At 42.5% G+C, this 288358-nt stretch overlaps 1 protein-coding gene across 1 annotated transcript; it reads right to left on the bottom strand.

The window, feature by feature from the left end:
• Window positions 1-50829: 50829 nt before the first annotated feature.
• Window positions 50830-282826, bottom strand: LOC121548927 (exostosin-1). Its single transcript, XM_041860600.2, has 12 exons — window positions 281506-282826; window positions 279358-280448; window positions 87795-87888; window positions 85533-85640; window positions 81195-81314; window positions 78362-78494; window positions 75120-75238; window positions 74648-74743; window positions 65776-65865; window positions 61558-61718; window positions 56335-56506; window positions 50830-51504 (listed from the first exon to the last, which is right to left on the bottom strand). Exons 2-12 carry the CDS (start codon window positions 280320-280322, stop codon window positions 51319-51321), a joined length of 2244 nt encoding a protein of 747 aa, XP_041716534.1. The 5' UTR covers window positions 280323-280448; window positions 281506-282826; the 3' UTR covers window positions 50830-51318.
• Window positions 282827-288358: the final 5532 nt, after the last annotated feature.

Here is a 288358-nt window from a genome sequence, read left to right as displayed (position 1 = left end):
ACTCCACCACCGCATCCACATCAGCATTCGTGACAGTATAAAACTGACGAAATGTTATCATCATTTGTATGGGGTATGGTAGCTATTGGCTCAACTTACCCCATTGCCATTGGCAAACATTTGGACTATATTAGCCCACACAGCTACAGTGGGGAGAACAAGTATTTGATACACTGCCGATTTTGCAGGTTTTCCTACTTACAAAGCATGTAGAGGTCTGTAATTTGTATCATAGGTACACTTCAACTGTGAGAGACGGAATCTAAAACAAAAATCCAGAAAATCAAATTGTATGATTTTTAAGTAATTAATTTGCATTTTATTGCATGACATAAGTATTTGATACATCAGAAAAGCATAAATTAATATTTGGTACAGAAACCTTTGTTTGCAATTACAGAGATCATACGTTTCCTGAAGGTCTTGACCAGGTTTGCACACACTGCAGCAGGGATTTTGGCCCACTCCTCCATACAGACCTTCAGGTTTCGGGGCTGTCGCTGGGCAATACGGACTTTCAGCTCCCTCCAAAGATTTTCTATTGGGTTCAGGTCTGGAGACTGGCTAGGCCACTCCAGGACCTTGAGATGCTGATCTGATGGTTCACAGTATCAAAGGCAGCAGATAGGTCTAGAAGGACGAGAGCAGAGGAGAGAGAGTTAGCTTTAGCAGTGCAGAGAGCCTCCGTGACACAGAGAAGAGCAGTCTCAGTTGAATGACCAGTCTTGAAACCTGACTGGTTTGGATCAAGAAGGTCATCCTGAGAGAGATAGCAAGAGAGTTGGCTAAAGACGGCACTCTCAAGAGTTTTGGAGAGAAAAGAAAGAAGGGATACTGGTCTGTAGTTGTTGACATCGGAGGGATCGAGTGTAGGTTTTTTGAGAAGGGGTGCAACTCTCGCTCTCTTGAAGACGGCAGGGACATAGCCAGCGGTCAAGGATGAGTTGATGAGCGAGGTGAGGTAAGGGAGAAGGTCTCCGGAAATGGTCTGGAGGAGAGAGGGCAGGTTGTTGGGCGGCCGGAGAGAGAGGGGAGAAAGAAGTCAAAGCATAGGGTAGGGCAGTGTGAGCAGGACCAGCAGTATCATTTGACTTAACAAACGAGGATCGGATGTCGTCAACCTTCTTTTCAAAATGGTTGATGAAGTCATCCACAGAGAGGGAGGATGGGGGAGGGGGAGGAGGATTCAGCAGGGAGGAGAAGGTGGCAAAGAGCTTCCTAGGGTTAGAGGCAGATGCTTGGAATTTAGAGTGGTAGAAAGTGGCTTTAGCAGCAGAAACAGAGGAAGAAAATGTAGAGAGGAGGGAGTGAAAAGATGCCAGGTCCGCAGGGAGTCTAGTTTTCCTCCATTTCCGCTCGGCTGCCCGGAGCCCTGTTCTGTGAGCTCGCAATGAGTTGTCAAGCCACGGAGCAGGAGGGGAGGACCGAGCCGGCCGGGAGGATAGGGGACATAGAGAGTCAAAGGATGCAGAAAGGGAGGAGAGGAGGGTTGAGGAGGCAGAATCAGGAGATTGGAGGGAGAAGGATTGACCAGAGGGAAGAGATGATAGGATGGAAAAGGAGAGAGTAGCGGGAGAGAGAGAGCGAAGATTGCGACGGCGCATTACCATCTGAGTAGAGGCAGAGTGAGTAATGTTGGAGGAGAGCGAGAGAGAAAAGGATACAAAGTAGTGGTCTGAGACATGGAGGGGAGTTGCAGTGAGATTAGTAGAAGAACAGCATCTAGTAAAGATGAGGTCAAGCGTATTGCCTGCCTTGTGAGTAGGGGGGGGACGGTGAGAGGGTGAGGTCAAAAGAGGAGAGGAGTGGAAAGAAGGAGGCAGAGAGAAATTAGTCAAAGGTAGACGTAGGGAGGTTAAAGTCACCCAGAACTGTGAGGGGTGAGCCATCCTCAGGAAAGGAACTTATCAAGGCGTCAAGCTCATTGATGAACTCTCCAAGGGAACCTGGAGGGCGATAAATGATAAGGATGTTAAGCTTGAATGGGCTAGTGACTGTGACAGCATGGAATTCAAATGAGGAGATAGACAGATGCATAGTTGACAGGCTACAGAAAATGGCTACAATAATGCAAAGAAGATCGGAATGAAATTAACTAAACACCTCCCTCACTTATGTTTCACTGAAACACCCAAATATAACTCTCCCAACTTCCACCTCAGAAACTATAATTGTTGTAAACTACAGCGGTTCAATGTTTTCTAGGAATAGACTAACTTAGATTATTCAGCTAGCTAACTTGGTACAGTATTCTTCCGTGAAAACCGTCCAGGGCACCTAGTCCTATGACGCCATAGCCAACTAGCATGCCAGGCTCCAATAGCACGGTTTAGCACCAATACTCGGCCACAACAAACCACCAGTGTGTCAACATGCCAAGCAGATCATTCGTGTCCGTGTCTGACGTTATGGGTTAGTACCGACAACTTGAGCGAGTCCGTCGTCAACTTATTCAGCCAGTTAGTTAGCTAGAATAGTTAGCATACTAGCTAGCCATTGCTTTCTGCCAACGAAAAAAAACCTCCTCCCACGACACGAACACACAGAGATAGCCAAGCTAACGTTAACTAGTCACCCATGTCCCGAATTCCCTTGAACGACTCTGGTTACCAGTATGTAAAAACAAAACACAAATGTAGGTTATAACTTACCCCTAGCAGCTACTGTTAGCTAGCCAAGTGCAAAGCTAGCCACTGAATCGACTCAGCCAGTTCGCGTCTGTTCGCTAGGTCGTTCCAGCTATTGTTTAGTAGTTATCCAGGTAGCAACAAGCTAGCTACATTTCGAGCACAGTAGCTACTTACTACCTAACGTTAACGCTTCAGACAATAAGGTTAGAAAAACAACTGAATGGTAGGCAGCTAGCTGGCGTAATTACAGGTACTCTTAAGCGTAAAACAACTATCCACAGTTGCTAATAGTTACCAGTAGCTACCCGCTAGCTAGTCCAGGTAGCCTCGTGCTTCACCGGGCTCAGCCGAATACAATACCTACAATAATTACATACAATAACCTACGATAACTACAATAACCTACGATGACTACCTACAATACCTAACTACAATCTAAATACATAGTTTAAGCTTTACTCGACACCATATAAGCCATATAAGCCATGCTTACCTCCCACCAGAGAGAGACACAACCTCACCCGACGACTACACCTGGATTTCCCAGGAACAAGGGGTGGCTCAACTAACCCTTTGGCTCAACTTACCCCACTCTCCCCTACTGACTGAATAAGTTGTTCTTTAATTTCAGAGCTGATCAAGTCACTCTCAAAGTGAACAAGATGGCTGTGAACTCTTTAGAAGATACACTGGGTAAGAGTGGAATTATCAGCCATATCAATCTGAGTCAGATCAGCCCACGGCTCCTGCTTATTACTGTAGTCGAAGAGATGTATAGAGATGGGTTGACAGGAAGTTAGATAAGATGATGATATACTGTATTTCATTCTATTTGAGTCACACAGGCTTGTTTAGTGCTGTTTCATTTAAAATGGCTGCATCAGTTTCTCCTCAGAAGACATTATGATAATACTGAGGCTGGCCTACTTACACTTTTTGTTACATCAAATTTTATGACCCACTTTGGATGATGTGGCACTGGCACATGCATGACAGCTAACCTATAGTGGGTTTTCCTGATGGTTGATTTATTTTCTCTCTGTTCAGGAGGCAAACGTCCCACTCAGAAAGCTGTCCTCGCTCGACTGTAATTCATTCACTTCGTGGGCCAATGAAAACTCTGGAGAGTAAACTCTGCCTTCATTACCATAATGCCACATTTTCCAGGAGAGCATAGCTTTGCCATCTACAAAGGCTGTTTGTCATCGTTTTTTAAAAGGGACTTCACAGGGCTGCGATCTGGGACACTTTTCATACACACAAGCTCTTTGAATGTTGTATATGACAAATAACACAGAAGTACATCTTTACATCTTCGCTCACGCCAACTACATTTCTATCTAGAAACGTTTGAATAATTTCTGAGGTTGCCAACCAAATTCTTTGCCTGCACTACAGACAGCTATATAGGTCCCCTAATACAGGACTAGTAAAGGCCCAGTGCACTACTTTTGGGAGAAGAAAAAAAAAAATATATATATATATATATACAGTACCAGTCAAAAGTTTGGACACACCTACTCATTACAGGATTTTTCTTTATTTTCACTATTTTCTACATTGTAGAATAACAGTGAAGACATCAAAACTATGAAATAACACATATGGAATCATGTAGTAACCAAAAAAGTGTTAAACAAATCAAAATATATTTTTGGTTTGAGATTCTTCAAATAGCCAACCTTCGCCTTGATGACAGCTTTGCACACTCTTGGCATTCTCTCTTGGATGCTTTTCCAACAGTCTTGAAGGAGTTCCCACATATGCTGAGCACTTGTTGGCTGCTTTTCCTTCACTCTGTGGTCCGACTCATCCCAAACCATCTCAATTGTGGAGGCCAGGTCATCTGATGCAGCACTCCATCACTCTCCTTCTTGGTAAAATAGCCCTTACATAGCCTGGAGGTGTGTTGGGTCATTGTCCTGTTGAAAAATAATAATAATAATAATAATAATATGCCATTTAGCAGACGCTTTTATCCAAAGCGACTTACAGTCATGCGTGCATACATTTTTATTTTTGTGTATGGGTGGTCCCGGGGATCGAACCCACTACCTTGGCGTTACAAGCGCCGTGCTCTACCAGCTGAGCTACAGAGTCCCAATAAGCCCAAACCAGATGGGATGGCGTATCGCTGCAGAATACTGTGGTGCCATGCTGGTTAAATGTGCCTTGATTTCTAAATAAATCACAGACAGTGTCACCAGCAAAGCACCACCACACCATAACACCTCCTCCTCCATGCTTTACGGTGGGAAATACACATGCGGAGATCATCCACTCACCCACACTGCAAAGACACGGCGGCTGGAACAAAAATCTCAGATTTGGACTCCAGACCAAAGGTCAGATTTCCACCAGTCTAATGTCCATTGCTCGTGTTTCTTGGCCCAAGCAAGTCTCTTCTTATTATTGGTGTCCTTTAGTAGTGGTTTCTTTGCAGCAATTCGACCATGAAGGCCTGATTCACACAGTCTCCTCTGAACAGTTGATGTTGAGATGTGTCTGTTACTTGAACTCTGTGAATAATTTATTTGGAATGCAATTTCTGAGGCTGGTAACTCTAATGAACTTATCCTCTGCAGCAGAGGTAACTCAGGGTCTTCCATTTATGTGGTGGTCCTCATGAGAGCCAGTTTAATCTTAGTGCTTGATGGTTTTTGCGACTGCACTTGAAGAAACTTTCAAAGTTATTGAAATGTCCATATTGACTGACCTTCATGTCTTAAAGTAATGATGGACTGTCGTTTCTCTTTGCTTATTTGAGCTGTTCTTGCCATAATATGGACTTGGTCTTTTACTAAATAGGGCTATCTTCATATATTTGCTGCAGCACCCTCAGCACCCCTACTTCCCGTGGCTATGGGTGGTGTGGACCTCTCCCTTTCTCCTCCACTGGGATAGTTGCCTTTGTATGTGTTTTTCAGAGAAACCATTGTTCCAAAAGTGGGTCGGATCATGTTGTTTATGGACCCAATTGAGGATACCAGCCTATTTATATAAAGTAAACACTGGGTAGATAAGAAATTGTATTTACTATTTTATTATATGATAAAAACAGATTTGGAATAGTGACACCCCCTCTTGTGATCAAAGCCAACGGGTTTGTGATGGTTTCATCACAAACCCTCATGTTCCATGAGAGCCATATGTTGTTTACATCTGTTTTATACACATAGGCAGTGTTACATATACAACGGCTATTTTCTGTAGCATCATTGTTACATCATTGTTACTCTGATATATGACGACTATTGTGTAATACTCAGTTACAACATAGGACCTAAGATCACACAGGTAACCCGACCACTGAGGATTTGCCATATTCTATACTGCCTGTGTTTTTAGTGTGACTGAAGTATGTTTCTGAACTGTTTTGATATGACTGTGTTTAAACTGCAGATTTTACAAAAACATGAAGAATATTACCATGGTCTCTGTTACAAAGATCTCTGTTAGTCCAGCAGATGCATTGATGCCTGGTCTCCTGCCAAAGTATATATGTACATGTTACCCTATAATTCTGTCATGTGCAGTATGGTGCAATGTGTATGTGTGTTTTTGAAGTGGAATTAATGTTGTTCTAACATTAGTGACTGCTGTTGCTGTACAGTAACATTTAACTATATGATGCTGTTAAAAAAACTTGATCAATGATGCCAATTGAAGTAAATCTACAGGCCGAAAATATCACATTTAAAAAATAAGATTTTAAATCTAATATTAGATTGTCTGACAGTTCTGTGTAATAGGGGAATGTTGTGGTTATCTATAGGCAGAAATGTATTTATGACCTGCCCATAGATGGCAGGCTTGCTCCTCTTTCTATGAAATACTGTTGTCGATTTCCAGGGAAGTAATGTGGATGGACGTGTCATATCAGGGAAGTATTTTTCATCATATTGTTTTGTGGTCATGCTGCTGAGTAAGAAAATACGGCCAGCGAATCCCCCAGCTTCCATCCATTTCTCTCTGACAAACTGTTGGGTTCTCTAAAGTCACCACAGTCTCCTCACACACACTATTTTACCTTTTCAATCCAGCCTTTTAACAGCTATATCAGCACTTTATTTATTTCTCATGACATACTTTATTTAAGGGCCATGAACCAGATTAATTCTGTTCAACTGGGGTGCTGCTGATCTGTGGAGAACAGATTAGGCCAGGTGGGTTTTCCATCTACATCTATGGTTTTTATTGTTTTAAACACCAATCTTTGCTTTTCTTATTAGGCTACTCTTCTGACCCACCTCTTAATTGGTCTGTTTTGGGTTTGTGGTAGTGTGCTCCTGGGAGTTGTGGCCTCATCATTAATGTGAGATATTCACTGAAAGACTCCCCAGGGGTCATTACCTTGTAGTTAACCTTGGAAAGTCTCTGACTGATTTCATTCATTTCCTTGAATACTTCCTGCATAAATATGAACACTGTAAGCCTTGGCAATTTGCATAGGTAACCAGTGATGTAATGCTTTGCAGTTGAGAAAAATAATAGATTCAATCTTTCTATGCTATGTCTCACACCATGGTTGGAGCAGCAGGGGTTAGTTGTTTGAAGACTCAAAATACTGAAATGTTGTTGCATGACACAGTCAGTGACAGCATTATGTTAGGAGAGAGTTCTTGATATGGCAGAGAGCAGGGGAAAACTGGGACCAGATATAGGTTCTGGAATTGAAAGTGTACCAGCCCCGGCGACGTGGCAGGATGATGGCATGGCGCTGTTTGCTCCCTTAGTTTAGCCTGTAGTTCTGTCAATAGCAGGCTTAATAACAAGACAGTACATTTAATTATCATCACAGGTAGACTAATTTCTGTCATATTTGTCGATTTTAGAAACCATTCACTCAATTGAGTCCACATTAAGTCTAAAACGGAGTCTGGTGCTCTAATGCGTGGATAGGCCACTGGGAGTAAACCGATACCGGACTGCACTCTTGTCAAAGAGTGATGACAGACACAGAAGCCCAGTCTAGGAGTTTAATTACCAAACAAGGTATACATGTGGTCTGTATACAAAGGGAAACAGGATAAAATAAATAAACAATAAACAATATTACATTAAACAGTAATGTCAGCGATCTCTATACACAATTTACAATAAGAGAAAAATAACACACCATAATTCCTCTCAAGATAATTAACATTACAGTTACACCAACTGGTAGGCTAATCACATAATTGTATAAAATGGTAAAAGAGCTGGTGAAGAAAGTTACCCCTCTACATTCAAATTTCGTGTATTTACATATAACAATAGCAACAGGAATATTATAAAAGTGAAATAAGTATTTGCTCTGATTTACATTTGGTCAAAACCGCACAAATATCCCTGCAAATGAAAACGGTCTGATCTCCACGAAAGCAAACCGAACTGTGATATACATTTCGTTTTTATACTAACAAGTGGTTGCCATGGTGAATAATCCAATAATAATAATTGGTATAACACATGAAAGGAAACATCAAAGAGTTTACCAGAATCTCTAAACGAAAATACTGGCAGATCAATAAAATGTCCTTGTAGATCTAATTAAATTTAAAGGATTCTAAATTACAATCTAAGAGGCTTTTATACAGAGTAATATCTCAAAATACAGTCAGCATTTCCATCAAAATTCTAACCATAGAAGACTGTCCTAGCTTACAAGGTCAGCAGGCGGCGCAGCAGTGCAGTTCTCTGCAACCCTGTCAATAACCCCATCACTGTCATGGGCCAGGAGTATCTCTTTCTCTGTAGCCATCAACATGAACTCCTCCAAGTGGTCTTGGGACATGGTGCTTCTCAGTCTGTTCTTTACAAACTTCAGAGTAGACAAACTCCTTTCACATGCCACTTGAGTGACAGACAGAGTGAGGAGGAATATTTAAGTGTGATATTTATTGTCTCATGTATGCTGCTGCACCTGTTCTCCTTGGCCCTGTTGTACTCCACCCTTCCACAGGCACACCATCTTTGGGCTGACTGATTTGGGAACAAGAAGCATCTCCCTAGCAATCCCTATTGGCAGCAGCCAGCCTAGGCCTACCGAACATGTCTGGTTGGTCCGTTATCTTGTTGCACTTTGCAGCATCTGCCTCGCGAGACCGTTGCCTTTCTCTCTTAATTTCTCTGCACCACCTTTTTATTTATTACAATGTGACATCTATTCATTGTAAAGGCACCTGAGTTTTGCTCTTAAACTCATACCTCCCATTGTAATAAATACATTATATTAATTCTACCCTATGGAGTAATAAGCTCCCAGTATAGGAAAAAAAACGTTATTATACTATTTCCTGCTTTGGTTATTCAACTCAAGGGAAAAATGCAGATTGCTGGGCACAATGGGGAGTTGTATATGTTAAGTGCATAAGCCACAGAGAGGAAATCTAATGATATTTTGTATTCACTATGGCTCAGAAGGAGAGGAAGCCACTTCTTATACTGAAATCATCTCATAGATTAATGTCATTTGGTGGGTAATGCTCAGATTGTTTAGTTTTATAACAAGTCTTATCTCCTATGCCTGCCCAATGATTGCAGCACATTCATGGAGTTAACTTTTGCTGGATTTCCTGCTCCCACCTCCTGTATTCCTAGTGCTATATTTAATCAGAGTCTGTTCATGATGCATTGCCTAGCCGTACCCTCAGGCAACAGAACTGCATTTCTGGAAATTTAATTATGAAATTACAAAGCAGCAGGTTGATCAGCACAATTCAAATTAGTGGGTACACAGCATTAGGCTCGCTGGCTGTGGCCTTTCAATTAGCATGACAAAATGAGTTCCTTTGGGTCTCAATGAGCCTTTTCATTAAGTGAAAAGCAAACCTTAGTTAATTAAAATTAGTGGATAGGTAAACTTCCCCTCTCGTTTTATGGGTGCACTCAGCTGCCAAAATAGTTTTCATAATTACATTGATCCTCTTTTTTTCGGTCTCCAGAGGCACGTGTGAGTGTATGTGGAGGAGAATATCAGTCTGAAGTTGTGGTAAATGAGAGTGATTATACATATAAAAATCAGCCTCCCCAGCTGCACTGTCATAGGGGTCATTTAGCTATTTGATTTAGATTTTTAAGAAGAGTTTTGAAGTATTAATTAAAAACTAAAAAAATATGATGAAAAATTGAATTTGGCCTTACTGCTATTAGCCCATACAAACACATTGAATAACAGATTCACTACATGGAACAACAGATAGTCCCAAAATAAAATCTAAAAGAAGTTTGTTCTGAAGTGTCTGTCCAATATCTGAGACATATAAGGAAGATCAGGAAACTTTTTTGTTGTTGTTGTTTTTTTTAACATGTATTTAACCCCTTATTTTTGGCACTAAACTGTCTCCATATACAGTGCCTGGCGTCTTTCCTATTTTGTTGCATTACAACCTGTAATTTAAATTGATTTTTATTTGGATTTCATGTAATGGACATACACAAAATAGTCCAAATTGGTGAAGTGAAATGAAAAAAATTACTTGTTTCAAAAAAATCTAAAAAATAAATAACGGAAAAGTGGTGCGTGCATATGTATTCACCCCCTTTGCTATGAAGCCCCTAAATAAGATCTGGTGCAACCAATTACCTTCAGAAGTCACATAATTAGTTAAATAAATTCCACCTGTGTGCAATCTAAGTGTCACATGATCTGTTACATGATCTCAGTATATATACACCTGTTCTGATAAGCCCCAGTGTCATGTTCGTTCAAGGACGGGTCAGACCAAGGCGCAGCGTGATATGCGTACATGTTTATTTAACTGTTAAACACACGACAAAACAACAAACGAAACGAAACGTGAAGTCCAAAGGTAGAACACACAACATACCTTACACGGAACAAGATCCCACCACTAAACAGTGCCAATCTGCTGCCTAAGTATGATCCCCAATCAGAGACAACGAGCGACAGCTGCCTCTGATTGGGAACCACACCGGCCAACATAGATCTACACATACTAGAAACACCACATAGAATATACACAACCAAGAATATACACACCCTGACTCAACATATACGAGTCCCCTGAGTCAGGGCGTGACACCCAGAGTCTGCATCACCACTAAGCAAGGGGCACCACCAAGCAAGCAGCACCATGAAGACCAAGGAGCTCTCCAAACAGGTCAGGGACAAAGTTGTGGAGAAGTACAGATCAGGGTTGGGTTATAAAATAATATCTGAAACTTTGAACATCCCACTGAGCACCATTAAATCCATTATAAAACAATTGAAAGAATATGGCACCACAACAAACCTGCCAAGAGAGGGCCGCCCACCAAAACTCACGGACCAGGCAAGGAGGGCATTAATCAGAGAGGCAACAAAGACACCAAAGATAACCCTGAAGGAGCTGCAAAGCTCCACAGCGGAGATTGGAGTATCTGTCCATAGGACCACTTTAAGCCGTACACTCCACAGAGCTGGGCTTTACAGAAGAGTGGCCAGAAAAAAGTCATTGCTTAAAGAAAAAAATAAGCAAACACATTTGGTGTTCACCAAAAGCCATGTGGGAGACTCCCCAAACATATGGAAGAAGGTACTCTGGTCAGATTAGACTAAAATTGAGCTTTTTGGCCATCAAGGAAAACGCTATGTCTGGCACAAACCCAACACTTCTCATCACCCCGAGAACATCATCCCCACAGTGAAGCATGGTGGTGGCAGCATCATGCTGTGGGATGTTTTTCACCGGCAGGGACTGGGAAACTGGTCAGAATTGAAGGAATGATGGATGGCGCTAAATACAGGGAAATTCTTGAGGGAAACCTGTTTCAGTCTTCCAGAGATTTGAGACTTGGACGGAGGTTCACCTTCCAGCAGGACAATGACCATAAGCATACTGCTAAAGCAACACTTGAGTGGTTTAGCACGGGGGCGGCAGGTAGCTTAGGGGTTAAGAGCATTGTGCCAGTAACTGAAAGGTCGCTGGTTCTAATCCCTGAGCCAACTAGGTGAAAAATCTGTCGATGTGCCCTTGAGCAAGGCACTTAACCCTAATTGCTCCTGTAAGTCGCTCTGGATAAGAGCGTCTGCTAAATGACAAAAAAAAAAAAAAAAAATGTTTAAGGGGACATTTTAAATGTCTTGGTATGGCCTAGTCAAAGCCCAGACCTCAATCCAATTGAGAATCTGTGGTATGACTTAAAGATTGCTGTACACCAGCAGAACCCATACAACTTGAAGGAGCTGGAGCAGTTTTGCCTTGAAGAATGGGCAAAAATCCCAGTGGCTAGATGTGCCAAGCTTATAGAGTCATACCCCAAGAGACTTGCAGCTGTAATTGCTGTAAAAGGTGGCGCTACAAAGTATTGACTTTGGGGGGGGGTGAATAGTTATGCATGCTCAAGTAAAAAAAAAAAAAAGTATTTTGCATCTTCAAAGTGGTAGGCATGTTGTGTAAATCAAATGATACAAACCCCCAAAAAATCCATTTTAATTCCAGGTTGTAAGGCGACAAAATAGGAAAAATGCCAAGGGGGGTGAACAGTTTCGCAAGCCACTGTATATACTGAACAAAAATATAAACGCAACATGCAACAATTTCAAAGATTTTACTGAGTTACAGTTCATATAAGGAAATAAATTAATTAGGCCCTAATCGATGTATTTCACATGACTGGGAATACAGATATACATCTGATGGTTACAGATACCTACAAAAAATGGGCCTTACAATCGGCCTCAGGAACTCGTCACGGTATCTCTGTGCATTCAAATTGCCATCGATAAAATGCAATTGTGTTCATTGTCCAAAGCTTATGCCTGGCCATACCATAACACCACCGCCACCATGGGGCACTCTGTTCACAGCGTTGACATCAACAAACCGCTCGACCACACGACACCATTCACGTGGTCTGCGGTTAAGAGCGTTGGGCCAGTAACCGAAAGGTGGCTGGTTGGAATCCCTGAGCTGACTAGGTGCGGAAGCTGGTTGGACGTACTGTCAAAATCTCTAAAGCAACGTTGGAGGTGGCTTATGGTAGAGAAATTAACATTCAATTTTCTGGCAACAGCTCTGGTGGACATTCCTACAGTCAGCATGTCAATTGCACATTCCCTCAAAACTTGAGACATCTGTGGCATTGTGTTGTGTGAAAAAACGGCACATTTTAGAGTGGCCTTTTATTGTCGCCAGCACAAGGTGAACCTGTGTAAGGATCATGCTGTTAAATCAGCTTCTTGATATGCCACACCTGTCAGGTGGATTATCTTGGCAAATAAGTAATGATCACTAACAGGGATGTAAACAAATTTGTGCACAAAATTTGAGACAAAGAAGCTTTTTGTGCGTGTGGAACATTTCGGGGATCTTTTATTTCAGCTCATGAAACATGGGACCAACACTTTACATTTACATTGCGTTTATATTTTTGTTCAGTGTACTTCCATACATTTTTTCAACTGGTACCAGGGGACGTTCAGACGAGTCTTGTGAGGCCTGTGGGCGTCCTAGAGCAAAACAACTGACATTAGTGTGTTGCCCAAACTGTTCAGGCAATGTAGACAGAAATTGGCTGTACCGACTTCAGACGAGTCCCAAGACGCTTGTGGGGGTCGTAGAGCACAATAGTTTCCGAGAGAGTCTCTTTCCATAGAGGGGTCATAATAGTTTGTAGGCCAAACCGTTCGGGGCACACCGGTGTAAGTGCTAAACTGCTTATGCAGCTAGCTAGTTTAGCCTACTGAAACACCCGGCTCAAACAGAGAGGGATGCTACGTTAGCTAGCTGGCTATGGCTATCCAACACTGGAACTCTTCCAAGTCAAGGTAAGCTTTTGGTTTTATTAATTTATTGTCACCGGGGTAACTGCTCAGCTACTTTCTGGCTGTACACTGTACTGCATGATTGTAGCGGGTTTACTAACGTGTTAGTTCTAGTAGTTCTAGTTGACTATGACATGACAACGTTGTATGCTGTGTGAAGCGGTTAGTGGTCATGATATGAAGGTTTGGCTTGGAAAGGTTTTTTCGCCTGGTCACAGACAGCTGATGTGTTGTGCACTGAAGTCCACAAGTGAAGGGAAAAGGTGAGAGGAGAGCGCGTAGATAGTTACGAGAAGGAATTATATATACAACGAGCAAAGTGATCACGCTGTTTTTATGCGGCTGCTATGAAAGTGAACTGTTTGCGTGTGACCAGGGGTGTATTCATTCTGCCAATTCTGTTGAAAAACGTTTCTTAAATGGAAGGAAACGGAACGGGGATAAACATACCTGAATTTGTCCAAAATAAACTGTTGGACTAATGATTACACCCTAGATCAGCTAGATGCAGGCAAGAGTATGCAAGGCGGTATTGAATGTGTCACTGTCTGTCACCTGTGCACCTATGTTGTCAACTTTCATTCATAGGCTAGGTTGTAGCAACCTCATGATGGGTACAGGGAAAGTTTGAGTATCATGTAGTAGCCTAAACCTATCGATGTTACATTGGGCTGGGTGAATGGAATATGAATGATAGTCATCCAATATGCTGTAATAGAAATAAAGCCATGCTCATAAAAAAAAGCCATCCTCCCTCATCTTAAACGGCACCGACAGCCACTGATTGAGACGCATCCAATGCAAAAAAACTGATGGATTTTTTATTATGCTAATTAGATATCTGCAGGGCCGTGGAAATCGACTCTAGGGGGTTCGATTGGATCAGTTGAAGAAATTCGAATCAGTTTTAAATATGGTTCTGACAAGAGAGATGATAGGGTGGGTGATGTTTGAATTGTTTGATTGAATAGGGTCTGCAGCATAGCATGTTTCTCCTTGTTTGTACAGTTTGTACATCCATCCACTAACAACCTCTGGCTGTTTTAATTGACTTTGTACTCCCCTTGCCAGAAGAAACACAGGTCCTATAGCCCCTCTATGTCAGCTCCAGTGACTACAGACTGAACAGATGCCACAGTGATGCATTCTGGCAGTAGACTAGGGTAGATAGCGAAGTCTTCTCACTGCAGACAATTCACCTTCTCCCATTCTCCCATTCCAACTTGACGTTGCATCCTGTATGCTGAGGAATACATATGTTTGTCATCATCAATGTTCAGATGTGCTGAGGGGTTCAGTGTTGCCTGATGGGGAGTGACTCACATGGACTGGCTGGGAATGTGTGTGGGAGAGAGAGGAAGCTAGCTAAAAGTAGGTCCCTGATTGATATCGCTTTGTGCTTCCACTGGATATCTCCATCTGTAAATATGACTTATTTGCAATGCAAAGTGACAACATTTACACATTTGGATGTGAATCTATATAACTAATCCACAAAAAGTATGCATGTACAGTAGAAATTGTTTGTTAAATTCAATGCTTGTTTTAGTGTAATGTCATTTACGATGCACTAATTATTTCACAAGTAAATATTTGAGTGTTTTTGCACAAGGGTATTTGTATAGTAGTTTGATGAGGAAGGAGACAGTTCATTTCGGTTCTTCTCTCTCCATAGCTCCATTCTTTATCAGCTTCATCTGAGGGAAACGTGGATTAAAATGACAGAAATAATCATAAAACCAACAACCCAGAAATGATGAGTAAGGCAATTTTCATTCGCCGCCCTTACAAGTAGTTTATTTGAAGACCCCAGGCAAGCAACCCGATACATCACTCTTTCCTCCACGACTGATTTGCTGTTCTCATGGAAGGATGGGGTGCCCAGAAGATGAAGTGCTGCTCTGCAATGTGACAACAAACACACACTTAGCAGACACTCTTATCCAGAGCGACTTACAGGCGCAACATCAACATATTTTCACCTAGTCAGCTCAGGGATTCGAAGCAGCAACCTTTCGGTTACTGGCCCAACGTTCTTAACCGCTACGCTACCTGCCACCCACCCACACACACACACACACACACACACACACACACACACACACACACACACACACACACACACACACACACACACACACACACACACACACACACACACACACACACACACACACACACACACACACACACACACACACACACACACACACACACACACACACACACACACACACACACACACACACACACACACACACACACACACACACACACACACACACACACACACACACACACACACACACACACACACACATATGTTTTACTATCCTTGTGGGGACCTTACATTTATTTCCATTCAAAATCCTATTCACACACATACACACCCACACGAGCACACACACTCTCCCTCTACCTTTGAGAGTGTTCCCCTGTCACACAGAGTGACAGGGTCTCTGCAGTCGCTAATGTGTGCCTGTGATCTGTGGGCTGGAAACAAACGTGCGCGCCGGCGCATCAGCAGACGTTGTCAAATGGGTTAATACTGGCACGGTTCAGGTCCCTCTTAAAGATGTCAGATCAAACCCCCAGATTGTCTGTGGTGGATTTGAAGCGGGCACCCAGGAGAGCTTAGGAAATTGCATTTGCTGCTGCTACAAGATTCCGATAAGAGGAGATTTGTTCTAAGAATGCAAAGACAGGGCAAGGTTATCTGAATGCTGCAGTGAAGCAGTGCGCTGTGTGCCTCACCTCCCCGAGAGGTCAGCTTCTGTCATCAGTGAAGTGAGGGGCAGCAGTAGAAAGACCGGCTGCTGAGGAGGTGTGGGGAGTACAGGGACACTGTACTGGAGGGGGTCGAGTCCCTGAGCTCAGTCTCATGTAGTAAAACCATGAGCAGATGGCTAGAGGGTCACAGCTGCACTCTCGTTCCCCGTCCTCAAACTTCACTTAATGCTATTAATGCTATTACTGTATGACTCCAAGGCCAAGAGGTTAACTTCATGGTTAATAGTACAGCATGAGCCTGTATGTATACTCAGTGTTCCAGGAAGTGATATCTGCTGGCTTCTCTGTGTTGTCATATTTTTTGCCTTGAAAGTTCAATCAACTTGGTTCCATGAAGATGGGCATCTGTTACGGTTGTACTAGTTTATGTCACAAGAACACATATGAATCAATCCATGAATACAAAGATGGTTGTAGGTGTTCATAAATGTTCAAGTTTGGAAGTTTGTCAGTAGAAGAAGTTCTCCACTAGCAAATCTTTCCTAATCTGTAACCCTGACCCAGAATGAAACTCTGAGTCTCACTCGACAGGGAGTTCCTCAAAAGCGGCATGCAAACAAGATCATTGTCTCACTCCACTAAAGTTTTTGGCCTTGTTGAATGCTGTCGTCTGGCGGTGTGATGGTTCCCAGGTAATGGTGCTCTCGGGGGAGGGCAAAGCGACAGCTGTCAGAGCCCTCAGCTCAGAAGTGACAGTTTAAAAGTGCTGTGTCTGACAGTGTGTCCCTCCAACAGGGTGTGTCTCCTCACTGTTCATTCAGGTCAGAGGAACCATTAAATATTCAAGAAAGGAGGGTTGAGAGGTAGACCGCAGTTGGTTGTCACACTTTTTACTTTCATTTTCAGCACCAGTATATCTTACAAGACTATTTTCAATATTAGGAGAAAGACCAAGATCTTGGGTGAAATGGGGACCCTTTTTATCCTCATATAAACTCAGCAAAAAAAGAAACATCCCCTTTTCAGGACCCTGTCTTTCAAAGATAATTCGTAAAAATCCAAATAACTTCACAGATCTTCATTGTAAAGGGTTTAAACACTGTTTCCCATGCTTGTTCAATTAACCATTAACAATTAATGAACATGCACCTGTGGAACGGTCGTTAAGACACTAACAGCTTACAGATGGTAGGCAATTAAGGTCACAGTTATGAAAACTTAGGACACTAAAGAGGCCTTTCTACTGACTCTGAAAAACACCAAAAGAAAGATGCCCAGTGTCCCTGCTCATCTGCGTGAACGTGCCTTAGGCATGCTGCAAGGAGGCATGAGGACTGCAGATGTGGCCAGGGCAATAAATTGCTTTGTCCGTACTGTGAGATGCCTAAGACAGCGCTACAGGGAGACAGGATGGACAGCTGATCGTCCTCGCAGTGGCAGACCACGTGTAACAACAACTGCACAGGATCGGTACATCCGAACATCACACCTGCGGGACAGGTACAGGATGGCAACAACAACTGCCCGAGTTACACCAGGATTGCACAATCCCGCCATCATTGCTCAGACTGTCCGCAATAGGCTGAGAGAGGCTGGACTGAGGGCTTGTAGGCTTGTTGTAAGGCAGGTCCTCACCAGACATCACCGGCAACAACGTCGCCTATGGGCACAAACCCATCGTCGCTGGACCAGACAGGACTGGCAAAAAGTGCTCTTCACTGATGAGTCTCGGTTTTGTCTCACCAGGGGTGATGGTCGGATTTGCAGTTATCGTTGAAGGAATGAGCGTTACACCGAGGCCTGTACTCTGGAGGGGGATCGATTTGGAGGTGGAGGGTCCGTCATGGTCTGGGGCGGTTTGTCATCATCATTGCAGGCAATCTCAACGCTGTGCATTACAAGGAAGACATCCTCATCCCTCATGTGGTACCCTTCCTGCAGGCTCATCCTGACATGACCCTCCAGCATGACAATGCCACCAGCCATACTGCTCGTTCTGTGCATGATTTCCTGCAAGACAGGAATGTCAGTGTTCTGCCAAGGCCAGCGAAGAGCCCGGATCTCAATCCCATTGAGCACGTCTGGGACCTGTTGGATCGAGGGTGAGGGCTAGGGCCATTCCCCCCAGAAATGTCCGGGAACTTGCAGGTGCCTTGGTGGAAGAGTGGGGTAACATCTCACAGCAAGAACTGGCAAATCTGGTGCAGTCCATGAGGAGGAGATGCACTGCAGTACTTAATGCAGCTGGTGGCCACACCAGATACTGACTGTTACTTTTAATTTTGACCCCCCCTTTGTTCAGGGACACATTATTCAATTTCTGTTGGTCACATGTCTGTGGAACTTGTTCAGTTTATGTCTCAGTTGTTGAATCTTATGTTCATACAAATATTTACACATTTTAAGTTTGCTGAAAATAAACGCAGTTGACAGTGAGAAGGCCGTTTCTTTTTTTGCTGAGTTTATCATTTCAACATGGAGTTATAAGCCATCAAACACACTCTGTCCACTTGTGACAACCAGCCCCATCGCGGAGTTGGATGTCACACAGTATGGGGTTGGTTGTTTGCTAGTAGCTTATTCCTTTTGTAACAGGAAATGAAGTAATATAGCATACAGTCTTAGAAATAGCCTTTCTTTGATCAAACAATATTTTTAGAAAATTCAGCATTTTGTGCCGTGAGAATAACATATTACATTTTGAGTAAATGTGTTTGCAGACGCATGTGTGGGTGTGTGACAGAAAAAGGCAATGAAGGGAGCTATGTATAGCACAAGCACAAAATGATTTATTATAATGTACATACAATACCCAATAATGACAAAGTGAAAACATGTTTTTAGAACATTTTGCAAATTTATTGAAAATGAAATACAGAAATATCTAATTTACATAAGTATTCACACCCCTGAGTCAATACTTTGTAGAAACACCTTTGGCAGCAATCGGATTACAGCTGTGTCTTTCTGGGTATGTCTCTAAGACCTTTCCACACCTGGATTGTGCAACATTTGCCCATTATTCTTTAAAAAATTCTTCAAATTGGTTGTTAATCACTGCTAGACAACCATTTTCAGGTCTTGCCATAGATTTTCCAATAGATTTAAGTCAAAACTTTAACTCGGCCACTCATTCACTGTCTTCTTCGTAAGCAACTCCAGTGTAGATTTGTCCTTGTGTTTTAGGTTATTGTCCTGCTGAAAGGTGAACTTGGCTCCCAGTGTCTGGTGGAAAGCAGACTGAGCTAGGTTTTATTCTAGGATTTTGCCTGTGCTTAGCTTCTTTTTTATCATGAAAAACGACCCAGTCCTTAACGATTACAAGCATACCATAACATGATGCAGCCACCACTATGCTTGAAAATATGGAGGGTGGTACTCAGTAATGTGTTGTATTGGATTTGCCCCAAACATAACACTTTGTATTCAGGACAAAAATGTAATTGCTTTGCCACATTTTTTGCAGTATTACTTTAGTGTCTTATTGCAAACAGGATGCATGTTTTGGAATATTTGTATTCTGTACAAGCTTCCTTCTTTTCACTCTGTTAATTAGGTTAGTATTGTGGAGTAACTACAATGTTGTTGATCAATCCTCAGTTTTTTCCTATCCCAGCCATTTAACTCTCTAACTGTTTTGAAGTCACCATTGGCCTCATGGTGAAATCCCTGAGCGGTTTTCTTCCTCTCCGGCAACTGAGTTAGAAAGGACGACTGTATCGTTGTAGTGTCTGATACACCATCCAAAGTGTAATTAATAACTTAATAATAACACCATGCTCAAAGGGATATTCACTGTCTGCCTTTTTTTAAAAAAATCAATCTAGCAATAGATGCCCTTTGCGAGGCACTGGAAAAACCTCCCTGGTATTTGTGGTTGAATCTGTGTTTGAAATTCACTGCTCGACTGAGGGAACTTACAGATGATTGTATTAATGGGGTACAGAGATGAGGTAGTCATTCAAAAATCATGTTAAACAGTATTATTGCATACAGATTGAGTCCATGCAACTTATTATCTGACTTGTTAAGCACATTTTTACTTCTGAACTGATATAAGATTGCTATAACAAAGGGGTTGAATACTTATTGACTCAAGACATTATTCCACTTTGACGTGATGGGGTATTGTGTGTAGGGCTGTGACAAAACATCTCAATTTAATCCATTTTAAATTCAGGCTGTAACACAACAAAATTTGGAAAAAGGGGATTGAATACTTTCTGAAGGCACTGTATGAAAAATACATAAATTCCCCTCACCTCAATGTTTTGTCATGCTGACATGAATTGACCAGGTGGATGAGTTCTTTCAAAGAATTCACACATTTTAACCTTAAAAAATGCACCATTTAGATTGGGAGTAATTAGCACTATGACAACCAACTCCGGTCTCCCCTACAGGGGTAGAAATACCTGTGTTTTAGGGGGTGAGGGGGAAGGTAAGAGTGATGAGCTCTTGGTGTGTGAATCACCGGTTGTCTGTATTTACAATGTTAACAGGTGGCAGTAGTTCAGGCTCATTTCAAAGGAGGTGTATATCTTACTGCAGGTGATGGTACTATGTTTATTCTGCATGACTTCACTGACATTGAAGTGGGCCAGGTGAGAGGCGAGGATAAACAACAGCTAATCATTGGGGAAGCATGACTCACATTGAGAGTCGTCCCTCTGGCTGCAGTGACTTAGCAAATAAATCCATACTCTTTAATATATCAATATCTATTGTTCTACACATGAGGAGCGGAATGAACACATTTGGTGCACACATGGTTCAGACATCTGCAGCCATGCAGTGAGCAGGTTGACTCGTATCGTTAATGTCAGGGTGTGTTTATTAGGATTAATCACTTCATGTGTCATTGCCATCAGGCTCCGCTCTATCCTGGCATGGCCCAGAGCCTCCCTATTAAACACAAGGATTAAAGGCCTCAGAAGTTCAATACCTGCTGCTTAAATCCTCATATAAATGTCTTGTTTGCATTGCAGGAGAAAGTAGCATGGCGCTAAATGTTTCACATCACTGATCCAGCTGCATAGGCAATGCAGGTACTTTGATTTACTGCCTGGTGGAGTAAATTAAATCATTTCTCAAGGCCCCCCAGTCTGGCTTGTCCAATAAAAATACGCATTGTCCAAGCAAGTCCTCCAAAAAAATTATCCTGCTTGGGAAGCAGCTGAGCAACTTGTCGGGAAGAATATATACTATGCTACACAGGAGCCAAGGTGGCGGCCAATCCTGGTATAAGAATATGTTCTGACTGAGGCATGAAATGAGGCATGTAAGTCCCTGGACTTTGTATTCGGAAGGAAAATACTACCCTTTTCCTTGTGATGGGTTTTCCTTATACTCCAGGATAACCAAGCAGAAATCCAATGATAGATGGAATCTTGCCATCCAATAAATCATCCACTTAATACACCTTGGGATCTATGTGAATACCAACAATTCCCTCAAGAGATCATAAGACAATGCTTTTTTCATTTAAAGGTTTAATACTTTCCCTTCCACCTGTATTGAATCAAAAAAATACCTACACTCAAGTAGTATTCAAATTGAAAGAATCAGGTTGTCATCACAGAGAAATTTGTGTTAAGATTCTATCTGATACTATTCATCCCAAAGGTATATGTGGCTCAGCCAACCACTGGAGAGGGTTCATTGTTATGCCTCAACATTCAATTTAAGAGTCATTTGTTTGGATTATCCCTTTTCGACAGCCAGATTGGTGTTGTATCTAATTCTGATTATTTATCTATGTCGCGTAGCCTCTCCTCTCCTCCCTGTCCTGATAGGGGCCCTGTCAGTACGGTGCTGTGACTGTCTCTGTTTCTGTAGCAAGAGCCTTACTAAATTAACTAGCCAGGGCCGACATGGGACCAAGCCTCTCCATACTGAAAGGTCAAAGTTCAGCTCTACCATTTTTTCAAACCGTAATTGTTCACCACTCAGAAAGACAAAAACAAAATTGACCATCTTGATGTATCCCATTTCTGTCTCCTTTTGAAATTAATCAAGGGCTTGTAAATTTTTATATGGGAAATGAGTTGGCATTTCTCAATAATGAGAAAAACGATTTCCTGGCCCCAAAGACCAAGATTGGCATTTCCCATTACAAACTTAAAATGTACATATGTTCGTCCATCAGTGTGTTGGGTGCGGTTGATTTTGGCACACGGTGCTGGTCAGGTCATCAATCTTCAGTATCCAGACGTAGCCTTGCAGGGGAATGGGGAGGTGTTGCGATGATTTATTAAAAGAGTGGCGGTGGAAACCTGTGGGAAGGGAGCCCTGTAAATCCTGATAAAACTTGGATAAATGCAATTTAATGCCATCAATCATCCAATAGTGGGGCTGTAACATAACGGAGGGAGGTTCACACAAACACCTGAACTACAGCCCCCTGTGTAGAGACACACACTGGTCCCCTTGTAATAATTTAGCAGATTCATTCACTTTGCTTGCAACAGGTTCCAGTTATTTTATAGATGTAGGTAAATCGATTAATTTCCTGTTGCCTTCTCTCCTCAGTGGACGGCCATAGACAAACAGTGTGGTAGATATTCTATGTTATGTTGCTTAATGTATGATAAACCTCAAGGCCTGGTGTTGAATGTAAATAATCTAAAAGGAGTTGCTAATGCAAGAGCTATTATAGCTGGAGGGTTGATGGGGATATATATCTCATCACCTGAGAGACGGTGAATGGGTTCAAATAAATTATTTAACAGTCTGAGACATCAGTGTTCCATTGTTAAAACCAATGGTAATGTCATGTCGTTTCTACCCTAAAAGCAACACCTGTTAGCCAAGGATTAATGGATTTTATTTATCTTACCTCTTGGTTATTGGCAGAGGTGTTCTTTTATTTTCTGTATTAGTTTTGACACCATAATCGCATTTACTGAAGCTACAGTAGAGGTCGGATGTTTACATACACCTTAGCCAAATACATTTAAACTCAGTTTTTCACAATTCCTGACATTTAATCCTAGTAAAAATTCCCTGGCTTAGGTCAGTTAGGATCACCTCTTTATTTTAAGAATGTGAAATGTCAGAATGATAGTAGAGAGAATGATTTATTTAAGCTTTTATTTATTTCATCACATTCCCAGTGGGTCAGAAGTTTACATACACTCAATTAGTATTTGGTAGCATTGCCTTTACATTGTTTAACTTGGGTCAAACGTTTCGGGTAGCCTTCCACAAGCTTCCCACAATAAGTTGGGTACATTTTGGCCCATTCCTTCTAACAGAGCTGGTGTAACTGAGTCAGGTTTGTAGACCTCCTTGCTCGCACACGCTTTTTCAGTTCTGCCCACACATTTTCTATAGGATTGAGGTCAGAGCTTTGTGATGGCCACTCCCAACACCTTGACTTTGTTGTCCTTAAGCCATTTTGCCACAACTTTGGAAGTATGCTTGGGTTCATTGTCCATTTGGAAGACCCATTTGCGACCAAGCTTTAACTTCCTGACTGATGTCTTGAGATGTTGCTTCAATATATCCACATAATTTTCCTTCCTTATGATGCCATCTATTTTGTGAAATGCATCAGTCCCTCCTGCAGCAAAGCACCCCCACAGCATGATGCTGCCACCCCCGTGCTTCACGGTTGGGATGATGTTCTTCGGCTTGCAAGCCTTCCCCTTTTTCCTCCAAACATAACGATGGTCATTATGGCCAAACAGTTCTATTTTTGTTTCATCAGACCAGAGGACATTTCTCCAAAAAGTACGATCTTTGTCCCCATGTGACAAAGATCGTACTTTCCAAGCCAAACCTTCATACCATAACCGCTACACACAGCCTACATCATTGTCAATGTCACCATATTAGCTAACGTCATAGTCAGCATAGCTATTAGAACTAACGTGTTAGTAAATCCACTACAGTCACGCAGTACAGTGACTTGGAAGAGTTCTGGTGTTGGATAGCCTTAGCCAGCTAGCTAACATAAATAGCATTCCTCTCTGTTTGAGCCGGGTGTTTGAGTAGGCTAAATTAGCTAGCTGCATTAGCAAGTACAACATCTCTCTCTCTGCTGCTTCTCAATTTTTTTATAAATGAATTTGTTCAAAACTGTTAAACTATTGTCTTTCAATCTTTGAGTCAACTACTCACCTCATTTGATGCACTGCTGTGCTAGCTAATTGTAGCTTATGCTTTCAATACTAGATTCATACTCTGATCCTTTGGTTGGGTGGACAACATGTCAGTTCATATTGCAAGAGCTCTGATAGGTTGGAGGACGTCCTCCGGAAGTCGTCATAATTACTGTGTAAGTCTATGGACGGAGGTGAGAACCATGAGCCTCCTAGGTTTTGAAATCAATGTACCCAGAGGAGGACGGAAATAGCTGTCCTCCGGCTACACCATGGTACTACCCCAGAGAGTTCTGTTGAGGCTACTGTAGACCTTTATTGCCTTTATTAATCAGTTATTTAGTGATGAGGATATATTTAGTATAGTTTTATCTAAAAAGGATAACTTTTTTAATGTATCACAAAACATTTGTCTCTGAAATCCACTGAGTTCGATGGTCCTCCCCTTCCTCCTCTGAGGAGCCCACTATACCCCTGGTAGACAGAACTGATGCTGTTGGTGACAACTCTCTATGCGTAGGAAAACCAGTGACTAGCTGCCACCAGTAGCGGTGCATGGGTAAAATCACTGGGGAAGCCACGCCCCCTCCATATTACGACCTATGTGTTGTGATAATTTCGTTGTTTGCTCTATAACCTGTTAGTTCATATGCCTTGCGACTGTGATATATAGGCCTAAAGGCAGAGACAATAAGAAGACACAGTGGCAGAATAAATTCAACCACACCTTTATTTTATCACAAAACGGATAGCAACCTTACATGACCTACGGTATGGTCAAGAAAGTTAATGTTTCTGACATATTTGGACCACTAAACAGCTATTGATTTAGAACCACAGAGTCGCAAAGAAAACAGGAGCTGCCTCCACTATTCCAGCACCATTTCAACTTCAACATCATCAAATCTCCTCTGCTTAGTTTAATACAGTGACAACTAAAAGATACCAACAACTATTTAGTCCAATCAACGTAAGCTAAATATGATGTGGCAGTCCACATCATACGCCGAAATCCAAGCTGGCTTCTCTTGACACTTTTTTTTGGTGCGCCAGGACAATTCACAGTTGTGCTAGCTCAGTTTAGCTCAACGCTGATTGCCATTTATTTAATTTTTTTATCAAGGGAGGCCAAATGCTCGATGTCATACTCGTTTGGATCAGATAGCATTAGATAGATGGCCTACACGTAGAGAGACAGAGGGGCGCTGTTTCGCTTGCTCGGATGCTTTCTCCGGTGAGATACATTCAGCATCTTTTAAATTGAAGGAAAATGATGAAACACAGAGAGATGAAAGATCAATTATTTAATTATTTTTATTTTTTTGTCAATTCTTTGGGAAAGCCTGGCTTCCCTTGGCGCATGAATACACGCCACTGGCTGCCACTTGTGGGAAAAAGTTATCATACATTAACATCAGAGGTCTCCCCATTCATCATCCAAGCATGACTCCAACATGGCAGGACATCAGACAGAGCCTATGATGGAACTAATACTTCTGGGCTTGTGTGGAGACCTGTGCTTGTATTTCAGTCCTGGTTTAATAAGACCTCTGCTAATCTACTGTGCCCAACTGGAGAGCCAATGTCCTTTCTCTGGGGGTATTACAGCCCAGATTAACTGTAGCCTACCTCGCCAACTACCCTGCCATCTCGCTCTCTGTTCTCCTTCTGGAGAAAATGAGGTGAGGTGAGAAAGCAAAATTGAAACGCATAAAAAAAAACTAGATTTCAAATGAATTTCCTACAGTGGAGGCTGCTGAGGGTTGGACGACTCATAATAATGGCTGGAACGGAGTTAAATGGAATGGCATCGATGTATCTGGTACCATTCCATTAATTCCGCTCCAGCCATTACCACTAGCCCGTCCTCCCCAATGAAGGTGCCACCAACCTCCTGTGATTTCCTGCTATGGGTCTGCACACAGTTTATTCATCCTGTCGTTGACAGATGGCAGAAGGAGCTATTATTACCAGCTAGATACTGCCATTTTCTCAGGTTTATGAGAAAATATTGTAAGATATAGTCTTTATGTCAGTGGAGAGTGTCTGTTCCATTACTGAGTTGTGTGTGTAATAGGAAGGTACCCTTACTGACTGAGACCCTTCATAATGTCCTGTGAGAGAGCAACGTGGAACAATGACTCTGCGAAATAGGTCAATGAATGTGATTCAGTGGGAACAGCTCAGGCTATACATCATTTGTGGAGGCTGAATCAACCTAACCAGATACACGGAAAAGGGAAGTCAGTGGTTTGGGATTTTCAGTCCCTAAAGCATTATCCCACTGGGCAAAAACTGGTTGAATCACATTGTCATTTCAACCCAAACAATCTATGTGATGATGTTGAATCAACGTGGAAAACTGATTGATCATTTCACGTTGAATTCACGTTAGTAATCATGTAAATCAAAACTAGACATTGAACTTACATCTGTGCCCAGTGGGATACTACTCCTAGGATATCAATAGGATCATTGGATATCAATAGGAGTTTGGTATAAAACAGAGTTATACATCATCGATCGGGTTCCTGCCAATAAAAAACATACTGATGAGCTAGTTAAAAAGCTAAGATTTAAAGTGGGCTTCTTTTTATAAAATAGATCTTGCTCTCCCTAAACAGCAGGAAGCAGATTGTACAGTCACCTTTCCTGCCAGTTCTTGACTGTGGTGACACAATTGACCATAATGCAGCAGACACTACTCTTAAACATTTGGGTGCCATCTACCATAGCGCCCTTTGCTTTATCACAGGTGACAGTTTTAATACTCCTCACTGCATCCTGTATCAAAAGGTTGGTTGGTCCTCATTAAAGTCCATAGATCACTTCACTATTCCCTTTTTGTTGACAAAGCTCTACTACACAAGCTTCCGACTTACCTAACTTTGTTGTTGAAGTATAAAAACGTAAGTTACCAAACCCATTCACAGGGTTGGTTAACTCTTGAGGTTCCTCGGGTCTCCACCGAATTAGGTAAATCCGCCTCACTGCTGGAAACATTTGCAGAATTAGATGTTCTGGTGCCGCTCGGGCAGTTTAGGGTGTTAATTGAGGACCTAGTAGCTAAGGACTGTAACCGTTTTTTATACATTTTGTGTTTTGTTTTGTTTGTTGTTTTGTTTTACATTGTATTGGTTGTTGTACGACCGCTATTCCATTCATAATGTAACTTAACATATCATACTAAATGGCGTGTCACAGATTTAAGTACAGAATAATACAAATTGCCCTGAGACCACGCTGCAAATGCAACAGTCCTGCTATAGTCAATAACTGAATGAACACTGTATGCAGTTTTAATTCCCCTTCTTCGTTCATAATGTAAATGGTGCTTGTCTCCTGACCAATTATCACCCCTATTTTCATCTCACTTTACTTTGAGTCCAGTCACATGGAGGGAGGGCCATGCCCTCTCTGATGTTATTGGACTGGATGATGTTTGCTAAGAGATGTACAACTGAGGAACATGATGCCAGAGCTGTACAGCATATAGAACATGCTGAAACAGAATGGTAGGAACATAAGAACATCTAACAGCCTGATATGAACCTAGTTGGAATCTTCAAGATGTGATGAAGTTCTAATTCAACAGCCTCCCTCCCTCATCACTCATTCAGATCACAGGACGGCCCTCCTGTTTAAATTGTGGTCCAGAGAGCTCCTCTGTTGACCTTTTGCCTGGTACATTTTTTAATATGGCCCTGCACTCGCTCTCTCCCTCAGCAGAAAGTGGGGATAAACACAGGAGAGCTAATTACAGGACCACTCGGAGGACGTCGGACGCTGCCGAGCAGAAAATGTCCGAGGGCATCTCACGCACGCGTCTCCGACACAAGGTACAGGACCGGCGGCAGCCAGCTAGGGGCCCTGCAGGGAGGCAGCAAATGCATGAAACGTCAGATCTACAGATGCAGAAAATTGCCAAGATAGTATGGGGTGAGAGATGGGAGCAGAGTTTTTGCTGGAATTTAGCGGGGGGAAAAACAGCAGTTGTCCCTGGAGTGAGTGTGCTGGAATATTCTCCAGCACTTCGATTTCTTCAGAGCGATAAAAGTATGCACTCTGTGTCTGTGACTCAATTCCATTTCATAGGTTCAGGTAGAGCAACAGAGGTTTCTCATCCCACAGCATGGAAGGCAGACATAGGGCATACATGCTAATGCTGGAATGGCTGTCTTTCCCCATTACATTTGGAGTAAATCACTGGCATTTCTTTTTCATGATGTGAAGCCATTACTTGTCTATTTTACATGTAATTAATAATTTTGACCTTGGAATGCTTTTGATGTCTTTGACAGTTGAGAGCTGTCTACATTGCATGTAAAAAAGGCTGTGCTGCTCCTCCTCTCTCTACCAAACTTCCCCTCACAGTCCCTTCAGTTTCCCTTAAGTCCCGTTAGTTGGGCTGCTCAGCCTACCTTAGTTATCCCTCACCCATCATAGCCCTGCCATTCCCAACCAATCAGAGTGCTTGGAAATGCGCATCTGGACACTGCACCACCCACTCAGGTCAGTGTTATTGTCGTCTGAGTGGAGAACACGCATGTTTCTGAGGACTTTTTATTGTTGACAGTAACACGAATGTCTGAATGTTGGGCGTGCATCGAAATAACCACAACAATAAGACTGCATGTCATTCGGATTACCACAATCATATAAACATCTTCAAATGGAAACAGCTGTGTCACTGTGTGCGTGTGTGTGTGTGTGGTGGTGACTATCAAGAGTACAGTGATGGGCCTCAACATCATATTCTAACTGGACAGCACTATAGTGGGCAGAACCAAACCAATCAGTTACAAGTATATAGCGGGTGAGGGCATTCACAGCCGACCACTCAGACGGGTGATGACATACCAGCCAACCATTTTTACATGGTCCTTCTAGACGGATTTAGTGACCAATAGTTTTTACATTGCATTTTTAGCCATGAGATATTTCAAACAAAAACATTCAGCTATAGTTTCCTTTTTAAACACATGCTAAAATGACAAAGATGCCCTGAACATTTCAAAGGTGATAATGGAATTTTCAAAACAGATTGAGAATGTTCTTTTTCATGCTCTTAATGGAAATGTCACAAAGTCGTAATTGTACTTCTGAATACGTCCCTCAATGGTATCTGTGTGCTCTAACAAAAGAAATGTCACATTACCATTGAAAGTACTGATTGGAAACACCAGTCTCACATGCGGTGTGCTTAGGACCATTAGTGTCAGAGTGGAGAGGTAAATATGTGATATTTTTTTCATTTACCACAATCACACCTCACTGAGAGGCAAAGTAAATACAATGTGTAGATAATTTCACTACTCCCTCCTCCTCCCTCTTGGTCCTGCGTGCGTGCGTGCGTGCGTGCACACACACACACAAAACATTTGTTTCAGGTTGTTTGTTTATTTTTTGTATATGAGATTTCTATTTCCTTTCCAGATCAAATTTTCTCCAACTTAGCTCTGGGGGGAATAGAAGGAAGGCTGCCACAAAGCCCATGGTCAGTTGCTCTGTAATGAATACTTGTTTTCATTTCAGTGAGACGAAGCAAGGAGGAGGTAGGATACTGGCAGTCCTGACCTTAGCAGAATAGCTTAGCTCACCCAGTGAGCAAGGACTGCTACTGAGTAGTCTGTGGCAGTAGCAGGCCGGAGGGGACAAGGGAAATGTATTAATCTGTGTGCTTTGTTTGTTGTACCCATCTTGAGACTGAATCCTACATACTATACTTTAATCACAGAAAATCATGATAGAGAATTGTTGTTTGTTTACAGGAGGATACATAATTGAAACATAATTCTAGTATTATAGCTTCATGGTATTGTATTGATGCCCGTGTTAATGAAATACATGAGATCAGAATCACCTTTTTTTCAAGTTTCCAGGATTTTCCCTTTTTGACAATTATGTATAATGAACAAAAATATAAACGTAACATGTAAATGCCAATTGCATGCTCCCTCAAAACTTGAGACATCTGTGGCATTGTGTTGTGTGACAAAACTGCACATTTTAGAGTGGCCTTTTATTGTCCCCAGCACAAGGTGCACCTGTTTAATGATCATGCTGCTTAATCAGCTTCTTGATATGCCACACCTGTCAGGTGGATGGATTATCTTTGCAAAGGAGAAATGCTCACTAACAGGGATGTAAACAAATTTGTGCACAAAAGTTGAGAGAAATACGCTTTTTGTGTGTATGGAAACATTTCTGGGATCTTTTATTTCAGCTCATGAAACATGGGACCAACACTTTACGTTGCATTTATATTCTTGTTAAGTGTATATTAAAATTGTGTATACATTCAGAGAGTGAAACAGAGGCTGATTTTCACTGAAAGTTGTGAGCCCCAGCAGGCAGGTTTGATTCAGTGTCCCAGGGAACAGCCAGCCAGAGGAGGGCTTTATTAAGCAATTGAGGGACCTGGAGATGGCAAATGGCAACTTCTCTCTGGAGAAGTAATTCTGTCCTATGAATCACCATTTTGGCATGTCAGACCTTGGCTACACCCAGTTTACTCATATCAAGCTTCGACAGAGTATAAGGTGCATCGGAGGAGGGCATCCACATATCACCAGGAAGAATAGCTGACAAAACACTGTACCCTAGACTGAAATATCAGAGGAATAGACTTCAGACACAGCATCTCCTGTCAGAGCCTGACCTATCACCACTCTCTCTCTCCTGGTAAAGTGATTGTCTCTCAGAGACATAGTGCTATCAAATCCACAAAGTGATGATGCTGACCACCCACCCACCAATGAGGAAAAAGTGCTTTGAGGTTAAAAATTATTTTCAGTCTCAATGTGAGGAGTGTCCGTCTTGGCTTCGGTGGATGATAGCGTTTCTGTGAGCTACGGACGGAGCCGGTCTGATGTAGCCTATAGCCTCCCACAGGGCTATACCAGAGAGTAGAACTAGGCTGGTGGCCTCTCCATCCCTGATGTCCATTACAGAACAGCCATCCCTGCAGTCCCAATCTGACAAATGTAAAGAGACAGACCATGATGAGCAATATTGTGGGACTCCAATAAGAATAAATAGAGGTATAATGGCTTTTTATAACACAATTACAGCAGAGGAGCCATATCCCATCTCCCGCCGCTACAGAATCAGCTCCAAACTTACCATAACTAATATCTGGGGAGGAGGAAGAAGTATTTGTGCCCTACTTGCAATCATAACTCAATTTGGGCTGTGTGGATTTCCATGGTCCTTCCCCCTGTCACCACAGCAATTTGGTGAGCCTCTCTCATCGTCTCCAGTGAGGGACAGAAAATGATCAATTTGACTCCATGGCCATGGAAACTGTTTACCTTTCAGAAAACAAACAGTTTTATCAAAATGGAATTATAATTCAAGTTCCATGAATCTCAGCAGTTTTTCTAAATATTATTTATGCAGTTATTTGCAGTGTTGGTTCACAACCAGAGCACCATTTCAATAAGGATGAATATTTACAGTCTTAGAAATTATAAATCAACATGCAGTGGTGGAAAAAGTACCCAATTGTCATACTTGAGTAAAAATAAAGATACCTTAATAGAAAATTACTCAAGTAAGAGTGAGTCACCCAGTAAAATCCTACTTGAGTAAAAGTCTAAAAGTATTTGGTTTTAAATATACTTAAGTATCAAAAGTAAATGTTATTGCTAAAATATACTTAAGTATAAATCATTTCAAATTCCTTATATTAAGTAAACCAGACTGCACCATTTTCTTGTTTTTTAAATTTACAGATAGGCAGGGGCACGCTCCAACACTCTTCATAATTTACAAACGAAGCATGTGTTTAGTGAGTCCGCCAGATCAGAGGCAGTAGGGATGACCAGGGATGTTCTCTTGATAAGTGTGTGAATTAGACAATTTTCCTGTCCTGCTAAGCATTCAAAATGTAATGAGTACTTTTGGGTGTCAGGGAAAATGTATGGAGTAAAAAGTACATCATTTTCTTTAGGAATATAGTGAAGTAAAAGTAAGTTGTTAAAAATATAAATCGTCAAGTAAAGTACAGATACCCCAAAAAACTACTTAAGTAGTACTTTGAAGTATTTTTACTTAAGTACTTTACAGCACTGCATGCAAGTAATGATGGACAGTTTGGTGCAGCTAGACAAACAGCCCGCTAGCTAACCATATTGACATAAAGATACAGTGAGCTCCAAAAGTATTGTAACAGTGACCAATTTTTGGTTGTTTTGGCTCTGTACTCCAGCACTTTGGATTTGAAATGATACAATGACTATGAGGTTAAAGTGCGGACTGTCAGCTTTAATGGGGGTATTTTCATCCATATCAGGTGAACCATTTAGAAATTACAGCACTTTTTGTACATATTTTGAGGGGACCAAAAGTATTGGGACAAATTCACATACAGTGGGGAGAACAAGTATTTGATACACTGCCGATTTTGCAGGTTTTCCTACTTACAAAGCTTGTAGAGGTCTGTAATTTTTATCATAGGTACACTTCAACTGTGAGAGACGGAATCTAAAACAAAAATCCAGAAAATCACATTGTATGATTTTTAAGTAATTAATTTGCATTTTATTGCATGACATAAGTATTTGATACATCAGAAAAGCAGAACTTAATATTTGGTACAGAAACCTTTGTTTGCAATTACAGAGATCATACGTTTCCTGTAGGTCTTGACCAGGTTTGCACACACTGCAGCAGGGATTTTGGCCCACTCCTCCATACAGACCTTCTCCAGATCCTTCCGTTTTCGGGGCTGTCGCTGGGCAATACAGACTTTCAGCTCCCTCCAAAGATTTTCTATTGGGTTCAGGTCTGGAGACTGGCTAGGCCACTCCAGGACCTTGAGATGCCTCTTACAGAGCCACTCCTTAGTTGCCCTGGCTGTGTGTTTCGGGTCGTTGTCATGCAGGAAGACCCAGCCACGACCCATCTTCAATGCTCTTACTGAGGGAAGGAGGTTGTTGGCCAAGATCTCGCGACACATGGCCCCATCCATCCTCCCCTCAATACGGTGCAGTCATCCTGTCCCCTTTGCAGAAAAGCATCCCCAAAGAATGATGTTTCCACCTCCATGCTTCACGGTTGGGATGGTGTTCTTGGGGTTGTACTCATCCTTCTTCTTCCTCCAAACAAGATGAGTGGAGTTTAGACCAAAAAGCTCTATTTTTGTCTCATCAGACCACATGACCTTCTCCCATTCCTCCTCTGGATCATCCAGATGGTCATTGGCAAACTTCAGACGGGCCTGGACATGCGCTGGCTTGAGCAGAGGGACCTTGCGTGCGCTGCAGGATTTTAATCCATGACGGCGTAGTGTGTTACTAATGGTTTTCTTTGAGACTGTGGTCCCAGCTCTCTTCAGGTCATTGACCAGGTCCTGCTGTGTAGTTCTGGGCTGATCCCTCACCTTCCTCATGATCATTGATGCCCCACGAGGTGAGATCTTGCATGGAGCCCCAGTCCGAGGGTGATTGACCGTCATCTTGAACTTCTTCCATTTTCTAATAATTGCGCCAACAGTTGTTGCCTTCTTACCAAGCTGCTTGCCTATTGTCCTGTAGCCCATCCCAGCCTTGTGTAGGTCTACAATTGTATCCCTGATGTCCTTACACAGCTCTCTGGTCTTGGCCATTGTGGAGAGGTTGGAGTCTGTTTGATTGAGTGTGTGGACAGGTGTCTTTTATACAGGTAACGAGTTCAAACAGGTGCAGTTAATACAGGTAATGAGTGGAGAACAGGAGGGCTTCTTAAAGAAAAACGAACAGGTCTGTGAGAGCCGGAATTCTTAATGGTTGGTAGGTGATCAAATACTTATGTCATGCAATAAAATTCAAATTAATTACTTAAAAATCATACAATGTGATTTTATGGATTTTTGTTTTAGATTCCATCTCTCACAGTTGAAGTGTACCTATGATATAAATTACAGACCTCTACATGCTTTGTAAGTAGGAAAACCTGCAAAATCGGCAGTGTATCAAATACTTGTTCTCCCCACTGTACGTTAATTTGTCCCAATACAGTGAGGGGAAAAAGTATTTGATCCTCTGCTGATTTTGTACGTTTGCCCACTGACAAAGAAATGATCAGTCTATAATTTGAATGGTAGGTTTATTTGAACAGTGGGAGACAGAATAACAACAAAAAAATCCAGAAAAACGCATGTCAAAAATATTATAAATTGATTTGCATTTTAATTAGGGAAATATGCATTCATACATACACACATACATATATATATATATATATATATATACACTGCTCAAAAAAATTAAGGGAACAATTAAACAACACAATGTAACTCCTGAGTGGCGCAGTGGTCTAAGGCACTGCATCGCAGTGCTAACTGTGCCACTAGAGATCCTGGTTCGAATCTAGGCTCTGTCGCAGCCGGCCGCGACCGGGAGACTCATGGGCGGCGCACAATTGGCCCAGCGTCGTCCAGGGTAGGGGAGGGAATGGCCGGCAGGGATGTAGCTCAGTTGATAGAGCATGGCGTTTGCAACGCCAGGGTTGTGGGTTCGATTCCCACGGGGGGCCAGTATAAAAAAAAAACATGTATTCACTAACTGTAAGTCGCTCTGGATAAGAGCGTCTGCTAAATGACTAAAATGTAAATGTAAATGTAACTCCAAGTCAATCACACTTCTGTGAAATCAAACTGTCCACTTAGGAAGCAACACTGATTGACAATACATTTCACATGCTGTTGTTCAAATGGAATAGACAACAGGTGGAAATTATAGGCAATTAGCAAGACACCCCCAATAAAGGACTGGTTTTGCAGGTGGTGACCACAGACCACTTCTCAGTTCCTATGCTTCCTGGCTGATGTTTAGGTCACTTTTGAATGCTGGCGGTGCTTTCACTCTAGTGGTAGCATGAGACGGAGTCTACAACCCACACAAGTGGCTCAGGTAGTGCAGCTCATCCAGGATGGCACATCAATGCGAGCTGTGGCAAGAAGGTTTGCTGTGTCTGTCAGCGTAGTGTCCAGAGCATGGAGGCGCTACCAGGAGACAGGCCAGTACATCAGGAGACGTGGAGGAGGCCGTAGAAGGGCAACAACCCAGCAGCAGGACTGCTACCTCCGCCTTTGTGCAAGGAGGAGCAGGAGGAGCACTGCCAGAGCCCTGCAAAATGACCTCCAGCAGGCCACAAATGTGCATGTGTCTGCTCAAACGGTCAGAAACAGACTCCATGAGGGTGGTATGAGGGCCCGACGTCCACAGGTCGGGGTTGGGCTTACAGCCCAACACCGTGCAGGACGTTTGGCATTTGCCAGAGAACACCAAGATTGGCAAATTCGCCACTGGCGCCCTGTGCTCTTCACAGATGAAAGCAGGTTCACACTGAGCACGTGACAGAGGTGACAGAGTCTGGAGACGCCGTGGAGAAGGTTCTGCTGCCTGCAACATCCTCCAGCATGACCGGTTTGGCGGTGGGTCAGTCATGGTGTGGGGTGGCATTTCTTTGGGGGGCCGCACAGCCCTCCATGTGGTCGCCAGAGGTAGCCTGACTGCCATTAGGTACCGAGATGAGATCCTCAGACCCCTTGTGAGACCATATGCTGGTGCGGTTGGCCCTGGGTTCCTCCTAATGCAAGACAATGCTAGACCTCTTGTGGCTGGTGTGTGTCAGCAGTTCCTGCAAGAGGAAGGCATTGATGCTATGGACCGCCCGTTCCCCAGACCTGAATCCAATTGAGCACATCTGGGACATCATGTCTCGCTCCATCCACCAACGCCACGTTGCACCACAGACTGTCCAGGAGTTGGCGGATGCTTTAGTCCAGGTCTGGGAGGAGATCCCTCAGGAGACCATCCGCCACCTCATCAGGAGCATGCCCAGGCATTGTAGGGAGGTCATACAGGCACGTGGAGGCCACACACACTACTGAGCCTCATTTTGCCTTGTTTTAAGGACATTACATCAAAGTTGGATCAGCCTGTAGTGTGGTTTTCCACTTTAATTTTGAGGGTGACTCCAAATACAGACCTCCATGGGTTGATAAATTTTATTACCATTGATAATTTTTGTGTGATTTTGTTGTCAGCACATTCAACTATGTAAAGAAAAAAGTACTTAATAAGATTATTTCATTCATTCAGATCTAGGATGTTATTTTAGTGTTCCCTTTATTTTTTTGAGCAGTGTATACAGTGGGGAAAAAAAGTATTTAGTCAGCCACCAATTGTGCAAGTTCTCCCACTTAAAAAGATGAGAGGCCTGTAATTTTCATCATAGGTACACGTCAACTATGACAGACAAAATGAGAATTTTTTTTCCAGAAAATCACATTGTAGGATTTTTAATGAATTTATTTGCAAATTATGGTGGAAAATAAGTATTTGGTCAATAACAAAAGTTTCTCAATACTTTGTTATATACCCTTTGTTGGCAATGACACAGGTCAAACGTTTTCTGTAAGTCTTCACAAGGTTTTCACACACTGTTGCTGGTATTTTGGCCCATTCCTCCATGCAGATCTCCTCTAGAGCAGTGATGTTTTGGGGCTGTCGCTGGGCAACACAGACTTTCAACTCCCTCCAAAGATTTTCTATGGGGTTGAGATCTGGAGACTGGCTAGGCCACTCCAGGACCTTGAAATGCTTCTTATGAAGCCACTCCTTTGTTGCCCGGGCGGTGTGTTTGGGATCATTGTCATGCTGAAAGACCCAGCCACGTTTCATCTTCAATGCCCTTGCTGACGGAAGGAGGTTTTCACTCAAAATCTCACGATACATGGCCCCATTTATTATTTCCTTTACACGGATCAGTCGTCCTGGTCCCTTTGCAGAAAAACAGCCCCAAAGCATGATGTTTCCACCCCCATGCTTCACAGTAGGTATGGTGTTATTTGGATGCAACTCAGCATTCTTTGTCCTCCAAACACGACGAGTTGAGTTTTTACCAAAAAGTTCTATTTTGGTTTCATCTGACCATATGACATTCTCCCAATCGTCTTCTGGATCATCCAATTTCACTCTAGCAAACTTCAGACGGGCCTGGACATGTACTGGCTTAAGCAGGGGGACACATCTGGCACTGCAGAATTTGAGTCCCTGGCAGCATAGTGTGTTACTGATGGTAGGCTTTGTTACTTTGGTCCCAGCTCTCTGCAGGTCATTCACTAGGTCCCCCCGTGTGGTTCTGGGATTTTTGCTCACCGTTCTTGTGATCATTTTGACCCCACGGGGTGAGATCTTGCGTGGAGCCCCAGATTGAGGGAGATTATCAGTAGTCTTGTATGTCTTCCATTTCCTAATAATTGCTCCCACAGTTGATTTCTTCAAACCAAGCTGCTTACCTATTGCAGATTCAGTCTTCCCAGCCTGGTGCAGGTTTACAATTGTTGACAGCTCTTTGGTCTTGGCCATAGTGGAGTTTGGAGTGTGACTGTTTGAGGTTGTGGACAGGTGTCTTTTATACTGATAACAAGTTCAAACAGGTGCCATTAATACAGGTAACGAGCGGAGGACAGAGGAGCCTCTTAAAGAAGAAGTTACAGGTCTGTGAGAGCCAGAAATCTTGCTTGTTTGTAGGTGACCAAATACTTATTTTCCACCATAATTTGCAAATAAATTCATAAAAAATCCTACAATGTGATTTTCTGGATTTTTTTTCTCTCAATTTGTCTGTCATAGTTGACGTGTACCTATGATGAAAATTACAGGCCTCTCTCATCTTTTTAAGTGGGAGAACTTGCACAATTGGTGGCTGAATAAATACTTTTTTCCCCCACTGTACATGAATCTGAATAGCGTACTGGCAATTTGGATAGAGTTATGGCCATAATTTGAATTGTTTAGGTAGACTGGAATGAAAGTAATGTATTTTAATAATATGAATATAAATATATTATTAGTTATTGTTGGGATGTGAATAGACTTTACTAATGCCATGAACTGGTTTCCGGGTAAAATAGAGTCGTACTTGCTTGACTGTATCGAGATGAAATAGTTATTTAAAGCAAGTTTGAATAGCTGGATGGAAAGCATTTTTTTGACAAAATTCTAATTGTTATTACTTTATTCTATGGTTTGCGTCACCAGAAATGTATGCGAATAGTTGGTGAATTGTAGAATGATCATGTATTTTCGTTACGTAAACCAGGGGATGCAAGGAGCTTTGGCTATTATGCTGAGTGAATAGCACCAATTTATAGTGGGTTCTAGATTTGTTGAATAAACAAACTTATATTTTAAACTAAAGTAATGCAATAGGCTACAATTACAACATTATCAGAAAAAGGCACTATACGCTCATCTGTGGTCCTCTGTAGCTCAGTTGGTAGAGCACGGTGCTTGAAACGCCAGGGTTGGGTGTTCGATTCCCAAGGGGGGCTAGTATAATAATGTATGAGCTCACTAATTGTGCGTCGCTTGGAATAAGAGCATCTGCTAAATGACTAAAATGTTAACGGGTATGGAGAGGAGAGTACGTGGTAGTAATTTTTTAGTCATTGAATAAGGTTTTGCTAGATTAAATGAGTGACAATGGTGGAATATGTCTATAAATAAATTGGATTGTGATAAATGATTGATTTCAATATATGATGGTAAACTACAGCAAGTGTTTGGTGTTACTTGTAGCTTACTTAGAAAGGATAGATTAATAGATCTCATTCATTCTGTAATGGCGGGGTGATGGTTTAATTGCGTGGCTATGATTTTAGTTGATTACAAGAGAAATAGGATATAGTTTATGACGCATGGAGAAGTGAATGTCTTATATGGTAATAGATCAACTGAACCAAACATGACGTTACTACGGCAATTTAGGATGGTTAATGTTGTTAATTTCGGTTTTAAACCCTATGATAGAGGTAAATGCAGAACGCTGTTTGAAAGTGTGTTTTATTAGGTCTGCTAGTAAAAATGGAAGAATTTCCATTTTTGTCTGTGGGTGTTAACCATTGGGGCTTGCTGAAACGTGAGAGCGCTATAAGGGACATTATGGGTTAAGTTAGGTGTACAAGGATCGCGTATTTGGTAGGAAGTCATAGGAGGTTGAATATTATGACTGTAAGTCGCTTTGGATAAAAGCGTCTGCTAAATGGCATATTATTATTATTATTATTATTATTATTATCGGCAGGAAATTGCTAGCTAGTTAGCGGTGAGAGCTAGTGCGGTTTTCGTTGGGTGACGTCACTTGCTCTATGAACTGGAAGTAGATGCTTTGTGTGGCGTTTGTGGAGCGACGGGTAACGGTGCTTCGATGGTGAATGTTGTGGATATGTGCAGAGGGTCCCTGGCTCGAATCCAGTAAGCGACAGAAAGTAAATATTTTACATTGATGCCATTGATGTGAATTACTGGTTTCATTGATAACATTATAGGAAAGATGTTATCCTACCAATCCATGTCGGATAGGATAACATAGTAATTAAAATTGCATATAATAATAATAATAATAATATGCCATTTAGCAGACGCTTTTATCCAAAGCGACTTACAGTCGTGCGTGCATACATTTTTGTGTATGGGTGGTCCCGGGGATCGAACCCACTACCTTGGCGTTACAAGCGCCGTGCTCTACCAGCTGAGCTACAGAGGACCATATCGGTGAATTGGATGTTTTATTGGTTTTTACTATAAATATAAAATTATTTGTCATCAGTTGAGGTACCGTTATGAGGGAAATTAGCGGTAGAGTATGATAGATATTGTAGAGGGTTTAAAAAATAAGTTAATTGGGTGATGAGACAGGTTGACTTGATGTTGAATGGGATTGTTTAATAAAAGTAATTATTTTTATTTAGGAGAATGAGAATATGTTTTTAGGTAGTATTGCTTTGTGGAGACGATTTACTAATGAAGACCATGTCTCGATAGTTGAATAAGGAACGATATTTGACAATTGATCATTTTTATTATGACATTATATAGTTTGGTTAAACAGCGGTGAGTTATGAAATGGTTTATTACTTCAGATAATGATAATTTGTTTATAGTATGTTGAACGATGAGAGTAGTTCTGAGGAGTGAGAGTGATACGAATGATTGTCGATTAGATAGGACTGGGGATATATGTATGTTGTTTTGTGTGTAATTACTATCTTTGGATTGTTGATTATATGTTAACGACATGTATACTTTCTGTTCCAGGAACATGGGGATTTCTTTATATCTCATTGGGATGTTAAAAAAGTCTGTAGGCTAGGGTGGAACTAGTTAGTAAAATTAAGTAGTTATATTTTTATATTGTCATAGGGAGCTACCAAAATAAATAAGGCCTGGATATTTTTTGTTTGTTTATTGTTTTACTATATGGTGTTTGAATAACCATAAACAAATTACTTAGTATGAAATGTTATTCTGTATAGGATTTTATTTCAATTTTGGGTTTTGTGACGGGATGGAAGTGAAATATCTTAAAGGGGCATACACATGTAATTTGGGTTTTATTTACTGAGGGATAAGTAAATATGTGTGATTTATTTTGAAAAGAGCTGTACTAAGGACTTACTGTACACTCGGGATACAACATTTATGAAATGTCTTGATGGTTGTTAGGAGTAGTATACTATTGGATGAAACAATTCATTGAATGATTTCAATGACCTCTGAAATCTGTCCTGGCTTTATAGTGTGACCTGATCACCCGCACTATAAATTCTAGAGGCATCCTGAATTAGGGGGTTAGATATAATAAGGATAATTGTGAAGAAGTTTATAATTTGAAAAAAATCCTATATATAAATTAGTCCAAACAGGACAAGGATGAAGTGAGAGGGTTAGTCCTGAAGGAGAGGTATTCCTTGAATAGTGTTACGGAATACAGTTAAGTAAAGATATGCTCAAGGGTTGTCATTTTAAGGTTAGTTATTATTTTAGGTTTGATAAGCAATATTGTTGTTGTTTTGTTTTTTGTACACATGAATCACGATGTGATGCATGTGTCCAAGGGGGGAAGTTGGGATTACAGAGGTTTTAATGTTTTGTTATGGTTTTGTGGGGAAATATGCAAGGTGTATTAAGGATATGAGCAGTAGTAATAATGTGTTATGGGTTAGGTTAAATCATTTTTGTTTTTGTGATAGGAGGCATGGTGTAGAGGTGGTCTGTCTATGAGATAAGTGGACTACAACAAGCTGGAAGCAGGTGTGCTTCATAATCTCAAGGCTTCTCTTGACGGACGAGAGGACATGAGTAGCATACGGTGTCTCATTTAACCTAACAATGCTCTTAAGATTTTATTTTCATGGGTGAAGATAACTCTGCCCAACTAAGTAGGAGTCTGAGCATTCTCTGCGCCCTGGAGACTATGTGATGGCAAAAGACTACAGAAGAAAGAGCTGGAAAGACCTTATGTGAAGGGGCCTGTACCAGGTGTTGTTGGCTACCTTAGTGATGGTAAAAGTGGTGGAGACAGATACTTAGATCCATGTTTCCCACTATAGGAGTGTTCCAACCTCAGCCATTGGGTAGCATTGTTGTCTTTTGTGTTTGTCTGTGCTTGTGTCTTTGCAGCAGTAACTCTGAGCTTCCCTATGGGTAGGCTGATTGAAGGACACTTTTCGCAGACCGATGTCGATAGATTGAGAGGGACCCTAGTGACGGAGGAAGGTTAACAGCTAAAGTGACCATACATCGTCGTCCAGGTTACACCAACGGCGGTACGGATAGAGGGGAGCGCGATCGGGTATCATCTAAACCATTGTACCAGAGTGAGGAAACTGATGACTAAGAGACCACCGAGACTTTCAAGACCTCCAAGACGCACCAGGAATCCTCATCATTGATTTCTCTGTACTTGACTAGTTCCCTGAGAATAAGGGGAATGGGGTACTGATAATAGTAGAGAGCTGAAGAACAAGACATAGAAGGGATATAGACAGGATTAGAAAGTATATTCTTGCACAGGCAGGAACCATAACTAAAATGCAGGAAGGGATCACTATTAAAATACAAGGGTTCAAATATTATTGGTGTGTGAGGAACCAGCACAAAGAGTATGGGGAAGTCACATGGGGTAGTGTGACTTTAAGATAATGAAAGAAAGAAACAGGTGAATCATAGATATAAGGAGAACAGTCCAAGACTTAGATAAACAATTTGATGTAGTATTTAGTGTTAGATTTCCAGGGGGAAGTGTTATTGGAGTAGTTATTCCTTGGGAAAGTGCACTGAACCCTGTACATGTTAGAGCCATACCAAATACAGAAGAAAGGGAATTGAAGGAGCCGTTAAACAATGATTGGTATAGATGAGTACAATATATTGCATTAAAATTAAATAAAAGAATAGTCTAATATGCACCACATCTCCGTTTTAAATAGTTAACAGTAGTTCAACATCTTCACAGTTAATAGGACTGTGTGCTAGGATTCAATCATAACTGTTGTAATGTTTAGGAAATTCTAATTATAAACAATTTTATGATAAACCAGGATGAAGAGAGAAGTGTAAGCAATTGTTGGAATAGGAACAAGGAAAAGGGAAACACCAGAGTAATGTCAAATAGATTATGAGCAAAAATATAGGAATGTTAAAGTAAAACAATTGGGTTATATAGTTTGGGAGAATTCAAGGGAGAATGTGAAAATAGGGGGTGTTTAAACAGATAGCCTTTGGAATACAGGGACCCCTCAAAGAAAAATCTATCAGGCATTAGATAGAAATGGGTATTAAGAATGAGTGATGAAACATAAGACACGTAGTCAATGTTAATAGGAATGTTTTGGATTGGAAATGAACTCAACTAAACTGTTATGATCTGTCCTTTCCTGAGGTTACTACGGATGGTGTCGTAATGCATAGCAGAAATAATTTGGTCCAGAACGGTGTAAACCTCAATAAAAACCAAAAACCCTCTACCCGGCTGAAGGGAAACAACAAAGGCGTTGAAGACGTTCCTGTCCGACACCACCTCTGCCAGGAGACCTGAATCCAGCATCAAATCAAAGCAATCAATTGCCTTCTCTTTTGTGCCTTTTTCTCTCAAGAATGTGACAGGAGTCCATGTGGAGTGAGCAGGAGGAGAGAGGTCTATACAAATGCAACGTTCTTCCTAGTATGGGTATACTGGTTTGCAAATGGACAAAACAGAATGATGGTGGAGGTGTGGCGGTTCAGGTGTGACATTGGAATTGGGACATTGCCATGGGTAATCCAAGATGAACTATGAAGCTATCTGAAGAACATAATGAAGACGCCAGAAGATTGAGTGCCGGTAGAGGAAGGGACTGTTAGTTGAGGTAGTATGTTGATTAAGGAGGTATTATACACTACTAAATGTATAGTAATTTGGACAATGCATTAAGGTACTGATCTGTTGTAATTCTCGTTATGAGGAAGTTAATGCTAGAATTATTATAATATAAATATACATTCTGCCAGTGTCAATATGTGCCAAGGTGAGAGTTTTAACTTTGAATAATGGAACAAAGGTGACTAACTAAGAATTGTCATTCCAAAGTTGTTTTGGGTAATTAATTTGATGATGATTATAAATTATAGGTGGACTGATTGATCTGAATAACTTATTAATATTAATGCTTAGTGATGTTGACATTGCAATGAATTGATTAGATATTGATTATTTTGATTGTTATAATACTTGTGATATGGGTGAAAAGGGTTATGTAAGCTAAGGATATTGACACCATTCTTAAACATGTCCTAGATATTATTGTTAAGACAAAGTTGCATATGTTGATGTGATAGGATACTAACACATATATGGGAAATGCTATAACTAAACAAAAGTGGGGAGCATTGTTTATAAAGAAATACACCCAGTTCAGGGAGCGCCATGACAGTACGTAAATGAATATGGGACATTTTGGGAATTTGGGAATCCTGAATGTTTGTATGAAGTTGTTCCTGGGGGTGGATGGGCCTGCCATGGTTACAAAGCCTAATAGAAAAACTTGGAGGTTAATTTAGAGGAAAACCTTCCAAACTTGTATCCAATACCTGACTGGGCTCTGGGTCCTCATCAGGATGGGTCAAACAATGAGGAATATATATTGGTTTAAATATATGCATATGAAAAGTAACCACATATGGCAAGGATAAGAATAAGTAAATGCGCATGCTTACATTCATTTAAAAATTAATCTTTGTATTATTTGGGACATTGTTGGAATGTCCCAAAGGGGGGAATTATATGGTAATATTTTATGTATCATTAAGGAAAATGTTGGGAAATGTTTAAGATAAAATATAGTAACATGATTGTCCAGATGCATGTTTAAATAAGGAATATAGTCAATACAATGTGTAAACATGCTTTAATGAATGTATGCATTTTATGTTTAAAAGTGTCTGAGCCACGTCACCAATATAATGAGATAAGGGGAAGAGGCCATATGGAAAAGCGCCCATGGTCTTTTGGAGTAAACAACATGTGTTGTTGGACTTTGAAAAATAATAGTGGCGTGGCAGTTAAAGAAGTTAATCAGTGATCTTAAGGGGAGTAGCTTTGTAAGCTATGTATACATGACTGTGCATTTGTGTGTTATATAAGAGATCTCTAAGCAAAAGAGAGACAGTTGTTCCATGGAGCAAGCTCGGCTTTATTATGCAATAAAGTCTAATTCTTGGATTCACAAGCTCCGGTCTCTTGAGAAATATCTTTAAGTTGTCTACTTTTCAGTCAAATATTTCTACGACATTATCAGAGCACCTTACCGATCACTGCACCTGTACACAGCCCTTCTGAAATTAGCCCACTCAACTACCTCATCCCCATATTGTTATTTATTTTGCTCATTTGCACCCCAGTATCATTTACATTTTAGTCATTTAGCAGACGCTCTTATCCAGAGCGACTTACAGTTAGTGAGTGCCTTTTTTTCTTCTTTTTTTTTTTATACTGGCCCCCCGTGGGAAATGAACCCACAACCCTGGCGTTGCAAACGCCATGCTCTACCAACTGAGCTACATCCCTGCCGGCCATTCCCTCCCCTACCCTGGACGACGCTGGGCCAATTGTGCGCCGCCCCATGGGTCTCCCGGTCGCGGCCGGCTACGACAGAGCCTGGATTCGAACCAGGAGACAGTATCTCAGTATCTCTATTAGCACATCATCTCTTGCACATCTATCATTCCAGTGTTAATACTAATTGTAATTATTTTGCACTATGGCCTATGTATTGCCTTACCTCCATAACTTGCTACATTTGCACACACTGTATATATATTTTCTGTGGTATTTTTGACTTTATGTTTTGTTTCACCCCATATGTAACTCTGTGTTGTTGTTTTTATCGCACTGCTTTGCTTTATCTTGGCCAGGTTGCGGTTGTAAATGAGAACTTGTTCTCAACTGGCTTACCTGGTTAAATAAAGGTGAAATAAATAAAATAACAGAGAGAGAAACAGAGAGAAAAAGAGAAATGAGAGATAGAGAGAGAAAGACAGACAAGACAGAGACAGAGAAAGACAACACTTCCAGTTATTTTCCATTTACACCAATTCCATTAGTTTACTTGACTCTGTGGCTGAGCCCCAGGGAAACACGCACAGACTTATAACAACAGCCATGATGATGCAATACTCTCTGGGAAATAGTCCACGGCTCAGCCATCCTGAGCTTGGACCATCACAGAGAGAAAAGCTTTTGTTTCACACAATAAGTCTCCAGGCACCCACCTTGATAAAACGCCATATGCGACGGTAATGGGGCTCTGGAGAGGGTTTCTCAAGGCCCATAAAGCAGACATCACTGCATGCACACCTGTGCCGACACACATCTAGGGTTTAGACTGCCCTTTATGAGGCGGGGGAATGTCAGCTGCTGTCTGCTTGTCCTCTCATTTGATGTGCAGAGATTGGGTCTTTATTTTTTATGTCTGGGTGCTCCGGTGTGGCATGCACTGAGCAGATATGTCACAGAGGGCTTTGCTGCCATGCCGCCCTGAGATGGGCTGGCTTGATGTCTACAGTCATTGGCTTTTTTTCTCCCCTCCTGACAACTCCTCGGCTCCAAGACTGGTGGTATTTGAAGCTCCCTGACCTCACACCCAGCCAGGCTGGAGATAACAGCTGTACATCAACTTTGGGGAGACCAGTGAAGGGTAGCTAGGCCTCTGAAGATAGCAGACACCTGACAGGAAATGTCACGCTACTTTTCCTCAACAAAGTAATACAAACAAATTGTAAACATGGGTCGTTCCACGAGATGAGGGCATTTTGCTTATATTTTAAGTAATTTTGCACCAATATTGCATTTTTAAAGCCAGTTATATTCAATTAATCTGCCAAAGGTACATGTCAAAGTTCAGCATTTTGACATGTACCTCTGTCAACCCTGTGTCACTTCTAGGAAAATGTACTCACTTTTAATCCCAACATTTCTTCAAGTTTCACCATCATTGTAAAGCCCTAGTAATTTTGTTGCTTAGACAAAATCATTTATGTAGATTATTTATTTAATGTGATTAGTGATTCATTTACATCTGTCCCTCATTTTAAGGTCAACCCTGTTACGTGAGCTGAGCTCTCGTATTAATACGGTGAAACTATTCCTTTTTAAACATTTTACCCAGGCTAGACATTTTTTACCAATTAAATTTTTTGGTGCATCTTGCATTCAATTGCCACTCCCTGTTGTACACAACAAGCTTCCATTCCCCTGTCACAAGTGGATTTATGGCTGATTTAAAAAGAAATCGTCAACCCTGTTACAGTCAAAACTTAGTTTATTTGGCACTTAACTTTTTTTGTTTTGTTTCACCTCTTGAGATGGGAAAACTAGTTTTTTTATTAAGTTGAATGTGTGTTCTGTGTGACAGAATGTAAATTACAGTGGGGGAAAAAAGTATTTAGTCAGCCACCAATTGTGCAAGTTCTCCCACTTAAAAAGATGAGAGAGGCCCTTTGCAGAAAAACAGCCCCAAAGCATGATGTTTCCACCCCCATGCTTCACAGTAGGTATGGTGTTCTTTGGATGCAACTCAGCATTCTTTGTCCTCCAAACACGACGAGTTGAGTTTTTACCAAAAAGTTCTATTTTGGTTTCATCTGACCATATGACATTCTCCCAATCCTCTTCTGGATCATCCAATTGCACTCTAGCAAACTTCAGACGGGCCTGGACATGTACTGGCTTAAGCAGGGGGACACGTCTGGTACTGCAGGATTTGAGTCCCTGGCGGCGTAGTGTGTTACTGATGGTAGGCTTTGTTACTTTGGTCCCAGCTCTCTGCAGGTCATTCACTAGGTCCCCCCCGTGTGGTTCTGGGATTTTTGCTCACCGTTCTTGTGATCATTTTGACCCCCACGGGGTGAGATCTTGCGTGGAGCCCCAGATCGATGGAGATTATCAGTGGTCTTGTATGTCTTCCATTTCCTAATAATTGCTCCCACAGTTGATTTCTTCAAACCAAGCTGCTTACCTATTGCAGATTCAGTCTTCCCAGCCTGGTGCAGGTCTACAATTTTGTTTCTGGTGTCCTTTGACAGCTCTTTGGTCTTGGTCATAGTGGAGTTTGGAGTGTGACTGTTTGAGGTTGTGGACAGGTGTCTTTTATACTGATAACAAGTTCAAACAGGTGCCATTAATACAGGTAACGAGTGGAGGACAGAGGAGCCTCTTAAAGAAGTTACAGGTCTGTGAGAGCCAGAAATCTTGCTTGTTTGTAGGTGACCAAATACTTATTTTCCACCATAATTTGCAAATAAATTCATTAAAAATCCTACAATGTGATTTTCTGGATTTTTTCTCCTCAATTTGTCTGTCATAGTTGACGTGTACCTATGATGAAAATTACAGGCCTCTCATCTTTTTAAGTGGGAGAACTTTCACAATTGGTGGCTGACTAAATACTTTTTTTCCCCACTGTAGGTGAAATCTAAAAATAATTGACCAAGTTACACTTCTCAAAAGGCACCGAATTGGTGGAATGACCCACATGGTGTTTGACTGGCAAAAAGTGCTAAAACAAGAATATATGCAAACCTTATACTATTTCAATATAAAGGCAGTAGAATATGAATGTATAGCACTTGAGTGTGTATGACACCAAGCCTGCACTAACACCTAAATTAGAACTATGCAGTCACATTTGTATTCATTGTGTATCAACTGCTTTGCAGGGCAGACAAGTTAATTTCAGAGATATTGAATAAGAGTGTGGAGTTGTAAATGCTCCTCTAATGCTGTTGTCGTATATGAAGATTATGACGTTGTTAATGTTTTTAAGTGGAACCGGAGAGGACGTTTATTTTAGTGTCAGAGGGAATGGTTTTAATGTGACACCCCGGATAGGACAGAGAAGTCTGTGTGTTGTAGACAGGGGATTGGACAGTAGAGGGAGCCACCCCTATCTTGGGAAGATTATATATACTGGGTAAAAAGCGAAGAAGAGGTCTGGGAAGTCGCTCTCCGGGTGGTCATGACATCCGTCACTTATGCTGGAATCTTGTGATATGAATAAACTTATGATCAAAGGTTCAGTATGAGCAGACTCCTTTGTTTATCAGCAATAATTGCCAGCATTTACTCGATACTACACTGTTCTTGTATGTCGTGACATATACTAAACCACCTCGACTGGCACAGTAATAAATGGGAAAAGGAAATCTAATAAAAACTGTGGGAAAGCATGCTGCATGATAGTTGAACCTGCTAAATGTGTCTCCTGAGAGCTAATTCAGGCCATTATAACCAATACCCTCAGAATGCCCCCTCGATGATAGAACATTGACATATTCATATACACAGAAATGGATTCATGAACACAGACATTAACCCTGCTCTTCCTCTAAAAACAAATAAAAGGCTGACTCTCCGTTTGGATCAATGGCAGTCTCATTCTGTGTGCTCATTCCTATTCCCCCAGGCACTACGGGCAGAATTACTAGTAGTATGCATCAGCATCCTTCCTACACCTCCTCCTCTTCTCTCCTCTCGTTCTTCATCTCTCCTGTGTTACCTCTGAACAGAGCAGGCAAAGAGAGAAGACCCTTTAAAAAATACTATAAACTGTTTACATTTACATTTACATTTTAGTCATTTAGCAGACGCTCTTATCCAGAGCGACTTACAGTTAGTGAATACATTATTATTATTTTTATTTATTTTTATACTGGCCCCCCGTGGGAATCAAACCCACAACCCTGGCGTTGCAAACGCCATGCTCTATCAACTGAGCTACATCCCTGCCGGCCATTCCCTCCCCTACCCTGGACGACGCTGGGCCAATTGTGCGCCGCCCATGAGTCTCCCGGTCGCGGCCGGCTGCGACAGAGCCTGGATTCGAACCAGGATCTCTAGTGGCACAGTTAGCACTGCGATGCAGTGCCTTAGACCACTGCGCCACTCAGGAGGCTCACTGTTCTTTCCCTCCCTTATGGATAAGAGATCAATAAATCTATTCTAAATCTATTCATTCATATTCAGAATGGCCTCTACTCGGTGTAAAATAGCCTTGTCTGGGTCCCACTTGAGGGAGAGGCACTCCTAAGAGGCAGGTCCTTCAGAAGCTGTATTGAATGAGTTCTGGGGGAGCATTGACATTATCATGCATCATCGTGGGAGGGCAAGCGAGACATATCCCCTTGGCCAAACTGAAACAAAAACACTCTTGCTTGTCTGCCATTAGGCCCATCATTAAATCATTGGTTGTTTATGTACTGAGCAGAGCATGGTGTCTAGAACAAAGTATGACATTTCATTAATAACATACACAGTCAGAGATATTAGCTCCTTAGCATACCTGATACCCATTCACCCTAAGAAAGAAAGCCGTGGTTGCAAAGTTAAGCTGATGTCAATGTTATTCATAACCATGTTTACTTCATTACCATTTTACTATAATACTTCTGAGCCACAGACACAACAGTATGGTCAAAGTCTCAATGCCTATTATTACATTTAAATTATGTTGGTAATGTATACTTCGCTGTACATAGGCAAGAATGAATAACATCGACGAAGCATTCATTAACGACATTATTTTAAACTTACAGTATAATAATAGGCATTGAGACTTTGACCATACCTGTGGTGTGTGATACTCAGAGGTAATATAGTACAATGATAATGAAGTAAACATGATTATTGGTTGTGAGAAGGAGAGGGAGACGAGGGGCGTACAGGGAGTACCATGCAGAGGCTGGTCTCCTCCTCTCAGACCCAGCTGAGCTGTGGAGGGGGTAGGCTGGGTTGGTTCTCTGGAGGGACATGAAAGACGCTTCAGACCTCGAACAGAAATCAAAGATGCCCATCAGTAGCATCACCACGCCCACCCCTGTGGCTAAGCACTATGCAATGTCTACCTAGTAAATCCACCGGCGGATGCAGAAACCCACACCCTGTTTATAGCTAGGCAGGGTGACAGTGAGTGGCATGTCTCCAGCATTTAAACAGACGTAGAGAATCAGGATGGTGTCCTGAGGTGGTCTTTGATGGGAAGAGTTGTTTGTTCAACTTTTGCATATTTAACATTTCACCAAGACAGAAGAACATGGTAGTTATTCCTTCTAAACAGGTTGTATACTGCCATCATCGCTGAAACAGAGAGAATAAATACAATAGGCTGTATACATTTCAGCATCTTTTATCAGATTAGATTTTTTGGCAATTTAAAGCTTATAGGAGAACGAAGCAACCAAAAAATAAAACAATTCCAAATTGAAAACCCAATAAGCCCTGGAAATGAATAATGGAAAGCAACATATACAATGTTAAAGAAAAACTTTATAGATCTCATGGAGGACAAACACAATGCACTGTGTTCATTTTTGTTTAAGACCACACTGCCCCAGAAAATATCAGAAAGCAAACTTGAGTGCACATTGCAGGCTTTTGTGACCTCACTTCCTGGTTCCTCTGTCAGAGAAAGAAGTGACAACGACAATCTGTCTGGTGTTGAAGCGTGTGAAAAGTCACAATATTCATTTTTTGACAACAATGACGACAACATCGACACAGTCCAACTCACTGACATTGAAGATGAATCATCTTCAATAGCCAAGATCATTACCTATGGATAACGGTCCTGGTGTTGCATATTTCATAATAAATTACTCTGTAGAGATTTCACGTATCGTTCGCACAGTCTGACTGACTGAACAGGCTGGTTTTCACTTGCAGCTGGGAGGGAGATTTGGCCCAAACCCACACCAATCTAGTTTCTTCTGTGTGTATGTGTTTGTGTGTGTTGGGTTCACAGCCTCTCGATGTCCCTGTACTTCTTCCTCAGAATGGAGACCTGGTCCTTGAACAGCACAGGGTCCAGTCTCATCTGGGAGTGCAGCAGGGGCATGAACCCAAACCAGCCGCTGAACGAGTTCATACACGTCTGTCTCTGGGCAAAGTGGTCCGGGTCGGCCCACCGGGACGTCTTAGAACCCTGTGGACAGACACACAGACAGAGGAGATACGTCAGTTCAGCATGCCAACCCCACACAGGTCATGGGACTAACTGACACTGCATCAGTGTAAAAGCAGAAACATGTACTGTGTGGAGGATGGTACATTAGAGCTGTGTTGACTGATGTAAACTGTTTTCCTTCCAAGGCCGGCCAAAATCTCCAACAAATGTCCCCATGTTTCCAATTAACTTTCCTGTGTGATCTTGAAGCATGGCAACCGATGACTGCAGTGGAAAAATATGCCTGGAAAGGGCCTGAAGATACTAGGTGTTGAGAGAGGGGAGAAAATCTACCACTGGTACGCTGCTGCCTACACAATTAAGACATTAATCACAGTGCCGATAGTGGCGAGTCATCGGGCTGCCCCGAGCTGGGCCATCAGTCAGGCCTGACGTGGGCCGGCCCCGGCCCAGCCCGTGCACACCGACTGACCGGACGGGGAATCACACAGGGAGACTGTTGGCACTCTGCAGCCTCCTCCCTCTGCCTCCACCTCTCTCTGGAGGCTCCTGAGTGAACCGGTCTGTAATACTGCAGTCCTTCTCCTCTCATATCCCACCTCACAGCACACCTCACAGGCTCTGGCTGTAACTTCAGGCTAATTTCAGACTAGCAGGCACCTTGAGATCAGTGGAGGCTCCTCAGAGGAGGAATGGGAGAACATTTACATTTTAGTCATTTAGCAGACGCTCTTATCCAGAGCGACTTACAGTTAGTGCATACATAATTTTTTATACTGGCCCCCCTTGGGAAACGAACCCACAACCCTGGCGTTGCAAACCCCATGCTCTACCAACTGAGCTACATCCCTGCCGGCCATTCCCTCCCCTACCCTGGACAACGCTGGGCCAATTGTGCGCCGCCCCATGGGTCTCCCGGTCGCGGCCAGCTACGACAGAGCCTGGATACGAACCAGGATCTCTAGTGGCACAGCTAGCACTGCGATGCAGTGCCTTAGACCACTGCGCCACTCGGGAGACTATTTCTACTCAGTGAATTTCATAAAAATAAAAGTAGTGAAACGTTAAAGAAGTTATCCTTTTTAGATAAAACTATACTCAAAATAGTAATGTCACCAAATAACTGATTAAAACACACGGTTTTACAATGCAGGTCTCCAGTAGCCTCAACAGCACCCTCTAGGGTAGGACCATGGTGTAGCCGCAGGACAGCTATTTTCCGTCCTCCTCTGGGTACATTGACAATACAAAACCTAGGAGGCTCATGGTTCTCATCTCCTTCCATAAACTTACACAGTAATTATGACGACTTCCAGAGGACATTCTGCAACCTATCAGAGCTCTTGCAGTATGAACTGACATGTTGTCCATCCAATCAAAGGATCAGAGAATGAATCTATTACTGAAAGCACAAGCTACAGCTACAGTGAGGGAAAAAAGTATTTGATCCCCTGCTGATTTTGTAAGTTTGCCCACTGACAAAGACATGATCAGTCTATAATTTTAATGGTAGGTTTATTTGAACAGTGAGAGACAGAATAACAACAAAAAAATCCAGAAAAACGCATGTCAAAAATGTTATAAATTGATTTGCATTTTAATGAGGGAAATAAGTATTTGACCCCTCTGCAAAACATGACTTAGTACTTGGTGGCAAAACCCTTGTTGGCAATCCCAGACGTCAGACGTTTCTTGTAGTTGGCCACCAGGTTTGCACACATCTCAGGAGGGATTTTGTCCCACTCCTCTTTGCAGATCTTCTCCAAGTCATTAAGGTTTCGAGGCTGACGTTTGGCAACTCGAACCTTCAGCTCCCTCCACATATTTTCTATGGGATTAAGGTCTGGAGACTGGCTAGGCCACTCCAGGACCTTAATGTGCTTCTTCTTGAGCCACTCCTTTGTTGCCTTGGCTGTGTGTTTTGGGTCATTGTCATGCTGGAATACCCATCCACGACCCATTTTCAATGCCCTGGCTGAGGGAAGGAGGTTCTCACCCAAGATTTGACAGTACATGGCCCCGTCCATCTTTCCTTTGATGCGGTGAAGTTGTCCTGTCCCTTTAGCAGAAAAACACCACCAAAGCATAATGTTTCCACCTCCATGTTTGACGGTGGGGATGGTGTTCTTGGGGTCATAGGCAGCCTTCCTCCTCCTCCAAACACGGTGACTATGGTCCCAGCTGCCTTGAGATCATTGACAAGATCCTCCCGTGTAGTTTTGGGCTGATTCCTCACCGTTCTCATGATCATTGCAACTCCACGAGGTGAGATCTTGCATGGAGCCCCAGGCCGAGTAGCGCAGTGGTCTAAGGCACTGCATCGCTGTGCTAGCTGTGCCACTAGAGATCCTGGTTCGAATCCAGGCTCTGTCGTAGCCGGCCGCGACAGGGAGACCCATGGGGCGGCGCACAATTGGCCCAGCGTCGTCCAGGGTAGGGGAGGGAATGGCCGGCAGGGATGTAGCTCAGTTGGTAGAGCATGGCGTTTGCAACGCCAGGGTTGTGGGTTCGATTCCCATGGGGGGCCAGTATGAAAAAACAAAACAAAAAAAGACCAAGAAAAGGGTAGAAAATATATAGAAATTAATACAAAAATAAAAAACATATATAAAAAATAATGTTTGCACTCACTAACTGTAAGTCGCTCTGGATAAGAGCGTCTGCTAAATGACTAAAATGTAAATGTAAATGTGTTTCTTCCATTTGCGAATAATCGCACCAACTGTTGTCACCTTCTCACCAAGCTGCTTGGCGATGGTCTTGTAGCCCATTCCAGCCTTGTGTAGGTCTACAATCTTGTCCCTGACATCTTTGGAGAGCTCTTTGGTCTTGGCCTATTGATTGATTGATTGCTTCTGTGGACAGGTGTCTTTTATACAGGTAACAAGCTGAGATTAGGAGCACTCCCTTTAAGAGTGTGCTCCTAATCTCAGCTCGTTACCTGTATAAAAGACACCTGGGAGACAGAAATCTTTCTGATTGAGAGGTGGTCAAATACTTATTTCCTTCATTAAAATGTAAATCAATGCATAACATTTTTGACATGCGTTTTTCTGGATTTTTTTGTTGTTATTCTGTCTCGCACTGTTGAAATAAACCTACTATTAAAATTATAGACTGATCGTTTCTTTGTCAGTGGGCAAATGTACAAAATCAGCAGGGGATCAAATAAATGTTTCCCTCACTGTAGCTAGCACTGCAGTGTATAAAGTGCAGTGAGTAGTTGACTCAGAGAAAGACAATAGTTGAACAGTTTTGAACAAATTAATTTCTTAAAAAATTAAGAAGAGGCAGCAGAGAGAGAGCTAGCTATATTTCGTTCATTGTATTTTTTAAATTCTTCTTAGTTCACCTTTCACTTACTTAGCTAATGTAGCTAATTTGTCCTACTCAACAACCTGACTCAAACAGAGAGGAATGCCATTTATGTTAGCTAACCGGCTAAGGATATCCAACACTGCAACTCTTTTAAGTCAACGTAAACTTTCAGATGTATTACATTTTTTCGGTGTAACTACTAAACTGCTTGCTGTACACTGTACTGCGTGAATGTACACATGGATTGGATTGTGGGTTTTCAAACACGTTAGTTCTAGTTTGTTGAATATAACATTAATATGGTGACAACGCTGTAGGATGTGTAGCATTTACATTTTAGTCATTTAGCAGACGCTCTTATCCAGAGCGACTTACAGGAGCAATTAGGGTTAAGTGCCTTGCTTAAGGGCACATCGACAGATTTTTCACCTAGTCGGCTCGGGGATTAGAACCAGCGACCTTTCGGTTACTGGCACAACGCTCTTACCCACTAAGCTACCCGCCGCCCGTTATGGTATGAAGGTTTGAATGGAGAGTTTTTTTTTGCCTGGTCACAGACAGCTGTTGAGTTGTGCACTGAAGTCCAAGCGAATGGGGCGGCAGGTAGCTTAGTGGTTAAGAGCGTAGTGCCAGTAACCGAAAGGTCGCTGGTTCTAATCCCCGAGCCGACTAGGTGAAAAATCTGTTGATGTGCCCTTGAGCAAGGCACTTAACCCTAATTGCTCCTGTAAGTCGCTCTGGATAAGAGCGTCTGCTAAATGACTAAAATGTAATGTAAAATGAATGGAAAAGGTGAAAGGAGGAGAGTGTGTAGATGGGAGAAGGAATTATACAACTAGCAAAGTGATGATGCTGTAGGTGGCTGCTTTGAAAGTGAACTATGTGTGCGGGTGATCATTGTTGTATTCATTCCGCTGATTCTGCTGCAAAACATTTCTTAAACGGAAGCAAACTAAATGGGGAGGGACCTACCTGAATTTGTCCAATAGAAACTATTGTTTTAGTTGCAAAACAACATTTTTCAACTGTTTGGACTAATGATTACACCCCAGATCAGTAAATGCAGGCAAGAGTGTGCAAGGCGGTATTGAATGTGTCAGTGTCTGTCACCTTGATTACTCAAATTTGTCTCGGGACCTGTGTGTACCTACGCTATAAACTTTCAATTGTAGGCTAGGTTGTAGCAACCTCATGATAGCCTAAACCTATCGATGTTACATTGAGCTGGATAAATGGAATATGAATGACAGTCTTCCAATATGCTGTAACAGAAATACGCCGTGCTCATAAAAAATAAAAATCTTACTCCCTAATCTTAAACGGCACCAACCGCCAATGCTTGAGATTGGGCCCTGACCCAAGCGCTGGAAATTGGCCGTTGGTTAGTGATGTATGCTGTGTAAACACATGGTTTCACGGATGGCATCTTCAATGAGCTAGGATTGTCAGGTCAAACGCGCATGCTCAGGCACGCACACATACGCACAAACGCCTGCAAGCACACACTGATACCACGGAGACCTACTGTACCTGCTGCATCATTGTCTCCGTGTACTGCTTCTTCTGGGTGACTTTGATTGGTGGGAGCTTAGTGACAGCGGCCACCAGAAAGTTCATCAGGATGTCCTCACAGTTGGCCATCTGGTCCACCATTGTTAGAAGGCTGGCTGGCAAGTAGTGAGTGTACAGGTAGTGATAATACCTAGAGAAACAGAGAGAAAGAGGGATGGATACATTCATAAAAGGACACCACATTGATATACTGCATAGCACAATATTGCAAATGGAAACAGCAGTGACTACACAGCCAGCCCAGAGAAGAGCCACCCTCCCCTACGGCCTCATCCACCCGCCTGACGACACCCAGAGACAGATGTTTTAATTTCTCAGAGTGAGACACTTCTCCCCTCTCTTTCTGGCAGCCCTGATTGTACCATGTCTCATTTCCCATCTGTTTATTATGTTGGGGGCCCTGGCTGTATGGCTGACAAAGGCAGGCACATAATTTCCTGTATGTCTGTGCTGAGGGATGGGCATCAGTCAGTCAGTCAGTTGGGGTGGGGCACTCTTTTTAGATCCAGAGGCAGTCTGACTGGTGCCTTCACTCTCCTCTCCTCCTCCCCTCTGGTAGCTCCGCTGGGCTCTTGGCCTCTGCAGCATCAGCCCAGCTATCACTGTCAGCCTAGTAAAGGTGAGGTGTCACAGCCAAGGTCTGCCGTCAGCACCGTTTGTCTGTCTCATCCGCACAGGAAAGACGAGCACAAGGACTTTCCTTTGAGACAAACTCTGTGCCTCTCTCTCTGCGAAGCTATTGATCTATGTGATATTGTTGTTGTCAGTTATCTTGTCAACATTGTCATTTTCCAGATCTGAATATCACACTCTGCCTGATATCTTTGTTCATGTTGATATCTTTGGATGGGAAATGTATGCTGAACAAAAATATAAAACACAACATATGAAGTGTAGTTCGCATGTTTCATGAGCTGAAATAAAAGATCCCAGATATTTTTCATAAGCAAAAATGTGTTTACATTCCTGTTAGTAAACATTTATCCCTTGCCAAGATAATCCATCCACTTGACAGATGTGGCATTTCAAGAAGCTGATTAAACAGCAGGATCATTACACAGGTGCACCTTGTGCGGGGGACAATAAAAGGCCAGTCTAAAATGTGCAGTTTTGTCACACAACACAAAGCCAAAAGATGTCTCACGTTTTGAGGGAGTGTGCAATTGGCCTGCTGACTGCAGCAATGTCCACCAGAGCTATGGCCAGAGAATTGAATGTACATTTTTCGACCATAAGTCGCCTCCAACGTCGTTTTAGAAAATGTTGCAGTACGTCCAACTGGTCTCACAACCGCAGACCACGTGGGCCTATGCCCTCCCAGGCTCACCCATGGCTGCGCCCCTGCCCAGCCATGTGAAATCCTTAGATTAGGGCTTAATTGATTGATTTAAATTGACTGATTTCCTTTTATGAACTGTAACTCAGTAGAATCTTTGAAATTGTTACATGTTGCGTTTATATTTTTGATCAGTATAGCTATCTAATTAATGACACTGATTTGTTAATTGCGCTGATCTGATAGGATTGTTTCTACACTTGCTACTTGTGACAATACAGTGAGGGAAAAAAGTTTTTGATCCCCTGCTGATTGTATACGTTTGCCCACTGACAAAGACATGATCAGTCTATAATTTTATTGGTAGGTTTATTTGAACAGTGAGAGACAGAATAACAACAACAAAATCCAGAAAAACGCATGTCAAAAATGTTATAAATTGATTTGCATTTGAATGAGGGAAATAAGTATTTGACCCCTCTGCAAAACATGACTTAGTACTTGGTGGCAATCACAGAGGTCAGACGTTTCTTGTAGTTGGCCACCAGGTTTGCACACATCTCAGGAGGGATTTTGTTCCACTCCTCTTTGCAGATCTTCTCCAAGTCATTAAGGTTTCAAGGCTGACGTTTAGCAACTCGAACCTTCAGCTCCCTCCACAGATATTCTATGGGATTAAGGTCTGGAGACTGGCTAGGCCACTCCAGGACCTTAATGTGCTTCTTCTTGAGCCACTCCTTTGTTGCCTTGGCCGTGTGTTTTGGGTCATTGTCATGCTGGAATACCCATCCACGACCCATTTTCAATGCCCTGGCTGAGGGAAGGAGGTTCTCACCCAAGATTTGACGGTACATGGCCCTGTCCATCATCCCTTTGATGCGGTGAAGTTGTCCTGTCCCCTTAGCAGAAAAACACCCCCAAAGCATAATGTTTCCACCTCCATGTTTGACGGTGGGGATGGTGTTCTTGGGGTCATAGGCAGCATTCCTCCTCCTCCAAACACGGCGACTTGAGTTGATGCCAAAGAGCTCAATTTTGGTCTTATCTGACCACAACACTTTCACCCAGTTCTCCTCTGAATCATTCAGATGTTCATTGGCAAACTTCAGACGGCCCTGTATATGTGCTTTCTTGAGCAGGGGGACCTTGCGGGCGCTGCAGGATTTCAGTCCTTCACGGCGTAGTGTGTTACCAATTGTTTTATTGGTGACTATGGTCCCAGCTGCCTTGAGATCATTGACAAGATCCTCCCGTGTAGTTCTGGGCTGATTCCTCACCGTTCTCATGATCATTGCAACTCCACAAGGTGAGATCTTGCATGGAGCCCCAGGCTGAGGGAGATTGACAGTTATTTTGTGTTTCTTCCATTTGCGAATAATCGCACCAACTGTTGTCACCTTCCCACCAAGCTGCTTGGCGATGGTCTTGTAGCCCATTCCAGCCTTGTGTAGGTCTACAATCTTTGCCCTGACATCCTTGGAGAGCTCTTTGGTCTTGGCCATGGTGGAGAGTTTGGAATCTGATTGATTGATTGCTTCTGTGGACAGGTGTCTTTTATACAGGTAACAAGCTGAGATTAGGAGCACTCCCTTTAAGAGTGTGCTCCTAATCTCAGCTTGTTACCTGTCTAAAAGACACCTGGGAGCCAGAAATCTTTCTGATTGAGAGGGGGTCAAATACTTATTTCCCTCATTAAAATGCAAATCAATTTATAAAATTTCTGACATGCGTTTTTCTGGAATTTTTTGTAGTTATTCTGTCTCTCACTGTTCAAATAAACCTACCATTAAAATTATAGACAGATCATTTCTTTGTCAGTGGGCAAACGTACAAAATCAGCACGGGATCAAATACTTTTTTCCCCTCACTGTATGTTAGAAACACTTTCACTTGCCTCAGTAGACAGACCCTTGAGAGCCTTGAGTCCTGAATAATAGAGGTATTTTGAAACCACACAATAGATTACAACAATGAAATGTTCTATGAGAGCAGTTTATCTGCAACTGCCCGAAAATACATGACTTCAAATCTCTCATGAGAGGAAAGTACTTCTCAATTCAATTTGCTGCATGGCTTAATACTTTGTATTCATTTTGTTGAGGCATTGCATTTACAATCAAATATTTGATGACAAAAGGAAAGAAAAAATCGAATACGTTATTTCCTTTTCTATTATGCTGCTTAGATACAAAAACTGTCAGTGGTGTGAGAGGAATTTTCTAAATGGCACTTACTGTACTGAAAGAAGTAGACTACTCCTGAATAAAACATATATGAACCAGTGTCTGTCTGTCGCAACATGTGATGCTGGTACAGAACAATACAAACCTGATCACACCCATCCGTGATAAGAGTAAGTGACAAGTGCAGGAGAACGAGCTCACAGAGTTTCTGCTATATAGTGGGAGGATGTTAACAGGTCCCGATATGTCTTAGGGCTTTTTATAGCCACCTTGCCTGCCTGCCTGCCTATATGTGCTCAAAGTAATTGGCATGTGTTACCGCTTGGACAGTTTTTCTCCCTACCATCCGCATCCCCTCCCTGAACTATTATCATGGCCCCTACACCCCCCACAGAGAGCAGGCAGGGGTTCTGACTATACCTGTGATAGAACGCAGCCCCTGTGAGCACCATGTTAGTTTACCTGTGATAGAACGCAGCCCCTGTGAGCACCATGTTAGTTTACCTGTGATAGAACGCAGCCCCTGTGAGCACCATGTTAGTTTACCTGTGATAGAACGCAGCCCCTGTGAGCACCATGTTAGTTTACCTGTGATAGAACGCAGCCCCTGTGAGCACCATGTTAGTTTACCTGTGATAGAACGCAGCCCCTGTGAGCACCATGTTAGTTTACCTGTGATAGAACTGCAGCCCCTGTGAGCACCATGTTAGTTTACCTGTGATAGAACGCAGCCCCTGTGAGCACCATGTTAGTTTACCTGTGATAGAACGCAGCCCCTGTGAGCACCATGTTAGTTTACCTGTGATAGAACGCAGCCCCTGTGAGCACCATGTTAGTTTACCTGTGATAGAACGCAGCCCCTGTGAGCACCATGTTAGTTTACCTGTGATAGAACGCAGCCCCTGTGAGCACCATGTTACTGTACCTGTGATAGAACGCAGCCCCTGTGAGCACCATGTTAGTTTACCTGTGATAGAACGCAGCCCCTGTGAGCACCATGTTAGTTTACCTGTGATAGAACGCAGCCCCTGCGAGCACCATGTTACTGTACCTGTGATAGAACGCAGCCCCTGTGAGCACCATCTTAGTTTACCTGTGATAGAACGCAGCCCCTGTGAGCACCATGTTAGTTTACCTGTGATAGAACGCAGCCCCTGTGAGCACCATGTTAGTTTACCTGTGATAGAACGCAGCCCCTGCGAGCACCATGTTACTGTACCTGTGATAGAACGCAGCCCCTGTGAGCACCATCTTAGTTTACCTGTGATAGAACGCAGCCCCTGTGAGCACCATGTTAGTTTACCTGTGATAGAATGCAGCCCCTGTGAGCACCATGTTAGTTTACCTGTGATAGAACGCAGCCTCTGTGAGCACCATGTTAGTTTACCCTGTGATAGAACGCAGCCCCCTGTGAGCACCATGTTAGTTTACCTGTGATAGAACGCAGCCCCTGTGAGCACCATGTTAGTTTACCTGTGATAGAACGCAGCCCCTGTGAGCACCATGTTAGTTTACCTGTGATAGAATGCAGCCCCTGTGAGCACCATGTTAGTTTACCTGTGATAGAACGCAGCCCCTGTGAGCACCATGTTAGTTTACCTGTGATAGAACGCAGCCCCTGTGAGCACCATTTTAGTTTACCTGTGATAGAACGCAGCCCCTGCGAGCACCATGTTAGTTTACCTGTAGAACACAGTCCCTGTGAGCACCATGTTACTTTACCTGTGATAGAACGCAGCCCCTGTGAGCACCATGGAGTACTCGTTAGTCCACTTGGAGGTGTAGCCCCATCTTGATTTGCTGCCATCCCAGTAATGGCTGCGTGCTGGGTAGCCCACGATCCTGTCTGGGAAACTGTGCCAGACGATGAAGGCAAAGTCAACCTGGGGTTCAGAGGAAAAGACAACATCTTTCAAAATCCCTTATAGACAGATTTACTTATGCATTAGATGAGCAATGTCAACAGTACAATGTAGCAAAAGAGTAGATTTGGAACACCAAATGTCAAAAGACAGTCGCTCAAGTCGAGAGAATATGAAGAACACTACATAGTAGAATACTTTATAATACACACACTGACTTCTGTTGGCAGAGTGGCACAAAATTAATTTCCAAAATGCAAGAGAGAACAGAGCCCAAAAAACAGAAGGTCCCTTAAAATAATCAAACACCTCTTAGCTGTGTCATGATGTGTGTGCGCAATTATGAAGAAATTAGACCACAAACCTGAGGAAAACGTGATTAATCGTCGCATTAGCCATTACCTCAGTGCAGGATTTATGATACCATGCAAATAATTTTGCCTTTTGGAATTACACTCTTATAATGCCCTGATTGTGCCTCGCATCCTTTGTGACAGGCCCATTCACAATGTGTCTTAGTTAATTATGGATTGGTAATAGGGACAGAGATTAATGACATGTGCAGAGGGGGAATGATATCCAAGCAGAAAGGCTTTCCAAGGGCAACATACATTAATCCCATGTAATAAATAAATGGTTTCTGAATATGGGTTCCTAAGAGTCTACAAACAGATCCATCACAAATCTCTACCGGCATATCGATTACATGTGGCATTTGATGTGATATGTTATTAAATAATAGAAAAGTACACTCTTTGAAAAAAGGGTTCCAAAAGGGTTCTTCGGCTGTCCCCTTTGGAGAACCCTTTTTGGTTCCACATAGAACCCCTTTGGCTTCCATGTAGAACCCTCTGTAGAAAGAGTCCTACATGGAACCCAAAAGGGTTCTACCTGGAACAAAAAAGGGTTCTTCAAAGGGTTCCCCTATGGAGATAGCTGAATAACCCTTTTAGGTTCATGACAGCACCTTTTTTTCTAAGAGCATATAGTCATATAGGAAAGACAGACATGCAGCATTTGTTGATATATACCACTGGAGAACATTTGACAGGCTGACTGTTTTACTGTTATCTGTGCCCTGCTCTCCCATGGGCAGCCAGACAGTGTCATAATAGGAACATTCATATTCCACACCGTACTCTCAAAAGCATAATCATGTGATTAATGAGTTGAAGCAATGCAATTATAAATTCTGTCCAGTCACTGTTCTATGTATTATTATTACTCACTAACTGTAAGTCGCTCTGGATAAGAGCGTCTGCTAAATGACTAAAATGTAAATGTAAAAGTCCCATTAAAAGTGCTCTACTCCCTCACATTTCAGTTATTTTAAATTAAGATGCTTTCAATGTTTAAAGGGCAATTACTGAGACAGATTATTAAGCAGATGAGGGATTTGCATCTGACTGGTTCTTGGCTTTTCGACAGACATATGTAGGCTCTGTCTTTTTTCTGAAATTACCTCATAAAACTTTTGTAACATCCGTTCTGTAATCTTGTACCACTATACAATTTAAGTGGATCCTCTTGGAAGGTGAAGATAGACTTGCTGCAATTAATAAAATCTGAAATAGATAAATCATATTTTGCAGGTCTCTTACACACTGATAGACTAAGAATTCACTAAGGATTGGGTCTTTACTCACTGAAATCTTATGGGAGCTTCAAATTTGGATAGCTGTGGTCTGAAAGGTGTATGTTGGCAAAACCCTTCCCTTTCACCTGCATGAAACTTCTTCATTAAAGCCTTGTTGGGGCTCTAACTTAATGGTTGCAGATGGTCTCATTCTTAATGCAGGTATTGGATGGGGTGAAATAGACCAGAAAGAGAAACATAGCCTACTGTGTCTGTCTGTCCATCATGTGTCAAAAAGGTATGACGGAAATACATGTGGAACGTAATCATTACACCGACATCTTGGTCAGTTTTGAAGTTTTACATTTCCCAAAGCAGAACCTTTTCTTACTTGTATTGATACACACTGAAGCAATACAACATGTGCTTAGAATGGAAAGCAGCAGGTGCTGGAAACTATTATCACTCAACCACCAAGACTCCAATTTGATGCAGAAAACAATGGATTTCGTAATGAGCTTGATTTTTGGAACACAATAAACCACTGCAAATCCAACTTGTACATTGTGTCACACACAAACAACGTCAACATTTCCAAGGGCTCAGCCAAAAGAACTCTGCAAATGTTTGAAACTTTTTATTTAAAAAAAGAGAGAACATAATCTTCACAGAGGCAACTGCTGCTTTGGTTAATTTAGTGATTTTTACAACTGCCAGCAAAATGAGCCACTCTAGCGCTTTTCCCTTTCAAAGACGTGAAACTTAATCAAACTGTGACTTCATGGTTTGACAGTCTAATGATCATCGCAGAGACTAGCATGCCGGAGAGGTAATAGGTTTCACAAACCTCTTGATTGCTTGAAACAACTTGGGCTTTCATTAGTTTCTCATTCCAGGCCAGATGGTGAATACATGTTTTTTGAATTGGCACCATGGTCACCGAATTTGCATTTCACAGCATGGGAAGCTCCTTTAGCAAACTACATCCAGATAATGAAAGTATCAGGAGGAAATGACCCTCGTTCAAGATGTTGCCAGTCAGTGACTCAATAACAGGACTTAAAAGGAATCTTAAATACAGCAAATTATTTCCTTTAAGGGGGTAATCAATCCATCCTGACCACGAGAGGTGAATTAATTATTACGCTATGCTTGAGAAATTAACTCCATTGTGTTTTCCAATGCAGGGATTTCTCTTATGGACAAGGGGTGTTGAAATTACCTCATCAATATTAACATGCAACGTAAAATCAATAGGGCGAGAGAAACTTGGAGACAAGATACCAGACCATTTCACTGATACTGTTTAATGGAGAAACACAAGGGTGGAATTGATCAGATGAGGCAAGACACAGGTTGTTGGCACCTTAATTGGGGAGGACGGGCTGGAATGGTATCAAATACATCAAACACATGGTTTCCATGTGTTTGATGCCATTCCATTTGCTCAGTTCCGGACATTATTATGAGCCGTCCTCCCCTCAACAGCCTCCTATAAGGCAAGAAGTCCCTGTGGTTCAACAGGCTGAGATGTATTAGTTGGAGGATGGAATACTCTCTACTGTGAATGGTTAGTGTCCACCTGGACCACAGACTTGATCTACTAATATAACCTGTCACCATGCTTCACCTCCATTTGTCTTGACTGGTTTCCTCTACAATAGGTCATGATACCAGCGTTGACTTACTCTGTAGAGTGCAGCCCGGGCCCCAGTGCCAGTTTGAACTAGGCCAGAGCAGTTACTCTGAAAGACCCAAATCTGAGTTTGATTCACTCCATTAGGCCATGTTCTAATGGAGTAACATTAATGCCTGATCGAATTATATGGGAACAAGCAATTAAAAAGAGCTTAAGCGCTTTGCTGATTCTGCAATGTGCAAATATTATACAGGGACTAATTGAATAGCAGAAACAAGAATTAACACGAACAAAATGCAGGCACAGAGACGGAGCATAGCGTAGCAACAAGCGCAGCGACACGGCGCTCTGCATAACAACAGACTATAAACAAAACAAGGAGTTGCTTTGAAGATGAAGGAAGTCAGTTGGTGTACATCTCCACACCCCTGGGAGAGGGACTACTTTCAAGAAACTGTCTGTAAGCTCTGTTGATTCTTCAGATGCTGCTAAATCTCACCAGTTGGTGTTGTTGTGAATGTCAATGTCAGATAAGAGACAGGAAATGCTGTAGCTGATCATACAATGTTAATTGTTGGCTAATTTTCACACACAGGCTTGGGACTCCGTTCAATCGAGCCCGCCTAGCTCTTTTTCCCAATAGAAAATGAAATCAGAGAATGGTTTTGGGTACTATAAAATTCTACTTGTACTACCAGGTAGACTCCCCTCAAAGGTACCTTCCAGTTTTCACAATAAGAAGAGTGCATGGGCAAGATGCTGCATAACATTAATAGATGAGGATTAATTGAATCTGGTCTTTGAACTTTAAAGCCCCAGGTAGAATAGGGAGACAGAGAGGGAATAATAAGTAATCCTCCTACCTCATTGGTCGACAAGACGGAGTCCTCGTCCAGACTGAGGACAGCATCTGTGAGGATGACGTCATGGGGGGAAAAGCGACTGCTCATTGTCTGGGGGGAGAGGGGGAGGGGGAGAGAGAGAGAGGGAGAGATGTGGTCAATTGCTGCAGTCGCAAACTCCAACAATCCATCCACTGGCTCTGATGTTAGCACCTCTGACTGTGTGTGGGGACCTATTCAATCACAAGTTTAAGTATTTCAGGTACAGTATGTTTGAATGGGCTCTGTTAGAAATAGCAGGAGAGGAGTCACTTTTTCATGCTGGCTGAAAAGAAGAGCAAAATATTTAATCACTTCATCCTGACGCACCGAGAGAGTAACGTTAACCTTCTTCTCGGTTTGAAACATAATTGCATTTCTTTAGCCCTCCGTAACAGCTCATCCATAGAAGGCCAATCTTTGTTATTTTGGGCCTCAAATTCCACTCCTCTGTAGGCTACTTCTGGAAATCTCCTATTATTGAAGGACTTTTCATTTTAAGGAGGAAATATTGCTCTGATTATTGGATGAAAAACCTTGTTCTGTGGAGTATGTGGGTGAAGGCCAATGAGACATTAAAAACACCATAATGGCCCGGCAGTATCTTCTGTCCAAAGCCCCACTTCACAATAACACTTGTCCTACTAATACAGCGCAATTACAGTGTAGGTACACAATGGAAAAATGTCTATGCAATAATATGACATATTATTAATAAAATGCCTCAACTCTTTATCTCCATGTTATTGACTGTGCGTATTTAATTTCTACGAAATTCTCTGGGTATTTCTATTTGAAATGACTGATGGCTGTTTCTCTCTCTGCGGCCAGCGTTATTGGTAGATTGCCTGCTGCAAAGTTATGTCCTATAATATTAGGAAACAAACACATCGCAGAAGTGAACTGTCAGCAGTGGCCTCCTGAGAAGGATGTCAGGGTAATTCCCCCACACTGTCTCTCTCTCTGGGAGGCTGCCAGCCAGAGTGTGTGGTGTGATGCATCTTCACTAAAACTCCCCCTGCCTGCCGCCCTGTAATGCTCTTGACACCAAGCTTAAGGGGTTAATACCTCCCTCTCTCTCCCTCCTGATCTTCACTGGCTGCTCCCTCATTCATCAAATCAGGAAGTTATCGACAGGAACCTGTTGACTTGAAGATTAGCCTCGCCTCGGGTTGGCTGCTCAAGAGCAAGTGGGCCTGGCCGCGCTATCGACAGGGCCTCATGTCATTATTTTGCAGTGGCAGCAGTGGCGGATGACTCCAGGTGCTGTGGACTCACATCAGCGCGGCTTAATGGGCCCTTTTCAATGCAACATTATTTCCTATTTGCTTTAACTATCCCTGCCTGGTGTGTCATAGCAGGATAATAGTGACAGTGTATCGCTGGCAGGGCCGCACTGCACGGAGCCAAGCCTCTTGGCTCAGGAGAGCCCTTCATGGGGCCTTTTGAAAATTAATTTACCAGCTGAGGGATTGATTAAACGAGGAGCATTGGGTTACTTTAAGAGTCGTTTAGGAGTCGTGTGGCAAAAAGCTCTCCTAGGAACATATTGAGAGAGATAGAGTGTCAAAGTACAGGCTTTCAGTCCAACTATTATACACTCAGTAATCAGTCATTTATCAGCTGTGGAGGGCCCTTGGGATGAATGACAGCAATCAGACCTGACTCTCTATGACAATGATAAACACTCAGGTAGAAGACGACGTTCCTGAGAAAGAAGGGTGTGGGGGGTTGCTTCTTCTGATAGGTAGCTACAGTATATAGGTTAGCTCATAAAAGGCTATATCTGTGCATAGAATCTGTTGCTATTCATAAGAGTGCTCAAATGAATCGTGAGTGTGAGGATTGTTTTTTCTGAAGAGGTAGTGGAAGCCGTTGATCTTATTCTCCGGGATTTGCCAATATTATTGTTTTATTTTATGTTTTTAGTCTGTCATGTTAAATATGAATGATGTGTATTTATCCTCTCTGTCTTCGGTGCTTGGGGGCTTGATTGAATAAAACCAGTTTATTAAAATACTTGGGCTGCAGCATTAACCCTCATGGGACTGCAAATCCATTTTACATGAGGAATGCATATTTCTATGATAATTCTCCTACCACAGCTTACGGGATCACCGTATTCTGTATGTATCTACATTTTAGTAATTTAGCAGACGCTCTTATCCAGAGCGACTTACAGTTAGTGAGTGCATAAATTTTTCATACTGGCCCCCCGTGGGAATCGAACCCACAACCCTGTATGTATGAACTATCGATCTGCCGGCCGGGCTAATACGATGTGGATGCCCTAATCCATTACACTAAATGAAGGCTTTACAGAGATGGCTGTAATACTGCTATTGACTCATAATTAGAGGATTTGTATTATTTAAGTGTATTTATATAAACGAGGAAAAAGGGGGCTTTAGTAGCTCCAAGTTCATAGACTGAAATCCTAATGAATCCGTCGCTATTACATGCTAATTATATTCCCTCTGTGGAAACAGGAACTTGGATATCCAAGGGCGAATATATTTGGTCAAAATAGAAATGAATAGCAAATATCACAATGTGAAATGAGTATGCCTCTTTAGTTGAGAATAATTTCATCAATTGAACAGTGCCAAATTTGAAAAGATTCTACATGACATGGATTCCTTTGATCTCAATAAGCTCTTACAGTATGTCTATCAGCATGCCAGTAATACTGTCTTAATTTCACTGTGTTTTTCAGAGTAAAGCCATGAGGATACTCACTGACGCACTCTCAAACAAAACTCCCTCAGTAATTAGAGGTAAAAATTATCAACACACTCTTCACAACAGTGGCATTCATTTAGCTCTGCATTGACAACGACCATACTCTGTATAATGTACTTATTGCTCTAATTTCCCCATCCCCATGTTCTGATGGTTACACACTGCTCTGGATATCAGGCCAGCCAGCTGTTGTTGTTGTTGATGTTGTATCGCTCACCCCTCTGATTCAACCATAGCTCTGCCTTCAGGTCTCTATATACTCTGGAACTCAGAGTCCAATACACATCTTCAGGGACTGTTTGTCCTTCACTCTGCCCATCTCTCCCTCTCATCCCCCCTGGGTCTGTCCCTCTCCGCCTCCTCTGTCCCAGGGCCCACCGTCCTTCGTCCTCACCCCCAGGGCTGCTTTAACTGGTCCCACTGAGACAGAGGCACAGGGTTCTCAGATTGCTCTCTCTCCTTTCCTCTCTACTCCTTTCCTCTCCCTCCTTTACTTTCCTCTCCCTCCTTTACTTTCCTCTCTCTCCTTTACTTTCCTCTCCCTCCTTTACTTCCCTCTCCCTCCTTTACTTTCCTTTCCTCTCACTCCTTTTACTTTCCTCTCTCTCCTTTCCTTTCCTCTCACTCCTTTACTCCCCCCCTCTCCTTTACTATCCTCTCTCTCCTCTCCCTCCTTTACTTTCCTCTCTCCTTTCCTCTCTCTCCTTTACTTTCATCTCTCTCCCTCTCTCCCTCCTTTCCCTCCTTTACTCTCCTCTCTCTCCTTTACTTTCCTCTCTCTCCTTTACTTTCCTCTCTCTCCTCTCCTCTCCCTCATTTACTTTCCTCTCCCTCCTTTACTTTCCTCTCCTCTCCCTCCTTTACTTTCCTCTCTCTCCTTTCCTCTCTCTCTCTCCTTTCCTTTCTCTCCTTTCCTCTCTCTCTCCTTTCCTCCCCTCCTTTCCTTTCCCTCCTTTACTTTCCTCTCCCTCCTTTACTTTCCTCTCCCTCCTTTACTTTACTTTCTCTCCTTTCCTCTCCTCTCTCTCCTTTCCTCTCCTCTCCCTCCTTTACTTTCCTCTCTCTCCTTTCCTCTCCTCTCTCTCCTTTCCTCTCCTCTCCCTCCTTTACTTTCCTCTCTCTCCTTTCCTCTCCTCTCCCTCCTTTACTTTCCTCTCTCTCCTCTCCTCTCACTCCTTTACTTTCCTCTCTCCTTTCCTCTCTCTCCCTCCTTTCCTCTCCTCATTTCCTCTCACTCCTTTACTTTCCTCTCTCCTTTCCTCTCCTCTCACTCCTTTACTTTCCTCTCTCTCCTTTACTTTCCTCTCTCTCCTTTACTTTCCTCTCTCTCCTTTACTTTCCTCTCTCGCCTTTCCTCTCCTCTCACTCCTTTACTTTCCTCTCACTCCTTTACTTTCCTCTCTCTCCTTTATTTTCCTCTCCCTCCTTTACTTTCCTCTCTCTCTTCATCTCCTCTCTTTCCATCTCCTCTCTCTCTGGTCCGTGTCAATGGATTTTCCCCCTAGGCAGATATACAGTGATGTATCACTGAGTCACCTGGTGAAGATTTGGCATCATTCTCATCTCCATTAACTCCTGCTACTTCAAGGCCAATCTTTAGAGGCTTTTCAATAATTTTCTTTAAGGGTTAATCAGATTTGATGCCTGACACACTCATAGTCAAAGCTCAGCAGAGAAAAGTATTTAAATGGCTCAAGTAAGTCATTTTTGTCATAAAATGTACTTCAAGTGCTGTCATAGTGGGGTAAAGATACACTAGAAAATGTTCAGAGATTAAATATACATCGCATTATTGTAAACTAAAATTGCATTATGTTTGATAAAAATGCCAAATAAGCAGAAGACAATTTTGAAGTTATGACTAAACATAAAGCCACAAATCAAGTGTCTTTGTCATCTGCTGTTTGCTAGTGGCCCTTGGTCCTTAGTCTGACCAGTCTCTCTCTCTCACCTGGTGTCTTGCCTGCCTGGGAGACAGGACAAGTCCTGTGGGACTGTGTGTTCTGGCCTCCTCTGACCTCAATGCATTATGGATCATTAGACACCCACCTCATGAGTCCAGGGAGCCCGAGACACCACCATAGAGTACAGGCCAGGGATAACCTCAACATGCCCCATGACCCAGGAACCCTAACAGACCCACAGAAACCCATCTGCTTCACCACTGCTGTTTACACAGACTCTGATTGGAGTTTAAGGGAAAGTGTAGTGAGATAGTTCAGCCTCTTTAACTTGGATAATTTGTACCAGGTTGGCATGCCTTTCTGCAATAGTAATAGATTTCCTCCACTTTCAGGATATTTAAAAAAAAACAAATTTGCTTCAAAGTGCAATCATGTGTCATTATTCCTCAACTGTAACCTACAGCTTGATTTGATTGCATGTTAGGTGATAAGGATATTGTGAATTTAAGTTGTGAATCAAAATTTGTAAAATGTGAACAATATAAGAAATACTGATGAGTAATGATGCCATTCAGTAAATTCGGAACTCTGCCCTCTGACATTTAACACAAATATGAATGAATGGACTGAATTGATTCTGAGGATCAACTCATGAATTGAGTTGAGGAGAAACTGGTAGTGTTCAAAAGCATTGGACTCGAACGCAACGACTCAACGCTTTGCATTACATCTAACATTTGGAAGTTTCACCACATTTCATTATCTGTTCTTATTGGCCATGTTCCCTTCTGATGAGACATCTTGTGATCCAGGCTGTATATGAATTTAGCAGGTGATGAAAATAGCTATCTGACGAGGATGGGGAGAGGGAGAGGTGCTAATGAGACAGTGAGCCCTTCTTGAGGCATCGCATCGCAGGAGAGGAGCACACTCAGCCAGCCACCCACACACAGCTGTGGAGATGCTACTGTGGAGATCTGACACAAACACACACACGTGCACAATCACGCACACACATAGTCAGACATACACCCCCTCCCACAAGTCAGTGAAGGGCTTAGCTCCAAGCCGTCAGGCCCTGGGAGTGAGTGGCAGGTCTGCCGAGAGCAAGGATTGTGATTTAATGTTAGCTGGATATAATGTGATCCATGGCACGGATGTGGGTCAACTTAAATAGCCTTCAAATTGAAACCCACTTGAAGGAAAAATATGAGGGGACCTATTGTTAGATGTGTTACTTTCCTGAGGATAGAAACATGGAGGAAAAATCGATAATATAATTGGCTGGATTTTAATTGAATGCTGCCAGTGACCTCTACTCATGGCTGATTAGCGTGTACTATGGAGCCACATAGAAATAAAAGAATGATGGAGGGGAGAAAAAAATATAAATGTGAATGATAGATTACGACGGAGAGGGCCTGTGGTTCATCAAGGCCCTTTCACAGCAGCCTGTGTTTTCCCTTGTCTTTCACACAGTGTATTCATGCAGTAGCATGAAAATTATGCCTCTGCTTTTCACACTACAGATGTATGGTCTTAATTTGAGCCAGTTTGCTACAGCAGGAAAAATAATCCTGCAGCAACAGAAAATGTGAATTATTATGTGGATTATAATTAATATAAAAATTTTTTTGTAAGGGAAAATCAAGCTTGAAATTTCTAAGTGGAAATTACAAACTTCAGAAGCCGTTATAAACCTCAAATACACTACAAGTTTAAATTGTCCTGCATTGCAGGAAAGCTCTCTTACAACAGGTGGATCAAATTAAGATCCTACATCTGTAGCTTGCTAAAAATGAAAACAGTGCAAAAACAATGGCGAGTATAGGACCGAAAAACACAATAAATGGGGTCTAGGTTACTGCGTAATAACACACGAGCCTGTAGTCTTCATGCTAAATAAATAGGTGACATGTATTTAGGAAAACACAGCCTATTTGTTTAACCTCTTAAGGATCGGACCCTTTTTTTCAATTTAAATGACATACTCATCTAACTGTCTGCAGCTCAGGACCTGAAGCAAGGATATGCATATTCTTGATACCATTTGAAAGGAAACACTTTGAAGTTTGTGGAAATGTAAAATTAATGTAGCAGAATATAACACATTAGATCTGGTAAAAGATAATACCAAAAAAAAGCTTATACACTAACTTTCACACATCTAGATGGCCGGGCGGGGTGGGTGTGGAGCCAGAGACAGCAGGGGTTCAAACTTTAGAACCCAGTTCCTACATTTTAATATAAAAATTGATTTTATCAAACAAAACTATGCTACATTTTATCTCTGGGACCCTCAGGGTGACATATCAGAGCAAGATTACTGAATGTAAGTACATTATTTACCTTCAGAGGTGAATGTATCAAACCAGTTACCGTGATAAGTTTTTTGTTGTTGTGCACTCTCCTCAAACAATAGCCTGGTATTCTTCCACTGTAATAGCTACTGTAAATTGGACAGTGCAGTTAGATTAACAAGAATTTAAGCATTCTGCCCATATAAGTCATGCCTATGTCCTGGAAAGTTTGCTGTTACTTACAACAGTCATGTTAATCACATTAGCGCACGTTAGCTCAACTGTCTCGTATACGGGACACCGATCCCGTAGAGGTTAAAGAGTATGCCGGCCTTGATGGGATGAAACCATTTAGGACACACCAGATAATAAAAGCCTCTAGATACACAGCCGCCCTGGCTAACATACAATTACTTTGTTCCATTGAACATGCCATACAAATAAAAGCATTTTAATTATATGAAGAGTGCCTTGGTCCTCCTTTCTTTTTGATTCAATGACTTTCCTTTATTTGGCAGATTACATGAGGGACAACAAAAGATGCACAATAGAAGAAAATGGAACACATCTGCCGTTAGCTATTACTCTGTCTCCAGGCAGCACTCTGATTCAGTGTGATGTGAACGTTTCAACACAGCAAAGCTCTTATTGTTTGGGGAGAGAGCTGCAGAGAATTACTACTCTGGAGCAGCTGTCTTGTTAGACTAGAATACTCTGAGTGAGTAATTAGGGGCCCATAGATGCCTTTTTGAAAAGCTGTTTATTGTTATAGTGGAAACACATTTTTCTCCACTGCTGTGTTTATTACATGGGAACAAACAGAATCAATTAAGGGAGCTGCCATTGGGTTTTAGGGTCCTGCTCCTGCCTCAATGGGGCAGAATGGAGAGGGCTGCAGTCAGCACTACCCTTGTGTTAGGACAAGAGCTGGGCTGCTACTTCTGTATGAAACAACTGAGGGGTGTGTGAATGTGTGTATTTGTGTGTGAGACAGAGACTCACACAGAGAGAGAGAGAGAGAGAGAGAGAGAGAGAGAGATTTGACTGAAGAGAGAGAGATTTAACTGAAAAGAGAGATACATTTGACTAAAGAGGGAGAGATTTGACTAAAGAGAGAGAGAGAGATTTGACTAGAGAGAGAGAGATACATTTGACTAAAGAGAGATACATTTGACTAAAGAGAGAGAGAGATTTGACTAGAGAGAGAGAGAGATTTGACTAGAGAGAGAGAGAGCGCGCGCGAGAGAGAGATTTGACTGAATTCTGTGGTAGGCAGCATGCATGACACTGCTGATTGGAATTCCACTTTTGCTTTGTGTAATATATATTTTGTAAATGGAATGCTCCAAATAACACAATCTGAGTGATTATTTGGACTCAATGAACGGTTGGAAGAATCGTACTGTATCAAATCCGTGCAATAGAGTTTAATCAGAGTAGTTAGATTGAAACCACATTAGTGTGTTATAAGATTCAGTAAGTGCATTTGTCCTCTTTGGAAGTATGAAGTCTCGTGTACTAGCGCCTATTGTTTTCAAAGCTCATAAGAACACTGCAAAGTGGTGCCTTACTGTAGCATTACTAAAATGATTCAGCTGAGGCTTGGCACAGTAATGGCCCTGTGTGTATTTCAACTAGAGACCGCCTGGAACGCTCCTGGAAGCAGCCTCATGCGGTGTGATGGCTCAACAGTCAAGGTAAGCTAAGCTCAGTCACGGCCAATTCCAAAAAGTACAAATTAAAGAAAAGCTTGAATGGATTTTATGAGGAATTTACGACTGCATTTTATCTCCCCTGACTTTAACAACCATGCTCATTCCCTCTGAATGATCAAGACTCAATAAAACACATTAAAATCGATAGCGAAACATGTAATCTTAACGCCCGCATAACTAGGAAAACTCTTACCTTTCTCTCTCCCTCAATGACAGTGATAGGCACGGTGGTGGAGGGCCACTTGCTCTTCGGAGGTAAAGGCTTGTCACAATTCCACAGCACAATGATCTTCAAATAAAACAAGTCAACAAAATATCAATTCAAAGTGCATAGACCCCACTGTACATATAGCCATTGGTTTGTAGCAGCGGATACACAGCGGAGTTGAGTCTGTCTTTCCTTGCAAACTTTGATCATATCTAGTTCAATATAACATGCGGCGGCATGCCATGACTACAGTATAGCTGTAAAGCTTTATCCTACATCATATAACTAGATTAATTCTCGCTGACTTCTATCCTTTCACATATGAATTACAGTATAGAAATCAATGGTCTGCATCCCTGCAGTTTCGCCTCAGCTCACGGTTCATGGGTTTGCGTTTCATAGAATTAGCAATTAGATACTAATTTAATTTAATAGGATTTCTATGCTGAGCTCTCACCTGTGCACAGAACTTGGATTTGGCAACAGCGATGATGAGCTTGACTACGGGCTGCAGCTGAGACTGGAGAGGAGTCACAGCCTGGATAACAGCAGTGAACTCCTGGGACGGGCTCTTACCTGCAATCACACAGAAAAACACACACGTTCAGACACACACCTTCAGACACATACATCAAGACATTCATCTTTTGACCCACATCTTCAGAGTAGACTGAGACTGGACTCTCCAGTCCATCCACCTCCTCACGCCTAAATGGGAACCTAGTGCACTTACAGCATCCCAATCAATCTCTCTGACATGGGGCTGTGGTCTCTCTGGCCTCTGATGTACTGGGCTCCATTTATGGATCTACCGTCTTAATGGGGGTGGAGGCTGTGCGGTCACACAAGGATGCCTCCTTGACGTGGGACGTGATAGCTGACTGTTAGTATGTCTATTTGTTGAGCAGAACATTTGCCTGAATAGGAGGATTGCTCTTTGCAGACGTTGCATGAGCAAAGAAAGCTGTAGAACATTTCTGCCGATCATCTTCAGAGGGATTCAGTACTGCATTAGGACCTTGTTCTCATCCTGTCATCGAAAGCCTTGATAAAGTATTTTACTCTGGCAACACTTGTGTAGAAGAAATGTTTCCTCCGGGAAACCCCACAGTCATTTCTGGTAGCCATTTTAAGTTCAGTTCAAACAAACGTTCGAATCAAACATTAAACTGCAAATATACCAAGCAGAACTGGCCCAAAAATATTTCAAATGACTTTCATTGAAAGAACTGTGATCAAAGTTGTTTGAAAAGTTTCTCCAACTGTTGTTAAGATGAGGGAAACATATTTTACATTCCAACAAGGTATGCTGTTGCATTGATCCAATATTTATTGCCACTCCACTGGCTTAAAGGCTTGATAATTATATAACACACCTTAAACAACTGTAGCAGAGTATGCTCTTACACCCACATTTGTGAAAAAGGAGCCTCATTTCGTGGCCCCATCTAATCTTGAGAGACTGCCCTTTGCAGCTTATCCTACTACTGTACGCCTAGTGGAGGTGCGTGTCACTGTGTCACTGGATTGGTTATGCTGGTTATTAGCCTTTATGCTGGTTACTGGCCTTAGCGAAGGAGCTCTAGAAATGGTCATTAGAAAGGTTCAATGTGGTATGGAACGCGCTCAGAAAGTAGACCCTAATGTTGACAGAACATAGTCAAACTGTACTATGGTACAGGGGGGTATCACACCCATTGCAATGGACCGGAACAATCATGATCCGCAAACGAGGCAATTTGGAGGGTTTTCCGGACCATAACAGAAAGCCAGGTTGGATCAAATCAGACACAGACCTCGCAGACGCTGTGGCATAATTATCACTACTTCACAAAGAGCAGCGGTGTGACTGCCGAGGAGAAAGCTGATAGGGGTTCCTGAACCTCGCTGAGATCTAGCTGCTGTAGTTGTAGCTGTAACCTTGAAAATAAAAGAGGTGCCGGGGAAGTGAGGAGGTGTGGTGACGAGGGCAAGTGTTACCGCCTTTTCACACGAGGTGTTGGTAAACAAATCACTCCTCTTCTAGCAGCCTCCTGGAAATAGTCCTTCTCCTCGATGTCGACTTGGCACAACGCAATGAGAGAAGACTTTGTGGAACTGCATATGCAGCGTTCAGATTAATTCACATTGTTTTTGATGCCCTGTCGATCTAATCCAAAGATTTAGACAAGATATACTTTCCCCCTCATGTAAAAGGCTATAATGAAGCTTCAGATTGAGATTGATTGACAGCTCATTAGTGTCACTGTTTGCTGAATAGCTTGCAGAGAAAAGAAAGGATAACTTGAGAACAATTCCTGCTAATAATAAAGAGTACTGCAAAAAAAGCTTCAAGGTGGTCCTCCTGATCATTTTCACTCAAAATATTTTAGTTCAAACCAAATTCAGTTGAGACATTACATCTCATGAGTAAAAATTTGAACTCAAATGGCGATGAGAATTGGTTTTGATGACTGCGGATAACAAGCAGAGTTTCTACAGCGAACATTCAAACAGTTTTTTGCTGTGAATGGGCCTACCCTTTCTCATCCACTGATTTGGCATGTCTTCATACATTCCCAGTAGCTTTAAACATGGTTAAAAGAGAATTGTGAAGCAAACAGCCTGTGAAGCACATGATAGGAGGTGCCAAAGCAGCTGGACTCTACTTAACAAGTTGGAAATCCAATTTGTGATTTTGAGGCGGTATACCCAGTCATCAAGACCCCAGAGATGGAGCCCAACATCACCTTGTTTTCTACTTCTCACAGAAAATATGATGCGGCACAGATGCTGTCCTAATAGCAAAATATTGTAACATCAACTAAAAACATTTTACAGAGACTTCAAAAACAGCAAAATAGTCAGTAGAATTTACACAGGCCTAAACTGCAGATGTGTGAGAAAAACCGGCAGAAACTTTTTAACTACCTAGAAAAGTTTTTAACCGCTTCGCCATCAGAATGATGGAAAGTGAGACTGATAATGCCTGTGTATTACCGGCATTGATGACAAGTTATTCCCCCAGAACTGGCAAAAACTTGATTTACTGCGGTAGCATAAAGCAAACTGCCCATTCTTCCTGTCCTCAACTCCTTAGAGAAAGACAAGCATCTATCTGAGTTACGGCTTCATCCCAGTGCTCCTCACAGGACTGCGGTAGCAGCACAGTTCATAATGCACAGCTCCAAGGTGCTCCATGCAGGAGAGAATGCACAAGACACCGACTGCTCTGCTGCAGCATTGTTCCATTTCAGTTACGACTACTGACTGACTCTAGGGAGGACTTGACCCTCTGCAATTAATGGCACTGGAGATAGGAGGGATAGAATATGGGATAACTTACACCAGTTCCCAAATGTTAAATCCATTACAATTTCAGCTGTAAAGTGCATTGGTTGGTCCCCAAACATGAACTTTAGTTAACGTAAAATGTGTCTGCAGTTGGTTAGCATGAGCAACAATTTCTTAGAATGCAGCATTGGAGGATATAGAACAGCATGGAGGAAGAGGTGAAGAGCGCACATTGACATTATACCCTCCACAATGTACTGGTTGTGAATGAAGAATTTCGTTTTGACTTGGTCACTGAGTTCAAAGACCTAAAGGACCAAGCAGTGGTCTGATCCTTTGGTTGTGTGTCAACAGTTCCCATGCATATAGAAGAGGAGTCTGTTATACAGACACATAATACCAGGTCATAAACAGGCTCCAACTCACCCAGTGAGGAGTAATAAAAGGGGAACACTGCAGCGTCGGTGGAGAACTGCGGCAGAACGTATAGTCCACCAGGCAACGAATTCCACATCAACTTGTTCCTGGATATGTGTGAATTTATTCTGTCTTGGATTATCTACAGAAAAAGAAATAATACAGAGAGAAGGAGAGAGGAGAAGAGAGAGAGAGGATTAGTGTTAAGAAGCTGCTCGCTCTGCAGGAGGCTGGGTCTGATGGACGTGGCCATGTTGTCGAGCAGCATCTCTGACGCAGAATAAACCTCATACCCTCAGCTGGGACTGACTCCCATTCACCCAGGTACAACCGTTACCCTGCATGTTGACTGTGGAGATTGGACCTGTATCTCCTCGCATGTTGCTATATATGATATGTATGATGACTGTGCTGCTGACTGTTTATCTAACAGCAATAACTTGCACAGTTTCTTAGTCTGTAAGGAGTTATTTGCATGCAGTGGTCATGCTTTACATGAAGATCAGCCATGGGTCCCGATATTAGTTGTGTCAATGGAGACAAAATATAAAATAAAACGTTAATCAAAGTCATTAACAGTCATTTCATATCAGCCACATACTTTTGATTGCTCTTTACAATGGACCCCTGACTCACTGCCTGTCCTGAATAGAAAGGCTACAGCTCCACTGCCAGAGACAGACCCTATTGGTATGTCTCCTCTCCTGCCTCGCTCTCAGAGCCTGGTGGTTTCCAGGCTGCTTCCACCATTTGTACTGTGGGTCCTAATGAGGTTGTGAGATAGGCCTTAATAAGTACCCCCTGAGTTAAAGGAGGCGAGGGGTCGACACCTTACCACTGTTTACTCTAGGTGATGAGCTTAATTTCTGTTGCTAAAGATACCTTCTCTTCCAGTTGCTACAGTTTCTTCTGTCTGGTTTACACTTGTGCTGAATTGTATGCTTTCTGAAAATGTATCTGAAAACTCCATTGACAGATTCAGGTCTGATAAACCTGGCTATGAGGGAAGAGTAACGTCTGGCTGTTTGTCATGCGCCACAAACAACCACCCTCGGGGTGTTTTGCATAACAGTTTACAGTCCATGTGCCTGTCCAGTACCAGGAACACTGTTATGACAGATGCCTTTTGATCTATATAGAGAATTAGCTGGCACTTACTGCAAGCCTCACAACAGCACTGTGTGTGCCACTTGCGGGGCTATTTAGGATGCTTCATTTCCCCCATTTTGTCAGTCGGCATGTAGCCCGAGCATTTAGCACTTCTGCACTATGGTAAATATCCATGGAGACGGGCCTAATTTTGTCCCTGTTGGATTCAGACTAGGCACCTGCTGGTGACGTTCGCCCGGCAACACATAAAACCAACACTCGGCCCTAATCCCAAACCCAATTCATCACAAAGTGCTGCTGTGGCTCCCTTTGAAGAACCATGACGGAATGCCTATAATATACCCTCCTCACTTTCTCTTTTCTCCTCCTACTCACCCCTCCTTCTGTCATTGTTTCCTTTGATATGAAGTGGTGAATTGTAGGCATAGTACAAGGAATGGAGTAAAGACAGAGACTGGGGAAATTAAACACTGACACCCTCCAGAAGTAAAGAGAAAACAACAGGACAAAGACATATAGGTGACAGGTTGGAGTGTCTGTTGAGTGAGTTCAAAATTAGGGCTTCCAACACTATTATAACTAATAAGAGTGGTTTCTGAATGTGTCAGTGATACAGTGAACTGTTGAGCGTGAAAAACCCAACAGCGGTGCAGTTCTTGACACACTCAAACCGGTGAGCCTGGCACCTACTACCATACCCGTTCAAAGGCACTTAAATGTTTTGTCTTGCCCATTAACCGTCTGAATGGCACACATACACAATCCATGTCTCAATTGTCTCAAGGCTTAAAAATCCTTCATTAACCTGTCTTCTCCCCTTCATCTACATTGATTCAAGTGGATTTAACAAGTGACATCAATATGGGATCATAGCTTTCACCTGGATTCACCTGGTCAGTGTATGTCATGGAAAGAACAGGTGTTGCTAATGTTTTGTACACTCAGTGTATAAAAACCCATTGAAAAAGTCAGACCAAAGTAAAACACTTTTCCCCAGAAGAAAAATACAAAAGCTAAACAGTTAAATGAGACAGAGGGGTTGCACAGAGAGCCTATGAGAATGTTCTGATGTTACCCTGCTCTGAACCTCTCATACCTGCAGGCCAAAACACCTCACACCTGGGCTTCCTCTCCACACATCTTACCATCAAACACATCATACCATCAAACAAAACATTTGATTTCTGATTGTTCTAGGGGAAACATGACAATTATTTAAACTTTGCTTTGAGGGGACACTATATTTGGGGGTGTGACTTCAATAAATGGTAGCAGCATAACACAAGGGGACGTTTTTATAAGTAACCCCCAGCTACCCGTCTCCGTACTGTAGTACACACACATTTAAGATGCCAGAGGAAACCGTTACACTGCAATCTCTTTTGATCATAGCAGGTCCTGACTGTCTGTCTGTTCTGGGGAAGAGGCTGATGAAAGCCCTTTGTGTCTGTTTCCCCCCAGACTGAGACAGAAGAGAGAGTATAGTGAGAACACTCCTAAAGTAAGAGCCGGACTGTCAGGAGGAGTAAGAAAAAACAAACCAGGGGAAATGAAGAACTTGGTTGGGGAATGCTGTTGTACAGCCACCATCAATTCATCCTGGCCACTTATGCACATTATAGAAAAGGCTATTCGTTATCCTGGCTGCTGGCTGTCTGACCATGCAATCCTCCCAGCCTGCTCCCACCCACTCTTGATTCACATGAACAGTTCTATAAATGGGTGAGCTTACCTCTAATGTAGTTAATACTATTTTTGCTACTGAAGAAAAATATGCATCCCAGAGGAACTGAGTCTGCTGCCTGATCCCCAATATTTTGTCATGGTCCACAGATCTGGTAATTGAAGAAACCTGGAAAGAAAAGGACAGAGTAAAACATGTAACGAGTGTGAGGGAGTGGGGGAACATGGGTTATTCTCTGGGCAGATGTGATTAGGTGAAATCCTCCTTCCAGAGGGAGGCCCATGGACACACTGACTCCTCCCCTGGGTGTCATAGCAACACTCTCTGTAGGATTCTAATGTCCCTTTAGTGGCAATTACTTGAGGGACCAATGACATCGTTAACGATGGTACTCAACGGTCAGATTACACTGTCATTTGTGTGGCACAGGACAAATGGAATTTTCTGTCATATCGTTCCAATTGAGGACTATCCTCTCCAGTGGTAGCTCCAGCATTGGTCATATTGCTAGAGAAACGGAGGTGTTAAAACATTATGGGCTGGTAAACTAGCCTTGCGTGAGAGAGGGTGAACCCCTCAGTTAGGGATCATGTCACTCCTGTGGTTAACACACAATGCTATCACACCCTGCTAACTAACAGACAGCACTGCATCACTGTTCTGTCCTGTCACTGCTCCTCTCTGAGTCTCCTCATCAATTATACAAACACAGAAACATACAATTGACAATGTGACACGTGGCAGGAGAGGGGGCAGGAGAGACAAATCAGCGTTGACACAATGAACGTCACATTTCTAACCCCAAAATCACAAAGAAAACTGAGCTGATGTTTGGCAGTGACAGTATCTGTAGTTTTAATACAGCCAGAGGCAGGATATAACTAAAGCCAATCTAATCACAGCCCCTCTCTCCATTAGTGTTTATGTGTCTCCTCTGTGGGGGAACATGCTACTTCATGTTGTGCTGGGTTGTTGCGTGTCATTCTTCAACATAATTGAATGCAATGAGATTCCATTTTCACAGCAGGTGCAGCAACTTGATTGTTGTATAAAACCAAAACAGTGGATTGACTTAAAAACTCTCCTTCAATCTCATTATGAACCAACACACACAGCAATATGGTGTGGGAGTCGTGCATAGCTAATTTACAAACTCTGTAAACAAAGCTGGATGTACAGTGGGGTCTGGAATTACTGGATTCCTTGATAAAGATCAGCAAAAAAAGTGCATAAAATAAATAGTTAAAATACTGAGCTATATTGTATGCTCCAAAACATGGAAAATACAATTTCTCAGAGAAAGAGATTTTGTTTAACAAGTGCTAAAAAAAAATCTCAACAAGATAAGGGTAAAAATGATTGGATAACCTGTTTTCAATACTCCAGCACCATCCCCTTGAGAGGATAAGAAGATGAGCCTTTTTCTAAAATGTTTTATGAGATTGGAGAACAAATTAGCAGTGTTTTAACGCTTCTAAGTTTGACAACTTTCCTCACCTTTTAGCATCCTTCTGTATCTAACTCCCACTCTGAATGCCTGAGGGCTGCATTGCTTTTCTTCTGACGCCAGTGTGAATGCAGTTCTACACAACTTGTAATGGGATAATTTAATTATTCGTGCTTAGTGCACAAATGCTGTCATTATGTTTTTTTATTGTCTTCTGAAGACAAAACGTCCCATAGAGCCTCATATGCTGTCACAGCATATCGTCCACACCTACACATACACTACAATCGGCAGTCCCGTGCTGTGAGCTTTTGTGGCCTACCACTTCGCGGCTGAGCCGTTGTTGCTCCTAGACGTTTCCACTTCACAATAACAGCACTTACAGTTATCCGGGGCAGCTCTAGAAGGGCAAAGATTTGACAAACTGACTTGTTGGAAAGGTGGCATCCTATGACGGTGCCACGTTTAAAGTCACTGAGTTCTTCAGTAAGGCCATTCTACTGCCAATGCTTCATCTCAATTCGCAAGAGGCTGAATGTATTTCACAGGAGAAAGCATCCGAGCGAGCGAAACAGCGCCCCTCTGTCTCTCTTCGTGTAGGCCATCTATCTGATGCTGTCTGGTCCAAACGAGTATGACATCGTTGCCGCCCATAGCATTGAAGGCAAGGGAATCCAGCAAGCATCTGGCCTCCCTTGACAAAAAAAGTATACAAAATTAGCCAATCAGCGTTGAGCTAAACTGAGTGAGCTCAACTGTGATTGGTCCTGGCGAACCAAAAAAAAAGTGCCAAAGGAAGCCAGCTTGGATTTGGCGTCACTCCTATCAAATCCCATTGAGAGCATACGTCATTGACAGAAAAATTTGAATTGTTGCATCTCGTTGTGTTGTTGTCCTCCGGTGGCTAGCTAGCCAGCTAGCTAAAATTGGCCCTTTCCTAAATTAGCCATGGGATGGAAATAGGGATTTGGACTTGTGGTTTTACTTAATTCTCCGTACTGGTCAAAGATTATAACGGCAATTCTGATCCAACCATTAATTCATTAATTGTTGTGCCCCTGGCCTAAGAGGATGGAAGTTCAATATGTAGCTAGATGTAGAATGCTAATGTTAACTAGCTAACATTGCCCATGAATGGAAGTTAGGCTAGCGAGCAAGCATTTTAGCTAGGTAGCCTAGGACAACAAAAAATAAAAGTGCGTACTGTATGACAGAGTGATAGACCATTTCATCAACATGAAAGAGAGGAGGATGGCACTGGCATTTCTCTATGAGTAGGGTGAGTCAACATGTTTTTCTACTTGCACGAACACCCACAAACACGCACACAGAAATCAGAAACATGGACAGCCACATCATATTTATCTTAAGTTGATGAGGACTAAATTGTTTTTGGTATCTTTTATTTGAAATGGTGCTGGAATAGTGGAGGCAGCTCCTGTTTTCTTTGTGAATAGTTGTTTAGTGGTCTGAAAATGTCGGAAACATTCACTTGCTTGACCATGCTGTAGGTCATGTAACTGTCTGTTACATGCAATATGCTTTGTGGACTTCACTGGACAGAGGTTGCTAACCACAAAGGTGTGGTTGAATTTATTCTGCCACTTTGTCTTCTTATTGTCTCGGCCTTTAGGCTTATATAAGGCATATGAATTAACAGATTATAGAGCAAACAACGCAATTATCACAACACATAGGTTGTAATATGGCTTTTTTGGGGGGGCTTGGCTTCCCCAGTGATTTTACCCATGCACCGCTACTGATGGCTGTGTGCTGGATTTTATACACCCGTCAGCAACGGGTGTGGCTGAAATAGCTTAATCCACTAATTTGAAGGGGTATCCACATACTTTTGCATATATAGTGTGTCTGACTACGATTAGCATGCTTTTAGGACGGGGACTTTGTAACGAGAGGGTGAAGAGAGAGAAAAAACATTTGCTTCACTGAATGTCTTCCATTCAACAGCATATAATCACAAATAATTACAGGACTTGCATTAAAACCATTTACGGCTTTTAACAGGCTGCTTTTGCATTATGTGGTCTCAATAGTGCAATTGTGTGCAAATCGAATTAAAATCCCATCTTTGTGGGTATCAGTAGTCTGAGAAAGATGTGTCAAGTTTCTATAGTGTGCCAGTTAAGCTCCTTTACGGCAACAGGCGGCTCCTGTATTAATTGTACTGAGTTCATAAGTGGGGGGTAGGGCTGAGACAAGAAGGGGAATGACACCTTCAAGCTAAATCCTGTCATATCTTGACACACATAATTTCCTCATTCACTTCACTTTCATGTCATCGTGACATTTGGCTGTCGTATTTCAAACCTCTTCCTTTTCACCACATTAATAACTGGCAAGCTCTGAGTCATGAAAGGGCAGCTAGGTAGCAGCTACTAATAAATTCAGTAATTAAATAATCTAAATATTATACACCTTGCATGACATAATTAAATGGGAGAGTTTATTGATATAGGGCCCTGGCTACGGGAGACAGGCAGGGGTGGGGTGGATTCATATGTGCAGGTACACCTGGCATTTCATTACACCCCTCTGAAACCGTGGGTGTGGCTGGCAAGATGAGGAATCACTTCCTCTAAGGATGGCTAGTTAATGAGGCTGTAGGAATGCCTAACTAATGCTGAGTGATTCAAGAGAGTAGCTTGAGGTAACAAAATTTGACAGCAAACAAGAGTGCTGTGATAAGAAAAAATGTTGACCCCCCAAAAAAGTTACTGTAGTGCGTTTGCAAAACATTATGAATATATTCATTTGTAGAGAGGTAAAAGTTATCCACCACAGTGGTCCTTACAGTGGTCCTTACTAAAAGCACAAAGTGAGTTGTGAGGCCCTTGTGTTCTGGCCTAAGGTACAGTATAATAACAGTGAAAAGAGAGAGAGATCAGTGTCATAGGGAGGATGTCTCCATCAGTAGCTACCTGCAGTAGAAGCCTCTCATCCCCGATGATAGCTGCTTTGCTCCAGTCGATGATCTCAGAGAAAGGCAGCTCCCAGCCGTTGCTCAGTATGACAGGGATACAGGCAGCCTGGGGGAAGAGGAGGTGGAGGACGAGGAGAGGGGGAGGAAGCACAGAAAGGGTCAGAGGTAATAGTCAAGGTTATCCAAGAGCTAGTCTTACTTTACACACTCCTCTGGTATTTTGTTGGATTTCTTTCCAGGAAAGTGAAATATCAGATTCTTCTGTAGTCATGTCTACAAACAGGTTAATCTGAATGCCTTTCACACAGAGTAAAAGGTGGAATATTAGTCACACAATGGTAGGGCGTATTGTATAACGTTTTTTTGTTGAAGCCATTGGATCTTATCATTAGTGCAGAGAATAAGTCACCAGCAACACAAACAAATATGTGAAAAATTAGATAACTTTTCAACACACAATATTATTTTGAGTTTTGTTTTCTTTTTTTGCTGAACATAGATCATCAATCGTGGAGCCTGTTTTAATATTCAGAAATACTTGTAGTTTGCCTCAAAGCGGCACCTTTATAATTAAATCGAAATGTGAAATTGTTTCACTCCTTAAACCTCTTTACACAATTTAATGAAAGGAAACACCATAGCAACACATAAACCTGTTTATCACTTAAAGCCAGGTTTTTACAGGGATCAAATTCTCTATCGAGCAAAGTTTGCAAAGGATTCACTATTAATGGTTTTTCAGAGGTGAGAAAACTGAAGTCGCAACCATTTTTAGGGAGAATAAACTGGGTGCACTAGCACTTACGGATAAATTAATATAGCCTACATCATTAGAATCCTTTTTAATTTCCTATACAGTGGCACTGCATTAGTGGGATCTAATTTGGTGTGGTTTGTAGTCATCAACCATGCATGCAGACTTATAAAATAATAAAAAGCAACGCTGCGTACTGAACTGTACAGAACCATGAATTTTCAAGTAAGAATTGGATCTCCATCATTAAAAGTTGACACTCATTTTGGGCTTAAGGAGACTTTGTGAGAAAGGCCAAGTCTGGTGGCCTGTTTGTCTGTTTAAATCTCCTCTGCTCTTTAGTGATTTGCATGGCCTGGGTCAGTGTCGTGACATTTCTCCTCTCCTCTCCTCTCCTCTCCTCTCCTCTCAAAGTGTCCCCTCGGAAATCTGGGTGCAGAATGCAACTGCCTCACACTTTAAAGGCAGCCCAGCCGCAATTCCGACTAGCTCTCAGTCGGCACTCTGTGAGATGATTATTTCCACATTTGAATTGTTACCTACAGTGTGTCTGCCTAACTGCTGCACTGACAACCCTGTAGAGAGAGTGGGGTAGAAATGACTAGGCTGCTTCCTTCATTCTTTACATTTTAGCCAGGCCTCAGTGTACCTGGATGTAATAACACACTACGTTCTTAGTAGATTCCACGTGTCCATAAAAACTTACTCTGTATACATTGAGTGTACAAAACATTAAGGACACCTTCCTAATATTCCAAGTTGGCTGGATGTCCTTTGGGTGATGGACTATTCTTCACACACACAGGAAACTGTTGAGCATGAAAAACCCAGCAGCGTTGCAGTTCTTGACACAAATTGGCGCCCTTGGCACCTACTACCACACACCGTTCAAAGGCACTTACATCTTTTGTCTTGCCCATTCACCTTCTGAATGGCACACATACACAATCCATGTCTTAAAAATCCTTATTTAACCTGTCTCCTCCCCTTCATCTACATTGATTGAAGTGGATTTAACAAGTGACATCAATAAGGGATCATAGCTTTCACCTGGACTCACCTGGTCAGTCTATCTCATGGAAAGAGCAGGTGTTCCTAATGTTTTGTATACTCAGTGTATATAGACACACGCACATCCATAATGGAATGGTTCCAAGTCATAAACAATCCTAAAATACTTCTATAGAGGCTTCTGTCAGTCCAAATAAACATTCCAGAGATAAGGAGAAGATCAGGTGTTAATGAAAGTCGGAGGTGTTGGAAGAGATAAAAATAGGGCTACTCTGTTATCTACAGTACAGAAATCTTCTGCGGCTGTTTTTGAAAAGATGACAGGTTGTCAATACCAATAATCCAAGCATCAGGCCTGGCAGCCTGCAGGACCTGCACAACTCACAGGCTCCAATCCCGGCTGCCGTGCTGACGACTAGCACCCGTTACCAAGGTAACCACTTGGAGACGCGAGGAGCCTCGGAGGGACAGGATTTTGACGGGGAAACGTCGTACCTGGAGGGCCTCAAGAAAGCGAAAGGAACCCAGCCTGCGACCGCGGGGCACCAGGCAGAAGCTGGAGTTGTGGAGCAGCTCCTGGTAGTCGAACCTGGAGACAGACACAGACAGAAATAAACGTTGTCAGACTCATGGAGACATCACACACGCTAAAATGGACTCCTTTGCGGTCCAAATGACGAACATTTTCAAAAAACCTGTCAGTGAGTTTTGTGGAACAAGGCTGAAGTAGAGAGAAAACGTACAGCAGAAAGATACAGGTTAGTTTACAGTAAATGTGTCCTTAGATGAAACGCATGCAAACAACAATTACAGCATAAAAAAATGTCTGTGTGTCTCTTTGTTAACAGCAGCTGGTGCGCGATATGTAATATTAAGGAAGTCTCGAGGTTCTGCTAGCCTGAGTTAGAATACCTCTTGATAAGCTGTAGACCATACTATTTACCAAGAGTGCATTAAGACTGCACTCAACGAGCTGTATAGGGCCATAAACAAACAAGAAAATGCTAATCCAGAGGCGGCGCTCCTAGTGGCTGGTGATTTTAATGCAGGGTACCTGAAATCTGTATTACCTAATTTCTACCGGCATGTCACCTGTGCAACTAGAGGCTAAAAAACCTCTAGCTCACCTTTACTTCATACAGAGAAACACATACAAAGCTCTCCCTCGCCCTCCATTTGGCAGATCTGACCATAACTCTATCCTCCTGATTCCTGCTTACAAGCAAAAACTCAACCAGGAAATACCAGTGACGCGCCCAATACGGAAGTGGTCTGATGAAGCGGATGCTAAACTACAGGACTATTTCGCTAGCACAGACTGGAATTGTTCCGTGATTCATCTGATGACATTGAGGAGTTTACCACATCAGTCACCAGCTTCATTAATAAGTGCATCGACGACGTCGGCCCCACAGTAACCGTACGTACAGTGACTCCCGAGTGGTGCAGTGGTCTAAAGCACTGCATCGCAGTGCTAGCTGTGCCACTAGAGATCCTGGTTCGAGTCCAGGCTCTGTCGCAGCCGGCCGCAACCCATGGGCGGCGCACAATTGGTCCAGCGTCGTCCAAGGTAGGGGAGGGTTTGGCCGGCAGGGATGTGGGTTCGTTTCCCACGGGGGGCCAGTATGAAAAAAAAAACAAGAAAAAAAAACGTATGCATTCACTAACTGTAAGTCGCTCTGGATAAGAGCGTCTGCTAAATTACTAAAATGTAAATGTACAGTGGCTTGCGAAAGTGTTCACTCCCCTTGGCATTTTTCCTATTTTGTTGCCTTACAACCTGGAATTAAAATGGATTTTTTGGGGGGTTTGTATCATTTGATTTACACAACATGCCTACCACTTTGAAGATGCCAAATATTTTTTATTGTGAAACAAACAAGAAATAAGACCAAAAAAAAGAACTTGAGCGTGCATAACTATTCACCACCCCAAAGTCAATACTTTGTAGAGCCACCTATTGCAGCAATTACAGTCTCTTGGGGTATGTCTCTATAAAATAGGCACATCTAGCCACTGGGATTTTTGCCCATTCTTCAAGGCAAAACTGCTCCAGCTCCTTCAAGTTGGATGGGTTCCGCTGGTGTACAGCAATCTTTAGGTCATACCACAGATTCTCAATTGGATTGAGGTCTGTGCTTGGACTAGGCCATTCCAAGACATTTAAATGTTACCCCTTAAACCACTCAAGTGTTGCTTTAGCAGTATGCTTAGGGTCATTGTCCTGTTGGAAGGTGAACCTCCGTCCCAGTCTCAAATCTCTGGAAGACTGAAACAGGTTTCCCTCAAGAATTTCCCTGTATTTTGCGCCATCCATCATTCCTTCAATTCTGACCAGTTTCCCAGTCCCTGCTGATGAAAAACATCCCCACAGCATGATGCTGCCACAACCATGCTTCACTGTGGGGATGGTGTTCTCGGAGTGATGAGAGGGGTTGGGTTTGTGCCAGACATAGCGTTTTCCTTGATGGCCAATAAGCTCAATTTTAGTCTCATCTGACCAGAGTACCTTCTTCCATCTGTTTGGGGAGTCTCCCACATGCCTTTTGGCGAACACCAAACGTGCTTGCTTATTTTTTTCTTTAAGCAATGGCTTTTTTTCTGGCCACTCTTCCGTAAAGCCCAGCTCTGTGTAGTGTACGCCTTAAAGTGGTCCTATGGACAGATACTCCAATCTCCGCTGTGGAGCTTTGCAGCTCCTTCAGGGTTATCTTTGGTCTCTTTGTTGCCTCTCTGATTAATGCCCTCCTTGCCCTCTTTGGTGGTCCGTGGGATGTACAAAGTTCCAGATCTTTTTTTATAACCCAACCCTGATCTGTACTTCTCCACAACTTTGTCCCTGACCTGTTTGGAGAGCTCATTGGTCTTCATGGTGCCGCTTGCTTGGTGGTGCCCCTTGCTTAGTGGTGTTGCAGACTCTGGGGCCTTTCAGAACAGGTGTATATATACTGAGATCATGTGACAGATCATGTGACACTTAGATTGCACACGGGTGGACTTTATTTAACTAATTATGTGACATCTGAAGGTAATTGGTTGCACCAGATCTTACTTAGGGGCTTCATAGCAAAGGGGGTGAATACATATGCACGCACCACTTGTCCGTTATTTATTTTTTAGAATTATTTGAAACAAGTAATTTTTTTCATTCCACTTCACCAATTTGGACTATTTTGTGTATGTCCATTACATGAAATGCAAATAAAAATCCATTTAAATTACATGTTGTAATGCAACAAAATAGGAAAAACGCCAAGGGGGATGAATATATTTTGCAAGGCACTGTACATATCCCAACCAGAAGAAATGGATTACAGGCAAAATCTGCATTTAGCTAAAGAGCTGCCGCTTTCGAAGAGCGGGCCACTAGTCCGGACGCTCAGCCCAAGCTCTTCTCTGTACTGGCACCCCAATGGTGGAACCAGCTTCCCCCTTGTGGTGGCAGAATTTGGGGTGAGCTGTTGTAACTTCTCAAGGGATATATTTTTTATTTTTATTTTTTATTTTAGTCATTTAGCAGACACTCTTATCCAGAGCGACTTACAGTTAGTGAGCGCATACATCTTTTTTTTCATACTGCCCGCCCGTGGGAATCGAACCCACAATCCTGGCGTTGCAAACGCCATGCTCTACCAACTGAGCTACACGGGATATGTTCTGTGTTGGACTGTGATGTTATGCCTTTCATAGACTCCTGGTATGTCTTCACCCTAACACAAGGCCATTGTGTTCCGGAACGGTTGCTTGTATAAAATAACTGTTGTGTAAACAATATGATTTTATTATCACCTCCCACTATATAAGGGACATGTAACAATTCACTCTTTAAGTTCTTCCCTGTGAAATCAGAGGTAGATCTCCCCTGCAGCTGCTTGTTTTAAAGATTCTTCTATCATAAAATTAAATAGTCTCTGCCTTAATCTTTGGATCTAATTTTACACAACACCCTGAAGCTAGGACAGCAGAGTCCCTGCCCACCTTCCGAAAGCACCTGAAACCCTACCTCTTCAAAGATTATCTTAAATAATCACCTAGACCCCCCCAAAAACATAATAAAATAAATAAATACATGTTTTGTTTTTTTCTTTCCTGAACCAACACTTGCACTTGACTCATACCATGGCTCATTGAACTATTTGATTTAGAATTTCAGGACCGTTTTAAGTGTAATTTTTATTTATTTACTAATTATTTGATAAAACATAGAATTTGGCTTTTACTACTATAGCCCATAGAAACGTATTGAACAACACATTCATAAATGGCAAAAAAGACAGTCAAAAAATAAATCATAAAATAAATCATAAGAAATAAGGTTTTGAAGTGTCTGTCCTATATCTAGGAGATAAAAGAAAGCTTGGGAAATATAGTTGTTTTTTTGGACACATATTTAACCCCTTATTTTTGTTGGCACAAAACTACCTCCATAATTCCATTCATTTGTATGGGTTACCTTTAGACGAGTCACGTGACACTTGTGGGGTCCGTAGAGCAAAACAGAGAACACCATTATCTTCGTGAGAGTCTCATCTTTCCTTAGAGTGGTCACATTAGTTCGTAGGCCGTTCGGACGCTACATGCGTTTTTGTGAGAACACAGATTTTCGGAATGAGTCATGGTCTGACAAACACCGCTGTAGCTCAGCCACCTTCCACCGCAGATGCGGAAGGCCCACATAGGCGAATGCGGCGGATTGCAACACAGCCCATGCACAAAATATCTCTAGCTTAAACTGACAGATTTTGATGGGGATTTTTTAAATTATGTTACTGATACTGAACAAAACATGTAAAGTGTTAGTCCCATGTTTCATGAGCTGAAATAAAACATCCCAGACATTTTCCATACGCACAAAAAACGTTTCTTTCAACTTTTGTGCACAAATTTGTTTACATCCCTGTTAGTGAGCACTCCTCCTTTGCCAAGATAATCCATCCACCTGACAGGTGTGGCATATCAAGAAGCTGATTAAACAGCATGATCATTACTCAGGTGCACCTTGTGCTGGGGACAATACAAGGCCACTCTAAAATGTGTGGTTTTGTCACACAACACAATGCCAAAGATGTCTCAAGTTTTGATGGAGCGTGCAATTGGCATGCTGGCTGCAGGAATGACCACCAGAGCTGTTGCCAGATAATTTAATGTTCATTTCTCGACCATAAGCCGCCTCCAATGTCGTTTTAGAGAATTTGACAGTACATCCAACCGGCCTCTGCACCTAGTCAGCTCAGGGATTCAAACCAGCGACCTTTCGGTTACTGGCCCAACGCTCTTAACCACAGACCACAGTAGACCACGTGTATGGCATCGTGTGGGCGAGCGGTTTGCTGATGTCAACGTTGTGAACACAGTGCCTGCCCCATGGTGGCGTTGGGATTATGGTATGGGCAGGCATAAGCTATTGACAACGAACACAATTGCACGTTTTGAAGGAGCGTGCAATTGGCATGCTGACTGCAGGAATGTCCACCAGAGCTGTTGCCAGATAATTTTATGTTAATTTCGCTTCCATGTAACCACGCCAGCCCAGGACCTCCACATCTGGCTTCTTCACCTGTGGGATCGTCTGAGACCAGCCACCCGGACAGCTGATGAAATTCAGGAGTATTTATGTCTGTAATAAAGCCCTTTTGTGGGGAAAAACTATTTCTGATTGGCTGGGCCTGGTTGCCCAGTGGGTGGGCCTTGCTCCCAAGTGGGTGGGCCTACTCCCAGGCCCCCCCACGGCTGCACCCCTGCCCAGTCATGTGAAATCCATACATTAGGGCCTAATGAATTCATTTCAATTGACTGATTTCCTTATATGGACTGTATCTCAGTAAAATCGTTGAAATTGTTGCATGTTAAGTTTATATTTTTGCTCAGTATAGATTGACACACGGGTGCGTCAATAGATTCTTAAGGATTAAACAGGTTAACAGTCACAAGGCTGCAGGACCAGACGGATTACCAGGACACGTACTCAGAGCATGTGCTAACCAGCTGGCAAGTGTCTTCACTGACAACCTCTCTCTATCCCAGTCTCTAATACCTACATGTTTCAAGCAGACCACCATAGTCTCTGTGCCTAAGAACGCCAAGGTAACCTGTCTAAATGTCTATTGCCCCGTAGCACTCACATCTGTAGCCATGAAATGCTTCGAAAGGCTGGTCATGGCTCACATCAACTCCATCCTCCCAGACACCCTGGACCCACTCCAATTCGCATACCGCCCCAACAGATCCACAGATGACGCAAACTTTATTGCACTCCAAACTGCCCTCTCCCACCTGGACAAGACGGAAACCTGGCAGTGTGGTGCCAGGACAACAACCTCTCCCTCAACATCAGCAAGACAAAGGAGCTGATCGTGGACTACAGGAAACGGAGGGCCCAGCACGCCCCCATTCACATCGTTGGGGCTGTAGTGGAGCGGGTCGAGAGCTTCAAGTTCCTCAGTGTCCACATCATTAAGGATCTAACATGGTCCACACACACCAACACAGTTGTGAAGAGGGAACGACAACGCCTCTTCTGAGGGCCCATGCGGCATCCTCAAAAGATTCTACAGCTGCACGATTGAGAGCATCTTGACTGGCTGCATGGCATCAGACCGCAAGGCGCTAAAGGGTAATGCGTACGGGCCAGTACATCACTGCCATCCAGGACCTCTATACCAGGTGGTCACAGAGGAAGGCCCTAAAAGACTCCAGCCACCAAAGTCATAGACCATTCTCTCTGCTACCGCACGACAAGCGGTGCCGATGCACCAAGTCTGGAACCAGCAGGGCCCTGAACAGCTTCTACCCCCAAGCAATAAGACTGCTAAATAGTTAGTTAAATAGTTAACCAAATAGCTACCCGGACTATCTGCATTGACCCCCTTTTCACTAACTTCTTTGACTCATCACATACGCTGCTGCTACAGTTTATTATCTGTCACTTTATTCCTAGTTATATGTACATATCTACCTCAATTACCTCATACCCCTGCACATCGACTTGGAACTGGTACCCCATGTAAATTATATAGCCATGTTATCATTACTCATTGTGTATTTCTTTTTACCTTTCTATTATTTCTTTATTTTCTCTCTCTCTGCGTTGATGGGAAGGGCCCATACGTAAGCATTTGCCTGTTAGTCTACATTTACATTTGACATTTTAGTCATTTAGCAGACGCACTTATCCAGAGCGACTTACAGGAGCAATTAGGGTTAAGTGCCTTGCTCAAGGGCACAGACAGATTTTTCACCTACTCGGCTCAGGGATTAGAACCAGCGACCTTTTGGTTACTGGCACAACGCTCTTAACCACTAAGCTACCTGCCGCCCCATACACCTGTTGTTTACGAAGTATGTGACGAATACAATTTGATAAGAAAAAGTCAATTGTCTCACTCAAAAACAAGACAATCACAAACAAAGCCAAGTCTCAGTAGGTGGAACAGATATGGGAAATTGAAAAAAGCACTCTCTAACCCACACATTCTTCAGAGAAATTAGGCAAACTTCAATTCAATTACATGTTTCAAGATTTATAATCACAACAATGAGACCCCATATGTCACTATACACAAAGAAAGGTTTAGACTAGAATAAGGTCCTCCACTCCACTCCGGCCTACAGTATGATCAATGTTACACGACGAGCGCATTACAAAGGGAAACAATTAATGAGATTGATCTCCTTAAGTACCCCTAGTCTTTCCCAGTTATCCAAGCCAGGGGATCCTCAGCCCATCTCTATAGCAGGCAGCACATCCCTTCTCCCTCTCTTCCCACACTGCAGGCCAATAGAGAGAGCGGTCATTTATGTCCTTGTTCCCCACCAGCGTGTCATCCCAAGGCCCATCCAATAAGGATGAGGAGCAGCTGTTTTATCTGACACTAAATCACATGAAATAATAGGAGAGCTTTTAAGCTACATAAATCAATCCCAGAACACACCAGCCTGTCGCTGCCTATGAAGCCCCGCAATCTATAACCAATGCTGTCTATGATCCTCATAACACATTTTGTATGAAAAATATCAGGCAGGGAATTCTTAAAAGAGGCTAAGGATGATTCATGGCACTTCAATGGAAACCTACATAACACTTTCTTTGTCATTAAACAAGACGGGCATTTTCAAGAGGGATAATTCTCAACAGAGACCAGGCTGTCTCTCGAATCTGTGTTTATGTGATCAACTGGCTAGCCTGGAATCATGGCTGTGGTTGATTATTTCGTTAATGAGACTATAATTGCATATGTTCCATCCAGTGTTACGCTACGCCATGATGTCACATATAAACATAGCAGTATTTTACAGTAGTGTATGTATAGGACGTCTATGACTGTTGTTCTCCCTCTCACAGTTGTGTGTTGTTAGAATCCCCAGCCATCCTTCAACCACCCTGAGGAGAGGAGAGCCCAGAGGTACTGATTGAGCCCTGGCCCACAGAGACTTCTGATTACAGCCTAATCTGTCTGGGGATCAACTGCCTCCACAGCCTCGGGTGGGACCAAACACCTGTATGTGTGTGTGCGTATGTGTGTGCTGAAAAGGTGATGCACGTGACAGTAATCCATTATTTTCTTCTTCAAAAACCAACTACTGGCACATTCCTGAAAAGGTGTCATTGTATGACATCACACTCGAGCACAAGGTCAACCACAGCAACCTATAGAGATTGGATACAGTAATGTGGCAAGAATGTTGAGGTTCAACCATAGAGAACATACAGCTTGTTATTCTACCCTATTATAATTCTGCTCAGACAGTTACAGAACAACACAGTCTGTCTCAAAAGGCGGACTCCAGTCGATCATGGCATGTGATGTTTCAATTCCATGACAGCCAGGTTATCATATATAAGCTAAAACACACATTTTCAAGAATACAATGCATAATCTTTACTAAATACAAAATATGCTCTGCCATTTTTTATTCACTCATCATGGTAACATGATTCAACATCCCATAAAACTCTGCCCACATACAGCCACTCAGTCAGACCATTGCGGTTGTGCATACTGCTGCCACTAGGGGGACTCATGCAATAGTTCAGACTCATGACAACTGAAAACTACAGCTACAGGTCGAGAGATAGATGATTTGCATAGTGATAATCAGAAATGTCCACATATTTCAAAACAATGACCGTACACTAATAAAACAGCTGTCAAAATAAATGTCATATTGTTTAGTCATCAGGTTATATGCATTAGAAATGAGAGTCGGAAGCTACTGTAGCAATCGAGGCAGACAAAATGGAGAGGGGCTTGAACCCTGCTGGCTTGTACTGGCCCTTTAATTACCTGGCTAGTGCACACCTGTGACAAAAAGGTCTGGACCTGTTGCCTGAGGCCATAGTACGCTCACAGTAAGGCTACAGTTAATGGTTATTTTAGTCTGGAGGCCTGTTGATTGTGACGCCTAGCTGTGGCCTGACTTAGTGCCTGAAGCTGCCTCTCATCAGATCGGATAGACCTGGTTATTGTGTGGATAGATTTTAAGCTCCTGGCCAAGGCTCTCTTGCTGTGACTGACTAGCCTGGGTCCAGATGGGAACTAACTGTCTAACAGCTCTGCTAGAGCCCTGGGAACCCTGGGGTTACCTACCGCTCAGGGCTACAGCCATTACTGAGAGATTCAGCCAAAGGTTATAGGAATACTGAAGGCCTATGCCCTATGGATTGTATAGGAGCAGTAATATAGAATGTAATAACAGGTGGTACTGTTCTGTACAAGTGTACTGGTTGTATTGTCTGTAACCTGCCTACTCCCAGAGCAGGCAAACAGTGAGCAGTGCATTCATTATCTTTACATTATCTTTCTAAAGGTCATTTGTTAATTGGTATCCTACACAGCCAGTCACATGTCACAACACATCACATTGTGCAATAAGCATATTCATCTATGAATCAATGTCCTCATTGCATACCCTGCTGAATAGAGGCTACCTCCTAGCAACAGTTGCTGCATAAGAAATCAGGCACAGTGATATTCCTTTAATGTCGTCATGGGATTATATTGCATAAATAAATTAGGCTTCGCCCTTTACTGTAGTCAGAGCTCACATCTTGACGTGTGAAATACATCCAGAGGCGAATCAATAGGTCCTGTCAAGTTGATAGCCCCTACAAATGGCAAAATCCAATTACACTGGGATGGCAGCAGTAAAGAAAGAAATTAGTGGCAGACACTTCTAAAATACAAGCATCACAATGAATTGAACATGTGTAGACATGCTTGTATTTAAGTTGCACTGAATAATTATCAAACCAAACTTAAACAGTACCTAAGGTATTTCATTTTATTTTTCACCTTTATTTTGACAGGGAGTCATGGTGAGACCAAGGTCTCTTTCACAGATGAGCCTTGTAATTACAAAAATATACACGAAAAGAGATACAAAACACAATCATAGATAAACACATTCTTCAGTAAAAAGATCCTCAATCAGCCATCTCAATTGCCCTAGAGGCGGCAAATCATCTAGTTTTAGAGAGTTTTGGAGATTATTCCACAAGGTGCAAAAAACTAAAAGCAATCGCCGTAATAAAGCATAGTGCGCTATGATAAACTGTGTCCAATGGCTTCAATACAGTGGCAGAGCTGCATTCACATACACCGCATTTGGAAAGTATTCAGACACCTTGACTTTTGCCACATTTAGTTACGTTACAGCCTTATTCTAAAATGGATATATATATATATATATATATATATATATATATACACAGTGAGGGAAAAAAGTATTTGATCCCATGCTGATTTTGTACGTTTGCCCACTGACAAAGACATGATCAGTCTATAATTTTAATGGTAGGTTTATTTGAACAGTGAGAGACAGAATAACAACAAAATAATCCAGAAAAACGCATGTCAAAAATGTTATCAATTGATTTGCATTTTAATGAGGGAAATAAGTATTTGACCCCTCTGCAAAACATGATTTAGTACTTGGTGGCAAAACCCTTGTTGGCAATCACAGAGGTCAGACGTTTCTTGTAGTTGGCCACCAGGTTTGCACACATCTCAGGAGGGATTTTGTCCCACTCCTCTTTGCAGATCTTCTCCAAGTCATTAAGGTTTCGAGGCTGACGTTTGGCAACTCGAACCTCCAGCTCCCTCCACAGATTTTCTATGGGATTAAGGTCTGGAGACTGGTTAGGCCACTCCAGGACCTTAATGTGCTTCTTCTTGAACCACTCCTTTGTTGCCTTGGCCGTGTGTTTTGGGTCATGCTGGAATACCCATCCACGACCCATTTTCAATGCCCTGGTTGAGGGAAGGAGGTTCTCACCCTAGATTTGACAGTACATGGCCCCATCCATCGTCCCTTTGATGCAGTGAAGTTGTCCTGTTTTGGTCTCATCTGACCACAACACTTTCACCCTGTTCTCCTCTGAATCATTCAGATGTTCATTGGCAAACTTCAGACGGGCCTGCATTTGTGCTTTCTTGACCAGGGGGACCTTGCGGGCCCTGCAGGATTTCAGTCCTTCACGGCGTAGTGTGTTACCAATTGTTTTCTTGGTGACTATGGTCCCAGCTGCCTTGAGATCATTGACAAGGTCCTCCCGTGTAGTTCTGGGCTGATTCCTCACTGTTCTCATGATCATTGCAACTCCACGAGGTGAGATCTTGCATGGAGCCCCAGGCCGAGGGAGATTGACAGTTATTTTGTGTTTCTTCCATTTGCGAATAATCGCACCAACTTTTGTCACCTTCTCACCAAGCTGCTTGGAGAAGGTCTTGTAGCCCATTCCAGCCTTGTGTAGGTCTACAATCTTGTCCCTGACATCCTTGGAGAGCTCTTTGGTCTTGGCCATGGTGGAGAGTTTGGAATCTGATTGATTGATTGCTTCTGTGTACAGGTATCTTTTATACAGGTAACAAACTGAGATTAGGAGCACTCCCTTTAAGAGTGTGCTCCTAATCTCAGCTCGTTACCTGTATAAAAGACACCTGGGAGCCAGAAATCTTTCTGATTGAGAGGGGGTCAAATACTTATTTCCCTCATTAAAATGCAAATCAATTTATAACATTTTTGACATGCTTTTTCTCGATTTTTGTGTTGTTATTCTGTCTCTCACTGTTCAAATAAACCTACCATTAAAATTATAGACTGATCATTTCTTTGTCAGTGGACAAACGTACAAAATCAGCAGGGGATCAAATACTTTTTTCCCCTCACTGTGTGTATGTATATATATATATATATATATTTTATCAATCTACACACAATACCCCATAATGACTAAGCAAAAATAGGTTTTTAGAAATGTTAGCAAATTTATAAAAATTGAAATATCACATTTACATAAGTATTCAGACCCTTTACTCAGTACTTTGTTGAAGCACCTTTGGCAGCGATTACAGCCTTGAGTCTTCTTGGGTATGACGCTACAAGCTTGGCACACCTGTATTTGTGGAGGTTCTCCCATTCTTCTCTGCAGATCCTCTCAAGCTCTCTCCGGTTGGATGGGGAGTGTCGCTGCACAGCTATTTTCAGGTCTCTCCAGAGATGTTTGATCGGGTTCAAGGCCGGGCTGCTGCTAGGCCACTCAAAAGACATTCAGAGACTTGTCCCGAAGCCACTCCTGTGTTGTCTTGGCTGTGTTCTTAGGGTCGTTGTCCTGTTGGAAGGTGAACCTTCACCCCAGTCTGAGGTCCTGAGCGCTCTGGAGCAGGTTTTCATCAAGGATCTCGCTGTACTTTGCTCCGTTCATCTTTCCCTCGAACCTGACTAGTCCCCCAGTCCCTGCCGCTGAAAAACATCTTCACAGCATGATGCTGCCACCACCATGCTTCACCGTAGGGAAGAGGTTTCCTCCAGACGTGACGCTTGGCATTCAGGCCAAAGAGTTCAATCTTGGTTTCATCAGACCAGAGAATCTTGTTTCTCATGGTCTGAGAGTCCTTTAGGTGCCTTTTGGCAAACTCCAAGCGGGCTGTCATGTGCCTTTTACTGAGGATTGGCTTCCGTCTGGCCACTCTACCATAAAGGCCTGATTGATGGAGTGCTGCAGAGATGGTTGTCCTTCTGGAAGGTTCTCCCATCTCCACAGAGGAACCTTGGAGCTCTGTCATAGTGACCATCGGGTTCTTGGTCACCTCCCTGACCAAGGCCCTTCTCCCCCGATTGCTCAGTTTGGCTGGGCGGCCAGCTCTAGGAAGATTCTTGGTGGTTCCAAACTTCTTCCATTTAAGAACGATGGAGGCCACTGTGTTCTTTGGGACCTTCAATGCTGCAGAAATGTTTTGGTACCCTTCCCCAGATCTGTGCCTCAACACAATCCTGTCTTGGAGCTCTACGGACAATTCCTTCAACCTCATTGCTTGGTTTTTGCTCTGACATGCACTGTCAACTGTGGGACCTTCTATAAACAGGTGTGTGCCTTTCCAAATCATGTCCAATCAATTGAATTTACCACAGGTGGACTCCAATCAAGTTGTAGAAACATCTCAAGAATGATATATGGAAACAGGATGCACCTGAGCTCAATTTCGAGTCTCATAGCAAAGGGTCTGAATACTTATGTAAATAAGGTATTTCTGTTTTTATGTTTAATACATTTGCTAACATTTCTAAAAACCTGTTTTCACTTTGTCATTATGGGGTATTGTGTGTGGATTGCTGAGGAAAACGTTTAAATTCAATCAATTTTAGAATAAGGCTGTAACGTAACAAAATGTGGAAAATGTCAAGGGGTCTGAATACTTTCCGAAAGCACTGTAGATATCACCATACCTATAACCGGTATGAATGCCGACGGAATAATGTATTTTCTGCTATTTAACGAAAGGTATGACCTATTCCTATAAAGGAAGCACATTTTAATTCTTAACTCATCAACATGCTTTTTGAAAGCTTTCGTCATATTGTGCAGTGTGTGTTCGAGACCATATTAGCGGACTTCAGTTAATTACTGCTTTTGGTCTCTCTCTGTGTGTGTGTGTGTGTGTGTGTGTGTGTGTGTGTGTGTGTGTGTGTGTGTGTGTGTGTGTGTGTGTGTGTGTGTGTGTGTGTGCGTGCGCGCATGTGAATATACGTGTGTGTGTGTGTGTGTGTGGCACCTGTTTGAGCAACTGCCCTACCGGGTAGCACCTCCACCCCACCATTTCCTACAGATAAAATTCCTCCCATCAGTTTCATTCAGAAGAGCCCTAATCCCAGGGTGCATTTCACCACTCCATTCAGACTGGCCTCAGGTGTTTCAAGTCAACAACCAAATGGCTCTTAATTTCACAAACATCAACCAGAGAAAATAGCCAGCCATCTGTATACAGACATTCATCCTGAAACATATTGGTGTGGTGTCATTTAGATTTTTCAGATCAGGTGAGAGGAACATTCTGAACATATGCATGCCAAAGCTACTGTATGTGATGCTACAGTATAATGACATGTTACATTATTATTTAATTAACAGAATGCTGAGGACAAATATCACACGTAGAGTAGTGAAGCATTCAACCCTCTTGATAGCAGTGTAGCATCTGTAAACACAACGATACGATCATTACATATTTCTAGTCATGATGCCTTTTTTTACTTTCTGAAGTACTTTCTATATGAGCTAGTCTTTACTCAGTACCCATTTCCCCATTTCAAATGGAAAATCTGATACGGGCCTGAATTAAACACTCAAAGACAGAGAGAGAAAATGGGAAAAGAGCAAGGGATATCTTCTTCCTTTATTTGCTTTGACCCTCTCATCGTCTCCTCATTGTTCTCACTCTACTCCTCTCTAATCCCGTTCAAAGCCCACATTTTCCAATCTAATTATTTCAGCATTATTTGAGGCTGACCACCTGCCTTTCATTCTGCTTCACGGAGGAATGAAGGAGATGTCAGGTGAATAAATCTAAGCGATTACTGGGAGAGAAGACACGCAGAAGTAATTCATAAAATAAAATAAAAATAGATGGGGAGCCACTGGAAATCCTTCCCCCTAATTGATGATTGCCCATGATGGGCTGCTGTAACACAATGGAAAGGATCAGCTGTGGTCAATAGAATCTATCTGATCCATACATTACAAGACTGACCTATAGGGGAGTTACTCTACCAGTCTCCACACAGGATCATATTTTGTTTAACCTTTATTTAACTAGGCAAGTCAGTTAAGAACAAATTCTTATTTACAATGACGGCCTACACCGGACGACACTGGGCCAATTGTGCGCCGCCCTATGGGACTCCCAATCACGGTCGGTTGTGATACAGCCTGGAATCGAACCAGGGGGTCTGTAGTGATGCCTCAAGCACTGAGATGCAGTGCCTTAGACCGCTGCGCCACTCGGGAGCCCAATATAATCTATGAAAATGCATTTTTAAACTGCGTATTTACATCGAGAGGTTGAAACGAAGGAGCTTAGCTACTGTATATGATAAACACACTCATACTAACATCATAATACCAACATCATATCAATCTATAACAATGACTTAAAATGAAACAAATGCAACACAGCTAAATAATCTGCTGAAATAATTACTATCCTCATTGAATTATAGAAGAATGTACAGAATTCAATGGATTGATGTTTAGATGGGTATGATAAAGAAAATGGTTGATCCAGTGAACAAGATTAAATTGTTCAACTGTTTTAAAAACAGAAATACACTATATATACAAAAGTATGTGGACACCCCTTCAAATTAGTGGGTTCGGCTATTTCAGCCACAACCGTTGCTGAAAGGTGTATAAAATTGGGACCGCTGAGTGCTGACACGCGTATGTTGCAACACTCACTACCGAGTTCCAAACTGCCTCTGGAAGCAACGTCCGCACAATAACTGTTTGTCGGGAGCTTCATGAAATGGATTTCCATGGCCGAGCAGCCGCACACAAGCCTAAGATCACCATGTGCAATGTCAAGCGTCGGCTGGAGTGGTGTAAAGCTCGCCGCCATTGGACTCTGGAGCAGTGGAAATGCGTTCTCTGGAGTGATGATTCATGCTTCACCATCTGGCAGTCCGATGGACGAATCTGTGTTAGGCGGATGATAGGAGAACGCTACCTGCCCCAATGCATAGTGCCAACTGTAAAGTTTGGTGGCAGAGGAATAATGGTCTGGGGCTGTTTTTCATGGTTCGGGCTAGGCCCATTAGTTCCAGTGAAGGGAAAACTTAACGCTACAGCATACAATGACATTCTAGACGATTCTGTGCTTCCAACTTTGTGGCAACAGTTTGGGGAAGGCCCTTTCCTGTTCCAGCATGACAATGCCCCCGTGCACAAAGCGAGGTCCATACAGAAATGGTTTGTCGAAAGAACTTGACTGGCCTACACAGAGCCCTGACCTCAACCCCATCGAACACCTTTGTGATGAATTGGAGCGCCGACTACGAGCCAGGCCTAATCGCCCAACATCAGTGCCCGACCTCACTAATGCTCTTGTGGCTGAATGGAAGCAGGACCCCGCAGCAATGTTCCAACATCTAGTGGAAAGCGTTCCCAGAAGAGTGGAGGCTGTTATAGCAGCAAAGGGGGCACCAATTCCATATTAATGCCCATGATTTTGGAATGAGATGTTCGATGAGCAGGTGTCCACATATTTCTGGACATGTAGTGTATGTACACTGAACAAAAATACAAACGCAACATGTAAAGTGTTGGTCCCATGTTTCATGAGCTGAAATAAAAGACCCCCGAAATTTTCCATACGCACAAAAAACGTATTTCTCTCAACTTTTGTGCACAAATTTGTTTACATCCCTGTTTGTGAGCATTTTATGCTTTGTCAAGATAACACATCCACCTGACAGGTGTGGCATGTCAAGAAGCTGATTAAACAGCATGCTCATTACACAGGTGCACCTTGTGCTGGGGACAATAAAAGTCCACCGTTTTTTCTCACAACACAATGCCACAGATGTCTCAGGTTTTCAGGGAACGTGCAATTGGCATGCTGACTGCAGGAATGTCCACCAGAGCTGTTGCCAGAGAATTGAATGTTCATTTCTCTACCATAAGCTGCCTCCAACGTTATTTTAGAGAATTTGGCTGTACGTCCAACTGGCCTCAGTCATGTGAAATCCATAGACTAAGGCCTTTAATTTTATTTAAATTGACTGATTTCCTTATATGAACTGTAACTCAGCAAAATCTTTGAAATTGCAATATCACTTACAATATTTCCCTTTGTGAAAATATAAAAAAGTAGCTGAAAAGGCTTCAGCAGGGATTCTCTTCAATGCTTATTGGAGAGGGAAGGCAGTTACATTAAACTACTAGAGAGCTGTCTGGCAGTCAAAGCACCAACTAAAGCCCTGTTGGTGAGACACATTGCTCCTTATTCAGACGACTATAAACCACACATTCAAGTGAGCACTAAAATGTCACAGTGAAGGTCTACAGAGAATTGCAAAGGCACCAACTTTTGTGCTCGAGGCTCACAACCTTTCCTGATATACTTTCTTACAGTTGTCCAAAACAATAGGAAAAAACCCTCCAACCTGCACAATGCTGTCACTGGGAAAGAATAATTACTATTCACTCAGATTGCTCCTGCCAGCCAAGGTATTATAGTACCAATTCACAGGACATTGGCCAAGACTTCTGGAAAATAGGTGATATTAATGTGTATTGTGGTTGATGCCTCGCATTGTGAAAACGTTAGCCTACCATTTTTGTTGGAGAAGAAAAAAAAATGAAATATGGATTGTGGCATAAAAGCTCTGAAAATGCTTTGGAAATGGATGTTGATTCACAAATGTAACCATACTAAAGAAATGGGCATGTTGTATCCTTACAAATACACCTTATAATATTACCAATGTCTATACAATCAACTCATGACTTCTATACTCACAACATAAATCAGCACAATATGACATAATGTGTATTGTTATGAACAGTAAATACAACATAGATAATTACCCTATGTACGGTACTGGAAACAACAGAAATGAAACGCTTTGAAAAGCACAGACAGAGACAAATAACCCTTTGTGTAATTGGTTTATGTCTATAGCGTAGTTCACCTTGTACCTAGCCATTAATTACAGTACACAAAAACATTTCCATAAGCCCTTGTGTGAGAAGAATAAACACCATAAAACTGAAGCTTGAAATAGTCAAACAAAAGGAAAAAAGACTTTGGAGTTTGATAAGACAAAGAGCAACACACTTTGGGATGACTGCCCATTGGCCTATTATTTGGGTGATTGCTTTGCTGAATCACAACAGCAACCTAATGAAATGGAGTAAAGCCATGATAGAGAACATGTATAATAATATGGACCAGACTTTCCCACAGCAAACTGTCCAGTTAGCCCTGCTTACAGCCCAGTGTTATGGCCCTATAGTGGGATGCCCCGAGACACAACATTGCCTCTGTGGCTGCTGTTTCAACAACCCTCAAAGCAGAGTGTTCCTAACAGAGGAAAATAGCAGGTGATTGGGTGAAAATGAGACCACAGTTCTATTTCTCAGCCTCTTTGCGATGTGCGACACAAAGGGCAAATGTTAACAAAAAAAGCAGGGAGCGGGACAGATGCAACATCTGTGTGAGCGAAGCTATGAATCTTTTATAAGACATGAATCCATTCCTTGTATAAATCTATATAAATCAAATTACCAGGCTACAATAATGTCAGTTACTATAGTAATTAGATGAGGGTTCTCTTCCCAGGGGCAGGGGGACCTATAGGCAGGGAGAGTGAATGGTCACAACGTATTTACACCTGCATTTTCTTTACTGCTGTGAAGGATTAGCCTCCTATTAGACTATCCACACTTTCTCCTGGAGAAAATGGGAATCACTAGAAAATAAGTTTCACCAAGGCTGGTCTCAAACATCTGTTATTTGTTAGATCAGCCTATTCTGTTACATGCTGGGGACATAATAGTAGTAGGCTTGGTGCTGTCTATCATGGACTATGAAAACCAGAGGAGTGCTTTCACATGAGCATTTTCTCTGGGTACATAATTTCAAATCCACTTTGGTGCTGGAGCTGTGCCAAATATGGTTGTGTAGTTAAAGGGATACTTTGGGATGCTAGCAGATACCCATAGACTTCCAGGCATTGTGCTAACGCTAGTTAGCAATGGCTCGCGAAACTACCTCTAACTTCCTTCATACTGGACACAGAGCAATAAAAATGGTATCCATGAGTTCATCTGACTCTGGGGAAGTAGATAAAGGGCCTCATTGCCAAAATCCCAAAGTATCCCTTTAAGCTTTGATCTGATGACCTATGAGCTTTACAGCCGGCTGTTAGATGGGTTGCAAAGGGGAGGGGATACACACTCTTTATATATTACTGCACCATTAAGCAAATGAGAGAAAATACATATATTGTGATTGACTCTTGTTGATTAGCTCTCTGTAATATATTGAAAGTGTTTGCTGGACCACAACAGAACCGCAGACACAGAGTACAAAACATTAGGAACACTCTTTCCATGACATAGACTGACCAGGTGAATCCAGGTGAAATCTATAATCCCTTATTGATGTCACCTGTTAAATCCACTTCAAATCAGTGTAGATGAAGGGGAGGAGACAGCTTAAAGGATGTTTAAGCCTTGAGACAACTGAGGCTGTTCTGAGGTGCCACTCAATATTAGGAAGGTGTTCTTAATGTTCTGTACACTCAGTGTACAACAACATTTTTATTTATTTATTTAACCTTTATTTAACCAGGTAAGCCAGTTAAGAACATGTTCTCATTTACAACTGCGACCTGGCAAAGCAGTGCGATAAAAACAACAACACAGAGTTACATATGGGGTAAAACAAAACATAAAGTCAAAAATACCACAGAAAATATATATATACAGTGTGTGCAAATGTAGTAAGTTATGGAGGTAAGGCAATAAATAGGTCATAGTGCAAAATAATTACAATTATAATTTAGTATTAACACTGGAGTGATAGATGATGTGCAAATACAGATATGGGGTGCAAATGAGCAAAATAAATAACAATATGGGGATGAGGTAGTTGGGTGGGCTAATTACAGATGGGCTGTGTACAGGTGCAGTGATCGGTAAGCTGCTCTGACAACTGATGCTTAAAGTTAGTGAGGGAGGTAAGAGTCTCCAGCTTCAGAGATTTTTGCAGTTCGTTCCAGTCATTTGCAGCAGAGAACTGGAAGGAATGGCGACCAAAGGAGGTGTTGGCTTTAGGGATGACCAGTGAGATATACCTGCTGGAAAGCATACTACGGGTGGGTGTTGCTATGGCGACCAATGAGCTAAGGCGGGGATTTGCCTAGAAGGGATTTGTAGATGACCTGGAGCCAGTGGGTTTGGCGACGAATATGTAGTGAGGGCCAGCCAACGAGAGCGTACAGGTCACAATGGTGGGTAGTATATGGGGCTTTGGTGACAAAACGAATGGCACTGTGATAGACTACATCCAATTTGCTGAGTAGAGTGTTGGAAGCTATTTTGTAAATGACATCGCCGAAGTCAAGGATCGGTAGGATAGTCAGTTTTACTAGGGCATGTTTAGCAGCATGAGTGAAGGAGGCTTTGTTGCAAAATAGGAAGCCGATTCTAGATTTAACTTTGGATTGGAGATGCTTAATGTGAGTCTGGAAGGAGAGTTTACAGTCTAACCAGACACCTAGGTATTTGTAGTTGTCCACATATTCTAAGTCAGAGCCGCTGAGAGTTGTGATTCTAGTCGGGCAGGCGGGTGCAAGCAGCGTTCGATTGAAGAGCATGCATTTAGTTTTACTAGCGTTTAAGAGCAGTTGGAGGCCACGGAAGGAGTGTTGTATGGCATTGAAGCTTGTTTGGAGGTTTGTTAACACAGTGTCCAATGAAGGGCCAGATGTATACAAAATGGTGTCGTCTGCGTAGAGGTGGATCTGAGAGTTACTAGCAGCAAGAGCGACATCATTGATACAGTGGGGAGAACAAGTATTTGATACATGCCGATTTTGCAGGTTTTCCTACTTACAAAGCATGTAGAGGTCTGTAATTTTTATCATAGGTACACTTCAACTGTGAGAGACGGAATCTAAAACAAAAATCCAGAAAATCACATTGTATGATTTTTAAGTAATTAATTTGCATTTTATTGCCTGTATTAACTGCACCTGTTTGAACTCGTTACATGTATAAAAGACACCTGTCCACACACTCAATCAAACAGACTCCAACCTCTCCACAATGGCCAAGACCAGAGAGCTGTGTAAAGACATCAGGGATAAAATTGTAGACCTGCACAAGGCTGGGATGGACTACAGGACAATAGGCAAGCAGCTTGGTGAGAAGGCAACAACTGTTGGCGCAATTATTAGAAAATGGAAGATGTTCAAGATGACGGTCAATCACCCTCGGTCTGGGGCTCCATGCAAGATCTCACCTCGTGGGGCATCAATGATCATGAGGAAGGTGAGGGATCAGCCCAGAACTACACGGCAGGACCTGGTCAATGACCTGAAGAGAGCTGGGACCACAGTCTCAAAGAAAACCATTAGTAACACACTACGCCGTCATGGATTAAAATCCTGCAGCGCACGCAAGGTCCCCCTGCTCAAGCCAGCGCATGTCCAGGCCCGTCTGAAGTTTGCCAATGACCATCTGGATGATCCAGAGGAGGAATGGGAGAAGGTCATGTGGTCTGATGAGATAAAAATAGAGCTTTTTGGTCTAAACTCCACTTGCCGTGTTTGGAGGAAGAAGAAGGATGAGTACAACCACAAGAACACCATCCCAACCGTGAAGCATGGAGGTGGAAACATCATTCATTGGGGATGCTTTTCTGCAAAGGGGACAGGACGACTGCACCGTATTGAGGGGAGGGTGGATGGGGCCATGTATCGCGAGATCTTGGCCAACAACCTCCTTCCCTCAGTAAGAGCATTGAAGATGGGTCGTGGATGGGTCTTCCAGCATGACAACGACCCGAAACACACAGCCAGGGCAACTAAGGAGTGGCTCCGTAAGAAGCATCTCAATGTCCTGGAGTGGCCTAGCCAGTCTCCAGACCTGAACCCAATAGAAAATCATTGGAGGGAGCTGAAAGTCCGTATTGCCCAGCGACAGCCCCGAAACCTGAAGGATCTGGAGAAGGTCTGTATGGAGGAGTGGACCAAAATCCCTGCTGCAGTGTGTGCAAACCTGGTCAAGACCTACAGGAAACGTATGATCTCTGTAATTGCAAACAAAGGTTTCTGTACCAAATATTAAGTTCTGCTTTTCTGATGTATCAAATACTTATGTCATGCAATAAAATGCAAATGAATAACTTAAAAATCATACAATGTGATTTTTGGATTTTTGTTTTAGATTCCGTCTCTCACAGTTGAAGTGTACCTATGATAAAAATTACAGACCTCTACATGCTTTGTAAGTAGGAAAACCTGCAAAATCGGCAGTGTATCAAATACTTGTTCTCCCCACTGTATACACAGAGAATAGAGCCGGCCCGAGAATTGAACCCTGTGGCACCCCCATAGAGACTGCCAGAGGTCCAGACAACAGGCCCTCCGATTTGACACATTGAACTCGATCTGAGAAGTAGTTGGTGAACCAGGCGAGTCAGTCATTTGAGAAACCAAGGCTATTTAGTCTGCCAATAAGAATGCGGTGATTGACAGAGTCAAAAGCCTTGGCCAGGTCAATGAAGACGGCTGCACAGTACTGTCTTTTATCGATCACGGTTATTATATCGTTTAGGACCTTGAGCGTGGCTGAGGTACACCCATGACCAGCTCGGAAACCAGATTGCATAGCGGTGAAGGTACGGTGGGATTCTAAATGGTCGGTGATCTGTTTGTTAACTTGGCTTTCAAATACTTTCGAAAGGCAGGGCAGGATGGATATAGGTCTGTAACAGTTTGGATCTAGAGTGTCACCCCTTTTGAAGAGGGGGATGACCGCGGCAGCTTTCCAATCTCTGGGGATCTCAGACGATACAAAAGAGAGGTTGAACAGGCTGGTGATAGGTGTTGCGACAATTTTGGCGGCTAATTTTAGAAGGGTCCAGATTGTCTAGCCCAGCTGATTTGTAGGGGTCCAGATTTTGCAGCTCTTTCAGAACATCAGCTATCTGAATTTGGGTGAAGGAGAAGCGGGGGGGGGGGCATGGGCAAGTTGCAGCGGAGGGTACAGAGCTGGTGGCCGGGGTAGGGGTAGCCAGGTGGAAAGCATGGCCAGCCGTAGCAAAATGCTTGTTGAAATTTTCTATTATCGTAGATTTATCGGTAGTGACAGTGTTTCCTAGCCTCAGTGCAGTGGGCAGCTGGGAGGAGGTGCTCTTATTCTCCATGGACTTTAAAGTGTCCCAAAACATTTTGGAGTTAGTGCTACAGGATGCAAATTTCTGTTTGAAAAAGTTAGCCTTTGCTTTCCTAACTGATGGTGTATATTGGTTCCTGACTTCCCTGAAAAGTTGCATATCGTGGGGGCTGTTCGATGCTAATGCCGTACGCCACAGGATGTTTTTGTGCTGGTCAAGGGCAGTCAAGTCTGGGGTGAACCAGGGACTATATCTGTTCTTAGTTCTGAATTTTTTGAATGGGGCATGCTTATTTAAGCACTTTTAAAGAACAACCAGGCATCCTCTACTGATGGAATGAGGTCAATATCCATCCATGATACCCGGGCCAGGTCAATTAGAAAGGCCTGCTCGCTGAAGTGTTTTAGGGAGTGTTTGACAGTGATTAGGGGTGGTCGTTTGACCGCAGACCCATTACGGACGCAGGCAATGAGGCAGTGATCGCTGAGATCCTGGTTGAAGACAGCGGAGAATGATATCTATGAGGGTGCCCATGTTAACGGATTTAGGGTTGTACCTGGTAGGTTCCTTGATAATATGTGTGAGATTGAGGGCATCTAGTTTAGATTGTAGGACGGCCGGGGTGTTAAGCATATCCCAGTTTAGGTCACCAAGCAATATGAACTCTGAGGATAGATGGGTGGGCAATCAATTCACATATGGTGTTCAGGGCACAGCTGGGGGCTGAGGGGGGTCTGTAGCAAGCGGCAACAGTGAGAGACTTATTTCTGGAAAGGTGGATTTTTAGAAGTAGAAGCTCAAACTGTTTGGGCACAGACCTGGATAGTATGATAGAGCTCTGCAGGCTCTCTCTACAGTAGATTGTAACTCCGCTCCCTTTGGCAGTTCTATCTAGACTGAAAATGTTGTAGTTGGGAATGGAAATTTGAGAATCTTTGGTGGCCTTCCTAAGCCAGGATTCAGACACTGCTAGAACATCAGGGTTGGCTGAGTGTGCTAACGCAGTGAATAACTCAAACTTAGGGAGGAGGTTTCTGATGTTAACATGCAAGAAACCAAGGCTTTTGCAATTCCAGAAGTCAACAAATGATAGCGCCTGGGGAGCAGGAGTGATACTGGGGGCTACAGGGCCTGGGTTAACCTCTACATCACCAGAGGAACAGAGGAGGAGTAGAATAAGGATACGGCTAAAGGCTTTAAGAACTAGTCTTCTAGTGCGTTGGGTACAGAGAAAAAAAGGGGCCGATTTCCGGGCGTTGTAGGATAGATTCAGGGCATTATGTACAGACAAGGATATGGAAGGATATGAGTACAGTGGAGGTAAACCTAAGCGTTGGGTAAAGATGAAAGAGATAGCATCACTGGAGGCACCGATTCAGCCGGTCTCCGCGTGTGTGGGGGGTGGGACAAAGGATATTTTTTAGACAGGTTGAGCAGGACTGGGGGCTCTATATTGAAAAAGTACAGTTACAACTAACCGAAACAGCAATAGGCAAGGCATATTTACATGGGAGATAGGCATAAAGCAGTCACAGGTGTTATTCGCGAGAGCTAAGGCAACAGCTGGTAATGGCGACGAAAGTTTGAGCTGAGGCTAAACAGATCAACAGGATGGGGTACCGTATAAAAGAACAGTCCAGCAGGCATCAGCTGTGTAGCTGAGTGATCATAAGGTTCAGTGAACAGCAATAAGTAAGTCCGGGAGCAGTTCAGTGGCTGCTACGCTACAGGCGAGCTGGAGGCACGGCTGTTGATTGCGTGTGCTAGCGGGCCGGAGCTAGCAATTGGATCTTCGTGGTCGTCGCAACAGGAAGCCTGTTGAAACCACATCCGACGATAACGTCGGCAGACCAGTCGTGATGGATCGGCGGGGCTCCGTGTCAACACTAGGAGGTCCCGTCCGGTTGACAGAGAGGTAGATAGCCGGGAGATGGGCTTGGCTCGAGGCTAGCTCAAGGCTAACTGGGGTTACCTTCCGGACAGTGGTGATTAGCCAACAACGACAACAGCCATTCGGTTGCAGCTAGCTAGTTGCGATGATCCGGTGTTAAGGTCCAGTGATTCAGTGATTCTGGCAGAAAATCCGATATGCTCTGGCTCGATAGCGCGATGTGCAGACTGTGCAGACTGGCCGATAATTGTCCAGACTAGAGCTGGCTGGTAGGTAGTGCAGGCCACGGCCACGGACAATGGTGAAGACCGCTAACGGTGGCTAATAGCAAGTAGCTAGTTAGCTGGCTAGCTGGCTAGTTTCAGCCAGAGGTTCTGGATAAAAATTTATGAAGAAATAATAGAATCATTGTGTCTGAGGTTAAAGAGCTGGTAGTTAAATTATTTCAAAAGTAGAGCCACTTCACATTTCTATAATGTAGAAAGCCAGTATGAGGGTCTGCGCTCAGGCTACAATTAATTGTGGCCGGTGCGTAAGAGAAAAAGCATCTATAGAGTTCAATGGGAACTTGTTCGAGCATGGATTAAATTAAGATTATTTTTGCATCTCTGCCTCCTTGGCCCCACTGAAATCTTTTTTATAATGAAAAGAACAGAGATAACGTGTTTGTGATATAACCAATTGAAGTCAGTGTTGACATTGATATTGAGAGAGAAAACTCTTCAGTCAGCATCAAAGGACTAGGCATAACTAGCCTAGACAGGACTCTATTCATGTGATAGCAATTGCATTGCCTTTGTTATTCACACAACGGCAGTACTGTTCAAGACGATAAAAGGTAAAAAGTAGGCAGTAGGCAGATAGCATAGACTGGGGTGCAAGGAGGGAGGGGAGGGAGAGGTTCTAAAGTTTATAATTTTCTTAAAAGCTCCTGAGGAGAATATTGTCATTACCGGATCATCTTGGTTCACAGTAGCAGCCTGTCAGCTCCGACAATGCCTGGTGCTAGGACTTCAGAGGCCTGAGAACACCTCAGCCAAAACAAGCCTAGCGTTTGTCCATTAAAATAACATCAAATTGATCAGAAATACAGTGTAGACATTGTTAATGTTGTAAATGGCTATTGTAGCTGGAAACAGCTGATTTTTTTATGGAATATCTACATAGGCGTACAGAGGCCCATTATCAGCAACCATCAGTCCTGTGTTCCAATGGCACGTTGTGTTTGCTAATCCAAGATTATCATTTTAAAAGGCTAATTGATCATTAGAAAACCCTTTTGCAATTATGTTAGCACAGCTGAAAACTGTTGTGCTGATTAAAGAAGCAATAAAACTGGCCATCTTGAGACTAGTTGAGTACCTGGAGCATCAGCAATTGTGGGTTCGATTACAGGCTCAAAATGGCCAGAAACAAATAACTTTCTTCTGAAACTCGTCAGTCTATTCTTGTTCTGAGAAATGAAGGCTATTCCATGCGAGAAATTGCCAAGAAACTGAAGATCTCGTACAACGCTGTGTACTACTCCCTTCACAGAACAGCGCAAACTGGCTCTAACCAGAATAGAAAGAGGAGTGGGGAGGCCCTGGTGCACAACTGAGCAAGAGGACAAATACATTAGTGTCTAGTTTGAGAAACAGGCGCCTCACAGGTCCTCAACTGGCAGCTTCATTTAACACTACCCGCAAAACACCAGTCTCAACGACAACAGTGAAGAGGCGACTCCGGGATGCTGACCTTCTTGGCAGAGTTGCAAAGAAAAAGCCATATCTCAGACTGGCCAATAAAAAGAAAAGATTAAGATTGGCAGTACCTCAATTACCTCGTACCCCTGCACATCGACTCGGTACTGGTACCTCATGTACAGTTGAAGTCGGAAATGTACATACAACTAGGGTTGAGGTCAGGACTTTGTGATGGCCACTCCAATACCTTGACTTTGTTGTACTTAAGCAATTTTGCCACAACTTTGGAAGTATGCTTGGGGTCATTGTCCATTTGGAAGACCCATTTGCGACCAAGCTTTAACTTCCTGACTGATGTTTTGAGATGTTGCTTCAATATATCCACATAATTTTCCTTCCTCATGATGCCATCTATTTTGTGAAGTGCACAGCCCCTCCTGCAGCAAAGCACCCCCACAGCATGATGCTGCCACCCCCGTGCTTCACGGTTGGGATGGTGTTCTTCGGCTTGCAAGCCTACCCCTTTTTCCTCCAAACATAACGATGGTCATTATGGCCAAACAGTTCTATTTTTGTTTCATCAGACCAGAGGACATTTCTCCAAAAAGTACAATCTTTGTCCCCATGTGCAGTTGCAAACCGTAGTCTGGCTTTTTTATGGCGGTTTTGGAGCAGTGGCTTCTTCCTTGTTGAGCGGCCTTTCAGGTTATGTCGATATAGGACTTGTTTTACCGTTTCCTCCAGCATCTTCACAAGGTCCTTTGCTGTTGTTCTGGGATTGATTTGCACTTTTCGCACCAAAGTACGTTCATCTCTAGGAGACAGAACGCGTCTCCTTCCTGAGCAGTATGACGGCTGTGTGGTCCCATGGTGTTTATACTTGCGTACTATTGTTTGTACAGATAAATGTGGTACCTTCAGGGTTAGGGATGAGCCAGACTTGTGGAGGTCTACAACTTTTTTTCTGAGGTCTTGGCTGATTTCTTTTGATTTTCCCATGATGTCAAGCAAAGAGGCACTGAGTTTGAAGGTAGGCCTTGAAATACATCCACAGGTACACCTCCAATTGACTCAAATGATGTCAATTAGCCTACCAGAACCTTCTAAAGCCATGACATCATTTTCTGGAATTTTCCAAACTTAGTGTATGTAAACTTCTGACCCACTGGAATAGTGATACAGTGAATTATAAGTGAAATAATCTGTCTGTAAACAATTGTTGGAAAAATGACTTGTGTCATGCACAAAGTAGATGTCCTAAACGACTTGCCAAAACTATAGTTTGTTAACAAGACATTTGTGGAGTGGTTGAAAAACGAGTTTTAATGACTCCAACCTAAGTGTATGTAAACTTCCGACTTCAACTGTATATAGCCAAGTTATCATTACTCATTGTGTATTTATTATTACTTTTATTATTAAAATGTTTTACTTCTCTATTATTTCTCTATTTTATTTCTCTCTGCCTTGTTGGGAAGGGCCCATAAGTAAGCATTTCACTGTTAGTCTACACCTGTTGTTTATGAAGCATGTGACAAATAAAATTGGATTTGATAATGCATTCATGACTCCATTCTATGCGCACCAAAATAACGATCTGCTTCTCTGAATTGCATTGTGAAAGCCTAACACTCGTATTTAAAAATGTAACTAGTCATTTTGGCAAAAGAACAAGCTTTCAAATTATGCCCACCTGACCCGGATTGCGATTTATAATGGACCGTTTTTGGATTGCATAAACAACAGTAATTGTGTAAATGCGGGAATGCAGGGCTGTGTTACAATCAAAACAACTACAAGTGTGCTCACTCTAGTTCCTTAATGACACAGCTATCAGTAGGAGAGCTCAAATAAGCACCTTATAGTTGAAGACTCTTCTTTGAGTCATAAAAGTGCATTGAAATTACTTAGGTACTGTGTAAACTTTGGAAAGGTGTGTGGCCACTTGGAAACACCAGTTAGACTGTTCACTCAAACCCTTGTAATTTTTTTGTCTTATGTTGCACCTACCCCAAATTTTCCAAGAATATCCTTATTATGTTACTGGATGTATCCAGAGTATTATCAACAAATGCAGCGAAAAGTACAGTAAATGTTTCAACAATGTAATGTTTGGATTCAGTCTTGTGTTAGGTGAACTGTCGTGTCCTCACCTTTAGTCTAATAATGTTCCCATAATCTCCAAACTGTTCCCTTTTAATGTTACCATGGTTATGTATATGCTTTCCATATTTCTTCTGTAAGAAACTTTTCAATTTAGCCCTATTTATATAGGCCAATTCCCACGAGTGTAAAGGGTTAAAATGGCTGGGATGAAAAGGAAATAAAACATTAATTCAAACTTTGTGTCTGGAAGAAGTAAGGTAAATGGTGTACCAGTACTGTTTTCCTTCTCTCAGGCAGCTGCAACAATGATTCAGGGGGGGAAATGGATTAATACACCAAAAATAAGTAAACTATGCTCAATTTCCACATGCATAATTAATCATATCAATTACTGGATTTATGAAATAGTTGTAGTATACATTTTCATAAGTCATAAATCTTTAATAGTATTTGCTAATAATAGAGCCAGACAAAAGAGCTGGATGCAGTGACAAATTGAACGTTTAGTTAAGGTCAAGTGAAAGGTTGTGGGGAACAGGCTACAGACCCCAGACAAATCTCTATGTGGATTCATGGTTTCTATGAAAACTTGAGTTGATAGAACCCCAACATCACTGCTCCAACACAATGGTACACAGATGGGAACAACACAGCAAAACCTTTGTCTTAGGGTGTTTGTGATGCCTGTCCAATAATGACACCAGCACAGATTAATTCCCACCCCTTGCCTAATCACTGCAAAATACACAAACAAACACACAAAAAACACACTAAACCCTGATTCCAGGAAATCAAACTATACATCACAACAAAACACACATCAGAGACGAAGAGCCAGACCAAATTGTTTTATTTTTCTTGGTGAAGGCTGTCTAAACCCAGTCAACATAGCGTCACTGAGTCACAGCCCGAGATTAATATCAGATGTCGTCCAGATCCACCACGAGCCACAGGCTTCTGAAGTGAAGGAGTCTGGGAGATGCAGACAGTCACACAGTAAACACATTATCAACTCGATTTTTTCCATTTTCAGAGGAAACAGCCTTTTTTCTCTCCAAGGTGACTCTGACGCCACGGTAAGGGAACCTGCTCTTCCTAGGGCGGCGGGGCTAGGTGCGACTGAGCCACCACGGTAGGTCGCTGGCTGTAGTCTAAGCCCCATCAGTGACAGGCAGGTCTCGGCTGCCCCCTATTCCTCCAGGAGACCCCAGTCCCCATTCCACTGGCTAATCCATTACAGTCTGCTCGGATCACAGTCACCAGGGCAACGGGGGGAACAGAGCATGCTTCACATTTAGATAACAACTTGCACAGAATGATGATTGTCAATGATTGATAGGACATGTAGCATCACAGTGTGAGATTGCCGGCCACATTGAATCAAAAGCAGGAAGGGGTTTGAGGGTTGTGTGACTGTTTGACTTTGTGTGTGTGGGTGTGGAGATGTGGGGAGGCGGGTGGACAAGGCTTCACACATTCTATTCACTGGAGGACAGAAATGAACAGGTTTTGTGAAGATACTATGCCTGGTAAGGTGAGTTGATGGATATAAAGAGATGGTGTGGGGAAGATAAATGTTTGATCATCTTGCCACCATCCAATTTCACCCCCTCCTCAGAAAGAAAGAAAATCAAGGCTTTCCCAGGCAGGCAGGTCCGGGTGTTCAGAGTTTTGCCTGATCACTGGTGCATTACTGATAATGAAACAGCGCTCTGGTTAGGCTCTGACTGGCAGAATTAAATGCTGAGAGCTGTTTAAGCCAGACATAGCTGCCTTCAGAGTAATCCGTGTAGACATGATATATGGGATCTCCATATCCATGACAGTGCTGGCGGGTGAAGTGGAGTTAAGGGATGTGTTTCATTGAGAGGCTGCCACACTGACTGCTTAGCTCTGCAGTGGAGCACTGACATCACTGAGCACAGGATGGATCTGCCATTGAGCTAATCACAATCATCCATTACACTTTACCTTCAGTCACCTTCAACAATGAAAACCTGTTGCGTACATATGATGAGGCTACAGAAGCACATCAAAGAGTCTCCTTTACATGGCTAGCACTGGTGTAATGCACACAACTCAACTAATATCTTCATAAGGTTAGCAAATTATGGGCCTCCTGAGTGGCGCAGCGGTCTAAGGCACTGCATCGCAGTGCTTGAGGCATCACTACTGATCCAGGTTCGATCCCGGGCTGTGTCGCAGCCGGCCGCGACCGGGAGAGCCATGAGGAGGCGCACAATTGGCCCAGCGTTGTCCGGGTTAGGGGAGGGTTTGGCGGGCCGGGATGTCCTTGTCCCAATGCGCTCTAGCGACTCTTGTGGCGGGCCGGGCGCATGCACGCTGACACGGTCGCCAGTTGTACAGTGTTTCCTCTGACACATTGGTGCGGCTGGCTTCCGGGTTAAGCGAGCAGTGTGTCAAGAAGCAGTGCGGCTTGGCAGGGTCGTGTTTCGGAGGACGCATGGCTCTCGACCTTCGCCTCTCCCGAGTCTGTACGGGAGTAGCAGCGATGGGACAAGACTGTAACTACCAATTGGATATCACAAAATAGGGGAGAAAGATTGGCAAAAAAATTAACTCAACTGTTTACATTCTAATACTGACAGGGAAAGACTTCAACCCAAAGCAACACACAAGGACACTGGTGTGCTTAGAGAGAACCTTCTAGCTTGTATGATACGTAGGTAGCATGGTGCATTCGTAAACACCACCAGCTTTCACTCAGGACAAGAGACACACACACACACACACACACACACACACAGAGCTGGTGTGGAGTGTTGACACTCCGTCTCTATGTGTCGCCTCGTATTTCAATGCAAAACAGGCATGCAGAGAATAGACTGGGTCTGATCTAATGGTTCAGGCCGGTACAGCAGAAGTAGTCATTACAGATAGGGTCAGAAAGATTACATTTGGCTCCAGCAAAAAAAAATCCTAGATGTGCATCGTTGCTCTGCTCCATTTAATCTGTTTTCACCGGAGCTGTTATCAGTATAAGGTCTTTTCTCTCCTTTTTCCTGCAAACTTCATCTTCGAACACAGGAAGTGCATCTAAACATAGACTGTGCCACACATACACTGAGTGTACAAAATATTAGGAACACCCCCTTTTGCCCTCAGAACAGCCTCAATATGTTGGGGAATGGACTCTAAAAGGTGTCGAAAGCGTTCCACAGGGATGGTGGCCCATGTTGACTCCAATACTTCCCACAGTTATGTTAAGTTGGCTGGATGTCCACTGGGTGGTGGACCATTCTTGATACATATGGGAAACTGTTGAGCGTGAAAAACCCAGCAGCGTCGTTGCAGTTCTTGACACACTCAAACTGGTGCGCCTGGCACCTACTACCATACCCTGTTCAAATGCACTTCATCTTTTGTCTTGCCCATTCACCCTCTGAATGGCACACCCACAATCCATGTCTCAGTTGTCTCAAGGCTTAAAATTCCTTCTTTAACCTGTCTCCTTCCCTTCATCTACACTGATTGAAGTGGGTTTAACAAGTGACATCAATGAGGGATCATAGCTTTCACCTGGATTCACCTGGCCAGTTTATGTCATGGAAAGAGTAGGTGTTCCTAATGTTTTGTACACTCAGTGTACATGCAAATGCTTCTGATTTATGTGTTACTGTTAGATCCTTCAGAGAGTATTTGTGTATTAGAGGCAACTTCTACCCACCAAAACAGGCCCACGTCAGTAAACAAGGCACCAATCACCACGTAGACATTCTCCCTGAATGAGGAGATAAATGGTTTTCTGTTGCTAACAAAGCAGCCGTGACCTTTAGGGTCTTCATCTCTGCCAGCAAATGGTGATAAATGCAGGAAAACTAATCCAAACCACTGCATGTGTACAATATCTGTGAAACAATCAGCAGGCAGACATTTGACATTTCCATTCAGAGCAGGTAAGCAATTATTGCGTATGTTATCAGTACAATGGGGAACATTAGTGACATTATGTTAGAAACCTTCACATCAGCATCTTTTTTTTTAATGGCATATTTAAAAGATGAACTACAGGACCTAACGCAGCGGGAATATCAGGATGTGAAGGTATCAGGAATATGTAGGTTATTGAATGTTGATGAAATACATAGTTTTTTTTTTTTTTTATCTCAAATTGATATATGAACATGCACATTTTTTATTTTCCCTTTCAGTACATCAATGTTCCATGATAAATTACCAATATTGGAGCCTCACTAAAAGGGAAAGAACAAAGCTTTAAAAGATGAAACGGAGTGGATACAAAGAGACCATAAAAATGATTAACAATATTTTTGAGTGTTCTTAGTTCTGAGACTATGTTAGGTTCAATGCTCATACTAATGTAATTAAGAGTGTTTTCTGTCAGCTGAAAGCTTCATGGCACTCAATAGTTTTAATTAATTATTCTTACAAAATCCTTTGAATAGCAGCACAAACACACGGTTCTCACAGCCCTGCACATGTACAGTAAAAGCCCCTTGTGATCTCCCCTGAAGAAATGCCTTGGAAACATCTTGACTCACATTGGTCTCAGCATTACCCCTCCAACACAAACCCACAACAACCAACACATTACATACACCTGGCTGCCAGCTAAAATAATGTACTCTCAGAAACAACAAGCAACATCATCAAAGTGTTTAGAGTTAATTTTTTCATGATACAACTTCTGCCCGTGAAAAGAACATGCACGCGCCACACACACTCGCTCACTCACTCACTCTAGCTAAGAGGAAAGGTCAAGGATGCATGACCGGGGTTCATGAGAAGGCAATCACACAGCAGACATTGTACAGCTCAACTACATCCCAGGCAGGGTGCCATGCTTTTTAATGGGCTTTTACACAACAAAATATATGTTTTTAGTCTCTAACTGATTAACTAGGAAGACCAATTAAATCTACTTAGATTTTGAGTATGTGGACTGTTTTATTTTCTTAAGCATAGCTGTGTCAGAAGTGGTGCTGTTTGTCATCTTGTTATGGAGTCTGGCACTGCATGGCACAGACCCTGCATGAGTCACCAGGCTATATAAGGCACTACATGGCACAGACCATGCATAAGACCCCAGGCTAGGAAGTTACGCACTGCATGGCACAGAGCCTGCATGAGACACCAGGCTATGTCTCATTGGCTGTACACTCTTAGAAAAAAGGGTTCCAAAAGGGTCCTTCGGCTGTCTTCATAGGAGAACCCTTTTTTGTTCCAGGTAGAACCATTTTTGGTTCCATGTAGAACTATTTTGGGTTCCATGTAGAACCATCTGTGGAAAGGGTGCTACATGGAACCCAATAGGTTCTACCTGGAACCAATAAGGGTTCTTCAAAATGTTCTCCTATGGAGACAGCCGAAGAATCCTGTTAGGTTCTAGATAGCACCTTTTTTTCCAGGAGTGTAGTGTGTGAGTCACGCTGGAGGGCCAGGGGTACCCAGTTATAAATCGTAAACCACAAGATAGAAAATCATGCACACTATACACGAGTATACAAAACATTAAGAACACCTGCTCTTTCCATGACATAGACTGACCAGGTGAAAGCTATGATCCCTTATTGATGTCACTTGTTAAATCCACTTCAATCAGTGTAGATGAAGGGGAGGAGACAGGTTAAAGAAGGATTTTTAAGCTGAACATCTTTTTTACTTTGCAGGAACAGATATTTAGTCAAGTCTAGCTGAGAATCAAAGGCTTTCAGACTGGCCTTTTGGGCTGAATAGCCTTCAATACACTCGCCATTATGGTTACCTGCCCCCGCAATTATAAAGCAGAGAAATGTTTTATATATATTATACGTGCTAGATCTTAAATAATGCAGAACTGCCTGCCCCCTTATTTGGTCAAATTAGCATAACATAACTCACATTAATGTAAATCTCAAAATGCATGAGAGATACAGTGGCTTGCGAAAGTATTCACCCCCCTTGGCATTTTTCCTATTTTGTTGCCTTACAACCTGGAATTAAAATGGATTTTTGGGGGGGTTGTATCATATGATTTACACAACATGCCTACCACTTTGAAGATGCAAAATAGAAAACTTGAGCGTGCATAACTATTCACCCCCCCCCAAAGTCAATACTTTGTAGAGCCAACTTTTGCAGCAATTACAGCTACAAGTCTCTTGGGGTATGTCTCTATAAGCTTGGCACATCTAGCCAATGGGATTTTTGCCCATTCTTCAAGGCAAAACTACTCCAGCTCCTTCAAGAGGTTCCGCTGGTGTACAGCAATCTTTAAGTCCTACCACAGATTCTCAATTGGATTGAGGTCTGGGCTTTGACTAGGCCATTCTAAGACATTTAAATGTTTCCCCCTTAAACCACTCAAGTGTTGCTTTAGCAGTATGCTTAGGATCATTGTCATGCTGGAAGGTGAACCTCCATCCCAGTCTCAAATCTCTGGAAGACTGAAACAGGTTTCTCTCAAGAATTTCCCTGTATTTAGCGCCATCCATCATTCCTTCAATTTTGACCAGTTTCCCAGTCCCTGCCGAAGAAAAACATCCCCACAGCATGATGCTGCCACCACGCTTTACTGTGGGGATTATGTTCTCGGGGTGATGAGAGGTGTTGGGTTTACGCCAGACATAGCGTTTTCCTTGATGGCCAAAAAGCTCAATTTTTGTCTCATCTGACCAGAGTACCTTCTTCCATATGTTCGGGGAGTCTCCCACATGCCTTTTGGCGAACACCAAACTTGCTTGCTTATTTTTTCCTTTAAGCAATGGCTTTTTTCTGACCACTCTTCCATAAAGCCCAGCTCTGTGGAGTGTACGGTTTAAAGTGGTCCTATGGACAGATACTCCAATCTCCGCTGTGGAGCTTTGCAGCTCCTTCAGGGTTATCTTTGGTCTCTTTGTTGCCTCTGATTAATGCCCTCCTTGCCTGGTTCGTGAGTTTTAGAGGGAGGCTCTCTCTTGTCAGGTTTGTTGTGGTGCCATATTCTTTCAATTTTTTAATAATGTATTTAATGGTGCTCCGTGGGATGTTCAAAGTTTGATATTTTTTTATAACCCAACCCTGATCTGTACTTCTCCACAACTTTGTCCCTGACCTGTTTGGAGTGCTCCTTCGTCTTCATGGTGCCGCTTGCTTGGTGGTGCCCCTTGCTTAGTGGTGTTGCAGACTCTGGGCCCTTTCAGAACAGGTGTATATATACTGAGATCATGTGACAGATCATGTGACACAGATTGCACACAGGTGGACTTTATTTAAATAATTATGTGACTTCTGAAGGTAATTGGTTGCACCAGATCTAATTTAGGGCCTTCATAGCAAAGGGGGTGAATACATATGCACGCACCACTTTTCCGTTATTTATTTTTTAGAATTTTTTTAAACAAGTAATTTTTTTCATTTCACTTCACCAATTTGGACTATTTTGTGTATGTCCATTACATAAAATCCAAATAAAAATCAATTTAAATTACACGTTGTAATGCAACAAAATAGGAAAAACTCCAAGGGGGATGAATACTTTTGCAAGGCACTGTATAAAAGGTTCAATTTTGTAGATGTAGATCATTCAAATCTAATATCTGCAATCCTCAAAATACTTCTGAAGCGTGAGGTGAAGGCCTTAATTTAACTAAGTCGTTGTCAAGGAAATATTGCGCCTTTTTGATCTTTTGATATGTAATTCTCATATGCGTTGGCAGTAAATTATGTGAATGAAACTAACATCATAAACTGATCATGAGTTGCACAATAAAGAATTAAATAAGTTGTAAGAATGAGCTAAGACTGCAGTGCTTTTAGAAGTTAAGAGACAGAGAAAGAGAAAGAGAGAAATAGAGAAAGAATGAGTGCGCAATAGACAGAGAGAAAGAAAGAGAGAGAGAGAGACCGAGAATGCTAAATGAGTGGGGGCCTGGGAGACAGAGCTGTGAGAATAAAAAAGTATTCTCAGATCTGGGCAGCACTGTACTGTACTGTAAGTCTCCCACTGACTCGCCTTTAGCGAGACAGCTGCTTATGGGGAGCGAGGGATCCCTAAGGCCTTGTTTGCTGTTTGCACTAATTTCCTCCCATTTATCCCACACTAGGCATCCTCTCCGACTTCACACACTCTGCTCCCTCTGACACAGCACTCTGGCAGCTCCCAGAGACCTCTCGGCAACCAGGAATACTGCTTGCCTCCTCCCTTCTCTCCGGGAACGGATATTTAGTCCCCCCTGGGTAGCTTTGGGAGACAGGACAGAGTGAGAGTAAGCATAAACTTCTGACTGAGCCTAGAGAGAAAAAACTGAACAGAAGTGTTGGATTAGGAAGCGCAGGCGACATCTCAGAGGAGTTGCCAGTATCCTCAGATCATTAGCTGCTGCTTATTGTCCTCTTTCCTCTGGCGAGCCAACCACAATATCTCACCTAGCTGGCCACATCACATCCTCCCATGCCTGCCTCCCTCCCTCCTCATTACACCTCCTTCCCTCCCCCTCCCCCTCCCACCTACCCCCCTGCCTCCCTCCGCTTGTGGGCACAGACAGAGCCAGAGCCCCCCGCTGAGAGACAGACCACCAGAGAATTCCCTCAGACACACAAAAAGGCGGATACACATCCTCCCTGGCTCTCAGTGATTTGTCAGTGCTGCTGGCTGGCCCACATTATCCCCTGTCAGTAATGCACTGAATACACATTCCAACAGATGACAAGACAGCCTGGTGTTTGCAGCATGCCCACTCAAGCTGGTGTGGCCTTTTCCAAATCTCTGGGAGACAACATGTAATCAAGCATTGAATCCCTTGTATTTTCTACAGTAATGACAACAACTGCATGACAGACAGATGGACGCTGCCCTCAGACACTTCAACAAAGCCAATCCCCTTACTCTAATCCGGTGAGATTTGCATCCTATACAAGAGGTGTTACAATATCCTCAGTATCTGATTCTCTATACACATAGAAAACATACACCTAAAGAACCTCAGGGACAGTTTAGATAACAGTCTGGAAGATATAAACCAGTGGTAATTGTTTCAGTGGAATGAGATTTTCAGTGGATGAAGACAGAAACACATGTCTACCTTTGCAGAAGCTACCTACAGACCACAGGTCAAAGCATCCCAAGTATAGGGATAAGCAAATCCTGAATATAAGAACAAGACTGTATATTTGTCACAATATCAGTAAGAAGCCTTGACATTTAGCAATGCATTTGTATAACAAAGGTTGACTAAATAAGAAAATCCAACGCATAGTAATCATCACAAGACATTCAATGTACTGCTGATCTTTAATTATTTTATATTTGTATTTTTCACTTATTTTTCTTAAAACTGCATTGTTGGTTAAGGGCTTGTAAGTAAGCAATTCACTGTAAGGTCTACACCTGTTGTATTCGGCACATGTGACAAATACAATTTGATTTGATTGGATTCTTATGAAGAATAGAAAGATATTAAAGCACCCTGTCTGGGCTCATCACACCCTTATACTATGTATAGATAGTTGTCCAGACAGCCCCCAGAGGGAGGTAGACATGCAGTGATGTCCCAGAGGGAGGCAGAGGGAGACGGTATGATGTCCCAGCCAGGCCATTAGCACCCTGCCTCCAGCTGCCCCAGTCCCTGTGGGTCCACGGAGGAGGAGGAAGAGTGATCAGCCGGGCCTGTGAGGTGTGAAGGGACCGCTGAGGGGTTTCACACAGCCGCCCCATAACCCCCCTGGGGTACCCCTGTCCAGGCCCTCATACTGCATGGCTGGGCCCAGTGGGCGGTTTTGGATGGTAGGTGGTGGGTTACCTCTCTTAGCTACCCTCCACATCAAGTGAGAGCGGAAACACCTTTGTTAAAATAAAACCCTTTCTGAGATCTATGTTTGAGTTATTTTAAAGCCCAGAAATGAAAAACATGACATTTTTCTAACCTAGCGTCACGGCAACGAGAGCACACAATGCGAGCTCATGGCTGGCTACTTTGTTTACGCAATGCGCAATAAGGCAGCCTTGCCTAAACAACCCTCTATCTCCGCATGACAAACATGTACTGTATGAGAGGGGGCTGACTGGGTTCAAATAAAATAAAAGTGAAAGAAAGAAGTGGTGAGATGACATTCTACAGGAGAGGACGCAGCGATATGCAGTCAGCAGTCATCTCACTGTCTCAGCACATAAGTTTCTATCATGACTCCACAATATCTGCTAGACCTGAACCTACCTGAGAGAGAGAGGGGGGAGAAAGAGAGCGAGAGTGATTTTTAAACGGAATGCTCTGTTGGAACTGTACGAATAGAACACTCCATGCTTCAACTTGTCAAAAGTTGAAAAACACACAACCATTTTTATGAGGCAATTATCCTCTATAGAAATAATATATGCTTAAATAAAAAAAGGTGCATAAAAGCTCAATGGATTTCAGAGTATATCATTATGATTTCACCAGACATAGTCAATGCTAAGTCCTAACATCATAGCAGAGACTATTAATTAAATGTGCCTTTTACTATGCGTTCAAGTGTTTTCAAAGAATTCATTCAATTTCACTGGTATTAGACAAGTTTGCAAAGGGATATCAAAGTTCGTATTAAACTTCAAAGTTGGCTTCAAGTCACCTGTCAATACACGTGACACGAGCCCATGCCAGATCTGCTTCTTTATAAAGATTGGCATGCAACCAAACTTTTAATTGCATTCCCTAAAGTCTCTAATATTCCAGCCACTTCCCCCCCCCCCCCACCAACTACTAATCACTGAAACAGTCCACCATGTGGTGAGGCTCAAGTGGACGTGAGCAGGCTCAGAGCATTTTCATGACAAACCCGGCCTTGTTTGACTGGGCAGTCACCTCAGACGGATCTTGATCCAGTTACAGTGAATATGCACGTTAGTGGGGAGTGGGACAGAGCACAGTAGTGAGAAGGAGATGGGCTTGCTGTGCGAGCAGCCAGGGTTCACTCTCCGGTCAAGGTCTGCTCATCCAGACCCCATGGCACACTAAATATGTCCCCGTAAATGGTGCTGGTGGTTGGGAAAATGAATTCTAGCAACTTTTTGGGGCTGACGGATATTTATGGCTGCCCATAGGTTACTTTCAGTGCAGGCTGCTGAAAATCAATAGGGCTGTGAATAGGCACCACTTAACGCTCTCATAGTCGCTGACGCTGTACTATTCCTACTAGCTCTGGGAAATCAAACACATGGTTTCTTTCCGTAAATATTAGTGGTTTGGTGTTTGGAGGTCCGACATCAGTTGACCCTTTTTTGGTCATTGCTTTTGCCACATTTTCTGTCATTCTTCTCTCTCTCTCTTTCTCAGCCTCTCTCTCACTATGCAACCTGGACTGAGAGGAAAACATATTATATGTCACTAAAATCCTTGCCACTCCATTTAGTATGATATGTTACGTTAAGTTACATTGGCCTACCAATAGCGGTCTTACAATATAATACGAGATGGAGGACATATAGTACGTTACGAATTAGAAATTTGTATGATATGTTACGAATTACAATTTGTATAATACGTTACGAATTGCAATTAGCTAGGTCGCTAACGTTATCTAGGATAGGAGTTAGGGGTTAAGGTTAGTGTTAAGGTTAGGAGTTAGGTTAAAGGGTTACGTTTAGGGTTAGGGGAAGGGTTAGTTGCAAAGTAGCTACAAAGTAGTAAGGAGTTGCAAAGTTGCAAATTAGCTAAAATGCTAAAGTTTTCCATGATGAGATTCGAACACACAACCTTTGGGTTGCTAGACTTTCGTGTTATACGCCCACCCATCCACCCCGACTAACCACCCTCCCTTCATTTTTGTCTTAAGTAACCTACTGTCTTATCAAACGTAATATCATATTAAACGGGTCAAATAATGTAACCTAACATAACATAAGATATCATACTAAATGGAGAGGCACGGATTTTAGTAACATATAATATGCTTTGCTCTGAGACCAGGCTGCACTATAAGGACAGTGACCCATGAAAGCAGGCTGCACTTGACTGAGGAGTCAACAATAGAGCATGAGCACATCTCTCTGGTGTTTATGGGAAAGGAGAGTCACGAGAGAATGGAAGAGAGACAGAAGAAGAGAAACTGTGGGTGGGTGTTGGAGGACATGCTGAGCGATACCATATTTAGAACACATTCACCACACACACACACACACACACACACACACAAAGAGTGCCTGGTGGTGTTACTGGCTCCGTATTTACTGGTATGAGATAAAGATACAGGCATTGTGTTCCTTCCTCTCGCTTGCCACATCAAAACCCCAGAACGAGCAGGTGCAATGCAGGGAACCTGAGATCTGACAGTGCTGTTCCTGCTGATAAATTATTGAACGGTACAACGGCAGCGCTTTTCAATGGAAAATCACAATACTCCTGGTCTAGGAGCAACCTGCCACAGATGGAATTCCAGACAAGTCTCCAGATGAGTCATAACAAATGTTCCCATTTTTCCCCGGTGATAGTCCCTAGTCTCTCTAATGTCAGCTTCTATCAGTGTGCTGGGCCCAGGCTAGGGCATTCTTTGGCCTTGCATTCTGTTTGCCTCCACCTCCAGTAATGATCAGTGTTTGTTTAGTCTGTATGGTGTTTAGCTCAAGTTTACATCCCTGTAATATACAGTGGGGAGAACAAGTATTTGATACATGCCGATTTTGCAGGTTTTCCTACTTATAAAGCATGTAGAGGTCTGTAATTTTTATCATAGGTACACTTCCACTGTGAGAGACCGAATCTAAAACAAAAATCCAGAAAATAACATTGTATGATTTTTAAGTAATTAATTTGCATTTTATTGCATGACATAAGTATTTGATACATCAGAAAAGCAGAACTTAATATTTGGTACAGAAACCTTTGTTTGCAATTACAGAGATCATACGTTTCCTGTAGGTCTTGACCAGGTTTGCACACACTGCAGCAGGGATTTTGGCCCACTCCTCCATACAGACCTTCTCCAGATCCTTCAGGTTTCGGGGGCTGTCGCTGGGCAATACGGACTTTCAGCTCCCTCCAAAGATTTTCTATTGGGTTCAGGTCTGGAGACTGGCTAGGCCACTCCAGGACCTTGAGATGCTTCTTACGGAGCCACTCCTTAGTTGCCCTGGCTGTGTGTTTCGGGTCGTTGTCATGCTGGAAGACCCAGCCACGACCCATCTTCAATGCTCTTACTGAGGGAAGGAGGTTGTTGGCCAAGATCTTGCGATACATGGCCCCATCCATCCTCCACTCAATACGGTGCAGTCGTCCTGTCCCCTTTGCAGAAAAGCATCCCCAAAGAATGATGTTTCCACCTCCATGCTTCACGGATGGGATGGTGTTCTTGGGGTTGTACTCATCCTTCTTCTTCCTCCAAACACGGCGAGTGGAGTTTAGACCAAAAAGCTCTATTTTTGTCTCATCAGACCACATGACCTTCTCCCATTCCTCCTCTGGATCATCCAGATGGTCATTGGCAAACTTCAGACGGGCCTGGACATGCACTGGCTTGAGAAGGGGGACCTTGCGTGCGCTGCAGGATTTTAATCCATGACGGCGTAGTGTGTTACTAATGGTTTTCTTTGAGACTGTGGTTCCAGCTCTCTTCAGGTCATTGACCAGGTCCTGCCGTGTAGTTCTGGGCTGATCCCTCACCTTCCTCATGATCATTGATGCCCCACGAGGTGAGATCTTGCATGGAGCCCCAGACTGTGGGTGATTGACCATCATCTTGAACTTCTTCCATTTTCTAATAATTGCGCCAACAGTTGTTGCCTTCTCACCAAGCTGCTTGCCTATTGTCCTGTAGCCCATCCCAGCCTTGTGCAGGTCTACAATTTTTTCCCTGATGTCCTTACACAGCTCTCTGATCTTGACCATTGTGGAGAGGTTGGAGTCTGTTTGATTGAGTGTGTGGACAGGTGTCTTTTATACAGGTAACGAGTTCAAACAGGTGCAGTCAATACAGGTAATGAGTGGAGAACAGGAGGGCTTCTTAAAGAAAAACTAACAGGTCTGTGAGAGCCGGAATTCTTACTGGTTGGTAGGTGATCAAATACTTATGTCATGCAATAAAATGCAAATTAATTACTTAAAAATCATAATGTTATTTTCTGGATTTTTGTTTTAGATTCCGTCTCTCACAGTTGAAGTGTACCTATGATAAAAATTACAGACCTCTACATGCTTTGTAAGTAGGAAAACCTGCAAAATCGACAGTGTATCAAATACTTGTTCTCCCCACTGTAGATATCTTCCAACCATGGTTCTAACGCGATGCGCCCAGAAGAGTGTACCATCAATTATTTAACGCTTTCCTTGTACCTATATTTGTCCTGTGTAACTGCGTGCTGTTCTTTGGGTGCTGAAATCCGTAGTTTTGAATAAAAACGTCATTTTATTTCAAAATGCGCCCACTGTTTTCCAATGGAGTAGAAAGTCACAACTTCAAGCGTGCACTACCTCTATAAATATCCATTCTTTAACACTTCCTGTTTACCTGAGCTTGTCCTGATTGTTATAGAACTGACAGTTAGATTTGGAATCCATAGCTTTTGATAAAGAATTCCATTCTATGCGCCCCCTGCCCAAAAAACAAATCTGCCATGCAATGACGGGCTGCTCCTTCTCCGTTAACAAACAACGGCTCCCTTGGCAGAGGTCGCGTAAAATGCAACTTTTATCAAAAACTATGGATTTCAGCACCCAAAGAAAACCTTGCAGTTACACAGGACAAACAAAGCATTAAAGTAAGGACATTATCGCCTGATAGCGATTCGATGTAGTCGGCAATACACTCTGCCGACACTCATCGCAACTCTACTCCGTTGGATGGAGTTGAGTTTACTAAGCTATATGGTGCTGGTCAATGTTTCATGTATTTCAATCAAATGATATCAAAGGAGAAGAGTAGAGGTACTCACCTGTTTAAAGTAGATCAAAGAAGAGAACAGCCAAACAGCAGCAGGTCATGGAAAAGCGAGAGAGAGAGAGAAAGGCTCTTTTATTAATACAGCTATCATCTGAAACATTGTCAATCTAATGGTGTACAGCACATGTTCCGTCAGTACAGTATGTTCAGAGCCGGCTCAGTTATCTGAATCACAATGGAGGCTGCTGACGGGAGAACGGTTCATAATAATGGCTGGAACGGTGCGAATGGAATTGCATCAAACACATGGAAACCATGTGTTTGATGTATGTAATACCATTCCAGTGTTTCCGCTCCAGCCATTACCACGAGCCCATTCTCCCCAATTAAGGTGCCACCAACCTCCTGGGTATAAAAAAAATAAAAAATAAAATAAAAAATAAAAAATAAAACACTAAACAGTTAAGAGTGTAGGCCTTTCCCTGTGATCCTGCATCTGTCATAGTAAAGCTAGCATATCAGGACATATTGATGACATTCCCTCACCAATATCTGGTTTCCTCACTGGTTAGCCTGCTCGCTGGTGATTCTTGCAATTATACCGGAATCATTACTCATTATCGATGAATGAAGGCAGGACGTGGAATTAACGTTTAGGATACAACAGATTGCCCTGGTAGGTAACTTGATTTATTTCTCCACTGCCTTTTGGAAAGTTTATTTCAGTTGAGGTGAAAAATTGGGGTTTGGACATCATCCGTTTCATATTGATTTTTCTGATGAAACGGTTAATTTAAGTTGTTCGGGTATATATACATATATATACACACACATACATATATACACTACCGTTCAAAAGTTTGGGGTCACTTAGAAATGTCTTTGCTTTCGAAAGAAAAGCAATTTTTTTGTCCATTAAAATATCAAATTGATCAGAAATACAGTGTAGACAGTGTTCATGTTGTCAATGGCTATTGTAGCTGGAAACGGCTGATTTTTTATGGAATATCTACATAGGCGTACAGAGGCCCATTATCAGCAACCATCAGTCCTGTGTTCCAATGGCACGTTGTGTTTGCTAATCCAAATTTATCATTTTAAAAGGCTAATTGATCATTAGAAAACCCTTTTGCAATTATGTTAGCACAGCTGAAAACTGTTTTGCTGATTAAAGAAGCAATAAAACTGGCCTTCTTGAGACTAGTTGAGTATCTGGAGCATCAGCAATTGTGGGTTCGATTACAGGCTCAAAATGGCCAGAAACAAATTACTTTATTCTGAAACTCGTCAGTCTATTCTTGTTCTGAGAAATGAAGGCTATTCTATGCGAGAAATTATCAAGAAACTGAAGATCTTGTACAACGCTGTGTACTACTCCCTTCACAGAACAGCGCAAACTGGCTCTAACCAGAATAGAAAGAGGAGTGGGATGCTGACCTTCTAGGCAGAGTTGCAAAGAAAAAGCCTTATCTCAGACTGGCCAATAAAAATAAAAGATTAAGATGGGCAGTCTGAGATATGGCTTTTTCTTTGCAACTCTGCCTAGAAGGTCAGCATCCCGGAGTCGCCTCTTCACTGTTGACGTTGAGACTGGCGTTTTGCGGGTACTATTTAATGAAGCTGCCAGTTGAGGACCTGTGAGGCGTCTGTTTCTCAAACTAGACACTAATGTATTTGTCCTCTTGCTCAGTTGTATATATAACACACACATATACACACACAAATATACATACACATACACTACCGGTCAAAAGTTTTATAACACCTACTCATTCAAGGGTTTTTCTTTATTTTTACTATTTTCTACATTGTAGAATAATAGTGAAGACATCGAAACTATGAAATAACACATATGGAATCATGTAGTAACCAAGAAAGTGTTATACGAATCAAAATATATTTTATATTTGAGATTCAAATATCAAGGCAAAGGGTGGCTGACAGCTTTGCACACTCTTGGCATTCTCTCAACCAGCTTCACCTGGAATGCTTTTCCAACAATCTTGAAGGAGTTCCCACATATGCTGAGCAATTGTTGGCTGCTTTTCCTTCACTCTGCGGTTCGACTCATCCCAAACCATCTCAATTTGGTTGAGGTTGGGTGATTGTGGAGGCCAGGTCATCTGATGCAGCACTCCATCACTCTCCTTCTTGGTCAAATAGCCCTTACACAGCCTGGAGGTGTGTTGGGTCATTGTCCTGTTGAAAAATAAATGATAGTCCCACTAAGCCCAAACCAGATGGGATGGCGTATCGCTGCAGAATGCTGTGGTAGCCATGCTGGTTAACTGTGCCTTGAATTCTAAATAAATCACAGACAGTGTCACCAGCAAAGCACCCCCACACCATAACACCTCCTCCACCATGCTTTACGGTGGGAAATACACATGCGGAGATCATCCGTTCACCCACACCGCGTCTCACAAAGACACGGCGGTTGAGACCAAAAATCTCAAATTTGGACTCCAGACGAAAGGACAGATTTCCAAGGGTCTAATGTCCATTGCTCGTGTTTCTTGGCCCAAGCAAGTCTCTTCTTCTTATTGGTGTCCTTTAGTAGTGGTTTCTTTGCAGCAATTCGACCATGAAGGCCTGATTCACACAGTCCCCTCTGAACAGTTGATGTTGAGATGTGTCTGTGACTTGAACTCTGTGAAGCATTTATTTGGGCATTAATTTCTGAGGCTGGTAACTCTAATGAACTTATCCTCTGCAGCAGAGGTAACTCTGGGTCTTCCATTCCTGTGGCGCTCCTCATGAGAGCCAGTTTCATCATAGCGCTTGATGGTTTTTGCGACTGCACTTGAAGAAACTTGAAAAGTTCTTGAAATGTTCCGTATTGACTGACCTTCATGTCTTAAATGATGGACTGTTGTTTCTCTTTGCTTATTTGAGCTGTTCTTGCCATAATATGGACTTGCTCTTTTACCAAATAGGGCCATCTTCTGTATACCCCCCCTACCTTGTCACAACACAACTGATTGGCTCAAAGGCATTAAGGAAAGAAATTCCACAAATTAACTTTTAAGAAGGCACACCTGTTAATTGAAATGCATTCCAGGTGAATACTCTTGAGAGAATGCCAAGAGTGTGCAAAGCTGTCATCAAGGCAAAGGGAGGCTATTTGAAGAATCTCAAATATAAAATATATTTTTATTTGTTTAACACTTTTTTGGTTACAACATGATTCCATATGTATTATTTCATAGTTTTGATGTCTTCACTATTAATCTAAATTGTAAAAATAAAGAAAAACCCTTGAATGAGTAGGTGTTCTAAAATGTTTGACCGATAGTATATACAGTGGGGAGAACAAGTATTTGATACACTGCCGATTTTGCAGGTTTTCCTACTTACGAAGCATGTAGAGGTCTGTAATTTTTATCATAGGTACACTTCAACTGTGAGAGACGGAATCTAAAACAAAAATCCAGAAAATCACATTGTATGATTTTAAAGTAATTAATTTGCATTTTATTGCATGACATACGTATTTGATCACCTACCAACCAGTAAGAATTCTGTCTCTCACAGACCTGTTAGTTTTTCTTTAAGAAGCCCTCCTGTTCTCCACTCATTACCTGTATTAACTGCACCTGTTTGAACTCGTTACCTGTATAAAGGACACCTGTCCACACACTCAATCAAACAGACTCCAACCTCTCCACAATGGCCAAGACCAGAGAGCTGTGTAAGGACATCAGGGATAAAATTGTAGACCTGCACAAGGCTGGGATGGGCTACAGGACAATAGGCAAGCAGCTTGGTGAGAAGGCAACAACTGTTGGCGCAATTATTAGAAAATGGAAGAAGTTCAAGATGACGGTCAATCACCCTCGGTCTGGGGCTCCATGCAAGATCTCACCTCGTGGGGCATCAATGATCATGAGGAAGGTGAGGGATCAGCCCAGAACTACACGGCAGGCCTAGTCAATGACCTGAAGAGAGCTGGGACCACAGTCTCAAAGAAAACCATTAGTAACACACTACGCCGTCATGGATTAAAATCCTGCAGCGCACGCAAGGTCCCCCTGCTCAAGCCAGCGCATGTCCAGGCCCGTCTGAAGTTTGCCAATGACCATCTGGATGATCCAGAGGAGGAATGGGAGAAGGTCATGTGGTCTGATGAGACAAAAACAGAGCTTTTGGTCTAAACTCCACTCGCCGTGTTTGGAGGAAGAAGAAGGATGAGTACAACCCCAAGAACACCATCCCAACCGTGAAGCATTGAGGTGGAAACATCATTCTTTGGGGATGCTTTTCTGCAAAGGGGACAGGACGACTGCACCGTATTGAGGGGAGGATGGATGGGGCCATGTATCGCAAGATCTTGGCCAACAACCTCCTTCCCTCAGTAAGAGCATTGAAGATGGGTCGTGGCTGGGTCTTCCAGCATGACAACGACCCGAAACACACAGCCAGGGCAACTAAGGAGTGGCTCCGTAAGAAGCATCTCAAGGTCCTGGAGTGGCCTAGCCAGTCTCCAGACCTGAACCCAATAGAAAATCTTTGGAGGGAGCTGAAAGTCCGTATTGCCCAGCGACAGCCCCGAAACCTGAAGGATCTGGAGAAGGTCTGTATGGAGGAGTGGGCCAAAATCCCTGCTGCAGTGTGTGCAAACCTGGTCAAGACCTACAGGAAACTTATTAATTGCAAACAAAGGTTTCTGTACCAAATATTAAGTTCTGCTTTTCTGATGTATCAAATACTTATGTCATGCAATAAAATGCAAATGAATTACTTAAAAATCACACAGTGTGATTTTCTGGATTTTTGTTTTAGATTCCGTCTCTCACAGTTGAAGTGTACATATGATAAAAATTACAGACCTCTACATGCTTTGTAAGTAGGAAAACCTGCAAAATCGGCAGTATATCAAATACTTGTTCTCCCCACTGTGTGTGTGTATATATATGAAGTTGTGTTGGCACATAAAAAAAAGAAAAACTACGCTTTTCGTCTTTCACATATTTTTCTCTGTGTTATTTTCATGGTAGTCCTTTGGTCATGTTTCATTGATGGGCTCAAGATGGAATTGGAGATCTGATGGCAATACTTCATTTGAACAACTCAGAGGGCCAGAGTAACGGGCTAATCATCACCAATGTTAAATTAATATTTCCAAAACCACTTTCTAAAACATCTCTGATATAATCTATCCACACGTCTTTTTGTCATTATTCCCATGATTCCCTTTCTGGATTATTGTTGTAATTCATCAGATTACTTTAAAATACAGTGATTTAAAAAGAAAAGGGATTATAGTGACAGGGTGATAATCCAGAGGTAGATAGTAATTAGGCCCACCCAGAGAGCATACACTACACCAACCCCATGCTCCTGCACTCCTCCTAGACACATGGCAGGATCCATTCTGATTGGAGGGCGAGGAGAGGAGCACCACTTTGGCACAGTGTGCTCGGGCTAAGATGAATTGCTCTCTGTGTTAATTTTGAGCTCGCCCCCTGCACAGCATGCCTCCATTGATAAAAATTAGCTTGATTTTGTGCTTTTCTTTGTACATTTAGCTGGGTAATTGATGGGGCTTGTTGGCTCGTCTTAGCGTTGTGCTGGATGCACACTGTCGGCCCAGCCACTCCTCGCATCTCTGGCTACTAAATCATTCTGTTTGCAAGCTGTCCCCCAGGGCACTTTAATGAGGGGAGGGCACTACACAGTAGTTCCTACTATGGTCCTCTCCTCTCCTCTCTCACTTCAACCATGTCTGACACCTGCCTGCCCTCCCTCATCCATCCATCCATACTTACACAACCAGATCTGCCACAGACTCTGACTCAAGTCCTTTTGTGGGCAACTTTTTCTGTTCCCCTTTTTGTCTTTTAACACCCTCTTTTCTTTTGAAATGGAATTTCATCTAAACTTTTTATTCCCTAAAAATGAGTGTTTTCACGCAGCATTTTCCTCATTGTGACATTTCGTAATACCTTTTTAAGGCTCGAGGTGGCAAATAAATAGGTACAATGCTTCACATTGGGTCTGCCGCTTGTTCCTTTTATTGTATTTATTCAGGCCCCAATCTATAAAGAAGTCACACAGAGATAAAAGCAAGCACAAACTCTTAAAAACACCACATGACCATTTCACCATGCTATTTCTTCATAGCAGGGATATAGTGGAGTGCATTCTATTGCCCCATAATAAAGCTGAAAATAATAAATTCGGAATTGTCACAATTCAGTCGTGTTCTTAGAAATCTTATAGTTGCTGTAATGAATCAAAATTACACATTAATGGTGCCAATTAAGATAATAATAATAATAATAATAATATGCCATTTAGCAGACGCTTTTATCCAAAGCGACTTACAGTCATGCGTGCATACATTTTTGTGTATGGGTGGTCCCGGGGATCGAACCTACTACCTTGGCGTTACAAGCGCCGTGCTCTACCAGCTGAGCTACAGAGGACCACACGATGACAGTTACAGACGTATTGCATCAGATGAAAAGTATTGCAGGATTATTACATATGTAGATGTAGGTCTTCTAAGAAGCAGTTTAATCATTCTGTTTAAATGGGGATTTGGATCCAGAGCACAAAATCAGTAATTGCCTTCCTATGTGTCCCTCAGTAACGGTGTCACTGGCCACTTCTCATTGAGCCACTTGAATGCATTTCCTGTGTTTGATGGTGTGACTGCTAGGATGATGCAGGCCTATTCAGGAGAGTGGCCCTCTGTGGGCTGGATCCACTTTAGACCCCATGGGCTCCAGTCTCCTGCAGGGTGAAGACTAGTAGTATGGTAGACCTCTAGACCAAAGACTACCCTGCTACTTTTAAAACTATTGAGTACCCATGTAGCACTCCCGATCCCTCTATTTTTCTACATACACCAACTTCTTTCCCTGATCAATACCCTAATACACTCTCTGACCCATACAGGCATGGCCATATTGAATCAACACAGAACCCACTGGGCACAGACGTCAATTCAACGTCTATTCCACGTTGGTTCAACGTAATCTCATTGAAATGACGACGAAACTACAGTAATTCAACCAGTGTGTGCCCAGTGGGAAGTCTTTCCTTTATACAGACTCACTCGCCTAATGCTCTTGGCTGTTAACCTTTCCTATGGAGGGTTTATATAGTGTACTGTAGTGTACAGTAATAATGCACAGCCCCTCTGAGGGCTAGCCTCTCTTCCCTGTTCCTGTGTTACATCAGCCAACTGGTCTGCAGCACTATTAATAAGCAAAGACGCTGGTTTAAATAATACAGCCAGGCCTGACAGTGTGTAGACACTGATTCACAATGAGTTCCCCCTTCCCCTCCATCCCCCTGCTAGATCTGTTATTCCTGATGGGTACATGACAAGCGACGCACAGGTTGCTATATTAAAAGATGAACTGCCTTCAGAATGAATAAACTCACAGAGCGAAGGCAGTCATGTCATGTGTCTATTTTTACTTCTGTGTCATTACAGCTGTTTACTTGAAACTCTCAGATGACTTCCACTCTGAGTTGAAGAAAAACAGCTTCAAACACGTTTCAGTAGAGAAATATGTGAGTGTGAAGAGAAATTGGCAATAAGCATAGAAAATATTCAAGCGTTTGAGAATGTTCTTCAAATTGGGATCCTCTCACAACCATCACATGGTAGGGATACTTCCTAGGGTCGAACAGTAGAACTATCTCCAACACCATCGTTTTCCAATGTATATATTTTTTTGATATCCCACAATGTCTCCCACCCGGAGGCATTCCTCTCTGTTCCCCTCTCAATGCAACCTCTGGATCCGACACAAAGCAACACAACCACACAAGCCATTCGCAGTTCTCACAGACACAGAATCATACAGTCACCAGCAACATATGGGGAACATTTCAGTAACGCCAGTGTACCTGTACTCCAGATCACATTGCAGTAATGAAAACTTGGAAAGCAGTGATTTCATCAAGGAACTTTTAGGGGGATGATTAAATTAATAATTTTAACAAATCAAATTGAGCTGTCGCCCCGGTGCCCAATCTGCATTGTTGGCAATATCTCATGAGTAGCTTTCAATTTATGCAAATGTCAGCAAGATAAATCTGGCGGAGGCCCGCCAAGGCAGGATCAGATAGTCATAGATGTTTAGTGGCCTTTTCAGCGTTATAAAACACAGCGAACTGCTCATTAGGATGCTGTCAGGGTAGCAGGCCCGTGCGACAGAGGACGTGATCAGTGGAAGTTGGAGCCACAGCATTAATCAGACATTCAGCATGCCGCTGCTCTGCAGACGTATGGGCTGAGGAGACACACATCAACCAAGACTGAGGTGTAATCGCCTGGCCCTGTGCAACACAGCATACCTCCCATGACTAAAGGCTACAATGGGTTAAGCACTGCCAAGACAATCTATTTTTCTTTCTTTTAACATATTCTCTGTGCAACAAGGCACCTGCACGGTGTTTAAGCATGTTATCTGGTTAGCTACTTGTTAGCATTCAGTAAGCTGGTCATGATGAGATGTCATGTGAGGAGACAGTACGGAGGTAGTGACAGAGATATGATCCTTCCTATTGATGCTGCACCGCATGCTAATATAACATGATATGCATTTTTACATCCACAAGTGTTCGAGGTTGTGGAATGGTACTTCTTTCCAAGATATCACTTATTAGAGAATATAAGGATAGACTCACTGTGTCACGATCGCTTACAGACGGGACGGACCAAGGCGCAGCGTGATATGCGTACATGTTTATTAAATATTAAACACAACGACAAAACAACAAACAAAACGAAACGTGAAGTCCAAGGCAGCACAACACAACATACCTTAACTGGAACAAGATCCCACAACTACACAGCGCCAATAGGCTGCCTAAGTATGGTCCCCAATCAGAGACAACGAGCGACAGCTGCCTCTGATTGGGAACCACACCGGCCAACATAGAAATAGACATACTAGATTCTACAACATAGAACTAACACAACAAGGAATACACACACCCTGACTCAACATATAAGCGTCCCCTGAGTCAGGGCGTGACAGTACCCCTCCCCCAAAGGTGCGGACTCCGACCGCGCAACATAAACATAACAGGGTAGGGGACGGGTGGGCATTCCGCCTCGGAGGCGGATCCGGCTCCGGGCGTGACCACCACCTATTCTCCGCCTCCCTGTTGCGCCCCTGGTCTGGTCTGGACCTCGGCGCGCTGCTTGCCCTCTCCTTCCTCCCACGAAGTACCAAGCCCTGTCTGGACCCTGGTGTGGGAGACCCCGAACCTGGAGAGGGGCTGACGTCTGGGTCTGGACTGGAGCCGCTGATCGGAGCTGGACCGGGCACCGGTGTAGCGGACTGCTCAGGCTCCGGAGTGGAGCAGCAGACCGGAGCTGGATCAGGCACCGGTGGAGCGGACTGCTCTGGCTCCGGAGTGGAGCCGCTGACCGGAGCTGGACTGGACCCCGGTGAAGCGGATTACTCTGGCTCCGGAGTGGAGCAGCTGACCGGAGCTGAACTGGGCGCCGGTGGAGCGGACTGCTCTGGTTCCGGAGTGGAGCAGCTGACCGGTGCCGGACCAGGCACCGGTGGAACAGGCACGGGCCGTGCCGGACTGGACACACGCACTACTGGCTTGGTGCGAGGGGCAGGAACAGGCCGGGCCGGACTGGCGACGCGCACCACTGGCTTGGTGCGAGGGGCAGGAACAGGCCGGGCCGGGCTGGCGACACGCACCACTGGCTTGGTGCGAGGGACAGGAACGGGCCGGACCGGACTAGCGACACGCACCACTTGCTTGGTGTGAGGAGCGGGACTGGGTTCCTTTATTAACCCCCGCTCCTTCTGCTGCCTAACCAGCTCCTCTCGCCGTGCCTCTACACTTTCCTTCTCTCTTATAGCCTCCTGTAGTGCCTCCCTCTGACCGAATAACTCCTGCTCCCTCTGAACCAATAGCCCCCGTAACATGGTGGCCTCCTCTCCTAACCTGCAGATCCGCCCTGTCGCGGCATCCTGCTGCCTCGTCGTCCACACCGTGTGCGGTGTGAAAAAACATTTTCTTGGGGTTGCCTCTCGGGTCTACGTCGTCGGCACTCCTCTTCCCGTGAGGACTCCTCCGGGAGCCCCCATGAGTTAGGGAACAGAAACTCGTCGTCGTCGTCATCCTCCGACTCCTCAGTATAATACTGTTCCCCCTCCTCTTCCCAAGGTCGTAGGGACCCAAACTGAAAACCAACCGGGTGCAGTGGTCGGGGCTCTTCTCTCACGCTCCCCGACCACCCCTTTAGCCCTCCCCAAAAATTTTCTTGGTGCTGCTTCTCGGGCCTCCTCCTCGGCCGGCTTCCGTGTTGCCGTTGCTCCTCTCCTGCCTGGGCATCTACCTTCGCCCATGGCCCTTTCCACGCGAATACCTCTTCCCATGACCACAATTTGCCCACCTGTGACATGGCAATTCGCTCTTCCTGGGCACGTTGCTTGGTCCTCGTTTGGTGGGATCTTCTGTCACGATCGCTTACAGACGGGATGGACCAAGGCGCAGCGTGATATGCGTACATGTTTATTAAATATTAAACACAACAACAAAACGAAACGTGAAGTCCAAGGCAGCACAACACAACATACCTTAACTGGAACAAGATCCCACAACTACACAGCGCCAATACAGTGGGGAAAAAAAGTATTTAGTCAGCCACCAATTGTGCAAGTTCTCCCACATAAAAAGATGAGAGAGGCCTGTAATTTTCATAATAGGTACACGTCAACTATGACAGACAAATTGAGGAAAAAAAATCCAGAAAATCACATTGTAGGATTTTTAATGAATTTATTTGCAAATGATGGTGGAAAATAAGTATTTGGTCACCTACAAACAAGCAAGATTTCTGGCTCTCACAGACCTGTAACTTCTTCTTTAAGAGGCTCCTCTGTCCTCCACTCGTTACCTGTATTAATGGCACCTGTTTGAACTTGTTATCAGTATAAAAGACACCTGTCCACAACCTCAAACAGTCACACTCCAAACTCCACTATGGCCAAGACCAAAGAGCTGTCAAAGGACACCAGAAACAAAATTGTAGACCTGCACCAGGCCGGGAAGACTGAATCTGCAATAGGTAAGCAGCTTGGTTTGAAGAAATCAACTGGGAGCAATTATTAGGAAATGGAATACATACAAGACCACTGATAATCTCCCTCGATCTGGGGCTCCACGCAAGATCTCACCCCGTGGGGTCAAAATGATCACAAGAACGGTGAGCTAAAATCCCAGAACCACACGGGGGGACCTAGTGAATGACCTGCAGAGAGCTGGGACCAAAGTAACAAAGCCTACCATCAGTAACACACTACGCCGCCAGGGACTCAAATCCTGAGTGTCCCCTACTTAAGCCAGTACATGTCCAGGCCCGTCTGAAGTTTGCTAGAGTGCATTTGGATGATCCAGAAGAGGATTGGGAGAATGTCATATGGTCAGATGAAACCAAAATAGAACTTTTTGGTAAAAACTCAACTTGTCGTGTTTGGAGGACAAAGAATGCTGAGTTGCATCCAAAGAACACCATACCTACTGTGAAGCATGGGGGTGGAAACATCATGCTTTGGGGCTGTTTTTCTGCAAAGGGACCAAGACGACTGATCTGTGTAAAGGAAAGAATGAATGGGGCCATGTATCGTGAGATTTTGAGTGAAAACCTCCTTCCATCAGCAAGGGCATTGAAGATGAAACGTGGCTGGGTCTTTCAGCATGACAATGATCCCAAACACACCGCCCGGGCAACGAAGGAGTGGCTTCGTAAGAAGCATTTCAAGGTGCTGGAGTGGCCTAGCCAGTCTCCAGATCTCAACCCCATAGAAAATCTTTGGATGGAGTTGAAAGTCTGTGTTGCCCAGCGACAGCCCCAAAACATCACTGCTCTAGAGGAGATCTGCATGGAGGAATGGGCCAAAATACCAGCAACAGTGTGTGAAAACCTTGTGAAGACTTACAGAAAACGTTTGACCTGTGTCATTGCCAACAAAGGGTATATAACAAAGTATTGAGAAACTTTTGTTATTGACCAAATACTTATTTTCCACCATAATTTGCAAATAAATTCATAAAAAATCCTACAATGTGATTTTCTGGATTTTTTTTCCTCATTTTGTCTGTCATAGTTGACGTGTACCTATGATGAAAATTACAGGCCTCTCTCATCTTTTTAAGTGGGAGAACATGCACAATTGGTGGCTGACTAAATACTTTTTTTCCCCACTGTAGGTTGCCTAAGTATGTCCCCAATCAGAGACAACGAGCGACAGCTGCCTCTGATTGGGAACCACACCGGCCAACATAGAAATAGACATACTAGATTCTACAACATAGAACTAACACAACAAGGAATACACACACCCTGACTCAACATATAAGCATCCCCTGAGTCAGGGCGTGACACACTGGCCTCAAGCCCTACAGTGTAAACTGTCCTCGTTATTAATCTAATATCCGATCGGACGTTAGTATTCGATTGCTTGAGTGAGTGTTCATTTTGGAGAAAAACAATAGGACTATTTTAATAATGAAAAAGCTTCGTCTAAATTAAATTAGAATGATCCTTGTGACATTGTTACTTACAAGCATATACCATGCCATTTGAAATTCTTAATTTAATAAAACAAACTTTTGAATGTTTTTATAACGGTGCTGGGCAGTATTTCATTGGTATGCTATTTTCCCCACTTCAAAAAGCAATTACAGGCACCCACCTAACAGAGTTTCCACAAGACCTGACACAGAACAATGCAAAACACTCACCAGAAAACCTTTTTGCATCAGAATCAATAATATCATGGTGAAATTCTCTATCACTGTTGCTGTTAGCCAAAACTAGCAGAGAAAAACAGTCTGTCTGCTGTTTACTTCTGCCATGTGCATTTGCGTCATTTTGACTGTTCAAGAGAGTCAAAGCAATTTTTCAGAGTACGCAAGGACTATGCCAGGGGGAGTAGGGCAGTAGCTAGCTAGCCTGGTATACCCTGATGGGGTTAGAGAGGCTAGATAGTGTAAATGCTAGGTAGTAGAACCCTGGAGGTGCTGGGGATATGCTGCAACTGCTCGCTCAGATAGAAATGGAACCCTACAGTGGAGACAGGGCTGGAATCAGAGCTCTGCTTGCCAATATGGCCTGGATCTCCTACCCTGAGCCTCATCCACTGTGTCAGGTGAACACTGCACTGTACCACACAAAACAAAGCAGAAGCAAATGAGAAACACAAACTTGAGTTAACCGAGCCTGAGCTGTGTGTTCTCTGTGTTGTGTTGAGTGGCGGCACCCTCAGATATGTAGCTGTGGCTCTGTGTGTTGCTGACAGGAGGACATCCACATTAACTAATCTGAAATAAACATTTCAATATAGCAGGGAGGTGCTGAGAATGTGTATTATAAATGTGGTGCTGGGGTGCTGTGCGCTTAAAAGAGATGGTGCTTATTATTTTCACTCAGTTATTTCAAATGAGCCATTGGTTGCGTTTTGTTTTCTCAGAAAACTCGCAGAAAAATTGCTGTGGAAAGCACTTTGAGACAACACATTCAGTACACGGAAGCAGCACCATACTTAATGGCCACATTGCTATGAAGCAGTGACATAGACACTCATGTCTCTTAGCCTCTGTGCTCTTCTCCAACTAAAGGAGCACACTTTTTCATAATCACATACTTCTTGTCATCACAGAACAGAAAACAGAATAATCTACTTGAACCTCCTCTTCCGTACATAGTACAAAACGACTCTGGATATTGAAGACTTGCTTCTAAGAATAAATCTAAGTTTGACCAACATTCACGTTTGTTATAGTGGGGACTGGGCTGTTTTCTTTTCATGCTGTTCTGAGAGAGGGATGATACTCCCTAATGAGCAGAGTGTTTTGTGCCTCCAACCAGGTTGGATTAGACATGAATCTCTTTTTAAAACCGTTTGACTAGCAGAGATAACCATTGTGAGAGCGCAGCTCACAGTGAGTGGGTTATCTCAATTACTGCAGGGCCCTATGGATGCCTGCCGCGGCTCAATGTAAGCAGTCTCAAACGCACAATCCTGAGATACAGTATGTGCCGAGTGAGGACGTCAAAATCTCTGTTTATTTGAGAGAATGATGCTGTAGAAAGAAGTGCTCTGTGTGGGACTGTATCTCTGTTAGAGGACACAGAGCATGGCGGATCCATCTAGGTGGTCCATGCTGCTGCTGGCCGGATACAGGCTGATGACATGGCTAGTAGAGCAGAACCACCCAGACTAACACACTGGCGCTCACCACATGAGACCCCACATGACCAGCCAGCGCCCGTCGTGTTGAGGTGAGACTACCGTTAGCACACAGTCCTGTCCAGAGCTCACAGAAACACTGTGGTTTTAGACTGGGGAATGGAGGGAGGGTATAACCAGTATAGTTGACGTACATCCCTTATTTGAGGTGAACAGGTTTGTTTATAGGCTTATGGAGATGTCCTCAAGCAGTCTGATATTCTTTCCCAACTTACATATTTGTATGTATGTACCGTATATGTGTCTGTCTGTCTGTCTGTCAGCAAAAAGTTAGGCTTTTTCCATGTCTGGAGACAGCTTGAGATGCAGACAGGTTATTTGAACGGATGTGCTAATATTTTTCCGCCACATACCCAGAGGGTAGTGCATTTGCAAACATCAGAAAGGACCGTGGTATTTTACATCAACCCTCCCGGGGTGCTATCTCCGCTGCCAAAAATAACCCCCTGAAATTTTAGGTCCGGTCCATTTTCTTCTCCCTCAAACTATTCGTCATTGTAATAATTCCCAGCTCTGGAGTTAAAGTATTTTGTGGATATGGGTGCAGCAGTTGCTTAGAGAAACTTCACATCCTTTTGAGTGCTATTCTAAACACAGCACTTCATAGAGCAGCAGCAAATATTACAAATATTACAACAAGTTTCCCTGTTGAAATAACTTGTCATGAAAGAGGCTCTCCTCTGTAACCAGAAGTGAGGTTACAATACTGTCTGCCTTTGTGAAAAACAATGCAAGACAATGCATAGCAGAGACAATTAATGCTACTGAAAAAGCAAACAATTCAGTAAATGAAAGTGTAAGGCATTCTGCAGCGGCTTAACACAGCCCATTATAATGTGGCTTATACAGGACCATGCCCTATTCCATATGGCCCAGTGCCAAGGAAACGGTTCACTAGGCGGGAATAAACAAAACAGCTCACAATAAGCCAGGGACTTGAGGCACAGTCAACTGTCACTCTCAATTGTGGAGTCACTCAGATGTCTCCTTATCCTCTCAGAAAAAGCAGGCCTCTTATTTCACACTGAGTGCTTCCCCTAATTACCACTGTAATGTGAACAATGCCAATTTACATAGCCAATCCTATCTGGAATAGCAGCCCATCTACAGGCCTGGCACGCTGGCATTCTCTGAGCGGCGCTCCGCGGCAGGCGTGGAGCTCAGGCGGACCCTATGAGCCTCATCCTCCCCTTCCTTCCTCTTCCCCACTGTAATGATGCAGATAATAGGCTGCTTCACACTCCACTGTAGCAAAACTGAAATACAAACACTGTTTATTTAAAAATCAAGAGCATATACTCATGGGTTTTTCCTCCTCTCCTCTGAAGTTGACGATGTGGCATGGGTGTGCTGCTGCCTGAACAGGTGAGTGAATTCTCAGCTAAACAGACGCCGGTTTGGAAATGCTTTGCTTTTGGTGTTTAATCTGTATATATTCTTTTTTTGCATCATTTCTTTCACTTGATGTGATTTGGGGGTTTGCCTTTGATATGGTCCTTTCAGGCTGACTAAAGAGATAATTCTACCTGATCCAACAAAACAAAGAGACTCTGGGAAATGATACAGTTTAACATTGTCCTTTTCTTCAGTCCATAACAAGTGCAAAAGGATTAACTTCTTTTCGACTAATCCCCCATTTCAGAAAGTTTTAATTACATACACGTTGGCCTTCCTTGAACATGCTAGGAAATAAGCTAAGGACTTCCAGGCGTGACTAATGACTGTTCTCTATGGTCATTATACTCATTCATATGGATGAGACTGACGTATGATGTATTCTGATGGGTGGTCACAAGAAATCCTCTCACTCTGTATTGAACATCAGAACCAAATGCACATAGGACTTCAGATGATTTATGGTTAGAGTCAACAGTGCTTCAAGTCTCAGGACGATGCTAAGCGAGGTATGACTAGCTGCCGTCTACCATATCAACATACGCAGCCATCTGTCTTCACCAGATTGTTATATGTTCAGCTCTGTAGAGGGGAATTTCACTGTCTGATATAAGTGAAGTCAGTCTCAGATGGAGGGTCTCTGGCCTGGCCTGACTTCAGCTCTGCTCTTCATGGTCTGTCAGTAAGCTGATGAGGCATCAGAGACAGTAGTTCCCATTCCTCTTGACCACTCAGTGATCTGATCAAGCTAAACACTGACTTAATACTGACTCAGAAGAACATGATGTTAGTCTGTCTGCTCTGCACGGCCCAGACAATTCCACCTTCCATATCATCATCATATCCTGCACCTCCTGTTCCAACCCAGCCAGAAGAGCAGTGGCATCAGTGACCGTAATTCAAATGAATGGTTGCCCATCATCATCATCACACAGTCTTCCACCATAACCAGGCTGTTGCACACCCCTCTATCGTAGGAAGTGACGATATTATTAATTCTGCTGTTCATGCAAGTTCACAAGTCTGTTGTTCACACAGCACTGGCTTAGTTATGCAGCAAGAACCACAGTCCTAGTTTGAGTTCCTAAACCGTGCTCATAAATCCTAGGGGAGCCTGGAAGCCTGGTCCACGAGGTTTGGTTTGTTCTAGTGTGTGTTCAAGTGAAGAACTGATCTCTCTGTCTAAAAGTGTCACCCGAGTTGGGATGTGAGAGCTTGTGTATAAGCTGGTTCCAGAAGAACATACATCTTTTGACAAACTGTCATTTTCAACTCCCGAGAAATATGCATTGCTACATAATCACAACAGAACACTGTGGAAAACATCCAGAGAAAATTCACGCAAAAAAATAAAATTTGTGGAGTATTTAACCATTCTAAGCTGCAAGCTGTTAAAATTCTCACACATTTTTACCCATAACATGTGCCATTTTAGATTCTGATGCTGGCACTAAAGATACTCAAGACAACTGTATGACGAAAAGATGTGTCGGGACTCGAGAATTAATATAATTTAATAAATGTTTTGTGGGGGTATTTTACCTCCTTTTTCTCCCCAATTTCGTGGTATCCATTTGGTAGTAGTTACAGTCCCTGTCCCATCGCTGCATCCCCCGTACGGACACGGGAGAGGCGAAGGTAGAGAGTTGTGCGTCCCAACCGAGCAGCACTGCTTCTTGACACAGTGCCCGCTTAACCCGGAAGCCAGGCCTGCCACAGGGGTCGCTATAGCGCGATGGGACAAGGACATCCCTGCCGGCCAAACCCTCCCCTACCCTACCCTGGACGACGCTGGGCCAATTGTGCGCCGCCCCATGGGTCTCCCGGTCGCGGCCAGCTACGACAGAGCCTGGATTCGAACCAGGATCTCTAGTGGCACAGCTAGCACTGCCTTAGACCACTGCGCCACTCGGGAGGCCATATAATTTAATTTCTGTTTTAAAAAAGAACTACAGAGCACATTCAGTGCCTTCAGAAAGTATTCACACCCCTTGGCTTTTTCCACATTTTGTTGTGTTACAGCCTGAATTCAAAATTGATTAAATTGAGATTTTGTGTCACTGACCAACACACAATACCCCAATATGTCAAAATGGAATTAATTAAAAATGGAAAGCTGAAATGTCTTGGGTCATTAAGTATTCAACCCATTTGTTATGGCAAGCCTAAATAAATTAAGGAGTAACATCGTTATTAACAAGTCACATAATAAGCTGCATGGACTATGTGCGCAATAATAGTGTTTAACATGATTTTTGAATGACTGCCTCATCTCTGTACCCCACACATACAGATAATTGCAAGGTCCCTCAGTTGAGCAGTGACTTTCAAACACAGATTCAACCACAAAGACCATGGGGGTTTTCTAATGTTTCTCAAAGAAGGGCACCTATTGGTAGATGGGTAAAAGAGCAGACACTGAATATCCCTTTGATCATGGTGAAGTTATTAACTAAACTTTGGATGGTGTATCAATACACCCAGTCACTACAAAGATACAGGTGTCCTTCCTAACTGTTCACCATGAGGCCAATGGTGACTTTAAAACAGTTATAGAGTTTAATGGCTTCGATAGGAGAAAACTGAGGATCAACAACATTGAAGTTACTCCACAATACTAACCTAAATGACAGAGAAGAAGGAAGCCTGTACAGAATACAAATATTCCAAAACATGCATCCTGTTTGCAATAAAGCAAAACTGCTAAAAATGTGGCAAAGAAATTAACTTGATGTCCTGAATACAAAGCGTTATGTTAGGGGCAAATCCAACACAACACATCACTGAATACCACTCTTCATATTTTCAAGCATGGTGGTGGCTGCATCATGTCATCGGCAACGACTAGGGAGTTTTTAGGATAAAAAGAAACAGTATAGAGCTAAGAACAGGAAAAATCCTAGAGGAAAACCTGGTTCAGTCTGCTTTCCAACAGACACTGGGAGAGACATTCACCTTTCAGCAAGACAAGAACCTAAAACAAATATATAACAAATATAGACTGAGTGTAAAAAACATTAGGAGCACCTGCTCTTTCCACGACAGACTGACCAGGTGAATCCAGGTGAACGCTATGATCCCTTATCGATGTCACCTGTTAAATCCACTTCAAATCAGTGTAGATTAATGGAAGGAGACCGGTTAAAGAAGGATTTTTAAGCCTTGAGACAATTGAGACATGAATTGTGTATGTTTGCCATTCAGATGGTGAATGAGCAAGACAAAATATTTAAATGCCTTTGAACGGGGTATGGTAGTCGGTGCCAGGCGCACCGGTTTCAGTTTTCTGTGTGTATCAAGAATGGTCCACCACCCAAAGGACATCCAACCAACTCGACACAACTGTGGGAAGCATCAGAGTAAACACAGCCAAAATCCCTGTGGAACGCTTTCGACACCTTATAGAGTCCATGCCCCAACTAATTGAGGCTGTTCTAAGGGCAAAAGGGGGTGCAACTCAATATTAGGAAGGTGTTCTTAATGTTTTGTACACTCAGTGTACACTGGAGTTGCTTACCAAGATGACATTGAATGTTCCTGAGTGGCCTAGTACAGTTTTGACTTAAATCGGCTTGAAAATCTATGACAAGACTTGAAAATGTTTGTCTATCAATGATCAACAACCAACTTGACAGAGCTTGAAGAATTAAACAAATTATAAATGGGCAAATATTGTACAATCCAGGTGTGCAAAGCTCTTAAGAGACTTCACTTTGTCATTACGGGGTATTGTATGTAGATTTTTTATTTTTTAAAGGCTGTAAAGAAATGTGTAATAAGTCAAACGGTATGAATACTTTCTGAAGGCATAACAGCAAATAAAGTGTACCAATTCAATTAGTTCACTAATGAAAAGCCTACGGAAGCACCTTGTAAAATGGATCACAGTGCGTGTATGTTAATAAAGAAAGCATTTCATCTTATACAACATGTCTAATTCACACACGTCATCTGCTGGCGTGCTTTGGAGGCGGCTCCAATAATCAGTGTGTGTATGGGGAGATCTCTCACTCACATCACTGACTTAGTGTCTGTCGGCTGCTATTAGAGACATCACTGCCACCTCCACAACTCCCATCTCATCAGAAGGCACATCTGTTGTCCCTATAAAAGAAATAGAGCCTGAACACTCATGAGCTCCACCACGCACCTTTATTCACAAACAAACAACGTTTCAATCCGGCAAGGATCTTCGTCAGCTCATTTCGACCTTCGACCATCTGTTGTCTCTGCCATCTTTCCTCTATTACATCGATGGGCTTTTCATCCCTATAAAAGCAACTCCATTATCGCAATACATTATCCTCCTACATGTTTTAGGTCTCTTTGTCAGTGTCACTGATGATTTGGTTGCAACAAGTGTTATACATATTATACAAAAAGGTGAAATAAGGTATATTAGCTAACAGATCAGATGCCTGATTTGGGATCAGGTCAATGGAACTGTTATCCAATAGTATTGCATGAAGGCACATTAATGACTTTATGATGCTGCAAGCCTGCAACAATTATAGGCATAGACATTTACTTAACTGAAAAGGTGGAAATGGAGGTCGACCAAAGGAACTTCTAGTCCTCCATCTCACCTTGTAGTTTTAGAGGCAAAATGTGCAGAAAGCTGATGCAATTCCTGACAATCTGCTGTGGGGTGTGTACAGAGTACAGTATACTGTGGATGATATGTAGCCACAAAGGTCTCAGAGAAGAAGAGACCTTCAGGGGCTATGGAGAAGATCTAATATCCTGCTCACTCCATAAAATTTACATAAAATTTGAAAATATTTCAGATTTCAAGTGATAAAGCTAAGATCAGCCTTGAAAGCTTGAGCTACACCACTAGCAAGCAGCTAGACCCAACAGGAGTCATTTTTAAAGCCTTTGATCAAGAACATACCAGCAATTTCCTCCTGAACATCAGATAGAATGGAGAGGTCAGATATTTAGCACTACGTGGTCTTCACTAGAATGCTGCTGCGCATTTTCCTCAAAGATGACCCCAAACAAGACCGAGTCATAATGCTACAGCTAGCAATCGGCTACACGAATGGTACACTATATTTAAATTCAGTGCCTTTGTGTCCCGCTGTACAGCCACTCACCTCAGGTACATCAATCCCCTGTTCCTACTCCACCAGGGATTAAGCTTTAGCAGGAGAACCAGGCAAACTATTTCTTTCAAGGGGAGATTAGAATAGAGCTGAGTTTCAATTATTAATTATTCAATGACTGCCGTGCTTCATGAAACATGCTTAAAAACCACCGCACAGGCAAGGTGACTGCTACATTAATAATGAACACTTTGACTATCATGTTATTGGCTGCCAGGAGAGAGGTGCTCCATTCTTGTGTGAGATAAGCGGCTACTTAAAAGCACATCTATGCTGAGAAAAAAAATCATTTTGCAAAAGGCATTCATGGTACTCTATTCCTTCAATTACCTCCACTTTGACTTGTTAGATAGCTTTTACATGACACCACAGGCTGTTTTAGAGTGTAAACGTACAGTATTTATTATGACACAGACTGACTAGGTGAATCAAGGTGAAAGCTATGATCCCTTATTGATGTCACCTGTTATATCCACTTAAATCAGTGTAGATGAAGGAGAGGAGACAGGTTAAAGAACGATTTTTAAGCCTTGAGACAACTGAGACTTGGATTATGTATGTGTGCCATTCAGAGGGTAAATGGGCAAGACAAAAAATTTAAGTGCCTTTGAACGGGGTATGGTAGTAGGTGCCAGGCGCACCGGTTTGAGTGTGTCAAGAACTGCAACGCTGCTGGGTTTTTCACACCAACAGTTTCCCATATGTATCAAGAATGGTCCACTACCCAAAGGACATCCAGCCAACTTGACACAACTGTGGAAAGCATTGGAGTCTACATGGGCCAGCATCCCTGTGGAACGCTTTCGACACATTGTAGAGTCCATGCCCCAATGAATTGAGGCTGTTCTGAGGGCAAAAGGGGGTGCAACTCAATATTATTAAGGTGTTCTTAATGTTTTGTACACTCAGTGTATATACCTTTCATACACAGATCAAAATCCCACTATTTTACCATGCTTGCTTTTTTATACCCGTTTTGTTGTACATCTGAAAGGGGTATGGGTAAAAAACATGTTTATTAAAACCCACCTAAAGACCTAGTTATGATTCCTGCATTTTCACAGACCCTGGAACCAAAATACAGATATCAGGTCTGTGTGAAAGATTCTCTGCTTTTTACATTTTTTATTAACACTTCCATAAAAAAGGGGTATACCGGCAAGAAAGTGATAAATAAGGGGCTGTTTGAAATGTGATCATATAAACATGGCCTTATATTTTTGACACGCAATATAGCACATCTTTCTGATATGGGTATATGAAAGGGATAACGTAGAACTGCAGAGTAATACTGTGTAATATTTAAATATAGGGTAGGTATTCTCAGATGATCATCTCTCTGTGGCGATGAAGACAGCCCACAATATGGACAGCGGGGTATTAGAGCCCAGTTTAAAGCCTGATAGCCAGGTTGGGCACATATTGTCCCGGAGAGCTATGCTGAGTGTCCGCTGGGGGCTCAATTAGAGCAGTCTTTGGGGTGGACTTCTCCGTGCTGGCTCTTCTTCACACCACCTGTGAGGCACTTGAAGCTTGCATAATGCATACAGACTCCGGGATGGTGTAGTAGGAGACGTAGTGTAAACAGTCTGGGAGCTGTTTGGGATGCAGTCATCAGGGAGCCATGTTATCGCTGTGAAATGAACACACAACAGCCAAGGCACGCTCCTCAGAACAGACAAAACCAGGTTCTCAATAACCGCGTTTCCATCCACAGTTTTTATGAGAGTAAAGTAATACCTTATAAAAAAAAAAATGATGTGATGGAAACAGGAAGTTTCGGTACAATTGTTTAAATGCCGACAGATAATTTGTTTGTTCTACACGGTGGGATCTTTTTCTGTCGGTAAAATGTATTATGCGAGAAATGGTGGAAACGCCTTTATGCGTAAATATTGATATAATAACCATCATATCGAAGTAAACTTGGAGTCATGCGATGATATGGTCTGTGGTCCTCTGACTACGACTCTGGAAACCATGCAGTTTATCAGGCTATGATGAACTTTACCCGTGGTGAAAGTGCACGGTTACCTTGATGCTCCGTTCTAATAAATATTGAGGGTCTAATTCTGGTGACACGGTGATCGATGCTTGAAACAAATAAAATATATTTCTCTTGCTCTTATCCATAATAATCTCATAATGTAGACTAGCCTACCCTCACAGCCTACCACTCTGTATCTGTTAGCTGTTGGCTAGCGCACATGCCAAGACCAGAGTAGGCACACTTGCCATTTAACACAACAGTTTTTGTGACAAAACTGCAATGGAAACACATTGAACTTTCGATTTTTATTCGGTACATGGAAACTTAAGCGAAAAAGTACATTTTGTATGCACTACGTCATCACGCACTGATCTTTATCTGCAACAACTCAGTTTGGTTGAAACACACCACTGGTGGGAAAATGTGTATATTTTTACTTTATGCAGATGAATATTCACATATAAATCTGTCGCCAATTGGATAGAAACCTAGCTATAAGATGGAGACTGATGGGGAAAAAGGAGGAAACGTCACTGTCTCAAATGATAGCCTACCTCATTTCCTATAATGAAATACTTTTGGTCGGAGCCCTATAAGTACTGCACTATTAGGCTAAAGGCTATATAGGAAATTGGGTGTCATTTGAGATTTGCCCAAAGAGTCAAACCCATGGTTGCCAACTCTCTCATGTGGCTTTGCTTTCTCCTGAGGTGGCTGTTCTGCAGCCTGAGTTTACTGAGCAAGCACATATGGGTTTACACCAGGATCCTTCTAGAGCACATAAACATCCACCTTTGCCACTTGTTGGAGCCGAATGCTTGACGCAAGCAGAAGGGACAAAGCACAAAGCCTTAAATCCAAACTCATTTGTCAGCACATCAGCCACTCTCCTGGAAGAAAACTGACTTCAATAACGGACAGGGTCACCAATATTTCCTCAAAATAAAAAACAATACAATGTATACTATAAATAAAATATCTGTATATAGACACACAATCTGGCCCTTTTCCAGGATTGTCACAAGTTGAATGTATCTGACTGCACTCACAGGTGAGACAAAATTATTTCAATAACTGACATGAGCATTTTATGCATTTATCTCAGAAATAAACAATTTGATGTATAGAACTAGAAAGAATAAAACAAGCAAGGTATAACATTCCTATACATGTTTAATGTCTCAGGTATACACTGACATGTTTGAGACTAGTCCGAATAAAATCACTGTAGACTCCACCCCCACAGTGCTGTGCGACCCCACAGAGAGAGAGAGAGCAGCGAGGGTACTTGTCCTTGACAGCCTGGGCAGACATGACATGGAGGGGGAGTCTGGGGCTTAAGGTCCTCATCTTCATCCATCCCTCAGCACCTCTATCTGCACTGGGCCACTCATGGCCCCGGGGCCATTATTATGAGAGAATGTAGGTCAGAGGAGGCTATATAAGAGGAGGAACACAGAGCACAGTGCAGAGTGATGCAGATAGACCAGCCACAGCCAGCCACTACAGCCACGACACACTGCCCATACTCATTTAGTCATAGCCGTCACTGGAACAGGGGGTCTGCCACTGACAGGAGATAAGAGAACGTGTCATCTTAGACATTGTCATGGGTTTGTCCATCTTCCTTAAGATGCTGACTGAATGGTTCAGTCATTCCCAATCTCATCCAGTTCCCATCCCAGAAAAACGAGGATCACGAGGGTCGAATCACTCTAATTGCTTAGTTTGATGCAGTTTGTGCAATATTTGTGATGAATTGACATGTTCAATACATCAAAACGGGGTTTAAACTTGCTCTCTGAATGAACCAATGAACTAAACACTACACTAGTTTCCATAGCTACTGTAGTAGTGTATACTGCCATGCATTTCTCTAGCTGACTAAACTCCACGGTGAAGGAAACTTCTGATGACTTCCATTAACGGAGAGGAGCAGAGACCAGGCTTTGTGGAATTCAGCTCTGACTACTTCAATTCGCCCCAAGGTCAATACTTAAAAAAGTGTAAATTATGAAATTCTTCCTATATACCTATGTTTGTCCTCTGTAGTTGCGTGCCTTCTTTGTTTGCTTAAATCTATACTTTTTCAATAAACGTTAATCAAATACAACTACCAACAGTTTCCTTGTTGAGATTCAATTGTCACATGCGCATTTGCTCTGAGTTGCCATATTAGAGCAACAGCAATGAGCAAACAGTCGGCGGTTGTATTTGATCAACGTTTATTGAGGAAGTTCCTCATAAACTTCCTTTACCATGGAGTGGTGTGGTATTGACAATGAAACAAGGACACATACTCCAAACAACCTTCAAAGTACTCCACACTTAAGAGCACTACAGCTCCTGATTTCCATTGAACGGAATTCATTTTCAACAGCTGACATTCACATAGTGGACCGGGCAGGCAGGCAAACTACAAGCAGAGCCAAGAAGCAGTTGCTCACTCCAAACCCACAATGGCGAGGGCTAGAGGTGAAATGATTTCATCATTCAAAGTGACAGGCTCTAATGACAAGAGATCCACTAATAAATCATTACAACATGCAGCGGCCTATCTGAACAGTCCTGCGTTTGCCTGCCTGGGCCTCATCATCACAAACACTATGCTCCCCCCTTCTGTCCTGACCCTTTGACAAAACCTTTAACCCGTCTATTATGTTCCCAGGGGTTCCAGTCAGCGGCCCCCAACCGAACTACAGGAAGCATGAGTCTTTTCTGGGTCAGATTTGATGAGTACATCTGCTAGAAAAAGCAGACATTCATTAAAAAGATGAAGGTTAAAATCCCTGAACTTCATCTCAAGTACTATATTTTTCCAGGAGAAAACCTACTCCAGCGAAATAAGGCAGGCAAATGAAAGACAACACACACTGTAGTGCCTATGTGATATGATTTGTCATCAATCCTGATGTAGGGGGTGTAAAGGGTCCCCCACTCACATCTGCAATGAATACATCAGGTGCTGGTGCCACATGGAGCCGTGATATGCTGATTGATTTTCAGTGTAATGAAGCTGTTTTTGCTGGCAGAATACATTTTTAGCCGCTAACCCCGCACCCAAGCACTAACCTTCTGCTGTCAAACAATGGGCTCTATGGACAACAGCTGGGTGTCAGCAGCTGGAGGGGATTACTATATTTACATACTGAATTGGCCCCAGAGCCTCTTCTGTTCTGGGGAACCTGAATAAAGCACTGTATGTGGATGAGGATGGGAAGGCTACAATGGAAGCATGTTTGTACATTTCCAAGAGAAAGAGAATGCATATGGCTCTGGCATTTAGGATTGTGTGGCACTTTCTCCCATGAGGGACAGACAAAATGCCACATAATTTGCCAGACAATTTATTCTCCCATCATAAAGATGAGGAGTGTACTTATGTAAACATAGAGGATATTAAGATAGGAAAATGTAAGCCACTATAAACCAAGACATTTCATTGGGTTTCCCTTAACTTGAACCGTGTGCCCTTTCTTATACCCAACCCAATACAGAGGTCTAATGTGAGTAGTGGGAAAACAGACTGCTCGTCTATTAAGTACATTTGGAAAACCCAAGTGCACCTTGATTATGTGAAAATGCGTCCCATGGTAATTTCCCTCCATTTCTTCCCATAGAAATGTACTGATTGTTTGGTACAAACTTTACTTGCTAAATTTCCTATGCTATCGCTAGTCCCATCAAACATTGTGCTTTATATATTGAGTGGGCACAAATCATATAATGTACAGTACCTTCAGAAAGTACTCACACTCCTAGACTTTTCCCACATTTTGTTGCGTTACAAAGTGGGATTACAATTGATTTAATTGTCATTTTTTGTCAATGATCTACACATTACTCTAATGTCAAAGTTGAAGAAAAATTCTAACATTTTGTAAAATAATTCTGGAAAATAAAACATTAATATATCTCGATTAGATAAGTATTCAACCCCCTGAGTCAATACATGTTAGAATCACCTTTGCCAGCGATTACAGCTGTGAGTCTTCTGAGTGAGTCTCTAAGAGCTTTGCACACCTGGATTGTACAATATTTGCACATTATTCTTGAAAAAATTATTCAAGCTCTGTAAAGTTGGTTGATGATCTTTGCTAGACAGACATTTCTGTCTTTCCATAGATTTTCAAGCCAATTTAAGTAAAAACTAACTAGGCCACTCGGGAACAGTCAATGTCGTCTTGGTAAGCAACTCCAGTGTATATTTGGCCTTGTGTTTTAGGTTATTGTCCAGCTGAAAGGTGAATGTGTCTCCCAATGTATGTTGGAAAGCAGACTGAACTAGGTCGTCCTCAAGGATTTTGCCTGTGCTTAGCTCTATTCCGTTTCTTTTTATAAAAATAAAAAACTCCCTAGTCCTTGCCGATGACAAGCATACACATAACATGATGCAGCTACCATCATGTTTGAAAAATGAAAAGTAGTACTCAGTGATGTGTTGTGTTGGATTTGCCCCAAACATTCAGGACATAAAGTTCATTTTATTCTGTACAGGCTTCCTTCTTTTCCCTCGGTCAATTAGGTTAGTATTGTGGAGTAACTACAATGTTGTTGATCCATCCTCAGTTTTCTATCACAGCCATTTAACTCTAACTATTTTAAAGTCACCATTGGCCTCATGGTTAAATCCCTGAGCGGTTTCCTTCCTTTTCGGCAACTGAGTTAGGAAGGACGTACCTTTGTAGTGACTGGGTGTATTGATACACCATCCAAAGTGTAACTTCACCATGCTCAAAGTGATATAATTGTTTTTATTTTTACCCATCTACCAATAGGTGCCCTAATTGCGAGGCATTGGAAACCTCCCTGGTCTTTGTTGTTGTATCTGAAATTCACTGCTAGACTGAGGGACCTTACAGATAATTGTATGTGTGGGGTACAGAGATGAGGTAGTCATAATACAATTATGTTAAACACTATTATTGCACACAGTGAGTCCATTGTGACTTGTTAAGCAAAGTTTTACTCCTGAACTTATTTAGGCTTGCAATAACAAATGGGTTTGAATACTCATTGACCCAAAGACATTTAATATTTGTATTTTCAATTGAATACTTTCTGAAGGCACTGTATTTAGAAATATCTAACATTCGTTTTATTTTGTTTCCACAACGTTATATTCCATTTTGTTGGAGTCGAGCAATACCTTTCCGTGTGCAAGCATGCGCATGCTTTTCATTCCCATTGTGTAGTGATACGAGAAACAAGAAAGCATGCGCATACGCATGCTCGAACGCAGAAAAGTATCGCTCGAGTCCAACAAAGTGGAATACAACATTCTGGATAAAGAGCGGAATGACAACTTCATGTGTACAACATCTAAAGACCTGCACTGCTATACTAAGAGGGTTGCCGTTCCTAAAAGGACGTATTTGGGGATTTTTTGAGCCTTTGTTCATGGTTTAACTGTGCCCTGGCACTGCAGAACTAGCCTGAGGATGTACTGTCTATCGCTGCTGGGGTAAGTTTCTTAAAACCAAGTGAAATCACCCAAAAAGTGTGTGGACTCTTCTACAACATGCCCTTTACCCTTTGCTGCTCCACACCAACTAAATAGGCTGCCGGGTCCTCTATTTTAATAAAGTATTAAGAGTGATGCATTTACTCAGAATAACCACTGATTATCTGTTTCCATGCCTACCTACCTGACAGGTTCTCTCTCTATTAAGGACGCAACACATCAGAAAACAGTAATTAAATTAATCACAACCCTTAAAATAAGTATTTAATTGGTTTCCATTTTCCTGATGTAACAAAGCATGGTCCACTGCAGTAAGTACTATGATGACAGAAAGCACAATTTATTCCTGTCCTGTGTTTATAATCAAATATGCCTAAAACAACACATTGGTCCCACTCAATTAAAGTCTAACCATAGAGCAACATGGGAATCCAATACAAACAATTCTTTTTTTCATTCTCTGTGCCATTTGGAACTCTGAAATGGAAGCCAGTGGCTGGAACATCAAGTCACAATTTTTACCCGATGTGGACTGGAAGGGAGGCAGAGGTGGGAGGAGGGAGGAGAGAGAGAGGGCCACGGGGCCTTTGGTCCCACAATCCTTTGGTAAACAGAATGCAGCCAGCGGAGGAAAGCAAGCCCCTTGAGAGATAAAGCAAATATGTCTGAAAAATGACTTATTTCATGGGGCCAGATTTGATTAATTCAAACCTAATAATTTATGGATTCAGGGGAAAGAGTAGTGCTGCACAGAAATAAAAATGAATACCAGAAATGAATAGGAATAAAAATGAATACAAACATAGAAGGGGAAAGAACCATAGCTTACTGGAAATGATTGTGGTGATAAGGTACTTGACATGATATTAGCATTCATTACGTGTGTGTTGAAAGACCACATTATGTGTCGACACACGCCAGGTCCCAGATTGGCTGTCAAGAGGATCAGTGAGAGAGATGGAGAGCACAGGGGTAATAAATGGAAGTATTGGCTCCAGTGAAGAGAGTTAGTTAACCACACTCTGTTATCAACAGACAGACATTACATTCCGCTGTAGTGTGTATCCCTCCTCACATTGTTCCATCATATCTCCCTGTAACCCACTCAGTCTCCATCGGTAGAGGAGCAGGAGATGTATAGCCACAGGGGGCTTGATGTTAAATCAATCCTTCACCCACCACGTCTGGAGATCAGCCGATACACTTCTGATGCTGCTGTGTTGACGCCTTTGAAAAAGGGAGCCTGAAACCACACTGGGAGTCTAATACTCATCACTCGGAATCCCCAGCCCATGACAAATGGATTGAGGCATATAATCAAAGAACCCTCTTCTTCCCCAGTAACTTTAAAACACAAATAATGACACAGTAATTACATCATGAACCAATTTTCCAGGGCAGTTCACTGGACAAGTGAAGCTTGAAGGACAGACTAAAAGTCAGTAAACTGTTGATAACAAATGATCTGTAAATGTCACTGATAATTGGCCTAATGATGGAATGCCTTTTCTGGTTAAACTGGTCATCAATTGCCACTTTGAGAGAGACGGCAGAGAAAAACACTATATCACTACGTCAACTAGTACATCTAGAATATAGATTTTCTGAGGGAGAAATGCTGCTGCGATTTAGGGTATGCAATCATTAAAACTAATCAATAGACCTCATTAGGAAATAAACCATGGCTCAGTGACATTAACTTTGTTTATGAAAAACTCAATGAAAGCACAGCAATGACGAAAGGAAAAAGAAGTCATTTAAACCTACAATAAATACCCACCTCATTAATTCCCAAAAATATAGAATTTGTTTCATTTCAAAGGGGGGATCATTTCACAGGATCTATTTGTCTAAGCCATTTATTTCCTCAGTGCAGTCATCTTGAAATGTGTTACAGTCGGGAAGCAGTGGGCAGAGCAGAGCAGAGCAGCGGGACAAAACGGCCTTAGCACAAATGAGGCACGTGTTTCCCTTAAAAGCATTCTCAGGTGGCTTCTGCATGACATCAGCTGGTTGGAGGTGGAAGGAGTCTCCCCCCCCCTCTCTCTCTAGCTACAGTCATGGGGCATGAGTACGAGGATCTTCTCTGGCTGGGTGATGTGATGTGTGTGAGTAAATATTATCAGTAATTTATGTGAGGTTGGCTGGTTAAAGCAGGGGGGTGACAGGCACTTTGACCGCTGCCTCTACAGGAGAGGGAGGCTACGATTTACAGCCACTCTCCTCAGGGATTTATGACCTCCATGTAGATCAGCATTACCGATATGCTCACTGCGTCTGACATGAGCTGGCATGGGTGGACACTTTAGCTGATATGAGGTACAGACACTGCATACTAATCCAGATGCCCAGAGCTACTGTAGGAAACCCTGGTTTGTATCTGTAGCTCAGTTGGTAGAGCATGGCGCTTGCAACGCCAGGGTTGTGGGTTCGATTCCCACAGGGGGCCAGTATGAACAAAAAAATAATGTATGCACTCACTAACTGTTAAGTCGCTCTGGATAAGAGCGTCTGCTAAATGACTAAAATGTAAATGTGGTGGAGGACATACTGTAGGTTCAGCAGGGTTTTACAACCAAGCAACACACCTGACTCGACTCATCACCTCACCAACTTAGCCAATCACTGGTGTTGATCAATTCAAAGCCAAATTCAGCTTACCTGCTCTCCCAGGTTAAAAGGTAGTGTAGCAACTATTTCTCAATGCCAGAAATGTATATAATAGTAACTTAGAGTACCCCAAGAAAACATAAATGGCCCGCCAAGTGCGGGCTAAACTGAAATGTGACGCGGCGGCCATGGATTCGATCACAGATCGGTTGGCATTTCGGGGAAGTACCGGAGCCATGCTTTCTTTGGAGGGGTGAATTGTGGTCCATGGGAATGTTTATTTTTGGATCTTAGGATCAATGTGGTCACATTTGCTTCTTGTTGAAGAGGCAGCAGATAACGTTAGCTTGATATATAGCTAGTTATAAACCGCTTCCTCCATTTCTGAATGAATTTGTGGCTATTTCTTTCTAGCTGGCAAAATAAATGTGTTACATTTTGTTTGTGTACTGCCATATGTCGATAACATGGCTACAGTAAGTTGTCACTGGTATGGGATGGTAAATATTCTAAACCTAGCCAGTTAGACAGTGATAACCGCAAGCTAAAACCGTGGAGAGGGGGAGGAGAGAATTCACTTTCTATTTAATCTGCTGCTGGCTTGCTAATGTTCACTAAAATATGTTTTTCCACATGTAATCGATGAAATTAGACTTTTATTCTATAAAAGATTGTAATTGTGTCAATATGTTGTGAATATATGTTGAAAGAACATCTGTTTTCCATACTAAAATGTGAGGTGCCATTTTGTGCGCACCAGCTTTCCATGTACAGTAGGCTACATGTTTTTCCACTGTGTTTGGTGAATTCTGGCAGTCTTCGTGTTTTTTATATGCAGGGAGCATACATTTTACAATTGTAAACTAACAAATAATTTTCAAGTTAGAACTCATGCATATACAGCACCAACTACATAAATATATGTTATCCATTACCTGCTACCTGGACTTTAAAGGCGAAAAAAGGTCATCAAAAACCTGAAGAACCTAGGTCAGTCCAGGACCAGGGTTGCCTGACTGATTTCCATTATATTCAGTAGCGGTCGAGCCTTACTATCCCTCATAATTCAGAGTCATACAAACACAGCCCCCTACTGTATATATTTACATTTATTTTATCTACTAAACACTATTATAATAATAATAATATGCCATTTAGCAGACGCTTTTATCCAAAGCGACTTACAGTCATGCGTGCATAAATTTTTTGTGTATGGGTGGTCCCGGGGATCGAACCCACTACCTTAGCGTTACAAGCGCCGTGCTCTACCAGCTGAGCTACAGAGGACCACAACTCCATAATGCCACAACTATTAGGGGTACGTCTATATGAAAGGTGTTCAGCTGTGATTCTGTGGACATGATGGTTACCTCACCAACCCCTGAGAGTAATTAAACGCTTGGATGAGACATGCTTAATGCCTCTGTCGTCTTGGGCGTTTTAGGTAATGAATCATGAAATCTCCTAGGACAGTTATTCCACCATTTTGCGCATCACTTTACATCCAAGCCTAAACTCTTTGTTTTGTTTCCTCTCCCACTAACATCTGGCGTTCTCCACCACTCCCTCCCACCTTCTCTTGCTTGTCCTTCAGTCCGAGCTACTGGAACAGGAGGGAGAGAACGGAGGAGAGCAGGAGAGTGGAGGAGAGCAGGAGAGTGGAGGAGAGCAGGAGAGTGGAGGAGAGGAGAGAGAGGTAGATGCCGGAGGCTGAGATGAAAACTTTTTCTTGGCATTATGGAGTTGGAAGAGAGCCAGACTCAGAGAAGCAGGCTCAAAGCAGCATGGGAAATATCAAACCCCTCATTAGGTGAAGTAATAGCACTTACACGCACACTCTTCCTCAAGGATTTGAAAACTAGTTTATATACCGATAAGCATCGAAATGTTAATTTAATTATTCTGTTCCCTGTCATTTTCTCACTTTGGAGAAAATAGGGCATACTGAAATGACATGACAGAGGTGCCACAAATAAAATTGAAGTTTATTTTGATGCAGGCCTACAGCATTGTGTCTAGATGACTAGCCTACCTCTTCACAAAACGAGACACCATGTATCTCTCAGTATGAAAGTGTATGACTTTGATTGCTGGAACATATGAACAAACAGTAGCCTAATGAAATACATGATCATACAGTCTTGTACTGAAGACATTCTACTGCAAGTCAGCAAGGATCTATAAGATTTAGCAATAGTACCTTTGACGATTTTACTTATGTTGAAACATACAGGTAACTGCCAAAATAAAGTAAACACCAACATAAAGTGTCTTAATAGGGCATTGAGCCACCATTGTTGATGGTGGTGATGGAAACGCAGTCTCAGGTGCCGCTACAGAATCTCCCATAAGTGTTCAAATTGGGTTGAAATCTGGTGACTGAGACAAGCACAAATGCGCAAACACACACACACCCTTTAAACCCCCTATGCTCCTTTGAGAACACTCTTTCAAAGTTACTGAGATCTCTTCTTCTAGCCATTGTAGTAAAAAAAAATTGGACAACTGGGCATTTTTATACATGACCCTATATATAAATACACCATATTCCAAGTGACTAACTCATGAAGCTGGTTGAGAGAATGCCAAGAGTGTGCAAAGCTGTAATCAAGGCAAAGGGTGGCTATTTGAAGAATCTCAAATATAAAATATATTTTGATTTGTTTAACACTTTTTTGGTTACTACACGAATCCATATGTGTTATTTCATAGTGTGATGTCTTCACTATTATTCTACAATGTAAAAAATAGTAAAAAAAATAAAGAAAAACCCTTGAATGAGTAGCTGTGTCCAAACTTTTGACTGGTAGTGTATATACACATACATATATATACATATATATATATATATATATATATATATATATATATATATACACAGTGGGGAAAAAAAGTAGTCAGCCACCAATTGGCAAGTTCTCCCACTTAAAAAGATGAGGCCTGTAATTTTCATCATAGGTACACGTCAACTATGCCAGACAAATTGAGAAAAAGAAATCCAGAAAATCACATTGTAGGATTTTTAATGAATTTATTTGCAAATTATGGTGGAAAATAAGTATTTGGTCAATAACAAAAGTTTCTCAATACTTTGTTATATACCCTTTGTTGGCAATGACGCAGGTCAAACGTTTTCTGTAAGTCTTCACAAGGTTTTCACACACTGTTGCTGGTATTTTGGCCCATTCCTCCATGCAGATCTCCTCTAGAGCAGTGATGTTTTGGGACTGTCGCTGGGCAACAGACTTTCAACTCCCTCCAAAGATTTTCTATGGGGTTGAGATCTGGAGACTGGCTAGGCCACTCCAGGACCTTGAAATGCTTCTTACGAAGCCACTCCTTCGTTGCCCGGGCGGTGTGTTTGGGATCATTGTCATGCTGAAAGACCCAGCCACGTTTCATCTTCAATGCCCTTGCTGATGGAAGGAGGTTTTCACTCAAAATCTCACGATACATGGCCCCATTCATTCTTTCCTTTACACGGATCAGTCGTCCTGGTCCCTTTGCAGAAAAACAGCCCCAAAGCATGATGTTTCCACCCCCATGCTTCACAGTAGGTATGGTGTTCTTTGGATGCAACTCAGCATTCTTTGTCCTCCAAACACGACGAGTTGAGTTTTTACCAAAAAGTTCTATTTTGGTTTCATCTGACCATATGACATTCTCCCAATCCTCTTCTGGATCATCCAAATGCACTCTAGCAAACTTCAGACGGGCCTGGACATGTACTGGTTTAAGCAGGGGGACACGTCTGGCACTGCAGGATTTGAGTCTCTGGCGGCGTAGTGTGTTACTGATGGTAGGCTTTGTTACTTTGGTCCCAGCTCTCTGCAGGTCATTCACTAGGTCCCCCCGTGTGGTTCTGGGATTTTTGCTCACCGTTCTTGTGATCATTTTGACCCACAGGGGTGAGATCTTGCGTGGAGCCCCAGATCGAGGGAGATTATCAGTGGTCTTGTATGTCTTCCATTTCCTAATAATTGCTCCCACAGTTGATTTCTTCAAACCAAGCTGCTTACCTATTGCAGGTTCAGTCTTCCCCAGCCTGGTGCAGGTCTACAATTTTGTTTCTGGTGTCCTTTGACAGCTCTTTGGTCTTGGCCATAGTGGAGTTTGGAGTGTGACTGTTTGAGGTTGTGGACAGGTGTCTTTTATACTGATAACAAGTTCAAACAGGTGCCATTAATACAGGTAACGAGTGGAGGACAGAGGAGCCTCTTAAAGAAGAAGTTACAGGTCTGTGAGAGCCAGAAATCTTGCTTGTTTGTAGGTGACCAAATACTTATTTTCCACCATAATTTGCAAATAAATTCATTAAAAATCCTACAATGTGATTTTCTGGATATTTTTTTCCCAATTTGTCTGTCATAGTTGACGTGTACCTATGATGAAAACTACAGGCCTCTCTCATCTTTTTAAGTGGGAGAACTTGCACAATTGGTGGCTGACTAAATACTTTTTTTCCCCACTGTATGTATGTATACATATATATATATATATATATATTTTTTTTTACTCATTAGCTTTGGTTATCAGTCTGTCTACACTATATCCTCTACACATCCCCACCCTCTATTTACTTATAACTCTCTGAATAATTCAATGAGGGTACTTGTGGATGTTTTGCATCCAGTGTGTGTTTTATCTGCAGAACATTAAGTGGTATTTACAGTTAATAAAAAAAGGCTCCTACCCCTGGAACAGCCCCCAGCATCGGCTCCATACAGCATGTTTGATTGCATTAAGTCAGAGAAGAGAAATTATCCCTCAGACCTGATCATTATCTCATTACCATTCATAACTCAATTACCCAGCACTCTGAGCTGGTGGGGCGGGGTATGGGAGGGGAGCGGGGTGGGTATGGGGTGCCATCTCTACCCCCTCTGCTAGGATGCGACTGCGTCTGCCTCTGAAACTCCTGACGTTCTCTATCAATCACTGCATTCATTCCCCTGGGGATTTAGAAACGGTCTTTCCCTATATTGGCAGGCAGCATAACAAATATTTTCCTTTACATCTCCCATAAAGCTCTGAGGTAAAACTACAGCATCATCAACATTTGAAACATGTAAAGCCCACGACATTCAAATCAAATCAAATAACAGGAATCATTACTTAATTATAATTGTATATAAAAATGGATGGTCTGTGTACTGTTTTATAACAAGAGACAGAGAACACAAGAGAGAAGTCCCCTCTGATAAGTGCCAGTAGATATCTCATACTACACTGTGCATGGCACAGTCTAAGTAAGTGTGGCATTGCAGAGCGGACCAGCCATGCAAAATTAATTGAAAATACAAGTACACTAAATCACCGTGGCACAATTCCGCCACACTATTCCGCTGGCCCCGTTTCAGAACTGCTATGAGACTTCCAGAGTTGATTGCCTATTGTGATGTGCTCGCAGCGTGCGGAATGAGGCTCGTGTTCCAGACTGTCTGACTGTTTTCCTGTGGACCCGTCAGCTTGGTGAACCTGTACATTCTACACAGAGCTACAGTCCATGGTGGCATGTTTCACTGTGTCTCACCAAAGTCAATAACACTGTAAGTGATGTGATGTGAAAACTCAAAAGGTCTCTAATTAGTGAATGGCCTCCAGACAGACCGCTATACTGACACCCAGCTGTGTTCTACTGTTAAGTGGCAGCAGTAAGACAAAGCAACACTACCACACAGGCAGACAGGGAGGCAGAAGCAGCATGCTTCACGCCCGTGAAGTGACAGAGGGAATAGAGAATCTATTACCAGAGGGTGTTTGCTTCTGACTTCAACATGTCTACACAATGTTGTTTTAAAACATGTTCATGACACCTACTATAAGCTCATGATCAAAGTGAGCGAGGCAAAGAAGTGAGCATGAGATGGATGTTGGGTCTCTGAATAAATTGGACTGGCTTTAGGGCAAGACAGCAGAAACCCCACACTTCAACACAGCTCTATAATACCACCTCATCTAACTAAAACAAACAGACAGACGTGGTTTGCCAGACGGAGTGTATTGATATCTATAATTGAGCTAAGGTTTGTGGAAGGGAGATACAGGTCGCCAGTGTCATTTGTACCAGTTGTTTACTCGGGGCTATTGATGGCCGTACACAAATCTTCCCCAGGCGATGTCTTTTGAATAATGGATCAAACAGCAGCTCTGCTCTGCTAGCCCAGGGCTCTATCCCACACCGCCAGCCCCGGAGAGCTCCTCCAAGGTTAAACATGGGCAGAGTGCAAAACAGGATCCCTGTCGATATGTTATAGATACGGGACCAGGGGTCACCATCCCCTTACCCACCTTTTAAGATGAGAGGAACTGTTAGAAGTCCTTTACCTCGTCACTGGGTGTGGGCCATCAAAATGATTTAATGAGTTTGATCAATCTTGGTCATTTCAAGTGGATTTGAATGTCTGATGACAATAGACAATTCCAATATCAAGTAAATATAGATCAATATTCATCTTTATTTGTGTTATTATGATTGTTTGTTTGCTAAATCTGGCGACGTTTTCCACTCAGCTAAACATTGAGGCCCCCTGTGCCTCTGTCTTGTCCCTGCTGGCATGACACAATTAGAAAGGGAAAGCTGTGACCGTGGCCCTCAGTGTTGGAAGTTTCACTTACAACACCACACTTCCAGGGGTTGTCATGATCATCTGCTCTATCCTAGAGATGGATAATACATATAGTATGCTAATAACAACAGTGAAATATACCTGTAGTCTATAGCCAATCAAAAAAAGTCAGGAAATGTAGCTGAAGAGGAAGGAAGGAACGAAGTAGCTTGATTTGAGTGTTTTGCAGCCCAGGTGTTTGAACTATGTGGCAGCTGTGACAAATAGCTGTAGACACAGACGGAGGGAGCAAATTCATTTTAAAGTGACCCCCTCTGTGTGACTTCACTTCCTTAAAGAATTGCTAGAGCTCTACCTACAAACATATTTGACTAAAACCCAGAGAGTAGAACATACAGTGAATTTTGTGATCTTTGAAACATTTGCGTTTCCTGTTTGGTTTTATTCAATTTGGTTATTGCAGAGTTTGTAAGGTGTCCGGGGGAGTAATTCCATTGCAGAATGTACAAACTGGCCCAGATCTCTGACATTTAAACATACAAAACATGTTTATATGAATGGGGAAATAAATGTAAAATGTATCATGGCCTTGAAAGATGCACTATGCAGAAATCGCTCTGCTATTTCCTGGTTGCTAAAATGAATAGTTAGCCTAATTTCAGTTTATGTGACAAAACAAGCAAGTATCGTGTAGAGAGCCATTGTGCCATCTAAACTGCTGTGAAATATATTTTCCATAACCAAAAATATTGTATTTCCAGCAGTTTGAAGCTGGTCCCCCGCTGGTTTACAAAACCGAAAGTAAAAAATGCAAAAATGCAAACACAGGAATCATAGAAATAGCGCACATAGAACAGATCTACCACTTCCTAGACTCTCTTTCAATGAGAATGACAGATCTATAACATATTTCTATGTGAATTTGGTCAGGTCACCCAAAAAGTTACATATTGCAGATTTTATGTGTGAATTTCTCTATACTGTATTCCCCTTTGTTTAGAGTTTCCTTGTATATCACAAAAACATGCATGTTGAAAGCGAAACAGAGAGAGAGAGACAGGGAGTGAGAGGGGGAAAGCGGAATAGAGAGAGGAATGCATGTATAGGAAGATGGGAGAAGGATGCTGGTTGAGATTGAGGCAGCATCAAATCATTACTCTCGACACGGGTTGCCATTCCAGCTGGGTGAGAATTGTGCCCTGTGCTGCTGACTCCCATGTGTGGCTCCTGGTCAAATAGGCAGTGTTAAATTTACTGATCAATAACCTGCATGTCACACAAATCCCCCCTGAAGATGGCTGACGGTGAAAACCATCCCAGAAGCAATTACTGTACCTCTGCAGGAATCTTCAGACAATGTCTCGAAGGGCAGAGCCGCTCTGAGAAAAACAAAACATTGAAGCCATGCCAGGTCACTATCCCGGCCTGGCGCTGCTATCAAGACCAATGGGCTTCATAAATGTGACTTGTACCGATGGATCGCTGAGTTGTGACGACAATTTTTCTCCTTCCTTCTTCTCAATAGAGCAGCCTGTTAATTGTCCAGAGACCAGGCTATATTAGTGAACAGAGAGGCTTAGGCTAGGCTAAAAATAACACAATCAATCTGGCTGTAAGTGCTGTATCTCCACTCAGCGGGGGCCATCGTTACTGTGGACATGTCAGTTCAGACAGACAGGTGGGTCTGGCCACAGCATTCATTAGCAGCCCAGGGCTAACAGATTGCTAATGAAAGATCCAAATGGGTGAGAGGGCAGGGGAGCGAGGGAGCGCTGGAGAAAGCAGTCAAACATAGGGGACAGGAGTCAGAAACATGCTGTGTTAGGATATGAAGTAACATTTTACTGGTATAACACCCATGTTTAACTATTACAATATATACTTGTAATACCCTGTTAAAAGCATGCATTAGAAACACTACAGTTTACTACAGCCTTTGCTGTTGAGCCTGTGTTGTTTTGCATTGCATCAATCAAACACTTGTGTTTACTTTCATGTGCCATCCATTTAATTATTTTGACCTTTTACGTTTATTTGAACTAAAGTAACCTGGTTTGGTTTAGCCAATTAGAAGCCTTGTTAAGTTAAATTTTTTGGCCAATCGTGTGACATTTTGGGTTTGCTCTTGCGAGGGTCTTTTTGGGGCTCTCATGACTCTGCTCAAGATGTGAGAAATAGAGAGACGACAATTTTGTTGGGCTGGAACTTTTACATCTGTGAAGATACAAATGGAATTTAGCAAAAATACTTACTTAAAGGGATATTTCAGGGTTTTGGCAATGAAGCCCTTTATCTACTTTCCCAGAGTTCGAGATGAACTTGTAGATGCCATTTTTATGTCTACATGTCCAGTACGAAGGAAGTTATAGGTAGTTTTGCGAGCCAATGCTAACTAGCGTTAGCACAATGACTGGAAGTATATGGGTATTTGCTAGCATGCTATCTATTATAGAGATGTCTTTTTGCTAGACGTTTTCTACCTCCCGTGTTTTTGTCATTTGAGCTTGCAAAGTTAAAACTCCCAAGCGTTTTTTCTCTCTCACACAGCCAACAGCAGGGAGGAGAGTAAAACAAACAGTAGCTACCACTCATTGACTTTTTTCTTTCCCTTCCCTCTACCACCTCTTCACACTGGGCTTGTTTCATTCTGTCCATTTCCTCCCCTGGAAGGAAAGGCAGTCTGTAATTAGCACATATGATAGGGCCTTCTCCAACTCTACAAGCTCACACAAATACAACCCCCGTTGAGCAAATCCATCAAATAATTAGTTCAAAGGGGGTTTGATTTTCCTACCTAGCACGACTGTGCTTCATAATACCTCAGCATGGGCCCAATTTGGAGCTGTGTACCCGGGCCAATGTCCCTCTCTGGGCCACCTGCTGCCCGTGGGGCTGACAAAGAGGGAGACTCGAAAGGGTCTGCACAACCTCCTGGTAGATATATCATTGTACGTCCACATAATGATCCTCACTCTATCCCAATAGCCCTCATTGCTAAAACAAATAAACACAATTAGAGTGTATTTTTTTCCAACATCAGAACCCACGCAGACATGATGTCCAGAATGCTCCTGTCTTCAGGCAAATTGTAGCATGATGGAATTATTTACATACTCACATGCTGGCAACAACACAACCAGATGTGCCATAACTGACACTGTAAAAATTTTTTGAAGGAAGAGAGAATATTCAATTTTATTGCTATAAAATTCAGAATAATATTCTGTAGTCTGTGACCAAAATGGTCTGAAGATGACAGCTAGTCTGTCATATTCAATATGACCATAGGTTTACAAGCCAGTACATCCTTGGTGGTTTTTGACGGTTATGTTCTAACCTTCATTGACCTCGGAAGCAGTAGCTCAGCCGTGTATTCCACATTAAATGAGATGTTACCACAAAGTATTTCAATAGAGAACAAATAATCAGTATCTTATGACAACCATGAAAGGTTTCAGCCTCAATAAGAGCAGCAACATCAAAAGAGCAATTCTAGTGGTTGGATTTTCAAGATGTCAGAGAATTAAATGAAGTAGGACCTAATCCAACCTTTGGAGAAAATTTAGTTTGAAGACAAGTGACAAATAAATAAATAAATAAAAGAGATGAACATTTTTGTTCACCTGTCTTTCTGAGGACAAACGGAATGAAAGAACGTGCCGTCTGAGAGACATGAATCTCAGCAGCATCGTGTCAGCTAACCACAGAAACACCAACTACAACGGCCCTATGTGAGAGTCGGGTCTGTCGGATGACATTTCAGACTCCTCAGCAGTTGGTGAGCTGATCACTTTACATGGGGTTTCACTGGATAGGCCCAAAGATTTCTGCCCATCATAAAGTTATTGATTTCCTTTCTTGTCCATCAGGAAGTCTTGTCAACAGAGTGTGCCGCACATCAGAAATTGAATAATACATGAGCAGAGCCTGCCAGGTTTTTGTACACAAATACTTAAGTAATATTGGCCCCTTAAACCACAGCTGTTAGGGTTGGTACTGTAGGGCTCTGTGTGTAAATGAGGACTTGGGAGAGAGAGAGTGAGAGAGATAAGACAAACAGAGATGTTTGCATCTCTTGCTCTGTAGAGGGCAGCACTCTAACCTCAGGGAGCCTCTGCAGAGCCTTGCCACAATCCCTCTCTTGTCATCTTCATTCAAAGATATTATCTCCAAGACAAAATCTCTCTTCCACTACTCTCTCTTCGGGATAAATAAATGCCCCTTAAATAGGGGCTGCTGCAGAACATTTATAATTAACTCACACACCAACGCGCAAGGAGCTTAATGTTAAGATATTTCTCCCAGAACTATCCGCCAAGGAATAAACACATTTTCCTCATTAGCTGGGTGTAATCTCCTTGTTTGAGTAGAATGACACTAGGATAGAGTTGACTCTGCCTGTCTCTGTAATTGTCGATATTGTACCAGTCCCCTATTATGCAGTGCATCTGAAAAGGTCAATTGCTCTGCCTGGTGCTTGTGAGGTCTCTTTCAGTCTGTATCCCTCTACTGTACCACACCAGAACCACAACTCTACCTTAACACCGGAGACCAATCAGGGAGAATGAAGACAAATTGAGACCAAAGTAACACAGGTGTTAGAGGAGCAGTGTGCCTCAAGCATCCTCTAAGCTAGACCTCTACACATTTTGAGCCAATACTACGTTCTACTTTAACGCTCTTGCCTTTCATCCTCTATCAATCAGATAGACAAATCCCTCTCATGATTTATCTTCTCATTGTTTATTTAATTTTAATTTTAATAGGGAATCCCATTGAGACCAAGGTCTATTTTGCACTGGAGCCCTGCATCTTACAATTACACAACAAATTACACATAGGAAATGCATCATAAAATGTTAATACAAAGAGAACACACTTAAAAAAAAAAATTATCTAGTGCATTCTTCACACTCACATAGTAAACACCAATGCAACGACACAGCAAAGCTAGTCTTACTCTGCAGGGGGTGGTTTGAATTAGGCTGCATTACGATATCAGAGCAGACTAATAGAACAGCTAAATTGTAGTGTGCCACTGACCAGTGCTTACCCCTGGACAGGCAGGCCCAGGTATGTATCTGGCACTGCAGTACCTACCTCTCCTCTCTTCTCCTCTGGCATCATCCACACAGATTAATTACACTGCTGATTCATTATACATGAGGCCCTCCCAGACAGTCCTGGCTCGACCTCAGTGGTTGACACTGCAGAAGGTACGACACTCATTAGGAATTTACAATGCAAAGGAACTACAATATTTATAAAGGGCAGAGAACACTGAGATTATGTTTAATCATCCAGGAGGGGGAGAGAGAGCGGGAGAGGCGAGAGCGAAAGAGAGAGTGCAACAATGTTGTGGTATTCCTCATTAGCATAAATGTAATTGGTTGCTAGAAGACCACAGGAAGGTAAAATATAGGGAAGTAGGTAGGTAGCCCACTCCATGTGTGTTGGCAGGAGCTGCTGAGAAGACAGTATTTGTAGGGGAGGACTGCATTAACTGTGTGGTGATCACTGGCTGGAAAAGAAATGGGGAGGTCAGTGCCGTCAGAACATAGGGTCCACTGAGCACATTTAGTAAGCCTGCAGAGTTATATCAATTATAGTTTCATCAAGTTCAGCAGAAACATTTGTTAAAAATATACTCATACAGTGCCTTCAGAAAGTATTCACACCCCTTGACCTTTTCCACATTTTGTTGTGTTACAGCCTGAATTTAAAATTGATTACATTGAGATGTTTTGTCACTGCTCTACACACAATACCCCATAATGTCAAAGTGGAATTTTGTTATTAGAAATGTTAACAAATTAATAAAAAAATTAAAATCTGAAATGTCTTGAGTCAATAGGTATTCAACCCCTTTGTTATGGCAAATCTAAATAAGTTCAAGTCCTTCCTAACTCAGTTGCTGGAGAGGAAGGAAACTGCTCAGGGATTTCACCATAAGGCCAATGGTGACTTTAAAACAGTTACAGAGTTTATGTCTGTGATAGGAGAAAACTGAGGGTGAATTAACAACATTGTAGTTACTCCATACTAATCTACATGACAGGTTGAAAAGAAGGAAACCAGTACAGAATACAAATAATCCAAAACATGCATCCTGTGTGCAATAAGGCACTAAAGTAATACTGCAAGAAATGTGGAAAAGAAACAAACCTTTTGTCCTGAATACAAAGCGTTATGTTTGGGGCAAATCCAACACAACACATCACTGAGTACCACTCTGCATATTTTCAAGCATGGTGGTGGCTGCATCATGTTATAGGTATGCTTTTTCAGGATAAAAAGAAACGGAATAGAGCTAAGCACAGGCAAAATCCTAGAGAACAACCTGGTTCAGTCTGCTTATAACAAGACACTGGGAGATGAATTCACCTTTCAGCAGGACAATAACCTAAAACACAAGGCCAAATATACACTGGAGTTGCTTACCAAGACGACATGTTCCTGAGTGGCCTAGTTACAGTTTTTACTTAAATCGGCTTGAAAATCTATGGCAAGACTTGAAAATGGCTGTCTAGCAATGATCAACAACCAAATTGATAAAGTTTTAAGAGTTTTAAAAATAATAAAATGGGCATATATTGTACAATCCAGGTGTGCAAAGCTCTTAGACTTACCCAAAAAGACTCACAACTGTAATCACTGCCAAAGGTGACACTAACATCTATTGACTCAGGGGGTTGAATACTTATCTAATCAAAATATAGTGTTTGATTTATCATTCATACAATTTTTTTGTTGTTAAATTTTTCTTACACTTCGACAGAGTATTTTGTGTAGACTGTTGATAGAAAAATGACAATTATATCCATTTTAATACCACTTTGCAACAACAAAATGTGGAAAAGGTCAAGGCAGTTGAATATTTTCTGAAGGCAGTGTATCTACTGTATACATTTTGTGCATCATCCATGCTAGACAACAAACAACGCACACACACACCCCAACCCACCCCCCACACACTTCAACCCCAATCCCTAAACACACATTGCCACCAGCACAGTAGAGCAAGGTGAATATACCATATCAGAGTTATGGCAATCCATCTTGTTGGGGATTAGCCTGCTCTTACCTACAGCAGGCAGGCAGCTTGCACTCTGGCTTCCCAAATAACAGCAGGGGCTGCTGATCCTTCCTGTCCAAAATGAATTGGCTGCCTGCTGGGGGACTTAGTGCCAGATTGCTTTCTACCTCTACTCTTGCGTCTGTCAGGAAATCAAAAAACAAGCCTATCATGATCCAACCACTGCCCCCCAACGACGGAGTCCCTGCGCAGGTGCTGATGTATCTTAACTCTCATCGGTATAAGAGAAACCTTTATTGACCGACTTTGATACAATCAGAGAGACAGTGTCAACAGGCATCGTAGCTGAACGGTATCAATATAAATCTTTTCTTTACCAATGATGAACCATTATACACTACTGCAACCTGTTTCAAAGTCATTTGCAATATATTCCACTTAAGTAAAGCGCTTTGGTTAGGTACTATTGCAGCCAAGAGTGTCCAAGTTTTCCTGTTAAAGTGAGGAAGAAATGGATGAGATGCCTCTCACAGGCTGATTAGACTCAAACTAATCCTGAGGAGGAGGATGAAGAGAGGAGTGGGGAGGACGTCAGTCTGCCATGTGTCCCTGATCTCCAGGAGGCCTTGTTTTCCTGACATACTTCAGCTTCTTCACAGGACATCCAGCGGGGTGCTATAAACATGCCAACATCCAATCAACAATAGCAGCACAGAAGCCACCGCTCCCCACACACACCCAGACGCAAGCACACACACACACAAAAACAGTCACAATACACCAATTTGGCTTCAGCGATATGGCTGACAACAGACTTGTCGCAAGATCACACTTGTACCTTGCTGCACATCATTGGGCACCAACATTAAAGAGGATTTTCAGATGCCGATGTTGGTGCAGCCCATCTTAACATAACAGTCTACCTCTTTACCTACCTGCAGTATGTCTATAACAGCCTGCTACATCGGGCATCAATATTGTTCCTGTTGGACTAAACTGTAGGGCGGTGCTGCCGCCTCCAATTAGCCACTGATTTGATTACTCATCCATCATTCCAGCAGTTTAGCAGCCCAGAGCCAGGGAAGGAGGCTGGCTAAATGCAAACGTGACCAGAGGAAAAAGACACACATTTGTCTCATTTCAGAGGTGGCTGCTGTGGTGCTCTCCACAGTGGGAGCTCTCCTGCCATCCAGTTAAAAACCCAAAGAAAGAAAGAAATGAAAATAAAGAGAGAGAAAAGAATGGTAGCCAGGCCATGTGGTGAGATCAATCTTTTCTGTGCGGACAAGAAATAGAGAGAGGAGAAAAGGAATGAAGAGAGAGAGTGAGAAAAAAAAGGGTGAGGGAGAGAAAGATTCAGGAGGAGTCGTCTCCTGCAGCCATATGAGAACCAGGTGACTGGCTGGACGCGCTCCAACTCTGCCTGGATTTGGACTGAAGAGCTATTGCAGTTCTGTGGAATAATTCCTTACAGACACAGTTTAAGACTTCGAATGATTTATAATGATAGGCCACACTGGGAAAAAAGTGGAACGAGATTAGTCTAAGCGGAGAGAATGCATTATTACTCAGAGAGAATGCATTATTAATCTCAACCATTATATTTCCATCTCAAACAAGCAAAAAACAACTTCATCCATACCTTACCTTTTTTGAAAACCTACATGTTTCTGTCATACCAAAAATAATATGCCTCATTCCTTTTTAAAGACAGAGCAGACTGGATTTGTCTTTAACAACTCTTAAATGTTAAGGAATTGAGCATGTGCACATGCATCTCTCCCTCCGGTGTGTAGCCATGCATATGTGAGGGCGAAGTTAATCCTCAGTCATTTAGTTTCAGCATGTTCATCGCCACAAATCTGTGCACTGTGTTTTTGCAGCACAGCACCGTAACAGCTGTGGCCATAAAGGTATGCACTCCCACATCTACAGATACACCACTCATCTGGGCACTTTAATTCGACAGGGTAATGGAGATAATGTGAATTGTTCTAATTCTATTCAAATAAATTATTCACAGGTTCCACTTGTAATGGTATCTAAGGACATTTTGGACGCTCTCCTCAACCGCAACCCTCATCCTGAGTCAGAGGGGTTGGGTTAAATGCGGAAGACACATTTCGGTTGAATACATTCAGTCGTGCAACTGACTAGGTATCCCCTTTCCCTTCACTGGGACTGGCCCTGTCATTGCGGCCTACCTTCCCAGAGAAACCACCCAGCACTGAACATGCAGGAAACATAGGCAATTCATGAGCCATCAATGTCCTACTCCACCTTTTATGAATGCAATTACTCTTGACATTAATGCTTTTAAAGGGAATGTAATAGACTTGATCACTATAAAGGCAACCCCTGTGCTGGGCTGTGCTGTGTGTGGCTCTCTCTCTCTCTCTCTATATATTCAGGTCTTGGGCATTGGCTCTGAATAGGGAATGAGACAGTCGGCGGTAATAGCGTCATATGACTCCTTAGGTGGAGGAGGAATATTTCTCTTGCCTGCACTTTGTCACCAAGGAGATGCATGTTTAGCCGTGGAAACAAAGGCGGGTAGAGCGAAATGGAGCCTCAAATAGGCCTGCCTGATTTTGCCAGGAGAGAAAAAAGGAGCGCGTTTGCGTCTGAGCCACAATACATCAGGTTCTGATGAGCGCACAACTTTCCATTACAAGCCAGTGTCATATTGTATTGATCAGCTAGCGCATCCCGGCCGAGGATTAGTCATCCCAAAACGCTGGGCCCTATTATCATGGGAACCTGGGAACCTAGGGTGTTTCCAGGAGAAACAAAAAGCAGAGGAAACGCAAATCAAATGGTTGTTGACTGAGCCTCTAGGCCCGGGGCCCGACGCCGGCTACAGCTCCAAGAGTGATATCGTGAGGTCAGAGAGGGGAGCAGGAGACAGCAGGAGGATAAACGACAAAAACTCTCTCAGTAGACTAGAAAATGAAGAGTTGTTCCACTGACCCAATCTGCCGGGAAGTGCTCGAGGAACAAAAGCAAGTGTATGCATCTGGCTCCCTACCCTATGTGGCATACTGGAGAATTGAGCCACTTCATCAAAGAGACAGTCCCATCGGAATACGTCAGACAGACTCGTGGCAAAATAAGCACCTCATTCACAATGACGCAGACCCTTTTACTGGCAAGCCCCAGGAAGAGAAAGAGGGAGAGAGAAGAGAGAAAGAGAGAAAGAGGGATAGAGGAGAGAGAAGCTGGTGTCGTTGGCTCATGTAGCCGTCAGAGCAGATGAACTCCGGTGAACCTAGACATTCAGGGACCGTAGGTAAACAGCACCCACTAATGGATTTATCCCCCTCTCGTCTTTCTATCCCTCTCTCTGTCTGTCTCCTCCGTTACATGGACATTTACTTCCTCTATATACTGACACCTTAAAAACATTTTATTTCTCCCCTCTGCAGAGCAGATGCAGGATATTAACAAATAATTACCCTGTGTTCCCTGCCAATGGTGGACGTAACCTTTACAGCAACATGCAAATCAGCTCCTAATTCTCAGAGTGATAGTTGTGGCAGGGTTTGGAAATAACATACTTATGTGCTATCAATTATTATGACCTCCACATCTATAATGTGCCGTTCAGGTCAATTCTGCCATAATGGCATATTAATTATTGAAGTTCCAGGCAACTTTGGCCATTAGTATTGTCTGAGCTGTACAGCAGCACATCTGAAAGGCTAGAGAAGAATACATTCATATTAAAGTTGCATGAAGAATCAATCAACTACTTGTACTTAGTTGCAGTCATCCAGCCTCAATACCTAAAGATTTGATCCCTAAGAGTGTCATGGAAAAACACAAGATATCTAAGCGTTATGAAGGGAACCTTTAAGGGGAGTGCAACTAGGCACAGAGAACAACAGGCTTGTGTGGGAAACAACTAAAGCCACACCTCATTATGCATGAAGTGCATTAAGCACATCTGTGTTTAGAAACAGAGAGAGGCTGTAAATTATTTGTCACAACAAAAGGTAGTTAAGACTCAGCGCCCAGCTCAAACCTCAAATCCCCACATAGTAGAGTACTGTAGAGGAGAGGCCAGTACAGTACAGACCTCCACTGAGGTCAACAAAATAAATACTAATCAACTTCAGACACAAAGAGGAGTAGCTGGGAGAAACAGCAGCCTGTGTCTGCACATCTGGTTTACATCTCTCTCTCTGTCTCTTTCTTTTTTTCTGTGTGTATTTCTCACTCTCTGTGTGTGTGTGTTTGAGAGGAGAGAAAGAGAGAGAGAGAGAGAGTGTGTGTATGTTTGTATGTGTGTCTATGTAAAAGCGTGTGCATGTTCTTGTGTGCGAGCCTGTGAGTAGGAATTAATTTAGTATGGTAAACTCAGAAATGCTTATGAGCCTTAAATAAATAGCAAGCTGAGAATGTCTGGAGACGCAGCAATTACAGCTGCCCATGGATGGATAGCATGCTGGAGTGTGTAATGGTCTCAATCAACAGATCATCAGAGAGAATATAAAGTACTGGAACTCTGGAAAAAAAATCTATCTTCCTCAGTCAGCAACACTGAGCAGAAGGTCATACTAGTTCAGATGAAAATGTCTTTGACTACTTCATGTATGACATGGATCTTTACCTGTACAGTACAGGAATGTCTATAGAACCTCAGTGTCACCTCATCTCAAGTGCAGCAGAGAACATACATTCATTGCTATGACAATGACACAATGAAAGAACGAAAGGTTAGTGAAACGCAATACAGAACTAAGGTATCATGGAGAGAAAAACATCCTGATGTGACAAAATGTTCCTGGAAACATCTGAGTGTCAGAAAGAGTTAGCGCACATTGTTATAAAGGTCAGGACACTTAGTGTAATATCATGTTGTTATTTACTATATGGTAAATATGCATGACTATGGATTAATTGAACGTAATCTTAAATCGAAATGAGTTTGAGAGACACTGCTTCACAGATACAAGTCAGTAGCCTGTGGCCCCAGTGGTTGCCAATGCCATCAGTACTGAGCAGCGCTGTGACAGGAAGAAGCAACAGACACAGTGAACAGGAGCGGAGCAGTGGGTGTACTGTATGAAGGAAGAATGATGAGAATAGATATGAACAAATAAAAACAGCCGGAAGCTGTTTGACCTTCAGAAATGCAATTTTACAAAAGACACCAGCTGCTCACATTTGCCACAGAGAACTGCGAACCTTCGTCCTACGAACGGGCTAGTCATTCAGCTCGGCCGATATTAGTTCTCTGGGAGCCGCACGCAGACCTCTGCTACTGATAATGAGGTTCATGTGTGCCAGTGGCGTAGTGCATCATTAGCAGTGTGCTACTCACCTCTGCACAGTGGCATCTTCAACAGTACGATATTCACCACTGTGCTCAGTGTCCTGGCATCAATAAATTCCTCGGCTGAGCCGGATTGCAACCCTGTGACAAAACATGTATACTGCTAATGCTAAATGATTCAACACAATGCTATAACTTTAGGTAGACAACACTGGAATTATAGGTTAAAATCTATACACTAGGCCCTAGAATGATATTTCATCAGGCTTTACTGTATGCCAATTAATAACATGGTACAGTAAAATCATAAACAACCAGTGAAAGAGTATATTACTATGCAGGTTGATCCCATGTTGCCTGGCTGGATTCTGCATGACCAAGTCTCCATCTTTAATAAGAGTGTTGTTTACGGTGCCAGCAGGTAGCCCAGCTAGCACAGTGGCACCATCGGAGCACTCAGGTGTTTACTGTCAGCCCTAACCTTGTCCTTCCTCTGGGACCCACCGCGAACAGATGTTGTTTTCTTCAAACATTTGTTCTCATCTAAGGGGAAAAACACTGTTTTTAAAAACGTATTTAATCAATTAGTCAATGTTAGGGAGGGTTATTTGCTTTAATCCATCTCAATTTAACTGTTCCCTGTTTAATTTAAGTAATTGTACTTGGATTTTATGGACTTTGTAAGATTAGATCCAGGAATGTATTTTCAATGTGGATGAAGTGCATTACTGGCCATTAGTGACCCTAAGTGTTCTTACATGACATCATTAAATAGATGGAATTAATAGGCTACATTCTTAAAAACATGTTTATAATGCAACTCATTGAAACAGCTCGTCGTATTTAATGGATACATACATTAGGCTTCCTGTGGCATCTGCTTTACAAAGCAACTTTGATTTGCTCATCCTTTGCAAAGGAAAATGGGTTAGCTGACATGTAATCACATTAAATACCCAGCCCTCTCTAACATAAAATATGTAACTACATGACATACATATTACAACCATTCTTTCTTTGAATAGATTCAAACATAGTAAATATTTTAGAGTAGTTTTGAACTCTCTCAACTAAGAAAGCTAGCACATAAATGGTGATATTCCAGAAGCTCAATAGATGCTGGCAGAAGTGCATGAGGAAGTCAGCAGTGACGTATTGGGCCCCAGAACGCCCACCTAATCCAAACGAACCCAGGCACACTCCATCACACTGCAATACTTGGCACAGAACCCTAGCCTCTTCAGCCACCCAGAGAAGAGAGAAGTTGGCAGCTTTATGGGCATCTCTTTAATAGCCCATTCATATGTTGCCACTTTCATTTTTAAGACAATTTCAAAGCTGTTTAATAATCTCACCTCATTAACCCAATTAACAGTCAGTGTGTGATGGATGCAATCATCATGACTTGATGTAACCACTGGCTTCCTTTCAGGAAAACATGGCGACACCTCCTTTCTATTACCACCGGATGTTGAAAGCCTTCTATAAGGCATAAGGGTCAAAATAAAAAGGAGTTATTCTATAACAGAGAAGGATTATGGAGTCGATTGATTAAGGCTCACTTTGCAGCTCTGTCGAACTTGTCATCTGCATCCTCATATGAATGATTGATGTAAAACCAGATAAGTTATTATTCTTAACGAAGCAGCCAGCTGTCCATGTTCTGTAGAAACACAACACAAGATGCCTATCAGACAGGCCAATAACAGTCATTCAGCCGTGAAGTCCAAGTCTTCATATTTTCCCATGGCCTTTACTTGGACCCCAAATACTCCCTAATAAATGGAGGAATTCAGACTACAATGTTGATACAGGAATGGGTCCGAGTTTTGTAGCGACAGATTACTCAATTATCCCGGAGAAATTTCAAATAATTGACCCTACGTATTTACATTTCAAAATGAGAATACTTCCCTAAATGTACAGTATTGAATCGATATACCCTAATTCCAATTGTTATTTTTAGCCAACTGCTGAGGAAAGATTGTTGTTATTCCCATTAGAATGTTATAAGTGAGCAAGACTGATGTTAAAGTGTAAAAAACATTAAAGTCCTCTCTGAGAAGGGACACATTAACCTTCCGGTGATCTTTAAATGTCATGTGTGTATTTACTGTATGAGTACCGGATGTAATTCAACAGAGGGACCTGTTCCAACTGAACATTACATCTATCAAATTATGCAGACAAAGATGACGGATTGCCTGGCTAATGCTTTCACCAATTATACTCAATTAACCAATTAAGAAACATCTTGGGATACAGACTGGACTTTTCAATTATTCAAAAATACTTCCCCAAAGAATGTTGGCTAGAGGCAACTCTTTTCACAATGCAAAAATGCATGTTATGGTAGGTATGGGAGGGTTTGTAACTGTGCTGCTCAAATACAAAAGGTAATCGCTACAGAGCGCCACCTGGCAGTTCAATCCCTCATTAGCTCTCTCTGGTGAAACTGTTCTGGGACAATGGAGCCGTTTCTGGCACCGTCAGCAGAGCAGCCAACTGGCCCACCAGCTGGACACCGGACCTGGGGACATGTCCTGTCCAAAGTCCACACCGACTCCGCACATTCAGGTATAAAGACCTGGGCCCTCCTCTGACCCAACCAAGGACCACACGCCAAGACCTGGGCCAAGCCAACAACACATGGGATTTAATAGGAGGCAAGCATCCAACTTTAAACTCATATCCAGGTTTGTAAAGATATAATTCACTTACACAAGGTATAGTGAGTAACAAGTTGGGTAACATACATTATTTCCTGACCATGTTAAAAGACCAGGAACAACTCCTGGCCCTTGGTATGCGGTATACGTCATGCCTACAAATAGGGCAGCAGATGTTAGGGGTAGAACAGAGTAAATGGTGGTAGTGTAGTTCTGGCTCTGCTGTAGCCTCACTGCTCTGGAGATGCTGCCTTATCAGCAGGAGGAATCTGATCTGAAACAATACAAAGCAATTCTCAGAGTACCAACCAATGTCACGGAGTTAGACTACAGTACCACTCAGCATTCCTTAACTAATCATACAGTAAATATGAGAACAGTGCACTGAACAGGCCTCTGTACTGTCCATTGCAGCTATAACATTACTGTAGTTGACTTTCTCCCCATACTACATCCTCATCACGTTCACTGTTGTGGCGCCGTGTTAATGCTGCGTCCTGCTAATTTCAGAACTGCAGCAAACAAGCTGTCGATACGCACAGTACCACTGATCCCACTCACCCCAGCTTAACAAACACATGTAGAAAATGGGTTGAAAGCAGTAGGAACCAGATCCTGTCACTCCTCAGCAGAATCAATAGGCCCTCAATTAGGACGGAGATGGTAGTGGTGGTGGAGGGAAGGGATCTTGAGAGAGAAGTGTGTGTGGAAACATTCCCTTATCTAAAGGGCGATGTCTCTGTTTTTCTTCCTGAGCCGTCGTTAGTGGGCTGTGCTGTGCGGTGTGTTTACCGAGAGGGCTGGAGCGGAATGTTGTGGTGGAGCTGAGCCAACGCCAGCAGGTCCACCGTCCACAGGAAAGAGAGACACTGGGAGCCATCAGCACAGAGCAGACAGATAGCTAACAGCCTCAGTACTCTCTCTTCACGTCTCTCTCTCTCTCTCTCGCTCAAATATTCGGAAAGTATTCAGACCCCTTGACTTTCTCCACATTGTTAAGTTAAAGCCTTATTCTGAAATTGATTTAAATGTTTTTTCCCTCAATCTACACACAATACCCCATAAAGCACAAACAGGTTTGTAGAATTGTTTGCAAATGTATTATTAAAACCCCCCGGAAATATCACATTGTCATTATGGGGTATTGTGTGTAGATTGATGAGGAAAAAAGTAATTTAATCAATTTTAGAATAAGGCTGTAACGTAACAAAATGTGGAAAAAGTCAAGGGGTCAGAATACTTTCCGAATGCACTGTGTGTGTGTGTGTGTGTGTGTGTGTGTGTGTGTGTGTGTGTGTGTGTATATATATATATATATATACAGCTGGGGAAAGAATTAAGAGACCACTGCAAAATTATCAGTTTCTCTGGTTTTACTATTTATAGGTATGTATAGACAACATTTCTCCCAAATTCCAAATAAAAATATTGTCATTTAGAGCATTTATTTGCAGAAAATGACAACTGGTCAAAATAACAAAAAAGATGCAGTGTTGTCAGACCTCGAATAATGCAAAGAAAATAAGTTCATGTTCATTTTTAAACAACGCAATCGTAATGTTTTAACTTAGGAAGAGTTCAGAAATCAATATTTTGTGGAATAACCCTGATTTTCAATCACAGCTTTCATGCGTCTTGGCATGCTCTCCACCAGTCTTTCACATTCATTTTGGGTGACTTTATGCCACTCCTGGCGCAAAAATTCAAGCAGCTCGGCTTTGTTTGATGGCTTGTGACCATCAATCTTCCTCTTGATCACAATCCAGAAGTTTTCAATGGGGTTCAGGTCTGGAGATTGGGCTGGCCATGACAGGGTCTTGATCTGGTGGTCCTCCATCCACACCTTGATTGACCTGGCTGTGTGGCATGGCGCATTGTCCTGCTGGAAAAACCAATCCTCAGAGTTGGGGAACAATGTCAGAGCAAAAGGAAGCACGTTTTCTTCCAGGACAACCTTGTACGTGGCTTGATTCATGCATCCTTCACAAAGACAAATCTGCCCGATTCCAGCCTTGCTGAAGCACCCCCAGATCATCACTGATCCTCCACCAAATTTCACAGTGGGTGCGAGACACTGTCTTGTAGGCCTCTCCAGGTCTCAGTCAAACCATTAGACGACCAGGTGTTGGGCAAAGCTGAAAATTGGACTCATCAGAGAAGATGACCTTACTCCAGTGCTCTACGGTCCAATCTTTATGGTCTTTTGCAAACCTCAGCCTGGCTCTTCTTCGCTTCTCATTGATGAAGGGCTTTTTTCTAGCGTTGCACGACTTCAGCCCTGCACCTAGGAGCCTGTTTTGAAGCGTCCTCGCCGTGCACTTCACCCCAGCTGCCGTTTGCCATTCATTTTGTAGGTCACTTGAAGTCATCCTACGGTTGTTGAGTGACATTCGAATGAGTTGGCGGTCATCCCGGTCAGTAGAGTCGTTTTCGCCCTCTGCCGGTCTGTAGCTTTGTTGTCCCCAATGTCTGCTGCTTGACCTTGTTCTTATGAACCGCAGTCTTTGAAATTTTAAGGATGGAAGCAACCTGACACTCACTGTATCCCTCTGCCAGTAAAGCCAGAATTGAACCCTTCTCCTCACTCAAAACTTTCCTTTTCAACTCTTTTGGCATGGTCAATAGTTATTTTTTGATTAATATTACTTTTGAGGTAGTATTAGCACTGTTTTTGCCATCCAGCTGGTCCTATTGCAAGAGGATAGTGATGACCACAGCAGTGGTTTTTATACTTTTCCTCATTAAATAAGATTTGGTTCATGTGATCACCTAATCAGTACCTAATTCAGTAGAATGAGGTGTGCCTGTGTTGGAATTCAACAGACACTGGAATGGAATGGCTGTCATACATGTAGAGATGCTGATTTAAGAAACATTTTCAGTGGTCTCTTAATTTTTTCCAGAGCTATATATATCTATATATATATATAGTTGAAGTCGAAAATTTACATACACTTAGGTTGGAGTCATTAAAACTCATTTTTCAACCACTCCACACATTTCTTGTTAACAAACTATAGTTTTGTCCATTTGGAAGACCCATTTGCGACCAAACTTTAACTTCCTGACTGATGTCTTGAGATGTTGCTTCAATATATCCACATAATTTTCCTTCCTCATGATGCCATCTATTTTGTGAAGTGCACCAGTCTCTCCTGCAACAAAAACACCCCCACAGCATGATGCTGCCACCCCCGTGCTTCACGGTTGGGATGGTGTTCTTCGGCTTGCAAGCCGCAAGCCTACCCCTTTTTCCTCCAAACATAACGATGGTCATTATGGCCAAACAGTTCTATTTTTGTTTAATCAGACCAGAGGACATTTCTCCAAAAAGTACGATCTTTGTCCCCATGTGCAGTTGCAAACCGTAGTCTGTCTTTTTATGGCGGTTTTGGAGCAGTGGCTTCTTCCTTGCTGAGCAGCCTTTCAGGTTATGTCGATATAGGACTTGTTTTACTGTGGATATAGATACTTTTGTACCTGTTTCCTCCAGCATCTTCACAAGATCCTTTGCTGTTGTTCTGGGATGGATTTGCACTTTTCGCACCAAAGTACTTTAATCTCTAGGAGACAGAACGCGTCTCCTTCCTGAGTGGTATGACAGCTGCGTGGTCCCATGGTGTTTATACTTGCGTACTATTGTTTGTACAGATGAACGTGGTACCTTTAGGGGTTTGGAAATTGCTCCCAAGGATGAACCAGACTTGTGGAGGTCTACAATTTTTTTCTGAGGTCTTGGCTAATTTCTTTTGATTTTCCCATGATGTCAAGCAAAGAGGCACTGAGTTTGAAGGTAGGCCTTGAAATACATCCACAGGTACACCTCCAATTGACTCAAATGATGTCAATTAGCCTATCAGAAGCTTCTAAAGCTATGACATCATTTTCTGGAATTTTCCAAGCTGTTTAAAGGCACAGTCAACATAGTGTATGTAAACTTATGACCCACTGGAATTTTGATACAGTGAATTATAAGTGAAATAATCTGTCTGTAAACAATTGTTGGAAAAATTACTTGTGTCATGCACAAAGCAGATGTCCTAACCAACTTGCCAAAACTATAGTTTGTTAACAAGAAATGTGTGGAGTGGTTGAAAAACGAGTTTCAATGACTCCAACCTAAGTGTACATAAACTTCCGACTTCAACTGTATATACACAGTACCAGTCAAAAGTCTGGACACAGCTACTCATTCAAGGGTTTTCTACATTGTAGAATAATAGTGAAGAAATCAAAACTATGAAATAACACATATGGAATCATGTAGTAACCAAGAAAGTGTTCAACAAATCAAAATATATTTGAGATTATTCAAATAGGCACCCTTTGCATGGATGACCGCTTTGCACACTTGGCATTCTCTCAACCAGCTTCACCTGGAATGCTTTTCCAACAGTCTTGAAGGAGTTACCATATATGCTTAGCACTTGTTGGCTGCTTTTCCTTCACTCTGCCGTCTGACTCATCCCAAACCATCTCAATTGGGTTGAGGTCGGTGGATTGTGGAGCAGGTCATCTGATGCAGCACTCCATCACTCTCCTTCTTGGTAAAATAGCCCTTACACAGCCTGGAGGTGTGTTGGGTCATTGTCCTGTTGAAAAACAAATGATAGTCCCACTAAGCCCAAACCAGATGGGATGGCGTATCGCTGCAGAATGTTGTGGTAGCCATGCCGGTTAAGTGGGCCTTGAATTCTAAATAAATCACAGACAGTGTCACCAGCAAAGCTCCCTCACACCATAACACCTCCTCCTCCATGCTTCACGGTGGGAACCACACATGCGGAGATCCTCCGTTCACCTACTCTGCGTCTCACAAAGACATGGTGGTTGGAAACAAAAATCTCACATTTGGACTCATCAGACCAAAGGACAGATTTCCACCGGTCTAATGTCCATTACGCGTGTTTCTTAGTCCAAGCAAGTCTCTTCTTCTTATTGGTGTCCTTTAGTAGTGGTTTCTTTGCAGCAATTCGACCATGAAGGCTTGATTCACACAGTCCCCTCTAAACAGTTGACGTTGAGATGTGTCTGTGACTTGAACTCTGTGAAGCATTTATTTGGGCATTAATTTCTGAGGCTGGTAACTCTAATGAACTTATCCTCTGCAGCAGAGGTAACTCTGGGTCTTCCATTCATGTGGCGGTCCTCATGAGAGCCAGTTTCATCATAGTGCTTGATGGTTTTTGCGACTGCACTTGAAGAAACGTTCAAAGTTCTTGAAATGTTCCGTATCGACTGACCTTCATGTCTTAAAGTAATTATGGACTGTCGTTTCTCATTGCTTATTTGAGCTGTTCATGCCATAATATGGACTTGGTCTTTTACCAAATAGTGCTATCTTCTGTTTACCCCCCCACCCCCACCACACACCTTGTCACAACACTACTGATTGGCTCAAATGCATTAAGGAGGAAAGAAATTCCACAAATTAACTTTTAACAAGGCACACCTGTTAATTGAAATGCATTCCAGGTGACTACCTCATGAAGCTGGTTGAGAGAATGCCAAGAGTGTGCAAAGCTGTCATCAAGGCAAAGGGTGGATATTTGAAGAATCTCAAATATATTTTGATTTGTTTAACACTTTTTGGGTTACTACATGATTCCATAGTTTTGATGTCTTCACTATTATTCTACAATGTAGAAAATAGTAAAAATAGAGAAAAACCCTTGAATGAGTAGGTCCAAACTTTTGACTGGTACATGCATACGCACATACAAATGACTACTGTAGGTTTGATATTGATCTGTGGTTACTGTACGTCTTCAGTGCTTCTGGTTGACTTTTATTCAGTAGAGCTCAACAGTTATCTATGACTACCTCACCCCAGTCTCACCCTGTTGCCCCCTGCCTTACCCTGTTGCCTCCAACACGCCCCCTGCAGCTTGCCCTAAAGGCCCATGAACCCAGGAGCTGTATATTACAGTACCTCCCTCTGAGGATGAAGAGGGTCCCCCTAGCATTACCCAAAAAGCAATGTCATACCTCAGGCATTTAAACTAAAAACCTTTCAATATTCAAGCATCCAAAATCCCTTGTCACTGAGATATAGAATGAGTGTTTATTTTCCATTGGTGTATGAAGTACAAGGCATTACAATCTTTTCAAATGAGAACTGTGGGAGGAATATTATTTACATTTTAGTCATTTAGCAGACGCTCTTATCCAGAGCGACTTACAGTTAGTGAGTGCATACATTTTCATAATGGCCCCCCGTGGGAATCGAACCCACAACCCTGGCGTTGCAAGCGCCATGCTCTACCAACTGAGCTACACGGGACTATGTGCTGTGAATGTCCTGTACAATGAAAGTTAACATACAAAACGTTTGATATTTCAAGGACAGATTATATCTTATTTAAAAATATCTTGCCACTTGAAGGCATTTTCTAAGCTTGGAATAAACAAAAACACTCACACTCCTCAGGACTGATGGTCACAATAAATGCCTGGTTTTTAATCATTTGCATATTGTGTGAAACCCGAGAAGCAGAGCATCTGAAACAAATCCCAAATCGAGTTCCTGTTTCAAAGCACGTAAAGGCCTGATTTTATTCCCAGCTCGGGTTTTATATTATATATTTGTTTTTCTTCCCTGTGTGTTCACCAAGAGGCTGCATGAAAATCTAGGACTAATCAAACCCTAAAATGTAATAAAACTCCCATCACAAGCCCCTGACATCCAGATGTCTGCGAGCTACAGCGACAGCAGTTTGAAAGTGCAGCGGAAGGAAAGTGTCAGATCAGCAAGTTGTAGTGGTCTCCCGGCGCCCCAGGGGCTAACAAATAAGATCTGGCACACTTGTGTTACTTATTAAGAGCATTTGCATGGGACCAAGAGAGCTCACGTTCAGCAGACTACAGCAGTTCCCTGGTAACAAAGCTACGAGCTGTGCCACACTTTTTGGGGTTGGGGAAAGGGGACCATCTTCCTAATACCTAGAACTCTGCACATCACCGCAGGTAATTTTGTTTTTTCCCATTTGCTGATCATTCTAAAATAGTGCTCCAGGACATTGCCAAAGGTATAGGGATTATTCTGTGTGTGTATGAATGTTTATCTACCTATCTCTGTCTGTCTGCAAGTCACTACCTTAGCCTAGTCTGTTCTCTGAGAGGGTTTGGTTAGGGGTATCAGGATGTTTTGTCAACCTTTTCACTCGTGACCCGACATTATTATTATTTATTGATTTTTTTGGTTGAGAGCCCTTGTCACTGACTAGCACTTTAAAGGTCTGATTTGCTGAGGAAATAAGAGGAATTAAATAATCTGCGGAAGCACAGAAGCAAAATAGAGCAACATTAGTTAAATGATGTATGAAATGTGTTTCTTAGCCGGCAGCCTAAAACCCTTAAAATATTGGGTAATGTGCTTAATGAACTTTACTCTGTACTCAATTACCAATGGCCATTGTGACCTCACAGCCTTTTAAAATGAAAAAGAGAGGGGCTCAGGGACTGAGGATTTCTATTTAGATTAATAATGGAAGTTCAAAGCCACCAGCCACAACCACTGTCTGCATTAACCTGATGCCTGGATGTGCTACCATTTACATTGTGGATAGATGGATGGATAGATGGGTGGGTGGATAGATGATTGAATGGATGAATGGATGAATGGATGAATGGATGAATGAATGAATGAATGAATGAATGAATGAATGAATGAATGAATGAATGAATTAATTAATTAATTAATTAATGAAGGCAAACTGGAATGGGGTATCATTCATAAAACCAGTTGTTATTCCCATAGAGCTAAAGTAAATGCAAGATAATAAAGCAGGAGAATGTATATAATTAATTAATCACTGACTTACATACAGTTGAAGTCAGAAGTTTACATACACTTAGGTTGGAGTCATTAAAACTTGTTTTTCAACCACTCCACACATTTCTTGTTAACAAACTATAGTTTTGGCAAGTCGGTTAGGACATAATTTTTCCAACAATTGTTTACAGACAGATTATTTCACTTATAATTCACTGTATCACAATTCCAGTGGGTTAGAAGTTGACTGTGCCTTTAAACAGCTTGGAAAATTCCAGAAAATGATGTCATGGCTTTAGAAGCTTCTGATAGGCTAATTGACATAATTTGAGTCAATTGGAGGTGTACCTGTGGATGTATTTCAAGGCCTACCTTCAAACTCAGTGCCTCTTTGCTTGACATCATGGGAAAATCAAAAGAAATCAGCCAAGAACTCAGACAAGAAATGGTATACCTCCACAAGTCCGCTTCATCTTTGGGAGCAATTTCCAAACGCCTGAAGGTACCACGTTCATCTGTACAAACAATAGTACGCAAGTATAAACACCATGGGACCACGCAGCCGTCATACCGCTCAGGAAGGAGACGCGTTGTCTCCTAGAGATGAAAGTACTTTGGTGCGAAAAGTGCAAATTAATCCCAGAACAACACCAAAGGACCTCGTGAAGATGCTTGAGGAAACAGGTACAAAAGTATCTATATCCACAGTAAAACCAGTCCTATAGCTACATAACCTGAAAAGGCCGCTCAGCAAGGAAGAAGCCACCGCTCCAAACCGCCATAAAAAAGCCAGACTACGGTTTGCAACTGCACATGGGGATGAAGATCGTACTTTTTGGAGAAATGTCCTCTGGTCTGATGAAACAAAAATAGAACTGTTTGGCCATAATGACCACCATTATGTTTGGAGGAAAAAGGGGGCTGCTTGCCACTTCAACTGTGAGAGACGGAATCTAAACAAAAATCCAGAAAATCACATTGTATGACTTTTAAGTAATTAATTTGCATTTTATTGCATGACATAAGTATTTGATACATCAGAAAAGCAGAACTTAATACTTGGTACAGAAACCTTTGTTTGCAATTACAGAGATCATACGTTTCCTGTAGGTCTTGACCAGGTTTGCACACACTGCAGCAGGGACTTTGGCCCACTCCTCCATACAGACCTTCTCCAGATCCTTCAGGTTTCGGGGCTGTCGCTGGGCAATACGGACTTTCAGCTCCCTCCAAAGATTTTCTATTGGGTTCAGGTCTGGAGAACTTCAGACGGGCCTAGACATGCGCTGGCTTGAGCAGGGGGACCTTGTGTGCGCTGCAGGATTTTAATCCATGACGGCGTAGTGTGTTACTAATGGTTTTCTTTGAGACTGTGGTCCCAGCTCTCTTCAGGTCATTGACCAGGTCCTGCCGTGTAGTTCTGGGCTGATCCCTCACCTTCCTCATGATCATTGATGCCCCACGAGGTGAGATCTTGCATGGAGCCCCAGACCGAGGGTGATTGACCGTCATCTTGAACTTCTTCCATTTTCTAATAATTGCGCCAACAGTTGTTGCCTTCTCACCAAGCTGCTTGCCTATTGTCCTGTAGCCCATCCCAGCCTTGTGCAGGTCTACAATTTTATCCCTGATGTCCTTACACAGCTCTCTGGTCTTGGCCATTGTGGAGAGGTTGGAGTCTGTTTGATTGAGTGTGTGGACAGGTGTCTTTTATACAGGTAACGAGTTCAAACAGGTGCAGTTAATACAGGTAATGAGTGAAGAACAGGAGGGCTTCTTAAAGAAAAACTAACAGGTCTGTGAGAGCCGGAATTCTTACTGGTTGGTAGGTGATCAAATACTTATGTCATGCAATAAAATGCAAATTAATTACTTAAAAATCATACAATGTGATTTCCTGGATTTCTTTTTTTCTCACAGTTGAAGTGTACCTATGATAAAAATGACAGACCTCTACATGCTTTGTAAGTAGGAAAACCTTCAAAATCGGCAGTGTATCAAATACTTGTTCTCCCCACTGTGTGTGTGTGTGTGTTTATATATATATATATTTGCGAGAAAAAAAAACATATGGGGGATTGGAAGTGATGCAGACAATTACATTGATGGAAGTTACAATCTATCTGAAATATTAAAGCTGATCTACCCCCTAAAAAATTTACAATGACCCCAAGCATACTTCCAAAGTTGTGGCAAAATGGCTTGAGGACAACAAAGTCAAGGTATTGGAGTGGCCATCACAAAGCCCTGACCTCAATCCTATAGAACATTTGTGGGAAGAACTGAAAAGACCTGACTCAGTTACACCGGCTCTGTCAGGAGGAATGGGCCAAAATTCACCCAACTTATTGTGGGAAGCTTGTGGAAGGCTACCCGAAGCGTTTGACCCAAGTTAAACAATTTAAAGGCAATGCTACCAAATACTAATTGAGTGTATGTAAACTTCTGACTCACTGGGAATGTGATGAAAGAAATAAAAGCAGAAATTAAAATCACTCTACTATTATTCTGACATTTCACATTCTTAAAATAAAGTGGTGATCCTAACTGACCTAAGACAGGGAATTGTTACTAGGATTAAATGTCAGGAATTGTGAAAATGTTTAAATGTATTTGGCTAATGTGTATGTAAACTTCCGACTTCAACTGTACCTGCAGAAAACCAAACAAAGGCACGCTGGAGAGCAGACCAGAAATAACACAGACGCATCAGGGGACTGAAAGTAGACTTTGAGACATATTGTCACTTCAGCTGCTTCTATTTCGCAGCCCTCTGAGATGGTCCCAACTATGACAGATGCTTTTAGAGGCAGACTGACTGTCACAGAAAGGTGGGCAAGGCGATGACCTATAGATGACCTATTCTTCCCTATGTACATAGTCATAAAACACTGGTCACTTTAATAATGTTTACATAATGTTTTACCACTTTATATGTATATACTGTATTCTAGTCAAGGCTCATCCTATGAACTACTGCTGTACACACCTTTTCTATTAATATACTATCCATGCTGTTCCTTACACACCATTCACATACAGTGCCTTTAGAAAGTATTCACACCTCTTGACTTTTACCACATTTTGTTGTGTTACAAAGTGGGATTAAAATTGATTTAACTGTCATTTTTTGTCAACGATCTACACAAAATACTCTGTAATGTCAAAGTGGAAGAACAATTCTAACATTTGTAAAAAATAAATGAAAAATTGCTTACCAAGAAGGAATTGAATGTTGCTGAGTGGCCTAGTTACAGTTGTGACTTAAATCGGCTTGAAAATCTATGGCAAGACTTGAAAATGGCTGTCCAGCAATGATCAACAACCAACTTGAGATCTTGAATAATTGTTTTAAGAATAATGTGCAAATATTAAAAAATCCAGGTGTGCAAAGCTCTTAGAGACTTACCCAGAAAGACTCACAGCTGTAATCACTGCCAAAGGTGATTCTAACATGTACTAATTTATATTGACTAAGGGGGTTGACTACTCAAATTAGTGGATTTGGCTATTTCAGCCACACCCGTTGCTGACAGGTGTATAAAATCCGAGCACATAGCCATGCAATCTCCATAGTTAAACATTGGCAGTAGAATGGCCTTACTGAAGAGCTCAGTGACATTAAACGTGGCACCGTCATAGGATGCCACCTTTCAAACAAGTCAGTTTGTCAAATTTCTGCCCTGCTAGAGCTGCCCTGGTCAACTGTAAGTGCTGTTATTGTGAAGTGGAAATGTCTAGGAGCAACAACGGCTCAGCCGCGAAGTGGTAGGCCACACAAGCTCACAGAACAGGACTGACGAGTACTGAAACACGTATCGCATTTGAAAGGAAACACTTTGAAGTTTGGAAATGTGAAATTAATGTAGGAGAATATAACACATTAGATCTGGTAAAAGATAATACAAACAAAAAAACATGCTTTTTCATATTACCATTTTTTTCTCATCTTTGAAATGCAAGATTGCAGTTTAGGTGCAATTTAGATTTTGGCGACTAGATGCAGTGTGTGTAAAGTTTCAAATTGATCCAGTGAAGCGTTGCAATACTGGACTATTTTATATCAAGTCTGCCCAAATGTGCCGAATTGGTCAATTGATACATTTTCAAGTACATAACTATAGAGAACATACAAAAATAATATGGTAATACAAAATGTAAGTTTACACACTCCCAGGAATGTCATACATGATGGATCATTAGCTTTTACACTAACTTTCACACATCTAGATGGCCGGGCGGGGTGGGTGTGGAGCCAGAGACAGCAGGGGTTCAAAACAGTAAAACCCAGTTGCTACATTTGAATATAAAAATGGATTTTATCAAACAAAACTATGCTACATTGTATCTCTGGGACCCTTAGGATGACAAATCAGAGCAAGATTACTGAATGTAAGTACATTATATACCTTCAGAGGTGAATGTATCAAACCAGTTGACCGTGATACGTTTTTTTGTTGTTGTGCACTCTCCTCAAACAATAGCACAGTATTTTTTCACTGTAACAGCTACTGTAAATTAGACAGTGGAGTTAGATTAACAAGAATGTAAGCTTTCTGCCCATATAAAACATGTCTATGTCCTGGAAAGTTTGCTGGAAACACCTACTCATTCAAGGGTTTTTCTTTATTTTTACTATTTTATACATTGTAGAATAATAGTGAAGACATCAAAACTATAAAATAACATATGGAATCATGTAGTAACCAAAATAGTGTTAAACAAACAAAATATTTGTTTATATTTGAGATTCTTCAAAGTAGCCACCCTTTGCCTTGATGACAGCTTTGCACACTCTTGGCATTTTCTCAACCAGCTTCATGAGGTAGTCACCTGGAATGCATTTCAATTAACAGGTGTGCCTTGTTAAAAGTTCATTTGTGGAATTTCTTTCCTTCTTAATGCGTTTCAGCCAATCAGTTGTGTTGTGACATGGTAGGGGGGCGGGGTATACAGAAGATAGCCCTATTTGGTAAAAGATCACGACCATATTATGGCAAGAACAGCTTAAATAAGAAAAGAGAAACGGCAGTCCATCATTACTTTAAGACATGAAAGTCAGTCAATCCGGAAAATTCAAGTGCAGTCGCAAAAACCATCAAGCTCTATGATGAAACTGGCTCTCATGAGGACCGCCACAGGAAAGGAAGATCCAGAGTTACCTCTGCTGCAGAGGATAAGTTCATTAGAGTTAACTGCACCTCAGAAATTACAGCCCAAATAAATGCCAGAGTTCAAGTAACAGACACATCTCAACATCAACTGCTCAGAGGAAACTTCGTGAATCAGGCCTTCATGGTCGAATTGCTGCAAAGAAACCACTACTAAAGGACACCAATAAGAAGAAGAGACTTGCTTTGGCCAAGAAACACGAGCAATGAACATTAGACCTGTGGAAATCTGTCCTTTGGTCTGATGAGTCCAAATATGAGATTTTTGGTTCCAAACGCTGTGTCTTTGTGAGACACAGTAGGTGAACGGATGATCTCTGCATGTGTGGTTCCCACCGTGAAGCACGGAGGAGGAGATGTTATGGTGTGGGGGTGCATTACTGGTGACACTGTCTGTGATTTATTTAGAATTCAAGGCACACTTAACCAGCATGTCAACCACAGCGATACACCATGCCATCTGGTTTACGCTTAGTGGGACTATCATTTGTTTTTCAACAGGACAATGACCCAAAACACACCGCCAGGCTGTGTAAGGGCTATTTGACCAAGAAGGAGAGTGATGGAGTGCTGCATCAGATGACCTGGCCTCCACAATCACCCGACCTCAAACCAATTGAGATGGTTTGGGATGAGTTGGACCACAGAGTGAAGGAAAAGCAGCCAACAAGTGCTCAGCATATGTGGTAACTACTTCAAGACTGTTGGAAAAGCATTTCAGGTAAAACTGGTTGACAGAATGCCAAGAGTGTACAAATCTGTAATCAAGGCAAAGGGTGGCTACTTTGAAGAATCCACATTTTTTGGTTACTACATGATTCCATATGTGTTATTTCATAGTTTTGATGTCGTCACTATTATTCTACAATGTAGAAAATAGTAAAAATAAAGAAAAACCCTTGAATGAGTAGGTGTGTCCAAACTTTTGACTGGTACTGTATGTCACCAGTAGTAAATTTACCGTTAATCCCCGTCATTTGCTTAGGCCTACATGAATTTCTGTTAATGCATGTATTAATCACAGTCATTTACCGTTCTCATTCTTGGAGTGGAAACGTTGTTTGCCGAGTTCACAACCTGCTACACTTGTGAGAACCAAGTTTTGGATTATTTCATACCATTATTTAGGCTCTACAAGTTTTATCGATTTCATTGTCTTTTGTTTGGAGCGCTCCATGTGAGCAAATGAGCATGTGTTTGAAATCTGGTTTGTTTCTCTGTCCTGTTAATGTGTGCATGCCTGAGCAAGCATAAAGCAGGCTACCTCGCCTGCTGCGCACAAATGTAGGAAAGCGTCCAGGGATGTCTGATTTTTGACCACCACTAATAATAAGCTGAGCTTCTCAGTAACCTACACAGTAAGTGAACAAAGTCTATTTTTTAAACATCCATTGCGAATGATAGGCTAATAGTGCCTCATAGTATTTGAACAATCTTTCCAACACTCTCCCCCTCGATAATCACCAGGCCTCGGTGTGAAAGAGCAAAATGTCATGCTCTGAGCATCCAATATATCCAGTGGAAATGTCATAAATTGCCTGAACTCTTTTCCCTTGAGTAAAAACAGCTGTCTGTCCCGAGTTCACTGGCGGGAAACTCTGAGGGCCCGGAATAGTTGATTGATTTGATACAATGTTGCACTTCACCAGTGATTGCTCAAGTCAAGGCAGATAGAAAGGGAGGCAGACAGGCGGAGTAGAGAGATTAATGTGATTGAAAGAACCTGAATTTCAGGATATTTTCTACTGTTTTTATTTGTCGGCTTTATGTATTTTTTTACTTAATTTGCAATGGAAGTTATAGGCCTACCGCTGCATTGGCTCATGTGCTCATTTCTTTAGCTACCAATGGATCATGGTGTAGGCCTATCAATGTGTCCATGTAGCATGCTTCTGTCTATAACATGAGCTGTTCAGTATGTGTTGGCAGTCCTTTCTGCCGCACCGTTTTTGAAAGATATAAAATTAGCCATTGAGAACTACAAAAGTTTTGCTACTTTTCTCAACAACATTGATGCCCTGAATTTAGCAGGCGCTATCGACAGATCAGTTGGGAAAAACGTGAACCGTAGTGACTTGACACAACGCTGTCCATTTGCATTGCTAGTTATAGGCTAATGTTAGCTAGCTAACATTGAACCTAGTTTGTTAGCTTTAACTACCTGCAGATTCATACTACAGCTATGACAATGTTTGTATTGGTAGTAGTATGAGTTTGGATTATGCCGGTTCATTGTTTAGCTAGCTAGCAACCTAGCTAGCTACATGTCTAAACAAAAGACCACTTCAGCCGGATTATTACATGACCCATCAAATTAGCCAGGTGTGTCTGGGGGTGATTACGGCCATCTATTGTATTCATGAATATGTGTACATGTCTAGACAATAGTGACCCATCCACTTAGCTAGATGTGGCAGGAGGGTGGTTATAGCATTTCCTTCACATTACCCAGCAATTTAGACAAGTGTGTCGGGTAAGCGTCATCTAATAATGATAAAATATTTATTACCGATTTTTTATCTGGACACTTTGTTTTTGATATTGCTACTATGCAAGTAACCACTTCACTGTACCGTTTACACCTTCTGTATCCTGTGCATGTGACAAATAAACTTAGATCTTATTTGATATAGCTTGTGTTTACCACATGGCCTCACATGTGAATCCTTAAAAAAGAGATGGGTGGGGCTAAGGCTTAAGAGGGTGTGAACGATGCTGAATGGGTGTAGACAAAGAATAGCTCTCCAGTAGGTGTACCAAAACAAAAGGTCAATTTTCTCAAAAGTGGGGTTACAAGTTTACAAACTTTCAAAGCAGAATTACTTTCCCATTGTTCCATAACTGCAGTGTGTGATATAGCAGTTTCTAGCTCTGAGTCTCTACTTTTATCCATGTAAAAAACACAATTTAAGACCAAATCGAGGCGGTCAGTCACATTTGAACTTTTAGATTTTCATAATTTTAATTCAGATTTGTATTGTAGCGAACGGAGGGAGCGGGAAGCAAACTCGGGTCTCCGGCGTGAAAGGCAAAAACCCTACGCATCACGCCAATTGGGTTAACCCACTTGGTGAGAATTCTAATGTGGCTCATATAGCACTACCCTCTCCAAACGGGAAGGCAAGTCCCTGTGCTTTGACTTTCTTTCAAGCCCCTTCATACGTCCGCCATACCAATTCTGACACCAATGTAGCGAACGGCGGGAGCGGGAAGCAAACCTGGGTCTACGGCGTGAAACACAAACCCTACGCATCGCGCCAATAGAGTTGACCCACTGGCAAATTTGTATTTGATAGGGCACCATTTGGGCTATTTGATCGGAAACATGAATGATGTAAAAAAAAATAGTGTGTCTCATGACATTGTCATAAATTCAGTTGCCCTGTAGGCTACAGAAAAGGCCACAGAGGCTATATGCTCTTTTTACTGTGCAGGCTACATCAGGGCTCTCCAACCCTGTTCCTGGAGAGCTACCCTCCTGTAGGTTTTCACACCAACCCCAGTTGTAACTAACCTGATTCAGCTTAATTAGCTAACCAGCTAATTATTAGAATCAGGTGCGCTAGATTGGGGTTGGAGTGAAAACCTACAGGACGGTAGCTCTCCAGGAACAGCGTTGGAGAGCCCTGGGCTACATGATTTATGTTAGATGACTTTGACGGAGCGTTGTGTCTCTCCAACAGCACCATGGAGAGGACAAGATGCAGTGCCTTCAGAAATGATTCACACCCCTTTACCTTTGCCACATTTTGTTGTGTTACAAAGTGGAATTACAGTGGATATAATTGTAATTTTCTGTCAACGATCTACACAAAATATTTGATACTAAACCTATTGACTCAAGACATTTCAGCTTTTCATTTTTAATTAATATGTAAAAATTTCAAAAAACAATTTCACTTTGACATTATGGGGTATTGTGTGTTGGCCAGTAATAAGAAATCTCAACTTAATCCATTTAAAATCCAGGCTGTGTTATTATTTCTACATTTTTCTCTCTGCATTGTTGGCAAGGGCCCGTAAGTAAGCATTTCACTGTTAGTTTACACCTGTTGTTTACGAAGCATGTGACATAAAATTCAATTTAGAGGTGTGTCTTGGTCAGTTTAGCTCGGAAAACCCCGCCCTCGTCAATCTGCTGCTCTAGCCTGCTGACTATTCCTACCTAATGGGCGGGCCAGCCCTGCGCAGAGCACACCTGTTTCCCCTACCCCCTGCACAGCTACAGTGAGGGAAAAAAGTATTTGATCCCCTGCTGATTTTGTACTTTTGTCCACTGATAAAGAAATGATCAGTCTATAATTTTTAATGGTAGGTTTATTTGAACAGTGAGAGACAGAATAACAACAAAAAAATCCAGAAAAACGCATGTCAAAAATGTTATAAATTGATTTGCATTTTAATGAGGGAAATAAGTATTTGACCCCTCTGCAAAACATTACTTAGTACTTGGTGGCAAAACCCTTGTTGGCAATCCCAGATGTCAGACGTTTCTTGTAGTTGGCCACCAGGTTTGCACACATCTCAGGAGGGATTTTGTCCCACTCCTCTTTGCAAATCTTCTCCAAGTCATTAAGGTTTCGAGGCTGACGTTTGGCAACTCGAACCTTCAGCGCCCTCCACAGATTTTCTATACGATTAAGGTCTGGAGACTGGCTAGGCCACTCCAGGACCTTAATGTGCTTCTTCTTGAGCCACTCCTTTGTTGCCTTGGCTGTGTGTTTTGGGTCATTGTCATGCTGGAATACCCATCCACGACCCATTTTCAATGCCCTGGCTGAGGGAAGGAGGTTCTCACCCAAGATTTGACGGTACATGGCCCCGTCCATCGTCCCTTTGACGCGGTGAAGTTGTCCTGTCCCCTTAGCAGAAAAACACCCCCAAAGCACAATGTTTCCACCTCCATGTTTGACGGTGGGGATGGTGTTCTTGGGGTCATAGGCAGCTTTCCTCCTCCTCCAAACACGGCGAGTTGATGCCAAAGAGCTCCATTTTGGTCTCATCTGACCACAACACTTTCACCCAGTTCTCCTCTGAATCATTCAGATGTTCATTGGCAAACTTCAGACGGGCATGTATATGTGCTTTCTTGAGCAGGGGGACCTTGCGGGCGCTGCAGGATTTCAGTCCTTCACGGTGTAGTGTGTTACCAATTGTTTTCTTGGTGACTATGGTCCCAGCTGCCTTGAGATCATTGACAAGATCCTCCCGTGTAGTTCTGGGCTGATTCCTCACCGTTCTCATGATCATTGCAACTCCACGAGGTGAGATCTTGCATGGAGCCCCAGGCCGAGGGAGATTGACAGTTATTTTGTGTTTCTTCCATTTGCGAATAATCGCACCAACTGTTGTCACCTTCTCACCAAGCTGCTTGGCGATGGTCTTGTAGCCCATTCCAGCCTTGAGTAGGTCTGCAATCTTGTCCCTGACATCCTTGGAGAGCTCTTTGGTCTTGGCCATGGTGGAGAGTTTGGAATCTGATTGATTGATTGCTTCTGTGGACAGGTGTCTTTTATACAGGTAACAAGCTGAGATTAGGAGCACTCCCTTTAAGAGTGTGCTCCTAATCTCAGCTCGTTACCTGTATAAAAGACACCTGGGAGCCAGAAATCTTTCTGATTGAGAGGGGGTCAAATACTTATTTCCCTCATTAAAATGCAAATCAATTTATAACATTTTTGACATGCATTTTTCTGGATTTTTTTGTTGTTATTTTGTCTCTCACTGTTCAAATAAACCTAACATTAAAATTATAGACTGATCATTTCTTTGTCAGTGGGCAAACGTACAAAATCAGCAGGGGATCAAACACTTTTTTCCCCTCACTGTACACCCAATTTCTCCCCAAAGGAATTTCAGCTATGCGCAGCAACAAAGGGATGTTACCACGGATCTGGCTTGGCGCAGAATCGAAGCCTCCGTAAATCAAGAAAACACAACAAAGACCGTCACAAAAGTTGAGACAAACACAGGAAAATGACAGCTTTTGTTTTCTTAAAGCATGGTTGCAATTACATACAGTATGATGACAGAGTGAGGTAAAACAAAAGGAATGCTGCAGAAAGAGAGAGGGGCATTGTGATTTTCCATCTGACTGAGACAAATGTGAAATTAATTTGACAGCAGATATTTAACACTGTGACAGGATTCTTGGGCAGGTTGGTTGCACACCACTGAATAAGAACACATTCCTACAGGTCCTGTTCTTGTGTAACTACAAGGCAGCTAAAAGGTCAGGTACTGTGTTTCATTGTCATGTTAAACATGTCCTTTCCATATGCACTTCGCAGTGTACAGCAGGTCTACTCTACGCTACTACAACAATGCCCATGTATGATTGATTTGCCCATGTGATTGATTTACTGCCACCAGAGAACACCTGATTTCAGTCAAAACTGAAGGAAGGTTTCTTCATAGAGCCCAATGTTTCAAATGTTTAACAGAGTGGCAAGCAAGCAGGCAGCATCATCTCTCCACTGCCTCTCTGACAGTGATGAAAACAGAAAAGCCACTGCTTTGGAGGGTTTTCTGGTTGAAGGCCTTTTCAATAAAGTGATATAATTTAAGCTTGGCCGCTTTCAGCTTATTTTCTTTCCATCACCTTCAATGCCCACAAAAACATTTTTGAAGTGAAAAGCATCTTACCGTATTATTTGTCTTTTGATGCATGACGCCAAAGTACTTTGGATCAAATGTGGGCAAACAGTAGTGTTTTATCTCCAAATCCAGTCATTGGAAAGAGGAAGTAATAGGATGCCCATTAAATAAAACTGTCTGACCCTTCCAACACCCAACACAGCCGGCGATTCCGGAGCAAAGCCGGATATCCTGGATAACAAGCTGTGAAATTCCGATAGAATTGGCTGTTAAAATTTCAATAATTACCCACAAAACTGCAGTCATGTGCATTACCTAAGGTATGATGTGGAAATATAATCCCTCAAATATCCTGCTAGCAGAATAACTACACATGAGGAATGACTAATTCAATGTATTTGAATACTGCATCTCAATGTACTGATGACTCTCGTCTTGAAGTTGAACACCAGATTTCTTAATTTGATTGGGTAATCAAGATGGATTTTAACATAAGGTGCTGTGCCACATTTTTTTATTTTTTAAAAAACTGAGAACACCAACAAATAGCAAGCATGTGGCTTGGAATGGATGAGAAAGAAATCATATAATATTCTCCATATGTTAATTCAAGTGCAGATGTCTTTGAGTTGGTTTGGAGTAACCACCACCATTAGACCTGTAAATGCAGACTGGCACTCGGTTCAGGTTTGTGCTCCTCTAACTTCCACTTGCATTAGATGTACAAGACCGAGAATCTTAGAAAACTATGCTCTATTGAACCATATCTTTGAGACAGTCAAGGGAAATATTTCCCCTCTAAATGTTAGTGTATATAGTATGCTATACAGAGACTCAACACACATACTGTACCACTGAAGTACTTATACCACTGACTTTTCTCAATGGAGAAGTTCACAATCTTCCTTTATGTTTCTGTTACATTGACATACCAGCCGTAACCTTGCCACTCTGTATACTGTATATAGACACAGCTTCCTCAAGTTGCCCCCTTAAAGAGATCTGTACCCGTCAGGGGTAAGAGGAGTTACCCACTTAGCCCTCAAAGCCACCCCCACCTGGTGTGTGATCCTGTATGTCCTCTGTCCCCCTCTACCCCCGCCCCTGGACACTCTGGCAGGGGGATAGCCACGTCACTCAAATATATCACTGAGGTTAACAGCTCGCACAAATCATTTAGAGAAGGCCCTTTCCCTACACAAATGTTAGCAAGGTAATTTACTGCTTGGCGAAACACAGTCAGATTCCATCTGTACATGCAGTCCAAGCCAGCAGCTCTGGGCCCCTGGGGCGCTGCCAGACCCTGTAATGGATGTAGATAGCAGCCAGGCAGACAATAAGAGTAGTGATTTACAGAGCTCTACACCTGTACTGTGACCTCTCCCTTTATTTATCTACGGCTACGCCAGGCGAAGCTCACTGGGGCAACACAAAGCAGGGCTCTTCTGCCGTGATACCAGAGCTCTGTGACTAGCTCCCTAGTGGAAATGTTTTAAGCGAAACCTCTTTAAATCACATATAAGAGAGAGAGGTGAGAGAGAGAGAGAGAGAGAGAGAGAGAGAGAGAGAGAGTGTGAGAGAGAGACAGAGAGAGAGAGTGTGAGAGAGAGAGTGTGAGAGAGCGAGAGAGAGAGAGAGAGAGAGAGAGAGAGAGAGAGAGAGAGAGAGAAGGCCAACGAGTGCTGCAGACATCCAAAACCACACAAATAGCTCTACAGTGGTTTACATTGGCTGGGAGGGTGAGTTAGCTAGGGAGTACATTTAGCAGTCTCATCATCAGTTATTATAAAACAAAGACCTTATGATGTAACTATCCAAAATTATTTCAGTTTCAGTCTATGTTTCTAGAGTATGGATGTTATGTGGAAGTCTATTATGTGTTCAAGCAAAACCAGCATGACCTCGATGTAGAATAGACTATTGCTGAAATAATTAATCGTTCTATCATGAGCTATTATGAAATAAAAATATATATCTCATTAAAGAAAAGGACACATTTGTTAGCACCTGCCCTGTGATGAACATGAACCATGTCTTTGGCCTAGGCCTACTGCATGTCTTAGAATCCAACATTATGAATAAAGTCCTAGAGAGACACAGTTAACTGTTCTGCAGTGTTTCATCTAGGCCTAATGACGACGCCACAATATGTAAATCAGCCAGTAGTTCATGTGTTTTGACGTAGTACTTCTCAAGATCAATTTGAAACTGCGAAAGATGAGTGATTACTAGCATTTTGATACTGCACCCTAAGCCTCCCTGTAGGTATCCTGTGTGTGTGTGTGTGTGTGTGTGTCATAAAAATGTACACACAGCCTCCCTAATTAGTCGCTTACACAGAGTATCTCAAATCAAAGCCTTCCCATGTCCAATGAGCTGAGGAATCAGAAGGGGCTGCCCTGTTGGAGGTACCTATTAGGTGGGTGGTACTGTAAGTGTCCTCACACTGACATGAAGAGGAGTAGCTGAAGTGTCAGATGCAGACCTGGCACTGCTGGGCTAAGAGTGCTAGCGACGGGACCCCCAATGCTCCTGACTTCCAGGGCAAACGTGTTTTTTTTTCTCCAGAAAACAGTCATTTGGCAGCCATGTTCACAGAGTAATATATTATCTCTCTCTCTCTTCTGAGACTGGCCCCAACACTCCCCTCTGAGACTGGCCCCAACACTCCCCTCTGAGCCTGGCCCCTACACTCCCCTCTGAGCCTGGCCCCTACACTCCCCTCTGAGCCTGGCCCCTACACTCCCCTCTGAGCCTGGCCCCTACACTCCCCTCTGAGCCTGGCCCCTACACTCCCCTCTGAGCCTGGCCCCTACACTCCCCTCTGAGCCTGGCCCCTACACTCCCCTCTGAGCCTGGCCTCAACACTCCAATGTCAACCCAAGTTTTTATTTTTATAAAATAGAAGTGACTCGCAAAGTTTCACTTTTTTTTCTCCAACGATAATTACATTAAATCAAACCGACAGCAATACAGCACATATCTTTTGGATAATAACAATGGTATCTAAAGCGTTTTGATGGAGTTGAAGTCGACAAATGAGGACTGAGATGGTCACCATAGTGCTCCTGTGAAAAATGACCAAGTGGCCAAACAACATAACAGTACAAGTATAGGGGGTGTTTTATCAGAAAGAGCCAGAGTTTAATCAGAAACACAATAACATAAAAACAGTCTGTTTTAACAAGTCTCATGGTTCATGTGGCTTTGTGTGATTGCAGCTGATTCTGTTCTGTACGATAATGAGCCTCCCTGCTGTCACCTAGTGTCTTTCTAGCCTCCCAAGGACTCTTGGGAGCTTTTCCGCAGTATTCCTCAGAGGCGCGTGTAGAGGTTAGCAGGCCACGAGTTCCCTTACAATGTTGTGCACTGCCACCTACTGAGCCTGTTGAGCCTACTCCATTAGCCACCCCTCTGTGTGTGTGTGTGTGTGTGTATGTGTGTGTGTGTGTGTGTGTGTGTGTGTGTGCCTGCTTCCCTTTGTTCCATCTCCTCTTGGTGCCTTTTGCTCTTTTCTGTTTAAATACCTGATATTAAGGACAACACAGTGGAACACTTGGTAATGATTCCATGACAAAACCCACATTTAAAGCATTGGTTAGTGTGAGGCACTAAAACAATACAGCATTGAAACTAGATACTGGTGACACACAAGTTGTGGTAAGCATGGAGAACCTAAAATAAAAACGTAGCACATTCATGTGGGGGAGTTATCTTTATACAAGGGTATTATAATTTAACATGAGTCTCATAGGAGTTGAGACATAAACACATTGGCGCTGTATGAGTTGGTGCCTCGTAGCTGTTAAAGTGCAATTAGGTAATTAGTGGTCTCTGGTCACTTGTCTCACAACCAGAGACTGTGGTGAGACTAATGTGTCAGTGATGGAGACCTGGCTGGCTCTCCAACCCAGGCCTATACAGACATCTATCATTCCAGTGTTAATACTAATTGTAATTATTTTGCACTATAGCCTATTTATTGCCTTGCCTCCATAACTTGCTACATTTGCACACACTGTATATATATTTTCTGTTGTATTTTTGACTTTATGTTTTGTTTTACCCCATATGTAACTCTGTGTTGTTGTTTTTATCGCACTGCTTTGCTTTATCTTGGCCAGGTCGCAGTTGTAAATGAGAACTTGTTCTCAACTGGCTTACCTGGTTAAATAAAGGTGTAAAAAATAACAAATAAAAATAAAACTGTATGTCAACTTAGGCCATACTGTAGGTCCCGTGAAGTTTTATCAAAGTCTGGTTTACTGTCTGTCACTATTTCACAAGAAGTGCGCAATTCAATGACTCACAGCTATGATGAGACGAGATAATGCGAAATAAAGCCTGAAGATAAGCTGAAGTTCTCTTTTTTTGTCTTTTACAACAGCGAAGGCAGCGCGATGATGAGTGCTTGCAGAGGAAACAAAGTGGAAACAGAATAATCTAATTTAGTGAGGAATTTCAAGTTAAGACAACCTTGGCCATGTTGGGAAATAACAAGGTATTGTTGTACATAAGAGTGGCGTGTGATGTCTCTGTGGAGCTGGCTGTTTTCATGTGGCTAAAAAGAGACATACAGTACATCTAGAGAGACAGATCCACTGCCAGACAGGTAAATAGATAGACGGCTAACTCCCTGGAGGCAGGTAAGGACACACAGCCCCCTCTTCACTTCAGCAGGCAGCAGTGTAGAGCCAGATTTAGACAAACATCATGGCACCTGGACAAATTAACCAGTAGACAAGTGAACTGAACCTGCCTAGAAAATATGTTGTAGTACACACCCACACACACACAGATTATGCAGATTCCCTCAATTAAACTGTCATTGTCACCTCCTCGCTGCAGTGAATTTCCTGACTATAGTGCATTCCGTCTCCTGACACGAGTGGGGACGTTCTCATTGTGTGTCCTACAATGGGTTTTTAGCACAGACTTTTCTGCTCACACAGGAGGAGAAAGGCACAGGGTCTTAGCAGGGATTGCCGGCGCTCTGTCTGTCACGCCTTTGTTAATGGGACATGGAGGATCGAGGCAGAGAATCGCTAAAGCCTCTGCGCTCTTTCACTGATTGATTTCTGCTGGGGGATCAGTGGGGGTTTGGGCCTGTTTTCCCTGCCAAACACACAGATACATAAACGGATGAGCATTAGTCACATATGTTGTATATCGGGAGGGTGAGGTGGCTGGATGAAACAAGGCCTTCTTTCTGAATCATTTCATCCTGCTTTAAACCCAGTCCTGCGAGGCGCTCTGTGTGTGTGTGTGTGTGTGTGTGTGTGTATGTGTGTGTGTCTGTATGCGTGTGTGTTTAACAGGGCTGGCTGAGTCACAGGCTACAGAGTGTGTGTTGTACTGGGCTGAGGTGTGGCTGATTCCTCGGTTAGACTATGTCATCCTGCTTGGTGCCACAGGGATGCTATGGTGTTTCTCTGCGGAATCGACAATGCTTCAAATTCACCACTTTGGTGTAATGTATTGGTGCTTGACACTTTGCAAATGTAAGTAGGGAGACCATGGGAATGCCACTTTTATTCACACAAGACTTTTCACAGAAGGAGGTATTTTTGTTATCCTGGTGTAGACAACAGAGTAAGAGTTCAACAACAGCACTGTATGTTAACATAACCCTTTCCAACCAATGTGAGAAAACCACCTAGAGGAAAAACCCAATGAATGGTTTGACTTTGAGGGTGTTTCCGCCTAAACAAGCTCTGTTCTCCCCAGTGAGCTGAGGGATTGGGGTTGTACTGCGCCTGCTGAGAGACGGGTCACTGCTCTGCGCCTCACTGCCCCACACACAGGAAACCATGAATAGGTACTGCAGAGAAACTCTCCTTGGTTCCCTCCCAAAATCTGGGGCCCTGCTGGTCTACTGTACCTGGTTTAGAGCTTATCCAACGCCTTAGACGTGAGAAAGGTGCCTCCTCAAAACATCTCGCCTGCAAATCCTATTAAGGGCCTCAGTGCTATAATAATGTCTTTCACCCATTACTCTCTCTCAGCATACCCATAAAGAGAGCCCTGGCTGGGCCACGGAGACAGTATGAAAGGGTGGAGGGGGGTCTCAGTCTTTGTAACCGAGTCATAGAAGGCCTCCATCCTATCCCCCTCAACTTCCACTGTCATTTCTCCACAGACTAATCCCTGCAGTACGTGACTGTGCATTAGCCAGATGCCATCAACTTGAGGTCTGTGACAGAGTAACGGTTCAAAGAGCTGACCTCACACAGGAAAACGAGTCAGGAAGGGTTTACCTGGCTGCCAGAAATGTCCGCACCACGACGCCGTGGCGGCTGCACTCTAGGCCTGTCAGAACTACACGTAGCGCTGGGGGCTAATGCAGCTGGACAAGCTGTCCAAATAAACAATGTCACAACAAAGAAACTCAGAAATACAAAGTGAAACAGACTAAAATGGCCATGGTAAACTTGCTGCCCAATCGTCTGTGGTGATTTGTCTATTAAAGGTCCAATGCAGCCGTTTCTATCTCAATATCAAATCATTTCTGAGTAGTACCTTACTGTGATTGTTTTCAATTAAAATGGTCAAAAAGATACACAAATAGCTTCTTAGAAAATAGCAATTTCTCAAGCAAGAATTTTGCTAGGACTGTCTAAGTGGTGGAAAACTGAAAACCAGCTTTTACTAGCAGAGAAATGTTTCTTATTAGTCTATTAAGTAATTAAGTGATGTCACCAGGTAGGCCAAAACTACATCCCACCAAAACAGGCTGAAGTTTAGGCGGCCTTTTCAAACACCTCTTTAACTAATAACTTTCCTAATAACACAGTATTAATCCAACCTCATAGTGTGGAAAAATATAAAACACAGGAATATCCAGTTTTTGACTGCACTGGGCCTTTAAGAGTGTCGTTCGGCCAGTGCCTGCTTACAGTATGATCAAAAATATATTAATATACACTGAGTGTACAAAACATTATGAATACCTGCTCTTTCAATGACAGACTGACCAAGTGAATATTATGAAATATTATTGATGTCGGTGTAGATGAAGGGGAGGACAGGTTAAAGAAGGATTTCTAAGCCTCGAGACAATTGAGACATGGATTGTGTATGTGTGCCATTCAGAGGGCGAATGGGCAAGACAAAAAATATTTAAGTGCCTTTGAATGGGGTATGGTAGTAGGTGCCAGGCGCACCGGTTTGTGTCAAGAACTGCAACACTGCTGGGTTTTTCATGCTCAACAGTTTCCCGTGTGTATCAAGAATGTTCCACCACCCAAAGGACATCCAGCCAACTTTACACAACTGTGGGAAGCATTGGAGTCAACATGGGCCAGCATCCCTGTGGAATGCTTTCGACACCTTGTAGAGTCCATGCCCCGACGAATTGAGGCTTTTGTAAGGGCAAAAGGGGGGGTGCAACTCAATATTAGGAAGGTGTTCTTAATGTTTTGTACACTCAGTGTATGTTAAAACAGCTTTCAATACCTTACAGTTGCCTGCTGGGAGAGAGGGGGTGGGGAATGGAAAAAATCAACCTCTAAGAACATCTGAAGGCCAAAAAAGTGGCCCTGAGTGGCCAAGTACAGTGGAGTTGTCAGCCAATGGAAAAATGACTTCATCGCTGTTAGCGGCTATGGCTCTCATTCCAAGAAAATATATGTACTGTGGCATCGCTGGTTGATTTAAGAGAGACTCATGCATATTTTCATTTCATAATAACAAATATATCATCACTCAACATCAATGAACTTTTGACACTTTCACACTCCCGTTTTAGGAATGTTTTGTGTCTTTTCTCTGCTGAAATCCATAAAACCTCAAATTGTGACATGCCAGGAAACTAAAACACAGTTTCTCAACAGATAACAATACTTGCTGCGCTCTCCTATATTGATTGCTATGTAATGGTGTTTACAGTGTGACTGTGTGCGTGGGCAGGAAACCACATTTAGCAGTTAAAACAGATCATGAAGTACAGCATTAGGTTTACATACAAATTATAATAATTGAATACTGGTGTAATACCTGTAGGAGTATTCAAAACCGAACTAAGGAACTCAAAGAAAGAAGATTTCAATATTTCATTCTGACTGCAGGGAGTGTATAAAGTAAAATACATTGAGAAGCTGCATTAAAGGAAATTAAATGCCTGCTTGCCTGCCTGCCTGTTGACCATTAAGCGCCCCAACTCCCCTGTAGCCCGAGCACCTGCCCCTTTGCCCTCCCACTCGCCAAGTGTCCTTTTGGGTGGTTGTATACAGTGCCAACAGAATGTATTCACACCCCTTGACTTTTTCCACATTTTGTTGTGTTGCAGCCTGAATTTAAAATGGGTTAAATTGAGATGTCACAATACTAACCTAAATGAAAAGAAGGAAGCCTGTACAGAATTTAACAAATCCAAAACATGCATCCTGTTTGCAGTAAGGCACTAAAGTAAAACTGCAAAAAAAGTGGCAAAGAAATTAAGGCCTAGAATAGTTCTGACTTAAATCGGCTTGAGAATCTTTGGCAAGACTTGAAAACGGCTTTCTAGCAATGATCAACAACCAACTTGACAGAGTTTGAAGAATTTTTTAAAGAATAAAGTGCACATTTTGTACAATCCAGGTATGCAAAGCTCTTAGTCTTTCTGGTTAAGTCTCTCACAGCTGTAGTCGCTGCCAAAGGTGATTCTAACATGTATTGACTCAGGGGAGTGAATACTTATGTAAATGAGATATTTCTATAAAAAACAATCACTATGTCATTATGGGGTAGTGTGTAGATGGATATGATAAAACAACATCTATTTAATACATTTTGAATTCAGGCTGTAACACAAAATGTGGGATAATCATGGGGTATGAATACTTTCTGAAGGCACTGTATATATATTTTTGTATACAGTTTTTGTCATTGTTGTTCTGAACCCAATTCCCCCAAGTTGTTGTGACGCTGTCAAGTTCACCACCCCCCACCCCTACCCTATCCGTTGGTCTGCCCTGTACGGAGCTCGCGTGCGTACATTTGTGCCTTTTCCCAATCTGCCCTGTACGGAGAATGCGCATGCAAGGTATTCAAACATGCATTGCTTGAGATGCGGCCACCGGATGAGTGTGTGTAGCAAGCTACCTAGTTTAAATAGCAACAGTACTGCCACAGCAGCATTACATTTGATTAACACTTGATTTACATCATCAATATTGGGTCTATTTGGTTGGCACACGAAGCAAGAGAGGCAGAAAGACAGAGAGGAGCGGGTGCATCAACAACCTTTGCTCCGACCCCATTCCCTTCCTCAGTCGGCAGCAGCAACACAGGTAGTCTAGACTCTAGCTAACCACCATTTACTAAAATATCCACACAAGCCACTAGTCAGCCAGCCATACAGTGCATTCAGAAAGTATTCAGACCCCTTCCCGTTTTCCACATTTTGTTAAGTTACAGCCTTATTCTAATGGAATAAATAAATAAAAATCCTCAATCTACCCCATAATGACCAAGCGGAAACACGTTTTAGAAATTTTTGCAAATGTATTACAAATAAAAAAAAGAAATACCTTACGTACATAAGTATTCAGACCTTTTGCTATGAGACTCGAAATTGAGCTCAGGAGCATCCTGTTTCCATTGATCATCCTTGAGATGTTTGTACACCTTGGAGTCCACCTGTGGTAAATTCAATTGATTGGACATGATTTGGAAAGGCACACCCTCTCTATACAGTGAGGGAAAAAAGTATTTGATCCCCTGCTGATTTTGTACATTTGCCCACTAACAAAGAAATGATCAGTCTATAATTTTAATGGTAGGTTTATTTGAACAGTGAGAGACAGAATAACAACAACAAAATCCAGAAAAGCGCATGAAATGGGAGCCAGAAATGTTATAAATTGATTTGCATTTTAATGAGGGAAATAAGTATTTGACCCCCTCTCAATCAGAAAGATTTCTGGCTCCCAGGTGTCTTTTATACAGGTAACGAGCTGAGATTAGGAGCACACTCTTAAAGGGAGTGCTCCTAATCTCAGCTTGTTACCTGTATAAAAAGACACCTGTCCACAGAAGCAATCAATCAATCAGATTCCAAACTCTCCACCATGACCAAGACCAAAGAGCTCTCCAAGAATGTCAGGGACAACTTGTAGACCTACACAAGGCTGGAATGGGCTACAAGACCATCGTCAAGCAGCTTGGTGAGAAGGTGACAACAGTTGGTGCGATTATTCGCAAATGGAAGAAACACAAAAGACCTGTCAATCTTCCTCGGCCTAGGGCTCCATGCAAGATCTCACCTCGTGGAGTTGCAATGATCATGAGAACTGTGAGGAATCAGCCCAGAATTACACGGGAGGATCTTGTCAATGATCTCAAGGCAGCTGGGACCATAGTCACCAAGAAAACAATTGGTAACACACTACGCCATGAAGGACTGAAATCCTGCAGTGCCCGCAAGGTCCCCCTGCTCAAGAAAGCACATATACATACAGGGCCTTCTGAAGTTTGCCAATGAACATCTGAATGATTCAGAGGAGAACTGGGTGAAAGTGTTGTGGTCAGATGAGACCAAAATCGAGCTCTTTGGCATCAACTCAACTCGCCGTGTTTGGAGGAGGAGGAATGCTGCCTATGACCCCAAGAACACCATTCCCACCGTCAAACATGGAGGTGGAAACATTATGCTTTGGGGGTGTTTTTCTGCTAAGGGGACAGGACAACTTCACCGCATCAAAGGGACGATGGACGGGGCCATGTACCGTCAAATCTTGGGTGAGAACCTCCTTCCCTCAGCCAGGGCATTGAAAATGGGTCGTGGATGGGTATTCCAGCATGACAATGACCCAAAACACACGGCCAAGGCAACAGAGGAGTGGCTCAAGAAGAAGCACATTAAGGTCCTGGAGTGGCCTAGCCAGTCTCCAGACCTTAATCCCATAGAAAATCTGTGGAGGGAGCTGAAGGTTCGAGTTGTCAAACATCAGCCTCGAAACCTTAATGACTTGTAGAAGATCTGCAAAGAGGAGTGGAACAAAATCCCTCCTGAGATGTGTGCAAACCTGGTGGCCAACTACAAGAAACGTCTGACCTCTGTGATTGCCAACAAGGGTTTTGCCACCAAGTACTAAGTCATGTTTTGCAGAGGGGTCAAATACTTATTTCCCTCATTAAAATACAAATCAATTGATAACATTTTTGATATGCGTTTTTCTGGATTATTTTGTCAAATAAACCTACCATTAAAATTATAGACTGATCATGTCTTTGTCAGTGGGCCAACGTACAAAATCAGCAGGGGATCAAATACCTTTTTCCCTCACTGTATAAGGCCCCACAGAGCAAAAACCAAGCCATGAGGTCGAAGGAATTGTCCGTAGAGCTCCGAGACAGGATTGTGTTGAGGCACAGATCTGGGGAAGGGTACCACAAAATGTCTGCAGCATTGAAGGTCCCCAAGAACACAGAGGAAAAAGTTTGGAACTACCAAGACTCTTCCTAGAGCTGGCCGCCCTGCCAAACTGAGCAATCGGGGGAGAAAGGCCTTAGTCAGGTAGGTGACCAAGAACCCGATGTTCACTCTGACAGAGCTCAAGAGTTCCTCTGTGGAGATGGGAGAACCTTCCAGAAGGACAACCATCTCTGCAGCACTCCACCAATCAGGCATTTATGGTAGAGTGGCCAAAAGGCACCTAAAGACTTTCAGACTATGAGAAACAAGATTATCTGGTCTGATGAAACCAAGACTGAACTCTTTGGCCTGAATGCCAAGTGTCACGTCTGGAGGAAACATGGCACCATCCCTATGGTGAAGCATGGTGGCGGCAACATCATGCGGTGAATATGTTTTTCAGCGGCAGGGACTGGGAGGCTAGTCAGGATCGAGGCAAAGATTAACGGAGCAAAGTACTGAGAGATCCTTAATGAAAACCTGCTCCAGAGCGCTCAGGACGTCAGACTGGGGCGAAGGTTCACCTTCCAACAGGACAACGACCCTAAGCACAAAGCCAAGACAACACAGGAGTAGCTTCGGGACAAGTCTCTGAATGTCCTTGAGTGGCCCAGCCAGAGCCCGGACTTGAACCCGATCTAACATCTCTGGACAGACCTGAAAATAGCTGTGCAGCGACGCTCCCCATCCAACCTGACATAGCTTGAGATGATCTGCAGAGAAGAATGGGAGAAACTCTCCAAATACAGGTGTGCCAAGCTTGTAGAGTCCTACCCAAGAAGACTTGAGGATGTAATCGCTGCCAAAGGTGCGTCAAGAAAGTACTGAGTAAAGGGTCTGAATACTTATGTACATTTGATATTTAATTTGTTTTCTGGCAAAAATTTCTAAAACACTGTTTTTGCTTTGTCATTATGGGGTATTGTGTGTATATTGATGAGGGGGAAAAAACAATTTAATCAATTTCAGAATAAGGCTGTAACGTAACAAAATGTGGAAAAAGTCAAGGGGTCTGAATACTTCCGAATGCACTGTATGGCTGGCTGACTAGTGGCTTGTGTGGATATATTAGTAAATGGTGGTTAGCTAGAGTCTAGACTATCTGTGTTGCTGCTGCCGACTGTTATTGAATATATAAGATTCAGCTTTGGATAAAATTAAGCTTGACAAACTGTTACAAATACAAATTTCAAATATGACATTAGATCCTATACATTGCCCAAATTAAACATTTATCATTGTATGATCATGCCCATGCCCATTCACACAAAACACTTATACATTGTTTTAGAATGATATCCTGTGAGGTAAAGCAGAAAAGATGCCTAACGATGCACTTTGGCTGCTCTACGAGTGGTCTGGATCACTCGTAGATGTGCAAAGGTTTTTAAGTGCCACATTACTAACAAAGGCTCTGGGAAACACCTTGGCTACTAAAGACACATCGTAAGATGGTTCTAACGATAATCTTAACGCTACGAAGGCTCTGGGAAACAAGGCCCAGGTCTTTAAGAAGCACAGGGTGTCTCATCCACCAGGGATCCCTAGACTTTCATATAGCACAGCAAGGGGCCTATTAACCCAGACCTTGCATGTGGTCTGTGAAGCATGTGGTCTGTGAAGCTCCATGGCCCACATATGAGGAGCACTGCGGAGCACCAGGTAGCCCACTGTAACCCTGCACTCTCTCTCAGAGATGGCTTCATTCCTACCATTCCCCCGGCTATCCTAATAAAACATCCAACAGCAAGGACTCTCTCTCTGGCCCTGCCCAGCTCCGGCAGGCACAGAGACACGCAGCCAGCCAGCCAGCCAGCCAGCCAGCCAGCCAGCCAGCCAGCCAGCCAGCCAGCCAGCCAGCCAGCCAGCCCAGGGATATGAAATGGAAAAGTAATATCAGCCTTAAAAGATTTGAACTGTGCTAATGACTCCATTCCCAGTGGGCAGTGGGCCAGAGATCAGTGGAGCCAATACAAGCAGACCGCCTCACGGTTCCAGGAAATGTTCCTTCCCTTCAGCTGTAGGAACAAAGGGGCCTCAAGTGCTTATATCACATTCCATCTCGGTGTCCGTGAGTCACGTAAAAGATGGCATGGTCTATAGGTTTTAGGAGTGGGCCTTGGTTGCAATCAGGTGCAACTAGTGATGACGTGGAATTCACAACAGTTTTAGTCCATAACTTGTTTTTGCATGAGGCTGATAATGCTGTCCACTGATAGAACCAGATTCAACTCAAGCCACAACAAACTTCACTGTGATCACTGATAATGCATTTTTGACTAATTTATTTTCATTCATCTTATTAAACTGGCTCTGGAACAGGTTATGAAATGACAAATATTACTTGAATGCACAACAGGGACCAGAACAGATCTGAAAACAGGCCAGGAAGGATTTCATTATGGTTTCAAATTAATCATTTAAATTCTCTTGCATGCTGGCGGGAAGTGTGGGTAGTTTTTCAAAAGTGCAAAAAAATAAAAACGTTTCAGTTCTCTCCAGGCTGCAGTGTGGAGAATTGGCAGAACAAAAGGTATTCTCAGTGCCACATCATATAACTGCAGGGCTGTATCATTTCATGCCGCTAATGTCATAAGGAGAAGATTAGTGAGAGTGCCTGGTGATTCCATTCAGTCAGAAATTACTCATTTCAGCCCAACTTGAAGGTTTTTTCTGTGAAGAATTAACCAGGTTCTTAATAAACAATACAGATAAAAAAGCACATTTGTCAAGCCCGCCTTGCTCTGAAATCCAAAACTGGTCTATGTTCTGCAATCACGAGGAAGAGAAATGGGAAGCACCATGAATCAGTCGGCTCCTCCATAATCTGTCAGAGTGAGGGTTCTAGGAGACATTCTTCATGGTGAGAAATTCATTCACAACATATACATCAAAGTGCACACAGCTTCACAGGAGCAGCCTTTATAGTCATGTTACTTTCTAACACCAAGACTCGCTGATTGAAGTGGTACAGCAAACATTTAAGGCATTTTACTTTCAGTGAGTGATTTTGTATTCTTGCAAATCGGTAGCATTAATTCTAATTTACTGAGCATAAAGAAAAACAGCAATACAATATATCAAAGCTGTCACAGATACCTTGGAGATATCCTTTCTTTGTCACTCGAAGAATGGAGGAGTGAAAAATCGATCATAATTGCTTTGTGAATGGAGTTTGTCGCTACAAAGTACAAACACATATCTGTAGTTTCTAAAATAACTCAGGAAGCACACACTTAATGACCACCCTGAACAAGGGCTGCAAATGAGGCCACTTTTCATGGTTGCTAACTGAATAGAAAAACCTTCCTAAGAGAGGATGCAATGTAGCCCTGATTAGCTGGCAATCTATGCACTGATTTATTATTGCATGTAGCTAAGGAGGTCTCCTCAAAGACAATCTACACAGTGCACTTAGCGAACCCACCATATACAGTGCCTTCAGAAATTATTCACCCACTGACTTATTCCACATTTTGTTGTGTTACAGCCTGAATTCAAAATTGATTCCATAATTTTTGTCTCTCAGTATCTACACACAACATGTTTTTAAAAATGTTTGCAAATGTATTGAAAATGAAATGCAGAAACATCTAATTTACATAAGTATTCACACTCCTTTGCTATGAAACACCAAATTGAGCTCAGGTGCATCCAATTTCCTTTGATCATCCTTGAAATGTCACTACAACTTGATTGGAGTCCACCTGTGGCCAATTCAATTGTTTATACATGATTCAGAACGTATTCAGACACCTTGACTTTTTCCACATTTTGCTATGTTACAGCCTTATTCTAAACTGGATTAAATTGTTTTTTCCCCCTCATCAATCTACACACAATACCCTATAATGACAAAGCAAAAACAGGTTTAGACATTTTCGCTAATTTATAAAAACAGAAATATCACAATTACATAAGTATTCAGACCCTTTACTCAGTACTTTGTTGAATCACCTTTGGCAGCGATTACAACCTTGAGTCTTCTTGGGTTTCCTCCAGACGTGACACTTGGCATTCAGGCCAAAAAGTTCAATTTTGTTTCATCAGACCAGAGAATCTTGTTTCTCATGGTCTGAGAGTCCTTTAGGTGCCTTTTGGCAAACTCCAAGCGGGCTGTCATGTGCCTTTTACTGAGGAGTGGCTTCCGTCTGGCCATTCTACCATAAATGCCTGATTGGTGGAGTGCTGCAGAGATGGTTGTCCATCTGGAAGGTTCTCCCATCTCCACAGAGGAACTCTGGAGCTCTGTCAGAGTGACCATCGGGTTCTCGGTCACCTCCCTGACCAAGGCCCTTCTTCCCCGATTGCTCAGTTTGGCTGGGTGGCCAGCTCTAGGAAGAGTCTAGGTGGTTACAAACTTCTTCCATTTAAGAATGATGGAGGCCACTGTGTTCTTGGGGACCTTCAATGCTGAAGAAATGTTTTGGTACCCTTCCCCAGATCTGTGCCTCAACACAATCCTGTCTCGGAGCTCTATGGACAATTCCTTTGACCTCATAGGTTGGTTTTTGCTCTGACAGGCATTGTCAACTGTGGGACCTTATATATACAGGTGTGTGCCTTTCCAAATCATGTCCAATCAATTGAATTTACCACAAAATGTGGAAAAAGGTCAAGGGGTCTGAATACTTTCTGAATGCACTGTATATAAATGAGATATTTCAGCATTTTCAATACATTTGAAAACATTTCTATAAACATGTTTTCACTGTCATTATGGGGTATTTTGTGTAGATGGGTGAGAAAACAAATCGATTTAATCCGTTTTGAATTCAGGCTGTAACACAACAAAATGTGGAATAAATCAAGGGGTATGAATCCTTTCTGAATGCACTGTACATCTAGATAGAACACCGCATATACAATACATACGAATGTAGAGTATATACGTTTTATGCCTTTTATCAGGTCAATATCATTTGACTGGGCGGTGGGAGGGTAGAGGGTAGATGTTTTTTTCTGGTGTGAACTGGGTGAGATGTGCTTTAATGAGTGTTCTGTCTGCAGACTGCAGCGTGGAGCTGGGCCGGGCAGACGGGCACACAATAACTGTAAAGGTTAATGAGGGGGGACCCGCTATGTCTTGTACTCCAGCAGACTGGCTAAGGACAGGCCTCCTTTTAAATGTAATGATGTGAGACACGAGTCGCTGGTCGCTGGTCTCCACCCACCCAGCCTGTTACAACTATCACTTGTACTGTCTGTAGCGCTAGGTAGAACAGCTACGACACAGGGATGATGGGGCTGGTACAGACAGGCAGAGGGTACGTGAGGCCAGAGGCTGGTGTTCTCTACACACAGTCTAATTACCCTAATGGAGTGGACGAGAAGTACACCGTCATGGCATCCATGATGACTCACTGAAAGGGAGGGTTATCAAAGATTTATGGGGTGAGGAAGAGGACCATCGTATTTATCTATTGTATCTAAATCACAATAAGGTATGGCTTCTCTTGCTGGAAAATAAGCATCCTGATTCTACGAGTTCCAAAGAAATGTTCAGTTATTGATTCAAAGAAACATTAACATTAACATATGAATGCTAACAAGGGAGGGAGAAAGCCAAAGCGGGAGCAGTTTTATGCCTGGCTCAGTATTTCCTGGCACTGGTCTGTGAGTACAGCCAGGTAATGATATAAGAGGATGAGCAGTAAAACTGCAACAGCATTAAATCCTTTAAAAAATAGAATCCCTAATCGACTGCGGTGTGATCACTGTTAATACATTGGAGGAAAGGAGCTGCTGGCACTAAAATTCCAGGCCATCTTTTACCAAGGACGGTCCAAGAGGAAGATCTACTTTGTCAAGTCCATTTCCTACTCCATTGTTACGCTTTTTATTCAAGGGTCTTTATGTGTAGTACGGTATAAGAGAAGAATTGGTAAATAATCCTTAGTTTACATCGAATACTTTGAACCATTGAATCATTCATGCCTATTTTTGCACAAGAAACAGAAATACATCTGTAAAGAAGCTAAAAAGAGAATCTAATAGCTTTCAACAAAATCAACAAACTGTAGCCAAACTGACAAGAGTATGGGAATCGCTGCAGTCAATCATCTATAAGTGGATGTGAAGGTATCGGCTGCCAGGCAGTGAGAGGGTTAATATACCAGACTCAGGTTTAATTTACACTGGCCTTTACGGTAAAGCACCATGAAGAACATCAGACTCAGGTTTAATTTACACTGGCCTTTACGGTAAAGCACCATGAAGAGCATTAGTAAATGACATGGAGCGTCTGGAAGATTGATTATAGCCAGATAGAGGATTGCCATAGGAAGGCAGCAACAGCTAGTGTCTCTGGGTATAGATGGGCTGTAACTGAACCCACAATTAAAGGGGCCATTTTGGGGAAAGTATATACCATTCAATATGCATATTTCGAGGCAAGGTGATGTAAAATCTATCCTTATATCATATGGTGTAGCGATCCCATTTATCATGCAGTGGCTGGGGTGAATGAGAGGCTAGTTAACGTCTTAATGGGGACAGAGGAATTAAAGAAGCAATGGCTCATTGTTAGATGTCGAATTCAGTAAAGCAGTACGATTTGTCGAAGATATCTTTGTCACAACAAGTTAATTGCCTTTACCTATTGCACATAGAGGCATGCATTCTAAGGAGAGAATGGCTGCGATCTTGCTAGCAAAACTTTGCCTGTGCACCATCAACAACTCTTAGACATCCTCACCACCAAGAAACCATTGTTCACAGTCATCCAATCCAATGATACTAATTATACTTCATCCCCATACTGCAATCTGCACAGCACAAAGTTAATTAAATGAAATATGTTGTTTCTAAACCATTACATCAGACGTCAACACATTGGCAGAGTTCCCTATAATTTCACTCTCTGCACACCATACAATATAAAAGCAAACAGCTGAGCAGAAGTCTTTATAAAAGCACAGAAACCCTAAAATCTAGTGTCAGCATATCACAAACCTCTTACTTTATTTCCTGGTAGACAGAGTTGTTGTGTGAGTTAGTCTCCACGTACAAACAAAGCACAAGGTACAAAGCTGGAGTACCGAAGGTTTGGGTGACAAGGGTGTGGCATCTTGCTTATTTTTCCAGACTTCCGGGAGCGGATTGCGTATGGGGGAGGACTTTTCCAGGAATGTCTTCTAGGAATGGTGCTTTAACTCTGTGCCACTTGGGACAGTGTCATCTCAGTCAACATGTCCCTCCATCTCCAGTCTCTCCTCTGTTGGGAGGATCACAGCTAAACTGCTCACTGCCCTCACTTCAAAAAACTGGCTGGGATGTGTTCTGTCTCACCTGCTGCTCACAGTCCCCTCACACCATTGAACGATATTCCTACATATACTGTACACTGAGTGTACAAAACATTAGGAACATGACATAGACTGACCACGTGAATCCAGGGGAAAGCTATGATCCATTACTGATGTCACTTGTTAAATCCACTTCAATCAGTGTAGATGAAGGGGAGGAGACCGGTTAAAGAAGGATTTGTAAGCCTTGAGACAATTGAGACATGGCTTGTGTATGTGTGCCATTTAACAGTTTCCCGTGTGCATCAAGAATGGTCCACCACCCAATGGACATCCAGCCAACTTGACACAACTGTGGGAAGCATTAAAGTCAACATGGGCCAGCATCTCTGTGGAACACTTTTGACACCTTGTAGAATCCATGCCCTGATGAATTGAGGCTGTTCTGAGGGTAAAAGGGGGTGCAACTCAATATTAGGAAGGTGTTCCTAATGTTTTGTGCACACAGTTCATTGTCCAAATGACATTGGCTACTGTAATACAATCTTGTTTATTCTTGTTCCCATTTTTCTAAAGTAAAGGGGGAAATATTTGTACTGAAAAAACTGGCCTCTGTCTACGATTCAGATAATCCCATTCAAAGGGATGCTGAGTTTTATATTTTTTTATATTGAAGAATGCTACATTCTGCATCCAGCCTTATTCCAATTTCCTAGAGAAATTAAACCATGTTTCCTCACAAGCCATTGAATGACAAAATAGCACATAGGATTTGATTCTAGTTGTATGTTTTGAAAGGGAAGCTTCACAGACAGCCTTGGACTTGTAGAGCGTCCAATGGCTGTCCTCCTACGCTACGGCTAAACTTAAAGCCAGAGGGGATTCTTGAGAGGAGGAAGCAGGGAGCTGAGAGACTATGTATGGGATTTATAACAGAGACAAGGAGAAGCCCAGAAGACATGTAAGAATGAGAGGCCTAAGGGGATATGCCTGGGGCTAGAGTCTGCCTTCTACAGGACAACCTCTAACACCTGTCCATCTTCAAAGGAGAGGGTAAGAGCTGGTCCGTCCTCTGCCTGCATACTGAACTTTTCATCCAGCTCCGAGGTTCACTCCTAAACCACATACTGCAGATATCTTAGAAAAGTTCAAAGGTAAGCCATGTCTGATCCATTTCAACAACTTCAAATGAGACGACTGGGATTTCTGTTTGAGAGTTTCTGAGGACGGAGAGACAGATTTCGGTGGGTTAAAGATTGTTATGATGCACCACCACCACACATATGAAGCCATGGTAAATATGGAGACGGTTGCCTAGACCACGTCTGAGGTTTCTGACGAGCCAGAGTCTTGCTCCTGTAATGTCTGAGGTGCTGCCATAATGAAGTCAGATAGGGATCTGTGGTTGAACGCATGCTGAATGGGCTGTATGCAGGGGGGAGGGAGCACCGGCTGTGCTGCTGAGAGGAAGTGATCTCGCTCTCTCGCAGGTTATCGTTTATGCATGGCGGCCCAGCCAGAGGTCTCTTAATTGTGTAAGGTCTACATTAGGGAATCAGCAATTTGCCTGAAATAGAACCACAGGTGGAATATTAATGACAGCCGTGTTGACAACAACGCAGTGGCATGAATCACTGTGGAAACGGTCGTGAATGTAAGAGGAGAGAGGACTAATGGATGGCATTATGTAGAATACACATTGGTGGATGATGGTATGCACTAAGCCTGGTAAATAAAGCTGAAAAATCAAGAGTTGGCTACCTGTTGTTTGCATGGGCGGAAGAGGAGAGTAGATTGCGTGGCCACGTAGTGTTAACGTTTGCTTCATTCCACAGGTTCCTGCATAGGCTACATCCTGGAGTGTAACAGGCAGGCCTGGAATTTCGTGATTTTAGGGGCAAGGCCTTGAAGAGGTGCCCAATCTGCTAGGGGAAAAAAAGTCATCTGCTAGGGCACCAAGGATATTAACCAAAATAGCCAATTAAATTGATTTGAAAACTGAAAAACACTAGCTATTCTGTTAAGTGAAACATAAGTGTAGGTCAATGTACATAAATAATTAGCCTACATGTCAAAGTATAGGTGATAGTCTATGCGTATTGGCTATAGTCTGTCATGTCCAGACCGATGCTGACATGAGGCGGCAAAAAATTTTGCGACACTTTAAATGACATATACTGAACAAAAATATAAACACAACATGCAAAGATTTTACTGAGTTACAGTTCATAAGGAAATCAGTCAATTGAAATAAATTAATTAGGCCCTAATCTATGGATTTCACATGACTCGGAATACAGATACGCATCTGTTAGTCACAGATGGCTTAACAAAATGTTAAGGGGATGGATCAGAAAACCAGTCAGTATCTGGAGTGACCACCATTTGCCTCATGCGGCGCGACAAATCTCTTTCGCATAGAGTTGATCAGGCTGTTGATTGTGGCCTGTGGAATGTTATCCCACTCCTCTTCAATGGCTGTGCGAAGTTGCTGGATATTAGCGGGCACTGGAACATGCTGTCGTACACGTCAATTCAGAGCATCCCAAACATGCTCAATAGGTGACATGTATGTTGAGTATGTTGGCCATGGAAGAACTGGGACATTTTCAGCTTCCAGGAATTGTGTACAGATCCTTGTGACAGGATCTTGTCATGGTATCTATGTGCATTCGAGTTGCCATCGATAAAATGCAATTGTGTTCGTTGTCCGTAGCTTCTGCCTGCCTATACCATAACCCCACCACCACCATGGGCACTCTGTTCACAATGTTGACATCAGCAAACCCCTTGCCCACGAAACAACGTTGGAGGCAGTTTATGGTAGAGAGATGAACATTCAATTATCTGGCAATAGCTCTGATGGACATTCCTGCAGTCATCATCCCAATTGCACACTCCCTCAAAACTTGAGACATCTGTGGCATTGTGTTGTGTGACAAAACTGCACATTTTAGAGTTACCTTTTATTTTCCCAAGCACAAGGTGCACCTGTGTAATGATCATGCTGTTTAATCAGCTTCTTGATATGCCACACCTGTCAGGTGGATAGATTATCTTGGCAAAGGAGAAATGCTCAGTAACAGGGATGTAAACAAATTTGTGCACCAAATTCGAGAGAAATATGCTTTTTGAGCGTATGGAACATTTCTGGGATCTTTTATTTCAGCTCATGAAACATGGGAGCAACACTTTACATGTTGCATTTATATTTTTGTTCAGTGTATATACAGTGCATTCGGAAAGTATTCAGACCCCTGGACTCTTTCCACATTTTGTTACGTTACAACCTTATTCTAAAATGGATTAAATAATTGTTTTCCTCATCAATCTATACACAATACCCCATAATGATAAAGCGAAAACAGGTTTCCATAATTTTTGTCAAATTAATTACAAATAAAAACAGAAATACCAAATTTACGTAAGTATTCAAACTGAGCAATCGAAGGAGGTGACCAAGAACCCGATGGTCACTGACAGAGCTGCAGAGTTCTCTGTGGAGAACCTTCCAGAAGGACAACCATCTCTGCAGCACTCCACCAATCAGGCATTTATGGTGGCCACTCCTCAGTAAAAAGGCACATGACAGCACGCTTGGAGTTTGCCAAAAGGCACCTAAAGGAACAAGATTCTCTGGTCTGATGAAACCAAGATTGAACTCTTTGGCCTGAATGCCAAGCATCACTTTTGGAGGATAACTGGCACCATCCCTACGGTGAAGGATGGTGGTAGCAACATCATGCTGTGGGGATGTTTTTCAGAGGCAGGGACTGGGAGACTAGTCAGGATCGAGGGAAAGATTAACGGATCAAAGTACAGAGGGATCCTTGATGAAAACCTGCTCCAGAGCACTCAGGACCTCAGACTGGGCCGAAGGTTCACCTTCCAACAGGACAACCACCCTAAGCACACAGCCAAGACAACGCAGGAGTGGCTTCGGGACAAGTCTCTGAATGTCCTTGAGTGGCCCAACCAGAGCCCGGATTTGAACCCGATCGAACATCTCTGGAGAGAACTGAAAATAGCTGTGCAGCGACGCTCCCCATCCAACCTGACAAAGCTTGAGAGGATCTGCAGAGAAGAATGGGAGAAACTCCCCAAATACAGTTGTGCCAAGCTTGTAGCGTCATACCCAAGAAGACTTGAGGCTGTATTCGCTGCCAAAGGTGCTTCAACAAAGTACTGAGTAAAGGGTCTGAATACTTATGTAAATGTATTATATTTCAGTTTTGCAAAAATTTATAAAAAACTGTTTTTGCTTTGTCATTATGTGGTATTGTGTGTAGATTGATGAGGGGAAAAAACAATTTGATCCATTTTAAAATAAGGCTGTAACATAACAAAAAGTGCGAAAGGTCAAGGGGTCTGAATACTTTCCGAATGCACTGTATAGGCTAAACACCAGTCATGTTTGACAAATATAATATAGGATCATTATTAATAAAGGCTTGATTCGGTCGACATACTTGAGGCACTGTTAGTTCAGATAGGAGAGAAAGGCTAGTGCCTGTTGCGCATCGCAACATCACCCACCTTGCAATCTGAGTGGAGGCAGTCAACATTTTGAAACGATTTAACCATAAACGTAATTGTTTTTTTGCCATTTTATGAGGCATGTTTTACAGTGTTCCGACCATAGGTATGTTAAGGGGATTATTTTATAAAAACATTCTCATATGCCATTGAAACCAGTATTTCTCTCATGTTCTCAACTTCCTTTCATTGTCCAGCAGCCAAAGACACAATCCTAGTCATATTAACAACTCATGCTAGTTGTTCCGTCTTCAGATCTTCCCTCTTTCTACATTTCTGAAGGATATTTTCATCTCTGTCATATGAAACCTCTCACATTTGCGGTGCACTTTTCCCGCTAATTGCATTTTGAAACACTCACGCTTATAGCCTACTGCCATGTGCGCATTGCTGCGCTTATAATGTGAAGACATAGCCTAATAGTTTATTAACATTTTAAGCTTTAAAATGTTCTGATCTGTTGCATCAGCCTCAGTGCTTTTTAAATGTTTTTTTTTTTTTATGTACAGTGGTTGTATTCATTTGGGAACTATCGCGTCCCAGAACTGTCCCAGAGTATGTTTGGTATATATATTTTTTCCGCTTTTGTACTATGGGGGATAGTAGATTGACATAGGCTAGTGCTTTTGCTGTTCGTTAATCAGCTTGTTGGCTGCCAAAAAGTAAACGTGGACAGTTCTTCTAACATCTTCAATATGCGCCTTGGAATTCATCCCAGATGTGTCTGTCTTCACTTGTAGCCTACTTCGGAGCTGCTATGCCTGTGAGAAGGACCAGATCACGTGATGGGCATTGGCTAATAAGAATTTCGTTATCTGAGAGAGCCATGTGAGTGAGAGGTGCTTCAGAGCACGGTGATTGGCAGCCGGGAGAAGTTAATTATAATTATTATATTCAGCCCAAGGGCACAACGGACACTTTGGCCGCAAGGCCTGGATTTTTTTAGGCAGCATTACGTCCACACAAGGGGGCATCGACGCCAGGAAATTTGAGGCCTGGTAACATGTGCCCAATTGGCTTAGGGCCTTTGACTCAACAAAAACATAATAAAACAATTTTTTACGATGCCATCGCTACACCGTGCCCTCAAGATGCCTCACCCATAACCCATCTGTTTCTCTGTCTTGCTTGGCCTTAAATGGACTGGACTCTGGTCGACTGACCATGCATCTCTCACCCACAATGAAAGGGGTCTTTACAAGGCACTGCAGTTTCACGCTCTGTTTCACATGCCACTTAGCACCTGGCCCGACACTGGAGGACAGACTGCCTTTCTTGGTGAGCACAGTGGTACACAGCAGCCCAGCACTCCTCTGACCATGGGAAAATGCATGCACTGCAATGTACTCACTGCTGACTACTGGCGTAGGATAAGTACTGTAAGCTTTGTAGTGGCTAATGAGTACAGTTGTTTGTTCCCACTGCTTTTTACAATGTTTTAGTGTAAGCATGGCATACCTCTTCAAAATGTTGATTTCCAGTTACGATGCCATACAAATATAAGATGACAAATTACAGCATTTTAAATCACTCTACTGTACTCTGAAAAATGTCCTGACAACCAACACCTTTAGTTCTTGTACAGTATGTGTGTGTAATCAAGCCATTTGTCCCTCCATAGATTGAGCAATGGCAGTCACAACATGTGTGAAGCTCTTCTTCTAAGAGCATCTTCCACTCTGCCAACAATTAGTTGTGTTTACAGTAATACACCAAGGAGTGATTTTTAAAGAGGCTTTCTCTACAGTCACCCATAGTCAGATTAGCCCCGGCTGCTGCCCCCAAACGTCGGGTCCTATGAGCATCACATTTCATGGTATTACGTCGCCCTAAAAGAGACTCGCGGCTGTCCTACGTATTTTATCAGCCCATAAAAATGATAAAGCCTCTCGTGGAACCTCGAGCGAGAGAAAAGCCACACTCAATACATTAGTGGCAACTGCTGTTGAGAGGAAGAGAGACGCTGTGACACGACACGGGTGTCTCAGCGCCTCGACCCCCCCAATCTCATCAGATGGACTGGCTGGCTGTAACACACTTGGCTGCAACTCCATGACATCCACAGCGACTCCACTCTCTGCTCCAATGGTAGAGCCCAGAGACTACCCACCTCACAAGATACAGGTTTGGTTTGATTACATTTTAATCAGAAGACCAAACTGAATTAGATCAAATCTAATACCCAGCTGCCGAGCATAGTAGTACATGTTTCTGTGGATTGAAGTTCTCTATTTACTCTATTTAAGTACATTGGGATGAGGGTGGTTCACGGGGATAAGGAGGGAGTTACATTGGAATAAATTATATAATCTCTAAAGACTAACATGTAGCAATCATTAAAGCACTCTATGTTACCATTTTAGCTGTAGTGGAAATAAAAACAATTACGGTGGACTATATAAATGTTATCTGTAAAGCACAGTAGCGTGTGTCAGGAGGCAAAGTGCCTCAGCGGCTTACTTTTTCAATTACATCAAAGGGTCAACAGTGATATTTCACCTCTGTTGTTAATCATATTCTCTGATGCAAATTTTCAGACCATAACCTCAAAGAAAGGGTTGATTACAGCAGCATGATACAATGAATACAGTCTCTTTATATATGAACTATGTTTGTGGCAGTGCAAGACCACCTTCTAATCTAGATTATCCCTGTTGGTTCTAATCTAAACGATTACATCACACCATAATCACAGATTCAAAATGTTTTTTTTTTTTTGTACCACAGGTGGACAAACCGGAGAAGTACTGCTTACCTTTGCCTAATTATGAATTTTCTGCAGTCTAGCAGACAGAAGAGTTAAGAGGGTGGCAGAGGAAGAAAAATTGTCAAATGTCAAAATCTGCCATTTGTCAGGGATGAAAAACAACTCACTCTGGATTTCCCCTGATGCCTCTGGGCGTCTCCGATGATACAAGGTACCAGTCCTTATCAGGGCAGCAGCTAGAAGCCAGCTGGGGAGATTGAGAGAGAGCAGGGGAGCAGGCTGCCTCCACTTAGCACAGGCCGTCTAATCCATCACAACCCCGCCTGTAGTCTGCCCTTGGACTCCTCTCAACTGGTTCATTAGAGAAGCGAGTGCCATTATCACCGGGGTTCAGCGGGATTCCCATCACCTACTGATAGAGGCGTCACCAAAACTGAAGTTATCTGAGGCAAAGTGTGAATTATTTAGTGCAGACACTTAAGAATTACCGATAGTGTAGCTCGGCCGGCCCCGGGCTGTCAGGGAGCAGTGAGTCTTCATGTAATATTGAACAAGATCCACACTGCTTTGCTCACAAAAATGGGCCCACTTCTCTCTTTTAGTCCCTGCTTTTCATTCGTTTTTTGTGCAGGGGCAGTTTTGAAAATAAAACAATGTTTAGCCTAACATTCCAATAACGCTTATGTTGCCTTGCTGCCATTGCAATTTGTGGCAGTGAAATCCAATGCCTTTATAACTGAAATGAAAACAGACAGCTAAACCCAGGTCCCATCCAAGCCATTTTCATTTTCACATCTGAGTGCAGTTGAAACCCTCTAATGGCAGCATATTGTCAGTGACTGTGGTTCTGGGTCTGTCCCTTTGTTGCTGTTGGATTTGTCTTGGTGCCAGGTGAGCACTGTCAGGCCCCCATGGAGCGTGTGTGTGCTGCCCAGCAGTCCCCTCACCCACCGAGTCCCAGGCCTGGCCTCACGATGTGTGTTGGCACACACTGCTAAGTGCTGACACACGGCTCAAGCACACACACGCACACACCAGGCAACCCTGCACACACCAGTGTCTTCCATCTCAGGGTCCAGACATCCTAAGCACTGCCATGGTGACGCTCCAAAATCACACACAGATGACCGACAAGATATCATCAAATACAATCAATAGTACCCTCACAATCAATTGTACCCTCACAATCAATAGTACCCTCACATTTTGGGGGGAGTGGTGATCTTTGGCTTCTAGTGCAAAGGCAAAGCTTTGGGGTTTGCCTTTGCACTAGAGCAGATACTGAACCGAAAGTCCGAATTTTGAGGATTGTTTCGTAACTCTCCCATTGGCGATGTCGATGCATGTGCATGCCAGGAACTAGTGGGAAATTATGGAGAGAGAAAACCCAAGCTTGGGTGAACTGGCAAGCAGCAAGGCTCTCTCACAGCAAGACAATACCAACAACAATACACAACAAACAGGCTAATATGGGCAAACAAATGACGGGAACCATCATGCAGTTTTTGTCCTGTTGGGTACTATTGTGGGGTCATTAATTCATGAGGTTAGATTAGAATACCAGGTTAGATCAGACTCTGACATGCATGCATTACCACCCTTATAAGCACATTCTCTCAAATTATTGAAATTATTCAGATTGTGCATATAAGGAGCAAGGACACACGCACACACAAAACAGGGGGTGAGGTTGGGTGAGTGCAGAACAGCAAGCGGTGTGTGTGAGAGGCGCGAGCAGCAGCCAGACTCTATAATCCTGAACACCTCTGCTGCCAGGAGGGCTGGCTCTAACAAGGACAGGCAGCTCCATCATTCCTCATCCGGCTCTCTTCTCTCCTCTGCCTGTACCCTCGGCCCTCATCCTGTTCTCCTCTCATCCTTTCCCTCCAAACAGTGCACTACTGTCAAACATAGGCCCAGGCCTGCGGTTGGGCTGCATCCTCTACAGAGACAGAGCTAGCCGACACACAGCTCAGTTTGATGGTTGGAGGGTCCAACACCACATATCAGCGCATGCTCAACTTGTACAGTACAGCTAATTAAATGCACTGGTCGGGTCTGCTAAACACTTGTTAAATCAGCTGGCTCCCATGGCAGCGTGTTGGACGATTGGCATGTTTGTGAAGTGGTTTTACACCGTCGCCACTACATTAATAAGCAGAGATCACAGCTCGCCGGTCTTCACACTTCTTCCTCCTCCTTCTCCTGTCGCTGCTCGTCACTGTTCAAGCAGGCGGCTATGCCTGTGCATCTAGAGAACAGCGAGAAGCGAGCAGCTCACAGATGGCAGAGTAACCTGGTGAATTGATTGGTGGAAGTGGAGGACGAGGGGGAAGTTGGACGCTTGCTGGCATTTATCTTTATCGTGTCGATTGACTGAGATGTCCTCTTTTTAATCTAGGTGTTTTTTCCCCTTCATTGAGTCATTGCACCGAGTCGCCCCAATTAAAAGTTAATGGAGCGGCAGGTGCTTAAAAGCTTCAAATGAAGTAATGCCACTGACCACACAGAGCGAGCACTTACTCTTCTGAGGTGGATGAACCCCCTGCTTGAATGCTACTCCTACAGTAAATGCTATTTACCACTACACAACAAAAAGAAGACAAACAATACACAACCGCAAAGGAGGCAAGCAATTGTAAAGATATAGTCTCTAATCAGAAGAGTTTTGCTTCTCAGTTGATACACAAGTGATTTTTCAAAAAGATGCTGAAAACAATCTCTCTGAGCTACAAAGCTGTTGCTGACAACTATGTTTCAGATATACCTTTTCATTGGCAAGCCTGACAATGCACTGCCAAATCCAAACAGGTGTTTATTCCCACAAAGCAAGGTGTCTCAGTTATTGGAAGTGTCTCATCTTAGAGACGTATCATGATAACAGTCATATCTGCAAGGCCATCTCTGCATTCCATAGATGAAAGTAGAGGAGGAGGAGGATTGTGGGTATGTGCGACTAATTGCCAGCACTAAAGATGTCTGCAGATGCTTCATGCCATCCTTCTGTCAGCCTGTTAAGCCAGCATAGGACCAGCTTTGTAAGATAAAACCTGGTGGGGGAAGATTTATACACTGTGGTTAATAAAGAAAAAGGAGACATCCACATAACGCCACTCAGCGTCCAGTAAATCTCCACACTTCTTATTTCCTCAAAACTTTTTTAAGCAACATATACTAAAACTTTTAAAAATCTATTATAGGATATAAAAATAAAACACTGTGTGAAGCTAGTGGTGCAGTAAAGGAGATGCATGGGTGATGTAAGGGAAAAATGTATGCATTAGGTGATCCAGAATGACTCTCATACTTTATTGTTAAAGGAATGATGCAAAACGTGTCATACCGGCTGCATTTCTGCCTGCTTGAACGTGAAAACATGAAATGACTTCAGGAATCGATAGAACATCTCCCAGAGATGCACAAATACAATATAAAACTTTCAAAATGGGTGAATCTTTCCTTTAACCGATGAGCTGCATGGGGAATTAACCTACATACATCACAGATACTTTTAACACATATTACACCTGATGGGTCTGGAACATTGTGGTAGTGTAAGCATAATACATGAATAAGCAAGTAGTGGAAGCACTCTCTCCAGTAGCCTGGGATTCTAAGGTTAGTCTAAGGTCAGTTTGTGGGGACATTAGGGCTTTCCCTGAACACTTGCCTGTCAGGACCAATAGTGTTCCAGAGATCTGGAGTCCTTGGATATAACACAGACTGGCATGACCTTATATGGACTTCTGGCTGGAGGTGCTATCAAGACAGAAACAGACTGTTTGAAATGCAAGTTCTATTCGATTTACATTCTAGCAAAGTCTAGCCAGGTGTAGAATATGCACTTCATGCACAAAATATTTCAAACCTTATGGCTATAGAATCATGACATATTGTCAACCCAAAGACCTTGATGAAGACTGCGAAACTTGCTGGCTCAAATAATGAAAAGGTAGAGAAACATGGTTCAACTTTGCAAGAGGAAAACGTTCTCCTCTCCTAATCTCTCTGCTATGAGTGTCCAACGATCAGTGTCCACACCAAGCCATACAGTAGACTGCTGAGGGGGCAGGCCCCCACGTCCTGATATGTGGTGCTATCAGAGCCTCATGAATACTGAACACCGGACATGTATCGCCACATTCACATAATGACTTTCCCATTGATATCTGCTAACTAACAGTCCCACGCGTCGATTTCATGTTACGCTCTTCAGGCTAGAGAAATCTACATCAGGCAAATAACTCCTGTGAATCATTTAGACTGTTTAGAGGAGAGGAGGTATGGAACAGGTTTAATATTTAGTACAACAAATGGGACCAGTGGCTGTAGTAAATTGACAGATTAATTCAGCATGTAGCTCAATTGGCAAAACATAAAACAATGTGGGTTCCATCAAGATAGTATATCACACTCAGTGCTATACTGGAATAGACAGTTTGTAGTGTTTGCATCCAATACATTGCAGTATAGATCTAGTGAACATATCTGTTTGAAAATATGTTATTTAGATGCTAAGTTATGGCTACTAATCAGATATTCATCTTGGATATTTCTCCTTAGGGAGATCTGAGCCTATGTACTGTTCTCTAGTACTATAATACACCTCAGATCTTACTTGTAAGATCTTACTTTTACAAGTTGAGAGGCAATCTCTTTTCATAGATCACAGTCCTCCAGTTCTTCGGTCTGCCTCTTCTCCTTGGCAACACTCATCACGCTGACACAAATATAATACATCTGTAAAAGTAGCACAGCTAATGTGAAGTCATCCACCGTGATCAACATGTCATGACTCTCTCCGTCTCTGACAGAAGCATTATCCCCTGCTGCCTGAAGGAGAGGCTGAGGGTGAGCTGGTCTCTCCGGTAGGAGCACAGACAAGACAGAGGACGAAACATCCAGTCAGGAGCTGAGAACATTTAATCACAGAATCAACAAGGGGAGAAGTTGGTGGGAGGAGCAGGAGAGTAATGGAGGGGTCAGAGGTTACCTGGCTGCAGATGAATGGCTCTTTAGTCTCTAATGACTTCCCACCTTGAACTGTGACAAACCAGCCTCTCTCCTACAAAGGGTTTCAATGAAGAAATGGATCACACCAACCCTGCAAGTACGCTTTCCAGTCTATAACAAAGGAGTAAAATGCAAACGCTTTCTCCTTCACTGGAGGCCTTGAACAGACCTTTTTCAAAATAGGAACTCTCATATCCAATATTTCATGTCCTTCCGGTGAGAACAGGCATTCAGTTCAAGGAAAGTTTTTTTAAACACAACTTGAGTCTTCGATGGCGTAAACGTTCCAGGGAAAAAAAGCAAAACATTTATATTTCACAGGAAAATGTATACATTCAACAATTTGTATACGTCGAGGATCTTCCCATGGGATTAACTTTTCTCCGAAAAGTTATGACTATATAATAACTTGTATTATAAAATGATCCGAAACATCCTGACTATAGAATAACAGCCAAAAAGCTCTCTATACAAATTCCACTATCTCTCTCTCTATTATTGGTCTCTTTGTCAAAAATACAAATGGGTGCACCCAGCAGCAGAAATGCATTGATAGAACTTTACTAAACTGCATGACAGAGAGAGTATGGGGGGAGAAATAAACATATCAATACATTTACCAAGCCTCCATTAGGGAGAGTGTACTTCTTCAGCTTGGCCTTTTCAGGGGTTTATTAATTTCAGCCGTGAAGCATAACCATTTCCATTAGGTCTGCGGCCATCCATCTGTACAGCCCAGGAACGATCAATACCCCACACACAATCAATACCTGGAATGCTCACCATGACAACTATTTATAGTTTCAAATATGCTAAACTACTGCACTTCATCAAACAGGCCTGGATAGGACTGCCTATAATGCCTCTCACATATTTTGCTCTTATAGTGTAAATGTTAAGGGAATTCTTGTGGAAAGGTAAAGATAGAACTACAACGGGAAAGAGTAACACATTTTGCCAAGTAAAAAAAAACAACATGCAGCAGCAAATTCATCTTGAAAATATAGGGAAAAGTCTTATCCTGCAAGGAGGATGTGATGCGATAAATATTATTACCATTCTAAATGAGTTCCTTCTCCCGTGTCAAAGATTTTGCATCCAATTACTCATGTCATCACCCCAACCATTCCACCACTATATTGCAGTAACAGGCATGATAATGGTTCTAGATTGAGCATTCTCTTCCTGGCTATAGATTTACAGTGGCACCATCAGTCCATTGGGTCCCTACATTCGCTAAGTCATTGAAAATGAATATGCAAACACACAAGCAGCTCCAGCTTTTAAAACATCAATCAAATTTGTGTTCCGGAAATAGGAGGTGATGGTATGAGACGAGATATGGTTGTCAACAGGTAAATTGAGCCACAGGAAGCACAAACCCAAGGTCAAGCACAGACAGAGGCATAACGGGGTATGGTGTTTTCAATCATTATTATGACAAACAGCCTCACTGGGATTTGAATATTCAATACAGTTATCAGCTAAATTGAGTGCTGCGGTCATTAAACAACTAAGGCAATGCAGGACACAGGATTTAGTGGAAATCTGACATTGTATTAACTACAAGAATCTAGGCAATACCAGGAGAGAAGAAAAACTTTCCTCCACTGAATGCTCATGAATCTGTCGAACCGTGCATCTGTAAGACGCTCGTTTCCTCTGTTCATTCTGAGGCTCTGTCAGTGCACTGGGTTGATGTTTTCTCAGGGCATATCTTAGAAGGCTGATTTCAGTTCACACAACTGTCTTGGTATGAGAAGAAAGGAGTCAAATTGTAAACGAAAAAACGAGAGAGAAAATGCATCTCAGAAAGAGCAGGGCTCATCTGGCCTGCAGTACTAGGGGCCACGCGCTCCTGGATGTGGAATATGCCACTTTACAAACGGTCCTACTCTCTCCACCTCGCACTTTGATACGGTACGGCTTCAGTTTTCGCATTACAGCAAAGGGGCTGCTGTCAAGAGTGGAGCGAAACAGCAGGGTTGCACTGCCAGAGGTACAGAGGGAGAATCAAGAAGAGAACCTCCTGCTTGTCAGATTGTCTCATTACACAGCTGCCTTCACCTCCATAGGCCTGACAGTTCAAAAAGCAACAAATGGAGTAAGGTAAAAGTCCCACTGGATCCAAACCCTCCCTCTCTCTCTCTCTCATTTTCACACAATTAGTTATTTATCAGTCTCTCTCCTCCTAATTCTCACTCACCCTTAAACATCTGCTATGCTGTGGAAGCAGTGCTGGCTTTAATGAACACAAGTTCATGTTATGAAAAGTGAGCTAGCCGGCTGTAGAGATGAAGGATAAGCTAACAAGGGTCAGGTAGAGGTGTTTTGTGGATAATTGCATCTGACGTGCTGTGGTAAGAAAGCAGAGGTTAAGTAACGTAGGCCGAGTATTCCATGTTCTGTCAGCTAGACTGCATTGTGCTTGGATTTCATTCAAACTGGCAGACAGCTACACATACAGTAATCCTCAAGAGCCCAATTCAAGGTCTACCATGTAAACTTGAAACAAGCAAATGAAAGATGCCCAAAATTCAGCACTGTTATTTTGGATTTTCAACCCTTCCATCTGAAATGTTTTGATACCCCATCACGTTAAACAAACACAGTATCAAGTGTGTTCCTAAGAGGTGGATGGCAAAGAGTTGAAAGAGTAAAGTATTGTGGACCTCTAACACACTGGGCATGGGAGCTGGAGTCCTTCTCTGCTATGATCGAAGGCACGTTAACATTCCGTCATTAACGTCTAACGAGGTAGTGGTGCGGCACTAACAGTGACCGTGGTAAAGGCTGGCTCACTGAGAGAGGTCCACTGAAGACACCAAGCATAGATAAGTGACAGTGGAGCAGAGCAGAGCTCTCTCAGACACACCCCTCTCTTCCCCTGTCTTAATCCCAACCGCTGCGGCTGCAATTAATCATTAGAATTTTGAATTGCCGTTAAATTGGCCACGGTGCTAAATAAACTGGTGGTAGGTGAAATTACGCAGCGCCTTTAGAGACAGAACAAAGCTATATTCTCCCGTTATAGTGTAATTTCATTACCAAGTGCGATCATCAAAGGATGACAAAATGTTTTCCCTAATGCTTGGATTAATGTCACCCAATATAATTAGGGTTCATCTGCTCGTTCGCATATTTCAGAGACGAGTCACCTACCTACAGCGCAGCTAGACACTGCTTCAAACTGTGATTGCACGTCATGCATGTTTTAAAGACAAGCCTCAATGCAATTTAAGCCATCCACACAGCCGTATGAATGTTTTACCATTGTCAATCCCCTGAGCACCTCTGGAAAATTAAACGTAGCATCTCAAGAATTTATCCTGGAGCACAAGGTTTAAATAAGTAAATATCCGACCTCTTTTAATGTGCATTTTTTATGCACTCCCTCTGATATCATCTCTAATAATCCCTTTCACAGCTGATTTGACTCTGGAGAGATACACCAGAATTCACAGGTGCATTCACTCACTGACTTAATCTGATCTCCACCCCTTTGTGATTCTTTGTTGTGAACAACACAATCATGGGCTGTGTCATCGGAGAGCAATATGAGAAGAAAAAAAATATTACTAATTCTCTCTCTCTCTCTAGTAATACATTCCCACCTTGTTAAAATGACTTGTTTACCCATCTGCTTGCTATATCTGGTGTAATCAGCTCTGGGTGTTTGGCGGAGAGAAATAGACAACAGAGAGAGGGAGGGTAGGAATAGAGGGGGGGAAGAGAGCCTAAGATACTGTAGATGAGAAAGAGAGGCGAGAGATTGAGGGAATAGAGAGGAAGAGAGAAAGAGGCAATGAGAGGAGAGGGGCACTGAGTGAGCAGTGTGTGGTGTGGTGGCAGCTGGGTAGACCGTCATCAGCAGACAGCAGATCCACAGAGCAGATGGAGGAACTCTCTCTCATTATGAGCCTCCCCCATCCAAAACCTGTTCACAGCTAGGGCTGTTACGGTAACCGTATTACCGCCACACCGTCGGTCACGAGTCATGACGGCAGTCAAATTCCACGTGACCGTTTAGTCACGGTAATTAGGCTTCTCCAAGCTCTGATGATGCTGCTGGTCATTAGTAGTCTACCAAACGTGCAACTGCCTGGTAGTCAGCAATATATTGTCCCTCTAATCACTCTGACATCAATGCAAATGTAATAGAAAGTCTAATCAAACACTTCATGAGAGCCCGTGAGCTCAAGTTGCGCAACATTTCTATAGGCTATGTAATTGCGTGAAAAACTGATTGCTTCTATTAAAAAGAGGATCCCATCAGTTTCTATATGCTAGGCCCACTATATTTAATTCTCTACTTTCCTAATATCAAGCACATTGCTTCTCTTTACAATAGGAGTATAGCCTACCTGGCTGGCATGAAAATGAACCACGGGAAAAGTGTAGTCTATTTGCTATTTAAGTGCATAGATTACATATTCTTTCCCCCTGCTGGTGTAACTGAGTCAGGTTTGTAGGCCTCCTTGCTCACACACGCTTTTTCAGTTCTGCCCACACATTTTCTATAGGATTGAGGTCAGGGCTTTGTGATGGCCACTCCAATGCCTTGACTTTGCTGTCCTTAAGCCATTTTGCCACAACTTTGGAAGTATGCTTGGGATCATTGTCCATTTGGAAGACCCATTTGCGACCAAGCTTTAACTTCCTGACTGATGTCTTGAGATGTTGCTTCAATATATCCACATCATTTTCCTTCCTCATGATGCCATCTATTTTGTGAAGTGCACCAGTCCCTCCTGCTGCAAAGCACCCCCACAGCATGATGCTGCCACCCCCGTGCTTCACGGTTGGGATGGTGTTCTTCGGCTTGCAAGCAACCCCCTTTTTCCTCCAAACATAACGATGGTCATTATGGCCAAACAGTTCTATATTTCTTTCATCAGAGCAGAGGACATTTTCCAAAAAGTAAGATCTTTGTCCCCATGTGCAGTTGCAAACCGTAGTCTGGCTTTTTTATGGCGGTTTTGGAGCAGTGGCTTCTTCCTTGCTGAGCGGCCTTTCAGGTTATGTCGATATAGGACTGGTTTTACTGTGGATATAGATACTTTTGTACCTGTTTCCTCCAGCATCTTCACAAGGTCTTTTGCTGTTGTTCTGGGATTGATTTAAACTTTTCACACCAAAGTACGTTAATCTCTAGGAGACAGAACGCGTCTCCTTCCTGAACGGTATGACGGCTGCGTGGTCCCATGGTGTTTATACTTGCGTACTATTGTTTGTACAGATGAACGTGGTACCTTCAGGCGTTTGGAAATTGCTCCCAAGGATGAAACAGACTTGCGGAGGTCTACAAAAAAAAATTCTGAGGTCTTGGCTGATTTCTTTTGATTTTCCCATGATGTCAAGCAAAGAGGCACTGTGATACAGTTAATTATAAGTGAAATAATCTTTCTGTAAACAATTGTTGGAAAAATTACTTGTGTCATGCACAAAGTAGATGTCCTAACCGACTTGGCCAAACTATAGTTTGTTAACAAGAAATTTGTGGAGTGGTTGAAAAACGAGTTTTAATGACTCCAACCTAAGTGTATGTAAACTTCCGACTTCAACTGTATGTAAAGACAAGATTAAATCAATGATGGGTGACAATATTAGTGAGTTATGTATTATCCCTTGTGAATGATGCCCATCTTAAGGTAAGAAACAGCATGCCTTTTTTAAATACTTTTTTTTATCATAGTCGCAAACCTCATGTAGCCTAGCCCATAGGCCTATATGTTTTGATAAGGTTTGTATCACAACTAAAGTGGCCAAATAACTTAAAATTAAGCACATTAATCCGCTTTACAACGGGTGTAGAGCCTAACTGGCACACATACGCAGCGCGTGAGTTTCAAGTTTGGGGAAGATAATTTTCACCTTAAAAATTTACCTTTATAATAAAATCATTACATGCATAATCGCATTTGCGGTCACTTTTGAGAATGGTGTTTTTCCGACTAATTGCATTTTGGAACATTTGCGCTTATAGCCTACTGTCGTGTGCGCATTGTTGCACTTATAATGTGAAGAAATAGCCTAATAGTTTGTCAACATTTTAAGCTAAATGTTCTGATCTGTTGCGTTAGCCTCATTTCTTTAAAAAAGTGTTTTGATGCTATTGGTTGTATTCATTTGGGATCTATCGCATCCCACAACTGTCCTAGACTATGTTTGGAATATTTATTTATTGCACAGAATAGGTCAACTTTTGTACTATGTGGGATAGTAGATTGTACTATGGGGGATAGTAGATTGACAAAGGCAGCCTGTTACGTCCCCGATGTGTCTGTCTTCACTTGTAGCCTGTGAGAAAGACCAGATCACGTGACGGCATTGGCTAATAAGAATTGAGCTATCTGAGAGAGCCATGTGAGTGATAGGTGCTTCAGAACACGCAGCTGGGAGAAGGGAATTATAATTATTATTTTCAGCCCAAGGTCATAATGGCCACTGGCTGGAAAAGGAGGCATTACGGCCATTAACAAGTGCTTGTCAAATTGTGAATGAGAGACTGATGAAGTGTGTGCAGCCTGCGCAAATAACAAAGCAGGGCTCATGCCTTTCATGAAACTTTTTTCAAATCATCATTAGAGTCGCATCATGCAGCTTTAGAATGTATTACAAATCTAAACATATAGCCCAACTAAAGTTTTATAAATAACTCTAAATTAAGCATCTAGGGGAACCAGTTTCTTTGTTAACCGCTCAACACAGAATAGCCGCATGTGCGCACTCCCTCAAATATTTGGAGAAAATATCCTTTCTATTTTATTCAGCTATGTTCAATTGTATTATTCATACTATAAAATAATATAAAACAATGCCACGGAATTCTAAGCAAATCTTGTCTGCTAAATGAACAAGTGTAGCCCACAGCCATATGGCATAGCCAGATCAGGGCCTAAAATAAGGACAACTCAGAGTATGCTATTCTATTCTTCTGAAATAGACCAAATTTTCTTCATATCATGTTTATTTAGACCTGTCTAAAATAAATAATGGATTTATTGTGATGGTGTAGGCTATACTACATGGATTTATTAGACTTTTTTTAAATGTAGATGTTCCAAAAGGTCTGCATCAGTGGCTTGTAGGCTATGCGTGGAAGCCAGGAGATGCTAAATGTGTTTGTTAATTAACGGTCAATTATTGTGAGACTGCCAGTTATTTGCTTGACAATCACCGGCTGACAAAATGTAATGACCGCCACAGCCCTATTCACAACCACTCACCAACACCTCCTGGCAGGCCGAGGCACAGGAACACGCTAACTGTTTAGATACCATACATCAATCTAGCCTGGGGGTATGAAGTTTATACAGCCGTAGGGCTCAGGCTGTACTATGGGTTTATTCATTGTTTCGACATAATTCCTTAAGATCAACACTGCCAGTGAGCCATGGCTTGCTTCCTCGACAATGTACAACATATCTAGAGTTAAATCTAGAGAAAATGTGCAATATTAATGCAATCCATTATTATCAACTCTTGGGACTTTTAGTGGAAAAAAAGACAGAGGGATCATGTTAATGTCTCTGTGTGTGTTGAGCAGACTGAGCTATAACTTCTGGATTAGGAGAACCATGGACCAGGCTGCTGGTTGAATGGCTACTTGTGATTCAAGAAGCATAGCCACCTGGCAATTCAGTTGGAAAAGCGCACTTGGGCCGTCTCTAGTTTAAAATCAAACATGAGTAACATGTATCACAGCATCATCAGCTGCTCACTCAAATTACACCGGACTGGTGTCAATCAATTTGCAAATAAGTATCATTGCAGCAGATATCACGGTATAAGAAAGTGCAAATGGCACATCATACCACACCCTAAATGGGCCTGAGATCAGAGGATTCTTACATTATCTACAGTGAGGGAAAAAAGTATTTGATCCCCTGCTGATTTTGTATGTTTGCCCACTGACAAAGAAATGATCAGTCTATAATTTTAATGGTAGGTTTATTTGAACAGTGAGAGACAGAATAACAACAAAAAAATCCAGAAAAACGCATGTCAAAAATGTTATAAATTGATTTGCATTTTAATGAGGGAAATAAGTATTTGACCCCCTCTCAATCAGAAAGATTTCTGGCTCCCAGGTGTCTTTTATACAGGTAACGAGCTGAGATTAGGAGCACACTCTTAAAGGGAGTGCTCAGCTTGTTACCTGTATAAAAGACACCTGTCCACAGAAGCAATCAATCAATCAGATTCCAAACTCTCCACCATGGCCAAGACCAAAGAGCTCTCCAAGGATGTCAGGGACAAGATTGTAGACCTACACAAGGCTGGAATGGGCTACAAGACCATCACCAAGCAGCTTGGTGAGAAGGTGACAACAGTTGGTGCGATTATTCGCAAATGGAAGAAACACAAAATAACTGTCAATCTCCCTCGGCCTGGGGCTCCATGCAAGTTCTCACCTCGTGGAGTTGCAATGATCATGACCAAGTACTAAGTCATGTTTTGCAGACGGGTCAAATACTTATTTCCCTCATTAAAATGCAAATCAATTTATAACATTTTTGACATGCGTTTTTCTGGATTTTTTTGTTGTTATTCTGTCTCTCACTGTTCAAAATAAACCTACCATTAAAATTATAGACTGATCATGTCTTTGTCAGTGGGCAAACATACAAAATCAGCAGGGGATCAAATACTTTTTTCCCTCACTGTATATAAAAAAATATATATGGACCACCTACTACTGTACATTACAGATAGATGTTCCATTTCCACCACATATCTAGAGTAAGAATGAGCATGAGTATTTACAGTCTTCTATGAGTGCATGCCCTACATAAAACGACATTGTTACGGTAATAAATTGTTATGGTATATGCTAGCAATGCCCACCTACACTGATATTCTCCTATCACAAATAACAAAGGTCAGTGTGCCTCTCACAAACAACATGCAGGACATCAGTCACTGCCTCTTACAGTCAGTCCATATGTGTATCAAACATACAGCAAAGCAGTAGAACACTAGCCCAGATACAGTACACAGTGCTACACACACACGTCTCAGACAGGGTTAGACCTGGCTCTCCAGCCATGTGAACCCGCCTCCAGGTGGGGTGAACCCGCCTCCAGGTGGGTCGCATCACCCCCCCAACCTGTTCAGAGCTTCTCTCTCTCTAAGTTCGAGAACGAGCGCTGAGCATCTCTTCCCCTCTCTATCAGTCGGGCAAATTAACTGGACATTAAAGCGTCTGTAAATAAATGACCCGAGCAGCTGCAGACGCTTTGTTGATGCTGTTCAATTACAGCAGAATCAATGGCCTTGCCACGTCGTCCTGACAGGCCGCCGCGCCACCAATTGGGGAGCGGAACGAGAGGAGGTCAAGACTATTCATCACTGGGCTGCCTGGGAGGCAGTGGGAGCCCTGCCTGGTCGGGTTGCGCTGGAACAAGGATTCACCAGCCATTTGGGAGACATTTAAGACGCTCCTAATGGTATGCAGGATTACCTTCCCTGGCTGGCTGCAGGTCTGTGGCACGCTGTAGAAAAACAGCAGAGGTAAATAAATCAATTCAAGGTTATGGCCTTCTGCGTCACCGACACACTCAACAGCTCGACGATGCTGCCAACGAGAGGAAAAGTGGAGGACATTTTTAAATGTGGTTGTTCTGTTTATTTTCCATTGTCTTGACTGACACTGGTGGCACGCTTGCGCTGTGGGAGGGGAGAGCTGTTACACCATGACAGCATGAAACTGCTCAAGGATATTACCATGAGGCCATTGGTGATTTTAAAACAGCTACAGAGTTCAATACCTGTGATGGGAGAAAACTGAGGATGGCTCAACAACATTGTAGTGACTCCACAATAATGACCTAAATGACAGAGTGAAAATAATACAGTAACTGCATCCTTGTTTTCAAGCATGATTGCATCATGTTATGGGTATGCATGGCAAGACTTGAAAATGCTGTCTAGCGATGATCACCAACATCTTGAGAGAGCTTGAAGAATTTTGAAAAGAATAATGGGCAAATACTGCACAATCCAGGTGTGCAAAGCTCTTATAGACTTACCCAGAAAGAGTCAGCTGTAATCGATGCCGAAGGTGTTTCTAACATGTATTGACTCAGGGAGCTGAATACTTACGCAACAACTATATTTTTGTTACTTAATTTTTATAAACCCCCCCCCCCCAAAAAAAAGTATTTTCTGTATATTGTTGACAAAACATGATAACTAAGTCCATTTTAATCCCATTTTGTAACACAATAAATACTTTTGCAAGGCACTGTATTTACCTCATTCCACGCACCACACGTGTGCATGTGTGTGTGTGTGTGTGTGTGTGTGTTACAGTGAGAGGAGAGTGGAGGGGGAGAATGAGGGATTTAAAATGCATCTCCAGCTGCACAGGAGAAAATGGAACTAGCTGTCATTTGTAGCAGAATCTCAAGGACATTTCAGTCATTAGTTCTGCATAAAGATCAGAAAAATGCCACAGTGAGGAATCTTAACCCTTCCCTACATCTGCTTGTCTCAGCATACTGCTGCAGTGCAATCCAATCCCATCCCACAACGCTAGCTTGTTAACCATAAAAACTAATCCAGCCAAACTGCTGACAGTTCATCCCTCTTCATTTTGGTATTTGTTTCTGCCTTTTTATTTTCCCTCTTCCATATCTGCTGCAGCGTTTTATTAGATGAGCTGACGAGTGCCAACTAATAGAGTGCCAAACCAATAAAAACCCAGCAAACTGAGTCACCCGTCAACAAAGATGTAAGAAAAAATAATGAAAAAGCCACATGCTAGTTTAATCAGTTTCTATACAGTAAGGGGCTGGTTCTACTCCCTGATTGAAAGGCATTTCTCATAACACTTCCCGTAACACTTTTATAGGCCTACCTGTGTTGTACCGATATAATTACTTTATTAACAAACATTGTATTAGCATGTTCCAGTTTATGCTACCGTGTACATTACTGCCACTACAGCACAATTAAGAATGCCCGCATCATAGCTTGACAGTTAAAAATATATGACCTGTTGACATACACTGAGTGTACAAAACATTAAGGACACCTGCTCTTTCCATGACAGACTGACCAGGTGAATCTAGGTGAAAGCCATGATCCCTCATTGATGTCACTTGTTAAATTCACTTCAAATCAGTGTAGATGAAGGGGAGGAGACAGGTTAAAGAAGGATTTTTAAGCCTTGAGACAGACAATTGAGACATGGATTGTGTATGTGTGCCATTCAGAGAGTGAGACGTACGTGGCAGGGTCTACAGACAATCACGGACCACAAAGGGAAAACCAGCCACGTCACGGACACCGACGTCTTGCTTCCGGACAAGCTAAACACCTTCTTCGCCCGCTTTGAAGATAACACAGTGCCACCGATGCGGCCCGGTACCAAGGCCTGTGGGCTCTCCTTCTCCGTGGCCGACGTGAGTAAGTCATTTAAGCGTGTTAACCCTCGCAGGGCTGCCGGCCCAGACGGCATCCCTAGCCGCGTCCTCAGAGCATGCGCAGACCAGCTCGCTGGAGTGTTTACAGACATATTAAATCTCTCCCTATCCCAGTCTGCTGTCCTCACTTGCTTCAAGATGTCCACCATTGTTTCTGTACCCAAGAAAGCAAAGGTAACTGAACTAAATGACTATCGCCCCATAGCACACACTTTTGTCGACATGAAGTGCTTTGAGAGGCTAGTTAAGGATCATATCACCTCTACCTTACCTGACACCCTAGACCCACTTCAATTTGCTTCCCGCCCCAATAGATCCACAGATGATGCAATCGCCATCACACTGCCCTATCCCATCTGGACAAGAGGAATACCTATGTAAGAATGCTGTTCATTGACTATAGCTCAGCATTCAACACCATAGTACCCTCCAAGCTCATCATTAAGCTCGGGGCACTGGGTCTGAACCCCGCCCTGTGCAACTGGGTCCTGGACTTCCCGACGGGCCGTCCCCAGGTCGTGATGGTAGGAAACAACACCTCCACTTCGGTGATCCTCAACACAGGGGCCCCACGAGGGTGCGTGCTCAGCCCCTCCTGTACTCCCTGTTCACCCACGACTGCGTGGCCACGCACGCCTCCAACTCAATCATCAAGTTTGCAGACGACACAACGGTAGTAGGCCTGATTACAAACAATGACGAGACAGCCAACAGGGAGGAGGTGAGGGCCCTAGGAGTGTGGGGCCAGGAAAATAACATCAACAAAACAAAAGGAGCTGATCGTGGACTTCAGGAAACAGCAGGGGGAGCACGCCCCTATCAACATCGACGGAACCGCACTGGAGAAGGTGGAAAGCTTCAAGTTCCTTGGCGTACACATCACTGACGATCTGAAATGGTCCACCCACACAGACAGTGTGGTGAAGAAGGTGCAACAGCACCTCTTCAACCTCAGGAGGCTGAAGAAATTTGTCTTGGCACCTAAAACCCTCACAAAATTTTACAGATGCACAATTGAGAGCATCCTGTCAGGCTGTATCACCGCCTGATACAGCAACTGCACCGCTCGCAACCGCAGGACTCTCAAGAGGGTGGTGGGGTCTGCCCAACACATCACCGGGGGCACACTACCTGCACTCACTACAGCACCCGATGTCACAGGAAGGCCAAAAAGATCAGTACAGGTGCATCAAAGCTGGGACCGAGAGACTGGAAAAACAGCTTCTATCTCAAGGCCATCAGACTGTTAAATAGCCATCACTAGGTGGCTTCCACCCGGTTACGCAATCCTGCACCTTACAGGCTGCTGCCCTATATACATAGACATGAAATCACTGGCCACTTTAATAATGGAACACTAGCCGCTTTAATAATGTTTACATATTTCATCTTTACTCATCTCATATGTATTCTATTATGTATTCTATTCTACTGTATTTTAGTCTATGCCACTCCGACATTGCTCGTCCTAATATTTATATATTTCTTAATTCCATTCTTCTACTTTTAGATTTGTGTGTATTGTTGTGAATTGTTAGATACTACTGCACTGTTGGAGCTAGAAACACAAGCATTTCGCTGCACCCGCAATAACATCTGCTAAATATGTGTATGTGACCAATAAGAATTTATTTGAAGACAAAATATTTAAATGCCTTTGAATGGGGGTATGATAGTAGGTGCCAGGCGCACTGGTTTGTGTCAAGAACTGCAACACTACTGGGTTTTTCCCACTCAACAGTTTCCCGTGTGTATCAAGAATAGTCCACCACCCAAAGGACATCCAGACAACTTGACAACTGTGGGAAGCATTGCAGTCAACATGGGCCAGCATCCCTGTGGAACGCTTTCGAAACCTTGTAGAGTCCATGTCCCGACAAATTGAGGCTGTTCTGAGGGCAAAATGTAGTGCAACTCAATATTAGGAAGGTGTTCTTAATGTTTTGTACACTCAGTGTATGGTATGTTTTTGCTGCATAGGCAAATAATGCAAGAGCTCTCAAGCAACACATCCCACACATGCTCACAAATGTGGAACAACACACTTACACACACAGTCCTGATGAGCATGTATGATGACAAGCTCATCAACCGTATCTCTGCCTATTGGTCTCATCTCTGTTGAGAGGCTTCTGAGTACATTGTTTCCGGCAAAATAATATATCAGCAGCGTACTGACAGTGTGTGTGTGTCTACAGTATGTGTGTGTGTGATATGAGTGTGTGTGTCAGCGCCGTGCTCGGGAGGAGGAAACACTATCCAGTCTCTCTCATCCTCAGGTTTGAATGGAATGTGTGGGAGCAGATATGGCAGCATAGCGCGTAGCGCGGCCCAGGCAGCAGGGGACAGGTGTGTGTGTGAGCCCCTCTCTGATACATACCTGGACGCTCACCACCCTGAGGATTAAAGAGGGAGAATCAGTCCATTGAGAAGGAGGAGTAGGAGGAAAAAGGAGGAGGTGGAGCAGGAGAAGCAGGGCCTGAAGAATGTGAAGCCACAGACTGACTCCCTTTTGCATCCTGAAACCTGGGTGTCTGCTCTGGGCCTCCATTTCTACAATGCACACTAGCCTTGATAAAAGACACTATAGCAATGGAGGCTACAGCCATATGAGAGCTACCTGAATGCCTACTGAATGGCTGTCAATGTGCCACAAAGGCTTATTCAAAATGGCTGCTATAGAAGGAAGCAGTGGTGGAAGGACAGACCCATTAGCATCATTAATATTGCTCTTAAGTGCCTCCTAATGACCCATATATCCCATCTACGTCTCAGATAAAAGGCTTAAAGGTCATGATGTATTTTTCAATGTCTTTTTTCGCACATCTACATAAACTAACGTTACAAGCCATTTTCACCAATCCTCCCCTACGGCGAGACCTTGAGGTTTTACAATCTCCAAGTAAGAAGAAAAGGGCCTTTAAATCTCTTCATCTGTCCCCTTTTATCAGACAGCCGAGCAGCCAGGCCCACAGGCAGAGGGGGTTTGCTTAAGTTGTGATTGAGGCTGCCAAGGGGTTATCCCCTCTGATGCGTGAAATGTGACGAGCTGTGATGAACACAAGTCAGAGCTGTCAGGGTCCATCTGCCTCCCTGAGACAGACAAGGACTCCAGCGTTTAGTCGAGCAACACAGGCCAGCACACACAGAAGAATGCAATAAGAATGGAGATTGGGCTTTAAGATTAAACCCTCCTCTCTCCTCATTCTTTTTCTCGGTGAGGTGCGGAACCGTAAACTTTTCTCAGTTTACAAAGAAAAGCGTGTCAAAAGGTGGTGTTTTTTTGTTGTTGCGATAAGTGAAATGCGTTTGATTTTCTAGACTAGCATTTACTTTCAGGGAAATGCACATTCTTCTTTTGAGGGAAAATTGTATTTTGTGTATTCGGAGAGGCGAGATGTTATAATGGAAAATAAACAACAACAAAGGAGCTGTCGTTGTAACTGACATGTTCACAAAGGACAGAACCAGTCACAGTGGAGAGGCTGACTGACAAGCAGCTGGCATATGTACCTTTCAGTGATGAGATGCAGATATGACAGGGATTGGATGCTGCAGCGTGTATGAATGGATTGTAGATGGGGGCATTCCCTGCACCTCTCCGCGCCTCCCTGCCATCTTTGGCTAATAAAATATTTGTCTCACCCCGCTTTCCCCACAGGGAACCTGAGTTGGTAAAAAAGCTACTGTGCACACTATTTGGCAGCTTCAGAGTGGGAATATTATTGTGAAGATAAATATTGAATGAACTCATAAATAAATCATTGGACGCCACACTGGTAGAAAGGATTAAAAAAACACCTCTTAATTACTTCCCCAGTTAATGAAAGGGAGCTGCTCTGATACGTGCTTCTTACTTTGATATACAAATCAGCTATAGCATAGAAGGGCATCTCGTTAAGAGTAAACTGTGGTTTACAACTCCTTTGTAGTTCATTCTCTCCTCTTTTAATGAGGTTACACTAATTTTACTGGGCCTCAGAGAAACACTCCAACTGACCAATCAACCTCCATATCTTCCCAACTGACCCAAATTCCATAGTGTAGCATACAAGTGGTCCTAGAATAGGGATGAACTCTGCCTGAAACACATGGGATGGGTGTTTCTCCATTCATTTACTCTCTTTTTTGATTTTTTGGAGAGAGAGTGAGAGATGGATAGAACATGAGATTAGGACTCATCTAGATTTTTTCAAATTTATGGGGGATTCATAATTCAAAAATTTCTCTAAACAATTAATGGACAATACACTGCATTTCAAACAGTTAGGAATAATCTAATGAATTCAGGGCTTGTAAAATTATACCTAGGCTTAATATAAGCCTTCCACAACCATAAGACTCACTAATAATTAAACTATTTTATCAAAGAAGTTTAACCTGCTGTCTATGAAAATACCGTTTTAGTTAAAAAACAACAGCAGCAGCATGCACAATCCACATCCACTAATAATGACCAACTTCTGGTAGCAGGCATTATAGAAAATTAACACAGTTCTCATAAACAATCTTTCAAGCACAAGTCCACGTGCTAGTGAGTAGCCAGCTAATCTTTATATTTAAAGTCTAGCCAACTTGGTTCTATTTGCTTGCTAACAAGATAGAACAGTTTAACTGTTATGAATACACCCTCCTGTCCGTCTCCAACTGTTTGAACAACGTAGTCTGTTCACTTTGTTTAGATGTTGAAATCAAGTGGCCTACATGGATAAGAATATGCTTATATCTCAGAATGAGTTGCCAATTCCTTATATGAATGTGTCTTTTTATGCTCATTGCACATTTATAAAACACAGACTAGACAGCTAACACATAACAGTCTGTGGCTAAAATGCAGCTAGCAGTACATGGTACCGCAATGTGACGCGCAACAGACACTGAGCATTCATATTCCAAAATCATGTTAATTGATACTCCCGTTTCAGTAGGGTCTGCTCTGTTCAAACTTCTGGGAGTTGAGACATTAAAAGGGTATCATTAGAAAGGTTAAGTTCTCATCTATTACAGTAAAATAATGTTTCAATGTGTTTTGGTGTCCATATGACCAATTCTGTTGGACCAAACCTCAAATGCAAATAGTGAGTTGAAACTAGTTGTTGTCAGAGAGGAGGTGATCTTTCGTCTTTGTTTTTTGAGTGGCAGGGGGAGGGGCTTGGTGTCTGTGTGTGAGTGGGAATGTGGACAGTGCACACAGCACAGCAGGAGCCGATAACAAAAAGTCATAAAAACTGAAGAAATGTAAACCATTCTTGTGATAAAGGCATTTGGAACATCGCACTAAAACATACATTTGAATTAATCAAATTAATTCTATATACAGTGCATTCGGAAAGTATTCAGACCCCTTGACTTTTCCACATTTTGTTACGTTACAGCCTTAATCTAAAATGGATTAAATAAAATAATCTACACACAATACCCCATAATGACAAAGCGAAAACAGGTTTTTAGAAATTTTAGCAAATTAAAAAAATACACAAAAAAATGAAATACCTTATAAGTATTCAGACCCTTTGTTATGAGTCTCGAAATTGAGCTCCGGTGCATCCTGTTTCCATTGATCATCCTTCAGATGTTTCTACAACTTGATTGGAGTCCACCTGTGGTAAATTACATTGATTGGACATGATTTGGAAAGGCACACACCTGTCTATATAAGGTCCCACAGTTGACAGTGCATGTCAGAGCAAAAACCAAGCCATGAGGTCAAAGGAATTGTCCGTAGAGCTCAGAGACAGGATTGTGTCAAGGCACAGATCTGGGGAAGGGTACCAAAACATTTCTTCAGCATTGAAGGTCCCCAAGAACACAGTGGCCTCCATCATTCTTAAATGGAAGAAGTTTGGAACTACCAAGACTCTTCCTAGAGCTGTCCGCCTGGCCAAACCGAGCAAACGGGGGAGAAAGGCCTTGGTCAGGGAGGTGACCAAGAACCTGATGGTCACTCTGAGAGAGCTCCAGAGTTCCTCTGTTGAGATGGGAGAATCTTCCAGAAGGACAACCATCTCTGCAGCACTCCACCAATCAGGCCTTTATGGTAGCGAAGCCACTCCTCAGTAAAAGGCACATGACAGCCTGCTTGGAGTTTGCCAAAAGGCACCTAAAGACTCTCAAACCATGAGAAACAAGATTATCTGATCTGCTGAAACCAATACTGAACTCTTTGGCCTGAATGCCAAGCGTCACGTCTAGAGGAAACCTGGCACCATCCCTATGGTGAATCATGGTGGTGGCAGCATCATGCTGTCGGGATGTTTTTCAGCGGCAGGGACTGGGAGACCAGTCAGGATCGAGGGAAAGATGAAAAGAGCAAAGTACAGAGAGATCCTTGATGAAAATCTGCTCCAAAGCACTCAGGACCTCAGACTGGGGCGAAGGTTCACCTTCCAACAGGACAACAACCCTAAGCAAACAGCCAAGAAAACGCAGGAGTGGCTTCGGGACAAGTCCCTGAATGTCCTTGAGTGGCCCTCCAGAGCCCGGACTTGATCCAGATCGAACAGCTCTGGAGAGACCTGAAAATAGCTGTGCAGCGACGCTCCCCATCCAACCGAACAGAGCTTGAGAGGATCTGCAGAGAATGGGAGAAACTCCCCAAATACAGGTGTGCCTAGCTTGTAGCGTCATACCCAATAAGACTCGAGGCTGTAATCACTGCCAAAGGTGCTTCAACAAAGTACTGAGTAAAGGGTCTGAATACTTATGTAAATGTAAAGTCCTGGGTTTCTTTCAACACAAAAAACAGTTTTTGCTTTGTCATTATGGGGTATTGTGTGTAGATTGATGAGGGGGAAAAAAACAATTTAATCCAGTTTCGAATAAGGCTGTAATGTAGCGAAATGTGGAAACATTTAAGGGATCTGAATACTTTCCGAATGCACTGTCTCGCCAGCCCTAAGAGAGATAGACAGAACATGAGAGAGGGATAGAGAGGGAGATACCAGGACAGAGAGTGAAAGAAAGAGAGGGCTATGTAGGAAGCAGCATGATGAGGCTTCACAGTGACAGATGCGGGATGACATGCCAGAGGGATGCGTAACAACAGCTGGGTACATAAAACACAACGGTATAAAATGCCATTACAAGCGATTAGATTAGAGAGGAACCAGCAATGCCATATGCTGGGCCGTATAGAGCCATATTCAGTTTGACAAAGCCTGGGTAAAAATTCAGCAACACAAGTAGTTGTGCAGTTCATTCCAATCAGCATGAAACCAGTCAGGGAAAGAGAACTCAAGATAAGATAATGATTATGTCTTCATTACACAATAACCTATGGAGTTCAAACAAAACCTTCCCGGAATGCACTGGGGGTCATACGGAGGTCAATTTTAAACCTGGTCACCTCTTCACCTGTCAGTCTCTGCTTGTTGGCAAGTTTGAAGAGCGGCCCCTCAAACAGAATACAAGAAACACACAGTCTCTCCCTCTGTGTAGACGCCAGGTCTGAGGCCTCTGACTGAGGCATCCAACTCCATCAAACAATCTGGGCTTTTCTCTCCATATTACAACCATGGCAGGGGCTTCATACCAGCAGCAGCCTTTAGGTATGGGATTCACTTGTTAAGTATGCATGGCTGGCTGGGTCTGGATAGCCAGATCACTGTGCCTTACTCTCAAGACAGAGAGAGAGCGAGACAGAGAGAGAGAGCGAGACAGAGAGAGAGCGAGACAGAGAGAGAGCGAGACAGAGAGAGAGCGAGACAGAGAGAGAGCGAGACAGAGAGAGAGCGAGAAGGGAATGAGGAAAATCCAAGGAGAAACAGATCACTTTTCAAACGCTGTGCCAGTTGGCAACAAGAACCAGGCTTAAGATTCGGCCTTAAAATTCTTTCCCCTGAGAGAGCTGTAAGAGGTGATTAGTTTGGGGATAAAAGTAATAAAAACCCATGAACAAACCTGTCCATTGTCACTGTGTGTGTTCAGCCTACAGAAAAAGGTGAATCCTCTACCTGGAAGTGGAGCAAGTGTTACAGTAGGCCTGAGTAATATGTGTTAGAACCAGCTGTGTATAAACCCTGGATTACTGATGCTATGCATTGGCCAATGAGAGGCTTTGAAGCCACCTAACGCCATATTGGTACTCCTCAGAAGGAGCAGTGCTCCATAGCAATGAATGGAATTCTACAGTATTTCAATTAAATGTTTCATGACAAAACTACATGTATTTAAGTATTTATTTGTTGTAGTGGGGACAGTAACAAAAGAACACTCACAAAAACATTATTTTAAAGAATATATTTTCATATTACATTTTTATGTTCACTTCACATAATATAAATTCAAATGATGTGTCTGTAATAGAATATACTTGTCCCCCAAAAAATTTAGACATTCATAAATGCATTTCTATAGCTTCCAAAATATATATATATATTTTTAATAATGGAGGAGTACCAAAATGGCTGCTCAGTGGCTTCAAAACAGAACCCCCTGTAGTCATCTAGGGTTAATACATATCATTGGTTAGAACTGAGAAGTAGGTAAGTAAATATGTTCTAGGACCAGGACGATACCGGTATCGTGGCAAGGAAAAAAACTACGCAGATTTAACTTCTCCAGGAAAACATCCCTAATGTTGGAGATAAACATCATCATGTAGTCATATAGAGTCACATTTATTTATTTTCAAAGCTATAGCATACAATATTTTACATACAACAGGTTTTTAAAGGACCAAAGAGTTTGGTCTGCTTCATGTTTTAATTTTTGCCATGGAAAGAATATTGCGATACTGGTATCATCACAGCCCTGTTTCGACTGAGCAGTAATCTCTCTGTGTTCAGCTCCCTGTCACTCCGTCACTGTCTACTTTCCCCACCATCTTCCCATCCTCTACAGCCTAGCCTGGCTGCGTCACTCACAACTCCTCTACAGCTCGCCACAACTCCTCTACAGCTCGCCACAACTCCTCTACAGCTCGCCACAACCCCCCCGGCACGTACTGTAAGCACCATGCAGGATTTACAGGCATCACCTTCAGTCAGAGCTTTCTGTCTTTGATGTGGCTATATAGGGAGATATGTCTCTGTAAGAGAGGCAATTGAGTCTTTGCGGGATGTTAAAAGAGATAAGAAATCTCCAATGGCAGCCACTGCCTTTGTTCTGTGATCACGGAGACTCAGTGAGCCTCACAGAGCAGCTGTGCCTTTTAGATCACTGATTACCAGGATGACTTGTAACTTTTACATTTACATTTTAGTCATTTAGCAGACGCTCTTATCCAGAGCGACTTACAGTTAGTGCATACATATATTTTTTTCATACTGGCCCCCCGTGGGAATCGAACCCACAACCCTGGCGTTGCAAGCGCCATGCTCTAACAACTGAGCTACACGGGGACATCTGCTTCTGCTAACAAATGTAATCACCCCTCTCTCTCTCCCCCAGATGATGCTGACAAGGTACGGTGTCATCACATTCTTCAAAGCACTGTGATTCATACATTTGTGAGGCTCTTGTGTAGAATGTTATGCCTTGAGATTCATACTGAACTGTACTGTAGATACAAACAGTCACACTAATTGATTCTCTTCCTCTCTCTCTCTTTTATACAACCTTTTAAGCAATAGGCTTTGCAATAATATAACACAAACTACACAATATAAGTATAGCAATGTGCGTTAATATTTGCCAACATGTAGGATTTCATTAATACCATCCACACATAAAGGAATACATAATCATCTCTGTTGTATAAATGACATGCAGTGGTTGATTGCGAACACAAGTGCCAGAGAAACACATTAATAATTAAGCTTTTTTTTGTTTTTTTTACAACTCCTTCAGGCCTGGTCCCCAGCGTCACACATCATGTGTGTAGAATCTATAAGGTAAATTCTCAATGCAATGCAGGCCATGACGCCTCAGCATCAACAATCAACAGAGAGAATGAATTAATCATACCTATATCCCTATTCGCTACAAGCCTCTCCCATATCTGTCACTTGCTATCTGACATAATTTCTGTGACATGCTGTGGGGCTGTCAGAGAGCGCTGGCTGGATCATTATCTCAGAATACTGAACGAGCTCTTCATTTGAAATAATCTCACACATGCAGCATACATTATTGCACCTCGGAATGTCCTGGAGACATTTGGCACAATGACGGATTTAAACATTAGAGTAACCTCGGACTACTCCAACCCATTAGAAGCCTGGTGCCGTTGCCGGCACTAGAATCAAATCAAACAGCCTCTAAAAATGCCTCAGCACTGTGCCAACGGAGAGAAGCAAATCTCACTGTGCATTTCATATTCCTGTTGTAGCCACTGTCTGACTAATTTACTATTTCTGTGTCTGGCATTGATCCGACAGGTTAGGATGCACATGCCTTTGTAGACATTGGCACGCTCCTGGGCTCAGACAGACAGAACTGACCTGGTAACAAACAATAACTTATTCACTGGCACGGCTGAATGTTGCCCCCTGCTCTCCGGAAACGCCTCATCTGCCATCCGAGAGACATGGAGAGGAGAGACCACAACACTGTAGTAAAGTCTGCCTGTTGGAGCACAGGAAGAGAAGGATACACATTACACACACGTATAAGTAACCTCCACTTATCAAGGATGAGGACATTTCAATGACACGCATGCACTCACTCTCTCATACACACACACACACCGTGTGCTAAGCAATTCAGAAATCAATATTTGTCATGTCAGTGTATACTCGTTTCAGTGTATACTCGTTTACAAGTAAAGCTTGTAGATGAGAATACAGGAATGTACTGAGTGCCGATCTGCCTGCACTCCAACCTCTTATCTTGTGGCATCCGAGCTCACAGCTATATTTACCTCCAATCTTAACTACAATTGTGATCAATTTCAGTTCAGATCTTGAATTCAGAGTGGACAATTGATTGAAGCATGGTTTAATACTGAGACTGTCAGCCTCAAATTGCAGAGAACAGACTAGAGGTTGAATTATATACCAGCAGACTGGCTCTGTTCAACTGGCTCCAATTTGTGCATCATCTCACTCTGAACCTCCGTGTGGTGGCTCGGTCAGAGTACATCACGGTGATCTCCCACGGAAGGCAGGTATCCCAGTGTGTTCTTGAAATGAACGTTGTAAAAAAGGGGTAAGAGAGCCAAAAACAACTGAGGAGAACACAATGTATTTTGGCATGATCTACTGAGATCTCAGAATTCCAAGGTAAACAACTTGATCAGCATGTTCTGAAAGTTTCATGATAACATCTGCACAAATCTTTTCATAAATTATGTTATGAGGTAGTCTAGATAAAGAGACTTACTTCTTCTAATGAGACATAATTATAATTATTCTAATCAACGCAAAGTATATACAGTGAGTATATAAAACATTAAAGAACACCTGCTCTTTCCATATTGATGTCACTTGTTACATCCACTTCAAAATCAGTGTAGATGAAGGGGAGGAGACAGGTTAAAGAAGGATTTTTAAGCCTTGAGACAATTGAGACATGGATTGTGTATATGTGCCATTCAGAGGGTGAATGGGCAAGACAAAAGATTGAAGTGCCTTTTTGAACATGGTATGCTAGTAGGTGCCAGGCGCACCGGTTTGTGTCAAGAACTGCAACACTGCTGGGTTTTTCACGCTCAATAGTTTCCCGTGTGTATCAAGAATGGTCCACCACAAAGGCCATCCAGCCAACTTGACAACTCTGTGGGAAGCAATTGAGTCAACATGGGCAAGCATCTCTGTGGAACGCTTTCAACCCTTGTAGAGTCCATGCCCCGTTTAATTGAGGCTGGAAGAGGGCCATTGACATTCCAAGAATACCTTTGTCATTAGGAGGAAAAGGTACAGTACTTAGCATTTCCATAATCAAACCCTAAGGGTATCCCCTAGCACCTGCCATCCCCTGGATGTTTCTTTCTAACCCACCTATAAAAAAAGGTTAGCCCTCTCTCCTCGCCTTGGGCACTTCAGGCTCCCAGCATGCTCCAGTGAACTGACAGGTGCCATGTGGAGATGGCAAAGAGCCTTAGCATCACACCCCCATCCGCTGGTCAGATCACAACCTTCAGATGACCTCAAACCAAATCACGTTGTGGGCTGCCACAGTAACTCACACATGCAGAGGTAGGTGGGAGGGGTCAATGAAACAGAGGTTTTCAAATGACTGATTCCTGCCAAAATTCCATCTTTTTTCAGGTTCAACATGGTGTCAGCGGGGGGACGCTCCCGTCACCATCACAGTGATTGGTCGGCCCAGGGAAAGTTGTGAAAACCTTTCACCTGAGAGAACTGTCATGCTTTACTGTACAGGGAGCTGTCCTGTGATGTAGCATCATTACTAAGGGTCTATGACAAGGATGTAAGGACAAGGATGTGAGATTCAAGGATGATTGCTGAAGGAATGGGGTGTCAGCTATGACATGACACATTTACTTTGAAAAAAATCTATTTGGGTTATTGAACTACAGTAAGTGAAATGGATTTACACCCAGAAATTTCAGTAACGGAATTTCATCATTGGTCCCGGATCTGTACTACACAGAAATGCATAATTATGGATATGAATGTCATTCTCTTTATGGTGATGTATCCTAAATAAGTACACAAAAAGGTATAAATATGCAATATCCTCCTTTGCATATTTGGGTATTATTCTACACACTGGCTATTATTTTAATGAGCTCTGTCCCCAAACAAGACCAAATTTCGTTGTTCCAGACCGGACCAAATCTGAACCAATCATAGGCGTCAATGTTTCACAAGTTTAGACATCAAAGTACAGCAAAGTACAGCTCAGTAGAGTACAGCTCCTAATCTCAGCTTGTTACCTGTATAAAATACATCTGTCCACAGAAGCAATCAATCAATCAGATTCCAAACTCTCCACCATGGTCAAGACCAAAGAGCTCTCCAAGGATGTCAGGGACAAGATTGTAGACCTACAGGCTGGAATGGGCTACAAGACCATCGCCAAGCAGCTTGGTGAGAAGGTGACAACAGTTGGTGCGATTATTCGCAAATGGAAGAAAGACAAAATAACTGTCAATCTCGGCCTGGGGCTCCATGCAAGATCTCACCTCGTGGAGTTGCAATGATCATGAGAACAGTGAGGAATCAGCCCAGAACTACACAGGAGGATCTTGTCAATGATCTCAAGGCAGCTGGGACCATAGTCACCAAGAAAACAATGGACTGAAATCCTGCAGCGCCCGCAAGTTCCCCCTGCTCAAGAAAGCACATATACATGCCCGTCTGAAGTTTGCGGTGGAAACATTATGCATTGGGGGTGTTTTTCTGCTAAGGGGACAGGACAACTTCACCGCATCAAAGGGATGATGGACGGGGCCATGTACCGTCAAATCTTGGGTGAGAACCTCCTTCCCTCAGCCAGGGCATTGAAAATGGGTCGCGGATGGGTATTCCAGCATGACAATGACCCAAAACACACGGCCAAGACAACAAAGGAGTGGCTCAAGAAGAAGCACATTAAGGTCCTGGAGTGGCCTAGCCAGTCTCCAGACCTTAATCCCATAGAAAATCTGTGGAGGGAGCTGAAGGTTTGAGTTGCCAAACATCAGCCTCAAAACCTTAATGACTTGGAGAAGATCTGCAAAGAGGAGTGGGACAAAATCCCTCCTGAGATGTGTGCAAACCTGGTGGCCAACTACAAGAAACGTCTGACCTCTGTGATTGCCAACAAGGGTTTTGCCACCAAGTACTAAGTAATGTTTTGCAGAGGGGTCAAATACTTATTTCCCTCATTAAAATGCAAATCAATTTATAACATTTTTGACATGCGTTATTCTGTCTCTCACTGTTCAAATAAACCTACCATTAAAATTATAGACTGATCAGGTCTTTGTCAGTGGGAAAACGTACAAAATCAGCAGGGGATCAAATACTTTTTCCCCCTCACTGTATATGACAGAAATTCTGTTACCGATTTGTTAACAGAATTGAGTTTTAATCACTTAAATCATAAACAAAATTGATATCACTAAAAACACTAACTACTTGATAGGTCTACCTTTACTTGTTCCTTCAGTGAACTTTCATGATCCTCCCTCCTCATGATGGAGAGAAATTAGAAAATATCTTAAAAAGATGTGGGTTTTTGGTAACGGAATTTCAAGACAAGGCAAAGTTTCTTCAACTTACAGAAGGCAGATATATTTAGTTTAGGAGAAATGTAAGTGTTGATATTCGTTGGCAATGTCTTTACTTTTGATGTATTTCTAATACGCTTCTGGTATTTTCTAAGACCCCTTTTCCATCGGTTTGACCACAAATCAAAGCCTTTGCTTATTCCAAATATTTGGGATGGAAAATTGTGGAAAAATTTATAAATGCCTTAATTTCTCACAAATATAGACTCTTAGCTTTCATTCACATGCTCATGGGTCCCTTTACATGGAAATTACCAATAATAATAATTGAATAGAAATCCAATATGGATGGTGTTAAGAGATACAGTTGAAGTCGGAAGTTTACATACACGTAGGATGGAGTCATTAAAACTTGTTTTTCAACCACTCCACAAATTTCTTGTTAACAAACTATAGTTTTGGGCAAGTCGGTTAGGACATCTACTTTGTGCATTACACAAGTAATTTTTCCAACAATTGTTTACAGACAGATTATTTCACTTATAAAATTCACTGTATCACAATTCCAGTGGGTCAGAAGTTTACATACACTAAGTTGACTGTGCCTTTAAACAGCTTGGAAAATTCCAGAAAATGATGTCATGGCTTTAGAAGCTTCTGATAGGCTAATTGACATCATTTGAGTCAATTGGAGGTGTACCTGTGGATGTATTTCAAGGCCTACCTTCAAACTCAGTGCCTCTTTGCTTGACATCATGGGAAAATCAAAAGAAATCAGCCAAGACCTCAGAAAAAAAACATATGGGGGATTGGAAGTGATGCAGACAATTACATTGATGGAAGTTACAATCCATCTGCAATATTAAAGCTGATCTACCTACCAATAAATTTTTTAAATAATAATAATAGATTGCATTTATATAGCGCCTTTCCACCTACAGTAAGTCCTCAAAGCGCTTTACATATTAAGGGGGTAAACTCCCCACTTCCACCACCAAAGTGTAGCAACCACTTGAGTGATGCACGGCAACCATTTTGTGCCAGAACGCTGGCAAAAGGCTTGTACACCAGAGACCGCTTCTCCCCTCCTCACACACCTGAGACTGAGTCAAGTCATCAAAGTTGGGAGATAGAAGAGGAGGGAGAGGAAAGAAGAGTAGAGCTCCTTTTGTGGTTGGAGGTGGGATGAGGTAGGATGAGTTCCTGTGAAGGATGTCCATCACCTCGCTACCCCCTGGGAGCCACTTTAATAAAGCCTGATCCCACAGAGGGGAGGCAGGTCAGATCTGTGGGTTGAACAATGGCATTTTCACATCCCATCACAAGGATGAAAGCACCGTCTGCAACAAGTCCACTGCTCCACGCTATCACTGTTAACTTGTGCACACAGTAGGCTACACTGGTGACATTAACATTGTCTGTTAACTTCTGCCTCTCATGTGGTCTCATATGACACATGCGTGTCCATTGGGGGTGAATATTGGATTGCCTGAGCTGTTATGTATGGGAATATGTAGTTGTGATTGTGTAGCAGTTCATTGGGAGGCAGCAGGCAACACATATCCCTGGGATCTAGGGACAGAGTTCTCTGCTCTGCTGTTGAATGTGCCAATATGTGATAAGCACTATTTGCCGCTGGTGAAACTGGATGAGCTGTAATCTACACTGATGACACACTCACCAAAGAGTGTTTACACAAACCTGTTCTCTGCTGTGCAGGGCTTTCCTGTCTACGCATACTTTATGACAGACTATGACCCAACGGAGTATCAGAAACAGCCGGATGGGGGGGAAAATACTATAGAAACGTGTATGTGTATAATTATAGACAGTTAGAGGCAATTTCAGCACTTATATCCTACAATATAGCCTTGGAGGTTTGAGAAAATAAGAGGTCTGCTCATAATCTGACCGACTGGGATATTCAGGGAACATTTCCTGAAACGGTTTATTCCACTGGATATTAGATCATTCTGCTCTCAAATTACCCACATAATGCATACTGTGAGAGGACAATAGGGATTAGACAACATGGAGTGAAAAACATGACACTGCAAAATGAATAACAGTAGGCAGAGGGTCGTTGAGAATATTACTTTTTTATAATAAGGGTCAACGTGCAATAAATCCGTTCCGACAAAGTTATGGTCTTAGTACGGCTCATCACCTTATATTGAAAACATAAAGCAAGCACTCTGTGACACAACAGCATTAGCGGAACAATGAAGGTTTGTGAATCCCTGCCAAAACAGCAGCTTGATGTTTTATGGCTCCACTTTATGAACAACACGTTTCAATTAAGCAAAACTTACATTGCCACAGGGTTTTCAGATCATACCAAAATTGGAAGCTGCAGATGTTTTATGACAACTGTTGATTATTTTGTTTATTCAGCATCTTTCCCGGATATATGTTTGTCATCAATAATTCCATTGCTGTATATTTTAGACAATGTATATATATATATATATATATATATATATATATATATATATATATATATATATATATATATATATATATATATATATATATATATATATATATTTTAAAGTAATTAATATTTAGCAGTAAAAACAATTAACTGGAACGTGCTGCAAATGTTTCACTCCACTGCCTTCATTTCAGAGGAAAAGAAGTGAAGGGCTGTTTGGTTTCTCTTGCATGAAATGTTAGATAGGTTCCATAAATTAGAATTGACAGGAGGAATAAAGCCAGAGTTTATTCCTTGAGGTGTCACTCTTAATAAAGCAGCTGTAACGATTCAGCCTTGGTAATAGATGGAGAGGCTGGCATGTTTACTCAGTGCTCAAACCATGGCTGGTTATAGAGAGATTCACCATGCATCTGAAGGCCTCCCAGGACTGACTGACTGCTGGCCTCTTGTCCTCCTCACAATCTCATCCATTGGTTTACTGTGCTGTACCTGGCCCAGCAAGGACCCCTGAGAACAAGGCCTTTTCAAATGCCTCTGGAGAGATGTTATCACACAAAGGGAATACTACTTCTGCAGGTTTACTAAGTACAACACTTCCACTACGGAACAACGCTCAACGGTTGTTTTAATGAGTCGGGTGATTCTGTATAGCTCTCACCTCGTCCATATTGAGAGCTGTTGAGAGGAGCTAGATTGGGCCCCCCAGTATACAGAGCAGAGCTGCACTCCGCCTCCAGAAATATGTAGGTTATTCTGTTAATTTAGGAAGTATTGAAAAGAAATTCAGTAATGCAATATGCGACTGTGATGTGGTTGTCTTACCTGTCTTAGTTAAATGCACTGACTGTAGGCCAAGTCACTCTGGATAAGAGCGTATTGTAAATGACCTAGATGTAGATTGATTAAGCTGTAGGATGATGAGGAGACCCCAGCAGGATGATCTGCTCAGCACCGGCATTAAACTGTAGCCTACAGCTGAGCACTGCGCACATATGAACATTTACATATATAGATATTTTTTAAACTGAGCGGCAGTACTGCATAAGTCAATCTATTTTTATTTCACTCTTCACCTCAGATGGCACGGGTTTACAATTGGGCTTGATGGTAAAGTTGTTGGGAGTAGAGCAGATATGCCGCTTCAGGCCGCTTGTCCCGCTCTCCGGTTGGTAGCCTATCTGATTAAATCGCAGCATTTTTTATTTTTTTTACAAGCCGGGTACTGGTTCCTTCATTGTCAAAGACAACTCCATCAAATTTAGCTAAAACATCGCTCTTTCCTTGGCACTAATGTTAATGATGGGTCCTTGGCTGCAACAAGATGTTTCAATTCCTCTATCGAAGGCTACATAATTTAGCCTACTGACATAGATTGGCATCTGAGGTAGCCTATAGTGACTGGCTACACCTGGAGCAGGGTGCGAGAGTGAGCAGGGGGAGGTAGGAAATTACTTTTTATTTCTTTATTTTGTAAATTACAGTGAGGGAAAAAAGTTTTTGATCCCCTGCTGATTTTGTACGTTTGTCCACTGACAAAGAAATGATCAGTCTATAATTTTAATGGTAGGTTTATTTGAACAGTGAGAGACAGAATAACAACAAAAAAATCCAGAAAAACGCATGCCAAAAATGTTATAAATTGATTTGCATTTTAATGAGGGAAATAAGTATTTGACCCCCTCTCAATCAGAAAGATTTCTGGCTCCCAGGTGTCTTTTATACAGGTAACGAGCTGAGATTAGGAGCACATTCTTAAAGGGAGTGCTCCTAATCTCATCTTGTTACCTGTATAAAAGACACCTGTCCACAGAAGCGATCAATCAATCAAATTCCAAACTCTCCACCATGGCCAAGACCAAAGAGCTCTCCAAGGATATCAGGGACAAGATTGTAGACCTACACAAGGCTGGAATGGGCTACAAGACCATCACCAAGCAGCTTGGTGAGAAGGTGACAACAGTTGGTGCGATTATTCGCAAATGGAAGAAAAACAAAATAACTGTCAATCTCCCTCGGCCTGGGGCTCCATGCAAGATCTCACCTCGTGGAGTTGCAATGATCATGAGAACGGTGAGGAATCAGCCCAGAACTACACGGGAGGATCTTGTCAATGATCTCAAGGCAGCTGGGACCATAGTCACCAAGAAAACAATTGGTAACACACTACGCCGTGAAGGACTGAAATCCTGCAGCGCCCGCAAGGTCCCCCTGCTCAAGAAAGCACGTTTACATGCCCGTCTGAAGTTTGCCAATGAACATCTGAATGATTCAGAGGAGAACTGGGTGAAAGTGTTGTGGTCAGATGAGACCAAAATTGAGCTCTTTGGCATCAACTCAACTCGCCGTGTTTGGAGGAGGAGGAATGCTGCCTATGACCCCAAGAACACCATCCCCACCGTCAAACATGGAGGTGGAAACATTATGCTTTGGGGGGGGTTTTCTGCTAAGGGGACAGGACAACTTCACCGCATCAAAGGGACGATGGATGGGGCCCTGTACCGTCAAATCTTGGGTGAGAACCTCATTCCCTCAGCCAGGGCATTGAAAATGGGTCGTGGATGGGTATTCCAGGATGACAATGACCCAAAACACACGGCCAAGGCAACAAAGGAGTGGCTCAAGAAGAAGCACATTAAGGACCTGGAGTGGCCTAGCCAGTCTCCAGACCTTAATCCCATAGAAAATCTGTGGAGGGAGCTGAAGGTTAGAGTTGCCAAACGTCAGCCTCAAAACCTTAATGACTTGGAGAAGATCTGCAAAGAGGAGTGGGACAAAATCCCTCCTGAGATGTGTGCAAACCTGGTGGCCAGCTACAAGAAACGTCAGACCTCTGTGATTGCCAACAAGGGTTTTGCCATCAAGTACAAAGTCATGTTTTGCAGAGGGGTCAAATACTTATTTCCCTCATTAAAATGAGTTTTTCTGGATTTTTTTGTTGTTATTCTATCTCTCACTGTTCAAATAAACCTACCATTAAAATTAGACTGATCATGTCTTTGTCAGTGGGCAAACGTACAAAATCAGCAGGGGATCAAATACTTTTTTCCCCCTCACTGTATATTAGTCCTAGCCTACACAGTTGTTTTTTTATGAAATGCTCCACACACACAGTATTTTTGCCCAAAAAAACTATGTTTAGAACTATTCCTGTACTGCCCGTTCCTGTGGACTGTTGATCATGTCCTGAACTTGACTCTAGATCTTCACTCCCATTCCTGACAGAATCCTGCAGGACACGCGGGAGTCCTGGTCCATGCCAAACTATATCCTGGATGGCAGGGATCTTGGCCCCAGTGATGCACTAGGCCGTACACTCTACCCTCTGTAGCACCTTGCAGTCGGATGCCAAGAAGTTGCCATACCAAGCGGTGATGCAGCCAATCAAGATGCTCTTAATGGTGCAGCTGTATAACCTTTTGAGGATCTGAGGGCCCATGCCAAATCTTTTCAGCCTCCTGAGGGGGAAGAGGCATTGTCATGCCCTCTTCACGACTGTGTTGGTGTGTGTAGACCATGATAGATCCTTAGTGGACATTGAGAAACTTCAAGCTCTCGACCCGCTCCACTACAGCCTGAATGTGATGTGTGAATGGGAGGTGCTCAGCCCTCTGTTTCATGTAGTCCACGATCAGCTCTTTTGTCTTGCTGACGTTGAGGGAGAGGTTGTTGTCCTGGCACCACACTGCCAGATCTCTGACCTCCCTATAGGCTGTCCCATCATCATAGGTGATCAGGCCTACCACCGTCGTGTCGTCAGCAAACTTAATGATGGTGTTGGAGTTGTGTGCGGCCACACAGTCGTGGGTGAACAGGGAGTACAGGAGGGGACTATCCACACAGCCCTGAGGGGCCCACATGTTGACGGTCAGCACGGTGGATGTGTTGTTGCCTACCCTCACCACCTGGGGGCAGCCCGTCAGGAAGTCCAGGATCCAGTTGCAGAGGGAGGTGTTCAGTGCTAGGATCCTTAGCTTAGTGATGAGCTTGGAGGGCACTATGGTATTGAATGCTGAGCTGTAGTCAATGAACAGCATTCTCACATAGGTGTTCTCTTGTCCAGATGGGAGAGGGCATTGTGGAGTGCAATAGAGATTGCGTCATCTGTGGATGTGTTGGGGCAGTATGCGAATTGGAGTGGGTCCAGGGTGTCTGGAATGATGGTCATGAGCCATGACCAGCCTTTCAAAGCATTTTATGGCTACAGCTGTGATGCTATGTGGAGATTGTCATTTAGACAGGTTACCTTGGCGTTCTTGGACCCAGGGACTATGATGGTCTGCTTGAAACATGTAGGTAATACAGACAGGGTCAGGGAGAGGCTGAAAATGTCAGTGAAGACACTTGCCAGCTGGTCAGCGCATGCTCCAAGTACACGTCCTGGTAATCCGTCTGGCCCTTCGGCCTTGTGAATGTTTCCCTGTTTAAAGTTCTTACTCACATTGGCTATGGACAACGTCCGGAACAGCTGGTGCTCTCATACATGGTTCAGTGTTGCTTGCCTCGAAGCGAGCATAGAAGGCATTTAGCTCGTATGGTAGGCTCGCGTCACTGGGCAGCTCGCGGCTGTGTTTCTCTTTGTAATCCGTGTTAGTTTGCAAGCCCTGCCACATCCAACAAGCGTCAAAGCCGGCGTAGTAGGATTCGATCTTAGTCCTGTATTGACGCGTTGCTTGTTTAATGACTCATCGAAAATTGTAGCAGGATTTCTTATAAGTGTCCGGATTAGTGTCCCGCTTCTTGAAAGCGGCAGCTCTAGCCTTTTAGTGGTGTGCAGGTCAGCTGTTTGCTCACCCGCACCCGCCCGCAATTGCTAATAACCCATCCGCAACCGCCCGACTATATGTGATAAAGTGAAAATCTGAGGCCCGCACCTGACCCTAACCCACTAATACAGAGAATGCGCTCAAGGCTACAGTCACATTTTTTGACAGGGGGTCCAGGATTTATTTTTGCCTGATTTAGATACAGTATGTTTCTGCTTATAATTTCCGACATGTTGGTAGGCTATTTGTTAGTCAACTTTTCTATAATTAGATACATGCAGCTTCATTATATGTAAAGGTGATCTACAGTGTTTTCTCCTCTAGTTGCACAGGTGACATGCTGGTAGAAATTAGGTCAAATGGATTTCAGTTTCCCTGCATTAAAATCACCAGCCACTAGGAGCGCCATCTCCGGATGAGCATTTTATTGTTTGCTTATGGCCCTATACAGCTCGTTGAGTGTGGTCTTAGTGCCAGCATCGGTTTGTGGTGGTAAATCGCCATCTACGAAACATTTAGATGAAAACGCTCTTGGTAAATAGTATGGTCTACAGCTTATCATGAGGTATTTTAACTCAGGTGAGCAGAACCTCGAGACTTCCTTAATATTAGAGATCACGCACCAGCTGATGTTAACAAAGAGACACACACACCAAGCACGCACACACATTTGTTTTACTATCCTTGTGGAGACCTTACAATTGATTTATATTCAAAATCCTACTTCCCCTAACCCTAATTGTAACCCTAACCCCTATGCCTAAAATAGCCTTTTTCCTTGTGGGGACCGGCGAAATGTCCCCTTGTTTTACTATCCTTGTGAGGATGGTTTTATTATCCTTGTGGGGATGGTTTTACTATCCTTGTGAGGATGGTTTTACTATCCTTGTGAGGATGGTTTTACTATCCTTGTGGGGATCAGAAGTGATCCCCACAAGGACAGTAAAACCAAAAACACACTCACTCACATATACGAAGGTCAACAGCTCCCGAGATACTAAAATGCAATCAGCTCACCTTAACTACAGTGAGTGGCATATGATGCATTGCCTCATAATTTAGACCCACTTTATTTTGACATGAAAGCATACATGCACTAATTATTGAGCCAATTTGTGTGCCTTGATTAAGTAGTTTAGGATCAAAGTACCCGCTTGTTTGCTTTTCTCAACATTCAGAAAATGGCTCTAAAATTACTCTTATTAGTGCGTTTTGCATTTTATCAACTTAAATGGGTTGGCAAATGTTAATTGGATAGTGCTTCAGAATGCCAAAAGTAGGAATTGGAATTACAGTATGTTATTATTTTGCATTGAATTGCATAAAGCATATGGTATTGACAGTTCTCTAAATTGTAGAAACTTGCCGAAGTAATTCACCAATCACAACAAATCCTTTCTATCATCAAGTCTAAAAACAAAAGCCCGGTGCTTTCCAGATGGGAACAGGGAGAAAAAACAAGAACATGTGATTGAGTCAAGTCCCATTCCTTTATCACTTCTTTGGAGTCAAGGCGAGGTTAGGGCTGGGCGAGAAAGTACATCAAATTAATTTGATTAATTCTAATTTATGTTTTAGCATTATGTTCCAAATGCTTATATCGCAAGAATCAAGGCCCCTCACAACAACAAAGACAAAAGATCACTTCCTCTCTGACTACAAGCAGTTTCAACTCACTATTTGCGTTTGAGGTTTGGTCCAACAGAATCGGTCATATGGACACCGAAACACATTGAGAGATTATTTTACTGTAATAGATAACTTTCTAACGACACCTTCTTGTCTCTAACGATACCCTTTTTTTGGCCACAGACTTATGTGCTATCTTGTCTAGTAGTCTGTGTTTTATAAATTTTCAATTAGCATAAAAATACGCATTTATATAAGGAATTGGCAACTCGTTCTCATTCTGACAGGCTGGGTTGTTCAAGCAGTTGGAGACGGAGAGGAGGGTGTATTCATAACAGTTTCAATTTGTTAGCAAGCAAATAGAGCCAAGTTGGCTAGACTTTAAATACACTAAACTAAAATATAACCGCAACATATAAAGTGTTGGTCCCATGTTTCAGGAGCTGAAAGTCCCCTGTAGCTCAGTTGGTAGAGCATGGTACTTGCAACGCCAGGGTTGTGGGTTCGTTTCCCACGGGGGGCCAGTATGAAAACATGTATGCACTCACTAACTGTAAGTCGCTCTGGATAAGAGCGTCTGCTAAATTACTAAAATGTAAATGTAAAAATGGCAGAAATGTTCCATATGCACAAAAAGCTTCTATCAAATGGTGTGAACACATTTGTTTACATCCCTGTTAATGAGCATTTCTCCTTTGCCAAAATAATCCATCCACCTGACAGGTGTGGCATATCAAGAAGCTGATTAAACAGTATGATCATTACACAGGTGCACCTTGTGCTAGGGACAATAAAAGGCCACTCTAAAATGTGCAGTTTTGTCACACAACACAATGAAACGGATATCTCAAATTGAGAGTGTGCGCAATTGGCATGCTGACTGCAGGAATGTCTACCAGAGCTGTTGCCAGATAATTTAATGTTAATTTCTCTCCGCCTCAAACGTTGTTTTAGAGAATTTGGCAGAACGTCCAACCAGCCAGCCCAGGACTTCTACATCCGGCTTCTTCACCTGCGGGATCGTCTGAGACCAGCCACCTAGACAGCTGATGAAAGTGTGGGTTTGCACAACCGAATAATCTCTGCACAAACTGTCAGAAACTGTCTCAGGGAAGCTCATCTGCGTGCTCGTCGTCCTAACCAGGGTCTTGACCTGATTGCATTTCTGCGTCGTAACCGACATCAGTAGACAGTTCTTCCAGACCTGCATACTCACCAGACATGTCACCCATTGAGCATGTTTGGAATGCTCTGGATCGAAGTGTAAGACAGCGTATCCAGCAACTTCGGACAGCTATTGAAGAGGAGTGGGACAACATTCCACAGGCCACAATCAACAGCCTGATCAACTCTATGCGAAGGAGATTTGCGTGCTGCATGAGGCAAATGGTGGTCACACCAGATACTGACTGGTTTTCTGATCCACGGCCCTACCTTGTTCTTAAGGTATCTGTGAACAACAGATGCATATCTGTATTCCCAGTCATGTGAAATCCATAGAGATTAGGGCCTAATGAATGTATTACAATTGAATGATTTCCTTATATGAACTTTAACTCAGTAAAATCTTTGAAATTGTTGCATGTTGCGTTTTATATTTTTGTTCAGTATATAAAGATTAGCGGGCTACTCACTAGCACGTGGACTTGTGCTTGAAAGATTGTTTATGAGAACTGTGTTAATTTTCTATAATGCCTGCTACCAGAAGTTGGTCATTATTAGTGGATGTGGATTGTGCATGCTTCTGTTCTTGTTTTTTAACTAAAAGGGTATTTTCATAGACAGACTTGACAGCCAGATCAGAGATTATTGTAAAAAAGCAGGTTAAACTACTTTGATAAAATAATGTAATTATTAGTGAGTCTTATGGTTATGGAAGCCTTATATTAAGCCTAGGTATACTTTTACAAGCCCTGAATTCATCATATTATTCCTGACTGTTTGAAATGCAGTCTATTGACCATTAATTGTGCAACAAAGCTATTTAGAGAAAACATTAAAAAACGAATCAAAATATGATTTTCAAGTTATATCGCCTAGCCCTAGGCAAGTCAGGCAACTAGGACTGCAACAACTCTTAATATGGCAAAAGAAAATGAAAATCTTTGAGAGCAAACATATTGTACATTGTTTCCCCACCAAATCTATTTCTCTGTGTCAGCAGATGACATTGCATTTTTTGAGGAATGTTGGCAGGGTATCTAGGCATATGTAAGATACGAAAAAAAGCATGTCCAAAAACATACGTGTGGTTGTCTGGCTGGAATTATCTGCACCAGTGCACAACTGCTGCTCCGCATTATCAATGTCAAAGTTACAACCTCACATATTAGCACTTTCAAATCCAGTTAAAAGCACTACACTATAATTTTTTTTAGATTAAGGAGTTAGTCGAGATGGCAACACATCCACTTGACAGCACAAAGCAATCTGGTCTTTTCATGCTCTCCTTGGTTTTTGTAGATCACGTATTGATCAATTCCCTGCATTTTCTTGCTGCCGATATTCTCAACTAAAAAGGTAGAAGGTGATTGTCAATCACTCAATAATCATCGTTACCTTCAAGGTGTTGTTGAGTCAGTACATTAGTCTCATAAAGTACATGGGACTTGCATGAGGAATCGCCATATTTGTACCCTAGTCAGTGTGGATGTCTTCTAAGCCAATAAGCCTTTGCAGCTTTGTAGTTGGTCTTAAAAGACCCTGTAATGAACCCACGTATTGATAAATGGGCAATTCCACGGTAACGTAATTACACTTTGACTCAGTTTCTTCACTTTAAAATGTTTGCCAAACAAAAACCAGATTTCAAAGTTTAACAAACCATACAACTCTTTGCACAAGGACTACTTTTAACAATTTCCACTGAACATTTTACAAAAACGAATTTAGAAGAACTGTGCAGATGCAGACTTTGGTAACAGAATTACAGTAAAATATCCCTCAGGTTTTTATGCGACCACGTTTTCCATATAAACTCTTAAAATGACATTTCTCAACTTCATATTCATCATCTCCAGCAGCACCCCAACAACATGTGAAAATGGTGCGTTTCTATGTTTTGTAGTAAAAAATATAGAGAATCATAAGTGTTTCCAATGACATCAACCAATTAGTAGACAATTAGTCAGCAATGCCTACTCACAATTGGTCAAAATCATACGCTGCACACCAATGATGTCATTGGAAACACTTATTTTCCTCCATCTTTTTTACTACAAAACATAGAAATGCACCATTTTCACATATGTTGAGTTTGGGGTGGTGCTGGAGATGATGAATATGAAGTTGAAAAATTGAGAAGTTTCCCTTTAAATATATGCTCCGAATTAAGATTCAAAGATGTCTGCAGAAAGAATGGGGTGTCAGCTATGACATGGCACCTTAAGTTTGAAAAAAATCTATTTTGGTTATTGAACTACAGTAAGGAATTACGGTAACGAAATTACATCACGGGTCCCTGATCTGTACTACACAGAAATGCATAATTCTGGACATGAATGTCATTCTCCTCATGTTTCATGAGTTGACATCACAACGCAGTAGAGTACAGTGCAGTACAGCACAGCAGAACAGAGTAGAATTCAGTACAGTACATTAAAGTGTAGTTCAGTACAATATACTGTCCTCTACTGCACTATACTTTTCTTTATGTACTACTGTATTGTATTGGAGTGTACTCTACTCACTGTGCTATCTAAACTTGTGAAACATACAGTATTCATACTCCTTGACTTATTCCAAATGTTGTTGTGTTACAGCCTGAATTCAAAATTGATTTACATTTTTTTTATAAAAAAATCTCAGCCATCTACACACAATACCCCATAACGACAAAGTGAAAAGATTGTTTTAGAAATTTTAGCAAATTTATTGAAAATGAAATACAAAAATATCTCATTTACATAAGTATTCACACCCCTGAGTCAACACGTTAGAATCACATTTGGCAGCGATTACAGATGTGCGTCTTTCTGGGTAAGTCTAAGAGCTTTGCACACCTGGATTATACAATATTTTCCCATTATTCTTTTCAAAAATGTTCAAGCTCTGTCAAATTGATTGTTGATCATTGCTAGACAACCATTTTCAAGTCTTGCCATAGATTTTCCAGCAGATTTAAGTGAAAACTGTAACTCGGCCACTCAGGAACATTCATTGTCTTCTTGGTAATAAACTCCAGTGTAGATTTGGCCTTGTGTTTCAGGTTATTGTCCTGCTGAAAGGTGAATTGATCTCCCAGTGTCTGGTGGAAAGCAGACTGAACCAGGTTTTCCTCCAGAATTTTTCCTGTGCTTTGCTCTATTCCATTTCTTTTTTTTTATCCTAAAAAACTCCCCAATCCTTAACGATTACAAGCATACCCATAACATGAAAGCACACCCATAGCTTGAAAATATGGAGAGTGGTACTCAGTAATGTGTTGTATTGGATTTGCCCCAAACATAACACTTTGAATTCAGGAGAAAAAGTTAATTGCTTTGCCACATTTTATGCAGTATTACTTTAATGCTTGTTGCAAACAGGATGCATGTTTTGGAATATTTTTATTCTGTACAGGCTTCCTTCTTTTCACTCTGTCAATTAGATTAGTATTGTGGAGTAACTACAATGTTTTTGATCCAGCCTCAGTTTTTTCCTATCCCAGCCATTAAACTAACTGTTTTAAAGTCACTATTGGCCTCATGGTGAAATCCCTGAGCGGTTTCCTTCCTCTCCGGCAACTGAGTTAGGAAGGAAGCCTGTATCTTTGTAGTCACTGGGTGCATTGATACACCATCCAACATATCATTAATAACTTCACCATGCTCGAAGGGATATTCAATGTCTGCACCAATAGGTGCCCTTCTTTGTGAGGCATTGGAAAACCTCCCTGGTCTTTGTGATTGAATCTGTGTTTGAAATTCACTGCTCGACTGAGGGACCTTACAGATAATTGTATGTGTGGGGTACTGAGATGAGGTAGTCATTCAAAAATCATGTTAAACACTATTATCCATGCAACTTATTAAGCAAAATGTTTCTCCTGAACTAATTTAGGCTTGCCATAACAAAGGGGGTGAATACTTATTGACTCAAGACATTTCAGCTTTTGACTTTTCATTAATTTGTACACATTTCTAAAAACATATTTCCACTTTGACATTATGGGGTATTGTGTGTAGGCCAGTGACACAAATTCTCAATTTAATCCATTTTAAATTCAGGCTGTAACAACAAATGAGGAAAAAGTCAAGGGGTGTGAATACTTTCTGAAGGCACTGTATTTCCTAATGCCCAAAAAATTGTCGAGTCTATTTCTGCAGAATAGAAGATTCTCAGCTTTCATTTCAGCTGTCAACTTTCGTCTCAAAGATCTGCATCTTCGGCTAAAAGAATAGGATATATGCACAAAACAAAAATATGGAGCACAATGTGTAGTCTGCAGTTGTCCTTTGAATGTAAGCCCATTTTAGTGCAGGCGTCGACTCCAGTTGTCCTTAAAAATAAATCTAGTTATGAAAGGGAATTGAGCATTCCTGCTTGATCTTTTGGTTGCCTTTCTCAGGATAAACCAGACAGATAGTTAACCACTGCACATCCAGTACACCTCTGCAATCTGGTTAGAATTGGTCCTCAGACAAAACTAGGCCACAGGAAATATCAGCGTTCTGTTATATCAAGTTGAGATGTTAGTTCAACAGCAAGAAAGACACAGTTTGAAATAGGGATGTGACAATTTTTAAAAGCGGCTTAACGTTTAAAATGCAATTTTTTTATCGGTTTTCAGTTAAAACGATAAGAACATTTCATAAAATTCCACGTGAATTCACAATGCTAAATATGGTCCTATTGTGTCCTACTGCGTATGACCACTAGCGGGCAATGAAGTTCTATCTTCTGGACAATGGCGCTCACCTTATTGCTGTCCCCCACCCACTCAGCTACGATGGTAGTTAATGCCTTGTTTAGGTTCTCTGCTGTGTGCCTCTCCTCCATGTTCTCAGTGGTCAGTACATGGGACTATGTCCCACTTCTCATCAACGTGATAGCTCGTTGCAGTGATGTATGACAGCACGTTCATAGACGTCCAACAATCTGATGTTAACGTCGCGTATGGGGTTTTTGAGAGATCGGGCTTTGTACTTGCAGAGAAATCATTGTACAATTTCTTCACCCGGGCCATCACAGTTTTTCGGCATGGCATGTTGTAGTCTGGTTCTAGACATGCCATCAGGGCATTGAAGCAGACATCCCCAACCTTTGACAATGGCTGCATATCAACCGATTCTGTAATGAGCGCTGTGATTTTCTCACTCCGTCCCTTATCGCACTTCTTTTGTGTGATGCCGTCTGTCTGTTGTTGGGGGCCTGCGCTGCTCCCAGAAACAGTTTGGGTCTCACAAACGTTTCAGATACAGTGAGGGAAAAAAGTATTTGATCCCCTGCTGATTTTGTACGTTTGCCCACTGACAAAGACATGATCAGTCTATAATTTTAATGGTCGGTTTATTTGAACAGTGAGAGACAGAATAACAACAAAAAAATCCAGAAAAACGCATGTCAAAAAGGTTATAAATTGATTTGCATTTTAATGAGGGAAATAAGTATTTGACCCCTCTGCAAAACATGACTTAGTACTTGGTGGCAAAACCCTTGTTGGCAATCCCAGAGGTCAGACGTTTCTTGTAGTTGGCCACCAGGTTTGCACACATCTCAGGAGGGATTTTGTTCCACTCCTCTTTGCAGATCTTCTCCAAGTCATTAAGGTTTCGAGGCTGACGTTTGGCAACTCGAACCTTCAGCTCCCTCCACAGATTTTCTATGGGATTAAGGTCTGGAGACTGGCTAAGACACTCCAGGTCCTTAATGTGCTTCTTCTTGAGCCACTCCTTTGTTGCCTTGGCCATGTGTTTTGGGTCATTGTCATGCTGGAATACCCATCCACGACCCATTTTCAATGCCCTGGCTGAGGGAAGGAGGTTCTCACCCAAGATTTGACGGTACATGGCCCCGTCTATCGTCTTCTTTGATGCGGTGAAGATGTCCTGTCCCCTTAGCAGAAAAACACCCCCAAAGCATAATGTTTCCACCTCCATGTTTGACGGTGGGGATGGTGTTCTTGGGGTCATAGGCAGCATTCCTCCTCCTCCAAACACGGCGAGTTGAGTTGATGCCAAAGAGCTCCATTTTGGTCTCATCTGACCACAACACTTTCACCCAGTTCTCCTCTGAATCATTCAGATGTTCATTGGCAAACTTCAGATGGCCCTGTATATGTGCTTTCTTGAGCAGGGGGACCTTGCGGGCGCTGCAGGATTTCAGTCCTTCACGGCGTAGTGTGTTACCAATTGTTTTCTTGGTGACTATGGTCCCAGCTGCCTTGAGATCATTGACAAGATCCTCCCGTGTAGTTCTGGGCTGATTCCTCACCGTTCTCATGATCATTGCAACTCCACGAGGTGAGATCTTGCATTGAGCCCCAGGCCGAGGGAGATTGACAGTTCTTTTGTGTTTCTTCCATTTGCGAATAATCGCACCAACTGTTGTCACCTTCTCACCAAGCTGCTTGGCGATGGTCTTGTAGCCCATTCCAGCCTTGTGTAGGTCTACAATCTTGTCCCTGACATCCTTGGAGAGCTCTTTGGTCTTGGCCATGGTGGAGAGTTTGGAATCTGATTGATTGATTGCTTCTGTGGACAGGTGTCTTTTATACAGGTAACAAGCTGAGATTAGGAGCACTCCCTTTAAGAGTGTGCTCCTAATCTCAGCTCGTTACCTGTATAAAAAGACACCTGGGAGCCAGAAATCTTTCTATTGAGAGGGGGATCAATACTTATTTCCCCTCATTAAAATGCAAATCAATTTATAACATTTTTGACATGCGTTTTTCTGGATTTTTTTGTTGTTATTCTGTCTCTCACTGTTCAAATAAACCTACCATTAAAATTATAGACTGATCTTTCTTTGTCAGTGGGCAAACTTACAAAATCAGCAGGGGATCAAATACTTTTTTCCCTCACTGTAGTTAAGCATTGCACCTGTATTACCATTACTGTACCTCAATTCCACCTCGCAAAGTTTGCATTTCACCACCTTCTCATTTAACTTCTCAAAGTTTTGCCATACAGGACTTCACTGCTGTCGCTTGCCTTTCTCTGCCATTTTTCCAACGACGATGAATTGCGGAGCGCTTTCTGTCCATGGCAAATAAATTGAAAGATTCATACCTCCTCCTATTTTCCCCTTTATGATGATGATCGGGACCTGTTAGTGGTAGTTTTGATTTTGTGAAGGGAAAAAAAACAGTTTTTTGGTTAGTTTTCAGTCTTTCCAAGGCCTCTTACGATCCATTCAACTGGTTTTTCATGTAGTTACAGTAAAAGCAGGAACTAGTCTAGACCTTTTCACTGAAGACAAATCATGGTCTTCTTTGACTGCCAGCAAGGCTGGGGAACAACATCTTAAATGTAGTCTGTAATTAAAACACTGTCGGAGGACCGTTACTTTCATGGCTGGTGATGGATCTGCAGAAAGCACCCAACAGTGAGAAACTAATTTAGAGCCTATCAATATATCTTATCAGCAGGGTCGCACTCTCCAGACAAAGAAATCTGACTGGCTTCTGAGGCACACAGGCTTTGATGACTTCTTCCACACCATTTTGATAATGAAATAACTGTCATGATGTAAATCTTCCATGTTAAATAGAAACGTTGTGTCCTCATGTCTGAACTGTGACTGAGACACGTGGGCCTGTTGTGTGGGGTTCTTAGGGACGTTATCGCAGTCCAGTTAAATCATCGGACTTCAATCCATGGCTGCCCAGCATGGGGTGTGATCTTCCTCTATCCCTCAGCCTTGGTTCAATTGAAGGCCAACTATTGACTCTTCTGACTGAGGCTTTGAAATCCCCTTCTTATTCACACAGTGAGTATTTTCAAGTAGGGACCTTGTTTTGCCCACATGGTATCTGTATTGATATACAAAATATTGTTACATTTTTAGTAACTGTCAGAGTTATTTGATATCTTTGGTTATCAATCTTTTGGATGTCTACAGTAGGCCACATATGTTTCTCTTCAAAACAGTGCTATTCAATCTCTCTCTCTGTGAGCTTAAAGATATTTTTAAGATGGAGGCAATCTGATGGTTAATATTACAGATTTCCAGATGAGCCCAGCTGTCAAAATCAAACAAAGTTTCGTGATATGATTTGGCACAGAGCCTGAACTGTAATAAAACCCCCTAAAAGATCTAACAGGATGTGTTCCACACTCCAACCATTCTAAAAACACCTGTGGGACATTCATTCATACTAGCCAGGTACTGAAATAACAGTGAGGGCTGGAATGCAAGTTAAAAACGTACGTAAGACTGAGCATTACCAGTGATGACATTGTCTTCACTGCACAAACATACCCGTCCTGCAACAATGGGAAGCGGGGAAAAACCCAGCCATACAAAACAAATCAGGAGAGTCCGATACAATGGAAGTCAGTGCTTCCCATGTGGTTCCAGGTTAAATGAGGCAAATTTAAACAGTCACATGGTTCCGTATGGGATTACTGGATTACGTACATTTCGTTTCGGGGGAATTTAATATCTTCTTGACAGCACCCCTTTTGATGTGAATGAAACCGTCCATACATATTTGCCCATTGTAGAAGTGCTCAGAAATTAACTTCTTGGACCTGAATGCCAAAACATTCAAGAGATAAAGGTGCTCAAAGTTCACCCATTTTGAATACCCCACCATACCTTGAGACATGCATGTTTTCATCACTGGAAAAGATAAACGGTTGAGCTTGATATAATTGTAAAGCTTACAGTGCTGTTAAACTATTGTATTATCTCCTGAAAAAAATGTTTTGTAATAAAAATTTCTTAACCTTTAATGTCAATAATCTAAAAACACATAAATACTTATTTTTTCCCTATTTGCATATGTTGTAGTTTAGACCCTATTTCACATAATCTGAGGTTTTTGTGTTGTGCCCGCCATCGGTTAAGACAACATGCTCTTGAATACAGGGTGGGTGTCATGTTTTAGCTGATAAATGTACTAAAATTGGAATAAAATAGACATTTCAAATGGTACCACAAAGATGGTTGGAGGTCCACACATCAGATAATGTTGACTTAAATGGGAATATCTGTTGTTTTAAATTATACTATAAATCCTCCATAGGAAACCTATTGAAATCATAGAAATATAGATAGAATATACATTACCATTTAAGTTTACATTTGACGGTCATCTTTGTGGTGGTAATTAGAAGTTCAAATTTCAATTCAATTAAAATGTCAATGGTGTACCAGCTAAATTGCAGTGCTCTGAATGGATAGGTCCATTCTATAAATTATATTTCCATGATTGAAATAACACCCACCCTGTATTCAAGAGCATGTGTCTCAACCGATGGCGGGCACAACACAAAAACCTCAGATGATGTGAAATAGGGTCTAAGCTACAACATATGTGAATATGATCATTTTTTATGAGGGATGTGTTTTAAAAAGAGTAACAACTTTTTGCGCTCTGATTCAAGAAAGGCCAGTGAATTTGCAATCCACTGAAAAATTACATTACATTACATTTTAGTCTGTAATCATATTCGGTGAACACCAACAAATATTATGTTCAGAGCAGAATATTTAACACCTGCCACTTACATTATACAGACCGACTGGAAAAGTAGCAAAAGTTGTGGTAACTACCTACATTCGTGTCATCCTGAACTCCTCTACCCGGCCCAGAACGTTTTGCTCAACTGCTGACAAACTCCTGTCATTTGTCAGCTGTTGATGCTGAGCTGTTCTGTAGCGAGGGTTTGCACACAGATCTCTCAAGTGTGTTCCACTGTGCTTATACTCAGGCTGCAGAGCAAAATAATATCGTTTGACTCTATAGCAGACTAGCAGTACTCTCATGGGTATTCTAAAGCATTTATAAAAACCAGGCAGAGCATCACATCCAACCTGTAACGAGATACTGTAAACTGTAGCAAGATATGAATGTAAAACTGGATGCAAACATTGAGAGGAAAAACAACATGTCAGGATAATCCAACTAACGTGGATGAGCAACTGTAGTTTGATAATATCCACAGTGGTAAGAGTGTGTCATCCAGAAATAGGGATTAACCCCTTGATATGTTGTGTCAAACTGTCTGTCTCTACATCCTGTGCTGTAAAGTGAGAAACATACCATTGTGAAATATGTGATTCACTTTCAGTGGTTAGCCCCGACATACCCTGAACCAGCGAAATAACATAAAAGAGGGGAACTTACTTTGAGTATTCTTCATTGTCCCGGTCGCATCTTGCATCCTTATGCTTTTCCCAGTCCTTCCCATGCTTGCAGGTGGTCAATAGAATGATATCTTCCCCATTGTGAATATGATATAAAGCATTTCTGGTTTCTGAACCAATACCAGTCAGATACCTCTTCCCTTTGAAAACCAGTAAATATTTCCTTGATGGGGGGACATTTTTGAGTGTCAAATAACCCTTGTCCCCTCCTTTTTGGGAATGGTCTTTTGAAAACAAAGGAATGGACACATCAAAGTGTGGCCTAAAATTATCCATATCAATGCTGGCTTTGGCCAAAATGGCCTGGCCAATATCAAAGCCCAGCTCCTCAGTGTAATATGGCCAGGTGCCAGAGTAGAGGTTGAAAATGAGGTGGTTCCTCCCGTCATTCCACATAGGGAGGCTCTGTATTTTAGCCTTGACATTGTGAATGTATTGGCTGGACAGCTGGTCCCGGTCCAGAGTGTCAATGCCCAGCACATACAGACAGGCCTCGTTGATGTCTGTGGTGTGGAACCGGGAATCCTCGACAGCTGTCAGGATCTTCTGGTAGCTCTCCGACACCTTCTCCCCCTTCAGCAGGGGGTAGATGTACACCTTGAACCCCCTCTGGCAGCGGTTGAAGTCGAAGCATGTGTCCATGCGGCACCTCCTGCTCTTGTAGATGTTGTTGCGGATCTCCCGCCTCTCCCTGGGAGAGGTGTGCTGGTGGTGGAGCAGAGGACTGTCCTCCTCCTGCTCTCCGTCTTCCAGGTAGGTGTTGAGCGGGTGGGTCCACTCAGGCCAATGCTGTCTGGGCAGGCTGAGACCGGGACTCTGGGCGACTCTATTGTGCTGGTGGTGGTTTTGATGATGGAACTCCCCGATCTGCAGTCCCCACAGGTAGGCAACCAGAAGAAGACAGGCCCCTAGAGACACGACCAGGTACCTCTTCTTGGCCTGCATGTGGACAGTAGGATTGAAGGTGATGGGAACCGAGGCAGGAGAAGGAGCAGGGAGGACGTGGGGCTCCACACTCAACCCACGGGGCTCACTCTTATCCAAAGGTAAGCATGCTGCTGGTCTGAGTCACTGTGTGCACAAGATAGAACAGAATGCGTGATAATCACATAACTGGACTCCGTTTTAGATAATCAGAGATTAACATTATTATGGATTGCGGAGACAAGAGATGCATTTGGTATCACTGACAGTTTGCTTCTTGTTTTGAGAGAAATCAATATTCATATTGTCTGATGATTAGAATCAATGGCTCCACATTAGCTACAGATTGTTACACCAGATAATGTGATATGACCAAAGATTTTTGGTATCCATTACTGTCCGTTAAAGGTTTGCCTATACAAAATCTTACCAGAGGTTTTTCAACTAACCTGGTATTTGCGATACCTTCGTTCTCGATTCGGCCAAACATGTATCTTCTAAAATGTCTGTGTCCAGTTGCAGGTGGTGCGTTTGAATTTAGATAATGCTGTTATTAAAATAAATACAATGTTTTGCCCATGAAATAGTCCAACAATGTGTATGCCGCCATCTTGTCTATTTCAAATCTTCTCTCATTGACTGAGACAGGTGAGCATCATCATGAGATGTGGCACTTTGGGGTGGACCCACCTGTCTCAATCGATGAGATTTGAAATAGACAAGATGGCAGAGTACACATTTTTGGATTACTTCATGGAGCAAAAAATAAATAAATAAATGTAATTATGGAGCATTTTCTAAATTCAAACGCACCACCTGCAACTGGACAGGCCATTTTAGAAGATACATGTTTGGCCGACTCGAGAACGAATTAAGTATCGCCAATACCATGTTAGTTGAACAATCTTTTGCAACTTTCTGTATAGGCAGACCTGTAACGGCCAGTTATGGATATAACAAATATTTCCTTATATCACATTATCTGGTGTAACAATCTGTAGCTAGTGCCACACCAAAGCAATCTTGTTCAGACACTTCCACCCATGCGCAATTAGCCTGCGAGGACGAGGCTAACGCCAAAGCAATAAGACAAAGTTCAATAATGAATTCATTTAGATCACTCATCACCAATTTCATTCAACTTCGAAGCCAAACCGAACGTTTGGTGAATTAAGTAATGAATCAGGGAAAACATGTGCCCTACCTTTTGTAACAAACACCTGTGATACTGTTTGTTTTCGAAGCTTCAACAGTTGATTGATGCCCTCTCACCCGGATGAACATTTGTTGAACACGATGTAAACACAGCATCCTAAATGATCCGAATAGCTTTGGGGCCACTTAACTAACAAAAATCATTATTCGTGTGGATAAAAGCTTATGAAGTTGGAGAGGCATTGGAAGCCATACGATGCAAGGTCACTTTTTTTCCTTACCTAGAAAGTAGAATGTGGTACTTTTACATCATCATATCCCAGAGATCTCATGCAAAATACTGTTCTTTCATTCTCAAGGGCCTCTGAGTCGCACTTATTGTTGAACGTGTCATCACTTGCGATAGAGGTCACTTTCCCATATGGGAGACACATTCCATGCTCATTACATTTACCACTAAAGGGTATTGTTTTTATCCTAAGCAATTGATCAAGTGTATTTCCATAAGCAACACCCCCATATGATTTACTTAGAAGCCTATATTTTCTGTATTCATGCAATTCTAGAGTGGTGTTCACAACGGTTTGCTGTCATCTTTGTGTGCGTTGGACTCCGGCATAAAAGTTTCCGAGGAAAACACTGTAGTTTCCAAAGTGCGCTCTTAACGCGTGAATCCGAATGAGTGAATCTAGACCCGTCTCTCCATACTTCCCCGGCCCGCGTACAGACTGTCTATGTCAATTCCAATCGCTACGATTGTGGATCATACAATGCATTGGCACATTCTTCATCTGATGACAGTCCGTGATTATGTCTATCCAGCTGAGTCAGATCCACAAAGCGCACATGCACACCGCGCACGAATTACTACTGAGATTTAATTCAGGGTTTATTTTCTCAATCTCTATAAATGCGTGCAAAGATAATGCGTGACAGTTCAATAAATCCACCTGATCGTAATTTTAGGGATCCCATGTAGGCTACATCCACTTGCTCCCGATTACGTAGTAGATAAATGATACACAGTCCGTAAAGTTAACGGTGTGTGTGTCACCTGAACGACACGCGCCTCAACAGTCGGCAGTCCAGCACAGAAATCTTGCAACGATCACGGGTCAAATCTACTCCAGCGATCACGGGTCAAATCTACTCCAAAGTAATGTAGTGCGTCAAGCTGCAATCTCTCCGTCATTCATTCACCGGGCTGTGAACCACTACGAATACAACCACAGTTCGCAGATAGGACCTCATTCTACATATTCCACGGGTCCTGTGGAGTTTACAAATCCTTCTGCATCCCCCTCCACTCTCATTCAGAGCCGAGGACCATGCGATGAACCTCCCACAACGAGAGGCTGCGCCTCCCGACCGCGGTTATTGGTAGAGGATGTGCGGTGAGCAATGGAAATGGATGGTGGACGCGTCGATCATTTCAAGAGGCGTTGGCAGCAACTGTAGCTATTCGATAAGAAAGCATGCTATCAGAAGTTGGTGGTATGGTAGCCTACTCATGACGTTCCCAGAGCCCTTTTTTGTATCAGTCGCCCATATTAACTGTTTAGGGGTGTGCTTGAGATATTGCACATACACAACTGCACATGCGTTTTTCTATCTCAACTTTACTAATATATATATATAGCCTATTTGTGAGAATCTGGAATGCACAGACTGACAACTAGATGTTGAGTAGATGATTCAATGGTTGATTCATGATGATGATGATGAAAAAGAAGTGTGATAATAATGTAATAACTCTGTAATATGGTCCAGTTCGTCATCATTGTAGTGCACTATGACTTCAGCAACACCCCATGCTAGATTTACTTGTAAATGTGTCACAAGCTTGACAGCTTGCAGTCTGTGCTCCAAGCTGTCAGGGAGGTTAGGTTATAAAGCATTTTCCAATCTTTTAAGCCACGGGACATTCAGCAGGATTCATTGCAAGTCTATTATATGGTATTTCCAGGCTTCACATAAACCATAAGGAGATATGGGAATGCCACATTTATAACATAGTGAAAGTTAAACGTTTTTATTTTGCATATTAGTGACACTTAAAGGATGACTAAAGAGATGCTGACCTTTGCTTGATGCCATGTTATGCTTGCTGGATATTGTTCAATAATTTTCATTGGATTTTAATATTGTTTTTTGATTTATTGGTGACTGTACTTTATCAGTTCACCTTGTTACAGTTGGGTTCATTAGATACACAACTTGTTTATATGGAAAGTTGCTAATGATTCAAATAAAGATTGTTAGATTAATTGATTGATCATGATTCATTGTACTTTTGAAGAAACTATTCAAAATTACATTTCAGAATTATAAATCAGAATGACAATTATATCAGTTAATTTAATCTCTTTCAATTAATGATAGAGTTGCTAAGAGTATGGTTTGCATATCAGCTCAAATGCACATGCTTCATCATGCAATAAATGATGCCATCTTGTGGCCTGAGATGTAACAAAAAAAGCTATGCATGATTCAAAAAGCCTGGGATCACTGTCCTAGTGAGGATAACTGTTGCTAAGCTAGATCAACAGGTGGTAAATTAATTATTGTCTGCAATAAACACTATGTTTTATTTATGTTCAAAGGTAATGTATGGATAACTTTGCAGAATCAAATGCACATGCATTGAAATCTGTACAAGCAGACTTGAACATCTATTCACAACATATAATAATAACCATATGAAATCAATCCACATAAAATAACCACATTTGATGCAAGAATAATTTGCAAGTCAGAGTGTAACTTGAGAGTTGTATTTAGTGTCTGAATGATCAAGTTAAAATATTCTGCGTGCTCAAGTGAAAATCGCATTTTACTTTTGCATTCTGCCCTCGTATGGGTTCATGGGGCTTATCAAGCCATGCACCACCACTATGATGCTATGAGGGAGCATTTTGCCAACACTTACAGAAAGAAGCTGAATCATCTCAGTTCTGAACTCTACTGAGAGGAATACTCACTACTGCCTTTGAGTCTACACAACAACCACTGTTGTGAATGTTCCCCTGTAGTGTTGCATTGGAAGGCAGTTTATGCTCACACTGTTTCCTCAACTTGTCCATTATGTATTTCCGGCAGGATTTCCTCATTGGTCAAAGGTCTCAGCTGTGGCTGCTAGCTGACCCTTTTCTACCCCATCTCCCTCCACTGGGACAATCACATCAGCCATGCCTCAGAGCTCTCAGGAACTGGTGGCAAGTGACCATCAGCTGACCTGAAGATATATATTGTGGCAGGTGAACTATAGTATAGAGGTTGGCCCCTAGGGTTATGCAGTCAATTCTGGCCGTCTGGGGTGCATGTTATACGCCCTGGTGGTAGAGCAGTGGCCCAGGTACAGTAGGGATCAGCCCATATGGGAGCTCACCACCCTCAGGGCAACAGAGCTCAGTGGAGCATCTCAGCTCTATCAGTAACAGCTACAGGTCAGCGGAACCATAAGTGGGTTTCAGGACAAATCAGGTGCTATCAAATAAAACATACCCACAGTATTTGTGCACAATTACAGTACTTACTGTTTGTCCAAGTGAGTTGTTTCCATTGCTCTAGATCACAACTGTGAATGAAAATAATAATATCCAACGAGACTGAATTTTCTGGGTTAAGAGCAATTAACTATTCACGTCAGGCATAATGTCTCGATAAGTCTTTCATTCATAGGAGTAAATACTGTATACATACATCAAGAATGCAAACACAGCAACAGGGTATTGGAGTGATGAATGAAATTCTGGCCCAGAACCATATACAGTATAGTATGCAATATAAGGCAGTGTGAAATCCTGCCAGCCATTAGGTGCTGTTTAGGAGCTGCTAGAAAAATATTAAAGCTGTCAAGTCAGTGCATTTCTGAGGGTTTATTACACTGAGGCCATACATCACTCTCATCTTGGTTTCCGTGTTGGTCCTGCATGTTTAGACAAGCTATGTGTGTCAATCTGTAGAGCAGTGTCCAGTGTCCATTCACCGGCATATTATAAGTTCAGCGCAACTCATTCTTTCTGCTTTAGAGTGCTCTGTAAACAATTGTTGTCTTTTTGAGATTTTACTACAGGGATGCACTACTTACCAGACTGAAAATCCTTTAGAGTTATTATTGCGTAATTCTTATGCAACTTTCTAGGATATTAAACCACACCATTAGCAAGTCGCATATTTGGCTCATTCTACAATATGTCCATCTGTTTCCACAGCTACTGTATCCTTTCTGGCAAATACTGTGATAAAAGTTCTGAGTCCTCTGTCTATCATCTGGTGAGGAAATCATGTGATGAAGCCTGTGCCAGCTTCCTCCTGGTGCTTCCCAGCAACCCCTGGTGACAGTTGAAGGTTTCAGGTTTCAACACTGGCCTGAGAACAAGCGTTAACACCCTCTAGGTTCAGAGGTATGTGATGGACATCACCGGGAGCGCGGTTCATAAGAAAATCATTATTCCAACTGTGCTCATGTCTTCCAGGCATACTGATAAGGATGTCTTAGGGGGTGACCATTAAAAACATACCTAATGAGAATGTATCTGTAAGGCAGGCTTTGGATCCACTTTGGGAGTGTTTTTTTGTATCACCCAGCACAGTGTGCATTCAGTGCTGCTCCCTGATGAGAGAGCCGTGTGAAGCTTCCTCTCACCTGTGACAAAGTGCCCACATTCATCCCTCCTTCACTCTACACGAATAGGGCTTTTGAACGCGTCCCCCAACTTCATGAATGGTAATGCTAGGAAGGTTTAATCAGGCCGTGGGAGGCTGTAAGCGAGGCAGATTGCCAGTGAGATTCCCATTGGTGCAGGTACACTAGCCTGTGGTCTACCTGCTGTCGATTCTGGATTGCTAACTATATACTCTCAGTGGGACAGTGAGAACAATCTTCCCTGGAAACAGAGTCCTGCTGGTCTAAAACCTGACCTTGTTGCTCCTTTGATACAATCTGGTGAAATTGTGTTTACCGTCAAGATAAGCAGGACTGAGTCTTGTAAGAATATTGAAAGGGATTTACACACTAAATGTTTTAGATAGGCCTAAACTTAGAATATATATTTTCATGGTTATGGAATGCGCATGCAGACACATGGTATTGGTCCAGAAAAAAATACAGTGCAGCATGATCTCACAAACCCACTGCTAGAGTCTGAGGTTACTATTGGTTTTTTGACACTCTTGAACATTTTGTTGTCAAGCAAACAATAAGGGACATATTGAGAATTATGTTGTCTTGTCTTGCACAGTATTACAGTGCAATACCCATATTTAATGTAGGGGCAAAAGACTGGAATGTTTTGGGAACTTTAAAGCAAGACAAAGTACCAATGTTTTAAACTGAATTACATATGGATTGAGTGGCCTTTTATCAATGCGGTTGTTCTATTGAGATTCTTCTGGCAGTCTCCTGGGTTAACAGATTATTAAAAACAAAGTAGCGGCTTGGGTCCTGTGTGTCAGCCTGAGTCTTGACAACATAAATATCCCTCATGAAATATTGATCCACCTTTCCAACTCCTTTCCCATTAGCTGTGTAAAGAATTTCTGAAACACAAAGTTATCAGAGTACACATGATTTGTGAGAGAAAGTGCAGACAGAATGTTGATGAGATGTTCCAAGAAAACATGTCTTTGATTCATCAAGGCCTCCTGGAGTCAGGTTAGGATGAACCACTTCAAACTCCATACAAAGATTGACTTCATCAAAACAACACTGGTTGACTCACTAATGCACTATGTAATCTCTTGCCGGCTACTTTTGTTAAAAATCACATTCAACCAGATGAGTTCATGACACCAACATGATTGGACTTTTTCATTTGATAATGGTGGCTCAGGATGTAAGGTATCCCCTTTTAAATGTGTCTGGCATGTCATTTACACTGACTGTGACAAGTATCTGACTGGTCGAAAGTAGTATTGCTACTGCCCCTACTTTCCTCTGTATTAAGAGGTGTGATATTGTCCTCTGACAGGGAACAACTCATACTCCTGTCATGTTATTTGGTGAATTGTAAAAAAGTTCCACATAGTTTTTTGATTCTTGATATACTGATAAGAATAGTTTTGAAAGGTGTAATAAGTAATTACTCTCAGAAAAGGATTTGACTGGCAATAATTCTATTTGAAATAGTGATCTAAAATCCAAAGACGTTGACTGAATCAAAATTTTAAAAAAAATGTGTAGTACATATGTCTCTCAAAGATTTTTCAACCTGTTGAATTTAGGTGGAACATTTTCTCAGTTATGTTTATTTGTTTCAATGACACACCCAGCCAGTCAGCCACACATCATAAAATGAGAAAATATCTGTCACGCCCTGACTCAGGGGACGCTTATATGTTGAGTCAGGGTGTGTATATTCCTTGTTGTGCTTGTTCTATGTTATAGGATCTAGTATGTCTAGATCTATGTTGGCCGGTGTGGTTCCCAATCAGAGGCAGCTGTCGCTCGTTGTCTCTGATTGGGGACCATACTTAGGCAGCCTATTGGCACTAGTGGGTTGTGGGATCTTGTTCCGTGTGAGGTTTGTTGTGTGTTTCCTTTGGATGTCACGTTTCGTTGGTTTATTGTTTTGTCGTTGTTTATTAAGTTTAAAATAAAAATTTATGCATATCACACTGCGCCTTGGTCTGACCCGTCTATGAACGAACGTGACAGAAGATCCCACCAAACAAGGACCAAGCAGCGTGCCCAGAAGGAGGAAACGCCGGGGATTCAACGGGAGGTAACTTTAGTAGATGTCCTCCTCGGTTGGGGGAGAATTACTGAGGAGGAGGCCGTCCGTTATCGGGAGGCGATGAAGGTTGATGCCCAGGTAGGAGAGGAGAAACGGCGCCAACCGTGCCGACGACGGAGACCCGAGAGGCAACCCCAAGAAAACATTTTTGGGGGGCACACAGGG

Source organism: Coregonus clupeaformis, chromosome 33 (assembly GCF_020615455.1).
Source record: "Coregonus clupeaformis isolate EN_2021a chromosome 33, ASM2061545v1, whole genome shotgun sequence".
Lineage (NCBI taxonomy): Eukaryota > Metazoa > Chordata > Actinopteri > Salmoniformes > Salmonidae > Coregonus > Coregonus clupeaformis.
Note: the sequence above shows the minus strand (reverse complement) of the source record. Positions and strands in the feature narration are given on the sequence as shown.

Excerpts from the sequence above, each read along its gene's own strand:
- LOC121548927 (XM_041860600.2), bottom strand. The coding sequence starts at position 280,322 with ATGCAGGCCAAGAAGAGGTACCTGGTCGTGTCTCTAGGGGCCTGTCTT. Across the intron at positions 85,641-87,794 it reads GCTTTCTTGAGGCCCTCCAG|GCTGCCTGTATCCCTGTCAT; the intron begins GTACGACGTTTC and ends CTCTTCCCCCAG. Across the intron at positions 56,507-61,557 it reads GGGGCTGCGTTCTATCACAG|GTATTATCACTACCTGTACA; the intron begins GTAAAGTAACAT and ends CTGTTTCTCTAG.